This window comes from Vitis vinifera, chromosome 13 (genome assembly GCF_030704535.1).
Source record: "Vitis vinifera cultivar Pinot Noir 40024 chromosome 13, ASM3070453v1".
Classification (NCBI taxonomy): Eukaryota; Viridiplantae; Streptophyta; class Magnoliopsida; order Vitales; family Vitaceae; genus Vitis; species Vitis vinifera.
In genome coordinates this window covers 23,686,164-23,950,967 of record NC_081817.1, presented here as the reverse complement: position 1 = coordinate 23,950,967, position 264,804 = coordinate 23,686,164, and the positions used below count along the sequence as shown (strand labels likewise).

General features: G+C 35.3%; 11 protein-coding genes and 2 long non-coding RNA genes across 29 annotated transcripts; 2 read left to right on the top strand and 11 right to left on the bottom strand.

The window, feature by feature from the left end:
* Positions 1–22,557: 22,557 nt before the first annotated feature.
* On the bottom strand, positions 22,558–59,320 carry LOC100254846 (putative disease resistance RPP13-like protein 1). 6 transcript variants are annotated; one of them, XM_059741768.1, is made up of 6 exons: positions 54,593–59,320; positions 53,609–53,865; positions 24,694–24,910; positions 24,522–24,590; positions 22,976–23,281; positions 22,558–22,655 (listed from the first exon to the last, which is right to left on the bottom strand). In XM_059741768.1, exon 1 carries the CDS (start codon positions 59,221–59,223, stop codon positions 54,679–54,681), a length of 4,545 nt encoding a protein of 1,514 aa, XP_059597751.1. In that variant the 5' UTR covers positions 59,224–59,320; the 3' UTR covers positions 22,558–22,655; positions 22,976–23,281; positions 24,522–24,590; positions 24,694–24,910; positions 53,609–53,865; positions 54,593–54,678. The 6 variants fall into 6 exon arrangements, with proteins under 6 accessions (XP_059597751.1, XP_059597752.1, XP_059597753.1 ...); XM_059741769.1 differs by lacking the exon at positions 22,976–23,281 and having other exon boundaries at positions 22,562–22,655; XM_010647356.3 differs by lacking the exons at positions 22,558–22,655; positions 22,976–23,281; positions 24,522–24,590; positions 24,694–24,910 and adding an exon at positions 47,242–53,132 and having other exon boundaries at positions 53,609–53,682; positions 53,774–53,865.
* A 7,191-nt stretch (positions 59,321–66,511) lies between these two features.
* LOC100854556 (putative disease resistance RPP13-like protein 1) lies at positions 66,512–73,212 on the bottom strand. Of its 10 annotated transcripts, XR_009467340.1 has the most exons (4): positions 70,275–73,212; positions 69,760–70,193; positions 68,409–68,495; positions 66,512–67,126 (listed from the first exon to the last, which is right to left on the bottom strand). XR_009467340.1 is itself a non-coding variant. In XM_059741664.1 (3 exons), the coding sequence occupies exons 1-3, from the start codon at positions 72,949–72,951 to the stop codon at positions 68,472–68,474; spliced, it is 3,135 nt and encodes a 1,044-aa protein (XP_059597647.1). In that variant the 5' UTR covers positions 72,952–73,212; the 3' UTR covers positions 66,512–68,471. The 10 variants fall into 10 exon arrangements, 3 of the variants coding, with proteins under 3 accessions (XP_059597647.1, XP_019073340.2, XP_059597646.1); XR_002029225.2 differs by having other exon boundaries at positions 67,474–68,495; positions 68,825–73,212; XR_002029224.2 differs by having other exon boundaries at positions 66,512–67,971; positions 68,029–68,495; positions 68,825–73,212.
* A 2,500-nt stretch (positions 73,213–75,712) lies between these two features.
* On the bottom strand, positions 75,713–77,510 carry LOC104877446 (putative disease resistance protein At3g14460). The gene is made up of 4 exons (XM_019217727.2): positions 76,392–77,510; positions 76,154–76,216; positions 75,974–76,053; positions 75,713–75,854 (listed from the first exon to the last, which is right to left on the bottom strand). Exon 1 carries the CDS (start codon positions 77,430–77,432, stop codon positions 76,449–76,451), a length of 984 nt encoding a protein of 327 aa, XP_019073272.2. The 5' UTR covers positions 77,433–77,510; the 3' UTR covers positions 75,713–75,854; positions 75,974–76,053; positions 76,154–76,216; positions 76,392–76,448.
* Positions 77,511–78,546: 1,036 nt separating this feature from the next.
* LOC132254921 (putative disease resistance RPP13-like protein 1) lies at positions 78,547–80,036 on the bottom strand. The gene is made up of 2 exons (XM_059741987.1): positions 78,952–80,036; positions 78,547–78,613 (listed from the first exon to the last, which is right to left on the bottom strand). Exons 1-2 carry the CDS (start codon positions 79,983–79,985, stop codon positions 78,547–78,549), a joined length of 1,101 nt encoding a protein of 366 aa, XP_059597970.1. The 5' UTR covers positions 79,986–80,036.
* Positions 80,037–97,083: 17,047 nt separating this feature from the next.
* On the bottom strand, positions 97,084–100,881 carry LOC109121946 (uncharacterized). Its single transcript, XR_009467457.1, has 3 exons — positions 100,566–100,881; positions 99,437–99,652; positions 97,084–97,182 (listed from the first exon to the last, which is right to left on the bottom strand). It is a non-coding gene; the product is annotated as an uncharacterized LOC109121946 (long non-coding RNA).
* A 1,293-nt stretch (positions 100,882–102,174) lies between these two features.
* On the bottom strand, positions 102,175–104,854 carry LOC104877903 (putative disease resistance protein At3g14460). The gene is made up of 2 exons (XM_010647346.3): positions 104,056–104,854; positions 102,175–103,974 (listed from the first exon to the last, which is right to left on the bottom strand). Exons 1-2 carry the CDS (start codon positions 104,852–104,854, stop codon positions 102,692–102,694), a joined length of 2,082 nt encoding a protein of 693 aa, XP_010645648.1. The 3' UTR covers positions 102,175–102,691.
* Positions 104,855–104,861: 7 nt separating this feature from the next.
* On the bottom strand, positions 104,862–106,906 carry LOC100852948 (putative disease resistance RPP13-like protein 1). The gene has a single exon (XM_010649295.3). The coding sequence runs from the start codon at positions 106,734–106,736 to the stop codon at positions 104,862–104,864; it is 1,875 nt and encodes a 624-aa protein (XP_010647597.3). The 5' UTR covers positions 106,737–106,906.
* Positions 106,907–108,740: 1,834 nt separating this feature from the next.
* LOC100265152 (putative disease resistance RPP13-like protein 1) lies at positions 108,741–113,915 on the bottom strand. 2 transcript variants are annotated; one of them, XM_019217720.2, is made up of 4 exons: positions 109,432–113,915; positions 109,194–109,359; positions 109,011–109,090; positions 108,741–108,891 (listed from the first exon to the last, which is right to left on the bottom strand). In XM_019217720.2, exon 1 carries the CDS (start codon positions 113,662–113,664, stop codon positions 109,492–109,494), a length of 4,173 nt encoding a protein of 1,390 aa, XP_019073265.1. In that variant the 5' UTR covers positions 113,665–113,915; the 3' UTR covers positions 108,741–108,891; positions 109,011–109,090; positions 109,194–109,359; positions 109,432–109,491. The 2 variants fall into 2 exon arrangements, with proteins under 2 accessions (XP_019073265.1, XP_019073264.1); XM_019217719.2 differs by having other exon boundaries at positions 109,194–109,256.
* A 6,714-nt stretch (positions 113,916–120,629) lies between these two features.
* LOC100249811 (probable ADP-ribosylation factor GTPase-activating protein AGD11) lies at positions 120,630–130,937 on the top strand. Of its 2 annotated transcripts, none has more exons than XM_059741408.1 (10): positions 120,630–120,913; positions 121,021–121,132; positions 124,274–124,351; positions 125,636–125,720; positions 126,938–127,013; positions 128,347–128,510; positions 128,595–128,844; positions 129,323–129,439; positions 129,543–129,638; positions 130,417–130,937. In XM_059741408.1, the coding sequence occupies exons 2-10, from the start codon at positions 121,090–121,092 to the stop codon at positions 130,696–130,698; spliced, it is 1,191 nt and encodes a 396-aa protein (XP_059597391.1). In that variant the 5' UTR covers positions 120,630–120,913; positions 121,021–121,089; the 3' UTR covers positions 130,699–130,937. The 2 variants fall into 2 exon arrangements, with proteins under 2 accessions (XP_059597391.1, XP_010645647.1); XM_010647345.2 differs by having other exon boundaries at positions 120,664–120,913; positions 124,280–124,351.
* Positions 130,938–132,867: 1,930 nt separating this feature from the next.
* On the bottom strand, positions 132,868–134,300 carry GRX (glutaredoxin). Its single transcript, XM_002270106.5, has one exon. The coding sequence runs from the start codon at positions 133,922–133,924 to the stop codon at positions 133,118–133,120; it is 807 nt and encodes a 268-aa protein (XP_002270142.1). The 5' UTR covers positions 133,925–134,300; the 3' UTR covers positions 132,868–133,117.
* Positions 134,301–161,546: 27,246 nt separating this feature from the next.
* Positions 161,547–162,149, top strand: LOC104877909 (cysteine desulfurase, mitochondrial). Its single transcript, XM_019217724.1, has 2 exons — positions 161,547–161,710; positions 161,774–162,149. The coding sequence occupies exons 1-2, from the start codon at positions 161,547–161,549 to the stop codon at positions 162,147–162,149; spliced, it is 540 nt and encodes a 179-aa protein (XP_019073269.1).
* Positions 162,150–167,628: 5,479 nt separating this feature from the next.
* Positions 167,629–176,363, bottom strand: LOC100854452 (protein SENSITIVITY TO RED LIGHT REDUCED 1). The gene is made up of 3 exons (XR_784878.3): positions 176,224–176,363; positions 175,944–175,999; positions 167,629–169,093 (listed from the first exon to the last, which is right to left on the bottom strand). It is a non-coding gene; the product is annotated as a protein SENSITIVITY TO RED LIGHT REDUCED 1 (long non-coding RNA).
* A 277-nt stretch (positions 176,364–176,640) lies between these two features.
* LOC100263567 (flowering time control protein FY) lies at positions 176,641–203,541 on the bottom strand. The gene is made up of 18 exons (XM_010647342.3): positions 203,053–203,541; positions 202,025–202,116; positions 197,340–197,408; positions 196,065–196,169; positions 194,901–194,996; positions 194,558–194,640; positions 194,375–194,446; positions 194,201–194,298; positions 190,699–190,758; positions 190,541–190,601; positions 190,352–190,439; positions 190,169–190,232; positions 186,329–186,407; positions 185,424–185,513; positions 183,218–183,306; positions 182,407–182,942; positions 178,626–178,841; positions 176,641–177,032 (listed from the first exon to the last, which is right to left on the bottom strand). Exons 1-18 carry the CDS (start codon positions 203,348–203,350, stop codon positions 176,907–176,909), a joined length of 2,322 nt encoding a protein of 773 aa, XP_010645644.3. The 5' UTR covers positions 203,351–203,541; the 3' UTR covers positions 176,641–176,906.
* Between the last annotated feature and the right edge of the window lie 61,263 nt (positions 203,542–264,804).

The window sequence follows — 264,804 nt, the reverse complement described above, 5'->3', positions numbered from 1 at the left end:
GGTGTGGATACCCGATCTTGATAATGGTGGAAGACATTGAGCTGGAAGCTTTGACAACACTGGTTGTGAATAAGTTTAGAAGGCCATTGAAGATTGTTGCACTTAAAGCCCCTGGATTTGGAGAGTGTAAGAGCCAGTACCTGGATGACATTACAATTATGATTGGAGAAACTGTGATTAGAGATGAGGTGGGGCTCACTCTAGACAAAGCTGAAGAGGAAAATGAGACTTTCGAAAAAGCAATGAATTTTGTTAGTAGATAACAACTGCAAGCATCACTGGCACCAACAGAGTAATCCCAATAGCACCCAAAGCCCACGTGTACTATCTCATCTTGCATGGGCACCCTCCTAGGTCCATTCTCATAATCCATAGCTTCCTCCATGTTTCCAAAACCGATTTTTGAAAAATCCAGATTTCATATAATTTAATTCACAACTCCTCATTCTTCATCCTTAGAGTTTTCAAGTCCCAAGAATCCTCTTTTCAATAAAATTTTGCCACCATTTTTCGTTATGGCAAGCAATTTTCACATCTTCTCTGTTTTTAAAATATTTTGAAATAAGCAAGGATTAAATCTTGTAATTCTGAATAATGAAGTTATTGGAATTAATTCATGCAAAATAAAATGGGCTTTGGTGGGGGCCTAACATCAGAGAAGCTTTATTTAGAAACGAATCTGAGTGGAATGTGATATTTGACGATTTCTTACTATGCTTAGTGGCATGTGTGAGATAGCTTGTGATCGTTATTATGCACTAACCTCCTCTCTTGATAGCGCATGGTGGCTTGTTACCCAGGTACACACCCACTCTCACTTTGGTCATTCTCTATGCATGTTCTGATTTTCATATGTGCATGATCGTTCTGGGTATTCATTGATTTACTCATCAATTGTCATGATTACTTCATTTTATTAGTAGAAACCCATTTTTCTAGGGATTTAGAGGAGTGCTACGATCTTTACCATACCTTCCCGATAAGTAACCTGACCCTTGAGCCTTGATCCGGTTTTTCACGGACCATCTTTTCCAAAATAAGGAGTTACACTTAAGGTTTTCTTTTTTATTTTGTTTACATTTTAAAAATAAAACAAAATAAGTGACGATTTCAAATCATTTTCTTAATAAATAAAATCATTTTCAAATAAGAATCGAGCTCGCCATCGAATGGAAAACGCATGAGCCGAAATACGGGGTCCACATCAAGATTCAATCTCATCATCATTTTGAGGACACTGAGCCTTTGAAAACTTATCACCCTTCACAATTAGTGCTTTAGAAGATTTACAGTTGTGCATATTGAACCTCTTCAATATCTTCTCAATATAGGTTCTTTGAGACAATTTGAGCACTCCATTAACCCTATTACGAAGAATCTTTATGCCCAAAACATAAGAAGCCTCACCAAGATCCTTCATGTCAAAATGGGTTGACAACATGTGCTTTGTTTGAATCAACAAGTCAGAATCATTTGATGCGAGTAGTATATCATCAACATATAAAATAAGAAATATGTAACTACTCCCACTGACCCTCAAATATATGCATCTATCAACTGTATTCTCTATAAAACCATTTTGGGTGATAATCTTATCAAACTTTGAATACCACTGCCTCGAAGCCTGTTTAAGACCATAAATTGACTTATTAAGCTTGCAAACTAAATCTTCCTTTCCAACTTCTGCAAAACCAGTAGGTTGCTTCATATACACCTCCTCATCCAAATCACCATTCAAGAAAGCTGTCTTGACATCCATCTGATGTAGCTCCAAATCAAAATGAGCTACTATGGCCATAATCACTCTAAAAGAGTCCTTGGTCGACACAGGTGAGAAGGTTTCTTTGAAATCAATTCCTTCTTTTTGACTATAACCTTTAACCACAAGTTTAGCTTTATATCTCTCTATTTTCCCGCTAGAATCACGTTTGGTCTTAAATACCCACTTGCATCCAACTGGTTTACAACCATGTGACAATTCAACCAAGTCCCAAACACCATTCATATACATAGAATTCATTTCATCATCCATGGCTTTTTTCCAAGAAGTGAATTGAGGACAATGAATTGCTTCTTGATAAGTGACTGGATCAAAAGCATCATAACCATCATAATCATGCTCCTGCAAATAAACCATATAATAATCTGAAATAGCCGGCCTACGAACCCTCTGTGATCTTCTCAAAGGAACCTCTTCAACAACAGTATCATGAATAGGATGGTCGGATTCCACTTGATCACCATGCTCTCCTTGATTAGTGGCTGGTTGTTGGACAATAGGAACATCCACATATGGAACATGAGATGTAGGAAAAAGAATCACAACATGCTCTTCTCCAAAAGGTATCTCATGAGGCACAAAACTTGGATCATCATTAACTTCATCCTCAAAATATACAACCCTATCTGACTCAATGATCCTGGTGGTATGAGATGGACAATAAAATTTGGAACCCCTTGATCCAATACAATAGCCAACAAAGAAACCACTAATGGTTGTAGGATCAAGTTTCTTTGACCGTGGGTTATAGGGCCTAAACTCAGCCTTATATCCCCAAACATGGAAATGGTGAAGGCTCGGTTTCTTCCCTGACCATAGCTCATAAGGTGTCTTAGGCACAGACTTACTGGGCACTTGATTCAAAATATATGCCGCAGTCCTTAAGGCTTCACCCCACAAAAATTCTGGTAAAGAGGAATTAGACAACATGCACCTCACCATATCTAATAATGTGCGATTCCTTCTTTATGCAACCCCATTCTGTTGAGGAGTGCCTGACATTGTATATCTTGCATCAATGCCGCATTCCAATAGAAACTTAGCGAATGGTCTATAAAATTCTATCCAGTCTCATCATATCTCCCATAATACTCACCACCTCTATCATACTTCACAGTTTTAATGGGCTTTCCCAACTGCAACTCCACCTTAGCCTTAAAGGCTTTAAACACATTTAGGGAGTCAAATTTCTCATGGATTAGTTCAACATAACCAAATCTATAGAAATCATCAATAAAAGTGATGAAATATTTATAACCCCCTAAAGCAATTGGTGTCAAAGGACTACATATATCTGTGTGGATCAAGTCTAAAGTACTTCCACACCTATCAATCTTCTCCTTTCTGGTCTTTGCTGTCATCTTCCCCTTTAAGCAAACAACACAAGTTTCGAAGTCTGAGAAATCAAGATTAGAAAGCACACCATCTTTAACCAATATCTCTAATCTTTGCCTAGAAATATGACCTAGGCGTTTGTGCCACAACATGGAAGAACTCAAATTCATTCTAGCACGCTTGCAACCAACAACAGAATTAACAAAAGATGAATCACAAAATGAACCATGATGCAAACTGAGACTATAAAGATTTCCAAACAAAACACCATTGCCAATTAAGACTGAGTTGCTAAAAATATCCACTTTTCCACCTCCAAAGTGAAAAGAATAACCATGTCTATCCAAAGAAGATATAGAAATCAGATTCCTCCGAAGTGAGGGTATGAAAGCCACATTGTGTAACAACAAAAAACTTTATGTGATCAACTTTAGCTTTATAATGCCAAAAAATTCCACTTTCACTTTGCTTCCATCACCCATATACACACATTCTTCATGCTTTGACGACCTCCTTTTGTTTGTCATCTCCTGCAAAGAATTAGTGACATGAATAGTGGCATTGGTATCTAACCACCAAGAATTGGCATGAACATCAACAATATTTGTCTCAATCATGTTTGCATTCAAATTAACCACAACCACAATTTCACATTTCTTTTTCTTCTCTAGCCAAATTTTAAATTTGAAGCAATTAGCCTGCTTGTGGCCAATCTTGTGGCAAAAGTTTCCTTTCCCCTTGAATTTGTCATTCTTTGCATCATTAAAAGAAACAGATGCATTGGAGGTTCCTTGATTCCAACTCCCTTTTCTTTTGAATTTCTTATAACCCCCAAAATTCTTGTGTGGAGGCTTTTTTTTCATGCTGCTCACTTGGTCAGTAACAATAGCAAGGGAGTGAGTCTCATTTTTCTTCAGTGAGACTTCATGTTTCACTATAATGGATATCAACTCCTCCAGAGTCCATTCTTCCTTCAAGGCATTGTAAGTCAACTTCACTGCATCAAAGGAAATAGGAAGAGACTCAAGTATCAACCATCTCAGAAATTTTTCACCCAACTCCACTTTCATCTCATTTACCTTGTTGAAGTAGTGTTTCAACTTGATGATATGATCTCTAACCCCATCGACTCCATCATACGTAGTGGTTGTGAGAAGCTTCAAGTAAGTTGCCATTTCCGCCTTATCAATCTTGGTATAATTGACCTTCACATATTCTAGGAGATTTTTGGCCCTTTCCGTCTTCGGCACACATTTTTTAATGGACTTATCCATAGTGTATTTCATCACCATCAGACAACTCCTATTGGAGTGCTCCCATCTTTCATAAAATGATCTTTCATCTACAGAGCTCACATCAGTGGGTTTACTTGGCTCATCAACCCTTAAAGCCAAGTCCAGATTGTGCAGAGTCATATGCACATTGAAAGACTCAAACCATTCTTCAAAATTATTTCTAGTAAGAGGTTTGATGGTAGACAATTGCAGAGTAATACTAGGATTGCTAGTAGCTGGAAAATAGCAAAATTCAACATATGCATGTTATTACAATATCATGCATTTGCTAGTTTCCAGAACTTCTCAATTTAGCAATATTTTGGAATTTTGAAATTTCCACGGTGGTAAGGACAACTAATTAAATATCACAACCAAGATGTACTAATTTTATCACCAAAAGGGCAAAGAAAATTAATACGGTTCATAATATTCAATTAATTTCCTTTACCAATCTAAGCATCCTACCAAGTATTATTATTATCGATAGGACAATTACAATACCCGTATGGATATTAGTAATCACAATAATAAAGCAACTAAAAGTGGGAGTTAAATTATCTTAGCAAAGACAATTTGACACATATAGGGTCACGATAGACAACCACATATATGTTCACTATTGTCATGATAAACTGAAATATTTAATTTGCGTAACTTGACACACTTGGAATTGCGATAGGCAATCACACAAGTGTTATTTATTGCCACAATAAATTTAAATAGTTAACAAAATTGACCTTGGACAATATTATTGGTATAATATAAAAATTATACCATAAAAACAATAATAATAATAATTGTCCCAATAAAGTGAAATTTAAAAAATGTATAATAATTCTAACATATTCATAATTAATCCAAGAATAACAAGGCAAACAAAAAAAAAATTGTTTTTTTATGACGTCATGATGACGTCAGTAGGGGCTGTTCATCTTCTTCTCCAGCTGAACACGCCTTGGTTTTGGAGAAGAAAGTAAAAAAAAATTTCCGCCCAAAATTTTGCACATTTTTCGACAAAAATACTTAGATTTCCAACCTCAAACATCAATCCTTCAATTTAAACCCAAAAAATACACAAAAAACGCATAATAGGAAGAACCAAACAAGCCCTAATTTTTGAAATATCACCAAATGAGCTCCAAAAACCACAAAAAAGATGGGTTTTGCTCCAAACAATATTCTCAACAAGTCTCCCACCTCAATCGGGCTTGAAAACCAAGAATAAACACCAAACGAAAAAAAAACCCTCCAAAAAATGGCTTCCATAACTAGAAAACGAGAAACCAAAAATTAACCCAAAATAGCAGCTCAAATGTCATCCATGCTTGCTCTGATACCAATTGAAGAGAATTGAAATAGCATAGGATCACATGTTAACATTTAAGCATGCATTTAATGGCAAAAAATGAACCGGTTACCTAGGTTTATGCCATGGAAAGCCATTTCTTCCTCCTCTGATATCCAAGAAGCTGCTCCAGATGCGTGATGGTACGAGAATTAGGGATCAATGAACTCTTCCCTTTCCTCCCAAACATTCAGTCCAAGTGCAAGTGTGTGTGCGTGCAGTGCTCTCCAAGAGAAGAAAAGGAGAATTATCTCCAAATGCACACATATCTCAATATATATATATATTACACATTACACACTTTATTTGGACTACTTGACTTAATGGGCAGTGAATTAGGGTGAGTCCATAAAAATCAACCAACAATATGTGTCCAGTCCCATTATGGACCACATTGCAATAATTAAATTAATACTGATTTATGATATTATCAAATTGATTATGTAAGTCTACACATAAAAATTCCAACATTATTTTCTGGTAAATCCCATATCTTACTTGTTAATATATTTTCCCATGCGTCGCGGTTTAGTTGGTTGCGCAACATGCCGACCAGTGCCTTGGCTGCCAAAGGCAAGCCTTTGCACCTTCTCACTATTTCCTCACCAACTTCTTTCAAGTGTGGATGGGCATCAAGGTTTATTGTCCTCAACCCTTGCTGAGTGAATAAAGACAAACAATTATTGTATGTTAACTCTCGTAGGGGATACGCTGGACAAGTTCCGGTAACTGCTACGACACCTTCATTACAGGTTGTAACGATGAGTTTACTACCGGGTGCCCCAGCTCTCATTGGCATGCACAAAGTATCCCATTCATGACAATTCTCATTCCAAACATCGTCTAACACAAGAAGAAACTTCTTCCCAGAAAAATTCTCCTTCAAATTGACCTGAATCAAATTGAGATCATTGACATCACGAGTACCCGGATCAACAGATTGTAGAATGGTCTTGGTTATTCTCGAAACGTCAAAGTCATCAGAAACATATACCCATTCTCTCAAATCAAAATGGCCCTTCACTTTATCTTCATTGAAGGCAAGCTGAGCCAGAGTAGTTTTGCCGATACCTCCCATACCGACAATTGGGATTACAGAGACTTCCTCATCACTACTTGGATCATCCTTGAGCAACATGTCGACAATGGCCGCTTTATCTGTTTCCCTACCATAAACATCGGATTCAACCACCAGAGAAGTGGTGGGCAGAATCTGTGCTCCCTTTCTCTTTCTATCAGATCACCCTCCAGCAATCTCTCGTAAATCCAGGTCATTCTTTTGGGCTGAAATATCTTGTAATCTTGCAGTGATCTCCTCAATCTTGGAACGCATACTAGAATTAGACGTAGAAGCACTCGGAATGAGAGAAGAGAGCATGCCTCGTGCCTTAGTAGTGCCTTGTTGGGGTTGAGCCATCATGCTGCTTCGCAAAGCTTCGGTGGCGAAGTCGTCCAAGATGTCCTCCACATCGTAAGCCAAGTCTCTAAGCTCGTCCAGCCATATTTTGACCAGAGGGTTTGTCATCTGCTTCTCCTCTGCGTCATTGAGCACTACATAGATCTTTATCAATATATTCTTCAACCTTTTCAGCTCAGAATCAACTTGCTCTTTACGTGCATACTTCCAGAACTCGGGGGAGGTGACCATATCAACCAGCTTCTGGATGAAACCAGACAGAACTGCTTCTCCAACAAACCCAGCCATATTTTTGGTTTGCAGGGTAACAAGGGATTGAGGGAACTCTATGCCAATCTGAAGAATAGATTGTGGGTAACAAGGATTCAGGGAACTCTCTGCAACTTCAGAAGAAAAATATATTTAGCATTTGTTAGGTTGAATATGGCGTTGGATTCCCGTCTTGGTCCACACGGACTGCACTCTATGGGCCGGCAGGTGAGGAAAAAATATGATATTTTTAGATACCCAAAAAAACTCCAAACAATAGAAAATGTCAGGAAGTACTCTTACTAATGGAGGAAAAAAATAATAATGGGAGGTTGAATATATAGTTTTTAGATTTTTTTTAATGCTTAGTACAAGATAAATTTAAGTGGTACGACAGTGCTTTTAGTTATTCCGTTTGGTATTTTTTTGAAAACGTTTTTAGAAGAATCAACTATTAAGAGTTTGCTTGATAACAAGTTTAAGAAGTACTTTATAATATTTAAAAAAATTTAATTTTTAAGTATTAAAAAATGAAAAATATTTTTTTAAATCATTGTCAAATGTAGTGTTATAGTATATTTGACAATAATTTTTGGAAGTGTTTCTAATTTTTTTAATACTTGAAAGATAAAAATTTTAAAATATAAAAAATTATTAAAAGCACTTTTTAAATTCACTATCAAATAAACTCTTTAATGTTTTTACAAAAAACACTATATATACACTTTTTAAATATTATTTTGATTTTGATTTTTCAGATTTTTAAAAGTATTTCTTAAATTTTGTTAAATATTTTTTTTTTTCAAAAATACAAAAACACTTCTGCTAGATAGACTTTTTGATATAGAGTTTTGTGGAATAGATAAGCTACAAAAGCTTTGATGAGACCAAAGTAGAAGTGTTTGGTCTCATAAGATTTTATAAGCTTAACTTCTCATTACGGGGAATACTTCTAAATCACCAAAGTTTGAAGAGGCCAAACTAGAAGACACATCTGCTACGGTTGAATTTTGAATGTGATGCTTAAGGACGGAGTACATAAGTTTTAAAATCCATAATCAAAGAATAATGATCCTATCAAACCAGAGCTGGCACTGGGCAGTATGACCAGAAGCTGTTGGAATATCTATGGGACACAGGATTCCTCTTTCTTGCATTCCAACCTTCAAGAAAAGGCAACAGCAGCATGTCTACAAAAATCAACATGTAGGCTTGTTGAAGTTTGAGCACCATGCCCATCAATTTATGAACAACACCCAAGAAAGAAAGTAATAATAAAAATAAATAAAATTGATATTAAGATATGTAGAAAAGAAATCAAATTTAAAGAATATAGAGATATTAAGGGAAAAAAAAAAGACTATAGCAACTCTTTGGCTTCCAAGAAAAATCCCTACGTGATCTAACCCTATTAGAACATGATAATGAATGATAATTGGTTTCAGAGTTATCAGAGTGAAGAAAATTGAATGAATCCGAATCAGGGATGGAACCCCATTCCTCACCTTGATTATTAAATACATTGTTTAATATATAATTTAGATTTATAGCATTAAAAATATAATAAATATTATCAGATATATTAGTTTATATACAATTTTAGATTTAACAAATTAGAAAAATAAAATGTGAATTCTAACTTTTTCATATTAAAAACTTCAATGATTCATTAATTTCTTATTTAATAGATTATGTCATATTTTGATTTAATTGAAATAAAAATTTATCTAATTATAAAATTAATTTAACAAGAATCAAAATTATTGAAAACTCCTTCAACAAAGACTTTATTAAATTCGAACACATTAAAAATGTATAAATTAGACTGAAAGAATGGCTCACGAATTATCATTATTATTTTCTCAAAGTATTTAAAACGGATAGTGCCATATTTGAATCTAATTGAATCATACTTTATCCTATTGTTAAGAGAAGTATATCAATCAATATTATTGAAATAAAAACTTCTATTAAATTTAAAGATAGTGTAATCATTTGAACATAGATTAACTTTCTTAAATATGTTATTTTCTTTTTTCTTTTTTCTTTTTTAAGAATTAAACAATTGAAAAAAATTAATTTCATCTTAAATATTCTATGACTCTTAAATAAGTTAAAATTTCTAATATTAAAAATCTTACAAATATTAATATTAGTCCAATTAAAATATTAAATAAATAAAATAAATCTTTTCAAATGTTATCTTTTCATAAATAAGTTATTTTTATCCATTGAAATTGGTATGGTAGCAAAAATAAAAACTTCACTAATAATATATTAAATTAATTATTCTCTTAATCTTAATCTTAATGTATTAATGGGATTGTTGGGGTTCTTGCTTCCATGTTGTGATTGAAAAATATGTTAGATTTTCCTAAAGGGTACAAAAATCTGGTTCATAATCTTCCATTGGAATAATACTAGGCTTTCCTAAATGGGTCCAAAAATTTGGCTCATAATGTTATGGGATTTCATTCATATAGTTTTCTTTTTTGATTGTCATTAGCAACTATAATTATGGCATTACTCAAGCAAAGTGAATATAAATAGTCTTTGTGGTTAGGTTCCTAAGTCTCCAATCTCTATTAAGACATAACCCATTTGAATATCAAATTTGATTTTTGGATTCTTAAACCATCAATGGTTGGAGGTATGTTTCAATTTTCCTTTATTTCTCATCAGATATATGCTATTAAACTTTTAAGAATGTTTAGATTAGTTTTAGTACTAACAATATAAATTTCAATCTAAACTTGGTTCATCTACTAAGAGTTGTGTCACCATCTTGATTACTACCAAAAAGTGCTATTTTGTAGACCTAATTATAATGGTTTTAAGCACCTTTGAGTAGTAATCATATTCATTTAACCCAATTAATTCATTAAGGTCCTTAGTAATTGGTTTTAACCATTTTGTGGCAAGTTTACATGTTTTTATCAGCTTATGAATCAATTCAAGCATGCCAAATGATGGAGGAGCTACTTGAACAAGTTATGGCAAAGCTTTTGGAAGCTCAAATTCATGAAGAAACCAAGCTTTGGAGCCTCATAGTCCTTTGCCTTAGTCGTTCAAAGTATGCAAGGAAAGAGCACTGGAGAGAGGAAAACAGAGTGAAGAAAACAGAGGACAGTAGTTGCAGTCTTCTTTCACACTTTTGGAGCACTTCCCAAAGTCCATTTTCTACATGCTATATACCATTTCAAAGCTCAGGAAGTCAAGAATCCAATGCTTCAAACAGTGCGCAATTTGGAGTTGAAACGAAGGAGTTACAGCCATTGCAAGAAGATCACTCCAAGCTGAAGAAAGCATTTTGCAAAAGTGTTGCGGAATCACCCTTTTGTTGCGAAATGATTTCGCAACCTTTTTGTACAATGTTGTGGATTTCCTCCTGAAGTTGCCCGATATATGGCGCAAGTTGGAAGCTGAGCACCTCAAGATGAAAGCCAACTTCGCAGCCTTATGAGAATAACCTTTTGCTGCGAAGTGATTTCGCAGCCCTTTGTGTGCGTCTACGAAATCTCGCAGACCTCGTTTTCACCTGCGAAATGGTCCTTAGTGTTTCCCGATATTTGTGCACCGACTCTTTTAGATCTTTTCTTCAGATATTTTTGTATAAATTTCCATTCTTCTCCTTATAATCAACCAACCATAAGATTTCTTAGTTAGGAAGGTTGGAAAAACATCTCTATATATATTCCCTTGCATCCATTGTAAAGGAGATCGATCAATATATAGATATATCATATATAGAATCAACGAAGAGAGCACTTGCTCTGTTTTTCATATATATTCTTGTTTTTTCATTAGTTTTCTTTCTAGCCAACCAAACTCTGAGGATTTTTCCTAAGAGGATGAGAGGCTAAGCTTTTTGTCTCTTGGAGTAAGGAAAGCCGGGTAAGTTTCCACATGTATAATTTGGAAGTTTTGTTGTTTTAGTTTTTAATGAAGAGAAAGTGTAACCCGTTAATGGTTTTTTATCTTTTTAGTTAACTTAAAACGCCTTTAAATCACCTGGGCCAACACTTGGTAAGGCAAGTGATCTCCGTCCATGGAGATACACTAGTTTACCCCTTGCGAGCCTTTGGGAGGTGACTTGAAGGTAGGATTTTCTAGAATAGCCAACACTTGGTAAGCTTTTGGACTCCAAGGAGACATCCATTAGTTATCTCTTGCGAGCTTTTGACGGGTAATCCAAGGTTAAAGATCACCTTGAATGGCAAGTGCTAGGTGAGAGGTATGAGCCATTGCAAGGTGCATCAGTGAGAGGGATTTAGTGTTTGAACCCATTAATGGGAAGCATCTGTACAACACCGGTTGGAGAAGGAACTATATGTTAATTCTCTAATGCGAGGAAAAGAAACAAGTGACTGGAACCCCCTTTTTGTATGAGGAATCTGAGCCTAGTGATCTAAACTCCAAGAAACATTTTTCTTTGTAAGTAAAATCAGTTACTATTTTTGGTTAGTTTAAATCTAAACCTTTTTCATTCAAACATCTTTATGTTTTCTTTTAAAGCTAACCTTGAAATGAAAAGACACCAATTTAGCTTTGAATTAATATCATTTGCAAAGTGAAAACCCATCCCAGTGAACGATCCTAGAGCCACTATGCTATAGTAGCTTTGTCTTTGCTACCCTAGTATATGGTGTAATAGGTTATAAATTTTGTTGATTACTCCCTCAATCAAGGAGCACCAACTGGACACGAATCAGCTGAGACACCAATTGGGCACGAATCACATCTAGTACCCTTTCCTCCTTTTTCCATAATCACTTCTTCATAGAGACATCAATGAAAATCTTATGATAAATTAAAAGGAAAATACATTTGTGATAGAATTATACTAGTATAAAATATAGATGAACTCAAGAATAGAGAAACCTACCCAACTTACCCCAAAGGGGAAAGGAAAAAAGAAAAAAAAACATTATCCTTTATTTATATGCACAAACGAATGGACTGCATGTAAAATTAGGAAATTTAGGGTTTTAATTGTTTTGTATGAGAAGAAACTTAAAAAATAAACATATTGTGCAAGCCACTAATATATATATATATATATATTCATTAAACAAGACAAGATAGTTTGTGTTGTCTACTTAAACATGAAATTATATTCAAATATGGTAGAATATAGGAAGGATGTACTGAATTTGATGCTCACATGAAACTTGGGTAGACAACAACAATACAAACACAAACTTGGCAGAAAACAACAAATTAGTTTAAAAAGTGATGATCAATTGTGAATATGCTTATCAGATATTCAATAATCTGAGTTGTTCAAGGGATTAGTGCTTCCATTTCTTTTCAACAACCCATAAAGTGAACTTCAGTTTCAATTTCTCATCACTTGAGTTAATCCATTCTCCATCTACCCTCAAGCAGGGGATTTGGACAATGTTGGGCTAGTACTTTTTTAGATTTCTATGGTTGGGAATGGAGATTCCCCATTCAACTTTGAAATTTATTGTTCCACCATGAAAATGCAACTGTCAGATTTAAATGAAGATCAAGATTGGTCATTTCGTTCCTTTTATTTTATGAATACCCATTATTACATAAGCTCCATTCCATCATCCTTCAAATTAGCATCTTTGTGTTGTACAGCCTTGAAATACAAATATTTATTTTTGATAGGTAAACAAGAGATGCATTAAAAGCAGAAAAAAAAAGCATACCAAAATACATAAGAAGTATACAATGACTGCCCCCAAGGTTTCAACAAATGTTTCAATTAATAAGATTGAGATGTCTAGATTAACTAGGCATTACAATCCCTTGAGAGGGCAATAACTCGCTTCACAATTGCTCTTCTACTCTGAAGAAATGTTTTTCAAATGTTCTTATTGCACCATTTCTTCCTAATTATTTGAAGCTGCCATTAAAAACATAGTAAAAGCCCTCCAATCTACATAATGGTATCGAAGGCATTGACAGAGAAATATTCTTATTGTGAATTATGATCAATCATTTCATTACATGCACTCTTTTAAGTTTCTACTTTCCATCAAGGAATCAAAAAAAGTATAAGAAAATTAATTAAAGACATGGGGGAACACGAGTGCATTATAATATGGACCCGTCACTATGAATGAGGTACAGTAGTAGATTTGCAGAAGTATCTGTAAGCAGAGTGGAGTGTACAATAAGGCTTGGACAAAATGAAAGAGAAGGACATAGCCAAGTGGGCTCTCCCATGGTGTTGTCTGAGGTACTATGAAATCTTTTTGAGCTATTTTATAAGACCCACAAGTCCCTTTCAAGGTATTGCAATGACTAGGGAGTTGATGGGGCTCTTCTCCTGGCATGAGGCTTTGGAGCTGAGGAGCCTAACAATAATAGATCCACCAAAATCAACCTGCAGATGCAGGTTTTGTGGCATGGAGTGGGAGAGAAGAAATATTATGAAGTAGTTTGAAGCCAATGGATGCAAGTGTGTCTAACAAGCTTATAGCATCGACAAGGTCCACATGCTGAAGATTCAAAACCAACCAAGAAAATGTTAGTATAAAATAGTGAACTTCTTTGATTCAAACGAATATATATAATATGGAATATTTTCTAAGTTCATATGTAATTGTAATTAGATTCCTTATAGAATAATAAAGTTAATAGGAATATCTGTATAAATATTCTAAGTCATGAGGTAAAAGATTATGAGAAAGAAAGATGGACTTGTAAGGACTACGAGTGGAAGACAAAGATATGAACAAGAGCAAGAAACACTCGATGGAGGACGAGGGTTCACCAGGGTGTAGATGTGAGAAAAGGTGAGTGACACTTGGTGGAGCGAAAAGGCTCATGATTTAGGGTGGAGATAAGGAGAGGGAAAAAATGGGATGTTTCAGGACCTGATAATTGTATCTGTATTTGTCCTCTATAATATTCTCTATAGTATAGTGGACTTTTATCTCTCATCCGTGGAGGTAGGCATGGTTGGCCAAATCACGTTAAAACCTTGTACACATACCTTCATGTGTTGTTTGCTTTATTTTTATGTTTTTCCCTTAATATATTTACATTAGAGTTTCTGCATGTACAACATATATATAAATAACCTTTATAGTTTTTCCCTACCTTACTATTCAAACTCTAAAATGTAACAAGACTTATTAAGCTTCTAAGAGAGGCAAGACCATGTTGTAGCCCCCCTGCAGAATGCTTCTAAACATGAATAAACTAACATTTGGAACAAAAAAAAATTCCTGTAAATTGACAGAACTATCTTATGAGAACAAGTGCTTATAAGTATCTAATGAAGAAAGATAGTATCTTCTTAAATGCTCAAATGTATGACCACAAGAGGGGGTGAAGTAGATAAAGGAGTGTATATGTGGATCCCAAAAGGAAGCAAAAGGAAAAAGATAAAAAGATAAACCCCTTTGATCTTACATGTCAAAGAAGCCTCTTTCCCTTGGGAATTTCTTCTATTTCTTTTTCCTCCATGGATTCTAAACTAAAAGATTAAAAGAATTGACATCCATATAGTACTTTGGCTTTAAGCCACAAAATTTCCATGCCAAGACAACTCCATTATAGTCTGACAGAGGAATTTCATTTGTTCCAATCATCTGTGATAAAAGAGTCTATCTACTGCATGGTACTTTCTTCTAAGGAAACTTCCCCTAGCTTGAGCCTGCACCTCAAGAAACATTTCCCTGCATCTAGTAGTCACTCATTTGGGGTCCTATTGCTATGCAGAACACCCAACCAAATTCTAAACTTGCTCTCATCACCCCAACTACATGTTTCTTGTGTTTGTCAAGGTTTTGACAAAAATCTCCAATGCCTTTTGACACATTCAACAAATAACTTCCACCTCATCTTCCTCCCATAGTTCCATTAGGGCTTAATGTCATGGACTTAGTCGTTCACTAAGCTCGTGCGGCACTTAGGCAAGTCAAGACGCTTGATCTTGCTAAGTCAGCCTTGATCCCCAATGCTTAGCTTGCTCGGCTAAGACACTTGCGACTCGAAAGCTTAAGAGCTTAGTAGGCAACTCCTTAAAGAATGGAAGCTCTTATTAACTCAAGAAAGCCTTTACAAGTGCTTGGATGCTCACTTGCTTGGTGCCTTGGCCAAATGAGGCCCTCACCTATTTATAGGCACCAATGGAACTCTCTAGAACCTTGGAGGGTTCCTTACAACTCAGGACTATTCTAGAATGTCCTACATCATTCTAGGTACAATCCTATATACAAGTATATACAAGAGTCTTCTAGATTTCTCTAGAAAGCCCCGGACTCCTCTCGTGCCTTCCACCATGGTGTAGAATTGTGTGGATTCCTCCAGACTTCTCTAGAACCTTCCACACTCTTCCCACTCTAGGAGTCTCTAGAAGCTTCCTGGCCCTTTTTAAGGCCATGAGGAGGCTCATTTGGATCAGCTTGTGACACTTTCCCCCACCTAAGCTGCAGACGTCCTCGTTGCGCCTTCTGCCCGGAACCGCTCGATCTGCTCCTGGAACTGCCATAGTGCCTCTGCTGGCTCCCAACTAGCCTCGCTTTCTGGTAGTCCCTTCCATTTTACTAAGTATTCCGTAGCAGGAGGTACCCCTTGTCTCCTGATGACCCGATCTGCGAGGATGTGTTCTACCTCCTTATCATAGGAGGTCACGACTACTGTAGGTGCCCTCTTAGACAACCCTCGGCTTGGATCATCCTTGTCTCCGTGATAGGGCTTCAAGTAGCTTGCGTGGAAGACAGGATGAATCTTCAACCTCGGGGGCAGCTCGACTCTATAGGACACATTGCCGACCTTCCCAAGTATGAGGAAGGGTCCTTCATACCTCCTCACAAGGCCCTTATGCAGCGGCCTTAGGGACTTGAATTGTTGAGGAAGGAGCTTGACAAGCACCATGTCTCCGACCTTGTACTCCGTGTGTCGTCGCTTCTTGTCATCCCACTTCTTCATTTTCTTAGCGGCCTTATCCAAGTAGGAGCGTGCTATATCAGCTTGCTCATGCCACCCTTTCGCGAACTTGAAAGCCGCTGGACTTCTCCCCGTATAGCCAATCGTTAGAGTGTGAGGAGTTAACGGTTGCTGTCCTGTAGCTAGCTCGAACGGGCTCTTATTGGTCGCCTCACTCCTTTGCAGGTTGTATGAGAACTGGGCTATGTCTAGCAACTTAGCCCAATCCTTCTGGTTGGCACTTACGAAGTGCCTCAAGTACAACTTCAATAAAGCGTTCACCCTCTCGGTCTGCCCATCTGTTTGTGGGTGAAAACTTGTGGAGAAGTGAAGCTCCGAACCCATAAGCTTGAAGAGCTCCGTCCAAAACTTCCTAGTGAAGCTCGGGTCGCGATCACTGATGATGAACTTAGGCAACCCCCAATACTTGACTACGTGCTTTAGGAATAGCCTCGCCGTCTCTTCTGCAGTGCAGTCAGTCGGGGCTGCTATGAAGGTTGCATACTTAGAGAACCTGTCTACCACCACTATGATAGAGCCGCTGTCCTCTGACTTAGGTAGCCCGATGATGAAGTCCATGGTGACGTTGTCCCATGGGCGTTCAGCTACAGGTAGTGGCTCTAACAGGCCTCTAGGTTGTCGCTGCTCCACCTTGTCTTGTTGGCACACAAGACAAGTCCTCACATAGGCCTCAACCTCATCCCGTATCTGAGGCCAATAGTAAGCCGACTCGAGTAGTGCCCTAGTGCGTCGTTGCCCAGGGTGCCCTGCCCACTTGGTGTCATGGCACTCCTTAATCAGGTTCCGCCTTATGTTCCCCCACTTAAGCACGTAGAGTCGTCTCCCTTTGGTGTAGAGTAAACCGTCCTCCACCCAAAACCGCTTGGTCTTCCCCTCATGAGCTAGGGCGATGAGGCTCTTAGCCACTGGATCATGTTGCAGTCCTTCCCTTAGAAGATCTATTATGTCTCCTTGGGGCTGACTCGTCATAGACGCTAGCTCCACTTTGCGGCTTAGGGCGTCGGCCACATGATTAGCACTTCCCGGCTTATACTCCAGCGTATAGTCAAACTCGGCCAGGAAGTCTTGCCACCTAGCTTGTTTAGGACTCAGCTTCTTCTGTGTTTGGAAGTAGCTAGTGGCCACATTGTCGGTCTTCACTATGAAGTGAGACCCTAACAGATAGTGCCTCCAGGTGCGCAAGCAGTGGATGATAACGGTCATCTCCTTTTCTTGCACCGTGTAACGCCTCTCCGCGTCGTTTAGCTTGAGACTCTCAAACGCGATTGGGTGCCTTTCTTGCATAAGGACTCCCCCAATAGCGAAGTCTGAGGCATCTGTGTGTACCTCAAAGACCTTGGTGTGGTCGGGTAGTGCCAACACTGGCTCCTCAGTCACAGCCTTCTTTAGGTCCTCAAAGGCTTGTTGGCACCTTTCATCCCATTCCCATGCCTTATTCTTCTTAAGAAGATCAGTGAGTGGAGTAGCCCTTCCCGAATAACCCTTTATGAACCGCCGGTAATAATTAACTAGACCAAGGAAAGATCTGAGTTGAGGTACCTTGGTTGGTGGATCCCACTCCTGGATGGCTTTCACCTTGCTATCATCCATCATTAGCTTGCCATCTCTGATGCGATGCCCTAGGAAGCTCACTTCCTCCTTAGCAAACGAGCACTTCTTCTTCTTCACGTATAGCTTGTTCTGCCTCAAGATCTTAAAGACCTTCCTCAAGTGCTCTTCGTGCTCCTTTAGAGTGTTACTATAGATGACTATGTCATCCAAGTATACCACCACAAACTTGTCTAAGTATGGGTGGAAGATCTTGTTCATGAGGGTGCAGAACGTTGCTGGGGCATTGGTGAGTCCGAAAGGCATCACTAAGAATTTATACGAGCCATACCTGGTCACACATGTAGTCTTCGGCTCATCTCCCTCCGCAATCCTGACTTGGTAGTAGCCTGACTTTAAGTCCAGCTTCGTGAAGTACCTTGCCCTTCCAAGTTGATCGAACAAGTCAGCAATGAGCGGGATGGGATACTTGTTCTTCACCGTCACCTTGTTGAGTGCCCGGTAATCTATACACATTCATAAGGACCCATCATGCTTTTTCTGAAATAGAACCGACGCGCCATAAGGAGCCTTGGATGGTTGGATGAACCCCGCATCTAGCAACTCCTTGAGTTGTCTCCTTAGCTCCTCCAACTCGGGTGGTGCCATCCTATATGGCCCCATAGCAGGGGGCTTGGCTCCCAACTCCAGCTCAATCTTGTGATCTTCCTATCTCCTAGGAGGAAGTTTCTTGGGCAACTCGGGCGGCATAACGTCCTTGAACTCATCAAGGACCCCCTCGATTTCTTTAGGCATGGGTTCTCCCGACCCATCATCCCTTTCTTCCTTAAGGGTGGTGAGGTAGGTCACCTCTTCCCTCTTTAACCCCTTCTTTACTTGCATAGCTGATAGCATAGGGATCTTGAGCGTACCTTCATTGACCGTAGGGACCATGCACGACTTCTCCTCCTCTAGGATAGCCATTGAGCGTAGGAAAGGTAGTGGCACGACCTTAACCTTTTGTAGGAAGTCCATTCCTAGCACCATCTTGAAGTCGTCCATGGGTGCCACTGTGAAGTCGACCATTCCTTCCCACGAGCCGATGTGCATAGTCACCCCGCGGACTACTCCATGTGATGGCTTTGCGGCTGAATTGACTGCCTTGAGCCATCCTCCTTCCTTGGATGCTTGGAGCTCCAACCTTCTTGCCTCATCCTCCGAGACAAAGTTGTGAGTGACACCTGTGTCCACCAGGGCCTTGGTGGCTTTCCCATTCACAAGGGCCTCCACATACATTAGCACTTTGCTTTGAGGCGTCTTAGGCATCGGCTTGGCCTTAAGGGCATTTAGGAGCTGCAACGATCCCATCTTAGCATCGCCTTCCTACTCCTTTTCCTCGATCATAGCATTTAAAGCCTTCCTCTTAGGGCAGTCCCGTGCCCAGTGCGGACCATCACACAAGAAGCAATTGGTCCTGGGCGTGAACTCCTTTCGCTTGTCCTTGCCTTTGCCATCCTTGCCACTAGGGCCTTTGCTTGATCCTTCCTTAGGAGTGTGGCCCTACGACCTCTTGTCTCCCCCACCTTTGGCCTGGTTACCCTTGGATGGTGGATTGGGCTTGGAGGAGTCTCCCCTTCTATAATCCACTAAGGACTCGGCTACTGCCATGGTCGTGGCTAGGTCTTGGACACCACGTCTCCTCAACTCTTGCTCGGCCCAGCTTTTCAAGTTGTCCATGAAGTTGAACAACAGCTCCTCCTCAGCCATGTTAGCTATCTCAAGCATAAGAGTAGAGAATTCTTTGACATACTCACGGATCGAGCCCGTGTGCTTGAGACGCTTCAAGTTCTTCCTTGCTAGATAAGCCACATCTTCGGGATAGAATTGCCTCTTGATTTCTCTCTTAAAGGCATCCCATGTGTCTATGGTGCACGTCCCTTTCTCTATGTCGGCAAATCGTCGATGCCACCATAGAGTAGCATTATCGGTGAGGTAAAGGGTCGCGGTGCATACCTTAGTGGCTTCATCCGTCAGTGCAATTGCCTCAAAGTAACGCTCCATGTGCCACAAGAAGTTATCCAGTTCCTTGGCATCCCTCTTGCCACTGAACGTGTGTGGCTTGGGCATCTCCACCCTTGGTGCCTCATGAGTGGCCATGACTCGTGATGACACCGCAGTCTTGTAGATGGCCAGCTCTTGTCGGATCTCTTGGTCTCGGGCATCCATGCGTGCAGCCAAGGTCTCCATCCTTGACTCCACACTAGCGAACATGGTCATGACCTTGTCTTGGAAGGACATGAACTCCCCGTGTGACACCGGCTGAACTTGTGAGCCTAGAACACCCTCGCGAAGGTCTTGGATTTGTTCCCTTAGATCCTCTAATCCCTTCTCCATGCCTTGCTCGATCAAGTCCACCCTTTCCCGGGTGTCCGCCATGGCTAGCTCCACCTTGGCTAGCCTTGCCTCCATGTTGGCTAAGGCGTCACGAGACTTATCCTTCCTGCCTCGGCCCCGTGTAGTATGCTCCATTTCCCGTCCACGGGTTTGCTCGCTAGTCTCCTCCACGTTAGAGCCCGACATGCTTCCTTTGGTATGCCCATCTCGTAACCGCGCTCTGATACCACTTGTCACGGACTTAGTCGTTCACTAAGCTCGTGCGGCACTTAGGCAAGTCAAGACGCTTGATCTTGCTAAGTCAGCCTTGATCCCCAAATGCTTAGCTTGCTCGGCTAAGACACTCGCGACTCGAAAGCTTAAGAGCTTAGTAGACAACTCCTTAAAGAATGGAAGCTCTTATTAACTCAAGAAAGCCTTTACAAGTGCTTGGATGCTCACTTGCTTGGTGCCTTGGCCAAATGAGGCCCTCACCTATTTATAGGCACCAATGGAACTCTCTAGAACCTTGGAGGGTTCCTTACAACTCAGGACTATTCTAGAATGTCCTACATCATTCTAGGTACAAGCCTATATACAAGTATATACAAGAGTCTTCTAGATTTCTCTAGAAAGCCCCGGACTCCTCTTGTGCCTTCCACCATGGTGTAGAATTGTGTGGATTCCTCTAGACTTCTCTAGAACCTTCCACACTCTTCCCACTCTAGGAGTCTCCAGAAGCTTCTTGGCCCTATATAAGGCCATGGGGAGGCTCATTTGGATCAGCTTGTGACATTAAGCCTACATAAGCTTGATATATGTTATTAGCCTACAATCTAAGCTTACAGTGGATCTTCAAAGCCATTTGCCTAACAAGGCCTGGTTGAATTACCCTAACCATCTCATACCCAAACCCACTATATTTTCTTATGGGCAAATCATTCTTGATCCTACTAAATTATACTTGTTCCCAACCTTCCCTACAGGAAATCACTCCCCATTCACTCTGCAATTAAGTGTAAATTTGTTGTATCTTCCCACATGAGCATTCCAGAGAAAAAGATAAGGTTGCATTAAATTTAATGGGAAGTCCTCAGGCAAGCCTATATTATGAAATTCTCAGCCAACCAAAGCAAAACTCTTTAGCATAGAGGAAATCCCATGTGTAAGGTTAAGTACACAAATGCCAAAATGGCTCCTTAACCAAAAATCAATGCTTACAACGTCAAACATACTAATGTAATTTTTGTTTTTTAATGCAATTGTCATACTGTGTTGGAATACTTTTTAAGCATAACAAGCAGGAGCCGATGACAGACTATCAATGATATTGTCAAAAGGGGCCCAATTTGTGTTAACCACCACATACCTCTAGTGTTCAAAACTTCCAAGCAATTTTGTGAATGGTAGAAATTAAAAACAGTAAAAGCGGATTTTATGCAATTAAAATACATAACTAGACACTGCTTATTATTGTGTAAATAAAAAGAATAACTGCTCTAGAGAAACTCAATAAAAAAGATATCTCACTAGACTTTACAATGCACACCAACATTTGTTTTGGGGCAAATGAGTTCATAAATTGTGCTTGAACTATATAAAGGTGATGTCACCCAAATATCTCTCATCCCAGAAAATTGTACATAAAATATATGCACATTGTAGATATGATTTGGAAATAGGACAGGATCATGGAACAGAGGAAAAAAGAGCAATATAAGGAACAAAGCTCAAGAGAACACCAATACATAATTGCCATCAAAATTCACCTCCAATGAAATCATCAATGAAAAATCTAGGGAGAAACAAAAAAATAATTAATTAAGTTGGCCATACAAATATTGTGTTAGAAGGGATGACACATATTAACTTTCACATATGCTTAAGGAGAGCTGTGTATTTGTGATTAGGTAGGCATACCTGGCTGAAAAAAGAAGGGAAGATTGGTATCTGCTTCTATGATCGAGCAGAGAAAGTACAATCCAATTCCAACTCATATAGTCCAACAAGTGATGTAGCTGAATATAAGGTATGTGCACAGTCTTGGATCTATATTCTTGTTTCTCCTTTAGGCACCTTGTTTAAGAATTTCAAGCATTGAGGATCTTACAGGCAGTCCTGCTTTTGGTAGAAGGACCAGAGCTTAGGGCAATTTGACATGAATAACACTGTAAGTGAAGTGATGTTTTGGAGACCTAGGGAAGAGAGACTGTAGAAATAGAAATTAATCATTTGAAAAGGAAACCAATATGGAAATTGACCACCAGTATTGAGGCCTACTCAAATGAATTTATACATACATCTAACGGTGAGTAAACAACTTTTTTTAGTATTTCCCTACCTTAGCACTAGAATTCCAAAATACAACAAGAGTACTTATGGGGCTTCTCAGAGGTGTAAGACCATGTTGTAGCTCCCCTGCAGAAAGTGTCTAAACGTGAATACCCTCAAAATTTGAAAGAAAAAAAAAATCTTGTATATCCGCAAAACTATTTTATGAAAAAAAAAGAAAAAAAAAAGTGTTCATGAGCATCCAATAAATAAAGTAGTATCTTCTTAATAGCTCAAAAGCATGACTACAGAAGGGTCTGAAGCAGATAAAGGATTCAAAGTATATATGTGGATCCCAAAAGAAAACAAAAAAGGAAAAAAACAAAAAGATAATTATCAAGGGAAGAGAATGCATTGGAAAACACATATCATCAAGGAAACTCATGATAAAAGCCATTTGTTCTTACATGTTAAAGAAACCTCATTCCCTTGAGAATTTCTTCTATCTCTTTTTTCTCCATCTATTCCAGACTAAATGCTTATAAAACCTGTCATCCACATTGTTCTTTGGTGCTAAGCCACAACTCTTCTATGACAACCTGATAACAACTTCTGTATGGTTTGAGGTCACCCACAACACCCAAAAAGAGCCATTAACCCTGCAGCCGCCAAAAAATGCACTACCAACTCATGTTGTTTCATGAAAAGTGATAACTTCCTTGCACCCCACTGTCTGATACCTTCTTCAAAGAAAATTTGCTTCTGGCTTCAGTCTGCATCTCATGACAAATTTGAATGAGTCTGAATAGGCTTCAATTTAGGATGCTATCACTGTGCAAAAAATCCAGCCAAAATCTAAGCTTGCTCTTATCACCCCAATCATATGTGTTATAGGTTTATTAAAGTTTTTGACAACCATTTTCAATGGCTTTCCACAAAATCACCAAATAACCTTCACCTCATTTTCCTCTCATACTTCCTCAACAATCTGGTCTCCATTGCAGATCTCTGAAGACAGATGCCTAATAAGCATTGTCGAATGGCCCCAACCTTGTCATACCCAAACCCATTATCTTATATGGTGAGAAAATCATCCCGATTCTTAACTTATTCCCCATTCTTTGCCATGGGAAATCCCTCCTTAACCACTCTACAATTATTCCTTATCATATCCAAGCCCAGTGAAAAAGTTAAGGTTGAATTGATTTAAGATGAAGCCTCTCACTATCTGACCAAAGGGGAACTTTGTAGCATAGAGGAAATTGTCATACACAAGACTAAATACAGATACCAAAATGGCTACTAAACAAAAAATCAAAATTAAAAACTTTAAACATTGTAACACAATTACATTTGCAACTTTAAAGATTGTCATGCAATTCTTACTATGCTAGGATATTTGTTAAGCACATCATGCATGCACCAACAATAATATGGTAAAAATGGGGCAGTTTACAGCTCAATGAATAAATTGCTTCATGTTTAATAAGTGTGATATACGTTCTGTTCTAAAAACTTCCAAGCACATCCTTTTTTCCCCTTCAGAGAAATTTTTGTGATAGTTCTAAAATTAAAAACAATGAGACTCTATTTAGATCATAGAATGTTTGAGAGAAAGTACAAGGGAAAAAAATAGAGGGAAAATTGAAGGGAACTAAAAATGACGAAAAAAACTTGATATTAAACTTAATAAAATTTCCAATCATCTTAAAACATATTGCTCTTTTCATCCTCTATATAAAGAATGAAGAATTTAGAAAATATATAAAATTTTAAATACATTTGATTATACTTGATTTGGCTTTATAATTTCCACAATAACTGCATTCCAAATCCACCTCTACTCAAATCATGAATGAAATTCTAGCGATCATTTAAAATGCAATTTATTGGGCCATACAAACACAATAAAATGAAACATGAAGCATCTCAACCTCCAGAGCAGAGAACTATTAGATTTACTTGAAAAGACAAAGAAAAAACCATCATCTACAGTTCACATCATTAACTTACCACCCTTTGAATAGGCTGAGCTTTGGTTGGAAAATTTTTAAACTCATTTCCTTTATTGTTCTTTTCCTCCTACATGCACAGAGAGAGGAAATTTCCATCAATATATAATAATTGAAATTGTATTTGAACCAATGATATTAGTCGTTGTGTATTTGTGAGTAGACAGGCAGACCTGCATGAAAAAATGGAAGGAAGAAATGTATCTTCTTCTCTTTTTGTGCACAGAAAACAGAATTTAGTTCCAACTCATATATCCAATGAAGTAGCTGAATAGGGGATCCGTACAGTTTTGAATCAATCTTCTTCTTTCTCATTTGGACACCTTGTTAACAATAGGAAATTTCCTTTGAAAAAATGACTTGAGCTTGGGACATTTGAGATGAACAGCACTGCAAGAGAAGTGAGGTTTTGGTAAGTGGTAACCAGGGATGCTAGGGATTATAAATTGTAGAAACAGAAATTCATCATCTGAAAAGGCAATGAATATGGAAATGGACCACCAACACCACGACCCAATGGAAGCCTCACTGAGCTAGAAGGCAATGAAAGAGAATTTCAATGGTATCAAAGGTAAAAATTTATGTTTCACCTTTTCAAGTATCAAAGTAGAAACTTGTATCAAGTCCATAAGAGTTGTCTTTTGTGAATTAGATGGCATCTGCTTCCATTTTTGTGATATAAAAATAAAATTCAAAAGAAATGTGTTCATACATGAAAAGCTATCCCCAAACTGGGATGTGCACTATTTTGAGTATAAAAATAAAATTAAAAAAAAAAAGTGTTCATAGAAGAAAAGTTATCCCTAAGTTGGGATGTGCACTATTTTGGGTTAAACCTCTCAATTTCGACCATCAAAGGGCAAAGCCCAGAATTTCTAGATTCAGAAGTGTGGCTACTAACAGGCCTTCCTTCGGCAAAAGGCACCTAAGCTTAAGCATTCAATGATTGCCATTTTCTCAAAATAGCATATGTATTCAGTGAATAACTAAGAAACATATTTAAGGCTTTGTGTGTTACCATGTACTTGAAAAGGGTAAATTCTATAAAGAAACTATAAGAACAAAAAGTGTCTGACCAGAGTGAGATATGAAACTACATTTCTTGGTTGAAGAAAGTGTCCAAAGTACTGCAAAAAATGATAGATCTGCCAAGGCTCTTTACTCTTGAAAATTTATGTGCATGAGTGGAAAGGAAGATAAGAGCAACATGAATATATATGCATGTATGAAAAGAAATATCTAGCCATAACTTTTGTATACCAGAGTGAGATATGAAACTGCATTTCTTAGCCAAAGGGTCCAAAGCACTACAAAAAATGATAGATCTGCCAAGGCTCTTTACTCTTGAAAAATTATGTGCATGTGTGGAAAGGAATATATATATATATATTTCTTGTTGGATATCTTTTGTATTTTCTAATTCCTCTTCTTTGTTTTGAATTTTGAGATAATTCATGTCTCCATTGCATATGACCTTGTCCTGGGTGTTGTTGGTATCAGAGCCATGGGAAGGGAAGTTGGGTTTGTTTTGGTAAGTTTTGACCTACCCAAGGAGAAGTAGCATTGTGCCTAGGAGAGCGAGCCCTGCCGGGTTGAGTCGTTGTTAGCCGTGGATAGGCGTTTGTTAGGCTGTAAGGTGGTTGGGGTGACGTCTCATCAGGTCTGTTAATCTGCTATTAGGCTCTAGTTCAAAACCCTAAAATGAATTCTATTTTCAGAACCATGTCTAGGAGATCCAGTGATTCTCAAGATACTGTTGTAAACAATGAAGAGATCAATTATCCTAAGATCCAAAATGATCTAGATGATTGGAAGCTACCTAAGGTGTCTACCCAAGAAATTTACAAGAAAGGAACCTTTAAGTTTTTCACAGACTACACCATTAGAACCTCTGAAGTGTCAGTAAGCTTAGAACAAGATAATCAAATTATAAGACTCTTAGATGGTAATTCCATTGATAAGCATAAGAAAGATGGGTATAGTTTCATACACTTTGGTATGATCCAAGTAGCAGCTAAGCCTTTGACAAGATTAGGTTTAAACACCTCTATTGTCATGTGTTTAAGAGATAATAGGCATCTCGATTATCGAGATTCTATTATTGGAGTAGTCCAAGCTGGACTAAATGATGGCCCAGTTTATTTCCAGTGTTTCCCTAACTTCACAGTTAGATTAAGAGACGCGGACATCTTAGATACTGTTGTCCTGCACGTTAAGACTCATGGCTTTAAGTTCAAGGAAGGAAACAGTCCTGTTTCCATCATTACCAGGTTTGCTTACAAGAGTATGACTACAAGCGTTGGATCTAGGGCTTTATGCACCAGTCCTAAGGGAGAAACTACTCTCTTTCATTCAGACGGCATAAATAAGTCCAACATCATCGTCCCCATGAAGATAAGTTGGGATGAGGTTGAATTCCCAGAAAGCTGGCATTTCTCTAATGTCGTTCCAGCCATAGAGCAGAGATCTGAAAGGATTGAACAAAAATTGTTCAATATCCTGATGGGGGTGGAGATCTTATTTTCTCCAATTCCTTTCGTCATTCTAGTAACCCTAGAGTTTCAGGTTATGAACCAGCTAGATCTTCAAGCTCATCTATCCCAGTAAGGATCACTAGGGAAGATGAAGGTACCAGTTCAAATCCTAAGAACATCAAGCTAACAGGTGTTAGAAGTCACACCAATTTGGCCAGACCCTTTTACACTGAGGAAAAGGACTCTACTCATGAATCTCAACAGGATGAGTCTCCTACATATTCTCAGATGATCAACACCATAAGCTATGGTGATGAAGACTTTGAGATCAACAAGGAACTCTTAAGGAAGGACTTCTATTCTGAAGTCAATAAGGAAAAGAAAGATTGGTTTTTTAGAACTATTCCTAAAGTTTTTAGAACCATTCTCCAAGAGGAATTTTATTCCTACTTAAGACAAGAAAAGAAAAATATTAAGTTCTGGATCTGGTTTGAACTCTTCAAACAAGAGGAATATCCAGATTATCCTTGTAAATACATTTACAACACATCCTCAAAAACTAAGATATGGAAAACTAGTGATAATATTGTCATAGAGTCCATTCATCCTCCTAAAGCCAAGATTGAAATGGACATAAATGGAACCATTGTTAGTGCTTCACCTTTTAAGACCAAGCTTGATGATAAGGGAACTGTCAGTATTATAGATATTAAGAGAATAATGGAACAAAATAATTATACTAATATGTTCCTCTTAACCATTGGTAATCAACTCAATAGAATTGAGGATATTATGGAAACTCAACGTTACACTAAGAATTCTTTTGTTAAAAATGATAATAAGCCTTTATTGAAACCTTTTCAATTCTCTAAAAAATTTCAGGAAAACCCCTATATTGATCAAACTTTCATTGAAAGAATAAGCCAGAAGGTTAAGGATAACCTTATCATCCCAGAAACACCTCAGCATTCCCATAGGAGAATTTGTATGGTTAAGCAGAACTTTAAGGGTAATAAGCTTATTAAGTCAACTAGTGATTATTCTAGGCAAAACCAAGATCCTACCCTAAGTATAATAACTATCAAGGATTTACAAGAAGAAGTTAAGCAGTATAAGAAAGAGATTAAGGAATCAAGTATCAAAAGGATTGATACTTGTCCCAACTACCTTAATCAAGATAGCCTTAAGACTCCTAAATCACCCCATGACAATAACAGAAAGGCAGAGGTATACTTAAATACTGTCAGCAGGGTTATTTCCCAAAAGTGGGAAGTCCACCTTACTAAAGTAATTAAGAATAAAATTGCCATTGATATTATTGCCCTTATTGATTCAGGAGCAGCTTTGAATTGTCTTCAAGAAGGTCTTATACCTACCCAGTTTTATGAAAAAACTAAACAAGATCTTTTTGGAGCTAATGGTCAAAACCTTAATATTAATTACAAACTGTCTGATGCTCATATTTGTAATCAAGGCTTTTGTATTAAGCAAACTTTCATTCTTGTCAAAGATCTTAAAGAAAAAGCTCTCATTGGAATTCCCCTTTTAAGCTCTATCTTTCCTATCTGGATTGATAAACAAGGAATAAGGACAAAGTTTTTTGGTAGAAATATTCTCTTTGGATTTGCCAACCTTCCTAGTAAAAGAAATATAAACACCCTAAATGATCAAGTGATAGTTGCCAAGAAAAATCATGTTAAGTTCTTAAAGTAAGAAATTAATATGATTAGGATTGAAGATCAATTACAAATTAAGAAAACCCAAGATGCAATAGAAATTCTTAAGAATAAAATTATTAAGGAAATCTGCTCTAACATCCCCAATGCTTTTTGGCACAGAAAACAACATAAGATAGAATTACCCTACGAACCAGACTTCAGTGAAAAGAATATCCCCACTAAAGCCAAACCAATCCAGATGAGCAAAGAATTATTAAGCTATTGTGAAAAGGAAATCCATGATCTTCTTGACAAAAATTTGATAAGAAAATCCAAATCCCCTTGGAGTTGTTCAGCCTTTTATGTTAAAAAACAAGCTGAGTTGGAAAGAGGAACTCCTAGGTTAGTCATCAATTATAAGCCCCTTAATGATGCTCTAAGATGGATTAGATATCTTATTCCAAACAAAAAATACCTCCTTCAAAGGCTAGTTAATTCCAGGATTTTTTCTAAGTTTGACATGAAGTCAGGTTTTTGGCAAATCCAAGTGGCTGAAAAGGATAGGTATAAAACTGCCTTTGTTGTCCCATTTGGTCACTATGAATGGAATGTTATGCCTTTTGGCCTTAAGAATGCTCCTTCAGAATTCCAAAATATGATGAATTTCATCATAGTCTATATTGATGATGTTTTAGTATATTCTAGTTCTGTTGAACAGCATTGGAAGCATCTCAATAAGTTTATTGAAACTGTTAAAAGCAATGGATTAAGCCTATCAACTACTAAGATTAACCTTTTTCAAACTAGGATAAGATTCCTTGGTCATTATATTCACCAAGGATCCATCACTCCTATTCAAAGATCTTTAGAATTTGCTGATAAGTTTCCTGATGAAATCAAAGATAAGAAACAGTTGCAACGTTTCCTAGGAAGCCTTAATTATGTGTCAGATTTCATACAAGATTTAAGCCAGTTGTGTGCCCCTTTAAGACAAAGACTTAAGAAAAATCCAGTTCCTTGGAATGAGGATCATACCAAGATTGTGAAGATAGTCAAATCTAAAGTTAAGACCTTACCGTGTCTTGCCCTAGCTGACCCTACAGCCTTTAAAATATTTGAGACTGATGCCTCAGATATAGGATATGGTGGTATTCTTAAACAGAAAATCGACACTCAAGAAAAGTTGGTTAGATATACTTCAGGAACTTGGAATAATGCCCAACTCAACTATAGCACCATTAAAAAAGAAATTTTAAGCATTGTTTTATGCATTTCAAATTTCAAGATGATCTTTTAAATCAAGAATTTTTATTAAGGGTTGATTGTTTATCGGCAAAATCAATTTTGCAAAAAAATGTTAAAAATATAGCTTCTAAGCGTATTTTTGCTAGATGGCAAGCCATTTTAAGCAATTTTGATTTTCAAATTGAATATATTAAAGGAGAAAATAACTCAATCCCTGATTTCCTAACTCATGAATTTTTGCAAGATTCACAAGATCATGGCTCCCAAAAAAGAAAAGCAATCCTTTAAGAAATCATCATCTTACATGAAACCTTTTTCAGTCTTATCAGAAAAATTCAAACCCTTGTATTATGATTATGCTTCAGGATCTCAAGGATCTTCTTCTGATCCTTTTCCTCCAGTTCTTAAGCATCCTTTCTCCCCTGTTTTGGAATAAGGAAATATTTCGAGTTCTCTACCTTTTGTGTAAGAACCCATCCCCTTAAACTTTTCTACTTTTGATACTAACTCCTTATCTGTTCATAAGAGTATTTGTGATTTGCAGGCTAGGTGTAGGACCCTTTAAAAAAGGCTAGAAATAGCTAATTTTCCTAAAGAAGATATAAGCCAAGCCTCTTTTTCCCCATTGGAAAATGGTGAGAAAAAACCATTCACCCCACTGGTGAATGAGAAATTAAGTAAGGATGAGCAGGAGTGCATTCTCTTTAGAATGTTTCACTGTAGGAATCAGATCCTGTACACTCTTAAGCTAGATGATATTTATAAGCTAATTTTTGAAAAAGCCAAGACCAGTGTAGAAGAAAAGCAAGTTTTTATTTCGGCCTATCTTCAGGATCTGCACATTTATCTCTCAGCTATTCCTAGTCTCAGTGTTCCAGGATTGAATTTAACTAAGGAATTGGAATTTGATGGTTCAAAAGTTTGCATAAATTGTAGTGAACCGCTTCTTCATCAACATGACAACAGGCAATTTTGCAACTACAATAGAAATTTCACTATCAGCAGAGCCTGCATTGATCTGCAGTATTACCAGCCAATTAACCTTGCTTTCAAAGGAGATGTTTTAATCCTAACCCCTGAAATGCTTCTTGATTATGGGTTAGTCTACCAACTTATTTGTTCCGATCCAAGTCAAGCTAGCAATTTTGGCAGAAAGGTTAACCTAAGCTTAACCCAAGGTTTTAAGTTAAACAAGAAGTTTGCTGACACTATTTTTATTAGCAAAGCTCTTGAATGGATTTCTAGAGGCAACATTCTTCCAACCCAACACTATGTTAATCTTCATTATCATAATAGAAGACCTACACTTCTGTCCAGTCCCTTAGTACAAGCCGATATTTGCGCAGAGCCAATTATTAAGTAAATCAAGCATTGGAGAGCTACAGTCATCAGCAGAGATTTTGAAGCCTACCCTAAAAACATGGGGCATCTCATTGCTGCGGATTCCCTACATCAGATATTTTGCAGTAAAAAGATTGACCCTTTACCGTTCAAATCCGCTATTCAAGATACTCAGCTCCTAATGGATCATCGCTCAGAATATATTCCTCCCTGGTCAGCCATCATTTCAGCCGAAAGCAAGATTCAGGGTCAAAAGTCAAAAATGCTACAGTTCCCTTTCACTGTTCACTTTTACTATTCAAGCACGGGACTACTGTTCATTATTACTATTTAAGATTCCTTTTTGCCTATTTAAGGGGGCTCGGTCCTCATTTGTAAGCAGAATGTAATTTTTCCATTCCATATGCTCCTCCTTCTCTCTTATTTCTCTCTCATCATGTAAGCTCTCAAGCCTTCAAGCTTTCTTCAAGCTTTCCTACCCTCGTCCATTGTAAGATATTTCTCCTTATGTATAAAATAAATATGTTTTGATTACCTCCTATATGGATGGTTTTTAATTAAGTTTTGTTTTCATTTCAATTTATATTCTTGTACCTCCTACATGTATGGTTTTTAATTAAGCTTTGATTTTAATTTTATTTTTTCATTCTTGTACCGCCTATCATGGACGGTTTTAAGCTTATCATGAACTAACAAGTTTGTTGGTTCCTTTTCTTTAAATTTCTTGTTGGATTTCATGATAAGCTTAAAACCGTCCATGATAGGCGGTACAAGAATGAAAAACATAAAATTAAAATCAAAGCTTTTAATTAAAACCATACATGTAGGAGGTACAAGAATATAAATTGAAATGAAAACAAAACTTAATTAAAAACCATCCATATAGGAGGTAATCAAAACATATTTATTTTATACATAAGGAGAAATATCTTACAATGGACGAGGGTAGGAAAGTTTGAAGAAAGCTTGAAGGCTTGAGAGCTTACATGATGAGAGAGAAATAAGAGAGAAGGAGGAGCATATGGAATGGAAAAATTACATTCTGCTTACAAATGAGGACCGAGCCCCCTTAAATAGGCAAAAAGGAATCTTAAATAGTAATAATGAATAGTAGTCCTGTGCTTGAATAGTAAAAGTGAACAGTGAAAGGGAACTGTAGCATTTTTTACTTTTGACCCTGAATCTTGCTTTCAACTGAAATGACGGCTGATCAGGGAGGAATATATTCTGAGCGATGATCCATTAGGAGCTGAGTATCTTGAATAGTGGATTTGAACGGTAAATGGTCAATTCTTTTACTGCAAAATATCTGATGTAGGGAATCCGCAGCAATGAGATGCCCCATGTTTTTAGGGTAGGTTTCAAAATCTCTACTGATGACTCTGGCTCTCCAATGCTTGATTTACTTAATAATTGGCTCTGCGCAAATATCGGCTTGTACTAAGGGACTGGACAAAAGTGTAGGTCTTTGATTACTACTCAAAATGTGCTATTTGATAGCTTGTAATTAACTCTTTTAAACACTTTTGAGTAGTAGTTATTGCCTTTTAACCCAATTAACATATTAAGGACCCTTGCAATCAATTCTAATCAAATTGTGTTAAGTTTTGGTGTTTTGATAACTTTTTTATCACCAAAGCAATATGAGATTGAGGAGAGTTATTTGGAATCCATGGCAAAGTAATGGAAAGCTCAAAAACATGAAGAACCGAAGCTTTGAAATCCTTTGCCATAAGCAAATCCGGAATGCAAGGAGGGGAAGCAAAGAGAAATCTGCCATGAAGCAATTTTTGATGACAGTCATGTCAGCCACTTTTGGAGCACTTTTGGGAGTCCAAATTATACATGCAATATGTCGTTTCAAAGCTCAGGAAGTCGAAAATCTAATTCTTTAAATGGTGCGCGATTCGGAGTTGAAACGAAGGAGTTACAGCCATTGCAAGCAGATCACTCCAAGATGAAGGAAGATTTTTGCACGGCTGTGAAATCAGCCTTTTGCTGCGAGAATTTCGCAGCCATTTTGCACAGTGCACGGGTGTTCTCCTGAAGCTTCCCGATAGTTGCGACCGACACTTTTGGATATTTTGCTTCAGATTTTTGATGTCTAAATCCCCATTTTCTCCTTGTAACCCACCAATTATAGGATTCCTTAGTTATTAAGTTTGGAAAAGTGGTGAATAACCTGAGATATTTTGTTTTGTAATTTTCTTTATATATAGCTCTCGGGAGCTTGTTCTTAGGGCATCATGTAATCCAACGGGATATAGATATATAAATATATAGAATATACAGAGCCTTGCTCTGTTTTTCCTTCTTTTTCATTTTCATTTTCTTGCTAGCCAAACATTCTCTGAGGATTTTTCCTTAGAGGATGAAAGGCTAGGCTTTTTGTCTCTTGGAGTGAGGAAAGCCGGGTAAGTTTCCACATGCATAATTTGGAAGTTTTGTTGTTTTAGTTTTTAATGAAGAGAAAGTGTGACCCGTTAATGGTTTTTATCTTTTTAGTTAACTTAAAACGCCTTTAAATCACCTGAGCCAACACTTGGTAAGGCAAGTGATCTCCGTCCATGGAGATGCACTAGTTTATCTCTTGCGAGCTTTTGGGAGGTGACTTGAAGGTAGGATTTTCTAGAATTGCCAACACTTGGTAAGCTTTTGGACTCCAAGGAGACATCCATTAGTTATCTCTTGCGAGCTTTTAACGGGTAATCCAAGGTTAAAGATCACCTTGAATGGCAAGTGCTAGGTGAGAGGTATGAGCCATTGCAAGGTGCATCAATGAGAGGGATTTAGTGTTTGAACCCATTAATGGGAAGCATCTGTATAGCACCGGTTAGAGAATTAACTATATGTTAATTCTCTAATGCGAGGAAAAGAAACAAGTGACCGGAACTCCCTTTTTGTATGAGGAATCTGAGCCTAGTGATCTGAAACTCCAAGAAACACTTTTCTTTGTAAGTAAAATCAGTTACTATTTTTGGTTAGTTTAAAACCAAACCTTTTTCATTCAAACATCTTTATGTTTTCTTTTAAAGCTAACCTTGAAATGAAAAGGCACTAATTCAACTTTGAATTAATATCATTTGTGAAGTGAAAACCCATCCTAGTGAATGATCCTAGAGCCACTATGCTATAGTAGCTTTGTCTTTGCTACCCTAGTATATGGTGTAATAGGTTATAAATTTTGTTGATTACTCCCTCAATCAAGGAGCACCAGCTGGACACGAATCAGCTGAGACACCAATTGGGCACGAATCAGTCTTCTATTATGATAATGAAGATTAACATAGTGTTGGGCTAGAAGAATGTTGCCTCTAGAAATCCATTCAGGAGCTTTGCTAATAAAAATAGCGTCAACAAACTTCTTGTTTAACTTAAAACCTTGGGTTAAGCTTAGGTTAACCTTTCTGCCAAAATTGCTAGCTTAACTTGGATCAGAACAGATAAGTTGGTAGACTAACCCATAATCAAGAAGCATTTTAGGGGTTAGGATTAAAACATCTCTTTTGAAAGCAAGGTTAATTGGTTGGTAATACTGCAGATCAATGCAGGCTCTGCTGATAGTGAAATTTCTATTGCAGTTGCAAAATTGCCTGTTGTCATGTTGATGAAGAAGCGGTTCACTACAATTTCTGCAAACTTTTGAACCGTCAAATTCCAATTCCTTAGTTAAATTCAATCCTGGAACACTGAGACCAGGAATAGCTGAGAGATAAATGTGCAGATCCTGAAGATAGGCCGAAATAAAAACTTGCTTTTCTTCTGCACTGGTCTTGGCTTTTTAAAAAATTAGTTGATAAATATCATCTAGTTTAAGAGTGTACAAGATCTGATTCCTACGATGAAACATTCTAAAGAGAATGCACTCCTGCTCATCCTTACTTAATTTCTCATTCACTAGTGGGGTGAATGGTTTTTTCTCACCATTTTCCAGTGGGGAAAAAAGGGGCTTGGCTTATATCTTCTTTAGGAAAATTAGCTATTTCTAGCCTTTTTTCAAGGGTCCTACACCTAGCCTGCTGATTCGTTGCCCAGCCGGGTCTTTTAATCAAAAACATTTATAAATCCTATGACCTTATACTGGCGTAGCAAAGCTACTATAGTATAGCAGTTCTAGGGTCGAACTCAGGGATGGGTTTTCACTCTATCAGTGATAGACTCTAAATTAGAAATTGATTCTGATGATTTCCTTTAGCACAAACTTGAAATTTAAAAGAAAATAAAATTGTTTTGAAAGTGGTGATTGAAACTAAACTCACATAAAACTAAGTAAAAATAGAAGAAAGAAAGTCTCCCGGAGCTAAAGGTTGCTAGGTTCAAGTTCAGGATGCAAAGTGGAAAATTCCGGATTTTTCTCCTCGCATTGGGGATTTAACCTATAGTTATTTCCCGAACCGGTATAGGTTTGACAATGAAGATTTAATCCATAAAAAATCAATAGAGATGGTAGTCGAGATCCATTAATGGCTTAAGACACTATGGGTTATCACCTTGAATCACTTTCCACTAGCTCGTACATGATAACTAATGGACTGATATGGATCTAGCAATAAGCATCCACAGAGACCTGAAGCTTACCATGTATTGGCTAGTCAAAGTGATTCTAAGGGATTTAAAGCAAAACTTTGAATTTAGAAACCATTTATGGACTCCAACCACCTGAATTTAATGCACGGAAACGCTCCACCTTTTAATCTGGACTTTTCACCTAGCTTTCTTTACTCCAAGAAACTATAAGTTTAGTCTCTCATCCTCTGGGAAAACATCCTCAGAGGCTTTTTGGCTTCCAAGAAAATAGAAAATAGTAGAGAGAAAAAGAAAGCAAAAGAGATCTCTGTATTTCACTAAGTGTAGAATTTACATCAGTTGGTCTCCTGGAGAAAGCTCCCCGAGAGTGCCTCTTCAGTGTTTACAAGAGAATTTATATAGGAAGGTAATTTTACCCTTCCTTGGATACTTCCTAGCTAAGGAATTACATGAGTGGCTGAATACAAGGAGAAAATGGAAATTTAGACACAAAAATATCAGAAGAAAAAGAGTCGGCAAAAATATCCAATTTTCGCACGTTGCAGTTCCAATTTCGCACTTTGGTTTCAGGTGTGCGAAATTCCCACACTTTGGACTGAGGAATTCGCACCTTGATTTCCATCATGCGAAATTGTCCCTCAGCTTGATGCAGTTGTCTTCTGGAGGCCATATATTCCTCATTTCAGCTCCAAATCGTACATGGTTTGAATCGTTGGATTTTTGACTTTATGAGCTTTGAAATGATATATAGAATGTAGAAAATGGACTTCGGGAAGTGCTCCAAAAGTGCGATGAAAGACTGCAGCTGTGTCCCCTGTTTTCATCACCCTGTTTTCCTCTTCTCCATTGTTCTTTCCTTGCATACTTTGAACAACTAAGGCAAAGGATTATGAGGCTCCAAAGCTGGGTTTCTTCTTAAATTTGAGCTTCCAAAAGCTTTGCCATGAATTATATATAGCTCTCCCTCATTCTTAAATTGCTTTGGTGAGCATAAAGCTATTAAAAAGCACCAAAACTTAACACAAATTGATTAGAAACGATTGCAAGGGTCCCTAACATGTTAATTGAGTTAAAAGGTAATAATTACTACTCAAGGGTGCTTAAAAGAGCTAATAACAAGCTACAAAATAGCATGTTTTGAGTAGTAATCACTCCCCCCAACCAACATATTGCTAGTCCCTTAGCAATTAAGGAGAGAAAAACTAAGCAAACGTAATAATATACATAAAAGAGGTCATGCAAATCATTCCAAAAAATAATTGAGTGGCATGACTGATATCAAAACACATCTCACATGGTAAACTAAAGATATGAAGATTCAAAATACAATAGGAGTTGTCAAAACTAAAACTTAAACAAAAAGTACAAAGAGTGGAGATTATGCAATTAAGTATCAAAAGAATCTCTACTCTCAAGGTTCCAAATCAAACTCTTCCATAATGAGCTAAGTGTTAATGAGATTAGCTTCCGGATATAATATGTACAACTATCCTCTCCCTCCAACCTAAGCTTTTCTCGAACATTGGAAAAATTAACTAACTCTTAATAGGTTAGGAACACACCTTCTTATTCACAATTCTTTTTACTCACTAAACTTAACCAATTCACCTATGTAGCAAGCAGAGGATCGATGACTCCCAACCAATCAAGGTTTAGGGCATCGGGCTTTAAAGGCTTTTGCCACCCCTTCGGATCATGCTTAGGTTTCAAGAAAAGAAAAGAAGCTTATTCTCTCTTTTTTTTTTTTTTTTCAAAGACTCATTGGTCTTTATGAGGCGTCCCAACACTATTAAAGAGAGGTTATGTAATGAACCAAGTCAAAATTTTCCTAAGCTTAGAAGGTGGGAAAGTTTTACATCATATATCCGGGATCTAATGTGCACAGTGTGTGTAAAGCTTGAAATGGAAGAAATAAGTTTGAAATCAAAGAGGGCTTCAATAGATTATTAACTTTGAAAGCATAAAACAAACTCTAAGACTTAAATAATTAAGTTAAAACTCGACTTATCCTATTTTATTTTTGAGAAATTATCTTTAACAACCATAGAGAATGATTCAAAAAAAACTTTTTTAAAAATTTTAAACTTTAAGCAGAAATCAACTAAATTACCAAAATAACTTAGTATTAACAACAAAACTTCCTTTCTCAACTCTCCCCCCAACCAAGCTAAACATTGTCCTCAATGTTTAAAGAGCGATTTAAAAGAAAAGGGAGGAAGTGGTACCTCCTGTGGTTCAAAGTCTGAGTGTATAGGAGGTATGGAATACCTTAAACCACATGTTCCAAATACAAAAGAATAATGAGAAAAGGGAATATAATAAAAAAGGATATATATATATATATATATTTCTTGGAAAAGAAATATACAATGCATGATGTTCCAGTAATATATCCAATCCCAGTTTATAAACATGAAAAAGATGGGATTTACAAGTCTAATATATAAAAACAAGTAAAACATAAAAAGATCAGATAGTAGTGGGATCATGTGATGGCTCTGCTCTGATCTCCTCAGCTGATATGGGCTGCTCAGCTGGTATGGTCTCCTCATCTGGCACTAGAGGCTCGGATGGTGCAGACCTATCATGCCCAAGAGGTGTCTGCATACTCAGATGCTGCTGGATCTGATAAAGGATCGTGGTATGCTGGGCCTGAGTAGCCATGATCTGATCCTGGTGCGCACGAATAGTGGCCATCTGCTGGATAATAAAATCCTGAGCAGTGCTCAGTGTCTGCAATGAATGCACTAAGCCTCTGAATTCCGTAAGAGAAACGGTGACAGTGGGCTCAGATGAAGGAGAAGGTGCTGGGGTAGCTGGCACTACTGGTGGAGCACCCTGAGTGAGAGGAGAAGTAGGATGTATAGCCTCAGGCATATTCACTGAGGTGTGTGCTGCAGGGGCAGGAGGTGTGGTGTCTGTGAGAATCTCATCCTGCTGGGCCTGAGATAGTTGCTCATCTCGGGGTAGCTCTGGAGGTGCAGGTACAACTGGGGCTCCCTGAGCTGCAAAGTAGGCTGTCAAGTGATGCCATTTGTCGAGAGAGAAGTCCTCTCGGCAATGGCGGCGCCTCTCAAGGCGGGGCTCTTCAGGATAGCCCAGGTGCTCTAAAATCTGACAGAGGAGCCTCAGAAATAATAATGGGATGCCATCTGCCCTCTGAAGCTTCTTCTGATGGACTTTCTCTTCAAAATGAAGAAGAGAAGTCATAATCAAATGATGAGGGCCGAAGTAATAGCCCTCAGAAATCCTAAATAATGCCTCAAGTATAGCTCATCTCCTCTGAACTTTATGCTGAAGTGGGAAGATGTTGGCATGCAGGAGCACATCAATAAGGAGCATCCCAGATGGAAGCTTTTTCCTAGTCAACACTGAGGCTGTAGAAGTCCCCCTGGACAAGATACGGACCATGTCGCTTTGAGAGAATGAGGACCACTCCCTGAAGTCTGCCTGAATCACAGGCTCATAAGGTATACGGAGGGCCTCAGCAATGTGGCGAGCTCCAATGGCACCCTGGCGTCCGTCTATGGTAAATTGGATAAGAATAGGATTGCGGAGGCCTCGAGTAGTCATAGATTGATAAAAATCTAGAACTACTCTGGGATAATAGAATTGCCTAGGAGTGAGAAGATGCTCCATGTGATATCTCTGCAGTAGTCGGAATGAATCTCTGAGCTCTGGCTGCTGTCTGAGGGCCTCTATATCAAAGTAGGTCTCGGAGTGGAAGGATCGATCTTGGCAATCCAGGTTGCCCTCTATCGGTGGTCCGGCTATCATGGGACGCCTGATAACGGTCTCGGGAGGAATCCCCACAAGAATCCGAGGTTCCTCTGTAGGCGGCTCTGCCTGAGGCGCATGGGATGGCTCTCCAGGACCCGAGAACTTAGTTCTCTTCGCAGGGGGTCGAGAAGCAGGTCTCTGAGGTTGGTCGGTAGGAGGCACAGGTTCAGTGGGTGGCCTCCTAGTGGGGTATCGGCGCTGAGAAGGGGTTCCCCTCTCAGATGGGGAAATGGCCGGGGCCTGAACAGGTGGCGAAGCGGCGCCTCCCATGGTGGCTTACTGTGGTCGAGGCGTCGGTGATGATGGGGAGGCGGAAAGGCCTCTTTTGGTCTTTGCCATGGCCGAAATGAAGGGAGGTGGCTGTTCAGGATTCCAGAGGCTTCTCAGCTGGTGCGCGGGGGAGTCTTTTTTGGCTTCAAGGGTTTATATAGGGATGGGGTCTGGGGGGTTTTAAAAATTTCCAAGGCAACCGAAAAGTCGTTTTTGGACGTTAGGCACAATTTCGGGGGTAAAATTTTAATTTAAAAGTCAATTTAAAATTTTTGGAACTTAAAATTTTACCGTGCGAAATTTTCGCACCTTGGACTAGAAATTTCGCACCTTGGATTTGAGTGTGCGAAAATGGTACCCTTTGGACAGTGGTTTTCGCACCTTGAAATCAATTTCGCACTATGCGAAAATTTTGCACCTTGTTTCTCACGGTGCGAAATTTGGCTTGAGGTGTGCGAAAATGGCACTCGTGTGCCAGGAAGGGATTTCGCATGGTGCGAAAATTTTCGCACCTTGAACAGTGGTGTGCGAAAATGGCATTTGGGGAATTCGCACCTTGAACAGGGGATTTCGCACCTTGCTTTCAATTTCGCACCTTGTTTTGAGGTGTGCGAAATTGCTACCCTTTCGACTAAGGAATTCGCACCTTGAAATGCATCGTGCGAAATTTTCGCACCTTGAAATGCAGCGTTCTGTTCCCTTGGTTTTGCTCCCTTGTCTTGCTTTTGAAGAGTTCTCCACCTTTTCTTGATTTTTTTCTGAAATTTATCATCAAAATTGACTTGAATTAAGACAAAATAAACTAAGTTTGAGGAAAAATTATAATCAAAAGAAACAAAAATAATGATATAATTATAAAACTATAACAAAAAATTCATGGACTTATTTAGTCCATGATACCCTGCTTTTCCTCAGAGTTACTGTGGTTCAAGGAGGTTGATCTCCTCCTTGTCTGTACTGTAAGGCTCTATGAATGGCTTGAGACGATGGCCATTGACTTTGAAGGTTTGATTGCCTGTGGGATTGAATACTTCCACCACTCCGTTGGGATGCACTTCATGAATTATGAAAGGACGCGTCCACCTGGATTTCAATTTTCCTGGAAAGAGATGAAGTTTAGAATCATAAAGCAAAACTCTTTGTCCCTTGGTCAAATTCTTCTGATTTACCAATTGATCATGCCATTTTTTTAACCTTGCTTTTGCAATTTTTGAATTGAGGTATGCATCATTCCTCATTTCCTCCAATTCATTCAAATCCAAACATCTCTTTAACCCGACTCTTGTCAAATCCATGTTGAGCTTTTTGATTGCCCACCATGCTTTATACTCAATCTCCACTGGAAGATGACACGCTTTGCCATAAACAAGGCGATAGGGAGACATTCATAGAATGGTCTTGTAAGCGGTCCTATAAGCCCATAAGGAATCCAGGAGCTTGATAGACCAATCCTTCCTATTCACATTGACCACCTTCATCAATATATTCTTGATCTCACGGTTGGCTAACTCAACTTGGCCACTTGTTTGAGGGTGATAAGGTGTAGCTACCTTGTGCTTAACCCCATACTTGGCTAGAAGAGTCTCAAAAGGTTTATTGCAAAAGTGGGTTTCCCCATCACTTATAATGGCCTTTGGCACTCCAAATCTTGCAAAGATGTTGTCCTTGAGGAATTTAAGAACCACCTTATGATCATTGCTCCTACATGGGATTGCTTCTACCCACTTAGAGACATAATCCACTCCCACCAAAATGTAGGAATGTCCAAATGACATTGGAAATGGTCCCATGAAGTCTATCCCCCAAACATCAAAGATATCCACTATTAGGATGAGGTTCAAGGGCATCATATTTCGGCGTGTTAGCTTACCAAGCCTTTGACACCGATCACATCCCTTGCATATAGAGTGGGCATATTTGAAAAGAGAGGGCCACCAGAAGCCTGATTGGATCACTTTCATAGCTGTTTTCTGGGAGGCAAAATGACCTCCACATGCACTATCATGGCAATGGGAAAGAATTCCCGATTGCTCTTGCTCAGGAACACATTTCCTTATGATTTGATCCGCACAATATTTAAAAAGAAAAGGCTCCTCCCAATAATAGGCATGGATCTTGGCAAAGAAATGCCTCTTATCTTGGGCACTCCACTCACTTGGTACTTCTCCAGTAACTAAAAAGTTTGCAATGTGAGAATACCATGGAGTTACATCTATTGACATGAGAGACTCCTCAGGGAAGTCATCATTGATAGGCAGACCATGTGAGTCATGTGCTATCACAAGTCTGGACAAGTGGTCAGCTACCACATTTTCTACCCCCTTTTTATCCCGGATTTGGAGATTGAATTCTTGGAGCAAAAGAATCCATCTTATCAATCTTGCCTTGGCATCTTGCTTGGTTAGCAAGTATTTCAAAGCAGAATGGTCAGTGAACACCACTATAGAGGACCCTACCAAATAAGCACGAAACTTATCCAAGGCAAAAACTACTGCCAACAACTCCTTCTCAGTAGTTGTGTAGTTCCTTTGAGCCTCATTCAAAGTTTTGCTTGCATAATAAATCACATAGGGCTTTCCATCTTGTCTTTGCCCCAAAACAGCCCCCATAGCAAGATCACTTGAATCACACATTACCTCAAAAGGTAATTTCCAATTTGGGGCTCTCACTATTGGTGCAGTTGTGAGGAATTGTTTCAATTCCTCAAAACTCCTCTGACACTTCTCATCCCACACAAACTTGGCATCCTTTACCAAGAGTTCACAAAGAGGTTTTGAGATTTTTGAGAAATCCTTAATGAACCTCCTATAGAACCCGGCATGTCCTAGGAATTGCCTAATTCCTTTAACATTTGTGGGAGGTGGCAACTTAACAATTAGCTCCACCTTTGCCTTATCTACCTCAATGCCATTCTTGGAGATGATATGTCTTAAGACAATTCTTTTTTGTACCATAAAATGGCACTTCTCCCAATTTAGCACTAGGTCTTTCTCAATACATCTATGGAGAACAGCTTCTAAATGCAATAAACACTCCTCATAAGAACTTCCATATACAGTGATATCATCCATGAAAACTTCCATGATGCGTTCCACCATATCACTGAAGATGCTTAGCATACATCTTTGGAAAGTTGCAGGAGCATTACATAGACCAAAGGGCATTCTCCTATATGCAAAAGTACCAAAGGGGCAAGTGAAGATTGTCTTTTCTTGATCTTCCAAATCAATTTCTATTTGGAAGTACCCTGAATAACCATCTAGAAAACAATAGAAAGGATGTCCTGAGACTCTCTCAAGGACTTGGTCCATGAAAGGCAATGGAAAATGATCCTTCCTAGTTACTGAATTCAACCTCCTATAGTTTATACACACCCTCCATCCTGAGGTAGGATGTGTAGAGACTTCCTCCCCTTTCTCATTCTGGATTACAGTAATTCCAGATTTCTTTGGGACTACTTGGGTGGGACTCACCCACAAGCTGTCTGAGATGGGATATATGATCCCAGCTTGAAGTAGCTTAAGAACTTCACCCCTCACCACCTCTTGCATGTGAGGATTCAGTCTCCTCTGGGGTTGCCTCACTGGTTTTGCATCCTCTTCCATATAGATATGGTGGGTGCAGACCAAAGGGCTAATCCCTTTCAGATCAGAAATTTGCCATCCAATGGCTTTCTTGCATTTTCTGAGGACTCCTAAAAGACTATCCTCTTGATCACTAGTGAGAGTTGAGGAAACCACCACTGGACATTTCTCATCATCCTCCAAGTATGCATACTTCAAATCCACAGGAAGTGGCTTTAAAATAAGCTTTGGAGGGTCATCCACAGCAACTCCTTGTGAGTCTTCCTGGTTGAACAGTGGTAAGATCTCTTCCCGTCTCCTCCAAGGAGACATAATGTCTAGCACATCAGAGGGTTCAGGGAACCCATCTTCAAGCACTTCCAGGCTTTCATTCAAGCTCTCTTCTAAATTCTTGTCACAGTGCTCTTCGACCAAAGTGTTGATCAAGCATACCTCCTCAAATCCTTCCTCCTCTTCAGGGTGAAGATGCCTCTTGCATAGGTGGAATATGATTAATTCCAATGTCATGTTTCCAAATGTGAGCTGCATCACCCCATTCCTACAATTAATGATAGCATTGGAGGTAGCTAGGAAAGGCCTCCCTAGGATGATTGGCACATAATTTTCTTCCTTGATAGTGGAATCAGTATCAAGTACCACAAAATCAACAGGGTAGTAGAATTTGTCTACTTGAACTAGAACATCCTCTATCACCCCTCTTGGGATTTTGACTGACCTATTAGCTAAGGAGAGGGTCATGGTTGTGGGCTTCAATCCTCCAAGTCCCAGTTGCTTATACACAGAGTATGGGAGCAAATTCACACTTGCCCCCAAGTCTAGTAAAGCTTTCTCCACATGTGTCCCTCCAATGTTAACTGATATGGTGGGACATCCCGGATCTTTATACTTAACTGAGGACTTACTCTGAATGATAGCACTCACTTGTTCAGTGAGGAATGCATTCTTTGTCACCTGTAACCCTCTCTTGACTGTGCACAAGTCCTTTAGAAACTTTGCATATGTGGGGACTTGCTTGATCATATCAAGTAAGGGTATATTCACCTTCACTTGTCTCAGAACCTCAAGAATTTCTGATGAATTCTTGATTTCTTTCTTTCCATGTAAAGCTTGAGGAAAAGGGGGAGGCATATGTTTTTTCATCATATCCTCCTTAATCACTATCCTTGGTTCTTCTTCAGTGCTTGATTTGGATGTACTTTTCTTCCCACTCTGCTCTTCTTGGCTATTGCTCTCTTTAATCAAAGGTCTCTTTGACATGAGTTCTTCATCTTGCCTTACCTTAGGCAAGGGTTGATCAACCTCCTTTCCACTCCTCAAGGTGATCACAGCTTTGACCTCTCTCAAATTTGAAGACTCACCATCTTGGGTTTCAACTTCATGAACACCCTTGGGATTTTGGCTTGGTTGAGAGGGGAACTTTCCCTTCTCATTCACTGTGTTGAGGTTGGTAAGTCTAGAGATGGAGTACTGAATATTATCTATCTTATGATATAGATCATTTTGCATCCCATCCATTCTCTTATTTAGAGAACTCTCAACATTCTCAATCTTTTGGTGCAATTGGGAGTTGATTGCCCTTTGTTCATCCACAAAGTCATTCATGACTTTACTTAGGTTTGCAATGGCTTGCTCCACTAAAGAGGTTTGTTGAGGTGCTTGAGTTTGGGCTTGCAGTTGGTATGAAGGTGGTCTTGGTTTCCAAGAAAAATTTGGATGGTTTCTCCAGCTTGAATTATAGGTGTTACCATAGGATGCACTGTTGTTGGGCCTAAATTGCCCCACAACATTTACTTGATCACCTAACATTTCTCTCACTGCTGGCATGGTTGGGCACTCATCTACCACATGATCACATGATTGGCAAATGGTGCATGGCATGACATGAACTTGGGTATCGGAAATGGCTTGGACTTCATGCATCTTTTTCAACTCAAGTTCTTCTAACCTCCTAGCTAATGTTGCCACTTTAGCTTTCATGTCCACGTCTTCACTCAACATGTACATTCCAGCCTTTGGATTTTGGGTTTGTTGAGAGGGAAACTTTCCTTTCTCTCTTGAGTTGGGCTCATCCCAACCTCTTGACACCTCAGCCACATAACTTAAAAAGTCCATGGCTTCTTCAGGATTCTTACTCATAAAATCTCTCCCACACATGGTTTCAAGAATTTGCTTCATGGAAGAAGACATTCCATCATAAAAATAGCTCACTAGGAGCCATGTATCAAAACCATGATGAGGACAAGCATTGATGGCTTCCATATACCTTTCCCAACATTCATGGAACTTCTCATTTTCTTTTGCAGAAAAGTTTGAGATTTGCCTCTTCAACCCATTGGTCCTATGGGTGGGGAAATTTTTTTTCAAAAACTCAGCCTGAAGATCAACCCAATTGCTTATGCTCCTTGGCCTTAAAGAATTAAGCCATATTTTTGCCTTGTCCTTCAAAGTGAAAGGGAATAGCTTGAGTCTCATCAAGTCTATTGAAGCTCCTCCCTCTCTAAAGGTATTACACACCTCCTCAAACTCCTTGATGTGAGCATATGGATTCTCACTCTCCATTCCATGGAAATTTGGTAGGAGGGGCATAATATGGGGCCTTATAACCAACTGCTCAAGAGGGGGTAGGATGCATGAGGGTGCACTCATCCTTGGTGGATGCTTTCTATCCCTCATGGATAGATATGCATTGGGATTACCCCCTTGACCTTGTTGAGAATTCTGATCCTCTGGTGGAGGGTCCATGATGTTTACACAGATATCCAACTCTGTGTCTTGAGGATTCTCAATCCTTACTAATCTTCCCTCTTGGTCCCTGATCCAATAGGGCATGCACAAGTTACTACTTACCTGAAATAAAACAAAAACAAAAGAAACCTAGAAAAAAGTTAAGGTTAGGAAGAAAATGAAAATAAACTTAACAAAAGGAAAATGAAAGGAAATGAAGTTAATGAAAAAGGAATTCACCAAACTTGTGATGGATTCACAAGTAGCCTCTAAAAGGTTGCATCACTGTATTGTGGCACCATCCCCGGCAACGGCTCCATTTGATTCATTGCCCAGCCGGGTCTTTTAATAAAAAACATTTATAAATCCTATGACCTTATACTGGCGTAGCAAAGCTACTATAGTATAGCAGTTCTAGGGTCGAACTCAGGGATGGGTTTTCACTCTATCAGTGACAAACTCTAAATTAGAAATTGATTCTGATGATTTCCTTTAGCACAAACTTGAAATTTAAAAGAAAATAAAATTGTTTTGAAAGTGGTGATTGAAACTAAACTCACATAAAACTAAGTAAAAATAGAAGAAAGAAAGTCTCCCGGAGCTAAAGGTTGCTAGGTTCAAGTTCAGGATGCAAAGTGGAAAATTCCGGATTTTTCTCCTCGCATTGGGGATTTAACCTATAGTTATTTCCCGAACCGGTATAGGTTTGACAATGAAGATTTAATCCATAAAAAGTCAATAGAGATGGTAGTCGAGATCCATTAATGGCTTAAGACACTATGGGTTATCACCTTGAATCACTTTCCACTAGCTCGTACATGATAACTAATGGACTGATATGGATCTAGCAATAAGCATCCACAGAGACCTGAAGCTTACCATGTATTGGCTAGTCAAAGTGATTCTAAGGGATTTAAAGCAAAACTTTGAATTTAGAAACCATTTATGGACTCCAACCACCTGAATTTAATGCACGGAAACGCTCCACCTTTTAATCTGGACTTTTCACCTAGCTTCCTTTACTCCAAGAAACTATAAGTTTAGCCTCTCATCCTCTGGGAAAACATCCTCAGAGGCTGTTTGGCTTCCAAGAAAATAGAAAATAGTAGAGAGAAAAAGAAAGCAAAAGAGATCTCTGTATTTCACTAAGTGTAGAATTTACATCAGTTGGTCTCCTGGAGAAAGCTCCCCGAGAGTGCCTCTTCAGTGTTTACAAGAGAATTTATATAGGAAGGTAATTTTACCCTTCCTTGGATACTTCCTAGCTAAGGAATTACATGAGTGGCTGAATACAAGGAGAAAATGGAAATTTAGACACAAAAATATCAGAAGAAAAAGAGTCGGCAAAAATATCCAATTTTCGCACGTTGCAGTTCCAATTTCGCACTTTGGTTTCAGGTGTGCGAAATTCCCACACTTTGGACTGAGGAATTCGCACCTTGATTTCCATCGTGCGAAATTGTCCCTCAGCTTGATGCAGTTGTCTTCCGGAGGCCATATCTTCCTCATTTCAGCTCCAAATCATACATGGTTTGAATCGTTGGATTCTTGACTTTCTGAGCTTTGAAATGGTATATAGAATGTAGAAAATGGACTTCGGGAAGTGCTCCAAAAGTGCGATGAAAGACTGCAGCTGTGTCCCCTATTTTCATCACCCTGTTTTCCTCTTCTCCATTGTTCTTTCCTTGCATACTTTGAACGACTAAGGCAAAGGATTATGAGGCTCCAAAGCTTGGTTTCTTCTTAAATTTGAGCTTCCAAAAGCTTTGCCATGAATTATATATAGCTCTCCCTCATTCTTAAATTGCTTTGGTGAGCATAAAGCTATCAAAAAACACCAAAACTTAACACAAATTGATTAGAAACAATTGCAAGGGTCCCTAACATGTTAATTGAGTTAAAAGGTAATAATTACTACTCAAGGGTGCTTAAAAGAGCTAATAACAAGCTACAAAATAGCATGTTTTGAGTAGTAATCACCTGCAAATCACAAATACTCTTATGAACAGATAAGGGGTTAGTATCAAAAGTAGAGGAGTTTAAGGGGATGGTTTCTTCCACAAAAGGTAGAGAACCCGAAATATTTCCTTATTCCAAAACAGGGGAGAAAGGATGCTTAAGACTGGAGGAAAAGGATCAGAAGAAGATCCTTGAGATCCTGAAGCATAATCATAATACAAGGGTTTGAATTTTTCTGATAAGACTGAAAGAGGTTTCATGTAAGATGATGATTTCTTAAAGGATTGCTTTTCTTTTTTGGGAGCCATGATCTTGTGAATCTTGCAAAAATTCACGAGTACCGAAATCAGGGATTGAGTTATTTTCTCCTTTAATATATTCAATTTGAAAATCAAAATTGCTTAAAATGGCTTGCCATCTAGCAAAAATATGCTTAGAAGCTATATTTTTAACATCTTTTTGCAAAACTGATTTTGCCGATAAACAATCAACCCTTAATAAAAATTCTTGATTTAAAAGATCATCTTGAAATTTTGAAATGCATAAAACAATGCTTAAAATTTCTTTTTTAATGGTGTTATAGTTGAGTTGGGCATTATTCCAAGTTCCTGAAGTATATCTAACCAACTTTTCTTGAGTGTCGATTTTCTGTTTAAGAATACCACCATATCCTATATCTGAGGCATCAGTCTCAACAAATTTAAAGGCTGTAGGGTCAGCTAGGGCAAGACACGGTAAGGTCTTAACTTTAGATTTGACTATCTTCACAATCTTGGTATGATCCTCATTCCAAGGAACTGGATTTTTCTTAAGTCTTTGTCTTAAAGGGGCACACAACTAGCTTAAATCTTGTATGAAATCTGACACATAATTAAGGCTTCCTAGGAAACGTTGCAACTGTTTCTTATCTTTGATTTCATCAGGAAACTTATCAGCAAATTCTAAAGATCTTTGAATAGGAGTGATGGATCCTTGGTGAATATAATGACCAAGGAATCTTATCCTAGTTTGAAAAAGTTTAATCTTAGTAGTTGATAGGCTTAATCCGTTGCTTTTAACAGTTTCAATAAACTTATTGAGATGCTTCCAATGCTATTCAATAGAACTAGAATATACTAAAACATCATCAATATAGACTATGATGAAATCTGAAAATTGGTTAAAGATTTCATTCATCATATTTTGGAATTCTGAAGGAGCATTCTTAAGGCCAAAAGGCATAACATTCCATTCATAGTGACCAAATGGGACAACAAAGGCAGTTTTATACCTATCCTTTTCAGCCACTTGGATTTGCCAAAAACCCGACTTCATGTCAAACTTAGAAAAAATCCTGGAATTAACTAGCCTTTGAAGGAGGTCTTTTTTGTTTGGAATAGGATATCTAATCCATCTTAGAGCATCATTAAGGGGCTTATAATTGATGACTAACCTAGGAGTTCCTCTTTCCAACTCAGCTTGTTTTTTAACATAAAAGGCTGAACAACTCCAAGGGGATTTGGATTTTCTTATCAAATTTTTGTCAAGAAGATCATGGATTTCCTTTTCACAATAGCTTAATAATTCTTTGCTCATCTGGATTGGTTTGGCTTTAGTGGGGATATTCTTTTCACTAAAGTCTGGTTCGTAGGGTAATTCTATCTTATGTTGTTTTCTGTGCCAAAAAGCATTGGGGATGTTAGAGCAGATTTCCTTAATAATTTTATTCTTAAGACTTTCTATTGCATCTTGGGTTTTCTTAATTTGTAATTAATCTTCAATCCTAATCATATTAATTTCTTGCTTTAAGGACTTAACATGATTTTTCTTGGCAACTATCACTTGATCATTTAGGGTGTTTATATTTCTTTTACTAAGAGGGTTGGCAAATCCAAAGAGAATATTTCTACCAAAAAGCTTTGTCCTTATTCCTTGTTTATCAATCCAGATAGGAAAGATAGAGCTTAAAAAGGGAATTCCAATGAGAGCTTTTTCTTTAAGATCTTTGACAAGAATGATAGTTTGCTTAATACAAATGCCTTGATTACAAATATGAGCATCAAACAGTTTGTAATTAATATTAAGGTTTTGACCATTAGCTCCAAAAAGATCTTGTTTAGTTTTTTCATAAAACTAGGTAGGTATAAGACCTTCTTGAAGACAATTCAAAGCTGCTCCTGAATCAATAAGGGCAATAATATCAATGGCAATTTTATTCTTAATTACTATAGTAAGGTGGACTTCCCATTTTTGGGAAATAACCCTGCTGATAGTATTTAAGTATACCTCTGCCTTTCTGTTATTGTCATGGGGTGATTTAGGAGTCTTAAGGCTATCTTGATTAAGGTAGTTGGGACAAGTATCAATCCTTTTGATACTTGATTCCTTAATCTCTTTCTTATACTGCTTAACTTCTTCTTATAAATCCTTGATAGTTATTATACTTAGGGTAGGATCTTGGTTTTGCCTGGAATAATCACCGGTTGACTTAATAAGCTTATTACCCTTAAAGTTCTGCTTAACCATACAAATTCTCCTATGGGAATGCTGAGGTGTTTCTGGGATGATAAGGTTATCCTTAACCTTCTGGCTTATTCTTTCAATGAAAGTTTGATCAATATGGGGGTTTTCCTGAAATTTTTTAGAGAATTGAAAAGGTTTGAACAAAGGCTTATTATCATTTTTAACAAAAGAATTCTTAGTGTAACGTTGAGTTTCCATAATATCCTCAATTCTATTGAGTTGATTACCAATGGTTAAGAGGAACATATTAGTATAATTATTTTGTTCCATTATTCTCTTAATATCTATAATACTGACAGTTCCCTTATCCTCAAGCTTGGTCTTAAAAGGTGAAGCACTAACAATGGTTCCATTTATGTCCATTTCAATCTTGGCTTTAGGAGGATGAATGGACTCTATGACAATATTATCACTAGTTTTCCATATCTTAGTTTTTGAGGATGTGTTGTAAATGTATTTACAAGGATAATCTGGATATTCCTCTTGTTTGAAGAGTTCAAACCAGATCCAGAACTTAATATTTTTCTTTTCTTGTCTTAAGTAGGAATAAAATTCCTCTTGGAGAATGGTTCTAAAAACTTTAGGAATAGTTATAAAAAACCAATCTTTCTTTTCCTTATTGACTTCAGAATAGAAGTCCTTCCTTAAGAGTTCCTTGTTGATCTCAAAGTCTTCATCACCATAGCTTATGGTGTTGATCATCTGAGAATATGTAGGAGACTCATCCTGTTGAGATTCATGAGTAGAGTCCTTTTCCTCAGTGTAAAAGGGTCTGGCCAAATTGGTGTGACTTCTAACACCTGTTAGCTTGATGTTCTTAGGATTTGAACTGGTACCTTCATCTTCCCTAGTGATCCTTACTGGGATAGATGAGCTTGAAGATCTAGCTGGTTCATAACCTGAAACTCTAGGGTTACTAGAATGACGAAAGGAATTGGAGAAAATAAGATCTCCACCCCCATCAGGATATTGAACAATTTGTTCAATCCTTTCAGATCTCTACTCTATGGCTGGAACGACATTAGAGAAATGCCAGCTTTCTGGGAATTCAACCTCATCCCAACTTATCTTCATGGGGACGATGATGTTGGACTTATTTATGCCATCTGAATGAAAGAGAGTAGTTTCTCCCTTAGGACTGGTGCATAAAGCCCCAGATCCAACGCTTGTAGTCATACTCTTATAAGCAAACCTGGTAATGATGGAAACAGGACTGTTTCCTTCCTTGAACTTAAAGCCATGAGTCTTAACGTGCAGGACAACAGTATCTAAGATGTCCGCGTCTCTTAATCTAACTGTGAAGTTAGGGAAACACTGGAAATAAACTGGGCCATCATTTAGTCCAGCTTGGACTGCTCCAATAATAAAATCTCGATAATCGAGATGCCTATTATCTCTTAAACACATGACAATAGAGGTGTTTAAACCTGATCTTGTCAAAGGTTTAGCTGCTACTTAGATCATACCAAAGTGTATGAAACTATACCCATCTTTCTTATGCTTATCAATGGAATTACCATCTAAGAGTCTTATAATTTGATTATCTTGTTATAAGCTTACTGACATTTCAGAGGTTCTAATGGTGTAGTCTGTGAGAAACTTAAAGGTTCCTTTCTTGTAAATTTCTTGGGTAGACACCTTAGGTAGCTTCCAATCATCTAGATCATTTTGGATCTTAGGATAATTGATCTCTTCACTGTTTACAACAGTATCTTGAGAATCACTGGATCTCCTAGACATGGTTCTGAAAATAGAATTCATTTTAGGGTTTTGAACTAGAGCCTAATAGTAGATTAACAGACCTGATGAGACGTCACCCCAACCACCTTACAGCCTAACAAACACCTATCCACGGCTAACAACAGCTCAACCCGGTAGGGCTTGCGCTCCTAAGTCTAGCCTTTTTTCAAGGGTCCTGCACCTAGCCTGCAAATCACAAATACTCTTACTCTTATGCAGAATCTGATGATTCAATAAGTTACCTTCCTGACAATGGTGATGACTATGAAGGTAAGTTTAACCAAGAAATTTCTAAAATTATCTAACAGTAAATGGTATTGGGAGTTATGCATTGTGTATGGAAAGGCAAATCTAATGATTGATATAAGGAGGGGATTGCTGTCTTTGATTTCTTTCTTTCTGTTTGCTTTTTCTTCTCTTTTTCTGAGTGGGAAAAATAGAATTCAAATAAAACTGCATTGATAATATGAATGGTCATACCTGATTAAAAGTAAGGATAGGATAGGGTTGAATGAATTTTCCTTCTAAGTTTAAGCCTAGAGAAATGACCTTCAATCTCAAGTTATCACAGTTAATATCCATGCAGGGGACATGGACAATGTTGGGCCAGCACTCCCCTTTCTCCTTTATGCACCTTTGTTTTAGAATAGGACAACCTATGATAAGCCTTCTAAATACTGCTGGAAGCCCTAATAACTGGAGGTTAAGGGACCAACCAATATATGGACACCTTTCTTGAGATACCGTAATTCATATACAAAGTCAACCAGAAGGTTTTGTTGCCAACTCCTATCTTCTTAAGATCAAACTGAAACCAAAACAAAACTGTTATAGCCTTAATGTAAAATGCCTTAAAGTTAGCATACATAAACCAACAATGAACTTCTATTAATTTTGATATACTGTGCTAGTTTCAAAGATCTAAAGAAGTAACATATAATTCCTGAGAAAAGCAAAATATTTGAGGCTTTGTTTGTAATTGTGTAATTAGAAAGAGTAAATGCATTGTCTTGCATTAAAACAATTCATAAGTATATATGTGAAGTCAGGTCAATCATGCTAAGCTACAAGAATAGTTGTGTCTGTCAAAACAGAGGATAAAAACAGCCTGACTAACAAAATTTAAGAGAAGATGCCAAGACATAACTACAGTCAAAATCCACCTCTTGGTGAAACAACTTAAAAAAGCAACTGAATTGATGAATTGAAGCTGATCAACTTGCACAAAAAGATAAAAGGAAAAAAAAAAAGAAAAAATCATTATTGGAGCAATCAAGCACATACCAGCATGAGAATAGGCTGCAGCTATGATTAGGAAAATTTTCATTTGATCTTCATCTTTTACCCCCTTACTACATCTTCAGAGGAATTTTCTTTTAGTATCTGAAACTGAAAATGGTATTGGGCCACTGAAATTGGAAGTCAGGTATCGTGAATGGGCAGATGTACCTATTTGTTTGCTTTCATTGCTTGACTAGTAACTGCAGACAAAATCACCAATTCATCGAGGGAATGGAACATTCCTGTCAAGCAGGACCCATCTGAATGTACAATGGAAATTGGAGGTCAAATTAGCAGGAAAGAAAAATGAGAACTTGTGAGAACTTTGGAAACACTATTAATGAAAATGTAATATTTCAAGATAGTTTTTACACAGAGTTTCACTTTATGATTACAATGGAAGAGGTTGAATGAGTGATATTTAGATGCAAATACAGGGAGAGCAATAATGAAGGGATCTGTCAAAATAATTCTTCCAACCATTAAATGGAATGACTAGTGAACATTAGAATTTAGAAATATTTACACCCTGTATCGATTTGGAAAGCAATGCATGACGCTTCATTCTTTAATTCAGCACTAATTTGAATCCTCTACGACCATGGCTAGCTTAAGCTTCATCATGTATAGGTTTCCTTCATTCATCTTTTCCATAGCACGTCTAATATTTGAATAGAAAATTGCATCTAGGTATCCATATCTAAGTCCATTAAATATAAACGCTTGCAGGAAAAAAAAAGAAACTAAATTTACTATGTTTCAAGTAAATCCAAAACAATAGTCCTAAAAAATCAAAACAAAAAAATTTGAAGGAGAAAGAAAAGAAAAAGAAAAGAATGTGAAGGGGAATTTGGTAAGTCAATGTGAAGATGGAGTTGGAAGCTGAATAGCGGTTTTTATGGTTCCGAGGATCTTATACACAATTAAACCTATCCCTAAACAGAAGTAAAGTAAAGAAAGGATACGAAAATGGAAGTGATTTTGTACCTGTAAGGACTGGGGGTTGAATGTGTTTCCGCTTCTGTTTCTTTTCCACAACCCACAAACTGCATTTCACTTTCAACATCTATGCTTCAATGGATATATTGACCACGCATTGCAATGCATGGAATGTGAGCGATCTTGGGCCAATATTCTCCTTTCTCCTTTGAGTACCTTTCTTCTAGTATAGGACATTGCCAGATTTCAAGTTTTTCAAGTGTTGCTGGCATCGACCCTAAGGATCCGAGGTTAGGGCAAGTTGTCACATCTAGGTATTGAAGAGAGATGAGATTTTGGAGAGACAGGTAGGCTAGGGATTCCATTTCAGTGATTCTGAGGGAGGTGAGAGATATGGGAAGAAGACACTCTACATCCGGAAAGGAAACCATATCGGGAAACACATTCTCAATAGTCAATGAAAAAAGAGAGGTGAGGGTGTGGAACGCCGATATGGGCTTTTTCAGATTCTCACAGTAAGAAATCTCAAGTGATATCAGATTGGGGGGCATACCATCTTCTGGAAAGGATTCCACTCCCGGACAAAACGATATGGTAAGATCTCTAAGAGATTTGAGGTCTCTCATTTGATGTGGCAGGGATTTCAGATTCTCACATCCCTCAATTCGAAGACTTGTGAGGGTGGGGGTGGACAAGCCTCTTGCTGGAAAGCACTCCAGACCTTCACAGTTAATTATTTGGAGACTCTTGAGGCTGTGAAGGCATTCTGGTAGGATTTTCAGATTTGGATAACCCTCAAGGACTAAATTGTCAAGAGCTGAATTGTTGGGGCACATGTTCTCTGACATGGACTCCAATTCGGGGCACCCGCAAATCTCAGGTTTCTTAAGGGTGGAGGGTAACTCCCTTGTTGAAAAGGACTTGAGAGATGAACAATTCCTTATCGTCAATAATTCAAGACAACAAGTGGAATTGTGATGCATCATTCTCTCTGGTAAAGACTCTAGATTTTCACAATCTTCAATCCATACACTTTTAAGTGTGGTTGGTAGCTCACCATTTGGAAAGCATCGGAGAGATGGACAATATCTAATCTCCAAGGATTCAAGGGCACATGAGCTGTAGTTATGAGGCAGCGATTTCAGACCCTTGCAAACACTCACTATAAGTCGTCTTAGCAATGGTGGCAACCCCGTATCGGGAAATGACTCCAGTCTGGGGCATCCCTTTATTTGCAGCTCTTCAAGACAACAAGTGGAATCGTGGGGCATCATTCCCTCTGGTAAAGACTCTAGATTTTCACAATCTTCAATCCATAAACTCTTGAGTGTGGTTGGTAGCTCACAATTTGGAAAGCATCTGAGAGATGGACAGCTAGTAATGTCCAAGAATTCAAGGGCACATGAGTTGTAGTTATGAGGCAACCATTTTAGATTCTCACAACCAATCACCTTAAGGCTTCTTAGCATTGGTGGCAGCCCCGTCTCTGGAAATGACTCTAGTTTAGGGCATCTACTTATTTCCAACTGTTCAAGACACGTGAGAGTTTGCAATCCATTAGGCAGCTTTTCCAGATTAGCATCGTCTTGTATGCTCAACATTTTAAGATTGCAAGGCAGCCTTTGCTCCTCCAACAAAACAAGCCAATCACTCCATCTCATAACTGCATGAAGACCTCCGACAACCCCACTTATCACCTCACTTATTTGCACCCTCTCATTACATGCTTCTAAACTTACTTCACCAAGAGATGCAAATCTTGAAGAAGCAAATCCCAAATTTGTACAACAAGAGATGTCAAATTTCACTTGGGAAGGTAGGCAATTAGGCAATTGTTGTAACTTCCTACAATCTCTTATTGTAAGCAATCGAAGACATGGAAATAATTCACCTTCGTTAACTGCATCAGGACAAAACCAGTATTCCCATTCTGCCATTACCTCAAACGTTAGAGACTCCAAGGATGGAAAAGGCTTCACAATCCCTCCATAAAACTCCTCATTTATGGTTCTCACTTCACTCATACCTTTAATATGCAAGACTTTGAGTGAGGATAATTGGCCAAGCGCGGGTAATGATGTGCATCTCTTGCAGTCCTTGAGAATTAAGTGTGTCATTATTGGGAATGATGGGTCCTTCATCCAACTTGGGAATTCTGATCCACCATAAGATGCAATTGTGAGCTTTTTCAGATTTCTATGAGGTCGTAGCTGCTCCAAAACATGCCTCTCATGCATTTCATTTCGTGAAGCACCAAAGTCATTGCTCCATTCCACTCTTAACTCCTCAATGTGGTGCTTACTTTCTAAATTGGCATCCCTTACATCTTGAATATCCATTACATTGTGCAACCCAAAAATTGAAAGCTCTCCTCGAAGATCAAACAAATTCTTCAATTCTCTTATCCCCAAGCCGTTGCCTTCACCCACAATAAACTTAGATAAGGTTTGTAGATTTGTTAGGTTTCCGATTTGAGAAGGCATTTCTTGTAATTGAGATGTATCAGAGATATGAAGGTGTCGAAGGTTGATTAGGTTTCCAATTCCCACAGGCAACCTCTTAAGGTTTTTGCAATAATATAATATCAGTGCTTGTAAGTTGTAGAGATGGCATACTGAATCAGGTAACCTTCTTACGGGAGAATTTGACAAATTGAGATACCGCAAATATTTAAGATTGCCAATTGAATCCGGTAACTCATATATTTCGTAGCCACTTAAAGATAATACCCGTAAATATTTCACTTCCTTTAAAAGGTCATCTAACACCTTACTTGATATGTATTCACGGATAAAAGCTGGATCGTGGTCCATGGGTAGTGCAGCCAATGTTCTCAAACACTTCACCTTGTGAAAGGGTTCAAATTTTCTCTGTGTCTCAAACTTTTGACGATTGAATGATGAATGACGAGTCTTCTCAAAAACGGTGGATTGTTTGTTATTCTCCCGTGCACTATCCAAATGAAAGTATATTTCTCCTGCAACTGACTGAGCTAGATCATTGATGAGATCATGCATCACATATCGGGATGAATTTCGACTTGAATGTTGAAAAAATGACCTGGAGAACAAATCATTGAAGTATTTAGAACCTAAGTCTTCTGGCCTAGCTGCCTCCGTTTTCTGCAAAAAGCCTTCTGCCATCCATAAGAGGACTAAGTCATCCTTGTTGAATTCATAGTCCTTTGGAAACATGGAGCAATATGCAAAACACCGCTTCAAATGAGAAGGGAGATGATGGTAGCTTAACATGAGAGCGGGAAGAATGTGGCTTTTATCTTCCGGTAAATCCCATATCCTGCTTGTTAATATATTTGCCCATGCATCGCGACTTAGTTGGTTGCGCAACATGCCACCGAGTGCCTTCGCAGCCAAAGGCAAGCCTTTGCACCTTCTCACTATTTCCTCACCGAGCTCTTTCAAGTGTGGATGGGCATCAAAGTTTCTTGTCCTCAATGCTTGCTGAGTGAATAAAGACAAACAATCGTTGTTTGATAACTCCCGTAGGGGATAAGCTGGACAAGTTCTGGTAACTGCTGCGACACCTTCATTACGGGTTGTCACGATGAGTTTACTACCGGCTGCCCCAGCTCTCATTGGCATGCACAAAGTATCCCATTCATGACAATTCTCATTCCAAACATCGTCTAGCACAAGAAGAAACTTCTTCTCAGAAAATTTCTCCTTCAATTTGACCTGAAGCAAATTGAGATCATTGACATCACGACTATCCGGATCAACGGATTGTAGAATGGTCTTGGTTATTCTCAAAACATCAAAGTCATCAGAAACACAGACCCATGCTCTCAAATCAAAACGGCCCTTCACTTCATCATCATTGAAGGCAAGCTGAGCCAGAGTAGTTTTGCCGATACCTCCCATACCGACAATTGGAATTACGGAGACTTCATCATCACTACTTGGATCGTGCTTGAGTAACATGTCAACTATATCCGCTTTATTTTTTTCCCTACCATAAACATCGGATTCAACCACCAGAGAAGTGGTTTGCTCTCGCTTTCTCTTTCTATCAGACCACCACCCTCCAGCAATCTCTCGTAAATCCAGGTCATTCTTTTGGGCTGAAATCTCTTGTAATCTTTCAGTGATCTCCTTAATCTTGGAACGCATACTAGAATTAGACGTAGAAGCACTCGGAATGAGAGAAGAGAGCATGTCTCGTAACTTACTAATGCCTTGTTGGGGTTGAGCCATGATCAAGCTGCTTCGCAAAGCTTCGATGGCGAAGTCGTCCAAGATGTCCTCCACATCGTAAGCCAAGTCTCTAAGCTCGTCCAGCCATATTTTGACCAGAGGGTTTGTCATCTGCTTCTCCTCTGCGTCATTGAGCACTAAACAGATCTTTGTCAATATATTCTTGCACCTTTTCAGCTCAGAATCAACTTGCTCTTTACGTGCATACTTCCACAGCTCCGGGGAGGTGACCATGTCAACCAACTTCTGGATGAAACAAGACAAAACAGCTTCTCCGACAATACCAGCCATGTTTGTGTTTGTAGGTAACAAGGGATGAAGGGGAAACTCTGCAACTCTGAAGAAAAGTTTGTAGGTAACAAGGGATGAAGGGGACTCTCTGCAACTCTGAAGAACAGATACCGTTGAACTTGAGGAAGAAAATACTTGTGAATTGTTACTTTGGTTAGGTTCATTGGATTCCATGGAAGTGAATGGTGGTAGTGGTGAGGGTCCACAAGGGTGTATCGTGGAATGTGCAGCACATTCAAATCCATTCAAATCCTTTCTCCATTCATACCCACATTCCACAATTATTACTCTGTATATAATTAATTTAATTTAGTTTCTCCTACAATTTCTCCATTTTTCTCTTTTTTTTTTTTATCTTAATATTATAAGATTCAGTTTTACACTGCTTTAAGAAAGCACTTTTAAAATTTAAAATATTTTTGAAGAAAAATTAATTATTTAATAACTTTAAAAATATTTTTAAAAAATTAAAAAATCACTTATAATTCTTCTTAAACAAACACAAATATATGATTTTTCTAAAAATATTTTTATATAAAATACTTTCACTAAATTCAAATTATATTTGTTCAAAAAATAACCATATGGTTTAAAGGCTATATATTAATACTAATCTAGTTTAACATTTTAAAATTCTTTTTGTTTAGTGGAGTAGCTAGCCTTTTTTCTTCAAGGATAATACATCAATGAGAAATTTCCATGCAGCTTCCTACCTGCCCAATTGAAGCTCCGGAAGTAGACTAACAATGGGTAATGACTACAACATAGGTTTTGTCACCATGGTGACTTTTGTGCTTGATAATGGTGAGGTGCCACACCATTGTCGGAAGGGAGCTTCTCTAAAAACAAGGAAATTTCCCTTGGAAATTTTTGAATAAATTGAAGGTGAGCATGTTGCAAATATTGAAATTAAAAGTTAAAATTAATGAAAATTGATTCTATTTCCTATTTTTTATTATATTTAAATTATTTAATAAAATAAATATAAATATAAAAATTTTATAATCATGAATAAAATGTATTATCATAATAACAAATAATTCCACTTAACATTAATAATAACCATTGAATAATAACAGTCGAGTGGTGTATATATTCTTATGAAAAAAAAAAAAGGTTGAAAGGTGGTGGATACAATTATGGCATTGAATTCCATTGCTTTATCGGATTCATTGGGACTTGGGAGGTCCACATTGTCTATCACTAAAAGATGAACTGTCATGCATCCATGAAATGATAGAAGGAAGGAGACCAAGACACAAATATTGACAGCTTCTTATTTATTATTTTATTTCAAGTGATGAAAAAAAACCTAAGACTGTGTTGGTGAATTGTTTTTTAAAATTAGTTTTTTTGTTATTAAAAATAAAAAACTATTTTAAAGATGGGAAAACATGGTTTGAATATCTTTTATACAAATTATTATTTTTAGAATTAATTTTGAAAATAGTATTTTTTTTTCATATAATATATTTAAATAATTTAAAAATATTATTAAATGTTTGGTGAGATTATTTAAAAAAATAATAATATAAATGTGACTAATGATTAAAATAGTATGAAAAATATTAAAAATAACTTATTATAAATAAAAATTATTCTTAAGAAATATTTGAAAATACTCAAAAAAACAAGTTGAACCACCGACCAATCATGTATTTGATTTGATTCCCATTTTAGACCATTCTTGGCTTTGAACGGGTATTGAACGGACCGACAACTCTTCCCATTTGTAATTTTTTTTTTTTTTGTTTTTTGTAAAAAAAATATCAACAGTTAGTAATTTTTTTCATTTTCTTAAACCACAAACTCCTCAGATGGAGCCTCCTTCTCTCAATTCGAATCCGATTTTGAGCACTTGAATGTTTCCCAAAAACATTTGAAGATGAGTAATCAGTTATCATCATGTTGGGAAACTATTTTGATATTTGAATCATGTCAATATCAATGGTTCAATGGTTCAATCAATGGGAGGTCCACACGGTTTCTATACCTACCATGTTAATATCAAGCACTGCTCATTGAGGTGAAAGATAGAATTAATAGGCATCACTGAAAAGTCATGGAAGATAAGGGGAAGGGCACACAAATGTTGACAACTTTTTTTTTTTTTTTTTTTTGTAAAAAAAGAAAATTTGGAGAAGTGGTACATTCTAGGCAATTTCTTATACCATAAAGTAAATGATGTACCCCCATTATTTTTATAGTTCCTTCTTTGTAAGAAGCTATGGGCACAAAAATCAACTCAACCTAATTAAGCTAATCATGTTATTTGTAAGAAGTAATCTTACGATTTTATTCACTCTGCATTTTGGTGTTGGACTGAAGATTGTATTAGCTTATGACTAATTTGATGTTCCTCTAATCACATAATTGGTTTTACATTGATCTCTTGAATAATTAATTGGTTGCTATAACAAATGGTCTAAGAGTATGCAATCAATTTGAATAGATCTTTTACAATAAGGCAATGCTTTATAATCAAAGTGGGACAATTGAGATCATGACGGACAACAACCTAAATGTTAATCCTAACCATTCCTATGACTTTATTGGCAATTACTAATGTGTTCAATTTAATCACCTCATTGTCATAATAAGACAACACTTTACAATCAAATCAGAGTGGGAAAAAGTTTCCCTTTTTTTTTTTCAAATGGAATTTTAATACTATGTAAAAAAAAATTAAAATTTTAATTAGTTATATTTGATTTTCACAAGGATAAAATTTTGCTTTGAACTTTTATTTTTAACAAATAATTGAAATGCAATAATTCAACATTTCAAACATTTTCATATTATAATGTGTGGAAAAAGGACCTATCAAATATTTTATATTGGCTTTGAGAACAAATGACAATCATGGTTTGGGAAAAAAGAGATAAGTTTAGTCCACTTTTGCTTTAGCCTATGTTTGAATTTGTAGACTTTTTTTTTTAATGCAATAATAAAAGGAAAAATTGGGTTTTAATTCATTAATTTTTTTAAAAAAATATAGATAAAAAACCCGAACTTCTATAAATTAGTTTTACGTTCACTTATTTAAATTAGTAAATAAAAACCCATTTTTCTCATCATATAAAATAGTTTAAGGTTTTTAATTATTTACATATAATTTCCACTTCATATAATTAATTTTAATTTTTATAATATATAAAATTGTATATCTATGATGTTACATCATCTATATCACAGATAAACTTTGGAGTTCAATTATCAGCCTCGCTGTGAAACTTGGAAATATTTTCATCAAAGAAAAAAAAAAGAAACAAGTTGGATTCCAAGGTTCAATCAATGGGAGGTCCACACGGTTTCTATACCTAACATGTTAATATCAAGCATTAATTGCTCATTGAGTGCACCACTGAAAAGTCATAGGAAGAAAAGGGGAAGGGACGCAAATGTCAACAACTTTTCTATACAATTTTGAAGAGATTTTAATAAATATATAAAATTATAATAATTATATATTTTTATTTATACAAATAATATTTGAAGAAGTGCTACATTCTAGGCAATTTCCTATAACATAAAGTAAATGATGTACACCCATTTATTTTTAGGGTTCCTTCTTTGTAAGATATGTGCACAAAAATCAACTTCACCTAATTATGCTAATCATGTTATTTATATACATATTTTTCTTCCTAAGTGTTTAGAAAATTATTTTATGCTCTAATAATTTGAAGTTTTATAGAATTATGCAATAATTCTAGTTCTTTAATATAAATAAATAATAACCCATTAGTACTATTTGTTAGATTTTCTTAAACGGATCTATAAATCTGGCTCATAATCTTTTAGCAATTTTGGATTTCCGTTGATTTAGTTTTTTACTATTGATTGTTATTAATAGCTATGAATTATGACATTGACTTTGTGATGGGTAGAGTGAATATAAATAGAATTTTTATAGTTGGATCGTAAGTCTCCAATTTCTATTCACACATATATACACAATCGTTTTGAAATTGATTAAGGATTTAAAAACACCTCAACCCATCTTATTGATTAAGGGTTTATCTGTCATGTCAATATCAAGTATTAATTGTTGATTGAGGTGAAAGATGAATTAATATACACCACCAATAGGAAGATAAAGGGAATATAACACAAATGTTCAACAACTTTTTTATACAATTTTGAAGGGATTTTAATAAATATATAAAATAATAATAATTATGTAATTATATTTATATAAATAATATTTGAAGCATAGCTACATTCTAGGCAATTTCCTTTAACATAAAGTAAATGTTGTAACCCACACCCCACCCCCCTTCCCAATATTTTCATGGTTCATTTGAAATTTTATAGAATTATGCAATAGCTCTAGTACTTTAATATAAATCAATAACAACCCATTTGTAGTACTATCATCTTAACTACAAATTTTTTAATGATGTGACATATTTGAAATACATCTTTTATTAAAGGAAGATTTTTACCTTATTTTTGAAATAGTAATATTGAAGAATAAGAATCATAATAGAAACACAAATAAAGATGAATTAAAATACTGTGTAAAAAATAATTAAATTTTTTAATAAAATTAGTTTTATGATAATAAAATTTTGATTTTGATTTTGGACAAATAATTGAAATGCAATAATTCAACATTTCAAACATACTCATAATATAATGTGTGTGAAAAAAAGGTCAATCAAATATTTTGTATTGGCCTAGTGATCAAATGACAATTGTGGATGGTTTGGGGAAAAGGAGATAAGATTGGTCCACTTTTACTTTAACTTTGTTTTGTCTACATATGAATTTGTAGACTTTTTTTGTGGTGCTATGGTATGAAATAAAAATAGCAAAAGTTGAGGGCCCATAGACTTGTATATTTAAAAACATGAGAGAACTCTAACCCGATGTATATAAAGAATTTTTAGTTTTTTATTACCATTACTAATTTTAGTTTATAATATAGAAAATTTAGTATCTAATAGAAGACAACATGTAATAATTTATACATAGAAAACCTAAATAACTCGTTATTTAGGAAAAAAAATCACACCACTCATTTGATTGATTATTTTGTAATTTACTAGCATAAAAATAAGGGTCAAAGAAATTCCAACCCAAAACTTTGGTACTTCTCCTTTAGGGTGCACAAATTTTTTAGCTTCATGATTTTTATCTCCTAGGTTATACTTTCATTCACGGTTATGCAAACAAGGGATCCCTAATCAACACAACTCATGTAACAAGTTATTAATTCATGTTCATTGCTAGATAATGATGCTAGATAATGAAAAAAAAAAAGAAAAGAAAGATATGTCATCCATGATTATTTACTTGTAAGGTTTGAAATCATATTGTTCCTTGGAAATGATGAATCAAGGATAGTCCTTGGAATTTTTTATGATCGAAGAAGTATCTTGGTTATAGGGATTTGATATGCTTCAGGTTTAATATTGAATTTGAAAGTAATTAGCCTAAAATTGTGTTGACTTAAGATTTGGTTTTGTTTTAAGAAGTAATGATCTCAAGATTTTATATACTCAACATTTTGTAGTTAACCCTAAGATTGTATTAGCTTATGACTGATCTAATATTCCTTGAATCACATAAATAGGTTTACCTTGATCTCTTAAGCAATTAATTGATTGTTAGATAAAATGGCTATGAGTTTGAGCATAACAAATGGTATAGGAGTATGTAGTCAATTTGAAAACCTCTTTCACAATAAGACAAAACTTCATAATCAAAGTGGGACAATTGAGATCATGACAAACAACAATGTAAATGTTAATCGTAACCATTCCCATGGCTTTATTGATCATTACCAATGTGGTCATTTGATCACCCCACTTTCATAATATGACAATATGATCAAATCACAATGGCTAAGAATCTTTCATTTCTTTTCCAAACAAGTTGAAGAACAAGTCAAAAAAAGAGAAAATGAATTAGATGAGCCTCAAGAAATGATGGTTCAAGATGTTGGCTAGGGATTTTTTGGCTTGAGATTTGGGGGGTGAGCCCTATTATTATGTAGATTTGTAACTATAGCACATTTTGGAAATAATGGCTCAAGGAGTAAACCCAAGATTGTGTTGACTTGGAATTGCCCTAGGAAATTTCATATGCTCAAAGCTTGGTATTAGCTTTGTGATTGTGTCAAATTTGCAACATTGTCACTCCTTAAGATATAATGACCCAAGCTAGAACTATTGACCCTGAGAAGTATGCACAATTATTTTTCTACTATTCGGTAGTGTTTGGTACATGGGAATAGAAAGTGAGAATAGACATCTCATTCATTTTCTTCTTTATTCTTATGTTTGGATAAATGTTAAGAAGATAGAAATGAAATAAAAAATTATTTATGCAGAAATCAAATCCAACTTATAAGTCGGATTTGAATTTATCAAAAGTAAGTGGTATTCTGATTCATTGAACTCATTTGATAATATAAAATAACCTAAATTTACTATTTTGCCCTCTTATCTCATTTTTTTAAGTTCAATGCTTATCTTCTTTACAAAGCTAGAGACTCATTCATCATCCACTTCTCTGCAATAAGTGATTTTCCCAAACTGAATCAATCAAATCTTTCACAACATTTAGAAAAGAAATTTCAATTTCTAATTTTTAGGGTTTTGGATGTTCATTTAAATATTATAATAAATATATATTTTTCTTTTTTTTTTGGTAAAATATAATTTTATAACTACTTAAGCATATCAAATTATTCAAATTTTTAATAAAAATAATAATTGAATATTTGTACATTAGGGTTATATAATTTTTTATGGTTAGTTTTTTATTTATTTAGTATATATATATTTTTTTAGTCTTATTATTTAACAACAAAAAAACTCTCAAAATTTATTTTTTAAAAATAAAATAAAAAATATTTTAAATTATATGTAATGATATTATTGTAAATTTATTTCTTTTTCATTTCCATTCCTATTATTATCAAACATTGGAATTGAAACAAATAATCATTCCAATCTTGCATTCCTAAATTCGTCCAAATGCTAGAAATAGAATCATCAAATTCATTTTTATCCACTAAGAAATAGGAATAGAAACAAAATATTTATTTCCATTCCTTATTTTGACGTACCAAACACCCCCTTCAAAAAATAATGGCTCAAGGATTAATTCGATTGTGTTTGGCCTACGGATTCTGTTACACCTAAGATGACTCAAGATTTAACGTTATCACAACACTCTTTGGCAAATTATGGTTCAAAGAGCAAGTCAAATATCAATCTTAAAAAGTAAGCTCAAGATTGTATTGCCTTAGGATTTGGTGCAGAAAGAAAATTTACTTGAGATAAGAAAAAATAAAATAAAAATCAATATATAACTGAAAAGTAACATATTCATGCTTGATACTTCAATGTTGGCATTGAATTACTTCATCATTCTTCTCTTCTTACCTGAAAGAAGAAATTAAAAGAAAAAATGAAGCACTAACTTATCATGCTTACTCAAAATGGTCTTGAAGAAAGCAGATAATCATGTAGTATTGAGGTCATGCCTCGAAAGTTTTTCAGTCAACCCTTTGGACCAGAGCTTAGGACACCTATAGATGGATATAGTTTCAAGAGAACGCAGGTTTTTGAAAGCCACAGATGCGATGGAATCCAGTTTACGAATAAAAAAATTGCTCAGTTGTGGGAAAAAGATAGTCATCATCTGATAGAGAAGCCAGAGCTGGACATACACCAGAAATGTACAAATGATGAAAGAGAAGTGAGCCTGTGGAGGCCCTACTCAGATAATGGCAGCTTCAGATTCACATGATCTCCCATATAAAGTGATGTAAGGTTGGAGGCTAAACTGCAGTCTTCTGCTTCTTCTGGTTAGCCCAGTCTTCCAATTGCAAATATTTAAGATTGCCAAGCAGCCCTGCTGCTTTAAAGTCCAAAGGGTACAAGTCCATTCCACTACCAGATCTCCAGACTTTCAAGACCACTGAGGCATTCTAATCCAAACCTGCTCTCCTACAAAAGATGCAATCTCCCCACGTCCTCTTACCATCAGTTTTTAGAATATGAAATTTCTTGATTCAAGCATTGGGAGTGTTGCAGGCAGCCCTTTCCTTTGTCAAAACCTACATCATGGCAAAACATACCCAATTTAAATGAATGGGCAGACATACCCAGTTTAAAATAAGTAAGAGTGGTCTCTGCTTTTGTTATTTTGAGTAGGGAAAGTAGAGTTTGAAGAAAATTGCTAATATTTATGATATGAAAGCCCGTGCCTGATTGGAAGCAAGAGAGGATATGGCTGGGACAGTAAATGGATATATCTAATATCTATATCAATAAAGGGGATGTGGGCAATGTAGTTCTCTTATAAGCACATTTCTTTTAGAATAGGACAACCTGTGCTAAGCCTTCTAAGTATTGCAGGCAGCCCAAGGACCAGAGATTAGGTGGTCAATAAATATGTAGGCACCTTTCTTAAGATACTATAGTATACATCCAGAGTCAGCCAGAAGGTTTGTTTAATGCCCTCTCCAATCTTCTTAAGACTGGCTTGAACTCAAAACAAAAGCAGTATAACCTTGCACAAATAAACCTGTAGTACAATTCATGGATCTGTGGATGGGACTGTATATGTGTAAAATTAGGGTTAATCACACTGCAAAAACAACAGAATGCCAACGTTACTTCATCTAGAAAAATGACTCTGTTTGTGTGAAACAGAGGATTAACAGCAGCATGAAAAGCAAAGAGAGAATGCCAAGCCATAACTACAGTCGATATCCACCTCTAAATGAAACATCAATGAAAAATCTTGTGAGAAATTAAAAATCAATTGCACCAGTCATAGAAATTCACCATATTTTTTTCATCCTACATGTTGAGAAGAAATTTCATTTATTTTCTGAAGGCCAAACCAATATGGGGCCAATGAAATGGGAAGCCACATATTCTGAACAGGGAGACATACCTATTAGTTTGCTTTCATCTCTACACTAGGGAAACCAGAACTCTAAGGGAGACATACCTGTTTACCTCTGCAACATCCTTGTCAAGCCAGAACCCCATGAATTTAGAATGAAAATTGGCAGTCACATTAGCAGGAAAAGAATTAGCAAGAACTACACTAACATTATCAATCAAAATGAGCTCGTTCAAGATAGTTTATACATAGCTTCAGTTCATAATGACACTCTGTGGTTGAATGAGTGATGTTTGGATAGAAATTTGAAGTGAGCAACAATGAACAATTTCTTGAAATACCATCAAAGACTTAGTGACATGACAATGTAAATATTTATAAATGATCATTGCAAAGCATTTTTCAAATCACTATACAAGTCTACCAACAATTATAAAAATAAAAAGGACACAGTTGAAGAGACAATAAGTGAGAGAAGAACCCACCCCAGTGAGTAACTTCTGTCAAAGATCTTCTGTCATCTTCACCCTGTGCTTCCTGCCACATCTCTACCAAGCATTATCCCTCTGAATCTACAAGGCAAGAACAGAAATTGGTTACAACTTCACCAGTATTATGAAGAGAAATAATTACATAAAATTTCAGAATGATTGGATCTCTTGAAATAGTTTCAAGGACAAAATAAAATGACAAAGTAAATATTTACAGAGTAAGAACCATTTCGAAAAGTAATACTAAACTTAAATGCTATCATAGGTTTCATCATCTGAATTATAGGTTTACTTACTTTCATCTTCTCTACAGAACTTTTATTTGTGTAAAAAATTTGGACTAAATCCAAGACAATTGGTTTAAATATTGGAAAGTAAAAAAAGCCTAGAAAAGCAGAAGTGGGTTGTACCTGATTGACTAAAGTAAGCATAAAGATGAATGGATCTATCCTTCTTGACAAGAGAAAAATGTATTTCAATCTGAGTCTACTATCTTTCAATGGATGTATGAGCCATCTATTTGAATGCAGGGGATGTGGGAGAAGTTGGGCCAGTATCCTCCCTTCTCCTTTAAGCAGCTTTCTTTTATAATAGGACAACCAGTGATTTCAAGTCTTCCAAGTGTTGCAGGCAACTCCAAGGAACTGAGCTTGCAGCAACAATCAATACCTAGTTCAGTAAGAGACACCAGATTTTGGAGAGCCAGGGTGGTTAAAGATTCCAGTTCACTGATGAAAAGATAGGTCAGAGATGGAGGAAGCAGACTCTCTTCATCCGAAAAAGAAGCCATATTGGGAAACACTCCACAAATGGACAATTCAGAAAGAGAGGTGAGGGTAAGGAGTCCCCATTCAGATATGGGTGTTTTCAGATTCTGACACAATCCAACGTAAAGTGATGTTAGATTGGGGGGCAAACCCCCTTCTAGAAAGGATTCCACTCCTGGAAAACCCCGTATGCTGAGAGTGTGAACAGATGTGAGGTTTTTCATTTGCTGTGGAAGGGACCTGAGATTCACACATCTCCAAATACGAAGGTGCATGAGGTTGGGGGTTGACAACCCTCTTTTTGGAAAACACTCCAGACCTCCACAATCTTCTATGTGGAGCTCCTTGAGGCTTGTAAGGCATTCTGGTAGGATTTTCAGATTTGGATAGCCCCTTATGTCTAAATATTCAAGAGCTGTGCCATTGGGTGACATTTTCTCTGATATTGACTCCAAGTTTGCGCATCCCCAAATACAAAGGAGCTCAAGGGTGGAGGGTAACTCTCCTGTTGGAAAGAACTTGAGAGAGGAACAATTCTTTATCCACAATTTTTCAAGGCAACAAGTGTTTTTGCTTACAGTGGAAGAGGACTTGTGGTGCATCATTCCCTCTGGTAGAGACTCCAAATTTTCACAATCTTCAACCCTCATATGCTTGAGCGTGGTGGGCAGCTCACCATTTGGAAAGCATATGAGAGATGGGCAGTTCTGCAGCACCAGAGATCTGAGCAAGGGTGACAAAGCGGCCTCTGGAAATGAAATCAGTTTGGGGCACCTCTCTAATTTCAACTCTTGGAGAGATATGAGACTTTGCAATCCGTTTGGCAGCTCCTCCAGGTTAGCACAGTCTTGTATTTTCAAAATTTTAAGTTTGCAAGGTAGCATTTGCTCCTCCAACGTTACAAGCCAGTGACACCGTCCAATAGCTAATGTCTCAAGACAACTATCAACCCCACTTCTGAACACCACCCCTTCACATTCTTCTAAACTTAATTCACCAAGAGATGCAAATCCTGAAAAGGGAACTTTCAAATTTGGACACCCAAAGATATCAAGTTTAACCAGAGAAGGTAGGCAATCAGGCAACTGTATACCTAGCTTTGAGCATCTCCTTATTGTAAGTTCTCGAAGGAATGGAAATGGTCCCACTTGTTCATCTGCATCTGGAAAAAACCAATCTTTCCATGTTGGCATATTTTCAAACTTCAGAAACTCCAAGGATGGAAAAGACTTGACAATCCCTCCATAAAAGTCCTCATCTATGGTTCTAACTTCACTCATCCCTTCGATATGCAAGTTTTTGAGTAAGGATAATTGGCCGAGAGCCGGTAACGATGTGCATATCTTGCAATTCTTGAGAACCAAGTGTGTCATTAAAGGGAATGAGGGATTCTTTATCCAACTTGGAAAGTTTGGTCCACCATAGAATGCAATGGTGAGCTTTTCCAGATTTCTATGAGGTTGTAGCCACTCTAAAACAAGCCTCTCATTCATTTTATTTCTTGATTCACCAAAATCACTGCTCCATTTCAGTGTTAACTCTTTGATGTTCTGCTTCTTCTGTAAATTAACACTCCTTGCATCTTGAATATCTACCACATTATGCAACCCTGAAATGGAAAGCTTTCCTTGGAGACCCAACAAATTCTTTAATTCTTCGACACCCGACCTGCTACCTTTGCCCACAATAAAGTCGGATAATGTTTGCAAATTGGTTAAGTTTCCCATTTGAGGGGGCATCTCCTGTAGTTGAACTGCACCAGAAATATCAACATGTCGAAGGTTGATGAGGCCTCCAATTCCCATAGGCAACTCAACAAGTCTATAGCAATTGCGTAATATCAGTGTTTGCAAATTATAAAGATGACCCACTGAATCGGGTAACCTATTCATCAAAGAATCAGATAAATTCAAATAGCGCAGATGTTTCAAACCGCCTATGGAATTTGGTAACATCTCACTTATGAAATAACCGCTTAATGACAATACCCGCAAACATTTCATTTCTTTTAAAAGGTCATCTAGCACCTTACTTGAAATGAAATATGTAGAAAATGTAGTGAGTGGCAAAGCAACTAACGTCCGCAAACACTTAGCCTTATGAAACGCTTCGAATTTTCTCATCATCTCGTAACGTTGACGATTGAATGACAAATGACGAGCCTTCTCTGAAACAGCCGTGGATTGCTTATTATTCTCTAACTCATCATCAAAATTAAAGCATATGTCTCCGGAAATAGATTGAGCTAGATCGTTAATAAGATCATGCATTAAAAATTGAGATGAATTTTGAGTTGACTGTTGAAAAAATGACCTTGAGAATAAATCATCAAAGTACTCACAACCTAACTTCTCAGGCTGGTTGTCTCCCTTTAGTTGTTGCAGAAAACCTTCTGCCATCCATAATAGGATTAATTCATCTTTGTCGAATTCATAGTCTTTTGGAAATATCGAGCAATAAGCAAAACACCGCTTCAAATGAGAAGGAAGATGATGGTAGCTTAGCTTGAGGGCCGGAAGAATATGACTTTTCTCCTCCGGGAGATCCCATATCTTGCTTTTTAATATATCTTCCCATGCTCTGCGATTTAGTTGATTGCGCAACATGCCACCAAGCGCCTTTGCTGCCAAAGGCAAGCCTTTGCACCTTCTGACTATCTCCTCTCCAACTTCTTTCAGGTGTGGATAAGCATCAAAGTTTCTTGCCCCTAATGCTTGTCGGGTGAATAAAGATAGACAATCATCATATGATAACTCCTGAAGGGGATAAGCTGAACAAGTTCCGGTAACAGATACAACCCCTTTATTACGGGTTGTGACAATAAGCTTACTACCTGACGCTCCGGCTCTCATCGGCATGCACAAAATATCCCATTCATCAAAATTCTCATTCCAAACGTCGTCCAAGATAAGAAGAAATTTCTTCCGGTAAAGTTTCTCCCTGAGCTCAATCTGAAGCAAATTAAGATTGTTGGCATAACGTGTATGTGGAGAAAGTGATTGCAGAATAGTTTTGGTCACCCTCAAAACATCAAAATCATCGGAAACACAGACCCAAGCTCGCAAATTAAAATGATCCTTCACTTTATCGTCATTAAACGCAAGTTGAGCAAGAGTAGTTTTGCCTATACCTCCCATGCCGACGATAGGGATCACGCAGACTTCATCATCACTTGGATCATCCTTGAGCAGCATGGCAAGTATGGCTGCTTTTTCTGTTTCCCTGCCGTAAATACGAGATTCTATCACCAAAGAAGTGGATGGCAGTCTCCGTAGTCTCTTTCTACCAGACCAACCAGCAGAAACATCTCTTAAATCCAGGTGCTTTTTTTGGGCTGAAATATCTTGCAATCTGGCAGTGATCTCCTCTATCTTGGAACCCATACTTAAATTGGACCAAGCAGCACTCAAAGTGAGACTAGTAGACAAAGAAGAGAAAATGCTCTGAACAGTACCAGTGGGCGGTTGGGGTTGAGCCACGATCAAGTTGCGTCGCAAAGCTTGGGTGGCGAATTCATCCAAGATGTCCTCTACATCATAAGCCAAGTCTCTGAGGTCGTGTAGCCACATCTTCACCAGGGGGTTTGTCATCTGCTTGTCCTCCGCGTCATGGAGCACTGCGTAGATCTTCATCAATATTTTCTTCCACTCGTTCAGTTCAGAATCCACTTGCTCTTCACGTGCGTACTTCCACAGCTCCGGCGAGGCGACCATGTCGACCAACTTCTGAATGAACCCAGACAAAACGGCTTCTCCAACAAAACCAGCCATGTTTTTTTTTCTTTTCTTGTAGGTAACAAGGGATTGATTAAGGGAACTCTCTGCAACAGATCTTTAAGAATATTAGATATTCTTCAGAAGTAAAGTTTGTAGCTAAAAAAGGATCAGGGGAAGTCTCTGCAACTCTTGAGAAGAAAAGTATTTGGGAATACGGCATTGAATTCCATGGAAGTCTCTGCAACTTTTATGTTTATCCTCATCTCATAATATTTGAGACACTTTCTACCTTGGATTAAATTTCCTTGAGTTAATTTTTTATCTCTTCATAACATGTATTTCATCACACAAATGAATTTTTTGCACATATTTTTATTAGTGCCCTGGATTGTTTTAATATACCGTAATCAAGGCAACAAGCTATCTTCACTTGGAAACTTTTCTGATCCATATTTTCACTTCATGCCAAAACTTCTTCACATGTCATGGTCTCCTCACGAGCCATGGTGCTCTTTTGTACTATGGTCCCCTCATTTATTATAGATAATGAAATATATGCTTTATATGTTCCATTCTTCTTAGCTTTAGTAAGTTCACACAAAGAAGTACATGAAGTTTAATGTGATTCGACTAGTTAATATATATAGAATATTTGTAATGTTGATATGATATTGTAATATTAGATTTCTTTATACAATAAGGAATGCTATTGGAAATGTCTTTACAAATTTTCTAGATATTAAGGCAAAAAATTTATATGATGAAGATGAGTTTATAAAAACTATATATGATAGATAGAAATACGAAAAAGAGCGAGAGACACTAAGTAGAATAATAACTCATAATTCAAGGTATACGCATAAGGAGTAGGGATTAATTAAGGGAACTCTCTGCAACAGATCTTTAAGATATTAGATATTCTTCATGAGAAAAGTTGTAGCTAAAAAATGATTAGGGGAAGTCTGCAACTCTTCAGAAGAAAAGTATTTGGAAATACGGCAATGAATTCCGTGGAAGTGACGGTCCAGACGGTCTGAACGATGGAAAGTGACTGTTCCAGTCACAAAAATACAAAATGTGAGACCTTTAGTGGATGTCCTTGGACTTATTCTCGGTTGGTCGACAGGGTTGGTATGTTGAAAATGCCGCACATGGGCTGCTCTTCTGAATTCATATTCGTGAGGTGAAATGTGAACTAATGCCATTAGAGAAGACCATAAGAAGAAGAAGATAGGGAAAATGACAGCTTTTTACTTATTTGATTGGTTTTAATAAATTAATTAATTTTAAAAAATATATCCTAAGTTTTTTTAGAAAATGCCAAATAATAAAACCATATTTCTTTTACCAAATGAATATGCAAAATGATAATTTGAGACACTTTCTAGCTTGAATTAAATTTCATCGAGTTAATCTTTTATCTCTGCGTAACACATATTTTATCACACAGATTGTTTGCACATATTTCTATTGATGCACTCGATTGCTTTACTATACCATAATCAAGGCAACCCGTAATTATACTCCGCTTGGTTACTTTTCTTAACCATATTTTCACTTCATACCACAACTTCTCCGCATGTCATGGTCCTCTTGTGTACCATGGTCCCCTCATAAGCCATGGTCCCCTCATGCACTAGACTATTCGACCACTTCATAATTTCCACCTTTCAAGATCCAATAAATACGTAGGAAAGACCATATTTATTACAGATAATGAAGTATATGTTTTATATATTACATTCTTATTAGAGAATAATTTATTCCACCTTTAACCAAAATTTCTTTTACAATTTTCTTACATGTTCCATTTTTCTTGGCTTTAATAAAATCACACAAAGAATTACATGAAATTTAATGGGATTCGACTAGTTAGTATATATTCCTTATTAGTTGTCATCTATCTCAAATTCTTAATTAATATATATATATATATATATATATATATATATATATATATATATATATTGTATTGAATTTTACATACAATATTTGCTATGTTGATATGATATTATAATATTAAATTTTTTTATACAAGAAAAGTTATTAAAATATCTTTACAAATTTTCTATATTTTAAAGCAAAAAATTTACACGATGAAAATGAGTTTATGAAAACAATGTATGATAGATAGAAATATGAGAAAGATCTAGTGAAAAACCCCAAGTAGAATAATAGCTCATGATTCAATGTGTAGATATATATAAGGAGTAGAGAAATATGAGATTTTTTTTGTCATTTATAATATTTTTATGGTACAATGAAATTATTTTCTCTCATCCATGGATATAAAAATAGTTAATTAAATCAATGTTAGAGCTTTTTCCAACACAACAAGTGATATCAAAGGTTTTTCCAAACATACAAAAAGTGGTATTGGAACTAGGTCATGGGGTTAAGGTATAGAAATGGAATGTTAAGGGAAGAGTTGTTAGGTATGTGATATTACGAGTCTATGACTCATTGAGAAAATGATAGCTAAAACAATGATCCCGGGATAGGTGTGTAAGGCAAGCCCAAAGTCCTCAAGACAGGTGTGTTATGGGATGGTCAGTCTCCGTTGTGATTGTTAAGACATACTATAGGTAAAAAGAGCCTTAGGATAGGTGTGTTGTGGGATAGTCAAGTCCCATCATGAGCCTTCAAATCGTTAAGCCTTGGAGTAAGTGTTAATTAAGGGGTGGTTATGGCATTTGGGCCTAATCAAATTGCTGTGTGAAAGCAGAAGAGAAGGCAACTGGCCCCTCTGCAACAACAGCTTGAGGAGTATAATAGAACAAGTCATAAACACTACGCTACACCAACCTTTACTTGAAGTTGGAAAATAAATAAATCAATAGAAGTATATGATATGTAACTGAGAATAGCATACATATTCATGCTTGTGTACAATAGCAGAAACCAGAAAAACAAGTCCTGATAAGCACTGACCACCTTCATCATTCTTTTCTTCCTACCTGAAATAAGAAATTCCAAAAAGGAACCATCCACTTACAAAATTGGGGAACCCATATCAGGAATTGTCAGAAGGAAAAACAAAATAGATAATCATCTAAGATTGAGGTAAAAAACATACCATCACCATGTGAATTTGCTGCTTAATGTTCGGAAATTTTGGATTTCATATGTTTCTTTTCTTCTTTATTTCTTTCCTTCCTGTATGTAGAGAGAAATTTCCACTCTTTATTTCGAAATGAACTCAGAATTTTGCCAATGAAAATGGGAGATGCACACTGTGAATAGGCAGTAGGCATACCTTGTTGAAGGAGGGAAAAACACAATGCAAACGACAAATGAGTCATTGAACGGCTTCCTTGATCTGAAACAAATAAGAACAAAACAGCTTAAGCAGGGCAAGAGATTTTACACTCAGTTTTAGCCATAAGCCGGTGATGCTGTCAAAAGCCACCGCCCATCCAAGCCTTCAATAAACACATGGAAAATCAGATTAACAGGACAATATGAAACTGGGATTGAGTTGCAAATAGGCATACCTGAGTGAGTTTTTTTCCTTTTTTTATACAGGGCGCAGAATTCATCTTGGGATGTTGTTAGCAATCCCTTATTTCAAGTCTTGATAGCGTTTCAGGCAGCCCAATTGACCGGAGCTTAGGGCATCTGTAGATGGATATCCTTTCAAGGGAAGAGAGGTTTTTGAGAGCCAGACAGGCCAGGGAATCCAGCTTACTGATAAAAAGTTTGCTCAGAGTTGAAGGAAGAAGACAGTCATCATCTGAAAGAGATGCCAGACTTGGACATACACCGGAAATGTACAGTGATGAAAGAGAAGTGAGCCTGTGGAGGCCCCATTCAGATAATGGCACCTTCAGATTCACACAATCTCTGATTGAGAGCGAGGTAAGGTTGGGGGCCAAACCGCATTCTGGAAATGACTCCAAGCCCTGACAATTCCTAATATTCAGTTCTTGAAGAGATAAAAGGTTCTGCATTTGATGAGGAAGGGACTTCAGGTTCTCACAGTTGTTAATATAAAGGTCTCTGAGATTGGGAGTGGGCAAGCCTCTTTCTGGAAAGGACACAAGACCTTGACAACCATACATATAGAGATACGTGAGACTGTGGAGGAATCCTGGAAGGATTTTCATGTTTGGATAATTGGAAATGGACAAATGTTCAAGTGCAGTATTGCTGTGCAGCATCTTCTCTGAAATTGGTTGAAATTGCCTGCAGTCCCATATCTCAAGCCGCTTAAGGGTGGAGGGTAGCTCGCCTGTTGGAAGGGATGGAAGGGATGAACATTTTCTGATCTCCAAGACTTCAAGACAACAAGAGTTGTTGCTAACCATAGAATTGTGGTGCATCATTCCCTCTGGCAAAGTCTGTAGATTTGCACAATCCTTGATCTTCAGTTGCTTAAGTGAGGCAGGCAGCTCACCTTCTGGAAAGCTAATGAGGCATGGGCAGTGTTCAATTTCCAAATATTCAAGGAAACCTGAGTTGTAATTATGAGGTAGTAACTTCAGAGTGTTGCATTTCTGCAGCACGAGACTTCTCAGCATCGGTGGCAAGCCCATCTCTGGAAATGACTCCAGTTTGGGGCAACTCTGTAATGACAACTCTTCAAGACATGTGAGACTTTGCAGACCATTAGGCAGCCTCTGCAGGTTAGCACAGTTTTCTATTTTCAAATGTTTGAGATTGCACGGCAGCCTTTGCTCCTCCAAGGATTCAAGTCCATGGCACTGCCAGATATCTATACTTTCAAGACCCCGAAGGCATTCTAATCCGAATCTGTTCTCCCACAAAGATGTCATCTCCCCACATCCTCTTATCACCAGTTTTTGAAGGGCTGCTAACAACTGGGTAAATCCTTCCCTTAGACAAGTTAATCGTGAAATTCTCTGAATGTTTAGTGTAGTGAGGGAGCTCAGATCAACCCCGTTTCTCAACACAACCTCATTACATTCTACAACGTTTAAGCTACAAACATATGCAAGTCTTGGAAGTGCAGCCTTCAACTTTGGGCATTCAAAAATTTCGAGCTCTGCCAGAGAAGGTAGGCAATTGGGCAAGCTTCCAGTCAGTTTGGGACATTCCCTTATTCTAAGCTCTCGAAGGCAAGAAAATAATCCTTCACATTCCTCAACCATATCAGAAAAACACCAGTCTTCCCATTCTGGCATATCCTCAAACCTTAGAGACTCCAAGCATGGAAAAGGCTTGAAAAGAGAGACCTCCCCAAAAAATTCATCACCTATGGTTTTAACTTTACACATTCCTTGAATGCGCAAGGCTTTGAGTAGAGATAGTCGTCCAAGACATGGTAGCGATGTGCATTTTCCACAATTTTTAAGGGTCAGGGACTCCATTTTTGAGAATGAAGGATTCCCTATCCAGCTTGGGAATTTCGGTCCTCCATAGAACTCAACTGTGAGCTTTTTCAGATTTCTTTGAGGTTGTAGCAACTCGAGCACAAGCATTTCATTCAATTCATTTCGTGAATCATCAAAATCACCACTCCATCCCATTGTTAGTTCTTCAATGTGGCACTTATTCTTTAAACAAGCATCCACTGCATCTCGAGTATTTCTCACATTATGCAATCCTTGAATGGAAAGTTCTCCTTGAAGATCCAACAAGTGCTTCAATTCTTGTATGCTCGACCCGTTACCTTTTCCCACAATAAACTTAGACAATGTTTGCAAATTTGTCAGGCAGCCCATTCGTGGGGGCATCTCTTCTAATTGACTTGTCCCTGCAATATCAAGATGTCGAAGGTTGATTAAATTTCCCATCCCCACAGGCATCTCAGTGAGACTCCAACAATCTCGTAATATTAAGGTTTGTAAATTATACAGATGACCTACTGAATTAGGTAACCTTTTAATTGAAGAGCGACATAGATTGAGATATCGTAGATGACTCAAATTATCAATTGAACTCGGCAGCTCACTCATCTTATAGCCACTTAAAGATAGTACCCGTAAGCATTTCATTTCCATTAAGAGGTCATGTGTCACCTTCGTAGTTATGAATGACAAACTTTTCATAAATGATACACTAATGGGTAAAGCTAGAAAAGTTCGAAGATACTTCCCTTTATCGACAACTTCAAATTTTTTGAAGATCTCATTGGCCTGACGAATGAATGACAAATGGCGAGCCTTTTGAAAAATATTCTCATTATTCTCCAACTTATCCTCCAAATTGAAAGATACATTTCCGGCAATGGATTGAGCCAGATCATGGATGAGATCATGCATCATGAATCGCGGCATTACGTCACTTGATTGTTGAAAGAATGACCTTGATAACAACTCTGAGAAGTATTTGGAACCTAAGTCCTCCATTCGCTTCTTCCCTTTTGTTTGCAGAAATCCTTCTCCCATCCATAAAAGGATTAATTCATCCTTTTTGAATTCATATCCCTTGGGAAAAATAGCGCAGTAAGCAAAGCACTGCTTCAGATGAGATGGGAGGTGATGATAGCTCAATTTGAGAGCTGGAAGAACACCACTTTTCTCTTCTGGTAGATCCCATATCTTACTCTTCAATATATCGTCCCATGCCTCATGGTTTAGTTCATTTCGCAAGATGCCTCCCAGGGCCTTTGCGACCAAAGGCAAGCCCCTGCATCTGTTCACCATTTCCTCTCCAATTATTTTCACGTGCGGATGAGCTTCAAAGTTCCTTGCTCCCAATGCATGCTGCGCGAACACAGCTCGACAATCATCATTTGACAGCTCCTGCAGGGGGTAAGGCGAAACCGTTCTGGTAAGTGAGGCGACACCCATGTTGCGAGTAGTGATGATAACCTTACTGCCGGGTCCCCCTGCTCGTAAAGGGGTGCACAACCTATCCCATTTGTCATAGTTCTCGTTCCAGACATCATCTAGAACAAGCAGAAACTTCTTTCCAGACAATTTCTCTTTCAGCTTGACTTGAAGCAAGTTTAGATCATTGATCTCACGGGCGTAAGAAGCAATTGACTGTAGAAGCGTTTTTGTTATCCTCAAAACATCAAAATCATCAGAAACACAAACCCAAGCCCTCAGATCAAAATGATTCTTCACTCTGTCGTCGTGGTAGGCAAGCTGGGCAAGGGTAGTTTTGCCGACACCTCCCATGCCGACTATAGGAATCACGCAGACTTCATTATCATGAATCGATTCATCCCTCAGCAGCACTTCAAGTATCGCCTCTTTATCAGTTTCCCTGCCATAAACACGAGACTCAACCACCAGAGAAGTTGTTTCAGGGACTCTTTTTCTCTTCCTGTTGGATCTCTCTTCAACATTCTCTCTCAAATCCAGGTCACCCTTTTGGGTGGAAATCTCATGTAATCTTGCAGTAATCTCCTCTAACTTAGACCCCATATTGAGATTATACACTAAAGCATTTGGATTGAAACGAGAAGACAAGGAGGAGATGATGCTGCGCACCGTACTAGTACTTGGCTGAGGATCATCTGTGATCAGCTTGCGCCGTAAAGCTTCGGTGGCGAAGTCGTCCAAGATGTCCTCAACATCATAGGCCAAGTCTCTGAGCTCGGCTAACCATATCTGCACGAACCGATTGGTCATCTGCTTCTCCTCAGCATCATGAAGCACTGCATGGATTTTCAGCAGTATTCCCTCCCACTTCTTGAGCTCGGCGTGGACTTGTTCTTCGCGGGCGAACTTCCGGAGGTCGGGGCAGGCCAACATGTCGACCAGCTTCTGAATGGAAGCAGATAGAAAGGCCTCTCCAACAAAAGCCATGGTCAGTTACTTCGCAGAAATCAGTCCCAAATCGTACAACAGAACCAGAAGAAATGGTTTATGTTGTGCTAACTAATGGTCGTAGAAATTTTGAATATGGTTCCCAGGGATTCTGGAGCGTTCAATGGTGAGGGCCCCCTGAGTTGGAAATTTTCATGGGCTACTCATTGAAGTAAAACCTCACAAAATGACAACTGTGTTGACTGCTTTGATTACCAGTTTCCATCAGCCTCCTTCAGACGAGACCTCTTCCTCCCTCATGTGTTAGGTATGAACTTTTTCCGCTGATGCATAAGATTCGTCGATTATTATCAAATGGTAATTAAGAACAATTCTTAAAATTTTTATCTAAAATCCAACTTTCAAATAAAAAACTTTGAAATATTAAAAGGAAAAAAAAAAGCTTCTAATCTTTAAAAAAAAAAAAAAATGACTTTCAAACACGATGAAGATTAAGTTGAATCTTCTAACATAAGTACAATAAACACAAATATAATCTATGGGACAAATATGGGTGAACCATTTAGCTTACAAGCGTGATGACATAATGACAGGATTAAACTTACATTTTATTCATAAAATTGGTGTATAAGATTTGTTGCGGTCAACTTTCTAGGTCAAGGAGTCAAGTCAATGGAAGAACAGGTCAAGGAGCCAAGTCAATGGAAGAAAATTGTGTTGGAGGATTTCTAATTAAGTGAATGGTTGGGGTTGTTGAATGTATGAAAGAGAATTTGACATGAGGGTCACGGGGGTGAAGAAAACATTGTTCTTCCATCCTAAAAAAAAGTGGCCACATTTGAATTGGGGTTTTGGTGTACTGATTTGTACTATTTTTATACTTGTTGAAAAGACATCATCGATAAAGTAATATAAAATATTTTTTTTGTTTTATTATTTATATTTTAGTCTAATTTATTTATATCTTTGTACCTAAATTTTATTCATTTATACTATTGTTCAACGATTTAGATCTCCTCATTCATATTGAATGATGTAAATCTTTTATTTGATAGGTACCACTATAATACTTTAGAGTTTTCCTTTGATTTAATGAGTTTGAATATAAGAAAATCACAATCAATCAATGATAGTTATCGAAGAAAAATTAAACCATCAGTACAAAATAAACAGTAAAGATGGACTTTTCACCATATAAACAACTTGACTTCTAAACTATTGGTCGATAGTTTGAAAAATAGAGTTGAGTAAGTAGAAGTACACTTTTATATGATATTTTGTGAACTTTTTAGGTTCTAATTTTAGTGAAAATAAAAAGAATGCATGCTATTAAATTTAAGAAAAAAAACCTTTTTATATTTTGATAGTTGAGACTCATCAATAAACCTATGATTTGTGGTTTTTTTATATTGAAGCTACCCTAGTTTTTGTCATGAATAATAATTTGAAATTTTGATAAGTTTGTGGTAAAATTCAATTCAAATATTCCTTTAATGTATGTGTTTAGTTAGAATAGGAATTTGTTTTTATTAGGATTTGTGGTTTAAACTTTTATTTTGAACATTATTTAAATGTTACGTTAGATAAAATTAATTATTGTTTGACCTTTTTAAGAATTTTTTAAGTTGTTTGGATGACAGCATAGTGGTTGGTATGTTAGTTAATTTTTTTAATTTTTTTTTAAAAAGTTGAGTTATAAGGATTATAGGATGTTTTACTATTCTGAACAAAAATTTGGTAATCGATAACATTAAATTACAATTGTTTGAGTCATTTACACTTTGAGTCTTTAGGCTTTAGGTGTGAAATAACCGTGACACTTTTGAAATGGGTCTTGGGGCATGACATCAACCCCACAAAACCATGTGCTAACTTTTCTTCCCTTATTTTCAATTTAACATTTTTTAGTTTTGGTTTAACTTTTGTAAGTTATCTTTTTCCTCTATGAACGACCTTTATAACCTTAGAAACTTTTTGCTATAAAAATCATAGAACAAAACAATAATTATTTCACACAATTTTAGTTCTCAATTTTTATAATATTAAAGAACTTTTCAATATCACAAAATCCTATACTACAAAAACACAAATCCCAAATCCCTTAATTGTAACACCATAACTCAACTCCTTCCTTCTTGCTCCCCTCTAACTTGATATTAAAAAATTGAAAGAATTCCATGGTTATACTCAAACATGAACAATTATATTAACACCCATCAACAAATACAACATCATATACCTTAATTTCTTGATAAGTTTCATTTTGAAACCTATAACATTAACAACCGAAAAAGTATTTTGCAACTCTCATCTAAGGACATGTGTCCATACCCTTCATTTATCCACCAAAGCCTTAAACCTGGATATTAATATCGGTCTACATATTACGACATTACAATATTCTTGATAGTCTGCAATTGTTTTTAGCCCAAACTAAGTTGAATGAGAATCTTGTTGACTATAATTTACAAGGGGAGAAATTAAAAAATCAATTTGGTGGGTCTATTCGTAGTACAAGTGTCGAGACAACCAAGATTTATGATAGAAGTGCTGGTCTTAAAAGATTTTATAAGCTTGAATTCTCATTACGGGGAATAGTTCCAAAGCACCCAAGTTTGAAAAGGCCAAACTAGAAGAGACATCTGCTATAGTTGAATTTTGAATGTGATGCCTAAGGACAATAATCAAGAATAATGATCCTATCAAACCAGAGCCGGCAGTATGGCCAGAAGCTGTTGGAACATCTCTAGGACCCAGAAGCTGTTAGATTTTAGGTAAAGTAAGTCTCAAGGGAAAAGACTGTGTCAATCACATAAATTTGTGTATTTGTTTTTCATATTGAATATATATACTCTGCAAATCAACAAAGACCTGTGATTTTATGTTGATGGGATTTTTGTACATGGTTTCTATGCATATTTGATGCTTTGAGTCTTATAAGTAGATTTCTCATAGTTCTTATCAATATTCTTGACATTCTTGATATCGTTCTCATCGTTTTCACGCAAATATTTGAGAAATGATGTCAAGTGCTAAATTAATTCGAGGGTCTGTTTGGTAAGGGGGACATGAAAATTCTTTTATGATTTTTTGAGAATATAAGAAATGAAAATGATGAAAGCATGCTGATAACATGTATTCCAATACAGCTGCTGAATATAGGTCCATTTTAGAAAATGTATGGAATTTAGGATGACATGTATTTCACTCCTTGGTAACAGTCAAGGGGTGGTTATGGCATTTGGGCCTAATCAAATTGCTGTGTCAAAGCAGAAGAGAAGGCAGCTGGCCCCTCTACAACAACAGCTTGAGGAGTATAATAGAACAAGTCATAAACACTATAGTGACTGAGGATAGCAAGAAGTTCGGTCAGATGGTCTCGTAGATTGAGACCGAGATATTAGGGATGATAAAAAATAAATAAATAAATAAATAAATAAATGAAGAAGAAGAAGTTGGGTCAGATGGTTTCGTAGAGATCCAACCAAAATTGAATGAGATGAAGAATGATAATGGAGACCGAGGTCAAGAGAATTGAATAAACCTAAACCGGTATTTATAGTAGAAAGAACAAAAGGATAAAATTATGAGTATAAAATTAAATTAATTTATATTTAATTTAATAATAATTAATTTAATTAATTGAATGATAAAATTCAAGATAATGGTCAAAATATTATTTTAATGAATATAAGATGATAAATATAATTTATATTTTTATAAATATTATAATTATGAGTAATATATCAAAAATAATTATAATTATTTTTATGTATTGAATTTAATAAATAAAATTAATTAATTTTACAACACATAATAATACAAAAACATGTAGCATAAAAATATTTTTTTCTTTAAAATTAATTTTTTGAAATCATCTCTTCAAGAGATAAATTTTGCATATAATTTCTTTAAAAAAAAAAAAAATCTTTTCTTGAAGAAATGATTTCTGCTTTGATTTTTTTAAAGAACATTTAAGGATGAGCTCTTCAAAAGATGATTTTTGCCTAAATATATGAATTTTTAGAAATCGTCTTTATAAGAGCCGAATCAAATTATATGATAAACTCTTTTTCCTATTCAGCAAAAACTATTAAAGATTCAAAAATATTTTCTTCACTACTATAGTTTACAAATAATTTTTTAAAATTGTGTACACTTATCAAAAACCGTTTCCACAACAAACTAGTATGAAAAGTGAATATGAGTTGTGAATATGCTTACAAGATGTCACATAATGTGAGGACATGATTGAAGGGGTTAGTGCTTCCACTTCTTTTCAGCAACTCCTTCAATCTCAACTTGTTATTGTTAGACCTCAATATTCTCCATTAAAACCAAACACATAGATACATGATATATTCAACAACAATCACCGGATAGGGAACCAACCTGAATCCATTTTGTGTTTTTGATGAAGAGGTATGGATCTTCTAAGGCTGTGGAGGGCACCACCTCTAACTGAATTCTCTCTAACAATGGGAGTGGGAGAGAACAGGTTCATTTTGTTTCAAAAGATGTTTGTTCCAAAAGATGCGATAAAATAATAGAACAGACAAAAGCCTCACCCTATTTTTATACCCTCCTACCTTAGGGACCATACCCATTGGGCTATTACACCTCACGAGTCTTAGGGCCATCATCTAAGGCCCGTGATGGCATTGGGGTCTACACATTAGGTGGCCCATACTCTAGATCAATTAGAAATCATATATAAACAGATAGCTAAATCCTGAACAATGGTTAATATGATGTCGGTCCACATTTATTCTATCAATCTCCCACTTAGACCACATATATTACAAAACAATATTCATGATAGTACCTTATTGAGCTCATCTTTGCTATCCTATTCAAATATCCTTAAACATTCCGGTCTACTAATTATGTTAGCATAGGATTAAAGCGGCCTTCGTTAATCATAATCATAACTAAACCAATCAATGATCACAACATTAACAAAATTAGCAACATGGATCAAGTATGGATGTGTAGCATGGAAATTACATAGAATGTGATCTTTACTATGTCTATTTCCAATTGATCCTACTTTACAACTAAAAATAGTCAAATACCACTTTCAACACTTGATGCTAAACTGCTTCTGAAAGTCATCATTTCAATTCAGAGAATATAAATACAATAATCTTTAAAATCAAGGTCTGTACAGATAACACAACATAATATCACATCAAGAAAATAAACACAAAATCTAAATACAAACTCCAACTATACTAGCACATCATCAATGTGTACAACACCTATATGTGTGATGTGCTCATGATATACTTTGGGTGGCAAACCCTTAGTGAGTCGATCCGCAATCATGGAGTTTGTGCTTATGTGTTCAATCGATACTTGAAGACTCTGAACTCTTTCTTTCACAACCAAGAACTTGATGTCAATGTGTTTAGACTTTGATGAACTTCGGTTGTTCTTAGTATACAATTCTGCGACCTTATTATCACAATTGATTCGCAATGGCTTCTCAATCCCATCAACGATTCGCAATTGAGTGACAAAATTTCGTAGCCATATCCCATGGTTTGATGCTTCGTAGCAAGCTATGAATTCTACCTCCATGGTGGAAGAAGCAATAAGTGTTTGTTTAACACTTTTCCATGAAATTGCTCCTCCAGCCAACATGAAGATGTAGCCTGAAGTGGATCTCTTGCGTTCAAGACATCCCGCGAAATTGGAGTCAGAATATCCCACGATCTCTAAATGACTGGATCTACAATATGTGAGCATGTAATCTTTAGTTCTTTGTAAATACTACATAACCCGTTTTGCCTTTTTCCTGTGATCCATACCTAGGTTACTCAAATATCTACCTAACATTCCAACAATGTACACAATATCCGGATGCGTACAAACTTGTGCATACATGAGACTTCCTACTACCGAGGCATAGGGAAACCTCTCCATATCCTTCTTCTTAAGTTCATTTTTCGGACATTGGTGCAAACTAAATTTATCGCCTTTTGCCACAGGCGTGTTTCCTAATGCACAATTACTCATGCCAAATCTACTCAACACTTTATCGATGTAAGCCTTTTGTGATAGCCCAAGAATACCTCTTGAACGATCCCTATGGATCTGTATACCCAATACAAAAGATGCATCACCAAGATCCTTCATGTCAAATTTACTAGATAGAAATCGCTTGGTTTCATGCAAAAGTCCCACATCACTACTTGCAAGAAGAATATCATCAACATATAACACCAAGATAATGAATTTGCTCCCACTGAACTTGAGGTATATGCATTGATCAACGGTGTTCTCCTTAAAACCAAATGAAGTAATCACCTGATCAAACTTTCGGTACCATTGTCGGGATGCTTGCTTTAAACCATATATAGACCTTTTTAATCTGCATACAGGTTGCTTTGAATCATTAGACTCAAAGTTCTCCGGTTGCACCATGTATATTGTCTCATCCGTATTGCCATTAAGAAACATAGTTTTAACGTCCATTTGATGTAGCTCTAAATCATAATGAGTTACAAGTGCCATGATGATTCTAAAGGAGTCATTTGATGAAACCGGTGAAAAAGTATCCTTATAATCAATGCCTTCCTTTTGAGTGAAACCTTTTGCGACTAGGCGTGCCTTATATCTAACAATGTTGCCTTTTGAATCCCGCTTGGTCTTAAAAATCCATTTACAACCAATCAGCTTTACACCTCCAGGCAACTCTACTAGGTCCCAAACACCATTGTCCTTCATTGATTTCATCTTATCCTTCATGGCTTTTATCCACTTTTCAAAGTCAGAACTTTGTTTGACTTGACTAATTTAAATTGGATCGTCTTCCAGACCCATGTCAAACTCATGTTCTTGGATATATACAACATAATCATATGAAATTGTACTTCTCCTTTCTCTAGTGGATCTCCTCAGTGGCACTTGTACTTGAGGTTCTTGAGGTTGTTGAGTTACCTCTTCATGAACTTGAATCAGTTCCATAACTTGAGCAGGAGGAATCTCTATTATCGAATGTACATTTTGAATAGTGTCATCAAACATAATATGACCATGTCCAGTCATAATAATAGGAATATTAACAAATTCCTCTTCAAAGATCACCTTTCTTAATGGCTCTCTCCCACTTAACTCAACATCCTCAATGAACTTAGCATTACCCATTTCAAAGAAAGATCTAGTTGAGGGGTCATAAAATTTGAAACCTCTTGACATTTCAGAATACCCTACAAAGTAGCAGCTCACTATCTGGAGTCTAATTTCTTTTCATTTGGCTTGTAAGGCCTAGCTTCAGTTGGACAACCCCAGACATGCAAGTGCCTAATTGTGGACCCGTATTTTTCACGTGTGCCCCCACTCGATTAGCAAGACTCACTTTTATTTGTGAAAAAATAATTTTTGGAAAAGTCGGAGTCACCACTTATTTTATTTTATTTTTGAAAAGGAAAATAAAGCAAGAAATAAAACCTTAAAAAATGACTCCATAATTTTTTGGAAAAAACATGTCTTTGGAAAAAACATGTCTTTGAAAAACTCGAGTCTAAGTCCGGAGATCAGGTTACTTATTGGCAACAAATATACCTCTAAAAGGTAGTACCCCTCTAAGCCCTACAAAGGTCTCTACTGACTAAGTTGAGGGAAATGTGGCAATTAATCGGTTAACTATAGAAGGCTAGGTGATTTAAAAAATAACATGCCTAACAAGAAAACCAATCATAATCATATAAAAGATTTAGGGTGCGTACCTAGACCACTTCTTGAGCACTATCATAAAACATCAATGGTTAGTTTAAATAATATATCACCCAACATGCGTTTTATCATAAATGATTGAACAATGAAACAAATATATCAAAGCACCTAAGCATTGTCAAACATATGCATAGTTCACAATGACAATCATATTTACAGAATTTAGAAAGTAGGTGATAGGGGACGTACCTAGATAGCATAGATAACTCGTAATTCGCTTCCTCAGGGCATGAGGGGTTAATTAATAAATAATAAAACAAGAAATCCTAACATGCATATCTAATTAGCATAGAAAAAATGATTCAAAATGTACAAAATAATCAAGTATCACACGCATCTTGTATATAATTCCTAAAAAAATAGATAGATATGATTAAGACAAATGGAAAGAGTGGTAGCAAAAATAAGTATTGAAAAGATTTTCTTATGTAGGGGTTTCACCAATTCCCCAAATTAATATACATGAATTTAGCCTAGAATTATCCCATTTATTTGAGGCCAGAAGCTTTGGTTTGTGTTTTGTTCGAAACCAAAATTTTCATTAAATTAAAACCAAGAAAGATGCAAACCGATCAAGATATGGTTGCACATTATTTTAAAAAAAAAGAAGAGATTTTGATCCTGAAGACTCTAAATGAGTTTTTGAAATAGATTTTTAAAGGAATCTTTTGAGAAAAGTATTTTTGTTTTAAAATAAAAGAAATTAATTTTTTTTAAAATAACAAAACATAGAAAACAAAATATCAATAAAAAAAAAGGGAACGAAGATCACAAAATAAAGATTTTGAAAATCATGTCAATTAAACTGATGAGAATAGGGCCAACCTTCATGGGTTTCCAATGGTCCTAAAAAAAATATTTAACCAACAATCACTAATGCGTCAAACTAATGATTTCCTAATCAAACAAACTAACACAAATATTATCCAAAACTAACATCTAGATTTCAAGAAACACATGATAGAAAAGAACAATCGAGGATTAAAGTCAACAAATTTAGCATATGGAGACAATAATGTGGAATCAATTAAAGTAAATTAGCACTCTAACAAAATATGATAAATTAAAAAAAAAAAAACCAAAGTTTAGCAAACTTGAAAATATGAAAACAATAACATGCAATGAACTAGATTGATTATCCAAAAAAACTCATACTAAATATTGACAAATCAAATATGAAATTTTCATACTTAAAATGTGAATATGATATCATGTGATTGACTAAATTAATTAACTAAAATTGTGATCAACTACTAAATTGGATATAAATGGATTAAAATCAAAATTAACGAATTTAGAAACGCACAAACACATCCAATACTAAAAATAATTGACATTAGATTAAATCAGAAACATTAACATCATCTAATAAGATTGGCTAAACTATCAAATTGAAATTGCAAATATATTTAAACAAATAAATTAATTAAAAAAATAAAATTAAACTAAAATCGAAATTAAAAATATGGGATTTGTCTAAGAGGGTTAATTAAACAATTGAATTAAAATCATGAACGCATTCAAATTATAAAATAAATTAAAATCAAACTAAATTGAAATTAAATTCTATTTAATAATATTATTGGAATTAAAAACACAAACTTTATTTGATACGACCATTTAAACTAAAGAATTAAGATCAACAAATGTATTTAAACAAATTAAAATCAAACTAATTGAAATTAAAAATATAAACTTTATTCAATATGATTATTTAAACTAAAGAACTAAGATCAACAAATATATTTAAACTAAAAACAAATTAAGATCAAACTAATTGGAATTAAGAACACAAATTTTATTCAATATGATTATTTAAACTAAAGAATTAAGATCAACAAATGTATTTAAACTAAAAACAAATTAAAATTAAACCAATTGGAATTAAAAACACAAACTTTATTCAATATGATTATTTAAACTAAAGAATTAAGATCAACAAATGTATTTAAACTAAAAACAAATTAAAATCAAACTAATTGGAATTAAAAACACAAACTTTATTCAATATGATTATTTAAACTAAAGAATTAAAATCAACAAATGTATTTAAACTAAAAACAAATTAAAATCAAACTAATTGAAATTAAAAAAAAAACACTAACTTTATTTAAACTGTCATATAAATTAAGATAAACTAGCATGGAACTAATGAACTATAACCACAAAAAAAAAAAATCTAATCTAAGAAAAATAAAAGATTTGTACGAATTGATATTTAAAAGAATTTATCACAAAGAATTAATTAAACCAGTGGACTAAAATCTAAACTAAAAAAATATGCTCTATCGGAAACGAAAACTAACCCGTGTTGTATCGGAAATAAGACTCTCTAGATGTATCAAAGTGGCAACCTGTTTCTCATCTGAAATCTTCTGTTCTCCTCCCAAAATTCTTGTGCATGTCCTCCTTTCAAAAAATTCTCCTTTGCGTGTGAACTTCCTTGCCCAAAAGTATTTTTCTCTGTGTGGATTTCTTTGCCGAAGACTATTTTTCTCTATGCGTGTCTCTTCCCTAAAAAATTTGTTCCTCCCCATTCATTTTGTCATTTTTTTTTAATATTTATATGGCAACCCATCCTTTCTATGGAATTCTTTGTTTCCTTTCTAGAAATGCGCGTGAATATAGGAAGTCTATACATGTGTGGCTTACTTGGAGATTTCTCTAAGGATGCAGTCGTGTCTTATTTGGTAAGTGATAAAGCATGTTGACTTTTCTTTCTAAAAACAAAAAGAATCTCTGTTACAGCCCACTATATGCGTGTTGTGCACAAAATGGCCACTTCCTTCCTATAGGCAACATGGTAGACTGCTTATTTAGAATGAGTGAATGGTGCATGAATTCATTCAAATCGTTGTCCTTATGTGGTGCGGTTAGATTAAGAATGCAAGCCGCATGTCTGGGATTCCTCAAGGGTGCGTGCTGAATGCTCCCAAAGTGTTGTGCCTTCTCCACTCAAAGAACAACATGATCAGCCCTCATTCCTCTCTAGGACCAATTGGTAGTTTTCCCATTCTCATGCAAAATAAAAAATAAAAAATAAAATAAAGTTCAAAGAAAAAAATCACTTATTTAGGAGTAGAATAAAATCAAGTAGAAAATCAAATCACATAGCTATAGAATCCAAGATGTCAATTCATGGAATTAAAGAATGAATAAATAATTGAGTAAATAAAAAAATAGATTGATAAGGGCATAAAAATAAATATTGGACATATGCAATTAGGAAGAAAAAATAGAAAAAATTTAAAATTGATGCAACGGATTATAATAATTTAAATGTCAAACTCAAACCCTCAAAAATAAAAAAATAAAATTTCATTTCATGCAATATATAGTCAAGCTAATATTCATCTTATCTCGGAAAAATAAAATAAAAAACATGCCTAAGTGAACTATGCCAAAAGAAGTGTCTAAGTGACCTATTCTGAAAAAGTGTTTAGGTGACCTCGGGTGAATGTGTACAAGTCGGGAGGTGTCTAGGATGTTTAGGATGGTATCTAAGTCTACATTAATGGACTAAGTGGGCCTAAGTGAACTAAGTGTCCTAAATAGGCTTATGGTGATGTCTAATGGGCTAAGTATACTTATACGGGCCTAGGGTGAGAATAGGTGGGCCTAACTAAGTCCAACCTAAAGTGTACCTAACTGGAGCCTAATCTAAACTTGAAGGGCATCCAAGGTCATAATGTGGAACTGGATAAATCCCTCAACCAAAGTCTTCGAGGTGGCTCAAAAAAGGTAAGTAGTATGAGTAGCAATGGACCATTAAGGAACTACTGTGGAACACTGAAAATGAATTTAAAGACATGTGCTAAAGGGACAAAATTGAGGGTCTACACTAATACTAAGTTTCTTGCTAGTCCATAACTCATATGGGGTTTTGGCTACTTCTTTGCTTGGGACTCTATTCAAAATGTAAACTGCAGTTTTGACAACTTTGCCCCAAAGTGGTTCTGGGAATGTGGAATGATTGATCATACTTCTTACCATATCCTTAAGAGTACGGTTTCGCCTTTCTACTATACCATTTTCGTTTGGAGTCCCTAGCATGGTGTATTAAGGAACGATACCACACTCCATCAAATATTTATGAATTAATTTTGTATAAGGATGTCAATTACAAGTTGATGTTTTTGTCCAAACACCGAATATTAATGTTTGTGCTAGGTATCTTGTATGATGTTTATTTATTCATGTATGTATGATGTTTATGTGACTAATTGTGAGCTTTATTATTATGAATTCAACATCTTCTATATTTGCAAATGTCAATAGCATTCTTGTGCTTAATGGCACAAACTTCAAGAAATGGAAGGAGCACGTTATAATTGTGCTCGGGTGCATGGATTTAGACTATGCATAAAGAAAGGATCGCCCTCCAAACCTTACTAGTGCCATCACTGTTGAGCAAAGGTCTACTATGGAAAAATAGGAGCGATCCAATCGCATGAGTCTTATGATAATGAAGCACTCAATTCTAGAAGCTATAAGAGGTGCAATACCTGAGGAAACCCGAACCAAGGCATTCTTGGACCAGATAGCAAATCGATTTGCTGCAAACAAAGAGGTTGAGACAAGCACTATTCTTAGTACGCTTGTCTCCATGCGATACAAAGGGAAAGAGAATATAAGGTAGTACATTATGGAAATGTCTAATCTTGTGACGAGACTCAAGGCACTAAAGTTAGAGTTTTCGGAGGACATACTCATGCACTTGGTCTTGATCTCTCTACCTACACAATTTAGTCCATTCAAAATCAGTTACAACACACAAAAGGAAAAATGGACTTTGAATGAGCTTATTGCTTAGTGTGTACAAGAGAATGAGAGATTGAAACAAGAAAAGATAGAAAGTGCTCACTTGGCTTCCACATATCAGGGATTTGGTACCAACAAGAAAAGAAAGAAGGACAATAAAGGAAAACAAATTGCAGTTTCTGGGACATCAAAGAAAAATGTGCAGAATAAACAAGATAAGGAGATAACTTGTTTCTTTTGCAAGAAGGTTGGTCATATGAAGAACACATGTACCAAATACGTTGCTTCGCGTGAAAAGAAAGGTACACTTCTCAACTTCAGCTTTGAAATTCTTGAACACATCCAATGATTGAGACTTCTCATGAATCAAATAAAGATAGCCATAGCGCAAGTAATCGTCAATGAAAATGATAAAATATTGTTGTCCATTCCAAGAAGGGGTAGGAAATGGACCACAAATGTTTGTATGTATCAATTCCAAGACGTCGTTGCACCTATTAGCATCCTTTTTCCTCATATTTGTTTGTTTACCCTTAATGCACTCTATACGGACTTGAAAGTCTGAGAAATCAAATGGATCAAGAATTTCTTCTGACACAAGCCTTTGAATCTGTTGATTTGAAATATGACCCAAACGCTTGTGCCATAACATTGATGAATTCTCATTCGTTAATTTTCGCTTAATGCCATAATTACTTGAATGCAAGGTTTCATAGTGGCCTTTATGTTCAATTTGTATAATTTGTCTGTTAGACTACTTGTATCAATAACATTTAAATTTAGATAAAGATTAACCATTTCATTTCTAAATGAACAATAATATCCAAATTTGTCTAGACATGAAACAGAAATTAAATTTCGTCTAAACGACGGTACCACAAAAGTCTCTTCCAAATCCAATGTACATCCAGAGTCTAACTGTAATTTAAAAAGACTAATAGCCTTTATTGTAGCCTTGTTGCCATTTCCCACATAGATGTATCTTTCACCATCAGTTGGCATTTGACTCTTTAGGCAAACCTGCATAGTGACACTTATGTGAGTAGTTGTACTTGTATCTATCCACCAAGTGTCAATAGGCATTATAACTAAATTAATTTCTAAACAAACAAAATTGAGAAGTAATAAAACCGAAAACAATATGCATGTCTTTGGACTAACATATCGAATGCAAGATAAACATTATATGTCACATATTTATGACTACTTTATTTATTATTATATTAAAATAATAATAATAACATGTTTAGATATTATAAAATAAATAAATTATATAATATAAGTTACTTTGGCAATTAACGTACCTAATTCATTTATTTTAAAATATTAAACACAAATTTAGCAAGTTATTAATTTATTTATTTACAAGAAAGAGCTCAAAACAAGTTAATCCATCCTATTTCTGGAGAAAGAGGATTCCAAGAAATTTATAAACTAAATGATTAATAAATGGAACTTGTTTATTTCTCCTATTCTCTTGCATGCAAGTGATATATATATATATATATATTATCTTTAATGTGATCTTTAAAAGGTTCGGTTATGTCCATGAAAATTCCTTTAAAAATTGCTTGCATGGGGGGTTTGGCCCACTGGTCATTAAGGTAGCCATTCTGGCTTAGGCCATGAATGGGCATGTGGCCTATTGATAATTAAAGCCTATTTCTTTGTAATATTCCATGCCAATATTTTATCAAATATTTTGTATCATTTTTTTACTGACTTTATGGTTTAGGATCTGTAGTTGAAAGGATTGTAGGTTGATCACACAATTAAAATACCCATAGACTCCACATGACCATCAAGTTGGTTTCTATCAAAATTCTAATATTTTCTTTACATTACTCAACCAAAGGGCACTGCCAAATGACAGCAAAGGACGTTGGCAGCAATATCATCAACGGCGCCAAAATGGCGCCGGAGCTATCCTCAAAACGGCGTCTTCAACTGAAAACGACGCCAAACGACATCTAAACCTCTCTGATTTCCAACCGAAAAACCCCATGAACAGCGTCAGCACCCTGCAATAGTGCAGGGAGATTGAGCTTCTCATGGGAAAATGACGCCAAACGACGATGTCTGCAGCGTTCCTACAAGTGGCATCATAAGGAAGATGCCACCATTTTGCTAGAAATGGCACCAGAACAGTGACGTTGTGGATTGGAATCGCCAGCGTAGCTTGAAACTAAGATGACTCTTGAATGGTGCCTAGAACGGATGCCTGTAGCGCCTCCAATTGCGCCTAAACGGCATCAGAACATCGCCTGAAAGACGTCGCTGCAACGCCTCTAAATCGGGCCTAAACAATGTCAGAATGGTGGCTGAGGTGCGCCTTGAATGGCACCTGAACGGCGCCTGAAACGACGCCTCTAAACGGCGTCTGAACGGCGTCGGATGGCCCTTGAACGACATCTGAACGCCTATAAGGAGGCTTGTAACAACGCCTTAAATACTCTTTTTTTATTTTTTTTTTTTAAGATTGTTTTTGGTGAAAATGGAATCGGAACCTTGGGCTCTGATACCAAATTGTTAAACTTCAATATTCTCCATTAACACCAAACACACAGATACTGGATATATTCAACAACAATCACTAGATAGAGAACCAACTTGAATCCATTTTGTGCTTTTGATGAAAAAGTATGGATCTTCAAAGGTTGTAGAGGGTGCCACCTCTAACTGGATTCTCTATGACAATGGGAGTGGGAGAGAACAGGTTCCTTTTGTTCAAAAGATGTTTGTTTCAAAAGATGCGATAAAATAATAGAACAGACAAAAGCCTCACCCTATTTTTATACCCTCCTGCCTTAGGAACTATACCCATTGGGTTATTGGGCCTCACGAGTCTTAGGCCCATCATCTAAGGCTCGTGATAGCATTGAGCTCTACATATTAGGTGGCCCATACTCTAGATCAACTAGAAATCGTATATAAACAGATAGCTAAATCCTGAACAATGGTTAATATGATGTCGGTCCATATTTATTCTATCAGTTATCACTCAAATAATCCTTTCTCCATCCATCCTCAAGTAGATTTCTACGATTGAGAATGAAAATTCCTCATTTGACTTTGAAATTTATTATTCCACCATAAAATAGTAAAAAAACAACTGTAAGATTCAAATAAGGATCAAGATAGCCTATTCCATTTCTTTGGTTTTTGGGATCTCCATTATCTCATGAACTCCATTCCATCATCCTTTAAATCAACGACTTTTCCATATCCAAATATTTTCCTAAGGATTCAACAACAAATGTTTCAATTTTATAACTCGAGAGCATTAATAAGATTGAGATGTCAAGGTTGACCAGGCTTCCAATCTCTTCCGAGAGCAATAACTCACATAAAAGTTGCTCTTCTACTTAGAATAAATGTTTTTCAAATATTCTTGAAATTCTTATTCTTGTTGCACCATTTCTTCCTAATTATTTGAAGTTGTCATTAAAAAAAAAAAAGACTCTAACACATTTCTTATGTAGCATAGGTGCTATATTGGATTTGAGTTGAATTTTTAATAAATATATAATTAAATGGTCTTTTCTATTATAATGAAAATTTTGTAATATTAGTATTGGTAAATTATAACAGACCCATCAATATAAATGCAATAGTAGCTTTGTGGAAGTATCTGCAAGCAAAGTGGCTTGGACAAAATGAAAAAGAAGCACATAGCCAAGTATTTTTTGAACTATTTGATAAGACCCACAACTCCCCTTTAAGGTATTCCAATGACTAGGGAGTTAATGAGGCTCTTCTATCCAGTATGAGGCTTTGGAACTGAGGAGACCAACACTAATAGATGCACCAAAGTCAACCTGCAGATTCTAGTTTTGTGGCATTGAGTGGGAGAGAAGAAATAACAGGGAGTAGTTAGAAGCCAATAGATGTAATTGTGTTCAACAAGCTTATAGCATTGACCAAGTCCACATGCTAAAGCTTCAAAAGCAATACATACATACATATATATATATATATACCTATAGTTTTGTCTTACCTTAGTACTGGAACTCCAAAAATGCAACAAGATCTATTGAGCTTCTAGAAGGAGCAAGACCATGTTGTAGCCTCCCTCCTAAAGAATGTGTCCAAACATGAATGCCTGAAATTTTGGAAAAAAATCTTATTGTAAGCCAATGAACTATAAATGGACTCATCTTACTAAATGAAAACAACTGTTTATAAGGATCTAATCAATAAACACAATATGTTCTTAATTGCTCTATACAGAAGAGTTTAAAGCATATAGATGATTCAAAGTGTATATGTGGATCCCAAAAGGAAATAGAAAAGGAAAAAGATGAAAAGATAACTGTCAAAGGAAGAGAATGCATTGGACAGTTGTACATCATCAAGAAAACTCATGACAGAACCCCCTTTGTTCTTATATGTTAAAGGAGCCTCTTTCCCTCAAGAATTTCTTAAATTTCTTTTTTCTCCATCCATTCTAGACTAAAAACTTAAAATCACTACCATCTACATAGTACTCATGCTCTAAGCCACAACTTTTCTATGACAACCTGATAACAACTCCTTACCTACAACACCCAAGATTGCCATTAACCTGTAGTCACCAAAAAATGCATCACCAATTGATCTACTGTTTTTTTTTTTGCCTATTTAACAATCCAATAGAAGCAATTTGGGAGGGGCATTTCCTTTGTTCACCTAATTATCAGTAATAATAACTCTATTTGAATGGGTCTTCCCCATGAAAATTTATACCTTCCTTGACACTCTACTGTCTTATGCTTCCTACAAAGAAGAGCTCCCTTTAGCTCCACTCTACATCTCATGAACAATTTCATTGGGTATGGATAGGATTCAATTTAGGATCATATCACTATACAAAACATCCAGCCAAAATCTAAGCTTGTTCTTTTCACCCCAATCATGTGTGTGTTGTAGGTTTATCAAATTTTTTGACAATTATTTCCAATGCCTTTTTGCAAACTCACCAAATAAACTTCACCTCATTTTTCTCCAATACTTCCTTCTTACCATCTTCCTCCACAATGGGTCCCCACTGCAGATCTATAAAGCCATTTTCCTAATAAGACCTCATTTAATGACCCCAACCTTCTCTAACCTGAACCCACTATGGTGAGAAAATCATCCATGATTCTAATTCTTAACTTATTTCCCATTCTTTGCCACGTAAAATCCCTCCACAACCACTCTGCAATTATTCCCAATCATTCCCAAACTTAGAGAAAGTTAAGGTCAAATTGATTAACAGGAAGCCTTCAGGAAAACCTTTATCATGACATTCATTGATCATTTTTGTCCGACCAAAGGCAAACTTTGTAGCACAGAGGAAATGCCATGCATAAGATTAAGTCTAGATGCCAAAATAAGTACGAATAAAAAAACATCACAATTAAAAAATTTTCTACATTGTAATACAATTACATTTACAACCTTAAACATCACCATGCAATTCTTGTTGTGCTAGGATATTTGTTAAGCACATCATCCATGCACCAACAATGATATGGTAAAAAAGAGGAAGATTATAGGTCAAAGAGGAAATTGCTTCGTGTTTATTAAGTGTAATATACATTTTGTTTTAAAAACTTTCAAACACATCCTTCTTTCTCCTTCAAAGCAATTTTTGTGAAAGATCTAAAATAAAAAACAGTGGGACTTTGTTCGGATCATGGAAAATTTGAGGGGAAAAAAGGAGAAAGTAGAATGAAAGTAAAGACGAAGAAAGATAATAAAATACATATTAAACGTAATAATATTTTCATACATGTTTCTTCAAACACGTGTTTTTTTCTTCCTCTATGTAAAGAATGAAGAATTAAAAAATATGTAAAATTTTAGTTAAATTTGATTATACTTGATTTTGCTTTGTACTTTCCATGGTAAACCAAATAAGAGAATTTTGATATTTCTACCATGATTGTCCTTAGCTCTTTTAATGATCCAAAGGGAGCCTAAAGGTTTTGTGCAACTAAAATATATCTTACTAGACCTCAAGATGCACACATGCCTTTGTTTTGTGGCAAAGGAGTTCATAAGCCATGCTGGAACTATACAGAGGTGATGCCAGGGTCAAAATGTTGCAAAAGGTAATAGGATGCTGATCAAGTTTCTTTCATCTTGAAAAATCATACATACAAATATAAATATCATAATTGTACAAAGAAAGGGGAATAGAGGAAAAGAGCACTGTGAGGAACAGAACTCAAGAGAATGCCATACATAATTGCATTCCAAATCAATCTCTAGTGAAACCATCAATGAAAAGCTATAGTGATCAATCGAAGAGTAATTTACTTTGCCATACCATCACAATGAAACAAAAGATGAGCATATCAACCTCCAGAGCAGAAAACTATCAGACTTACTTGAAAAGAAAGAGAAAAAGCCATCATCTACAGTTGACGTCCTTAACAAACCACCATTTGAATAGGCTGAGCTTTGGTTGGAAATTTTTTTAATTCATCACCCTTGTTGTTCTTTTCCTCCTACATGCAGAAAGGAAATTTCTGTCTATATAACAACTACCACTGTTGTTGAACCATTGATATAACCGTTGTTGATTTGTGAGTAGGCAGGCATACCTGCATGAAACAAGGGAAGGAAGTAAGGTATCTGCTTCTATTTTTGTTCAGGGAAAACAGAATTTAGTTCCAACTCATACAACCAATGAAATAGCAGAACAGGGGATCTACGTAGTTTGAATCAATATCCTTCTTTCTCCTTTAGACATTTTGTTTAGAATAGGAAATTTCCTTTGGAAAATAATGACATAAGCTTAGGACATTTGAGATGAACAGAACTGCAGGAGAATTTCAATGGTATCAAAGGGAAAAATTTATGTTTCAACTTTTCGAGTGTCAAATTAGAAACTCATATCAACTCCATAAGAGTTGTCTTTTGTGAATGACATGGTCTCTGTTTCCATTTTTGTGATATAAAAATAAAATTCAGAAGAGTTGCAACCAACAGCCCTTCTTACAAAACTGAAACCGAAATGAAACTGTTATAGCCTCAACATAAATTGTCCTTAAAGTTAACATGCATAAGCAAACAATGAACTTCTATTAATTTTGAGATACTGTTCTAGTCTCAAAGCTCTAAAGAAGTAACATATAATTCCTGAAAAGAGTAAATGCAATCCGGAATTTTAAAATCAAAAGATATCACATCAGAGTTTCATACATGAAACTGCATTGCTTTGCAGCAAAACAATTCATAAGTATATATGTAAAGTCAGGTCAATCACACTAAGCTAGAAGAAAGTTGTGTCTGCCAAAACAGAGGATCAAAGCAGCATGAGAACAAAATTAAGAGAAGATGCCAAGACATAACTTGCACAAAATCCACCTCTTGGTGAAGACATGAATGAAACATCTTACAAAAAACAACTAAATTGGTGATAGAAGTATGCTAGTATAAAGAATGAAGTCAATCAACTTGCACAAATAGATAAAAGGAAAAAAATAACATCTTTTGGAGAAATCAATAACATACCAACATGGGAATAGATTGCAGCTATGAGTAGGAAAATTTTCATATAATCTTCACCATTCTTTTCCCCTTCCTACATCTTCAGAGGAATTTTCTATTAGTATCTGAAAGTGGAAATGGTAAGCCACTGAAATTGGAAGTCAGGTATCGTGAATGGGCAGATGGGCAGACGTACGTATTTGTTTGCTTTCATTGCTTGACTAGCAACTGCAGCCAAAATCATCTATTCATCAAGGAATGGAACATTCCTGTCGAGCTGGACCCATCTGAATGTACAATGGAAATTGGAGGTCAAATAAGCAGGAAAGGAAAATGAGAACTTGTGAGAACTTTGGAAACATTATTAATGAAAATGTAATAGTTCAAGATAGTTTACAGGGAGTTTCAGTTTAGGATTACAATGGAAGAGGCTGAATGAGTGACAAGTAAACATTACAAGTTAGGAATATTTGGAAAGCAATGCATGATTCTTCATTCTTTGATTCGGCACCAACTTGAATCCTCTGCGTCCTTGGCTAGCTTAAGTTTCATCATTTATAGGTTTCCTTCATTCATCTTTTCCATAGCAACTCTAATATTGGAATAGAAAACTGCATCTAGGTATCCACATCTAAGTCCATTAATTATAAACGCTTGCAGAAAAAAATACTAAATTTACTATGTTTCAAGGAAATCCAAAACAATTTACTATGTTGCATCTAAGCCCTTTTCCCCTTGATTTGAATTCGAATTCGAGCACTTGAATGTTTTCCTAAAACATTTAAAGATCAGTTATCATCATGTTGAGAAACTATGTTGATATTTTAATCATGTTAATATCATGGTTGAATGGCTTTGATATTTTGAAACTGGGAGGCTGGCATTGGATTCAATGGTTCAATCAATGGGAGGTCCACACGGTTTCCATACCCACCATGTCAATATCAAGCACCGCTCATTGAGGTGAAAGATGAATTAATATGCATCACTGAAGGGAGACAAGGGGAAGGGGACACAAATGTTAACAGCTTTTTATACATTTTTGAAGGGATTTTAATATATATAGATATATATATATATATATATATATATATATATATATATATATATATAATAATTATAATTATATATTCTGTTTATGCAAATAATATTGGAAGCAGTGCTACATTCTAAGGCAATTTCCTATAACATAAAGGAAATGATGTACCCCCATTGGTTTTATGGTTCCTTCTTTGTAACAAAAATCAACTCCACTTAATTATGCTAATCATGTTATTTATATATGCATCTTTCTTCCCAAGCATTTAGAAAATTATTTTGTTCTCTAATAATTTGAAAATTTATAGAATTATGTACAACTCTAATACTTTAATATAAATTAATAACAACCCATTAGTAGTATTATCATCTTAGTGTTGACCTTAAGATTGTATTAGCTTATGACTAATTTGATGTTCCTTGAATCACATAAACACATTGATCTTTTGAGCAATTAATTGGTTGTTAGATTAGATGACTACTTTGAGCATAACAAATGGTGTAAGAGTATGTAGTCAATTTGAAAACCCCTTTCACAATAAGGCAACACTTCATAACCAAAGTGGGACAATTGAGATCAGGATGAATAATGATGTAAATGTTAATCCTAACCATTCCCGTGGCTTTATTGATCATCACCAATGTGGTCAATTTGATCACCCCACTTTCATAGTAAGACAATACAATCAAATCACAATACTCCCACAATATTGGGAAGTAACTTCTTTGTAAGAAGCTATGTGCTCAAATCCCTAGCCCCCAGCTCAGTGAGTAACCTCTGTCAAAGATCTTCTGTCATCTTCACCCTCTGCTTCCTGCCACATCTCTACCAAGCCGTATCCCTCTGAATGTATGAGGCAAGAACATAAATTGGTTATAACTTCACCAGCATTATGAAGAGAAATAATTACATACAATTTCAGAATCATTGGATCTCTTGAAATACTTTCGAGCACGAAATATTGGAAATATTGGAAAGTAAACAAAGGCTAGAAAAGCAGAAGGGGGTTGTAATTCAATCTCAGTCTGACTGAATAATGTAAGCATGAATTTGAAAGGATTCCTCCTTCTTGACAAGAGAAAAGTGTATTTCAATCTGACTCTGCTATCTTTCAATGGATGTATGAGCCATCTATTTGAATGCAGGGGATGTGGGCGATGTTGGGCCAATATCCTCCCTTCTCCTTTGAGCAGCTTTCTTTTATTATAGGACAATCACTGATTTCAAGTCTTCCAAGTGTTGCAGGCAGCTCCAAGGACCTGAGCTTGCGGCACCAATAAAAAGCTAGTTCTTTTAGAGACACCAGATTTTGGAGAGCCATGGAGGTTAAAGATTCCAGTTCACTGATGGAAAGATAGGTCAGAGATGGAGGAAGCAGACACTCTTCATCCGAAAAAGAAGCCATATTGGGAAACACTCTACAAATGGTCAATGCAGAAAGAGAGGTGAAGGTATAGAGGCTCCATTCAGATATGGGTTTTTTCAGATTCTCACACCATCCAACATAAAGTGATGTTAGATTGGCGGGCAAGCCCGCTTCTGGAAAGGACTCCACTCCTGGACAACCCCGTATGCTGAGAACGTGAAGAGATGTGAGGTTTTTCATTTGATGCGGAAGGGACCTGAGATTCACACATCTCCAAATACGAAGGTGCCTGAGGTTGGGGGTGGACAACCCTCTTTTTGGAAAACACTCCAGACCTCCACAATCTTCTATGTGGAGCTCCTTGAGGCTTGTAAGGCATTCTGGTAGGATTTTCAGATTTGGATAGCCCCTTATGTCTAAATATTCAAGAGCTGTGCCATTGGGTGACATTTTCTCTGACATTGACTCCAAGTTTGCACATCCCCAAATACAAAGGAGCTCAAGGGTGGAGGGTAACTCCCCTGTTGGAAAGAACTTGAGAGAGGAACAATTCTTTATCCACAATTTTTCAAGGCAACAAGTGTTTTTGCTTACAGTGGAAGAGGACTTGTGGTGCATCATTCCCTCTGGTAGAGACTCCAAATTTTCACAATCTTCAACCCTCAGATGCTTGAGCGTGGTGGGCAGCTCACCATTTGGAAAGCATATGAGAGATGGGCAGTTCTGCAGCACCAGAGATCTGAGCAAGGGTGACAAAGCGGCCTCTGGAAATGAAACCAGTTTGGGGCACCTCTCTAATTTCAACTCTTGGAGAGAAATGAGACTTTGCAATCCGTTTGGCAGCTCCTCCAGGTTAGCACAGTCTTGTATTTTCAAAATTTTAAGTTTGCAAGGTAGCATTTGCTCCTCCAACGTTACAAGCCAGTGACACCGTCCAATAGCTAATGTTTCAAGACAACTACCAACCCCACTTCTGAACACCACCCCTTCACATTCTTCTAAACTTAATTCACCAAGAGATGCAAATCCTGAAAAGGGAACTTTCAAATTTGGACACCCAAAGATATCAAGTTTAACCAGAGAAGGTAGGCAATAAGGCAACTGTATACCTAGCTTTGAGCATCTCCTTATTGTAAGTTCTCGAAGGAATGGAAATGGTCCCACTTGTTCATCTGCATCTGGAAAAAACCAATCTTTCCATGTTGGCATATTTTCAAACTTCAGAAACTCCAAGGATGGAAAAGACTTGACAATCCCTCCATAAAACTCCTCATCTATGGTTCTAACTTCACTCATCCCTTCGATATGCAAGTTTTTGAGTAAGGATAATTGGCCGAGAGCCGGTAACAATGTGCATATCTTGCAATTCTTGAGAACCAAGTGTGTCATTAAAGGGAATGAGGGATTCTTTATCCAACTTGGAAAGTTTGGTCCACCATAGAATGCAATGGTGAGCTTTTCCAGATTTCTATGAGGTTGTAGCCACTCTAAAACAAGCGTCTCATTCATTTTATTTCTTGATTCACCAAAATCACTGCTCCATTTCAGTGTTAACTCTTTGATGTTCTGCTTCTTCTGTAAATTAACACTCCTTGCATCTTGAATATCTACCACATTATGCAACCCTGAAATGGAAAGCTTTCCTTGGAGACCCAACAAATTCTTTAATTCTTTGATACCCGACCTGCTACCTTTGCCCACAATAAAGTCGGATAATGTTTGCAAATTGGTTAAGTTTCCCATTTGAGGGGGCATCTCCTGTAGTTGAACTGCACCAGAAATATCAACATGTCGAAGGTTGATGAGGCCTCCAATTCCCATAGGCAACTCAACAAGTCTATAGCAATTGCGTAATATCAGTGTTTGCAAATTATGAAGATGACCCACTGAATCGGGTAACCTATTCATCAAAGAATCAGATAAATTCAAATAGCGCGCGCAGATGTTTCAAACCACCTATGGAATTTGGTAACATCTCACTTATGAAATAACCGCTTAATGACAATACCCGCAAACATTTCATTTCTTTTAAAAGGTCATCTAGCACCTTACTTGAAATGAAATATGTAGAAAAAGTAGTGAGTGGCAAAGCAACTAACGTCCGCAAACACTTAGCCTTATGAAACGCTTCGAATTTTCTCATCATCTCATAACGTTGACGATTGAATGACAAATGACGAGCCTTCTCTGAAACAGCCGTGGATTGCTTATTATTCTCTAACTCATCGTCCAAATTAAAGCATATGTCTCCAGCAATAGATTGTGCTAAATCGTTAACAAGATCATGCATTAAAAATTGGGATGAATTTTGAGTTGATTGTTGAAAAAATGACCTTGAGAATAAATCATCAAAGTACTCACAACCTAACTTCTCAGGCTGGTTCTCTCCCTTTGTTTGTTGCAGAAAACCTTCTGCCATCCATAATAGGATTAATTCATCTTTGTCGAATTCATAGTCTTTTGGAAATATCGAGCAATAAGCAAAACACCGCTTCAAATGAGAAGGAAGATGATGGTAGCTTAGCTTGAGAGCCGGAAGAATATGACTTTTCTCCTCCGGGAGATCCCATATCTTGCTTGTTAATATATCTTCCCATGCTCTGCGATTTAGTTGATTGCGCAACATGCCACCAAGCGCCTTTGCTGCCAAAGGCAGGCCTTTGCACCTTCTGACTATCTCCTCTCCAACTTCTTTCAGGTGTGGATAAGCATCAAAGTTTCTTGCCCCTAATGCATGTCGGGTGAATAAAGATAGACAATCATCATATGATAACTCCTGAAGGGGATAAGCTGAACAAGTTCCGGTAACAGATACAACCCCTTTATTACGGGTTGTGACAATAAGCTTACTACCTGACGCTCCGGCTCTCATCGGCATGCACAAAATATCCCATTCATCAAAATTCTCATTCCAAACGTCGTCCAAGATAAGAAGAAATTTCTTCCGGTAAAGTTTCTCCCTGAGCTCAATCTGAAGCAAATTAAGATTGTTGGCATAACGTGTATGTGGAGAAAGTGATTGCAGAATAGTTTTGGTCACCCTCAAAACATCAAAATCATCGGAAACACAGACCCAAGCTCGCAAATCAAAATGATCCTTCACTTTATTGTCATTAAACGCAAGTTGAGCAAGAGTAGTTTTGCCTATACCTCCCATGCCGACGATAGGGATCACGCAGACTTCATCATCACTTGGATCATCCTTGAGCAGCATGGCAAGTATGGCAGCTTTATCTGTTTCCCTGCCATAAATACGAGATTCAATCACCAAAGAAGTGGATGGCAGTCTCCGTAGTCTCTTTCTACCAGACCAACCTGCAGAAATATCTCTTAAATCCAGTTGCCTTTTTTGGGCTGAAATATCTTGTAATCTGGCAGTGATCTCCTCTATCTTGGAACCCATACTTAAATTGGACCAAGCAGCACTCAAAGTGAGACTAGTAGACACATAAGATAAAACGCTCCGAACGGTACCAGTGGGCGGTTGGGGTTGAGCCACGATCAAGTTGCGTCGCAAAGCTTGGGTGGCGAAGTCGTCCAAGATGTCCTCCACATCATAAGCCAAGTCTCTGACGTCGTGTAGCCACATCTTCACCAGGGGGTTTGTCATCTGCTTCTCCTCTGCGTCATGGAGCACTGCGTAGATCTTCATCAATATTTTCTTCCACTTGTTCAGCTCAGAATCCACTTGCTCTTCACATGCGTACTTCCAGAGCTCCGGCGAGGCGACCATGTTGACCAACTTCTGAATGAACCCAGAAAAAACGGCTTCTCCAACAAAACCAGCCATGTTTTCTCCTTTTTCTTTTTTTTTTCTTTTCTTGTGGGTAACAAGGGATTGATTAAGGGAACTCTCTGCAACAGATCTGTAAGATATTAGATATTCTTCAGAAGAAAAGTTTGTAGCTAAAAAATGATTAGGGGAAGTCTGCAACTCTTCAGAAGAAAAGTATTTGGAAATACGAAATACGGCAATGAATTCCGTGGAAGTGACGGTCCAGACGGTCTGAACGATGGAAAGTGACTGTTCCAGTCACAAAAATACAAAATGTGAGACCTTTAGTGGATGTCCTTGGACTTATTCTCGGTTGGTCGACAGGGTTGGTATGTTGAAAATGCCGCACATGGGCTGCTCTTCTGAGTTCATATTCGTGAGGTGAAATGTGAACTAATGCCCATTAGAGAAGACCATAAGAAGATAGGGAAAATGGCAGCTTTTTACTTATTTAATTGGTTTTAATAAATTAATTAATTTTAAAAAATATATCCTAAGCTTTTTTAGAAAATGCCAAATAATAAAACCATATTTCTTTTATCAAATGAATATGCAAAATGGTAATTTGAGACACTTTCTAACTTGGATTAAATTTCATGGAGTTAATCTTTTCTCTTCGTAACACATATTTCATCACACACACGCATAGATTTTTTGCACATATTTCTATTGATGCACTCGATTGCTTTACTATACCATAATCAAGGCAACCAGTTATTATACTCCACTTGGTTACTTTTCTTAACCATATTTTCACTTCATACCACAACTTCTCCGCATGTCATGGTCTCCGCCTAAGCCATGGTCCTCTTGTGTACCATGGTCCCCTCATAAGCCATGGTCCCCTCATGCACTAGACTATTCGACCACTTCATAATTTCCACCTTTCAAGATCCAATAAATACGTAGGAAAGACCATATTTATTACAGATAATGAAGTATATGTTTTATATATTACATTCTTATTAGAGAATAATTTATTCCACCTTTAACCAAAATTTCTTCTACAATTTTCTTACATGTTCCATTTTTCTTGGCTTTAATAAAATCACACAAAGAAGTACATGAAATTTAATGGGATTCGACTAGTTAGTATATATTCCTTATTAGTTGTCATCTATCTCAAATTCTTAATTAATATATATATATATATATATATATATATATATATATATATATATTGTATTGAATTTTACATACAATATTTGCTATGTTGATATGATATTATAATATTAGATTTTTTTATACCAGAAAAGTTATTAAAATATCTTTACAAATTTTCTATATTTTAAAGCAAAAAATTTACACGATGAAAATGAGTTTATAAAAACTATGTATGATAGATAGAAATATGAGAAAGATCTAGTGAAAAACCCCAAGTAGAATAATAGCTCATGATTCAATGTGTAGATATATATAAGGAGTAGAGAAATATGAGATTTTTTTTGTCATTTATAATATTTTTATGGTACAATGAAATTATTTTCTTTCATCCATGGATATAAAAATAGTTAATTAAATCAATGTTAGAGCTTTTTCCAACACAACAAGTGATATCAAAGTTTTTTCCAAACATACAAAAAGTGGTATTGGAACTAGGTCATGGGGTTAAGGTATAGAAATGGAATGTTAAGGGAAGAGTTGTTAGGTATGTGATATTACGAGTCTATGACTCATTGAGAAAATGATAGCTAAAACAATAATCCCAGGATAGGTGTGTAAGGCAAGCCCAAAGTCCTCAAGACAGGTGTGTTGTGGGATGGTCAGTCTCCGTTGTGATTGTTAAGACATACTATAGGTAAAAAGAGCCTTAGGATAGGTGTGTTGTGGGATAGTCAAGTCCCATCAGGAGCCTTCAAATCGTTAAGCCTTGGAGTAAGTGTTAATTAAGGGGTGGTTATGGCATTTGGGCCTAATCAAATTGCTGTGTGAAAGCAGAAGAGAAGGCAACTGGCCCCTCTGCAACAACAGCTTGAGGAGTATAATAGAACAAGTCATAAACACTACGCTACACCAACCTTTACTTGAAGTTGGAAAATAAATAAATCAATAGAAGTATATGATATGTAACTGAGAATAGCATACATATTCATGCTTGTGTACAATAGCAGAAACCAGAAAAACAAGTCCTGATAAGCACTGACCACCTTCATCATTCTTTTCTTCCTACCTGAAATAAGAAATTCCAAAAAGGAACCATCCACTTACAAAATTGGGGAACCCATATCGGGAATTGTCAAAAGGAAAAACAAAATAGATAATCACCTAAGATTGAGGTAAAAAACATACCATCACCATGTGAATTTGCTGCTTAATGTTCGGAAATTTTGGATTTCATATGTTTCTATTCTTCTTTATTTCTTTCCTTCCTGTATGTAGTAGAGAGAAATTTCCATTCTTTATTTCGAAATGAACTCAGAATTTTGCCAATGAAAATGGGAGATGCACACTGTGAATAGGCAGTAGGCATACCTTGTTGAAGGAGGGAAAAACACAATGCAAACGACAAGTGAGTCATTGAACGGCTTCCTTGATCTGAAACAAATAAGAACAAAACAGCTTAAGCAGGGCAAGAGATTTTACACTCGGTTTTAGCCATAAGCCGGTGATGCTGTCAAAAGCCACCGCCCACCCAAGCCTTCAATAAACACATGGAAAATCAGATTAACAGGACAATATGAAACTGGGATTGAGTTGCAAATAGGCATACCTGAGTGAGTTTTTTTTTCCCTTTTTTTATACAGGGCGCAGAATTCATCTTGGGATGTTGTTAGCAATCCCTTATTTCAAGTCTTGATAGCGTTTCAGGCAGCCCAATGGACCGGAGCTTAGGGCATCTGTAGATGGATATCCTTTCAAGGGAAGAGAGGTTTTTGAGAGCCAGACAGACCAGGGAATCCAGCTTACTGATAAAAAGTTTGCTCAGAGTTGTAGGAAGAAGACACTCATCATCTGAAAGAGATGCCAGACTTGGACATACACCGGAAATGTACAGTGATGAAAGAGAAGTGAGCCTGTGGAGGCCCCATTCAGATAATGGCACCTTCAGATTCACACAATCTCTGATTGAGAGCGAAGTAAGGTTGGGGGCCAAACCGCATTCTGGAAATGACTCCAAGCCCTGACAATTCCTAATATTCAGTTCTTGAAGAGATAAAAGGTTCTGCATTTGATGAGGAAGGGACTTCAGGTTCTCACAGTTGTTAATATAAAGGTCTCTGAGATTGGGAGTGGGCAAGCCCCTTTCTGGAAAGGACACAAGACCTTGACAACCATATATATAGAGATACGTGAGACTGTGGAGGAATCCTGGAAGGATTTTCATGTTTGGATAATTGGAAATGGACAAATGTTCAAGTGCAGTATTGCTGTGCAGCATCTTCTCTGAAATTGGTTGAAATTGCCTGCAGTCCCATATCTCAAGCCGCTTAAGGGTGGAGGGTAGCTCGCCTGTTGGAAGGGATGGAAGGGATGAACATTTTCTGATCTCCAAGACTTCAAGACAACAAGAGTTGTTGCTAACCATAGAATTGTGGTGCGTCATTCCCTCTGGCAGAGTCTGTAGATTTGCACAATCCTTGATCTTCAGTTGCTTAAGTGAGGCAGGCAGCTCACCTTCTGGAAAGCTAATGAGGCATGGGCAGTGTTCAATCTCCAAATATTCAAGGAAACCTGAGTTGTAATTATGAGGTAGTAACTTCAGAGTGTTGCATTTCTGCAGCACGAGACTTCTCAGCATCGGTGGCAAGCCCATCTCTGGAAATGACTCCAGTTTGGGGCAACTCTGTAATGACAACTCTTCAAGACATGTGAGACGTTGCAGACCATTAGGCAGCCTCTGCAGGTTAGCACAGTTTTCTATTTTCAAATGTTTGAGATTGCACGGCAGCCTTTGCTCCTCCAAGGATACAAGTCCATGGCACTGCCAGATATCTATACTTTCAAGACCCCGAAGGCATTCTAATCCAAATCTGTTCTCCCACAAAGATGTCATCTCCCCACATCCTCTTATCACCAGTTTTTGAAGGGCTGCTAACAACTGGGTAAATCCTTCCCTTAGACAAGTTAATCTGGAAATTCTCTGAATGTTTAGTGTAGTGAGGGAGCTCAGATCAACCCCGTTTCTCAACACAACCTCATTACATTCTACAACGTTTAAGCTACAAACATATGCAAGTCTTGGAAGTGCAGCCTTCAACTTTGGGCATTCAAAAATTTCGAGCTCTGCCAGAGAAGGTAGGCAATTGGGCAAGCTTCCAGTCAGTTTGGGACATTCCCTTATTCTAAGCTCTCGAAGGCAAGAAAATAATCCTTCACATTCCTCAACCATATCAGAAAAACACCAGTCTTCCCATTCTGGCATATCCTCAAACCTTAGAGACTCCAAGCATGGAAAAGGCTGGAAAAGAGAGACCTCCCCAAAAAATTCATCACCTATGGTTTTAACTTTACACATTCCTTGAATGCGCAAGGCTTTGAGTAGAGATAGTCGTCCAAGACATGGTAGCGATGTGCATTTTCCACAATTTTTAAGGGTCAGGGACTCCATTTTTGAGAATGAAGGATTCCCTATCCAGCTTGGGAATTTCGGTCCTCCATAGAACTCAACTGTGAGCTTTTTCAGATTTCTTTGAGGTTGTAGCAACTCGAGCACAAGCATTTCATTCAATTCATTTCGTGAATCATCAAAATCACCACTCCATCCCATTGTTAGTTCTTCAATGTGGCACTTATTCTTTAAACAAGCATCCATTGCATCTCGAGTATTTCTCACATTATGCAATCCTTGAATGGAAAGTTCTCCTTGAAGATCCAACAAGTGCTTCAATTCTTGTATGCTCGACCCGTTACCTTTCCCCACAATAAACTTAGACAATGTTTGCAAATTTGTCAGGCTGCCCATTCGTGGGGGCATCTCTTCTAATTGACTTGTCCCAGCAATATCAAGATGTCGAAGGTTGATTAAATTTCCCATCCCCACAGGCATCTCAGTGAGACTCCAACAATCTCGTAATATTAAGGTTTGTAAATTATACAGATGACCTACTGAATTAGGTAACCTTTTAATTGAAGAGCGACATAGATTGAGATATCGTAGGTGACTCAAATTATCAATTGAACTCGGCAGATCACTCATCTTATAGCCACTTAAAGATAGTACCCGTAAGCATTTCATTTCCATTAAGAGGTCATGTGTCACCTTCGTAGTTATGAATGACAAACTTTTCATAAATGATACACTGATGGGTAAAGCTAGAAAAGTTCTAAGATACTTCCCTTTATCGACAACTTCAAATTTTTTGAAGATCTCATTGGCCTGACGAATGAATGACAAATGGCGAGCCTTTTGAAAAATATTCTCATTATTCTCCAACTTATCCTCCAAATTCAAACATACATTTCCGGCAATAGATTGAGCCAAATCATGGATGAGATCATGCATCATGAATCGTGGCATTATGTTACTTGATTGTTGAAAGAACGACCTTGATAACAACTCAGAGAAGTATTTGGAACCTAAGTCCTCCATTCGCTTCTTCCCTTTTGTTTGCTGCAGAAATCCTTCTCCCATCCATAAAAGGATTAATTCATCCTTTTTGAATTCATATCCCTTGGGAAAAATAGCGCAATAAGCAAAGCACTGCTTCAGATGAGATGGCAGGTGATGATAGCTCAATTTGAGAGCTGGAAGAACACCACTTTTCTCTTCTGGTAGATCCCAGATCTTACTCTTCAATATATCGTCCCATGCCTCATGGTTTAGTTCATTTCGCAAGATGCCTCCTAGGGCCTTTGCCACCAAAGGCAAGCCCCTGCACCTGTTCACCATTTCCTCTCCAATTATTTTCAAGTGCGGATGAGCTTCAAAGTTCCTTGCTCCCAATGCATGCTGCGCGAACACAGCTCGACAATCATCATTTGACAGCTCCTGCAGAAGGTAAGGCGAAACCGTTCTGGTAAGTGTCGCGACACCCATGTTGCGAGTAGTGATGATAACCTTACTTCCAGGTCCCCCAGCTCGCAAGGGAGTGCACAAGCTATCCCATTTGTCATAGTTCTCGTTCCAGACATCATCTAGAACAAGCAGAAACTTCTTTCCAGACAATTTCTCTTTCATCTTGACTTGAAGCAAGTTTAGATCATTGATCTCACGGGTATAAGAAGCAATTGACTGTAAAAGCGTTTTTGTTATCCTCAAAACATCAAAATCATCAGAAACACAAACCCAAGCCCTCAGATCAAAGTGATTCTTCACTCTGTCGTCGTTGTAGGCAAGCTGGGCAAGTGTAGTTTTGCCGACACCTCCCATGCCGACTATAGGAATCACGCAGACTTCATTATCATGAATCAATTCATCCCTCAGCAACACTTCAAGTATCGCCTCTTTATCAGTTTCCCTGCCATAAACACGAGACTCGACCACCAGAGAAGCTGTTTCAGGGACTCTTTTTCTCTTCCTGTGGGACCTCCCTTCAACATTCTCTCTCAAATCCAGGTCACCCTTTTGGGTAGAAATCTCATGTAATCTTGCAGTGATCTCCTCTATCTTAGACCCCATATTGAGATTATACACCAAAGCATTTGGATTGAAACGAGAAGATAAGGAGGAGATGAGGCTGCGTACCGTACTAGTACTTGGCTGAGGATCATCTTTGATCAGGTTGCGCCGTAAAGCTTCAGTGGCGAAGTCGTCCAAGATGTCCTCAACATCATAGGCCAAGTCTCTGAGCTCGGCTAACCATATCTGCACGAACCGATTAGTCATCTGCTTCTCCTCAGCATCATGAAGCACTGCATGGATTTTCAGCAGTATTCCCTCCCACTTCTTGAGCTCGGCGTGGACTTGTTCTTCGCGGGCGAACTTCCGGAGGTCGGGGCAGGCCAACATATCGACAAGCTTCTGAATGGAAGCAGATAGAAAAGCCTCTCCAACAAAAGCCATGGTTAGTTACTTTGCAGAAATCAGTCCCAAATTGTACAACAGATCCAGAAGAAATGGTTTATGTTGTGCTAGCTAATGGTCGTAGAAATTTTGAACGTGGTTTCCATGGATTGTGTAGTTTTCAATGGTGAGAACCCCAGGAGCAGGAAAATTTCATGGGCTTCTCATTTTGGTAAAACCTCACTAAATGACAACCGTGTTGACTGCTTCGATGACCAGTTTCCATCAGCCTCGCTCAGATGAGACCTCTTCCTCCCTAATGTGTTAGATAACTACTTTTTCCTGTTTAAGCTGGAGCATAGGATTCTTGGATTTTTAGCATTCAGTCACCCTTAATATTTAGATATAACCCAAGTGGGTTTTTATTTATTTATTTATTTTATTGATAATATTTTGCTAAAGAAAAAATGATTTCTGAAAAAAAATTTATATCAAATGGTAATTAAAAAAAATGCTTATTTTTTTTTCAATTTCTAACTTTCAAATAAAAAACTTAGAAATATTAAAAAAAATAAAAAATGACTTTCAAGCTCCATGAAGACTAAGTTAAATCTTCTAACATACATACATCAAACACAAATATGATCTATGGAATGATTATGGGTAAACCAATGAGCTCGCAAGCATGATGACATAATGACAAGATTAAGCTTACATTTTATTCATAAAATTGGTGTCCATAAGATTGGTCGCGGTCAACTTTCTGTATCAATAAGTCAAGTCCATGGAAGAAAACTGTGCTGGAGAATTTCTAATGAAATGAATGGCTGTTATGGTTTTTGAACGTATGAAAGAGAATTTGCCGTAAGGGCCAGGCTAATATTATGTGATGAACAAAACATTGTCCTTCCATCCCGAGAAAAAATGGTAACATTTGAATGGGGTTTCAGTATATCGAATCGTACTTTTTTTTATACCTATCGAAAAGACATCATCGATCAAGTAGTGTTAAATATATATTTTCTAATCTTATTATTTACATTCTAGTCTCATTTATTTGTATCATTATACCTTAATTTTATTCGTTCATACAATTATTTAATAGTCTAGATCTCACCATTAATCATATTTAATAATGTAAATTTTTTGTTCGATAGGTACCACTATGGTACTTTAGTATTTTCCTTTGATTTAATGGATTTGAATATAAGAAAATCAGCATGAGTCAAGGATAGTTATTGAAGAAAATTTGTTAATTAAATCAAAATATTTCAATAAAAAAATTATAATTTTCTTTCAACACATGAATAAACAGTAGTGTAATGACTACAAAGATAAATCATAATATAGAAAAACCTAATTCAACCTCCTAATGATTTCATTGATGCAATCTTCATGATTTTCGGTGTAATGATTTTTTTTTTTTTTTTTTTGACAAACTAGTTGCCTTTGCAACCTGTAAATAGAGATAGGAAGAACATAAAACTTTTAAATTATACATACAACAACTAATAAGCAGCATACCATTTTTATTTTATAATATTAATCGTAGTCATGGATGTTCAATCCAACACATTATCATATGAGCAAGAATAACTGCTCAATCCCCCCTCCCTCCTCCTTTTTATGGTGGTTCGTAGAGCGTAAAACATAACAATTCAAGAATAAGATTTTTTTTTTCACTTACAATGGGAAAAACTAGAAAAAGAATGGAATAAAGTTTATCTAATAATATGTTTGAAAAAAAAAATGCAAGGAAAAAATGTTAAGATTCTAATGACCTCTAGTCTACAACTAAATGCTTTGTACAATACCACATGTTAGAATAATAAATACAACCCCCCAAAATTCAATGTCACAAACACTTTACTTTTTTATAAAAGCTTGGGAAATGATGAAATAAAATCACACTATCCTAGAGCTTATGATATCATTATCTATAAACTCTAGAAGGAACCCATTAAAAAGATCTAGCAAAAACACCATGGAAAAGGATAAGATTAAAAAATGAAGAATCATTAGAATATTCTATATTCGTACCCTATGACCTTCAAAGTTGGAAGTATTTTCCTTTTTCATTAATAAAAATAACATTTCTTCTCTCCTCTATTTTGCAATGACATTTCGAGTGCATTCAACTAAGATATAATCACATACTCGCTAAGGAAATGATCAAACTTACTAGATATAAGCTCACTACTTTGATCTAATTAAAGTGTCTTAATATGTTTATCCAATAGATTATCCAATTCTGTCTTAAGTTAAATGAATTTATCTGAGGCATTGAATTATCTACATATTAGGTACATATAACTAAACCTAGAGTAATCATCAATAAAAGTGATGAAGTACTCATACCCTCTCCATGCATGAACACTAAAAGTCACACACATTTCATTATATACTAATTCCAAATATTCCTTAGCTCTATGTTCTTTAGTAGTAAAGGACTATCTTGATCATTTTACCTTCTATACAAGATTCATAGACTAAAAGTTCTTCTAGAATAAAAATGTCAAATGTCCTAGACATCTAGTTTTTGGATCCTTAATTTTAGTGAGATTAGACAATTCCTATTATTAGGAAAGAGTGGTAGTAGAGTAATACAAGAAAGAAGTAGTATCTCCCACTAGCCTACATAGTTAATCTTGCAACCAAGGCTAAGGTAACTACATTCTTATCATGTAACCTTCTCACTTTTTGAAAACCTGTAAAGAATTGCAAATATTGGGCCTAGAATGTATCTACCACTATACATTTAACAATGACAATATGATGTGCACTTTCCATTTTCATTAGGTGATCCGAACATTCTTTTTCCAATGTCCAAAAAAGGTCACAAAAGAATAACTATCTAGAGCTTGTTTTTCCATTCCTTATATTAAACTTTTCTTATCTAGTATTGTTCTTCTTATTCATGGTAGAAGAATTTGAAAAACCTTTGACTTCCATATGAACATTCTTCTAATCCTTGAGAATCCCCTTAGTCATCCTAAAGGAATTCAATGAGGTCTTTAAGATCACACAAACCTCGTGTTCATAATAATCCTAAGGGCAATTTATCTAAATGATCCACCCTTATCACCAAATATTCCTTGCAAACTAAAAAGAATGTTATAGACCATGACAATAAACATATGTTGTTGTTACAACACATTATCCAAACACCTAAGTATGAGACACTTGGTATTCGAATCCATCTTAGGTCATCTTTGATATATATACCACTTTTTCTTCTTACTAGGTTTGTTCATAAGGATTGGTTAGCTCTATATGTTACCTATTTTAGCTTTTATGTTGTTAGTTACTATATCTAAATTATTTTTCTAGTTCACTTGATGAGGTCCACTTGAGAAAATAGAGGTGATAGGAATAGAAAGAGATGATACCTATAAAAATAATTAAATTCATGCATTGATCAATGAGCATTCGAGGTAGTTGGTAAGTTTAACAATAATGTAATGCTCTTAGGACTAAATGAAAAGTTTCATCTTTAGGATTGACTACTCTCACTACAAACATATGTAATCTTATTCTTAAGAAAATTCACAGTTCATATCCTTTGATTTCTTGGACCAAACCGTCTTTAGGATAGTACATAATAAGCCAAATCAAGATGAGTTGATCTTGGAAGCTATGAGCTTGCCGAGGGTCCATTCCCACTTAATATTTTGAAGTAATTAAGAGCTTTCAAAACCTTAATAATTACCTTAATGAATAAATCATCTTCTATGAACATTTCTAAAGAAATATTTATTTCCTAATTGGAAGCCTAGAATAACAAAATTTTGAAAATCTTAAAATTTATATGAGAGTATTTTATCCAAAAGCTAATTAGATAAAATCTTTACTTTTAGATTTTAAAATCTATTTTCATAAAATTCTCCTTCTTTCACATATGTTAATTTTAATAAATATTTTATCTTGGAAATATCTTCAAAGAAATCTATTTTCATTAAATTGCTAAGTTTCATTAAACCTTCTTGGCATTGTCCTTTAATGATAAATTATCTCTAATAAAAATTGCTAAATACTTATTCTCCATGTTGGAATCTCTTGTGTAATAAGAAAACTTCTGATTTATGATATTTTGAAAGATTGAGAGCACTTTATCTAATTAAGAAATATTTAATTCTTCTGAGATTCAGTTTAAATCATAAATAATAAATTTAAAAGGGAACTTTAGTATTTTCAAAGAAATCTATTTCCATCAACTTACTAATTAAGTTTTACTAAACCTTCATGGTAGTGTCCTTTAATAATAAATTATCTCTAACGAAAATTTTCAAAATACTTATTGCCCAAATTGGAATCTCTTGTGTAATAAGAAAACTTCCAATTTATGAAACTTTTGAAAAATAAAGAGCATCTTATCCAACTAAAAAAAAAATTAATTCTTAAGGATTCTCAAAAATAAACTTAAAGAAAATATTTTAAATATTAAAGAATAAATTTAAGATGGAACTTTAGCTCTCATATTTAAAATTCCTCCTAATACTTATTTTCATTATTCCTACACCTTTTCAATTTAATAAATATCCTTAAATATGGAATATTATTTTCATAATAATTTATGTCATTAAAAATTACTAAAAATACAACTTTTAGTAATTCCCTTAATAATAAATTATCCATCTTGAAATTTTTTTAAAAAAATATTTAATTGTTCCATTAATTGAGGATTGGTGTAATAAGGAAATTGAAAAAAAAATTGAAAAAACATGGAAAACACTTTATCCAATAAGAAAAACTTTATCAACAAATATTCTTATAAAATAATTTTAAAATAAATGTTTTAAAATCCTTGAGAATAATTTTTCCAAAAGTAAACTTTTCTCCTTTGTTTTAAGTACTTCTAACATTTCTAATAATTGAAAATTTTTATCTTTCAAGTATTCAAAAAGCTATAAATTCTTCTTAAAATTATTGTTAATTCATAAGATTTATTTCCTTAAATTTTTTAAAATTAAATTATTTTCATAAGTTCAAGACTTAATAAATTTAATTTTCAAGAAAAATTACCTCCATTAAGAATTATTAAAAATCCAATTTTATTTATATGTAACCACATAAATAAAGATATTTCCCAATGAAACATATTTTGATATTAAATGTTCTCATATCATCTACAATAAATTTATAATTCATTGATGATATTTTTTATAGGCAATTATTTTTTATTAAAAATTTGGCAACAAAATGAATTTGTCACTTTTAATCATTAATAATGTTTTGGGACATTTTTTTTTTCTTTTTCAATGATGAAAATTTGTCCCTTTCTTGATGCAATATTTCTTTGGAGAAACCCTTTACAAATTAAATTTATATTTTATCAGGAAAAACTTTAGTAGATGAAATTGGACTTTTCATTGGATACTTTCAATGACGAGTGTAAGGCGACAAATAAGACATGAAATACTTTTCATAAAAAAAAAATGCTTTTGTAGGCAAAATTCAAATTTTTAGTGACAAAATATTTTATTGCTAAAAACCTAATTTCTTGTAGTATTAATACATTTTTGTAACATTTAATACAATTCCTAAGCAACATCACATTGGATTGTGCCGAATGATTTCCATCGCTTTGGGTGAAATTAATTTCAATGATAAAATATACAAATTATCCTATTGAAAAAAAAAATGCATAAACTATATATAGAGATAAATTCCCATGCATCCACCTTGTATCTTGTTTCTAAAAATAAAAAAATTGTAAAAAAAATTATTTTACTTTCTTTACTTCTTGATCATTCTACAATATTCAACCAAAATTTTTAAAAATAAAAATAAATAAATAAATAGAACTGCAACCAAGCATGATTCATGGAAAGAGTTTCAAAATTCTAAATTAATTATCTTTTTTAAATCTTCTTTCTTTATGAATTGAAATTAAAAGGTACATTAATTGACACCTAAATACAAGTTTACCCCTTTAAGTTAATTCCTATTTATTGAAGGACTTACTACCTTAATTACAACCCCTTAAATAAGAGTGTTGAAACCCAACTCAACCAATTCACAAAATCATGATTTTCCAGATAAAACGTGGACAGCTTTATCTCAACTTCTTGGAGCTTTATCTCTTCCATGTAATGTATTGCACGTTGAGGTTGGTCGGTTTGGTGGGTGTCTCACCCGCAACGTCCCCCTCGAGCCCATGAGACAAAGTTTTAAAAGGCTTGTTTATTCACTTTGGGCAAGTATTTAATAAATCAGCTTAATAATAAGTTAACGGCTTAATTTATATAAATTTTGAATTATTTTTTAATATAATATTATATTTAAGTAAGAATAAGTTAATTATTTTAACTTAATATTTAAAATTATTTAAAAAAAATTTAGTTATGATATTAGGTTATTTTAATTAATATATTTAATTTATTTAATAATTTAAATTAAGTCATTAAGTTATTTTACCGGACACCCTCCTAATCTAAAAATCAATTTTATAAGATATAGACTTTCAAATATACTCTAACATTTCAAAGAACTAGAGAATAATTACTTCTATTTTGCCCTCGTGAATTAACGAGTGGAAGAGAACTCATAATTTGAAAATTTACTTTTCTATTTTTTTTTCTTTTTATTTTATCAAAAACTCTTTCAAAACATCAGCTAATAAGTGTGAAATCAAAGGAAAAAGCCGGAATGATCTTTTTTTAAAAAATAAATATTTTTTAACAAAATTACCTAAATAAAATTCTCATTGAAATTGAAAAGAACTTTCAACTCTTTAGAAGTAAATTTAATATGATTTAAATTTTTTTTAACAAAATGCTTTAAATTAGCTAAAATTATATTTAAAGATAAAATATTCGAAATTTTTAATTAATTGAAAAATAATAATCGAATCAATTTTCCTGATGAAAAAAAAAATCTCAAATTTTGCTTGATTTATTTCTATCTTTTATTTATTTATTTTTAATTTTTACGTTTTAAACGAGAGTGTATTACACGCGCTATGGCAGCGGTTGGGATACAGAAGTGCTCCAGCATTGATAAACCAACCAACCAACCAAAAAGCTGGGTCATTCCCAAAATCCAATGTCCACCTTGACTTTTTTGGTGGCATTTATATTTTATTAAAAAAAAACTGAAAAAAAAATGGTTGGAAAGAAAAAAAGCCAAGTTCTGATTCTTCTCATCATACCCGTATCATTATCCTGAATCTTGGCTTTGTTTCTTTCCCAAATAATTCCATTATCCAAATACAAATTGTATTTAAATTTCCTTTTGGGTGGCACAATCCATTATTGATAATCAATTCATCTCCAACTTCAATCAAAGGTTTTGTTTTTTCATTGTATCTGTGAGTACCCTTTTCAAATTTAATGCTCTGTTCATCCTCTGTTCCTCATGTTTTGAATTATGAATGTGTTTTGATATCTGGGTTGATTTGGATTTTGCTGCATACAGAGGAACGATGGGTATATTCAGATTTTAGCTGTATTTGATGACCTGGGTCTGAACGCTTGGGGACTCAAAATGCCCACACGGCAAGACAATACAGATTCCAACAATGGTTCTGGTAAATTTCTCTGGTTTTTATTGTAAATTTTATGCCTAAGTTCTTGATTATTTGTAAAAATTCAATTGTTCCCTCTCTTGTTTTGATGTATGTATAATTTTGGCAAATGAATTCATGTACCGATTGGTAGAAGGGTACAAGGAAGGTTAAGAGCTGATGGGCTTGTTCTTTTCCTTTAATTAGTTTTCCCATATTTCTGTGAGAAAAAGAATTTTTGTGGTGTGGGATAGAAGGCTATGATTTCTGTTGCTAACCCTGAAAAGTTACAGAAAGGAACTATGATTATAGAGTTTGTCTGCAAAACAAAATTGATAAATGGGTATTGGCCAAACCAGGATTGTTGTTTTGGAATTGGGTGAATTTGGGAAAATTAGTTTGAACATAAGTTTCAAAATTATGATAATTTTTCAAAAGGAAAATCAATATATATATTAGAATTGAATAAAAATAGGATAATTATAGTGAAATAGATGAACAAGGTTTTATAATGTAATTTGTTGGTTGCAAATTATCTGGTCTTGTATTTGCAGTTAAAAATAATGTCATCCAACAGCCAATTGATGTTGTTTTGACTGTTAGACCAACAGTTAAAGAATTGGCAAAAGCATTTTTTAGTTTTGGAAATGGTTTAATTTTATTAGTTCTTTGAGGTAAACTGTGACAAGCCTACAATTAGTTTCTCATAATTTAAACTGCAATTTTTTGCTTTGTACTTTTGTCAGCGGAGCACCAAACAGAGAACCTAATCATGACTCTCTGGTGGTCCCTGAGTTTTTAGTCTTTTTCTTGGCCATGTTTCTATGATAACAAGAATCATATATCCCTCATTCTTTAGATATGTAAGTGAAAGGCCCGGGTCATAAATTCATTAGTGGAAAGTGGAGTTTGGGGTGGTTCATGCAGTTCACTGAATCATGGTGGAGATTTGTGGACTAGAAACTAAGATCATACCCTGAAAGCGTAGAATTTTAAACTGCTTGAGAGAAAGAATATATGATTCTTTTTTTCTTTGAATGATGAAACGAGTAAATGATAGAGATAGGGATGGAAAACAGTATATATCTGTTTTCCTGACTATGGGTTGAGACGCTCCAAATTAGATGAATATGATGGGTCTAAGTGTTTTTTAACAATCTTTTACCTCATATGCTTCAAGACCAGAAAAGATAGTTTGCCATGTTGGGAAAAGAAGCTGGAAGACTGGAGTGATATGGGAAGATAAAGAGATCAGTGGATTAGCCTTTGGTATGGGAGACAGCTGACTTTCAATGAAGATATTAAGATTTTTTCCAACTGAAAATCAATTGTTAAACCAATTTTAGGTATATAGAATTTTGAGATCAAATCTTTTATATCAGTTCCTTCCGGGATTGGCATCAGAGATTGCCCAAATTATGTCCATTGGGTGGAGGAGGTATGGAGGGGTGGGGAGGGTGGAGAAGGGGAGGAGGGGCAGTGGTGCTCTACAAACCTTTTTTGCCCATCTCTTGTTGATGAGGGTAGGTATGACATTGTAGCTTCTATTTTGACTCCCTTTGTTTATTATGAATACTACATGTTAAAAGTTAATCATGCGGAGCAAGTCTGATGCATTGTGAGATTCAAACTTAACTTATGTGGAGAGTGATGCGTGTTTTGGTTGAGCATTTAGGTTGGATAACATTCAGAATAGGTTAATTTTATAACCTTGTTTATTTTCCGCTTTTACTGTGTTTTGTACCTCTGATTTATTAATCTGTTTCAAGGACCTCGATTTGATAAGCTGGTTCTTCTTTTCATATCAATAGTTGAACCAACTCTACTGCCTAATCTCTGAATATGAAATAAACAATCCATTTGCTTTGTTTTTACCTTCACTACTGTGTTTAAACATGCCACCACAGCTTATATTTTTCTGACTGTTACGTTGTATACATACTGTCCATTTCTGCTCCCTATGCCTCCATGTACATATCCTCAATTCATTTTCTTACTCATTATGATTGTTCCCTAAGAGACGGGGCTGGCTGGGATCAGATTTTGCTAGTTCAGCCTCTGTTTCGAGTCTTCATTACCTGTTGAAGGATTGCAATAGGCATCCTCTATTGTTTACTCCTCCAACATAAAAGGTTTGCTTTTCTGCCTGTTTCAGCCTCTCAGTTATTTATTCTTTGGTGTGGATTGCCAATGAGCTCATTGCAATTAATTTGGTTGTGACATAGCCATGTCCCTGATCTTTGGAAGATGAACTTCATACATGATCTTTTATTGCTCTATTAGATCTTTTATCAATGTATTTATCCATTTAGTTTAGTTTAATGTTACCATTGCTGTCATGTTGTCTCTTCTCCATGTAGCATAGACATGGATACAAGAAAGTCACAACAATACCTAGACATTGACAGGGCAAACTATAGAAATATAGGATATTGATACAGCTGGAATACATCACTAAAAGACCCATATATACTCAACTATAATATTAATTTACACATGTGGTAACTAGAAGAATTTTTGTTAACTTATCGTACATTCTGTAATTAACTTATGATTATTGGTAGTCTTGAAAGCTGAATGCTACTCTTTGAAATGAAATTTGATGAGGGCCACTTTGGTTCAAGTAATTAAAGCCATTAATTTTACACTATTCTACATAAAGTTTCTCTCATTTAATAAGTTTTATTCCAAATTATCCATACTTTATTAATCATGAGAAGCCTAGTGTTGTTTTGAACCCCACCGTACCTTAAAGTTATTAGGCTGTTTCATTAGTGTATCCCAGTCATACCTGGAAAGTACCCAATTTCTCAAATTACGCTTCATCATGATTGGCCCTCAAATCTCTATAATAATGTCAGTATGGTATCATGGCTGGAACATTTTTTCTCTAAGTCGGGTTGTATCTTTCTGAATCTTGTTAGTTATCAAAGTATTGGTGTTTCTCTCAGCAACATGGTTAAATTAGTTTTCATTTGACAGCATGCTGATGTTTCTCATCCTGATCTTGTATGATTTAGACCGCTTATTGCTTATCTATCCTCAATGAGTATTTTACTTTTGAATTATGACTTACTTTTAGTAAGCAAGAGATAAAAAGTGCTTATGATGTTAAACTTCTTATGAAAAATGAGATTTTCTTAAAGGATGTTGTTGGGTTTGTAGGAACAGGGTCTTCCCTACTGGACCTCTTACGTTCAGACATCTATTGGAATTGTCGAAAGGAAGGACAAACATCTTCTGGTATCTTGAGCTTAATATTTGAGTCTATTGTTTTAGTTGTTACTCTTTTTGGGCAATAAGTGATGCTGTTTCAGTATTTCAACTTGATTTCACTTTTGCATGTACTAATCTATCTGATCTGGTTTGCATTTCATGTTACAACTAAACAGTGATATTCTAAAAGTAACAGTGAAACATATGACACATAAAGACCAAGGTTACTAATTACCATGAAATCACTTAATCTAATTTCCTAAAAGATTTCTTTGCTTGAAGGTTATCACATTTAATTTCAACTGTAGAGAAGCATATTTATCCTTTATATTTTGGTATTTTCCTGCAGAAGCACACTTGATCGATTTTCCTCGAAAAGGGAATAATTCAACGCCATTTATGGTGATATTTACTTATGATTTTTGTTGAGCCTTAGCATGCAGCATATATAATTCTGCCTTATGTAGTAAACTATGGGGTTTATAAGTTTGAAACATAATGCCTACCAGTTTATAGTTGTAATGAACCTCCACATTGAATGCATAGTTCTAGGAGCAATCTCCAACCATATCTCAAGAAAAAGCTATATATTGAATGCATTAGTTTAATGACCTCCAAGTTTCTTTTCCACTTGTATTTTAGTTTTATAAGCAGGAGAGACGAGTAATCCTAAATTAGATTTCAAAATACTATAAACAAGTTTATTAAAAAGTGTATTTGTCGAGGATATCCGGTCTACATGTATGAATATAACACTTACAGAAATATGTATGCCTATCATGAGCATTTAATTATTTTGATGAACCAATAAAATTAATGGTTGCTTTTCTTATGTAGTGGATCTTCATTCATCTACATTATGAATGTGAACCAATGCCTATTAGATGTTCCTTTTCTTTTCTTTTCTTTTCTTTTTTGTAATTCTTGAACATGGTCATCCAACCATTTTGACATATAATCAAATGAATAATGAAGGGTTAGTTCCCCCATCTTGTGTAGGTTAATCAGTAGCTTCCATCAATTTCTAACCATTGAACTTCTGATCATTACTTGCTTGCTTGTTACTTTCATGAATCATTCCTATGCTCAAAATTGTCTTTATAGTCATCTAGTGTTGGTAAATGCTTGTCTTACCATATGTGTTTTCTATAGAGCAATATTCAATCTCCATTACTTATAACTACTATCATATGGCCATAATATTTGAAATGCTGGTTGAAGAAATATATCTCCTTTGATGTCTCTTGGAAGCTTTGACTTAATAAAGTTAAGATAACCTTGTCCATATTCTCTACGTTTTTCATTGATCAGGTCCACGAGGAAGGTTGGAGAATCTTTTGTGTCAATCAGGAAATAACATTTGTGCAGATTGTGGATCTCCAGATCCAAAATGGGTGTAAGTATTCTGTTTACTGGTGAGTGAACCAGGAATTTTTGCTTTTGATATTTTTGTCTACTGATGATAATGGTCAAAGTGAACTATTGTGAGAAATTTGTACCAAATCCATATAAGATAAAAGGTAAAGGCTCTGATCATATGCTTTTGACCATGAAATAAATAATACAAATGTGACATATTGAATATTTGAGAACTGGCCCCATGGATCATATCATCCATGGATGTGGACTGGTGGAAATCATACTGTAAATGTGTACGTATCTTAAAGAAACTTTAACCAATACTTCTAGCAGCAGAATTTTAACATTCAATGCAACTAAATTATTAGCACCTCATTTCAGGAGGGTAGCTAAGTTGCCTAGAATTTTGTTGTGTGTGATGTATACTGAAACTGCCTAGGAATCTAAGGATCTCTGAAGGTACATGGGATTAACTTGAAACAGAAATCTGAATTTGATCTCCTGTGGATTAAAAAATACATAATTTATCAAAAGCCCTACTGATCACCATGTCAGTAATGTAAAAGTACATCTGCAAATAATCCAGCCGAACTAGTAGGAATTAGGCCTAACACGATTCCCAGCACCTGTACTTGGTCTGCTGTCCTGCCCAAGCCTGGTTGACGAAGGGGTCTGGGGCATAGAATGAAAAAAGAATTGCTGATTCGGCCACTCATGCTGTAAGTACTGATTCTATTGTTTGTAATAAAAAATAAGTGAGGCTGTTCCATTTCCATGTCAAAACCCTTGTATGGTTTCTTTGTTTTCTTGATAAAAGAGAAATATGAGCAATATTAGTTCAAATGTGCATCTTGCATTACCTAATCACTGTTCAAAGTTTTCCAAATCTTTTGCTACATCATTGTGGCCCTCAACATATTCTCTTATTTGTTTCCATTTAATATGCTGCATATTACAAATGTAACAGAGCTAGTAAAATGGATTTGTTTTTCTCCTATTTTGTATTTGATATGTCATCTAATTGTGGATATATTTCTCTAATTTGAAAGCAAACTCAAAATTTTCATTTCGGTTTGTTAAGATTAGGGAACATGTGTAATATAAATGTCAAGCAGCTCTCCTTTTTCTTATGTTTATTGAAATAACATTCCAAATCAATCTTCCTTGGTGTATACATGCATTTACATAAGTTTCTTCATTGCTCTGTGCCTATTCAACTTATACTGCATTGTCATCATTTCATTTGAATATCAGATCTGTAAGTCTTGGAGTATTTATTTGTATCAAGTGTTCTGGTGTACATAGAAGCCTCGGAGCACATGTCTCAAAGGTACTGTGTCCAAAGTATTCTTCTTAAGCTCCTATCTTATAATTTTTTAATTTCTAATTATATTCAACTAACATAATGTCACAGCTGCACATAATGGCACTAATTAGGCATTTTAAGACCTTCAGAATTCTGTGTGAGGAATTCTTCCTTTCTAAAGAACAAAGAAAGAGGCAGATGACATAAAGAAGTGATCAATCATGGAGAGGCTGATGATATAAAGAAGTGAACAATCATGGATTCAGCTTTTTCCTTCCAACAGTCTTGGCTTCTCATAAACAAGGGAAAGACCTTTGTACATGTTGAATTAAAAGTAGAACCTTCATGATAGCTATGGAATACACTTAAGCCTTAGTGGAATTATGGGATCATGGGGTGTACTGTTCTCACATGCATACGAGACTAAGTTGGTCAAATCTCTTCTTTCATTACAGAAAATATTTTTGGAACCTGTTCTCTCTGCTTTTTGAATTTTTCTTCATACCTTCAAGAAAGTGAAACCCTAGCTTTTGCTACCGGAAGAATCATTTTCTTTCAACAGCCTGTACCCCATTGCTGACATGAGGGTCAGTCTCTTCAACAGCCTCAAGTCTTCTTCCTCCTGTTTCTTTGCCTCTCTGCCACCATAGTTTCACTTGTCTCTATCCTCTCTGTCTTCTTGCTTCCTCTAGCTTGCTATCTCTGCTTCCATTCACTTGTCTCTATTTCTGCTTCTAGAGGAAAAGAATCGCTTATTGATAATTGTTGCATATTGGTTATCGTATCCTAGATAGTAAAGGGTGACATCCACCTGCTACTTGGAGACAGTCTTCCAGGGCTGGATCTACTCTTAATGGAAGTGTTTCACATGCCCAAACCAACAAGTCTTTCCATCTCTTTATAGTTTCTATTATGAGTAGTATCTTACCATTATTTTCCTACATCAAGCACATCTTGATGACAGTTTATCAGTTAAGCATCCTGTGATTGGAATATGAGCATTTATAGACTCTGTATCTGTTACAAGAACACTATAAGAGCTACCTAAAAACCTATTACAGTGTAGCTTTGTTTCCCTATCTCTTTTGTGACAGGATTTAAGAATATCAAGTAAATGCCATGTTGTCTTAATTTGTCTGTTTGCTTTGTCAGCACAGTTTCTGTAAGGCAACATAAAAAACCATAAGGCTGAATCTGCTGCTCAGTCCAGCATGAGGGCCAGATGGTTGATACTAATATGAAAACCCTATTTGATTTATAAATCAGGAGTTGAGTAATATTCATGCACCAAAATGTATCATAAAGTTTTCACGCTTGTATAACAAATTTCTACATTCATATGATGCTTATGATGCAGGTTTTATCAATTAAGCTAGATGAATGGACAGATGAACAGGTTGATACGTTGACGGGTATGGGTGGAAACAGTGAGGCAAACATGAAGTATGAAGCTTCCATTCCGGACTACATCAGAAAACCAAGACCAGATTCCTCTACAGAGGAACGCTCTGATTTCATTAGGTATTACTATTAATACACTTGGCATAAATTTCTAATGGGAACTTATACCATGCTGAATCAGAAACCCACTTCTTGAATACTCAGGAGAAAATATGAGATGCAACAATTTTTCAACTCTGATGAACAGATGTTCTGCCCCTTTCCACCTCAAGGTTTGTGCTCACCATCCTCCCAAGGTGGTTCTTCAAGCAATCAGTCTGGTTTACCCCCAGAGAAGAAGCACTATGAGAAACAGACAACTACCCATCGTCTCCATGGACTTGGGCTGGCATTTCGCAATAGTTGGAGAAGAAAAGAGCCTGAGCACAAGCCTGTCAAGAAGAGCAGCTCATCGGTAATAATTTTGTATGATCAAGGCTTTATTTTTATCAGCTCGCTCAAGGGGTGTTTGGATTTGCTTTCATTTCTACTTCAATATGCTACTATAGAAGTGTGCTCTGCTAAATTTGCTGCAAAAATCCATTTTCATTCCAAAGGTTGTTTGAGAACAAGAACAGCATATTTCTCAGATTTCTTCAGTTCTACTTGGGCTGTTACCAGGGAAGAAACTGATGTGTCTGGCCACTTTTTGATTGTTAACTTGAATTAGGCTTCTTGGGGCTTCTCTTCCTTGAGATGATACTCTCAAAAGGTATTCTTTGTGGAAACCATGTTTTATGAAACATGATACAAACTAATTAATGGTATTCCATGTTGCATTGATGATATACAAACTAAACACATGCGAGCATCAAAATGTATCACCAAGTCATCACCTTGGATGGAAATTTTACATCAATACTAAATCTTATACCCTTGTTGTACTCCTACAGGCAGGCATGATCGAATTTGTTGGATTGATAAAGGTCAATGTAGTCAAAGGCACCAACCTAGCTGTCCGTGATGTAATGACAAGTGATCCATACGTTCTCCTTGCATTGGGACAACAAGTGAGCCTCTTCTCCCACTGCACAGAACTGATCAACTTTCTTATTATTATTACTAAATTGAAAATGAAAGGAATTGTGTCAATAATCACATATCTTGTTGCAGTCGGTGAAGACGCGTGTCATAAAGAACAACCTTAATCCAGTATGGAATGAAAGGTTAATGTTGTCAATTCCAGAACAAATTCCACCATTAAGAGTGGTACGTTTGCCTCTAATCTCTACATGTATAAAATGCATACGTGTGAAATTAAAACACAACTAAAATATTAAAAATCCACATTTACCTGTCCTTGCTCTTCATCTAATATATGTGAACCGTATCATAGCATGTGCTACTTATTCAGGTATATCACTGCTTTAGTCCTACCATATGATCTGAACTAGAGTCTGCAAAATGACTGTATGGGGAAGAACTATTAGAGGCTATGCACGGGAGTGGAATGGTTTTTTGCTAGGGGTCTGCACTTGAGCTTAGGAGATAAGATTCAATTTATTCTTGGTCATTAGTTATTAGAGACTAAAACTGAACTTTGTCTTTGTATAGCACAAAGTAATTGATAAAAACTAGCCCTCCATCCTCTTCTGCACATGGTAAACTCCATTTCTGTTTATAACATTAAACATTGGTTAGATGCTGTCAGAACATGGGCTGGACATAAAAACAAGCTCTCTATGACAGTTTACCTCTACATTCTGCTACCATGGGGACGTCTCTCTAACCAGTAGCATTAGATCAATAAAAGATTAGAATGCTTAGAAGCCGGTTGGTTTGATGAACTTCCAAGAATTTTGATTATAGCCTTATTGGAGTTACCAGTGAAGTATATTACTGATGAATCAAGGGGCCTTTTGCCTACAAACTTCTCAAGATTGCATATTTTGATTTTCATTTTGGTTGAACCCCATTTTGTCATATATTTATACAGCAGGGCAACCATCAATTACATTAAAAACTTGTTGGGAATTATGGCTTGCAGTTTGTGTATGACAAGGATACATTCTCAACCGATGATTTCATGGGGGAGGCCGAGATTGACATCCAACCTCTGGTTTCTGCTGCCATAGCCCACGAGAATTCCACGTTAAATGAACCAATGGAATTCGGCAAGTTGGTAGCAAGCAAAGAAAACACCCTGGTAAAAGACAGTGTCATAAGCCTGACAGATGGGAAGGTGATGCAGGACGTCAGTCTCAAACTACAGAATGTCGAAAGGGGAGTGCTGGAGATCGAGCTTGAATGTGTTCCTCTTAGTCAATAGCAGGCACAGCGAATTCCCAGAAATGTAACCGATCCATATGATGCCAAAATTCCTGGAAATGTAACTTGGGGCCTTGCCATGCATTTCCATCCTGATAGTGGCTCTATTTTGCTGCAATCCTTGTTCTCATCTTTAAGACTATTGAGGAATTTTACAATATGTCGGTCACAAGAGAATGTGTGGATCCACTTGTATTATATTATGTATCAACAAGCAAGGTACAAAAATCTTGGCGATGCTGGAACTGCCTGATGAGATTATATCATACAGACAGGGAAAAGCAGGCACAAGACCTGAGAAAGAAAAGAAAAGAAAAAGCAAATACCTTTCATTCCTCTAAAAAATTTCAGTAACATAGTAACAGTGCTTTTGTTTGATAGCTAAGAGGACGACAAACATTGAATTTTGGCAGAATGAACAAAAGTTACGGCACCGCTGTGAGAGATTCTAACGAGTGTCCTTTTCTACTTCTTGGTAAATGAACAGAGCCTGTAGTGTCCCTCAACATGGAAAATTTGGGAATTGGATAGACCTGGGTAACAATCAACATTTTGTTGATGGAGACATAACTCAACTGGAAATAATCCAGTCACAACCAGTATGGAAATGGGTTAATATGTCATATCCTGAATGCCCGGATATCTGAACAACCCATGTTCTAGATTCTGGTTCCAGAAAAAACCCAAGCAGAAAACCAAACCCCTACAACTACTAGGCCAAAGAAACAAATAGAAAAGGAGATATTCAAGGGGAACATCAATTTCTCCACCTTGACTGAGTCACTGATCTGATATAAGGGGTTTACAGCCACAACAAGAAATTATAGAGCAATTGTTATGAAGGGATATGAAAAGAAAACCAACTTGAAAATGCGGTAAAAGGTGTTAGGTAGGATTATGTTCCTCCTATTCATCAAACCTAAAAACAAAATACAAAGGCAAACGGACAATCTTTTATTTCATAATGAGGGAAGAAGAATCCAGTAAAATGTGGTTAAATCATCTATTAAAGATAATTCATGATTTGACAAAAGCACTTTGCATAGATGGATAACTAGAGATAATAATCAACTGAACTTTGACAGGGACAAGATGCAAGAATCAAGTTAAAGGATAAACTCAGTCCCTGTTCAGAGGAAAAGGGGGAATTTTAAGAAATCAGACATCCTCATTGAGTTCATCAGGCTACAATTTACAACAAAATTTAAATATAAAAACAGGAAAAAATGTCTGGCAAAATCAAGGAAACATGAGCCAGCTCGTGGACTGCCAACAATAAGCAATAAACAAATGTTAATAAATCGGCTAGCAATTTGCAAAGCAGTTCTACAACAAAATTAGGATAGAGTCCCTCCATAGCAAAATCATTAAATTTATGGACAAAATAAACCTAAAAACATACCCATCAAAAAATAAAAATAAAAATATACCTAAAAACATTATTCCAAACAGTGAGAAGAATCCAAATGAAGGAAGGTGTAACAGAAACTTCAACTTGCACTTCTTATACTTTTTTGCAAAAGAGTGTCATCTTAAAATTTGACAGAAAAGGGGAAAAAATAACTTATGAGAATAAAATTTGAGATGAAACCCGAATTCCAGTGAACACAATACAATTATGAAAACTTTTGCCCTAAAAAATTTAGGCATCTAAGAAGAATTAGGACTCAAGACATGACACAACTCAGCAAGAATTTGCAAACTGAAGCAAACCCATAATTATGCCAACTGATGAAGAGAAGTCAAGGTAAGGGGTGAGAGCAAAAACCCTAGATAAACATGTTCACAACATTCACTGAATTAGGAGTAAGCTGCCTTCATTAAATTCTCACCACAAGCAGCAAAAGACATGCAGCCCATGGCAGTTCCTCATTCAAGGCATTTCTTACATCTTGATTTAGAAAAATCATACCAAATACATATAGAACAGACTTACACTACTATGAAGATGAAAAAACTCTTGCAATTTACAATCAATATATTTGCAACAGTTCTATATCTGATAATTTGTGCTTGTATTTCTTAATGCCATTCATAGAGATCATGACGACAAAGCCTCAAACAGATGAATCTGCCACAGCAAATTGATACTAGATGTATAGAAAGAATCAAATTTACATCCCCACGAAGATGGAGAAACAATCAGACATGAAGTACAGCAATTGCAACGTTGTGTGCAACAAACATTCCCTTTTATTTAATAGTATTGATCACAGAGGTGGTGAAAATAAAACCCCACAATTCATGAAAAATGTACATTGACAAAGTGAAAATCCAATGACTCCAATGAGTTTTTGAATCCAAACCATGGGCAAACATATTTCTATATACATTCAGTGATACTACACTCATTAGTATTGATCAATCAGAGAACACCAAAATATAAGAACCAAAGCACTTTCACCCATATAGAAAAGAATTCAAGAACAACAATCGGGACATCGAATCAATCCATTCTCATTGCACTCCAAGCATCTCTTCAATAAGCCTTCATCCTCATCAAAAACCTTCCTGCTTCCACTGCAATCCATACATGGAATAAACCTCACATCCCCACAACTCTCACATACATACCCAGGTGCCCTAACGGGAAAGCCCTCAAGAATCTTAGCCAATTCACCAGTTTCATAAAGCTGCTTCACCACATCAGCCCCTCCCATATACTTCCCCCTAATAAACACCTGTGGCAAGCTCACATTCTTCTCTCCCAACACACATTGCAACTCTTTCCTATAGGCAGAGTCCATAGATATGTCTCTCTCGTCCACCCAAACCCTAAATGCACGAAAAATCATCCGAACTGCATAACAATCCTCGTAAGTCCTCCGAATTCCCCGCAAACTAGTGAAATACACCACAATTCGATCTTCAGCGCCTGGTAGCCCAATCCAATGATTGCCAGAAAGGGAAGAAACCCTCAAATCAGTAGTACCGAGTTTCGAGGCCTTCAATTTAGTGGGTGATTGTGATCGTGATTGGGGTTGCGACTGGGATTGTGAATCGTCCGCCTTTTCAAATAAACTGCAGAGCTTCTTTACCTTCCCCTTGATGGAATTTCCAGTAGAAATCACCGATTCGAAGGAATTGTAGAATTTCCTCATGGATCCGCTCCGGTCAAGCTGAGGCGCCTCGATGGGGGCTTCGCGCACAGTCATAGAGCGACCAAAGAAGAAGGGCCTGGACTTGGATTTTCCGAATGATCCGAAGCTGTTTCCAAAATCCGCCATCTGGGCCCTCTAGGGTTAGGTTAAGGTTTCAAAGAAATAACAGAAAAATGATCCTGACCTTTTAATTCAGAGCTAGGCTTCTGCAGTGAAGACCTGAACGATCTATGGCGTCGAATTCCGAAGGTTTGAGATTGGTCAAAGGAGGGGGTGATCGGCGATGGATGGAAGACGATTAATTAGGAGGGCGAAATTTGATGGAACGGTGGTGTCAGAGAGAAGGGAGGTTGCTTTTGCTGAAATGAAAAGCAAAAGCCAAAGTTTTATTAAGAGAGGAAGAGGGAAAGAGATGTGATGACGTCAGCATCATCGCCGACTTTGAAAATACGCGGTGCCTTTGGCCCTTTCCTCCTCCCCTTCCCTCTTCCCCCCTTCCCCTTTGCTTGTTTGAATTTATAATTTTAAAATTATTTATTTCCTTTTTTTAATATTTTTTATTTTTTATTATGATTAAAATAAATAAAAATTATTTATTTTTTTATTTCGTAAATCTCAGTATAAGAATAGTCCGAAAACACACGTGATTCATGTCGTCAGGGCCTTGTTTGGATATTAGTTTTTCAAAACGTTGGCAGCATGTTAAAGATTGGGGAGAAATTTTAATTTATATATATATATATATATATAACTAATAATGGGTAAATTCAAGTATCATCAGTAATTTTTTTAGGAAGAAAATTTAATATATATCATAAAATAAATTTTTTATGGTTTTTTTTCTTTTTCTATTCATTTTTAAATAGCTTCTTTTTATTTATCTTACTATAAAAATAGTGAAGAAAAGCCGACTTTGCTAAAAAAAATGCCAATGAGGAAAAAAAAAAGAGAAAAAATCTACATTTAAAGTACCCATTCTTTGTTTAAAGATGTGAATAAGGTTATAAAAAGTAAAAAAAAAAATGGAATTTAAATTTTATTAATATTTATGGAAATTAAATATTTATTTTTCTTCCCTTTTGTTTTACTTCCATAAATTTCTCTCCCTACCTTTCACTAATTTCTTTATATTTTTGTTTCCTTCCATTTTTACAATTATCATATAATAAAAATTCAATTTTTATTCAAATAATATCAATCATAAACTATGATCCAATATCAAATAATTTTTTTAAAGAATTTTTGTTAAGAAATAGATGGAAATTTTGGTATGATTTAGACACATAAATATCATAATATTTGATAAAAGCCAAGTTATTGTTGTGTGTACATGAATTTCTTTATTCAATTTTGACAAAATCTTATTCAAAGGGGTTGTTTGATATTTACACATAATTTATGGTTTTAATTATTATTTTTTTTTTAAAAAAAGGATTAAATTGCCACAAAGATGAAATTGTAAAATTGTCTTTAAAGTTTACTAAAAAAAATCCAAATGATTTAGAAAAATAAAATTTGATTTCTAAATTAGGGAGGAAAAAAAAAAGGAAATAATAGGAAGGAAAATAAAATTTAAAAAAAAAAAAGAAAAAGAAAAAAAAAGGAGGTTATGAGAGAATGGATTCCTAGCCCTATTAACAAGTCAAGGAAGGTTGAGAATTGAGATGGTTGATGTAGTTGAAGGCCCACCACTGACACTGAAGGGAGGTTTAAGAATGGCCCTGAGAAGACATGAATGTGGGCATCAATGGGCCATCACTCCAATTCACCAAACCCTAGAGACATGGCAACCCATCCATATTAATCTTTCAACCAATTCATTATTTACTTTACCTCCCCTGTACTAATGACAGCCTAATGTATGCTAAAATTGAAAATTTGACAGCTACTCTCATTAAGTTTCTTCATATAAGGTTCTTATATGTAGTAGGTTAATCACATGCAATGGTGAATTTCTCAATAATGTAAGGGAAAGTGGAGTAAAGTGAGAGACGTGAGAAGGTTGGGGAGAGTTGTATTGAATTAAAGAGATCACCAAGGAGAGCTAGAAAAATCTTCTTACTTTGTTATGGTGCTCTAAAATAGTAACATCCATGTTAATAGATCGATGATGATATGAAAGTTTTTGGAGATTGACACATCCCAAAGAAACAAGTCTCCCTCTATTTCTTTTTAGTTGAGATGGGTTGTTGCATATTGATTCCACTTTGAAGAATTTTCGATTCCAACTACCAAATCAAGACCGTCAAACCAATCTCAAAATGTTTAATGGTAAAAGATCAATTTCACCATTAAGATACAACAAGCCCATTTTAGATCCCCCAACTCTATTCTTGACTCAAGTAGGTAAGTGAGCATTCATGTCTCGTGATAACCCAAGACTATGTTTAGAAATTGGTGCCCAAAGTCAAATAATATAACACTATGATGTAAGGGTTATATGAGAGGATTTGTCTATATATTGAAGATCAAGAATGGGATGTGCTACGTATCAACGTTAGTGGAGAGTGATCTTGAAGATGTAATATTACATACAATGACATGTGACATTTCGTAATTAGTCGTCTTATGATGGAACCCACTTGACGTATATTAAACATATGATTTGATATGTCTGGTTCATATAGATTTTATAAAATAAACATGAACAAAGTTGTATCGTTCTTTCTATATTAATCACGCCTATCTAGAAGACATAAAAATGATTTTTAAAATTATTTTATGGTATTCAAAAATCATTTTTTGTGATAATTAATTAAAAATGAATATGCAGCCATATAAGTTCTATTTATTTATAACTAAAATGATTCTTTCACTTTCATGATTGAGTTTTCATTTCCTTGTATACTAATCTCATTTATTTATATTTAATTCTCATTTCTATTATAATTTTGTTCACCAATTCAAATTTAATCACATGTTTTAAGGCCGAGATTTAAAATTAGGTATGATAATAAAGATGTATCATAGACTTTTCTTGAACCATATAAAAATTACCAACAAAAATCCAAAAGAAACTTCACTGAAGTCTTTGTTCTGGTAACTCTCTTGACTTGGTCTTTATTGTTACCCTTGGATGGATATGAGCTTTGCCTCATTGAGGCCTTGCCTGGTTTTTTTGAACTTTATTGTATGTTTTGGCTACTTTGTTTGAAAAAATTGGTTCACTAACCATAAAAATTAGACCTAAAAGCAATTAAAGATAAGGACTGGAGTGGTGGTTGTAGTTAGGGTAGGAAAAGGAAAGGGAAAAGTATGTTTTGGGCTGAAAGGTTTGGTAGTAAACCATTTGTCTATCAATAAAAGGAAAAGAAAGAGAAATCTTTTAGTTGGCTTGTCTTTTCATGGTTCAAAACTCTTTTGTATTTTGTACCAGGATGCTTATGAGACTATCTGAACTGACAATATATATACATAGTTCTCCCTGAATTCTTCATGTAAAGAACCAGGTCTATGGATTTGAACTGCAAACTCACTTCAGCCAGCTACCCAGCTTGAGCTATAAGCTAATTAACCAACCTCAATCCATATGGCCACCAAAGATAGAGCAGTCCAACCCTCTATTGCTGGGGGATATTTCATCCATCAGGTGAGAGATTCTGAGAGATAAGCTGCAATTCATCCTCCATCTGAAAAGCTAGACAAAAGAACATGTTTAAAAGCAAAGCTTTTACTCACTGAAAACTTCCCTTTATTATGTTCTTTTCAAATGGTTTAAATTACACTATCAATGATACCCATATTTGTACAAATAATCCTATCTTTCTAAAATATAGCTTTCTCAATCATAGCACACACAAGAAATATTTATTGTTTTCAAATTTGTACTCATTATTTTTTTAATGATTTTTTTTTTTTTCACATTTTTGAAAGGTTAATGTAACCAAATAATAGTAAAATCTTCTAGTTTAACTCCGACCAATGTATTAAATTAATAATTTCGTTAAATGCATAAGATAATAATTTTTTTAGAAATCTTAAAGGTTCGAGAAAATATAAATTAATAATTAATAAGGTTTATAAAAAAATTGCAAACAAAAAATTCATATAGTAATGAGTAACCGATTACAACTTTTTTAATTCAACTTTTTCTCAAAATCATAGCATACTTGAAATCTCCTTATTTTTTAGGATATTGAGTTTTGACATTATCTCTTCGTTTTAAGGGTCTTTCTATTATACAATGAATAACTACCCCTTCTTCGATAATGTGTGGTAGGGTTCTATGTATTAACATTCAACTACATTTATTATTTTTGGATTTACGAATCATACATATACAAGTGTGATACAATAAAAAATATTACTTTTACCAAATTAATAAACATTTTTATAAATAAATTAATAAATTATTCATTTATTAATAATCAATAACATAATAATTTCTCTTAATCTCAAGAATATTATTTTATAGAATTTTTACTGTATTATTTTAAAAATCATTAAAAAAAAATTTTTGTTTTGTTTTCTCTTAATCTCAAGAGATTGTTTGTCCACAATGTTATAGGGTTTCTTTTTCTTTTTCCCCTTTTTGGCTTTCTGTGATGCATTTTCAATTAGGTTTATTGAAATTAAAAAGTATAGAATATGCTATTTTAGTTTCTAGTAAACAATGAGTTAGCAAGCCTTGTAATAGAATTTTAGGGGTTATTTTGAATGTTATACACTTCTCCCTACTTTCTCATTTGGATTTGGCCATAGACATACTACTCAAATGTTATTTCATATCAAAATTTACATTTTTGTGATTGTTCACAATGTTGTTAACCAAATTCTCATTACTACAACAATTAGTATTTATTCTTTTCTTAGTTGTAATTTGATATTGAATATGTGAATTATCATTTCCAATGTAGTTTTTTTTTTTCCCCTAGAAACTTGGTTAAAATATGAAGTAGTTCATGATTTTACCCCACAATAATTACAATGTAAAAGTATGAAATTTCACTCGATGAGCTAAGTCTTCGTATATTTATCTTAATTGTGTAGATTATGTATATAGTTTAATGTATAGAATTTTTAATATGCACTTTTTTACGGTATTTTTATTTGGTTGTTTTTTTTGTCTTCATGTATGAGTCGTGTTAACAATTTTAGAATTTTTCAAAACAATATCAATGATTTTAGAATTAAGTCTTCTAGGTCTAAACTAGAAAAGATTGATACGATTAACCCTCTTTTTTATTTATTTGTATTTAAAAAAAATAAAAAGAAAAAAAAATCAACATTCAATTTGAAAGTCCCCATTCTTTGTTTAAAGATGTGAATAAGATTATAAAAAACAATAAAAAAATTATGAAATTTAAAATTTTTAATATTTTTGGGAATTAAATATTTGTTTAATTTCTTCCCTTTTGTTTTACTTCCATAAATTTCTTAATTTCTTTTATATTTTTTTTGTTTCCTTCCATTTGTATAATTTTCATATAATAAAAATTCACACTATTTTTCCATTATTTCCATAATTTAAACAATTGAATACTCTATAGTTTTGGCTGCTTGATTTTAATTTTGAGGTGAGCCAAATATATATAATAATAGTATTTTATTTTAGTTCTTAAATATTTTTTAAAATAATATCAATCATAAATTATGATCTAATTCAAATTATTATTTTAATAATTTTTTTTAGAAAAGAAGATGGAAAAACTGGTTTGATTTAGACACATAAATATATTATAATATTAGAAAAAAGTCAAGTTATTGTTATTCCATGGATTTCTCCATTCATTTTTGACAAAATCTTATTAAAAGGGCTTATTTAATATTTATACATAATTTAAGGCTATTAAAAAAAAGGATTAAATTGAGACATAGATCAAATTGAAAAAGAGAGAGAGAGAGAGTAAAAGAAAAATAGCCAAATGATTTAGAAAATAAAAATCAATTTCTTTTATTCAGTTGTAAAGAAAAAGATGATTTAAATTCCTATCTGTTATTCTTTTTCCTAAAGGCTTTCGGATCTAAATTATGGAGAAAGATAACAAAAAAAGAAAAAAAATACAAAAGAAAAAGGGGTTATGGGAGAATGGATCCCTAAGCCTATTAATAAGGCAAGGAAAGTTGAGAATTGAGATGCTCGATGCAGTTGAAGGCCCACCACTGACACTGAAAGGAAGTTATTGGAGAAAGTGTGTATAGAAATGGGCCTGAATAAGAAGCCATGAATGTGGGCATCAATGGGCCATCACTCCAATTCACCAAACCCTATAGACATGGCAACCCATCCACATTAATCTTTCAACCAATACAGTCTTTAGTCCACCTTACCTGTACTAATGACAGCCAAATTTATGCTAAAATTGAAAATTTGACATCTACTCTCATTAAGTTTGTTCATATAAGGTTCACGTGAAATGGGGAATTTGTCGGTGGTTTAGGGGAAAAGTGGAGCAAAGTGAGAGACGTGAGAAGGTTGGAGAAAGTAACATTGAATCAAAAAGATTAAGGAGTACCAAAAAAAATCTTCTTTCTTTATTTGGATTTTCCAAACCTAAGTTCTGATATTGTGATTTTTTTCTAAGGATGTTTATAAAAACACACTTTTCCTTTTAATAATATATATCCTAAAATTGTAATTTTCACATTAATTGATAATGTGGAAGTTTTTGGAGATAACATTTATCTCAAAAATACAGTAGTCTTCCTGCTCTTTCTTTCTAACCTTGACGGGCTCTTGCATGTTAATCTCACCTTGATTAATGATTGATTCTAGTCGGTAAATCGATAATTATCATAGTGTCACCTTTCTCCAACAGGTATGATAGGAGTGATCCCCTTGACATTCATTATAGGTAGTTAATTATCTAAATAACCCAAAGAGTATGTTTGATTATTGGTACCCAAATTTGCATGATATAGCACTATGGTGTGAGGGCTATATGGAAAGAATATGGATTTGTCCATATATTGGAGATGAAGGTCAAGATGCACTATGTCATGTTAGTGGAGACCAACATTTTGTAATTAGTTATCATATGATAGACCGGGCATGGCATCTATTAGACAAGTAATTCAATATGCTTGATCCATGTGGATTTTACAAAAAATGACATGAACAAAGTTGCATCGCTGTTTTTCCTTTGTTCTATGTAGAAGAATAATTTATTTTCTAATGTAAAAAAAATCACTTTTTTTTTGTGACAATTAATTAAACATGGTCATACAACCACATAAGTCTTATTTGTTTATAATTAAATAATTCTTTCATTTTCAGGATTGATGTTCCATTTCTTTATTTATTAATCTCATTTATTTATATTTTTCACTTTTTTTTTTTTACCTTTTTTTCACAATTCAAATTTATTCACATTAAGTCCAAGATTTAAAATTAGGTATGATAATAAAGATGTACCATAAAATTTTCATAACCCGTATAAAAATTACCAACAAAAATCTAAAAGAAGCTTTCATAAAAATTCTTTGTTCTGCTAACTCTTTTTTATTTAGCAGCTATTGTTATATTATTATTTTTTTAAGGAAAAACTTAATAGGTGATTTTCTAAATAAAAAAAAATGTTTCTAAACATCCCTCCCTCCCTAAACAAACAATCTAGCAATAAAAGGTAAGGGTAAGACTGGTGGTTTGTAGACTTGTAGTTTGGGTAGGAGAAATGAAGACCGGTGGTCATACATGTATCATCGTGTTCTACAAGAAAGACTTGGACTTTCTTGCTCACCCCACCCCAACCAAAAAACACAACATAGCAATTTAAAAGGACAGGAGTAGTGGTTGTAGTTTGACCAGGTGAAATAAAGACCGGTGGTAGTCCATTTATCAGGACTTTCTTGCTCACCTCACCCCAATCACTTTCTTGCTCTCTAGTGGTTTTTTTTTTACTTGGGAAGGTGCAAGGATGTTTGTTGGGGGAATCCTAGTTGGTTCTCCATCGACTGGTGTTCTTCTAAGGTATTAGTTTCCAGTCAAAGCACACTCGTTTTTCTCCTCTCCCTCAATCCGCTTGGAGGTCGACGAAGAAACAACAGTTTCTCCACAACATCAAAAGATGGTGTTTCACAAGGTTTCTCCTACCATTTGCATTCTTCTTTCAGTTTTACTTCTTTCAACATCAAAAGATTTAACTTCAAATTCACGGGCATAAAAACAGATCCACCTTATTCATCACCATCAAGGAACCAGCATAAACCAAAACACTACAGGTCTTAACTAATCGAGATTTATCCAACTATGGACTCAAGCAACTCCATCCAATACAAAGTCAACAACATCAAACCCTGTAAAGAAAGTAACAGAGACGAGAAAAGAAGGTAACAGAACTGAGAATGGTAAAGTAATTTTCTGTTTTTTATTTTTCTCTCACTATTCTGTTGTTTACAGAGTAATATATATAGTAGACATAACCAACAAATTCTCTAACAATTCACCTAACAATAATAGAAGAAAACCAATGAGTATATGACACATGTACATCTTGTAACCATATAAAACTATCTCTTAACATTCTCCCTCAAACTTAAGGTATAAAGATTTTCTACTTTGAGTTTGTTTCTTAGATTTACAAACTAAGTGCTTGAGACAGCTTTAGTCAAGACATCTGCTACTTGATCAATGGAAGGCACATGTTGGACTGAAACGTTTCTTTGTAGAACCTTTTCCCTGACAAAATACAAATCTAATTCAATGTGTTTTGTCTTGGCATGCAATATTAGATTAGCATCTAACATAATAGTGCTGAGATTATCACACCAAATAATTGGTGGTGTAGGCAAAGTGACTTTAATTTCTGAGAGAAGAGATTGTAGCCAAGTGATTTCTGCAACCAAACTAGCTAGGCTTCTGTACTCTGCTTCTGTACTTGATCTAGATACAGTATGTTGTTTCTTTGATTGCCAAGTGACTAAATTTGAACCAAAATATACACAACATCATGAAGTTGATCTTTGATCATCAGGATTAGAGGCCTAATCAGCATCACAAAATGCTACAAGATCAAGAGTAGGAGACTTTCTTAAATGTAATCCATGATGAAGAGTGCCTTTCAAGTATCTGAGAATTCTTTTGACTACTTTCCAATGAGATTCTAATGGAGCTTGCATATATTGACATACTATATTAACACTATAGGCAGTTTCAGGCCTAGTAACTATTACATATTGCAAAGCCCCTACAATTGATCTGTACAACTTGACATCTTGAACTGATTCACTTCCATAGCCTAAAAGTTTCTGTCCACTGGTCATAGGAGTAGAAATAGGATTGACACCTTGCATTTTGGCTTTGCATAATAGATCAGTTATGTATTTTCCTTGAGAAAGGTGAATACCTTCAGAAGTATGATTCACTTCAATCCCTAAAAAATAGTTGACTTCTCCAAGATCTTTTAAGGCAAACTCTCTATTCAAACTGGTAATAAGATGCATCACAACTTGTTCACTACTACCAGTGATAAGAATGTCATCTACATATACAAGAATATAGGTAGAATGACTTTTTGTCACACGAATGAACAAAGACTGATCTGACTTGGCAGAGATAAATCCAAAGGCATATAGGGTTGTACTTAACTTTTCAAACCAGGCCCTTGGTGCTTGTTTTAAGCCATATAAAGATTTATGCAATTTACAAACAAGATGAGACTGGTTGTGCTGAATAAATCCAAGGGGTTGTTCTATAAAAACTTCCTCATGCAACACTCCATTCAAAAAGGCATTATTAACGTCTAATTGATGAATTAACCAACCTCTAGACAAAGCTATAGTAAGCATAACCCGAGTTGTTCCAGGTTTAACAATTGGACTGAAAGTTTCTATGAAATCAAAACCAGCAACTTGATGAAACCCTTTTGCCACTAACCTGGCTTTGCACTTCTGAATTGAGCCATTGGGGTTTTCCTTCACTTTAAATACCCATTTGTAGCCAATAGGTGTTCTTCCAAGTGGTAATGGGACTAAGGACCATGTATTATTCTTCAAAAGAGCCATCAATTCATCAGTCATTGCTTGTTTCCAAGATGTACATGTGTCATATGCTCTCTTTAAATTATCTTCTTCATGTTCCTTCTATTACCAAAAATTTGCTTGTTTCCATCTTCATTTTAGAATGGGTTTCCTTCTACTCAAGATTCATCACGAATGACTGCCATGGTTGCTACTACTCTTGAATTTACCTATGACTCTAGCTGGTACCCAGATTCTGGAGCTACAAATCATACCAGACATTCATAATCTGATGAATAAAACTGAATTTGTTGGGCAAGATAAGATCATGATGGGCAATGGAACAGGTTTGAACATTAAACATATTGGACAATCATCTTTTCAGTCTCAATTTTCTTTGAAATTGCTCTGATACCATGTAAAGAAACTAATAGAGACGAGGAAGGAAGGTAACAGAACTGAGAATGGTAAAGTGATTTTCTGTTTTTTATTTTTCTCTCTCACTATTCTGCTGTTTACAGAGTAATATATATAGTAGACATAACAAGCAAATTCTCTAACAATTCACCTAACAATAATAGAAAAAAACCAATGAGCATATGACACATGTACATCTTGTAACCATATAAGACTGTCTCTTAACAAACCCAAGTCTAAGAAAAATATCCTAATAACAAAGCATTACAAGATAGTTTTATTACTATAGTTAGCGGGTCCGAGTTCATTTATATATAGAAAATGCTCAAAGATCAGTTGCAGCCAACACCAATTTAAATCATCTAATTGTTTCCCTATGGGAAAGCCCTAGTTGTAGATTTCAACCAAAAGCGAAGAGGGGAAGAAACCGCAGCTCAAAAGAATCGTTTGTACAATTTTTTTTTTTTTTTTTGAGAAATCTAAGAAACCAAAGTCTTTAATTAATGCTTTGGAAGAGAAATCCAATCATCCTTCACTATGTGAGATTAAAAAATAAACAAATAATAATAATAAATAAATAGATAAATAAATAAATAAAATATTAATGGCATTCCCGTTCATCTCTACATCCACCATAATGTAGATAAAAACAAAAGAAAATTCTGTAGATGGGAAACAAGTCATACAATCATGTTCCAATACATCACTCCAATATTTGGTGCATTTTGTGAAACCAAGGTTTGGTTAATCTCGGTTTTGATGATAACAAAACATTGTTTAGAACTAATGATTATATTTTAAGTGTGATTAGGCAAGATGATTTCCAAAGTGGCAATTACAAAGACATATCAAGCCAAAGAGAAATCATGAAGAAGAAGACCACCTCAAAGAGAAGTGCTTTTCAAGACCCAAGCTTCATAAGATCTCTTTGTAAGGTTGTTGGTGCACTAGGTTTTTTCATGCATTACATTCTTTACTTATGCACCAAAATCATCCAAGATTTAATTCATTTTAAATCCTTTTAAAATTGGATGATTTCATGTTTTCAATTAAAACCTTGTGTCAAATATCTTCCAAACTTGTTTTAAAGGTTTTAAGTTGAAAAAGTTGGGTGTTGACCCAAAAATGGCTCAATCGGTTGAATCGGATGAACAGTAACCGATTGACCCCCAGCACAACCGGTTGAGGTGTATGAACAGTAACCGGTCGACCGTTCGAAAAAATGCAAAATTTTTCTCTTTCTTCCAGAACGGTTGTTCAACCGGTCAAGGTTGAACCTCGTCCGGTCGAGGTCCGGTCAAGGTCCGGTCGAGGCCCAACGGTCACCTGCCAAGCATTAAATGCTAACGGCTAGTCAACCGGTCGACCCCCAGCTCGACCGGTCGAACCCCAAACGGCTAGTTTGACTTTTTTCTTCTATAAAAAGGCTCCAATCTTCATTGTTTAAGGAGCTTAACCTTCCTAAACGTTTCTTGAATATATTTGAGCCTTTGAAGAAGTGTTTTGAGTGCACCATTGTTCCAAAACTTGCATATCATTAGTGCACCATTCAATCCTAGTTTCTTGTATCATTTGAGCTTAAAGCTTTTGTACTAGGATTTTGTGAGATCTTGTAATTGTAAATCTTTGAGAGGAAGTTTTCCAAGAGTGTGGTATCTCTTGAGAAGTGTAAAGGGTGCTTGGAGCCAAAAGTCCAAGAGGGTGGATTGGAACCATAATCCAATTGTATTGCTTGAAGGCTTGGTTTGGAAGCCTTGAATTAGTGGAACCTCAAGCTTGGGATTGAAGCTAGAGGAGAGTGGATGTAGGCCGGGTTGCGCCGAACCACTATAAATCTTGTGTTTTCATTCTCTCTTCCCTACTCTTTTAAATTATATGCAATTGTGTTTAGTTTGTTTATTATATATTTGCATATAATTGTCTCTTATTTTTGCATAGTTTAAATTTGTGAAAAAGAGACAATCACCCTATTCACCCCCCCCTCTAAGGTGATTACCATAGGTTGGATTAGCCTCAAATTCCTAACACATTTATTACTACAAAACATGGTCTCTCTAAGCCAAATGAGCAATTGATAATCCGACAGATAATGATAATGTTCCAAGTACAAACATGGAGAAGTTGCAATTGGACCTAGGATAGTGGGATACAAAGTGGGTTATCTTTGTTCTGTGCGCCTAGGGTTGCCATCAGGCTCCCCTCAGGGAACTAAGCATTATCCCCTAGGGCCTGGTTCAGGATGGAAAGGGTTGGGGAGATTTCAGGTTTGATTCCATGAACCAAAAAATGGTTACCAGTAAAAATGAAAAAGAAACAAAAAGGGGGCTGTCAAGGCACTCACTGCCTTCCCTTTTGTTCAGAGATCAGGCTTATGCCTAAATTACATTTCCACAAAAATATCAGCCAGTGTTTTTTCTTATAGGCAAATATGAAAGCCAAAACATCCAAACAATGGCAAAATCACATCTGTTGAAAAGAATGAAAGAATAGCCAATTTGGAAGTGATTCGGATGAGTGCTTTTAGCCCATAGCAGAAGAGGTTTTATGAATGCTTAGATATACTTCGGAAAACACTGTTCTGATAGTATTTTTGGTTATGTGTTATCTCACACTAAATACACTTTTAGTATTGATGAATTGCCAAAATGGACATTTAGATTTTATTGCATATATATTAGGCATCGATTTTAGAATTAAAAAGAGAACCCCAAATGAGGTGGTGATTTGGTGGTGGTATGAACAAGAGACACAGTGTTGAGTGGTCCTTCTGATCACATCTTATTTAATTTTCATTGAGAAATCTGTTGTCGCCTCGCGTACCCGATGGTCCACGTTGCTGCTATATGGATGGATACGTGATTCTCAACACACAAGGGGTTCTTGATTCAGTGGTTGCACCTGCAAAAGACATCCGGACAGGGTGTCCGGACGCACCCTCCGATGGTTTTGTTAGCCATGGTGAGAAAGAGATATATAAATCAGTTGGCCTTTTTCTAGGTATCAAGAGATTACCAGGAGGTCCCCTTTTCTTCTTCGTGCGAAGGTATATATATCCAGCTTCAGGGGTACTGTTCCTCTCATTAATGGTGAGGAGATCTTTTCTGTTGTGATGATGACAATAGGTGTTAGTAGGAGCACTATCATCCTACGAATGGCTGTCAGAGACTATGGTAGGTGATGCGGCCGTCAGAGATCGTGGGAAGCGATTATGCAGAATGATCGTGGGAAGTGACTTGCTGTCACTTCCTCTTGTCTTCTCATTCTGCAGGTGATGGGATGTGGGCCATGGCTGCTTGTTGTGATTGCGTGTAAGACTCGCTTTACTTTAATTGACCATCCAGAAGATTTATATCCGGATGGCTCATGCTGATTATCCGGATGTGTTGTGGAGGCTATCCGGATGTGTACGCTCTGCCAGCGTCGTTTGCTCTTCCTTGGATAGGAGAAGATGAAACTCGTTTGCCTTTCCTTGAAGCGGTCCGGATAGGATAACTGCACCATGCATATCCTTAAGGGAATCCGGATGATGATGGTCCGGCTGATAACACGTGCCACGCGTCACTATGAGCTGCGTGCCACGTGTTTCCCAAGGGGAGGGGTCCCTACATTGCCCCCCTTTTTAACTTGCCTATTTTGCCTAAAAAATGGGCTGGTTAAAAATAACTGGCTTTTGAAAACTGAAGAAGTCCCTTCGTCTGACTGGGCCACGTGGCGAGTGGGGGTGCGGAAGCCAAAAAGGCATTTATGACGAGCCGCCGACCCTGCGTATCCCCAGACAATATGTCGTTTCAATGATAACATGGCTGTTGGTTTGGCTTTCCGAGGGGCTGTCCTGCTATAAATAGGGTACTGTACCTCTTTTTGTATTTTTTCCTACTGCATTCTCTTGAGAGTCTTTCTTCTTACTGCTTTTTCTACGCCCTTTGCTTTTCTGAGAAAAAAAACTCCGAAAGCTCTTTTGTACCAGTGCTTTTGTATCGCGACTTTGTTGGTTTGCTGCTGGTGATTTTGTATCAAGGCGGTACCCGTTCTTCTTCTTCGGTGCTGTATTTGGTACGTATCTCTTTGCTACTGCCGTTCCTTTGGTTGCGTTTGCTGGTTCTTTACACTTGTTTTCTGGCTTGCTTGGGCATTGTTTTGGACGAGTCGTTTGCAATTGTTGTTGAATGTTGGTACTTTGTTGTTGTTTGGAGGGGTTTTTGAGGGGTTTTTCTGACGGCTTTGAGTTAGGGTTTGTGTATTTTCTGATTGCTTGGTCTGAACCGTTTGCATTGTTTTTGCGTATAGATTTTGCTTTGGCTTTGTGGTAAGAAATGGCTCCAAAAAAGACTGTTTCGTCTGTCCGGGTCAGCGAGGCTGGCGAAAAGGCGATAGATAAACTAAATGCGAAGGAGTTTCGGGAGCGATTCCGCATCCCCCATGACGTATTGATAGACCTGGTGAACGAGGAGGCGGCTATGCCTACTGAGAAAGGTGGAAAAAACGCTATCCTCTTCACAAAGGAACAATTCAACGCGGGGCTCCGGTTCCCTCTGCCAGCCTTGTTCAAGGAATTCCTCCACTTCTCTCAGATTCCACCCATCTTCATTCATCCCAACCTTGTCCGGGTGCTGATGGGATGCAGCATTATCAACATGCTGTACAGCCTCGACCTTACGCTACTGGAATTGTTCTTTGTCTATTCCCTGAAGAAAGCAAAGAATGATATCTTCAGTGTGTCCGCTCACCTGCCCTCCCTTCAAATGGTGACAGAACTGCCAGATTCGACAAAGGGAGGGGCGAAGGGGCTGGTGGCAGTCTGGGGTGGATGGGCGGGGCTATCGCAGCATCCGTCGAGGCCTTTTTCTCCGAATTATAGCTTAAAAATTCCGGGTAATCTTGTTTTGCGATTTTTTATCCGGATTTTGCTTTGCTGATTTTTTCTGATTTTTCCGGACAGAATTTTCACCTTTTGCTGCTGACAATGCAGGTTTGGAATTGAGGGGCCACCTTGTGGATTGGGTGGAAAAGGCGTCCTTTGCCTGCGTCTGCAAATTATTTGAAATAGACCCCAAGGAGAGGGCCTACAAAACATTGCTCTCCGCGCGGAATTTGACAGAGGTCGTCCGGGAGCCTCAGGAATATGTTATCAATATTCTTCCTAGGAAACTGGCAAAGGATGAGATAGTGCCTGGGGAGCATTATACAGTGAAGGAGCTCCCCCTCTATCAGGAAGCTAAAGAGGCTGACGCTGAAAGGCGGCGAAAGCTCCTGGAGGATAGAGATCAGAAAAAGACTGAAGGCACTATCCGGAAGGCTCCCGGACAGAAGGGGGGGCCGGACCCTCCTTCGAAGAAAATTCCAGGCAAGAGGGGGAAGCTAGTGAAGAAGCATGGGAAGGATGTGAAGGAACCCACTCCTCCCAAGGAGTTCCCTCCTCCCCAAACTACCTATGAGGGGGAAGTATTGATAGAGGAGCCAGTAAATGCTGCTCCGCACTCTATCTCAAGCGGCCCCGGACGCATGTCGGGGTTGAATCACTCAGGTCCTTCCTTGGTGGCGGCTGCGCGTCTGGCTAACGTGGCTGAGGAAGCTGCATCCATCAACCGTCCGGGCAACCTTAATCCGGATGCTGATGCAGCTGAAACGGCCCCGTTGGAGGAAGCGGGAGCAGAAAGCCAAAGTCAGCCTTCCGACGACCCGGATCGCCTGGCTATAGTCCTGGTGAAAGGGCCTCCCCTCAAGAAGCCGCGTTTGACGCGCGATCTACAGTCCGGACTCTTTGAGCGGCTTCAAGAGCGGCAGCAAGAGATTGAAATTAGCTGCGCTTCTGCCCATGACGCTCATCCGGATGGAGGCGAGGTGGAGATGGCTACTGAGACCTCAGCCGCTCCGGCAATAATTCCGGCTGAGGATGCATCCGGACCTATGTGCCCGGATGAAAATATGGGGGCTCCGATTCCGGGACACGAGCTACCCTCTCCTTCCTCATCTGAGGAGGAATCTGCTGATGACGCCGCTCCCGCTAGCCCTTTCAGCTACGCGGAGTTGGAAGCTAAGTTAAAGCAGATTACTCCTGACTGGAAAGCCATCAAGCCCTCTGCTAAGATGTTTGATATGATAGAAACGGTACACCGTTGTCTTGTGTTTTTGCTTTTTGACTTTTTGTTGCACTGATGTGTTTGTTGTAGTATGATTTATGTTTTTGCTTTTCTTGTTTGTGTGTTAGCTGGTGAGGGGCCTCCGCAGCATGTCTCAACAACACGCTCTTTTTACTCAGCTGCTGCAGACTGCAGACTATATGAGGACCTTCTCCTCTCGGCACCAAGAGATTGAAAATCAACTGCGTCTGAGGATGGAGGAGGCTGAGGCCAGTCTATCCACCATGCGAGAGGAAAATGAAGCCCTCCGGGTGGAGTTGGGTGAGGCAAAGGGTCGAGAAGAATCAATTGCGGGCCGCCTTCATGAGGCGGAGGGTGAGGCAGCCCGGCTAAGGGATGAATTGAGTCGACTCCGGACAGAAGTTTTGAATGAAAAGAAACAGAAGGAAGACTTGCAGCTGCGTTTGGATGTGCAAAAAGAGGAACTTGAACGGGAGTTTGCTGTGGAAAGGGAGGAACTTGCAGCGGATTACCAGAAACAAGTGGATGATACATTTATATTTGGGTATCGCTGCTGCATGAAGAAGAACGGTATAAAGCGAGATACCCCTTCAATTCCTCCAAGTGAAGAAAAGAAGCTCCATGAGAAACCTGCTCCCTGATAGTTTATCTCTTCTTGCAATTTTTCTGCTGTAATTTTTCCTTCTGTATATTTTTGTAGTCCGGATGTCTCTTTGTAATTACATTTACTCATATCAATAAAACTTACTTCTTTCTCATTTGCACTTGTGTACACTTTCTACTGATAATACTGCTTTAAATTAAACACATTCCATGGTCTGAGTAACGGAGTGCCATCTAGCTTTTGTAAATGATAGGCTCCATTTTCATTTGCCTTAGACACTATGTAGGGTCCTTCCCAATTGGCTTGGAATTTTCCTGCGCCTACTTCAGCAGTATTTTCAAAAACTTTTCTAAGTACTAGCGTACCATTTTTGAAGTTTCTGGGCCTGACTTTTCGATTGTAATGCGCTGATGCTCTTTGTTGATAATCTGCCATCCGGATGGATGCGCTTTCTCTGACTTCGTCTGCCCAGTCCAAATTTCTTCCTAGTTCTGTGTCGGCGTCTTTTTGCTTTTCTGCATCAGTCCGGATAGTAGGAAGGCCTATTTCAGTGGGAATGACTGCATCCATTCCATATGTGAGGGCAAAAGGAGTATTTCCTGTTGGTCGTCCGGGTGTGGTTCGATAGGCCCACAGGACGCCAGGTAGTTCCTCCACCCACTTCCCTTTGGCTTGCTCCAGCCTTTTCTTCAAGGCATTGACTAGAGTTTTGTTTGTGGCTTCCGCCTGGCCATTGCTTTGAGGATAACGTGGCGTGGAGTATGAATTCCGGATATTCAATTCCGAACAGAAATTCCTGAATGCAATGCTGTCAAATTGTGGACCATTGTCAGCTATGATGATTTGGGGAATCCCAAAGCGGCAAACAATGTTCTTCCATACGAACTTGGTAACATCTTTATCTTTTATGCTTGCATATGCTTCAGCTTCTACCCATTTACTGAAGTAATCAGTGGCGACAAGAAGGAATTTCTTTTGGGCGGGTGCTGCTGGGAGGGGTCCCACTATGTCCATGCCCCACTGCGCGAAAGGCCATGGGCCTGAGACCGATTTTAATGCGACTGATGGTATATGTGGAATGGGAGCGTATCTTTGACATTTATCACATTTTTGGACATATGCTGCCGCGTCTTTCTTCATTGTTGGCCAATAGTATCCTTGTGAATGAGCTCTATGTGCTAGGGATCGCCCTCCCGTATGATTTCCGCATATTCCTTCATGTAACTCAGCTAACACATACTGGGCCTCTGAATGCCCAAGACAGCGAAGATAAGGCCCTGTGAAGGATCGCTTGTACAGGTGCCCCCCAATCAGGGTGAAACGGGCAGCTTGCACCCGGATTTTGTGCGCTCGTTTAGGATCTTCGGGTAAAGTTCCTGTCCGGAGATATTCTGCAATATCATGCGTCCATTCTTGATCATCCGCTTGGTCTGCCTCAATGGAGTTGCAAGTGGAATTTTCTGCGACAGAGGGATTGGCTTGTACATGGATAGGCAATAGAATGGCTTCTCTGATGGGGAGGGAAGCAGCTATACCGGCCAAGGCGTCAGCGCGCCCGTTGTCAGCTCGCTTAATTTTTTCAATTGTCCACTCGGTGAATTGCTGTAAGGTGCTTCTTACTTTGGCCAAGTATCGCGCCATGCGTGAGTCCTTAGCCTCATATTCTTTCTGGACATGCCTTACCACTAGTTGCGAGTCGCTGTAGATTCGGAGTTTGGAGACGGATAGCGCAAGAGCGAGGTCCAATCCGGACAGGATGGCCTCGTATTCTGCTTCATTGTTAGACGCGGAGAATCCCAGCCGGATGGCCTGCTCCAGATGTTCCCCAGTTGGGGACTGCAATAAGAGCCCAACTCCAGAGCCTGATGAGCGTGAGGCTCCGTCAACTCGTAGAGTCCACCACTCCTGTTCACCTGATTCGTGGTGCTGGTCGGGTCTTCGTGAATATTCGAGCACGAAGTCGGCCATTACTTGGCCTTTTTTGGATAATCTGGGTTGGAATTCGATTCCAAATTCGCTCAATTCGATGGCCCATTGTAGCATTCGCCCAGTTAAATCTGGCTTGTGGAGAATGCTACGAAGGGGCTGGTCGGTCAGTACAATCACTGGGTGGGCTTGAAAATAGGGGCGGAGCTTTTGAGCAGCACTTCGAAGAGCTAAGGCTGTTAGCTCCATTTTTGAATACCTGGTTTCTACATTTGCCAAAGCTCTGCTGACATAGTAGACAGGTTTCTGCTCCTTTGGCGAAGGGCAGCGGAATAGAACGGCGCTGATTGCCCATTCTGAGACAGCTAAATACATATATAGCTTCTCCTTTGGGATGGGGCTGCTCAAGATGGGCGGATGCATAAGACAGTGTTTAATTCTTTCCAACGCATTTTGGCAATTGTCCGTCCATCCCTGCTTTCCAGCTTTTCGTATCGCTAAGAAGAAGGGTCGCAACTCATCAGTGAAGCGGGCTATAAAACGTCCTAACGCAACGAGCTTACCTGTGAGGCGTTGTAACTCCTTTTTGTTCCTGGGAGGAGGTGTCTCCATGACTGCTTTGACTTGATCCGGGCTGACTTCTATGCCTCTTTGGCTGACCATAAATCCCAGAAATTTGCCAGCACTCACGCCAAAGGCACATTTGGAAGGATTTAGCTTCATGTCATACTTTCGCAAGAGGTAAAATACTTCTTGTAAATGGAGGATATGCTGCTCTCGAGTTTTGCTTTTAACCACGATATCGTCAATGTATACCTCGACCGAGCGGCCTATCAGAGGTTTGAAGATTTTAGTCATCAATCTTTGATACGTGGCGCCAGCGTTTTTGAGTCCGAATGGCATGACTTTGTAGCAATAGAGGTCGTGTGGCGTTATGAATGCTGTTTTTTCTTCGTCATCCGGAGACATGGGAATTTGGTGATAGCCGGAGAAAGCATCCAAGAAAGAGAGCATCCCTTGCCCGGAAGTGGAATCCACAATTTGATCTATCCGCGGTAAGGGAAAACTGTCTTTTGGACATGCATTATTGAGATTGGTGTAATCAACACAGACTCGCCATTTGCCCTCTTTCTTTGGTACCACTACTACATTTGCCAACCAATCCGGATAAGATACCTCTCTGATGAATCCGGCTTCCAACAATTTGTTAATTTCATCTTGGATAACTCTTTGTCTATCCGGGTGAAATCGTCTAATCTTCTGTCGAATGGGTCTGGCTGCTGGAAAGACGTTAAGCTTGTGAGAGGCGATAGAGGGATGAATTCCCTTCATATCCGAATGTGTCCATGCGAAGATGTCATGGTTACTTCGAAGGATATTCTGTATGCTCTGGGTTTCTTCTTGTGTCATGAGGGAACTGATGTTTGTGAGGTGATCATTCTCTTCTGAGATTTGGATTGTTTGTAAAGGATCTGCTACCGGGGGATCCTTGTCCACCGGACCCAATAATTGCTATTGGTCGCGCGCAATGCTAGGTTCAGGGGGAGATGCATCCTCCTGGTTAGCGACTGCTTCACGTGCTATTTGGTAGCACTGGCGAGCGGCTAACTGGCTGCCATACAAGTCAGTTTGCCCTTCATTGGTGAGGAAACTCACCATTTGATGATATGTGGAAGGGATGGCTTTCATGTAGTGAAGCCATATGCGTCCCAAGATGATATTGAAGGGTGACAATTCTTGCACCACCGAGAATTGCACGTTGAGAATGACTGGTCCAACTCGAACCGGCAGTATAATGTCTCCTAAGGATGTTGTTGATGATCCGTTGAATCCGGATAGGATTCGTCCGGGGTTTTCGAGACCCGCGAGACCATGTCCCATATGGCCAATGACTGATGCTTGTACTAGATCGGCTGAACTGCCTGGATCAACCAAGATACGTCTTACATCAAAATCTCCTATTTCTAGAGAGAGGATGAGGGCGTCGCGATGTGGCTGTAGCGTCCGGGTGGGATCTACTGGTGGGAAAATGATTGTCCCATCTATGGGGCGAGGGCCCTCTCCAGTAAGACCCGGCCGGATGGAATTAATGCGCTCGCGTATTGACGCGGCCCGCAGCAATTTCTGCCTTTTACGCCTGGAACCGTATTCCTCGTCAGACGGGCCCCCATTGATATAGTTTATCACAGCCTTGGGGGCGACTGGGGCCCTCGGGGCCTCAGAGTTATGATGCTGAGATACGTCCCTTCCTCCAGTATCTGAGCGGAGGTACTGTTTTAGATGTCCTGCTTTGATGAGCCTTTCAACTAGATACTGGAGGGATCGACACGTCTCTGTTGTATGACCATGGTCTTTGTGGAAGGCGCATTTCTTGCTGCGGTCTCTTATGGATGGGTCCGTTTCGAGGGGTCTAGGCCACCTGAAGTCGGACAACCCCTGGATCATTGGGAGAAGTTTTTCGTATGATACGGATAGGGGTGTGACGGGCGACCTATTCGGACGACTCGGCCCGTCCTGTCTCCGGTCAACTGGTTTTGGACGGTCCGGAGGCTTGGCATGCCTGTCCGCGTTATCTCTAGAAGCCCGTCCGGCAACCAATACTTGTTGAGTGGCTGCACGCACGTCATCTTCGAGCATTGAATATTTGTTAGCACGTCTGAACAAATCGTCCATCGTTGTAGGAGGCTTTTTTGCCAGTGATTCAAAAAATGGAGTGCCTGGACAAATGCTTCTCTTGAAGATTTGTAGGACAGCATCCATGCTGCAAACCTCTATTTGGAGTACGGCTTGGCCAAATCGTTTCACAAATTCCCTCAATGATTCGTTGTCTCTCATTTTTATGTTCTGGAGGGTGCTGATATTCTGCTTGTGTCGAGCAGAGCACAAGTACTGTCCCACGAATGCTTCAGAGAGGTCCCTGAAATTGTCAATAGAGTTAGGAGGTAGGCGATGAAACCATGAGAGGGCCTGCCCTTGAAGGCTGGCGGGGAATACTTTGCATAACAATGCATCGTTGCCAATATCGAGCGTCATAAGCTGTCGATAGTGCATGATGTGATCGAAGGGGTCGTTGGTCCCATCATATGTGGAAAACTTCGGTACGAGGAATCCCCTTGGGGGTTCGTAATGAGTGATATGAGAGCAAAAGGGCGTGGAGAGCATGTCATCCAGCCTTTTGCTGATGGAGCCAATGGGTGGCTCGTTTGGAAGGTTTCTCCCAGCTGGTCGTTCCGCTAGGTGTGAGTGAACGTTCCGCATCGCTGGGGTGACCATGGGGTCACGATGCGGAGGTACGTTCTGCACCATGGGAGCGATCATAGGATCGGGGCGTGGCGCCCGGGTTGTGGCTGCTGGTGGCCTTGATCTCCCAGGCTCTTGTGGGCCTAGTCTTGCGCGCATAGAACTTGACAACTGTGATTTTCTATCACGCTGTCTTTTTGCTGAGAAATGAGTGGAATCTGAGCTTTCCTCACGGGGAGCTCGAGGCATGGGTGTGCGTGGCTCATAGGGCCTTGCGTTGTACGTTCCTGGGATAGCTCCTGTTGACCCAGGATATATTGATTCTGGCTCTGGCTTTGAGTTTGCCACCTGGCCTTTTGAGCGCTGACGACGAGGAGGTCCTGATGTTGAGGCTTGAATGCGTAACACAGCGTTTTCTTCCCTTAACCTCTCCGTCTCCTGGAGGAGAGCTTTTAGCTGTTTTTCGCTCGCCAACTGTCTTTTTTCGATGGCTTGACGCCATTCGTAATTATCTTCTTCCTCTCTACCAGATGATCGACTTTGGGAAGGTGTGGCCATCTTTGCTAGTGACTGAATCAAAATAAAAAGTAGAAGTTTCCCACAGACGGCGCCAATGTTGTCGCCTCGCGTACCCGATGGTCCACGTTGCTGCTATATGGATGGATACGTGATTCTCAACACACAAGGGGTTCTTGATTCAGTGGTTGCACCTGCAAAAGGCATCCGGACAGGGTGTCCGGACGCACCCTCCGATGGTTTTGTTAGCCATGGTGAGAAAGAGATATATAAATCAGTTGGCCTTTTTCTAGGTATCAAGAGATTACCAGGAGGTCCCCTTTTCTTCTTCGTGCGAAGGTATATATATCCAGCTTCAGGGGTACTGTTCCTCTCATTAATGGTGAGGAGATCTTTTCTGTTGTGATGATGACAATAGGTGTTAGTAGGAGCACTATCATCCTACGAATGGCTGTCAGAGACTATGGTAGGTGATGCGGCCGTCAGAGATCGTGGGAAGCGATTATGCAGAATGATCGTGGGAAGTGACTTGCTGTCACTTCCTCTTGTCTTCTCATTCTGCAGGTGATGGGATGTGGGCCATGGCTGCTTGTTGTGATTGCGTGTAAGACTCGCTTTACTTTAATTGACCATCCAGAAGATTTATATCCGGATGGCTCATGCTGATTATCCGGATGTGTTGTGGAGGCTATCCGGATGTGTACGCTCTGCCAGCGTCGTTTGCTCTTCCTTGGATAGGAGAAGATGAAACGTCGTTTGCCTTTCCTTGAAGCGGTCCGGATAGGATAACTGCACCATGCATATCCTTAAGGGAATCCGGATGATGATGGTCCGGCTGATAACACGTGCCACGCGTCACTATGAGCTGCGTGCCACGTGTTTCCCAAGGGGAGGGGTCCCTACAAAATCTACTTCCCTTTAAATTGAAAAAACAAAAAAACTCAAACACATACTATTTGAATCCATACTTTACAATAAAAATATTAAGGTGATCCCATGTTATGATACTATAAAAATGGATAAAAGAGTGTGGTCTCATCACAAGACTCATAAACCACTGGAACTCCAACATTTATACAAAGTTATCCACTTAAAACAGCAAAGTAAGACAACATAAAGGTGATATGAAAAACTCAATAAAATCAACTTCTAAATATATTGTAAGTGCTTGTATACGGCCATTGATATGCATTAAAATATCGGGTAATTGCACCACTTTTTGCAATATATGGTTGTTTTTTTTTCTCTTGTTGCTTCCTTCTCTTAGGCACAAAGAAAACCAAGGCAACCCATACTATCTCTTTACTTTCAAGGTATATTAAGAACAACCCCAAAGCAAAGGCATATAGATAATTTGATGGAATATAAATACAGAAAATTGTTGCTGTGTGTTTTCACAAACCAAATAGGCTTTTTAGTCTTTGAAGATATTAAAGCAATATTGTCAAAAGCATAAGGCAATGCCAAGGCAATAAAACTCTTTTTCACCCAAGGTGAAAGACAAAAAATAAGGCTACAGTCTAACTATAGTAAAACAATAAAAAAATATACATACATTTACCTATTTGATACTTAACCAATATAAACGTCATCTTCAACAATCTATTACACTATTAATTTTTCATCCCTCATGATATCTTATTAAATTAACAAAATAGTAATAATTATTCAAAATGTTAAATATTATATCCTACATCATAAGAAACATTATATTGTTTAGAGATATCCATCCTATTTAAATACATATTCTACTTTTTCAAACTACTAAAAATTGTATTATAAAACAAAATAAGGGAATGAACATCATAGAGAAACTTTGGGCATCATTATTATGGTCATAATTGAAATTAAAATTGTCATTACTTCCATCGAAACTAGATTAATAGCTTTCCATCTCATTATCACTATGACTGATAATATAATATTTCATTTTATATTAGATTGAATGAAATTTCAATCAAAGTATGTTAAATCTTAACTCATAATCAAAAGCGATCACCTCTATACCTTGTGTCTTATCCCAAGGCGACTGCCTAGGTGTCGCCTCTTTGAAACCGCCTTGTTTGGGTTTTCAAGAGGCGACTTTATTTTCTAGGCAACCCAAGCGATTGCCTTTGATAACATTGCATTAAAGACTTATACTTGAAAAGAAATTATTGTCAAAGAAGAAATGAGGTATTATTCAGTACACGAAGCACAAAATCAAGGTTATGTAAAACATATGCATGATCCTAGAAACCACTCAGGCAGAGTCTACATTGAAGGATTCATGACTCATTTAGGGTCACTACCCCGATAAAAAAGAAGCGGTATCAGAAGCTGTCAAAAGCGTCATATCATGTCCATATTGCCATTTCAAAGAGTGATTTGGAAAGCAATCAACGATGTAAATTTTGGGGGATGATCCTATGTAGGGGTTAACTCTCTGTGTTAATTAGGGGTCTACCCAATGATGCAACAGTATCACCAGAAAAAGGAAAACAAAAATGGAGGACAACACAATTGTTATACTATTCTTTCATCATCATGGCTAATTTCTAAATAAAAAAGGTTGGTAGTGATATCACACAAGGTCCTTCCATGTAACCCACTCCCAAACGTATAGGTTCAATTGAAAAGCACATCACAAATTCAAAAGCACAAAAACATCTCGATCACCCACCTCAAAATCAACAACAACTAACAGAGGATGAAGACTTCTGAAACATTCTCCATTTTAGCATGGAAGAATACCAAAGCAAACACATATGACAACCCAAATGCAAATCCATGAACAAGAAAACCCTACAGAGAACTCAGCAAGAGAATATTAAGGGAGGCTTCACCGGTTCTGTTTCCCAAACCTGTTTTTCATTTTTTGAAAATGAAATGGAAAAGCATATGTGTAGACCCCCCATTTGGGGCCATTCTAGCAACTGCTCATTTTGCCACGTGGAAGAGCTTTGCTCCACCACGTGTCTTCTCTTGAGAGGCTGGTGCGGAATCAGATGTTGCTTTTAGGATGCCAATGGAGGTTTAACAAGTGGCATAGGATTCTTCTAGAAGAAGAGAGCGTGTTTTCCGTTAGGGGGGGTGGCCAGCTGCATGAGGAGAAGGGTGCAGGGGAGGTGGCTGTTTCTGCAGAGATTGTTGGAGGAGCAAGCTTGATATTCAGAGGCTGCAGAGTAGTAGGGGGGCTTTTGGTGGCTGTTTCGGCAGAGATTGTTGGGTGGAGAAGAGAGCTTTAGAGAGAGGAGGAGATTTTTGGAGAGGTTCTTTCTGAGGGAGAGAGGCAGCTGTGTGAGGTTTTTTTTTTGGGGAGTACTGCAGTTAGGATATTTTGGGAGGAGCTGCAAGAGAGAGGTGTGCCTTGGCTACCGGAGGGAGATATTTTTTTTGGGGAGCTAGAAAGAAAGTTGGGAGGCTGCAAGCGAAAGGAAAAGAAGATTCCGGAGGAGCCTTGGGAGAAGACAGAGAGCTTGAGGAAGAAGAAAAGAGAGGTATGACTGCCCTGTATCCTTGGATTTTCTTTATCACACTATAGTCTCATTCCCTTTTTCTTGATATTTTCTGTGGATTTGTTCGATTATACGTTCAGTTTTACGATTCCTGTTTGGTCCATGGATTTTATTATGGCTAGTTCATCTATTTTCCTTGGGGTGATTTGAGAATGATACTGCTCTGTTTTAGTTTTCACTATGCATCATATAGGTGTCTTATTTTGTTCTTATCTCCATAGAACGTATTCTAGATCACTCACCTATAGCCAAGCCTGTTGTCTAAACATGAAACATGGCTCTGGTTGTTTTATTGGTTTCATTGGTTTGTGCTCTGTTTTGTTTTGCCATTCCCCTGTTCTCGGTATCCTACCTTGTGATACATCAGGCTGTATGTCCCTACCTGAGGGATTCATGGTAAAGCTATCATAGAGCTAAGCTTATGGGGGTTGAGGATGAATAAAGCTCCTCCAGATGGTTTGGGTTTGCGCAAAGATCTCGGATAGGGAGGAAGCAGGGTAATGCTCAAGTTGTACCTTGAGGAAATACTACAGCCGTGGTTGATCTGGATCAGTTTGTCACTAAGGATATTATACAGATCAACGAGAAAGAAGCCGTGTTGCCATTAACTCAAGAGTTTCCTAATTTCTACAATAAGGAGGACCTTGCCTTGCCTAGTGAACTACAGCCATTTTCAGAGAAAGTCTCCTTCATGACTGCCATTGACTATATCGTTTATGAGAAGAGTGATATTTTCATGTCGTCTCATGGCGGAAATCATGGGCTCTGAGTTGTGATTTTTATGTCATATATGATTGATGTTTGGCTGACGAACCTGATGCCATTGCACCTTGCCGTGAGTGCAATCTTGCTGCTGTCTTCACCGAACTGCTCCAGTCTAGCTGACCTTGACCATTCAGAATGAATATTTGAGAAGGATACAAGTGTTTGGATGCCTTGTTCACTGCTGCAGGAGGATCTCGGGTCTGACTGATACCATCCGTGGTGCTAAGGAAGCTCAGAGGAGCAATAGTCGCGAGTTTCGTCTCCGGCGACGCCCACTGAAGAAGTCCAATGGTTCTCTCTTCAGAATCACACCCGCCTACATGCCTTCACTTTTGGTTTTCAAAATGCCCATTAAACGCATCCTTCATCATTCTATCTTTCATACCCATTCTTTTCATACCCACTGACCATCTCTCTATACTCATATCAAATCTCTCATTCCATACCCCACCATACCCGTTCTTCGTACCCATTCTTTTCATGCCCACTGATCATCTCTCTATACTCATATCTAACCCATTTCCCATCACCATTTTATACCCATTAAATCTTTCACGTCCCTATTCATATTTCCACCATGCCGATACTCATTAGATGCCCACCAAACTTGAAATCTTTTCTTGGTCAATGCTGGGTTTGTAGCAGAACTTGTGGAAGGAAATTCAGACATGGCTGGGAGAGAAGAGATTTATTAAAGTGTTCCGCTATCCTTAAGCTCTCAAATCGGTTTGGAAAGCTAAAGGTTGTCAATGGTTTGTGTTCAGAGGGGTTGGATGAATGTCGATATGGGTGTGATTGTGTGTGAATCATATGGTTCACGCTTAAGTTATATCTCGTTATCGTCTGAGATGCTTGCTGAAGTTGATAGTGCTGGCGAAGCCTTTGGGAAGCAACAGGATACTGAGCATGCAGTTGACAGTTCATGGAAAGGGGAATATTTGCCTAGAAAGTATGTGAGGATTATGATTTTTACTACCTGAACCATTGGGAATGACTCCATTGAATCCAACAGCATCTCCATCAAAGGCATCGTGCGCTTCTACAATGAGAAGCAGCGCCATGTCATCACCACACAAATGGAACACAAGTGTGTTCGTGACTCTCGCCCTCATTTACAACAGGAAGGTTTTGAGATCACATATATGTTTGCATGGTCTGGTGGGTATGTTAATATTGATTTAATGCAGTCCGCAAATCAGTCCGATACTGGGCTCATGTCGGTGATGACGGTTGAAGAAATAAGGAATATATGTGGTGAATTAGGTGTTCTGTCTTATACTGATGTGGCTCAAGCTTTTGGCAAGGTTCCCGTTGATGTACAGAAGATGAGAAAAATGAATTTAAGGTCACGTATAGTGTTCCATTATTACCCTTGCACGGATATTTGACGTAAGTGTTATGAAGATAAAGCCAAAGGGAAGCTGCACCACATTCATATGAAGACAGCTCACGGGAAAGCACTCGTGGCATGGCCACCTTTGACCCAAGTGTCATTTTCCCCATCTTATCATCTTTAATTTTTTTTTAAAAAGCAGTTTCCATATTCTCTTTTCTCAAATAATTTTCCGAATTCTTTTTATTCAAATAATATTTTGAGTGTTTTAGTAATCTTAACTCCAAGTTTTTTTGTTCATTCGTAGAATTTTAGGTTTCAAAAATCCACTTTCTAATAAAATTCATCGTCATTTTCCTCGGCATGCAATTTTCATGATTTCAATAATTTTAAAACGTTTTGAAATAAAACATGAATTCAATTTTGTAATTCCAATTAATGGAACTTATGAAATTAATTCATGCAATATAAAATGGGCTTTGGTGGGGGCCCTACATATGAGATTTCAAGATTGATTAACTGATTGTTTGCTTCATTGGCCACATGTGATCGATTTACTCTATTCCTTGATATGCGCTTAATTATATATGTTCATTGTTCACTAACCATGTTTCATGATAGCGCGTTCGTGATTGCCGCCCAGGTACGCATCTATTCATATTTTGCTCATTCTTTATATGTGTTTTGCTTCTCATATTGTGCATGATCGATTTGAGTATTCATCGATTTTCTTGTTGACTGCCACGTCAGCTTCATTCTATTAGTAGAGACCCGACATTAGGGACTTAGAGGGGTGCTACGGTCCGTACCGTACCTTCCCGATAAGTAACCTGACCCCCGAACCCGATCCGGTTTTTAACAGACCACCTTTTCCAAAACAAGGAGTCACATTTAGGGTTTTTCTTTCTTATTTTGTTTACCCTTTAAAAATAAAACAAAAATAAGTGGCGACTCCAAATCATTTTCTTAATCGAATAAAAATCAATTTTTCAAATAAAAATCGAGCTCGCCATCGAGTGGGAAACGCATTGAGATGAGCCGAAATGCGGAGTCTACAATATGTTTGAAATCTCAGTACAGAAGTTATTGTCCTGTGGAAGCAGTGTCTTGGGAAGAGTCCTCTTCTAAGGTCCGGAATTTTGGTATAAAGTGGCTCCTTCTCAAGACCCAAACATGAGGATTCATGCTTAAGAGCTCAAGCTTTTGACTGGTCCACTAGAGGTCTGGCTGCATAATTTTAGAGATTTTAATTTAAAAAATTTCTCTAGAATGGGCTACTATCCAGAAACATTACAAAGAGGTTTGGAAGTGATTCGAGTGAGTGCTTTTAGCTTGTAGAGCTCTTGTTGGTAGTACTAATAGCAGAAGAGGTAGGTATGAAGGCATCCATGTTTCATGGACATGCAGATAACTCAAGAATATGTTTAAAGATTGGAGCTCAAATTCAAATAATACAACACTATGGCGTAAGAGCCATATGACAGGATTTGTCTATATATTGGAGATCAAGGATGAGATGCACTAAGTATCAATGTTAATGGAGAGTAATGTGGAAGATGTATTATTTTTACATACCAAGCTAGGTGACATTTTGTAATCTGTCTTCTTATGATGGAACCCACTTGATATATATTAGACATATAATTCAATATGACTGATCTACGTAGATTTTACAAAATAGAGAGTGAACAAAGTTGCATCATTGTTTAATAATGAATAATAATAATTTTTAACAATATTTTATTTACAATGAATAATGAATAAAATTTAATTTTTTTAACATATAAATTAATCAAGTTTTTCATTTCATGTACACATTTAATATTGACTTACAAACTTAATATTTTAGAATATTTTGATTTAATCTGTGATCAATTAAATCGATTATTTTTAAATTCAAAATTATTCTTAAAAATTAATTATTTTATTAAAAATTTAAAATATTAATTATGTCTCGCTTAATTTATAATTTATTTATCTAAATTTGAAAAAACATAGTTATGTGTATAGAAGAAATAGTAAAGTCGTAACTCATAATATATTAATTTTGATATATTATTTTTTTCAATGATTGGATCTATTTTTTAAGTTCCAAATTATTTTTAAAAATTGTTAAACTTATTAATAAATTCAATACAAAGTGACATTTAATTTGAAGTTTATTTTTATAGTGAGAAAATTTATATGAATATAATTATGTGCAATAAAAAATAGAGCCATTATGAATAAATTTTTATTCATCGGTTCACTATTTGATTTTCAAAAATTACTAGATTCATTAATAAATCCAATACATAAAGTCTTGTTTAATTTTGAGTTTATTTGGTTAGAAAAAATAAATAAAAATAAGGATTCCATGTAATAGAAAAATAATAAAATTATTTAAGACCAAATTTTGTCCATAAATTTCTAATATTAATTAGTTTACTATTTGAATTTTAAATTATTTTAGACTCCCCAAACTCTATTCTTAACTCATGCAAGTGTATTAGCATATGGGCGTTATTCCATGTGCACATAGTGTCACTTTCACAAAGAGGTATGATAGGAGAGCCCCCTCAACATCCATTATAGGTAGTCATCCATGTCTTATGGGCATCTGAAAAAGTCATCCATGCATGTTTTATAGGCATCCAGATAACCCAAGAATATGTTTGAAGATTGGTGCCCAAATTCAAATGATATGGTATTGTGATGTAAGAGATATATGGGAAGGATATGGATATGTCAATATATTAGAGATCAAGAGCGAGATGCACCATGTGTCATGTTAGTGGGGAGACTGACATTTTCTAATTAGTAGACGTATGATGGAATGCATTGGGGGGGGGGGGGGGGGTTGTTGGTGGAAGGAGGGAGGGGGTGGACTCACATTTTCTAATTAGTAGACGTATGATGGAATGCATTGTGGGTGGGTGGGGGGTGGGGGGAAGGAGGGAGGGGGTGGACTTCACTTCATAAATAAGATTAAATAGCTCATATAGCCGTAAATTTTATAGAATTAGGCCAAAACCTACTGCTTAAAAGGCCTTAGGCATAACGTGACATATATTAGACATGTGATTTAATATGATTGATTCACATGGATTTTACAAAATAAGATATGAACAAAGTCGCATTGTTGTTTCTTGGTTGTATTTAATCATGTTTATGCTAAAGACATAAAAATAATTTATTTTATAGTATTAAAAAATCACTTTTTTGTGACAATTAATTAAACATGACCATATAGCTAGCCACATAACTCTTATTTGCTTATAAATAAATAATTCTTTCATTTTCAAGATTGATGTTCCATTTCTTTTGTATATTAATCTCATTTATTTATATTTTTCATTTCTTTTATACTTTTGTTCACAATTCAAATTTAATCACATATTTTAAGGTAAAGATTTAAAATAAGATATGATAATATACAATAGAATTTTTGTAACCCATATAAAAATTACCAACAAAAAGTTAAAAGAAGCTTTCACAAAAGTCCTTATTTTGAAAACTCTTTTTGAATTAGCCGTCATTGTTATATGTGGAGGACTTTTCTCAATAGTACGGTAATTTAAAAAAGTAATGCTTAAATTATTGTAGTAGAAGAAGTTATTACAAATATATGGTAGTTTTTGCCACCTAGGAGAGAGGAGAGAGGGTGAACGGATAATTTTTTTTTTAAATCAAAATCATTTTTTCAAATTTCAAAAGATTTCGTCTCTTCAAGAGACGAGTTACATGAAAAAAATATATATATATTTTTTTAAAAATTCCCCATTTATTAAAAAACAAAATCCTTAATGGAACTCGTCTCTTGAAGAGACGAGTTCCATGAAAAATATATATATATATATTTAAAAAAATTCCTAAATTATAAAATAAATAAAAAATAAAAAAACAATTCCTCAAGGGAACTCGTCTCTTAAAGAGATGAGTTCCATTAATATATATATATATATATATTTAAAAAAAATTCCCAAATTATAAAAATAAAAAAAAAACAATTCCTCAAGGGAACTCGTCTCTTCAAGAGATGAGTTCCATGAATATATATATATATATTTAAAAAAATTCTCAAATTTAAAAAAAAAAAAAAAAATTCCTCAAGGGAACTTTGTTATTAGGAGTGGTTAGATGGCAAAGAAAAGAAAATCACCCCACCACCATATATTTAAGAGATTTGAGAGCAAAACATGTGGTCCCCACATTAAATAGGTTTGGGAGCAAAACATATGGCTGCATGCATAAGAGAGAGGATGGAAGGATATTTGAGTGGAGGAAAAGTTAAGGAAAAATATGGGTATTACGCATGAGAGAGAATAAGAAGACGTTTGAGTGGTAAAAGAAAATTCCTCAAGGAACTCGTGTCTTCAAGAGACGAGTTCCATTAAAAAAATATATATATATATAAAAAATTTCTAAATTATTAAAAAAAAAAAAAACAATTCCTCAAGGGAACTCGTCTCTTCAAGAGATGAGTTCCCATGAAAAAAAATATTTTTTTTAAAAAAAATTCTCAAATTAAAAAAAAAAAAAAAAAAAACAATTCCTCAAGACGAGTTCCCATGAAAAAAAATATATTTTTTTTTAAAAAATCCCAAATTAAAAAAAAAAAAAAAAAAAAAAAAAAAAAAAAAAACAATTCCTCAAGGGAACTCGTCTCTTCAAGAGACGAGTTCCCATGAAAGAAAAATATTTTTTTTTCAAATTCCCAAATTATAAAAAAAAAAAAAAAAAAAAAAAAAAAAAATTCCTCAAGGGAACTCGTCTCTTCAAGAGACAAGTTCCCATTAAAAAAAAAATTCCCAAATTATTATAAAAAAAAATTTTAAAAAACGATTCCTCAAGAGACGAGTTCCCTTGAGGAATTTTTTTTTAAAAAATATATTTTTTTCATGGGAACTCGTCTCTTGAAGAGACGAGTTCCTCGAGGAATTTTTTTTTTTTTTTAATTTGGGAATTTTTTTTTAAATATATATATTTTTTTTCATGTAACTCGTCTCTTGAAGAAACGATTTCCCTTTTAAAATTTTTTGAAATTTGAAAAGATGATTTTGGTTTAAAAAAAAATTTATCCGTTCACCCTCTCTCCTCTCTCCATCTCCTCTCTCATAGGTGGCAAAAACTACCATATATTTGTAATAACTTTTTTTACTACAATAATTTAAACATAACTTTTTTAAATTACCAAAAAAGTCCTATATGTGGATAGATTTGAGGCTGCTTTGGTATTGTTTGTGGTTTTATTGAAATTTGTTCTAAACTTCAAAAGTTTTTTCCCTTTTGGATTTTGCCATGGTTTTGTTGGACTTTATTGTATGCTTTGGGCTCCTTCATTTGAAAAAGTTGGTTCACCAACAACTAATTGTTGTCCTATCTAAGAATTGATGAAAAAACCAAAAAGGAAAAAAAAAAAAAAAAAAAGGCAACTAAAGATAAGAACGGGAGTGTGTAGCTGTCAGAGTACTGTGTTCATTTATTAGAAGGGAGACCTGAGAATAATTTTCTTGCTTTTTTTTTTTCTTTGACATGGGAAGGTGCAAGGAAACTTGTTTTTTTTTTTGACTTGGGAAGGTGCAAGGATGCTTGAAAGTGGAATCCTAGATGGTCCTCCGTCAACTGGTGTTCTTCTGAACCATTTTCCCACTCAAAGCACACTCATTTTTTTCTCCTCTCCCTCAGTCTATTTAAAGGTCGAGGAAGGCACAACAATTTCTCTACAACCTCACAAGATGGTGTTTCACAAGGTTTCTCCCACCATTTGCATTCTTCTTTCAGTTTTACTTCTCTTCCTTTCTCAGGAAACCCTATCGCGGGAATTGATCCAAGTTGCTCCATATGGTAAGTACTTTTCCTCAATCATGGTCATGGGGTTTCCGGTTATTGTACCTACTTTATGCAGACCTGCAAAAGTTATTTCTTGTTTGGGTTCTTGCAGAAGATAAAACTGTACACTTGGATGGCGGGATATCTCCAAGCTGCTCCCCACATGCCCATCATGGTCACGTGACGTGTCGACATCCTGCCCATATCGTCGGTTCCCCTCCCACCTAGTAATCTGGCTGATGCCCTAATGTTTCGGCCATCAGTTACTGGTCGATCTAAATGGGAACAACAAGAAATGATTTCCTCTGCTGTTGTTATGGCTTCCAAGAGAAGACTAAAATATATTTTCATGTAATGAATAAAATGTGTGTTGCTTTCAGCATAGGTAGATTGGTTGGACTAGAAGCCAACCTCCCCAAATGTTTCTGAAATAAATGTGATAGATATGAATGAGAAACAATGTGCGAAATCAAGATAGATTGGAGGCATCTCCAAGAGCATATTAGTGATAATACAGACTTTGAAATAGTGTCGATTACTAATCTACTTGATCCGGGTTGTTGCAGGTATTAAGATAACAGTAAACTTGTTTTGAATGCAATGAAAAATTAGAAATAAGATTGTTTTCAATCATCATTCAGTCTTGCTTGTGAACTGCAAAGCTGCTCAAGCAACAAGGCTCAAGAAATGCCAGCTTGAATCATGGAAGGCTCCAAAATAATCATCTGAAACTGTCTTGATTGCAAATTCACGCGTGAACTTTCTAACAGCCAAGATATGCCTTGAGGAATCAACAAGAGTTGAGCTCCTAAACTCTGATACATGCTGTTCATATGTCCTAAAGCTGTCTCCAAACAACACAATATTATTCAAACGCTCTGTTCTCCAATTCGCCTGTACAAGATTATCGTATGACTCTGCCTCACATTGTGGCATGAAGAACAGTGAGGCTTTGAAGCTTGTCGCCAACCTTGCTCATTGACTGATAGAATAGAACAACCCAGGGCTTCCAACACTCTAGATTTTATGGCGGAAAGAATTGGATCAAATACCTCTATGTCCCCAATCCAACTGAAGTTTCATTTCAGCAAGATTGATAGGCTAAGATGCAATCGAGGGGGTTCATATAATTCAATGCTGCCTATACCATGTACAACCATCTGCATCTTTAATTTAGATCCCAGAACCCTCAAAAAAGCGTCCAACATGTGAGGAGTTTGGACTTGATCCAAAAGAACATGATGATGATGATGATGCTAAATAAATAAAATAATAATGGTGTTCCCGTGTATCACTACATCCAATATACTATTACTATAATGGCAATGTCATTCCTATTTGTCGCTACCGTTATTCTGGAATTATCACAAATGTATGGTCAAAAAATTATTTATAATAAATAAACGAGAAGGTAAGTAAATATTGAATCTTAGAAACGGTTGATCGAGGCCAGAGTTTGACTCTATGTCCTTAAGACGAATTTGTCCCACACTAGTGCTTATGGTTTGTTGACAATCATCTTCCAAATCACAAGAAACAACGAATCACTTGATGACTTGAACTCTCTTGAATACCAAGCACTTGGAAGAAAGGAGAAGAAGTGCAGAGAATTGATGATGGAATGAATGAGAAATGTCATGGGGGAGGGGGGGCCCTATTTATAGGTTTTCTGGTGACTCTTAGAAGAGATGTGTCTTAAATACTTGACATATCCTTTGACACAAGTTGTGTCCATTAGGAAGAGTTGTGTCTAATTGAAACGATATGTCTTAATTTCCATTCACCTATAAATATCCTAACAATCCCCCACATGAATGAAAATTGACTTAAAAAAGGCAAATGGAAAACTAAACAATCAAGAGAGTACAAAATTGGAAAGTGATTGCATCAGGATAGGTAGTTTGTAGCTTTGAACCTTCCTTAGTGAAATACTATCGGATTTACTAGCTAATCAGTGAATGTGATGTCTTGAACTGTTCAACTATTGATGTAAATCAAGACAATAGTATTCACACAATTCCTTTCCGAATAACCAATGATTCTCACGATTGTGTTTATTTTAGCCCTGAACGATTCCCGGTTTAATGAGTGCTTTAGAGAATTTCAGCCTTAAAAATTCTCATAGAAACGGCCCCATTTCACACTCACATTGGTGATTCCTATGGCGAGTATTCTACCATACTCCACTTGAACTCTTTCAAATTATTAGAATCATTAAAAGCATAGCTTATCCTAAACACATTTTGTATAGCACTAGTTCACCATAGGAATGGGTGGGAATTTATTTTTCCCTAGTGCTCTTCACAGAGTATTTCATAATTTAGTTGTCCTCATTGAACCTAGATCTTGGGATCTCCAATCAGCTAGGTTGGGTTTCCATTATGAAACTCTTTAGTGATAGGCCTTAATCCCATTCCTCTCGATGAGCAGTTTACTTGATCTCTAGACAATCCTTTAGTTAGTGGATCCACCAGGTTGTCCTTTAACTTAACGTAATCAATGGAAATAATTCCATTTGCAAGTAACTGTCTTATAGTATTATGTCTGCGACGGATGTGTCGAGACTTACCATTGTACATGCTATTTTGTGTCCTTCCAATCGCTGATTGGCTATCACAATGTATACATATTGCAGGCATTGGGTTTGGCCAACATGGAATGTCTTCTAGAAAATTATGAATTCATTCTGCTTCTTCCCCTGCTTTTATCTAAAGCAATAAATTCAGATTCCATCGTTGATCTTGCAATACATGTTTGTTTAGATGACTTCCATGATATCACAGCGCCACCAATTGTGAATACATATCCACTTGTGGACTTTGAGTCATTCGTACCAAATATCCAATTTGTATCACTATATCCTTCTAGTACGATCGGATACCTTAAATAATGAAGTCCATAGTTTAGGGTGTATCTTAGATATCTAAGAACCCTAATCAACGCCTTCCAATGGTCTTTTCCCGGATTATTAGTGAACTTACTTAGTTTATTAACTGCGTAGGCTATGTATGGATGCGTGCAGTTCATGACATACATTAAACTACCAATGATACGAGAATATTCCAACTGGTCAATTGCTGGACCATTATTTTTAGCTAAATGTAGATTTAAATGTACTGGGGTCTTAATTGGACTATCATCATATTGGTTAAACCATTTAAGAATTTTCTCAATGCAATGACATTGAGAAAATATTAGTCCACTAGATGTCTTAGCTATTTTTATACCTAAGATCACGTCTGTGACACTCATATCTTTCATATCAAAATAACTGGTCAGCCTTTTCTTTGTAACTTTAATGACATCATTATTGCTACCAATAATTAACATATCATCCACATATAGGCACACAATGACATACTCATTTTGTGTATTCTTTGTATATACACATTTATTACATTCATTAATTTTAAAATCATTTGACAACGTTACTTTGTTAAATTTCTCATGCCATTGTTTTGGTGTTTATTTTAGCCCATATAGGGACTTTATCAGCTTACACACCTTCTTTTCTTGTCCAGGAGCAACAGACCCTTCAGGTTGTTCCATATATATTTCTTCTTCTAACTCACCATTTAAAAAGGTTGTCTTAACATCCATTTGATGAATTTCCAAATTATGCAATGTTGTGATTGCAATTAACACTCTAATAAATGTTATTCTCGTAACTGGTGAATATGTATCAAAGAAATCAAGGCCTTCCTTTTGTTTAAATCCTTTGGCTACAAATCTAGCCTTGTACTTATCTATTGTTCCATCAGGCTTCATCTTTTTCTTGAAGATCCATTTGCAACCCAAAGGTTTATTTCCTGGTGGTAAATCCACCAATTTCCATGTGTGGTTATGCATGATGGATTCAATTTCACTATTGATAGCCTCTTTCCAAAATGGGGCTTTTGGTGTTGACATTGCTTCCTTGAATGTCTTGGGTTCGTTATCTAACATATAAGTTAGATAATCTAGGCCAAAAGACTTTGTCTTCTTGGCTCTCTTACTACGTCTTGGTTCTTCCTCATTTTGATGATTACCATTTGCAGTATCATAAGTTCCCTTATTTGAACTTACTTCTTGCTTTTCTTTACACGGAAAAATATTTTCAAAAAATGATGCATTCCTAGACTCACTCCTCTTCAGGCAAAGTTGTTTGCCAACTCCTCAAAAAAACAGTACCAATGCATAAAGCATGTTTGCCAACTCCTCTTCCTCAGTCACATGTGCTTTATTTTCCTTACTTTATCCTTTCAAGCAACAATCCTTGGCCCTATGGCCTTGCTTACTGCAAATGTAACACTTCCCAGCAAACTTCTTGTATTTGTTCTTCCCTTGACTTAGACCTTCACCAAAGTGCTTTCTCTTTTTATTAGCCTTTGGTTCCACCAAGTTTGCCTTGGACTCCATGGGATCTTTTCCCACTTTCTTCTTAGAGACACGATTATCTTCCTCAATTTTCAGTCTCACAATCAAGTCCTCAAGCCCCATTTCCTTGCGCTTATGTTTCAGATAATTCTTGAAGTCCTTCCAAGATGGTGGTAACTTTTCAACAATTGCTGCAACTTGAAAGGACTCACTTAATTCCATCTTCTCAGCATGTAATTCATGCAAAATTTTGAAGCTCTTGGACTTGGCTTGTCACTGTTTAGGAGTCAACCATTTTGTAATCTAGAAATCTGCCAACTATGAATTTTTCCATGCCAGCATCTTCAGTCTTGTATTTCTTCTCCAAAGACTCCCACAACTCCTTGGTTGTCTTCACTTGACTCTACACATTACACATCGTGTTGTCAAGTCCATTAAGGATGTAATTTTTGCATAGAAAATCTGAATGTTTCCATGCTTCAACTGCTGCCACAATTTGCTTGTTAGTCTCTCCCTCCTTTAAGGTAGGTGCATCTTCATGCAACACTTTGGCCAAGTTAATTGTTGTGAGATAAAACAACATCTTTTGTTGCCACCGCTTGAAGTCCAACCTAGTGAATTTCTCTGGTTTCTCACCATGGGTAGTAGTAGGTGTAACAACAGGGGTATCAATAATATTTGTAAAGGCCATGTTATTAACTGTATTAAAAATACAGATATAAGCAAAAGATTAAAAAAAAAAATTCGTCTTAAGATTGTTATTTTGGAATTATCACAAATGTATGGTCAAATAATTATGTATAATAAATAAACGAGAAGGTAAGTAAATATTGAATCTTACAAACGGTTGATCGAGGCTAGATTTTGACTCTATATCCTTAAGACAAATTTGTCTCGCACTAGTGCTTACAGTTTGTTGACAATCGTCTCCCAGGATACAACGATCACTTTCTTATGATAGTAGCACTCCAAATCACAAGAAACAGCAAATCACTTGATGACTTGAACTCTCTTGAATACCAAACACTTGGAAGAAATGAGAAAAAGTGGAGAGAATTGATGATGGAATGAATGAGAAATGCCATGGGTGGGGGGCTATTTATAGGTATTCTGGTGACTCTTAGAAGAGATGTGTCTTAAATACTTGACATATCCTTTGACACAAATTGTGTCCATTAAGAAGAGTTGTGTCTAATTAAAAAACAGTATGTCTTAATTTTCATTCACCTATAAATATCCCAACAGCTACATCCACAACATGTAATGGAATTCCCGTTTATGACTACATCCACCATAGTGTAGAAAAAAATAAAAGAAAATTTTGTAGATGGGACACAAGTCACACAATCATGTTCCAATACATCACTCAATTTTTGGTGAAAACATCCAAAGCATAGCAAAATCACAACTGTAGAAAAATGAAAGAAAAGCCAATTCAGAAGTGATTCGGGTGAGTGCTTTTAGTCAGTAGCGCTTTTGCTGGTAATACTAATAGTAGAAGAGGTTTTATGAAGAAGCAGTTCATGTTTAGATATCATACGAAAGCACTATTTTCATAGTATTTGTAATTATGTGTTATCCAACAACAAATAAACTTTTGGTATTGATGAATTGCCAAAAAGGACATTTAGAGTTTATTTTATATATATTAGGCATCAATTTTAAAATTAAAAAGAGAACCCCAAATGAGGTGGTGGTGGTAGTACGAACAAGAGACATAATGCTGAGTGGTCCTTCCATCATCTTATTGAATTTTCATAGAGAATTCTACATCCCTCATAAGTGAAATAAAAAAAAACTCGAACACACTATTTGAATCCGTACTTTCCTAAGCTCATTATATTATAGGACGGTACCCATTAAATATTAAGGTGATCCCATGTTATGATACTATAAAAATGGATAAAAGTGTGTCGTCTCATCACAAAACTCATAAACCGCTGGAATTCCAAAATTTTATCCAAACCCAAATGCCCAAACAGTAGACACAAAGTGATTATCCACTTAAAAGAGTAAACCAAGACAATATAAAGGTGATATGAAAAACTCTATAAAATCAGCTGCTAAAAATATTGTAATTTTTGTCTAAGGCAATTGATATGCATTTAAATATTGGGTAATTACACACATTTTGCAAATTCGGTTTTTCTTTTTTTTTCTTTTTCTTTTTTTTCCTTCCTTCTCCTAGACACAAGACACCCAAGGTAACCCACACTTCATCTTTTCTTTCAAGGTATATTAAGAACAATCCCAAAGCAGTAAAGACATATGGGCTATTTGATGGAATAGAAATACAGAAGATTGTTACAGAGAGTTTTCATAAAGCAAGTAGGTTTTTTAGCCCTTAAAGACATTTAAGGACTTGTCCTTGAAAAGAGTTGATCATGAAAGAAGAAATGAGGTATTTTTCAGTAGAAGATTAAAAGAACAGAATCAAGGTTATGTAAGACATGCATGATCCCAGAAACCACTCATGCAAGAGTCTACATTGAAGGATTCATGACTCATTTAGGGTCACTACCCTAATAAAAAAGAAGTGGTATCAAAAGCTGTCAAAAGCACCATAGAATGTCTATATTACCATTGCAAAGAGTGATCTGGAAAGCAATCAACTATGAAAATTTTGGGGGATGATCCTATTTAAGGGGTAACCCTTCCTGTTAATCAGAGGTCTCCCCAGTGATGCAACAGTATCACCAGAAAAAGAAAAACAAAAAAGAAGGAAAACACAATTGTTACATTATTCTTCCATCATTATGGTTAAGGTTGATAGTGATATATCACAAGGTCTTTCCATGTAACCCACTTCCAAATGTGTACTTTCAATTGAAAAGCATAACACAAAATTCAAAAGCACAAAAATATCTCAATCACACCCATATCAAAATCAACAAGTAACAGAGGATGAAGACTTCTAAAACAATCTTCATATTAGCATGGAAGAACACCAAAGTGAAAACATATGGCAACCCAACTGCAAATCCATGAACAAGAAAACCCTATAAGAAACTCAGCAAAAGAATATGAAGGGGGACTTCACCAGTTCTGTTTCCCAAAACTGTTTTTCATTTTTCAAAAATGACATGGAAAAACGCATGTTTGAAATCTCAGTTCAGAAGTTATTGTCCAGTGGAAGAAGTGTCTTGGGAAGAGTCCTTCTCAAGACCCAAACATGAGGATTCAAGCTTAAGAGCTCAAGCTTTTTACTGTTCCACTGGTGGTCTGGCCGCATAATTTTAGAGAGTTTAATTTAAAAAATTTCTCTAGAATGGGCCATTATCCAGAAACATTACAAAGAGGTTTGTGTTCTTCTCAAAGAAACATTTCTGAAAATGAAACTGAACAATTGCTAACAATAATGCATACAATGCATCAAATCTTAAGACAGGTAGGGCATTGATTCTAAAACCAAACGAATCTAGGGGAAATAAACCATTAATGTAACAAAATAAAACCCATAAAAATGAGAGATGAACCTAATAAAACCCTAAAAAATTCACCAGCAGTCCCATAAAAATTAAACATAATTTCATTCATTTATCAATTAATTTAGTTTTCCTCCATTTTCACGGAAACCAAAGGGAGCAACAGCAGCAAATCCAGTCCAATCCAATCCAAACAAAAATCTTAGACATAAACAATAAATGATCCATAATTTAATATAATGGAACAAAAACGGTACCGATTCATTCAACTAGGCGCCTGACAAAGCTATGTTAGCTACAACTGGAGCTGAATCTGACCAGACCAGAATGGAAAAAGAAAATAAGGACGCGTGTGGATTAATTAAGCAAAATGCTATAAAAAAATTAAATTGAGATTTAAAAGGAGAGTATTGGTCATTGGCGGAGTATGTGCAATAATCAAAATTCTTACTTTCCGTGTCTTTCTCAGCAACCGAACAGATCAACAATTAAAATTTTATTCTAAAGCTTGAGATAAATAGAGAATCAAAATCTTACCATTTGCAGTCGACTGATAATTGAAAAACCAGCGGAGGAGGAGCGATGAGCCGGCGGAAGGAGATGAACCGGAGATGGCAGGAGCCAAGCCGACAGCCGCTTTTGTGAACTGTGAGCTCTCAAAAACTAAAACTACTATCTTACCCTTCATTTTAGTGTTTTCCACCCGCCATCACAATTTGCCACCTAATATTATTTTTGTCACGTGACCTTTCCCTTTCATTAAAATCAAGTAATTTACTTTAATTTATTTTTATTTTTCTTCAAGTATTAGTATTGTTTATCCATTTTGAGACCAAAAAAAAAAAGAAAAAAATTAAATTAAAATAAAATAAAATAATTTTAAACCAAACATCCTCATAGCATCTTCTAACCAATCATCCATAACCGATGTTTATCAGCATATGTTAGAAAGCGTTTGATCAAGGCTTCTAAATCCATGGATTGCAGAAAAGAACAGTGTTCTTTTTCACCAGGGGGAGCGGTTGTAAATAAAATTCACATCAACTGTTTTAACTAGTTGTGTACAAGGGAAATCAATTGGGCAAATACAGAACAAACAAAAATAAACAGAATCCTGTTACAAGCCATGGAAAATGGATGAGAGTGAAAAAAGAGAAAGAAAGCAACTCTTGGTTTCCCTTCTGTCCCAGCTGACTGCCGCATTGCCCACATGAATGGTCCTATTGTGTTGGTTGGCCATGCGGCGGCGGACCTGGTGGTGGTGGTGGCGGAGCCATACCAGATGGATGACCCATATTTGATGGCAGTGTTCCCATGCCGCTTCCGCTTGGATTCGGATTCCCGGTCTGCAATAAGAAAAATGTAGCAATTAGATTCAGCAGCATTATAAATGATATCTGTTCAGAAAACCCAGCCACATAAGAATGTAAATCTCATGTATGCAAATCAGAATCCAAGAATTTTGCAGTGGAAAATCCAGACCCAAAACTTTCCACACGGCTTTGTTTGCCACAAGGAATTCATACATAAAATAATTTTTTTATTTGCCTATCAGAAAGAAAATTAACTGTAGAGATCTCCGTTCCCCATGTTTGACGTGCAGGTTCATGAGTTAAAACTACCCACACATATAAACAGGGATTAAATTATAAACTATTTCAGTTAATTTCCACTAATACATTAAGGCTTCGTTTCTGATAGGTTCCTGTTTTTGGCTTTAGCTTTAAAAGTCGCAATTTTTAAAGGGCAATATCGGTATCCTAAAAATTTTACAAAACATGCAAGAACTTGTAAGCCAAAACTGAGCTCCTACAAGAAGCGACATTTTCCTGGTTTCCATATTAAGCTCTTTTTTAAGTCATAATCTCTTTGGATAAAATTAACCAAATAGGCTTAGACGCTTTTATTGAGCTTAAAAAAGAGCTTTTACCTTTCAAAGTGTCTAGTCTTAGTTGAGAGTAAGGCCTAAGTAAAGTGTCTAAGCTTTTTCATGTACGAAGCTTTTGAGTTGGAAATTTAATAAGAGCTTCTACCCTTCAATCTACTCTCAAGAAAAGTACCAGGAAGGGAAAAAGAATTAGGAAATGGCATAAATAAAAAAAAATTAAAAAAAAGGAACAGGAGCACAAACATTCAGCAGATAACCAGTACAAGTGTCTTCTGTTGTGAGAAACGAACACTTTTAGACATCATCTTGTCCCCAATCCTTTATCTAACTGAAGAAACAAACTAATTAAACAAGCAAAAAAGATATCAAAGTAAAAAAGGGGGAAAGGATTCATGGCATTTAGGAGATGGAATTCCCTTGAATAGCCAAATTTCTTAAGCAACTAAGGAGAAACTCAACTTGAATTTCCTTTTCTTTTTTAATATGCAAATGAAAATTCGAAACTCTAACTTGAACTTATACTCCATTTGGTTGCAAAGAAGACATGAAATAGAAAAGTTCAGATCTTACAACCAGGAGTCGAAAACACAGTTTGTGAATTCCAAATACCATTTCCTTTTCCTACATCTTCTCAGATAAATTATAGGGGCATAAACCAAAAGGGAGATAAATGCATGACAAGAAGAGGATTGCATGAAAAGAATCAGTCAGTAGCACATGGATTGTCTTAACAGATCTCATTTCACATGGTTTTGTGTGTGAACTGCATGGTTTTCCAAGTTTTCCACATTTAAAAATTACCACTACCAGTAGATGTCATTCAAACAGTTTAAAGGATGAAGAATGACTTGTCCTAGCTACCAAAAATTTTTCCTTTTTGGTAAAAATACTACATTCAAAGAGTCTAAGGATAAGAAACAAATATGATAAAACTCACACTAGCTACCAAAAAAAAAAAAAAAAATTCAGCCAGCTGATAGTAGCTATCTCTACTTGCCAAGAATGAAAGGTAAAACAGTTTCTAACACCAATAAATGAAAGTCCATCTCACCTGGTAGGGATTCAGCCCGGGCATCATTGGCATTTGTCCAGCTGGAGCTCGGTTGAATGAACCACCTGGTGCATACATTTGAGCCCCACCCTGGAAACTTCCAATGGGAGGAGGTACACCACCAGTGGGTAAGGATCCTGCATGCATTGGATTCATGCCCATAAAATGGCCTTGCGGCATTGGGGGACCCATCTGATTCATTGCACCTTGCATCCCCTGAACTCAGAAATATACTTAGGTTAGCAAACACTAAAAATCTTTTATAGAATGGAAAGAGCAAGGATCGTTTCTGATCCACCATTTTACAAGATGGACGGTTTTCAATCACTGAACCACCCAAGGCAAAGCTTGAATTTGGTTCACTTGCTAATTTTGCTATTTTGTAGCAGGAAATAAGTTGTTTTGAGTTTTTGTTTCCAGTTCATAAAATAGGAAACACATTTGGCAATCATGTTGGTTATATGTTGTAAAAAATATAAAAAATAAAAAACATGCATACTGATAAAAAAAAATTGAAACACAAACAAACAAACAAACAAAAGAGCTACTAAATTGCTACTAAATCATAAAATAATTTTAGATTGACACACAGATGAGATTACAAAGGAGCAAGCATGCACAGGTTATGCAAATATGATACCAATATTTCTGCAAGCTATTTGGATATGGAAGTAACTTGACCAGAAAACTCAAGGTATTAGACTTTATAAAATTTCAAAAATTATAACGGACATCAAGTGGCCATATGAACCATTATTGATTTTAAAATCTGCATTGATTTTGTTGTTAAGAGCATGGGACCATTCAGATCATTCAAGAATAAAACAAATGGAAAATAAAGAAATTATGGCAATCCCTGCACAACACACACCACACATGTGCGTGCGCACACACACAGATCATTCAAGAATAAAAATAAACATCAAACAAGGAACTATGGCAGGCCATATACAAATGAAACCCCAGAGAGAAAGAGAGAGAGTGGGGGGAGCAAAAAAGGAGAGGGCCAACAACACTAATTTCCAGAGTTGGGGTAATAAAATTCGGCCTCTTCGACTAACAAAACAGAGTAGTTGTCGAGGAAAAAAGGATTGGAATGCATCCTAGAGATGTTGGAGACTTGAGCCCAAGTAAATTTTTTTTACACTATAAGAAACACAATATCATATGCATTGCCACATTTTATTTTTTTTTGATAAACAAAAAGGAGTATATTAAAAAGAAGCACTCTAGAAAAGTTCCCCAAAGTACATAGAAAGTATACAACGGGCACCAAAAAGCGCCACCAACAAAAGGGAATAACAAAAAACAGCACTCAAGCAAAGCCCAACAAATCCACAAAATCAATGGTGGAAGGACATGAAACTGAATACACCTTAGCTCATGTGCAAAGATTACAAAGGGAAGAAAGTTTAAGCCCTTAGACCAATCGCCCCTCATTCTTGAATGCCCTATTGTTTATTTCCTTCCAAATTGTCCACAAAAGACATAAGAGAGCTATCCGCCACACCTTTTTCCGCTTTTTGCCCACAAAAGACCCATGCCAACTAAACAAAGTCTCTCTAACTAAGGCAGGGAGGACCCATCACACCTCAAATAGAGATAAATGCCATAAATCCCTTGCCCCATCATAGTGCAAGAGGATGTGATTAACAGATAGGAAGCATCTATTAGCCAATGGTCACCCTCTCCTCCGAATATGATCCAAGGTTAAGACCTTATCCCACATAGCCTCCTAAGCAAAGAAACCCACCCTCGATGGCACCCATGAGTTCCAAATTATACCTGTTGGGAAGCGCCTTGTCTCTTCAGCTCTAAAGCCTTGTAGAGGGATTTGACAGTAAATTTCTCATCCTTTGACTTTGTCTCAGTCACCTGATCATCAACATACCCTCCTCCCTTGCAATCTCTGAAAGAAACACTCCACAAAAACCACCTCCCAATCATTGAGCCGCCTAGAAAAGAGGGGGGCCCATACTCCCCCTTCAGCTGAATGGTTCCAAACATCCTCCATCCAAGCCTCCTTGGACGAAGCAATAGCAAATAAGGAGGGAAAAGAAGTGCACAATAGTTTATCACCACACCACTTATCCTTCCAAAATCTCACCCTCCTCTCTTTACGCACAGAAAAGGTCATACTACACCTCAAAATATCCCAATCTTTCATGATGACTTTCCACAACCCTACCTCATACCACCTCTCTTTCACTTTGCAAGAGTGCCACCCTCTCCTTTGCAAAACACTAACTCCATTTGCACAGGAAGATCTTGTTTAGGAACAACAAATTCCTAACCCCTAGGCCACCCCAAACCACCCTTTCTTTTTTTTAGCAGACAATAGATCATCTTACTAAATGAGGTTTCCACTCAAGGGTCCCTCCTCCCCAAAGAAGATCCTTTTGAATTTATTCCACCCTCAGTCTGACTTTCCTAGGAATACAAAATAAGAACATAAAACAAATTGGCATGCTAGAGAGACTACTACAGATTAGGGTAAGCCTAGTCCCTTTGGAAATATATCGTCTTTTCCATAATGATAATCCTTTTTAAAACCTCTCCTCCACACATTCCCAAACTGCCACAAAGTTAAACTGAGCACCCAAGGGAAGGCCTAAGTAAGAAGACTGGAGCTCACCAATCTTGCAACCAAACTCTGGAGCCAACTCTTCTAAATTCTCCACTCTCCCTATACAAATCAGCTCACTTTTTTACCCTAAACATTGACATTGCCTCAAACCACATAAGTAACCAACTCTAATAAGTCAATTGATCTAGAGAAGGCTCACAGAAGACTAAAGTATCATCAATGAACAACAACTCAAGTAAGTCACATGCATTGCCACTTGGATTACATGTTTTTTTTATTTCTCTTTTTGCCCCTAGAAACATTAAGTTTTTGTTCCATAAACTTTCAATTTCAATACTCATCTCTTAAAAGAAGAAAACTATAGAGCCTCACCAAACATATTTTCTGCCATTGACCTTTTTGTTATTTAAAAAATAAATAATTAAACAAATTTAAATTTAAAAAGGCAATCAGTAACTATGCCCAAATTGGGGCCCTAAACTAGCACATTTCACTAGAAAATTACACACTCTTTCATGAAAGGCCGAGCATGTCCCTCTGCATAAAGGGCGCTTAACTGAAAAATGTTTGATTTACCTCCACTTCTTCACTATACAGTTTTCAACAGCAGCTGGCATGAGCACAATATGGAGGAGCATGTCCTCCATTTCACTGAAAAGCTATGTCACATGCACACTTCAAATGTAAATGAAATACGTGTCAAATATGGCATGATAATGTTTGGGTACAAGATATGTGCTCAACATGCCAATTGATCAAGACATAGCCAACAGGTGGCCACAACAAAGAAAAAGAACAAATCCCCGATACATCATAGGAACCGTGGAGTCACATTGACCATAAAAGCATAAAAACTGAGCAATCAAAGTTAACCCTGCCCAAGAGAAAAATAGCATACAAAATTAGATAAAAATAAATAAAAATTAGAGTTTTGGTACAGGATATGGCATACAAATATGGCATGACAATGTTTGTGTACGAGATATGTGCTCAACATGCCAATTGATCAAGATATGTAGCCAACGGGTGGCCACAACAAGGAAAAAGAACAAATTCCTGATACATCATAGGAACTGAACCTTAGAGTCACATTGACCATAAAAGCAGAAAAACTAAGCAGTCAAAGGTAGCCCAGTCCAAGAGAAAATATCATACAAAATTAAATAAAAATTAGAGTTGCACACAGCTTAGTACCATTGGAGCAGGCATCTGCAGTGGAAGTGATGTGGGCATTGAAGGCATGGGCAAGGATCCTGGCATAGAAGACGGAATATTTGAAGGCATGCCCATTGGGGGCAACTGGGGAGGGCGAGGTAAGTGAGGATGTGGTAGCAGGGGTAAATGGGAAGGAGGCTGTAGCTGTGACATATTTGGTGGCTGCAGAGGCAAAGGCGGCATTTGCTGTGGGAGTGCCTGGTGGTGTTGTGGCATTTGAGGAGGATTTTGTTGATATGCCTGCTGCTGGTTGGCCGCAAGAAGGGATGGGTGAGGACCAGGCGGAAGAGGAGGTGCCCCTAAAGGAATTGAAACAGGAAGAGGCTGCTTCTGCTCTCCTTGAGCTGATGTATCAAGAGATGGGATAGTTAATGGCATTGCAACTCCAACACCTGGAATGGTTCCCTCGTTTCGGGTCAATCCAGCTGCAAATGGACCCGGAGTTGTTGGGGTTTCAGGTACCGGGAAATTACCAGGCATGCGACCACCAAGTGCAGGGTTTTGATCACCATAACCTAGCACAGATTAATGAACTTAAAAATAATAAAATTCCAGTTCTGAATAACGATTTTAACAATTTCAAATACTTTACAGTTCAACGCATAGAAGTTTGTAGGAACTACACAAACCAAAGCAGAAGATATATGGGATATTCAAGTGGATCTCCAGAGTAAAAAATACTCCTGAGCATAATCCATTTGGTTATAGAATCCAACAAGTTGAACTGTAGAGAATTTGAACTTGGCTTAAAAGAAATACCATGAAGTGATCAGGAGAATATAATAACCACCTTGGTTGTGCCCCATGTTGAATTTATCACGAACGGTATCTCCTGGCCTATTTCTACACCAAAATTTCGTTGTATGATCATTGCTTCCACTGCATGAGAAACTAGAAGTTTAGTAACTTGAGGAGTGGCCTAAGCACAATAGAGATTAACACAGAAGAACTTAAAACTTCCATGCATTGTCTACCACAATAATGCTACATAGACTGAATAAAAGCAACCATTAGATGCTATACAGGAAAGTAAAGCCGGAACAGCACAGCAATTGATAGAACTTGAAAATTAAACATTTCAAATTAACAGGCCTTAAAATGGAAGAAACCACAAATCACAAGAACTGTGAATAGGAAGGAATGTTGTATCACACTTAGTCCAAAAAAGAAGATTGTGACAAAGATATTTGAACTGCAAACTATGTATAGGGCTGATCATCAATCATAGAGACAAGATCAAGAACTTATCTCTCCGCAGGCCACGTGAACCATGGTTCACAACACAGGAAACTACATTCTCCTGTTCCAATGGAAAGCCACCATCTCCAGTTAGTAGAAACAGAAAAATGAGTAAGAAGCATATTCTTTAGGGACCTCTTTGCTCACCACCAACCTAGTAAGCACTTCTGACTTTCCCAACCTAAAATCATGAGTAACTATTGACTTCATTGTCTAGTAGCATGACATTTCCCATACAAGTAAATCGAAAAGCATTTCAACCTAACTAAGATCTCAACCTCACAAGTAATGTATTTAAAGCAAATGACTTATCCAAAAAGCTGTCTACTCTGAGTTGAATCTGCAATGCCACTTCCCAAACAAGAACTTTCCTAAAAGGAATGATTAGCCAGATCCCCAAAATCCAATTGTTTACACAGGAAGAGAATTATCACAGTTCATCAATATTTAACCAATCATCTGAACCTGTCAGAAATCCCTGAGACAACTCCTCAGTCTCTTAACCACAAAAGCAGAAACATGGAACTGAGACTCAAGTAAGTAGGAAGATTGGCCACAGTGCAGTATTTCTAAGGAACTCAGTTGTTCCTCCACCCTTGCACCAAGGGAATACCAAATCTTTGAAATTAAAACCAGTTCCCTATCTGAGACCCTAGTAAGTGACCAAAAAGCTTTTCATCTTATAGTCCAAGTCCCCAGCAAAGCCCATAACATCCAATAAAAGATCCTCCAACCAATCACTATAACTGTCTTGACAATTACCAATCATTGATCCTCCTTTTACCAATAACAAATTTGAAATTGCATTTGAAAAAATAAAATTCAAAACTAAACAAAACAAGGAGGTACAGGCCACTATGAACATAATTCATAATTCAAACTCTAGTCATACTTTGAGCTAGATATAGTCTTCATGTTTTTTATCAGATGATTTTGTGATTCTATCTTACAGTGGGAACCAAAAAAATTTGATCCCTTAACCACAGGATGATGGTAGCAGAATAAACATCTTGGAAAATAGAAAAAAATCAAATATACAACATTCGGAAAAATAGACCAAGATTCTAAACCAGATTTTTTGGACACTGCAGGAAGTCAAGGTCTCCTTGTCTTAAACTCTACCAAAAGGTTACCTAGCATGCAGTACTAATAATGTCAAACAAACTTACTAAATTTACATGCTCTTTTCTTTGTATACATGGAGTTCTTATCAACAACCTCTCTCAGAATGATGTTCTCATGACTAATTAAAGCAGTCTAAATTGGACCCAACTAGTGAGATAGCCCCAGCAAGTTTCTGATCCTTGATTAATTTTTTTGATAGTCAGTTACCATCTTCATGAATGGAAATTTATTGAAAGCCAATGGAAACGGTCAACCGAATTTTGAGTCAGAATCCTCCAAATAAAATTACATTAACAGAAACAAAGCGCCCTATGCTAGATGTGAATGTTTACCCACCAGCAGTTAAGCAACAGCAGGTTATAAACAAATTGATTTTCTAAATAAATACATTTCTTTGGAAAAGAAAGAAAAAACAACAATTCATAAAATTGGAATATCAATTGAATGATTTATGGCCAAATCTCAAACGTGTTGGCAAAAAAGGGCCACTGTAAAAGAGATGTTAAAAGTTCAACACTTATGAGTAGAAAACAAATCTTCCAAAAGCAGCATCTCTAAATATCACACTGAAAATGCAGTAAAAATGACACAAGGTAACCACAAATGACAAGAATAATCAGTTCAGAGCTTACCTGCAAAGAATATACCCTATAGGATGCCAGGCAAGGTCCCAAACACTATTATCGTGGGCACCAGGAATTTCAACCTGGGGGGTTTCATGCCTGTAAATCACAAGAATGTATTTGGAAATGAGATACAAGACCTGAAAGCAGTTATAAACATGCAGTAAGGAATGATATCAATAACATCCACCATGAAAATAGAATCCATAAGCCCATTTTAACTTGAGGATAAGACATAATACAGTCAAGGACTAGGTGCAACTTTTAGATGCAAAAAATAGCAAATCAGAGGTCTTAGAGGAGGGGTTGGGGCTAGTCCCTTTAGGTTTTATCTTAGAACTTCATAATTCTTTTCATTTCAAGGGTTTGTCTTATGCCTTTTAATCCACTATGACTATGGTCATCTTATTAGAATGTCAATTGGTTTTGTTCCATTCATTATGATATGTTCCTAGAAATCAGATAATATAATCGACTGAGCAATGCATATTCAATAAAGAACTCAAAGCCAAAACCACCATATTCTAATACCATATATTCTGATAAAGAAACCAAAGCCAATAAAATAAATGTAAAATATGTGCTCCATAAAGCATCACTTACTTCTAAATCCAATCCCAATTCTGATCAATCAATCCATATCAGTGTCAATTAGATTAAATAAATACATGGCAACAGTCGGCGGCCTTTATTTACATTTATTTCTGCTGTAGATTGTTCCATGTTTTGCCCAGGAAACAACCGAAGAATATGAGTGGTTCCACATGAAAAAGGGTTTGATGCATAAAAGAAACGGAGGTATGGAAGAGGCAAACAAACAAGAGAAAATGAACTGATACATTAATGAGTACAAATCATCTTTTTAATTTTATCCATGACTAAAAAGAATATCCTTGATCAGGAAGAGAAATTACCCGACTAGCCAATGGAAAATGGATCCATCAAAACTTCCACTTACAAAATAGTCTTCATGAAATGGATGCCAAGCCAATGCTGCAAACATTGGAAACAAGAGTTACATTGAATTACCATCAGGAAATTGTCCAGCTACAATTTAGCACTAAATTCATTAGGTAAAACAACTGTCCACGGTTAAAGCATAATGAAGGAGTCTCACATAACATTTATCCACAATCTAACCACACTCTCAAACTTGAAGACACGGTTACTATGATATTGCTATTTATTTAGAGACACCTATTTCTGCAACCCAATATCCCAGAAATAATTTCTTTTGATCATTCAGATGTGGTAGCAAAAAATGTAACCATGAATGCTATATTCACAGTCTAGGGAAAATACAGAAAAATATCAAACATTTTAGATCCTATTTTAAGTGTGAAGTAACTCAAACTATGAAACAATTCACGCATACCCATCAGATATCCCTTGTATCACTAGCATCAGCATGCAAAATTTATTTTACTTTGATTTTTTTTGCTTTTGATGATAAGACACTAAGACCTATGCCAATCTCCTAGTCACATAATTTGAAGATCACTCTTAAAGTGTCTTATTACAAATACTTGGCCATGTCTACTCAAATCCTCTTCCATATTTTGATTCAATCCATAGTCAACTCTGATTCAAGTAGCGCCCTGAAGGTGACTAGTCTATAGGCTTGTCTAGTTGCGCTGTAACTTCCAATAAGGTGTTTCCCTAAAAAAGACATTCATATTTAATCAGGGAAAAAAACTTAGCCTCCAAATGGGAGACATTTTAAAAAAACGGTCCTTAAAAACAGTTGTTGAAAATTGTTCTCTCATGTTTTGTAGAACAAACATCAGTTTGAGAATTTGAAATATTTTTAACATGTTTTCTATATTTTCAAATATATTTTAAAAGTAACTTTTATATGTAGTACTTTATTTTTAAAATAGCCCTCAGAAAACAAGTGAAAACTACTAAAAAATGTTCTCTAAAAACGCCTTGTTTTCCATTTTCTGGTTGTTAAATGTGTTTTCCTTTTTTTTTTTTTCTTTTTATATATCTAAAGAACAAAAAAAACTGTTTCAAAAAACTGTTCCCAATCAGGGCCTTAAATTCTGAAACGTCCTCCTATAGCACTTTTGCAAAAGCATATAGCCCCCAACTTCATTGCGAGGAGCTTTGCAGCTCCAAGAGTCAGACTTTTTTGCTTTAAAGTGCTTTTGTGTAACATATATGCTAACTGCTTCAGCAGTCAAAAAGAGCTTTCAGGCAATCCAAAAAAGCTGCAGCAAATGGTGCCTGCATAGAGATAGTTTTGACAAGTAAAGATACATGGCAGGTGACTAAAAGTTGTTATTGTCTTCTTATAAAGCATTGCATCGCCCTTGAGGCCTGGCTCAAGTGGTAAAGAGATGGGGAGGGTTTGTGGGACGTTCACGTTCCAAGTTCAAGCCCCAATGGGGACAAAAATTTACCTATCAAAAAAATAAATAAATAAAGCACTCCATCTTTCTCACGCCAAATATGGTTTGGAGTAGTAAAACAACTTCAAGGGAAAACATGGAGCCTATTTTGGAATGTTTGTGAGAACAATTTATGGAAAAAAATTTTAAATTAGTTTGAAGGACTTAACCATGAAAGGTTTCTCGGTTATTAAAAAAACAATTAAAAATAGTTATCTAATGTTTTTAATGACAAAAGTTTGTTTGGGAACTTGGAATATTCTCAACCTATTTTCTGTGTTTCCATATATTTCTTAAAAATGACATTTATTTGTAATGCTTTATTTTCAATCATTCTCCATATCTATGCAATTATTTTTTAAATAACCCTCAAAACATAAGTAAAAACAATTAGAATGTACTCTCAAAAACAATCCTATTTTAATAACAAGTTCTCAAGAAACTGTTATCTGTTCAAAAATTACCAAATATGTTTCAAGTTTGGAAAACAATTTTCTATTTTTAAGAACAAAAAACTGTTTACAATTCCCAAACAATTTCATAGTAACCTTAAAGGACATGAGATATTTTTTTTCTTAAATAAAAAATAAACAATTCATTGATATGAATTTTCAAGTACAAGTGAAGGATGAGAAATCCTTTCAAAAATATAAATGACAGTAAATATAAACAAAATTTTTTTTTCTTGATGGGTAAAGACACAGAAAATTAATATATTAATAAAAAAGGGCGCCCAAAGGCCAACCCAAAGCATAAACAAATATTGAGTCTTGCCTTAAAATATATGTTTACTACTTCGACAAGGATTTTTTCCTGGAATCAGGTTTTCAAAGTTACTTTTGGACCAGGTTTTAATTTCAAGTCACAGGCATATCATAAGTAATTCTTTTTCCTATGAATATTGGTAGGAGATGCCCTTCCTTGCTGTCTTTACTCCTGGAACTGGTCACCAACATAAAAATATTTGAGTCCTAAGCACCATAGCTCATGGACTTATAACATAAAAAACATTTTGTATTTACACAGATACATCTCATTTGTGACTAATCAGAACTTCTATTAACAGTGGCTGAATATCATTTCCTTTCCTAGTCTCTACTTTCACTAGGATTTTCCCAATTGTGAGTTTTCTGGGACAGATTAGTATAGAATTCCAGTCTCAAATTACTTTTACATAAGGTCTGAATGTCATCATAACATGCTGCTTTTTCCCTTTTTTTCTTTTTAGCGAATTTCATAGGAGACCTCTCTTTATCATCTTTATTCCTGGATATTTTCAGCGACATGTACAACCTAGATTAACTTGTTCAATCTTATTTTTCTTTTCCAGCTTTCTTTACTGATCCAAGGATTACATTTTTTAAATTTCCCTGGATCTAATATTTTTTTTATGAGCTACAAAGTCAGTCTCATTATAGATTGGTTAGAAAATGCAAAATATGTAAGTCAGCAATCAGCTCTAGAAAATCAGCAATCAGCTAGTTAGGAATTATCATAAATGCTCTTTTTCGGGAAGGTAATGACATTAGGCCCTGTCAACAACTTGTAGGCATCTCTAATCCGAAAGCGGCCGTGTCCCCCTCCTTTCCAAGTCATTGAGTCCTCTTCAAGAGAAATCCTCAAATCGCTCAACATATGCAACAGCTCTCCTAAGGCGTCCAGCTCCCAATCATTAGAGTTTCTAGAGAGTCTTATGTTCCAACCTCCTTGACCAAGACTAGAATCTCACATCTCATTTACCGAGGCATTCCTTTGGGCCGCCAAAGCAAACAACTGGGGAAAAGCTTGGGACAGCACCTCATTTCCGCACCAATGGTCAGTCCAGAAACTAACCTTAGTCCCCTTTCCCACTTTGAACTCTATATTATCCCAACACCAAGACGACTCCTTCAAGATATCCCTCCAAACCCCCACCCCAAACGTTCCGCGGGCCTCCTTTGTTCTCCAACCAAATCCCACTTGGCCATACTTCACCCCAATCACCTTCCTCCAAAGGAATGCTTCCTCAAAGGCGAACCGCCAAATCCATTTACCCAATAGGGCCTTATTCAAGAGATCAATTTTCCGAATACCTAGACCCCCACTCTCCTTTTGGGTACACACCACACCTCCCAATTGATTAGATGGATTTTTCTTTCCGTGCTTCCCCCTCCCCAAAGAAAATCCCTTTGAAGTTTTTCGAGCCTTTTTGCAACTAGCTTAGGCAAGCGAAAAAGAGACAATATATTCATCTGAGTTTTTCTTCAGATGTCATTTTATTTTCACATGCATCAGTAGAGACAAATAAAAAGTGCATAACAACCGTCAACATTATACATCACATATAAGGCATAAAAGTTTTTGAGAAGTGTTGTCACTAACCAGTCACATCCTTCCGATGCCCACGGAAGGATTCAAGCTCCTTCATAGCCCTTATGTCATAAAGCTGTAAAAGCAGAGTGAAATAATGCATAAGCATCCTAAAAAAGAGAGAGAGAGAGAAGCGTCCAAATTCAAATCCTTTCAATTTGGAAAGATAGCCTCAGAAAAAGCTAAGTTACTTACCTTGATGATTTGATCTTTTGAAGCAGTTAGCACCCAGTTACCATTTTGATTCCATTTGACACAGAGCACAGTGTTTTTATGGCCATGACTGCAAAAGAGATTTACAATTTCTCAAAATAATTTGACTCACAAACTAAAATAGTTTTGCTCCAAAAAGAAAAGAAAAGAAAAGAAAGGAAAAGCACTCACAATGAACAAAGCTCTCTTCCTGTTTTAGCATCCCAAAGTTTCACAAGGTTGTCTTTCCCACCTACGTAGAGGACAATTCAATTGAATATGAGTATGGATCTGCATCTTGCAGTAAGATTTCAACAAAGAAGTTTAAAGAAAGGTGTACAAGTACACACCTGAAACTAGCAAGGACTTTGTAGGGTGCCAATCAACACTCTTCACATCCCAACCATGGCCTGCCTGAGTTTAAAACATGTACACAGAACTCTTAGGTTACTTCATGCACTGTTTAATCACTTATGCCACCAATAATATAGACATCAAATCCCATGTACTGTGAAGGACTTAGCAAAGAAGCAATTCTCCAAGCAGTAATGAGTAATTTTCTCATATCATCCAAATGAAAAAAAAAAAAAAAGGGGACAAAAAGATATAATGGAAGACATTAAATGAACTCTCGAACCCTGTGGCATACATTTCAGGACAAGAGGCTCCATATAACTCACAAGAAATACCAACTACCCAAAATCAATGGAATGCAACCCCCCTAAATTCCCCTCCACAGAACATACAGTATATATTATGAGACAAGAAGAATCCATCCAATTCACAAGAAAGAATCTGTTCAAAAAAAACAATGTAACATGTTCCTCTCAATTCCTTTCTGATCTCCGGTGGTGAAGAAGATAGTTAGCTTACCCTTTTCTATATTATTGGACTTACTCAACCCAATGCTAGGATGATAAGCCTCAAATTCAGTAAAGGATCCTTCAATACAATTAACAATTAATCTCATTGACAGTAAGCTTTTCAGGAAGGATAGGATCCCAAAATTCAAGCTTGGACTCAACCAAAAACTCAAGGTGGATAAGTTTCCTTCCACCTACATGGGCATGCCATTGGTCCGTGATCAGCAGTTTCGGTTGGAGGTAGGGATCCTTAAAGAAAAATTATCCTCCAAAAGAAGGGACAAAAATCTATCTGCAAGTTTGCTCACCTCTTTGTGTCTTTATTTCTCAACCCAAGACACGTAACCATCCCCCTTTTTGGCAGGGGCTTGCAGCTATGTGGGAGTGTTGTGAGGAGGCAGCAGCAAGGGAGATAAAAAAAAGAGAGTAATTACAAGAAGGATGAGGTATCCTTCAAGATAAAAGGAAAGAATACAATGAAGAAAAAAGAGTATTACACTTAGGTAGGAACTCGGATAGGTCCAACCAAAGATTAGAATGAAATGCAGCTCAGGGAGGCATAAAGTCCCCAACAAATATCTGTTTAATTTTGTGGACTGGTTGGGTTCTTGTTGAGGTCTGGTAAGGGTTTGTCCTTTTTGTTTCCGGTTTTTGTAGGTGATGCTTGTATACTCCCTGTATACTCTAGGTCGCCTTTCATGCCCCCTTTTTAATATATTTCTGTGCGTTTATCTATCAAAAAAAAAAAAAAGTCCCCAACAAATATCTCTAAACACAAGGATCCAGGATTCAATAACTAGTCTGCTACTTTCAAGTGCTTTTAATTTAATTCTTATTTTACCTATCAAAAAAAAAAAAATCTGGTCTGCTACTTGGCTTGCCAATACATAGAAACCTATGAAAAAAACATCCCAAAACCTTGACATGTCTATAATTTTGTAAATAAACATATTCAGCCTCCAGCGCTCTCTTTTTCCCTGAGAAATGAATGGGAATGCAATAGCTGAGTGCCCTTCCACTAGCAAATCATTAACACCCAAAGTAGTCTTTCAACCCTTCTAACAGGGCTGAGACCTTAGCTGCATATATAACTGTTTTTTTTCTGATAAGTAAAGAATAAAATTGAATTAAAAAAACCACCAAAGCAGCGGCTTAAAGATTACAAAGAAGAAAACACCCCCCACTCCCTAGCTGGATGCCAAGGCCGGAGGTGCAGCCCGAACCCCACCCTCAACGGGTTCCCACCCAATCAATAAAATCAACTAAAGTCAAAGGACCATCTTTTATAAACAGTTTCATCTCTGACCAAAGGAAATATACAAAAGAATTCTTAAGTCTTTGGATTGACAGCTCTTCTTCCTCAGCTGCATATATAATTGTTATTGTCAAATGAAGTTGTTTAGGTACCATTTTGTGTATTATGATCAACTTTGAAAGAATATCAAGGAGGACTAGAATCACTAGGGCCCAAATCCTAACGACTTAAGCTTTTAGAAAAATTGATAACTCAACATGATATTAGGACTCCAGTGAGCAAAAGATCTTGAGTTCAGGTCCTTCCCCCACCTATTTCTTTCTATATTTGTGATCACAAATTTTTTATTTCTCCATCTATCTATCTCTCCACGTGTGGGTATGGAGTTACAAGTGCGTATGGAGTCACATGTGAAGGAGGTTGTTAGAGCATGATATACATTATGGGCCCAAATCCTAATAGCTTTACCTTTTAGGAAAGTTGATAACTCAATAAGAACTTTGCCTCTTATTGTCAACACTACTTTGCTATGAAAATTACCATGGAGGTTCGCAAGAAACTCTATTAAGGCTCATAATAGTGAAAAGTAACATATTAGGCATATAAGGTGTCATAGCAAGGACATTGTTGCTTCAATTGTTTAGTATGCAGTAGTGTCTCAAGGTCTAGCATAAATTAATTAGGGTAAAGAATTGGTGTAAGGAGCCTAAGGACTAGGGACAAGTTAGATTTAGGGAGGACATCCAGTGTGGAAGTAAGCCACTTTTCTTTCTGTTTCACTGGTTTACAACAGTTTCAACTGAAATGAGATTATCTGCTGTTTTGGACTACATTGGACGAAATAAATATAGAAGATCCTATCCCAAAGGGTAAAAAGTACTCAAGTTTTGTTAGTGGCTTGCCTATTATAATCTGTCTTCTTTTTAATCTGTTTTTAAGAATTTCTCCCTAATTGCTATAAGGGAAGGATTTTTACCAGCCCCTTTTGTAGATAATATCATGTTTTCATATACTCCTAGATCAATGCTGTCTAATGAAAATAAAATGATTTACATCAGAGGAGAAAATTTCTCAACCAGATCCCTCTTTATTGAACTCTAACGAGTCTCTATGATATTCTACACAACATAACAAGAAGAACACAGCCACATCACCAAAGTCTAAATGCCAAAAGTTGAGCATAGACACATCCCCAAATAGATCTGATTGGTTTAGCCATCCAATGGTAAATTGATCATAAGCTTATCTAATATCCTAACCACAAATTCTGGAGTTTGGAATACTAAGACCGAATGGCTAAATTGACCAATATGCACAGGATTAAGGCAACCCCTTTTGAAAGGTAATTTCTCATGCACAACAAGCCAGCTAACAAACATTCAAGCCTAATAACCCAAACCAATTCTCCACTAGCAAATCCCAAATAAGTCAACCAAGTTTGAAAACCACATGTCTAAATGTCAACATGAAGAACTAAAAACTTGACCAAAATATCAGGTCCATTTCCACTAATTTCTTGCTGACAACATCAAACAAGAAGCATAACTGACCATGCTTTGGAATTTAGTTCAAACAAACAAAGAGGCACACTATCATATCATTTCCATAGTACATGATATCAGACAATATGTCAATAACACAACCAACTGATTGAAAAAAAAATGTTATTGATGTCAAACAAAGATTGGGAACAGCAAGCTCATCCTCAGATATCAAGCTTTCAAGGCACATTACCAGATAGTGAACGGTCCTCCTGGCACCGAGCAAAGTCCCAAACTTTAACAGTAGTATCATCAGAGCAGGAACAGAACTTTAAATCTGTCCGACAGAAGCTGGTCAAAAAGGTAAAACTTAATTATGAAAAGCTTCATGAAGAATATTTAGCTAGAAACATGCATAAATATATACCTTAAGTCACGAACTGATTCTTTATGAGCAGATTTATTCGCCTTTACATTATTCATGTTGTTTTGCCAATACCTAATAAGCATCCCCCGTAAGCATGAGCACATCAAACAAAAAAAATTTTCACTCAATGGAATTTTGAAAAAGAATATTGAACCAAAGTGGCTGCATAAGATAGATGCTTACTTTATTGAGCCCCCATCATCACCAGTAACCATCCAGTTCTCATTATGACTCCATACCATAGACCTGATTGCTTGATCATGAGCCTACATTTAAGAAACATTGCAAACTATATTAATTTCGCTTCTTTTTTTTTTCTTTTTTTTCTTTTGATAGGTAAAAAGCAAGAATATATTAAAAGCCCTAGGAAAGGATGCAACAGTGTACACACATAGCATACAAAATGTGCCAAGGCAGAAACACAGAGAACAAGGAAAACCAACCCTACCCAACACCAAACACCCCAGAAGGAAAATCAATTTCTTTGCTAACTAGAAATGGAAAGTTTACTTATACAACGGCATACCTGAAGAATCATTTCAAAATTAAATGACTGTCCGTTCCAAAGAGTAAATTCCCCACTTTGCGAGCCTGTGATAAGACGTCTCCCAGTAGGAGTCCACTGTGACAGAAAGCAAGGGTCAGAATGCATTGAAAGGATAACACTTCAGTACATACTAATTCAGTGACATAACAATAAAAAATTTTAAAACAAAATATCAGTTTGCTTAAATTATTCCACACTAACTAAAAACCATTTGACAAAAGAGAATGAAAACCAAACATTTACTTAATAGAAACCCAAAAAAGAAAAAGAAAAGAAAAAAAAAAGAATTCCATTATAAATCTAATCCATCTGAGTATCTAACTAAAACAGAGAATCTGGGCCCAATTGAATATATTATACAACCAATTTCTAAAGGTCGTCTGCATGATGATATTATCAAATCAACACACTAACAAGCATTAAGCCAAAAAAACCATTGTCTTTGGTTCCACCCCATCAAATCCCTATCTAACTGGTCAATTTCAAAGATAATCCCTTTCCTTTGTCTCCTCTCCTCACACTGCTACCTAACCACTCAATTTCAAATTAAAACTGTGACTCATCAAAACCTCACAAGGGAAAAGACGATTCCAATAACTGCCAAAGGCACACAGTGCAAGCATACATTCATGAAGACCCAGTATTAGATGAATCTTTTTTGGTCAGTGCCAAAAATAAGTTTGATTGCATGAATTTTAACAGTCTGATTGCTTATAGACCCTTTATTTTATTAGATGTCTTATAGACCTTTGTCATTGGCCCACCATGTAATTGATCTGAGTCCAGAAAGCATGTGTCAAAAGTTAACTTGTTTGGATGAATTCTAACATCTAACTCACACTCTTCCAGATTTTTTGTTTCAACCATATAAACATGGGCTATGGATTGAATCCTAGCATTGACGGGCAATTAGAATTAAAAAATCCTGCAAATTAAGTGGCATCAGAATTAAAAATATATATTTCTTGCTTAGAAGGATCAAAATATTTTAACTTGAACCTGCAAACAGGAACATAAATAATTACAAAATGCCACAACAAAATACCTCAAATGAAGTAAACAGGATATGGATAACATCTCAAATAAGAGAAGAAAAATTAAGCAACATACATATTCAAGAACATCAAATTCCAATGAACTCACCAGAACTCGATTAATTGAACAACGATTTTTGTTTAAAGATGTATGAACAAACTTTGCAGCAAAACTTGTGGATGGATTATCTGAATAAGCAACTGCTGGCAACAACTGCACCAACAAAAACACAAAAGAAACATTTAAGGCAACACCAGAAAGAAAATCATACTGATGACAAACATTTCACTGCGAAACAAGTAATTAGCATATTGAGGTAAGATAATACGGTGGTGTTTGGTAAAACTTAACACTTAATGTTTAGTAACTTAAAATGATTTTAAGTTAAATTATACTCAAATTATCAACCTATAATTCATCATTTACCTCTTTTTTTTTTTTTTGGAAGCGTTAAAGTTGGTTGGAAAAAAACACTTCAAGGTTTTTCTAAACTATTAAATTGACATGACTATCCTCACTGATATTAAGTTATGAGTTTATGAGAGAAACATGGAAGAAAAAAACATGAACTAGTAAGACAAATGACAATTAGGATTTAGAAAAAATTATCTATTTTAACTTATTACTTTTAAGTCATTTTTAACCTTAAGTTGCAATATTAAGTTATTTTATCAAATATATTGATTTGGTTAATGACATAAATTAATTCATTAAGCAATTAATTCGGTTTACCAAACACCCTTTTTCTGATAAACTGAAAGTTTGGTACTAAATTCTTTAGCTATAACTTTGTGAGAGTGACGACTTCAAGCTGTTGAAAGGGTCAGTTTGTCATTTGGCTCATAAACTTAGGCAAAGACAACTTAGATTTTATAATTCAGAATCATAGAAAGGAAGAGAGTTCAATTTTCAGAAACAAGTTAGCAGTCTCAAATTGAATTTTTCAACCCTTTCAGTGAAAATGTAATTACCCTGATTATTATGGAAAATTTCTGTGTTCAGAATTGGATTGTGATATCAAGCAGCCCCAAATCTTGAATTTCAATACATGAAAGTTCTGTTTTTTTTAGGCAGAAGATGCAAAAGATCCAGGAAATGAATCAATGCAGCTCAGATCATAAACGGAACACACGAGAAAACAATACATCATAAAAATTAAACTACTTCCATCTTCGAATCAATGCAGCTCAGATCATAAATGGAACACACGAGATCACAATACATCATAAAAATTAAACTACTTCCATCTTCGAATCAATGCAGCTCAGATCATAAACGGAACACATGAGAAAACAATACATCATAAAAATTAAACTACTTCCATCTTCCACCATGTCAACATCAGAAGCAAAGATGGAATATGCGTAAAATGTATGAACTAACATCAATTGCTGCAGCTGGGGTAGGTTGCAATACTGTCCTGTCCCTTGAATCTCGTTGCCACATGCGAATCTGCAGAAAATATTAAACAAACACTACAAGTTATTCAAACTCCAATAGAAACTTTAAAAGAAAACAGGACAGGTGAAGACAAGCTTCAAACGAAACATGGATGCACCTGAAAATGAAAAGAGACCAAAGTAAGGACCAGTGCATGATTTTCTTTCGATGGCAAAGAAATTAAATTGTAGGGGTCAAAAATATAGTAAGAAACTATACTAGTCAAATACTAGAGCTATGAGTTGTTTTTTGTATATTCCCTTGTGGTGCTTTACTTTTTTTCTTATAAGTTCCCTTGTGGTACATTATCGTTGTATAGGTTTACTTAGTACTTTGGATGCTTCAGCATACTTTTTTATTAGTTTGTTGTATTTTGGGAGAATTCCTCAACCTTCTTTTGTATTTCTCTATCCTTAATTTAATACATTTGTTTGTTTCTAAATATATATATATATATATATATATATATATATATATATATATATATGTATATATGTATGTATATTGTAAGAAACTCAATAAGACAGGGAAAGAGTATCCATAAAACCTTGACTGATGAAAATACTACCACCAAAATCCATAAAAATTAATGACTGATGAAACATGATCACCAAATATGATAGACTTAATCAGACTGAATGAAAATCAATTTATTAATATATAGAATGTCAATGGTGATCATGGATTGTAGGATTGAGTTATTTAAAGATGTACCAATAGTTACCACTGCAACCCTGTTTATGAATCTCTTTGAGATAAATTTGCTCCAAAATCTGCATCTAAGCCATTGTGGAAGTGTCAATGCTCAATGGTCTCCTTCCAAGTGGCTCTTTAGTTATAATTAAAAAAAAGCAAAAACAATAATAATTATATATATATATATATATATATGCTTGTCTTAAAGCTGAATCAGAATTATTACCCGTAGCTTTTAATTTTTTTTCTTCTTTTTTTCTTTTTATCAGAAACAAGAGATGAATTAATTACATATAAAAGAGTTCATGAGAAGGATGAGGAATCCTTCCCACAAAAATACAAACCTGATCTAAATACTAAAAACCTCCGCTATACAACAAGATTTTTTTTTTTTTTCTTTTAGGATAGTAACTTTTTGAGATTCATAGGGTTTGCAAGAGAGGGGAAGAGCTTTTGGAAAGAGGTTGTAATAGGCAAGTTCAAGGTGGAGGTGGGCAATTAGTGCTCCAAGGAGGTGAGAGACCAGTCCAACTGGGAATTTGGTTAGGGGTTCTCCTTAAAGGGTCATTTCCAAGCTTTTTTAGCAAATCATCTGACTTCGATGCCTTTGTGGAGATCACATGGGATTTGGCTAGGTCTATGACTGATATTTATAGGTTCCATGCTTTTATTTCAATCTCACAAGAGTAATAATTAGAGGCATTGGTGAAGCTTATGGGTATACTCTATGACAAGCAATACTCGGAAACAAAGAAGATACAATCAGATGAAGACTTGGTAGGGATGAAAGATTCACTTTTAAGTCACTGTTTCTGGAATCAAGCAGAAGGGGCAGCAGAAAGTCCCCAGCTTACGAGGTATGGGTGCCAGTGGTTCCCTCCATAGTGGAATTTTATGCATGGAGGTAGCTCAGGGAAGTCCTCACCATTAACCACTTGATGCAGCAAGGTTTCACATGATTCATTGGTGGTGCTTGCACAAAAAAAGTCAGCAGTCAACAAACCACGATCTTATCAACTGTTGGGAAGCTGGAGAACTTTGGACCTTACTGTCTTCACTTTTTCTGTTCAGTGGGTGCCTCCATTTTTTAAGGAAGACAATGCTAATGTTTGTTTCCATAGTGTTGGAAGAAACTGGCAGAGGAATCTGTCAGGAGGAAGAAAATCCAATCTTGTAGCTGAAGGATAACTTTCATTTGGACCTTTTTTTTTCTGTAGACCAGAGGCTTTCCCATGTAGATTTTATTTATTTATTTATTTTTGTTTTTTGGGCAAAAGAATTTTGATTTTCTTTTCTCACTTAATCCATTATGTAGGGCTCTTCATCTTTGCTGTTTTCTTTGGCATGTGACCGTCCAGATATTTCTCCTATCTATCTATGAAAAAAGTTGATTTAAGGATTCCAATATTTGATGCTTGCCTTCACTAGGAAACCAGAACAATGTCTTTACTTATTAATGGTGATCTGACTACAAATATTCAGGAATTCACAGGTCATATATTTCAAATTTTCAGAATCAGTCACTTTTCCTTCTCTTTGCAACACATAAGAAATGATAAAGTAATAAAGAAAAAGAAGGGCCAAACCCCAAGCACAAACAACGTAAATTAAATTTATACAGAGGTAAAACAGTGCCACGCTTATAAGACAAAAACAAAAGAGCCACCACATGCAAAAAGAAAGAATTCAACAGAGCTGAGACTCATAAATATAAGGATGATACTACCACCCCTATACTCCCTGTGTACGTGGGCTAGGCTGCAAAAACTTAGCCCTAGAGAAATAGAAAAAATGAAAATCATCCCAATCATGATTTTCTTCCTCACCATCTTCCAATTGCTTTACAAATTCTCAATGCATTTTATTGTCTCATCCTTCAATGTAGCTACATTGTCACTCCTGCCAAGTATTTCCTTGTTATTGGACCCTTCGTATTCTTGGAAGGATTTCTCATCCTTTGCTTGTTTTCAAAATCCATATCAATGAATAGCTTCTTTCTAATTTTTTTTTTTTTTTAAAAAAAAAAATGTTCTCAATGCATGCAAGTGCCTCCAATCACCTTCCCACATGCTTGCCAACACTGTAATAAATGAAACAACAGAAAGCATAAAGCTAAAATATGATGAAGTACCATCGATGGTAGCCTACAATATAATACAATACTAGCTATACTAGCCTATTAGATGAGCCTAGGACCACTCATGTGCCAGTTAAGTTGCCCATGGTGTTTTAAAAGGATTTTATGCCTTGAGGAAGCATTAAGAAATAATGGTGAGACTTAAGTCTGTAGTTGAGGATTAAGCCTCACCCTACCAAGGCACACAACCTTGAGGCTTAAGCCTCAGATATGATGGCACTTTTATGAGTATTTGTTCTTCTTGGGCCTCCATATCCAATGGATTTTTAATGTTTTTAGGCTTTTTTATTCTATTTTGTAAGTTTTGAGTCATGGGCTTAGATCTTGGGTAAATTTCTGGGTCTTAGATCAATTTCTTAGGTTGATTTTAAATAATAAAAAAATAAGAGGGGGAAAGGAAAGATATTTAGAAGGAGAAGAGAAGACTTCTTGGCTGTTGGGTCCTGGGTCCTGGGTGCTGGGTTCTTACTTCCAGAGGAGAACTACTTTGCTGCAAGAGTCTTCAGAATCACAGCTAGAATCGCAATGATGCCTCCTTATAGCCACTGCTTTGCTTAAAGCTTAAACCTATGATGCTGCAATTGGTGGATGAAAAGAAACATGGGTGGAAATTGATATTGATAGAGAGGATGATAAATCAATTAGATATAATAAAGATTCCTTACATGATCCCACTAGTGTTAATGATGGTGATGCTCAGGAGTGATGAGTAATTTCGTCAAACCATGACTCATGAGACAGAGTTGCATTTTGGAAGAGGGAAAGATGAACTAAATTGGAAACTTTTATGAAAAACAATGAGTTTTCTTGAATTTAATGGTTTTCTTATTCTCTATTTTTATGTGAATTTAATTTTTTAAAGGTTTTTTCCTTTAATTGAGGCTTACACCCCATTCCGCCTCAAGACTTACACCTTGCCCCTATCAACCATAATAGCACTAACACTCCATTGCCTCAATAAGAAAAATATTATACAGAGTAATCTTGGACACAAGCTAATAACATCATCCCTAGCAACCATGGTCAATTGAGATATTATGGCAGTTTCATGTTTGATGATCGCTGTTTCAAAACCTTTTCTAATCAGAAACAAACAATCCAACAACATGGGAGAATGACCCATCCTTCCGAAACATGGACCGTATCAAAACATAATGATGACAAAGGAATTCTTTTGTTTTTTTAATGGGCAAAATAAGGATTAATAAAGGCACCTAAAAAGGAAGGCCAAACCATCTGCAGTCTGACTAGCTACACAGGGTATCCAAGAGAAGGAACAACTCAAAGCTCTAGTCATGCCAATGGATTTGCACATCAAAGAGTCTAGCATGGTAGGTAATAAGAAAGCAGAATTAGCAAGATGGCAGGAGCATGTTTCACTTATGGACCAACAACAACACCCATGGGAAGTGCTTGGTGCAAACTAAAGATTCTGAAAAGGCAGAATGATGTAAAAGGAATTATCCACAGAAAGCCACATCAGTGAAGTTCAAAATGCATCTAGATAAAGTAGAATTGCAAGGTACAATTTATGTGCTACAAACAAACAAAGAATGAAAAAGAAAGAAAAATTCTGGTCCATTTTCTGTTTCATTTTCTTCCAACAACAATGAAGCCAATATCAGGTAAAGGGGCACTCCATGAACCTTACAGATGAAAGACATATCCAATATGAAATTGTAGCAATTTCAAGAAATATCTTGTTTCTTACCACAATATCAGAAAAAAAAAAATGATTGAATATATATTTGAAGAAAGACTAGTGACATAAGTCCAAAAGGGTAGAAACAGTTACCTGCATGTATCGTACAACAGTGCTAGTATAATCAACTGCTCTTCTTTGGGCCAGCTTTCTCATTCTTTTTGCAGCAAAACTATCGGCATGAGCTGTACTAACCATTTATAAATGAAAGAAACATTAGCAAAACTTGACCAATCCAAAACAAGAAGGAAAAGTAATGGCAACTTAACCATTCTAAAACTTGCATGCTTGAGTGCCGTAAAATTTTAGTAGTTTCTAAGAAGCAAGAACAAAGACCACACTTGCTCAACTCCACAAGGATATGCACTTTGAAGCACAGTAAGTAATTTAGGATTCACAATAATTCAGCAGAGGACTGATTTCTGGAAATTATTATGAAAAATAAGACAAACACTTAGATGAAAATTATGGAAAATCTATGGAGAAAAACAGACAAATTCTGAAGTGAGTTTGGAAGTAGAAAAAGTGATGTAGTTTAAGTTCATAAAACCTGTCTTTTCATTCAATCGTTCAGAGTAATTTGGCCTATTACAAATTAATGAAGCCTACAATATATATTCCATCTTTTCTGGTTCGCTTAAAAAAAATCAAGAGGGAATAATTTGAAAATTTTTGTTTCCCCACGAAGAATATCAAAATGCCTAAGAAAACAAAAGCTACTTTGACTCATTGTCTAATACAACCACTAGGAGTAGCTCAGTCACAAATTTAGATTCAGAACTCACCTGCTGCAGAACAAATCTTGATTCAGGAGTCATTCAAGAAAATAACACCAGGAAATTAAAAGTAATAAAAGAAATAGATATCCAGAGAAAGAGGGGGAAAAGTAAGAAAGCAGTGTTCTCAGTCCATAATTATCCAAAATAATTCGGAATATCAGACACATATGTCATTCATATTTTGTCAAAAATTCGAGTACAATTCAAAATTTTCTTTACACCGCGGAAAGTAGAGATAAAAATGGAACACCCAAAGTGCAATTTTTCTACTAATTTCCTCGACATTCTCAGCAAACCGAACCAAGAAAACAGCAGAAACATGAACAATGTGAAAAACCATACCGTCATAAGGAGGAGCGGATGGATGGTGATACTCGGGGGCGAGATTGGTGGAAGAAGCCGAGGGCTGGCGCATCATCGGCGGAGGAGGTGGCAGTTGCGATTGCGGTGGTTGTGGTTGAGACGGTGGTGGGGGCAGTGGGCCCCTGTGAAAGTCTCCGCCTTGCTGCTGCTGCTGCATCTGCTGTTGCTGGTGTATCTGCTGTTGCTGCTGATGCATCTGCTGTTGCTGATGCATCTGCTGCTGCTGCTGCATCTGCTGCTGCTGCTGCATCTGCTGTTGAGGATCACCGTACATCATTGTTTCCAAAAGAGGTCAAAGCAGCGAAGATGTAGATACGCAGAAGATCGAGGATGAGAAATCCAAAACCCTAACCCTAAACCTAGCCCCTAAGGACAAAAAGTGGGAAAGAAAGCATCAGAGCATAAACCCTAATAGTGTGCAGTGTTTTTGCTGTCATAACTCACAATGAAAGTGATGATAATTAAGAAATTGGACGACATAACGATAAACGGTGCTTATTTTTTTATTTTCACAGAATTAAAAATAAAAACAAAATATTTTTAGAAAATATTTCTAATTTTTGGAACACTTAAAACTTTTAATCTTTTTATATATTAAAAAAATTTTAAATATTTACTAAAATCACTATCAAACAAAATTTTAAAATTATTATTTTAATATATTTTTATTCATTCATAATTATATAAAATTTTAATTTATTAGAAATCAAATTCGTAAAATATTAATAATTTAATATTTAAAAATAATTTTTTTCTCATTTGAATAATAAATTTTTTTAGTATTAGAAATTTACTTTTTACAATCATCCAAAATTTTAATTTTCTACTTATAATCATTTCAAAAAAAAATTTTACTCAAAATCTACTATGGAAAGTCTCACAAATCCCTAAAACATCAATAATTTAATATTTGAAAAAAAAAATTACTTCTAAATAATAAATTTGTTATTATTAGTGACATTTCAGTTCGTGGTGGTGCTGAAACTCAAGTGTTAAAAAATTTTAATTTTAAAATTACAAATTTGAAAATAATTTTCTTGATATTTTTGGGAAATTGTTTTTATTAATAATTTAATTTTATTCATCTCAAAATTTTCAACAATTTCAATTAAGAAAGTTTTATTCACCAATTTCTTTTCTTTTCTTTTCTTTTTTCTAATTTATTTTCCTCAAATTTTTCAATAATAAATATAGTATTTTCTTTTTAGTATTATCTAATAACAAAATCAAGGAAAATAAATTAGAGTAAAAGATTGCAATAGAAAAAGAAATAAAATATTATAGAACATATATAGTTAAATAATGTATTACATAACTTTAATAATAAAAAATTAATTTTTATAAATGAATTAATTAGAATTTATTTAAAATTAGTTTTTATAAATGAATTAAGTAGAGTTTATTTGAAATTTTAATTTTGTTATAATAGATAACTAAAAATGCATAACTTTGTTTTGAAAGAAATTCAATTTCAATATAAATTAATTAAAATTTAAATTTTATTTAATATAATTTTAATAAATAAACTAAAATAGATTTTTTTTTTTTAGTTTTGTTACATGAAACTATAAAAAAATATTATTATTTTATTCTACATCAATGAAACAATAATTTATTTCCAAATATAAATATTAAAACTTTTCTAAATAGTTAATTACCTTCCATTAAAGATAAACTAACATGAAACATTTATATAACACTCGGTTTAACTTCAAAATTTTAATTATAAAAATAAAATTAATTAACTAAAAAATTTTATACATAATGTGAGGTAATAAAGTATAATTTTTTTAAAAAAAAATATTTTACAAAATACAATAGAAAAAATTCTAAAGAAAAGAGTCTACATTAAAATGAGTTTCACAAAAATGGATGTTAAAGTAGAAAGAAAAAATTTCTTCACCAATTGAAAAAATCGATAGATTAATTTTACTTGTATATTCATTTGTATGGTAAAGAAGAGAAAAAGTCCTCTATACAATTAGAGAACCTACCAAAGTAAAGAAAGTAGAAAGAAATGGGAAACTATCTGACAAATTCTATTCAAATAATTTATTGTAGTTTTAATTACAAATGAACTACCGGCTAATTCTTCAAAAGACGGATTTTATCTCCATAAGGATTCAAATTCTTTAACACTTCCCTTCAAGTTGGTGCACGGATATTAATCATGCCTAGTTTGGTGATCAAGCATTCAATGTTCACTTAAGGAAGTCCCTTTATGAGAGAAAGATTAATCTTTCTTCTAACTTCTCCTTGATAAAATGTCAATAAACTTCAATGTGTTTTGTTTGATCATGATGAGTTGGGTTGTGAGGAATGTTAATTGTTAATCTCTTGACAAAATATAACAACATTGGATTCTCACTTTGTAGTTTCAATTCGTTCTTCAACCTTCGCAACAACATGAGCTCACATGTCCCTTGTGTTAAAGATCTAAAATATACCTCAACACTACTTCTTGCAACAACAAATTTCTTCTTACTTGTCCAAGTTACTAGGCTGCCTCATAAAAATGTGCAATAGCATTTATATTGTTCCTATATAACATTGATGCTTCTATAATTATTGGAAAACATGCAACAATTTTACTATATTGTTTGTATATTTTGACCAAGCAACTTGTCTCCTTTTCCTCATGAGTATCAACCCACTTGGCTAAACTAATCCCTTTTATAATTTTATGGAAAGTTTGTAATTGGGGATAAAATATTGATTTTTAACTATTTGGGGGGGGGGGGGGGGGGGGGGAGTGTTGGGTTTTGAATATAAGAGGGTAAAGTGTAAAAGACCCTAAAAATTGAGGGGTAAAGTGTATTTAGACCCTTTAAGTTTAATAAAAGGTTATTGATTTAATGACTTAATTTAAGTTACTAGGTAAATTAAAGCCTTGTTTGTGTTGATTTTTAAGAAGTTAAGACCTTTGAAAGAATTTTTATGTTAATTTAAAAAGTTAAGACCTTTTTAAGAAGCTAAGCCTTGTTAATTTAAGTCAATAATTTTTTTTTATGTTTGTATGACTAATTTTGTTTAAAGAATTTAAGGCTTGAAAAGAATTTAAAACAAAAATTAGAACAATGTTACTTCTTGTAAAAGTTTTATTTTGACTTTTTTTGGGAAAATTTTTTATATTTAATAAAACTTTTATAATATAATAGTATCATTTGAAAAATTTTATATCGGTTTAGTTTTGCCTTCTAGCAAAACCTAAAAATACAAAATTGTTTCAAATGTGTTAAGTATTGTTAATAGAATAACTTAATATTATACCCTAAGATTAAAAGTAAATTTGATGAATTAGTTTACTGAGTCAAGTACAATTTAACTTAAAATTATCTTAAATTATTAAATATTAAATATTATTAATCACAATCCTTTCCTTAGTGTGTTAAAAGAGTTGACTTAAAAATAGGTCACTATAGAAGTACAAAAAAAATGTTATTTTAAATATTATCCGTTTTAGGTTACGACTTCAAAATATATTTACAAAGTTAAAGAAGAGTTCATACTTATATAGTCTTTAAAATTTTCTCCCTTATTCGATGTGAGATAAAATTCTTGAAATTATATAAATATAAGTTCTTCTTAACTTTGTATATGTGTTTCAAAGTCGATAAAGCTTATTTAGGTGTAAAATGGATAATATTTATACGATTGAGAGAAAATATTTTTTTAATTATTTTCATTTATTTTTAAAAATAATTATACAATTATGAAAAATAATAATAAAAAACACTATAAATAAAAGTTATTTTTAAAACATATTCAAAAATATAGAAAACAAATTAAAAATATTTCAAATTCTCAATTCTACAAAACATTTAAGAATAATTTCTTAAAACAGTTTTACAATAGTGTTTTTAAAAACACTTTCTAAATATAACCTTAAAATTCCAAGAAAGTAATAAAGAATGTAAAGATCTTTTAAGTGAAAACTTACAAGTAAGAGGATTAAGGAAGCGTTGCAATCCATTGGATTAGCTCTTGTTATTAGATTGATGAGAATTTAAATTTCATAGGATCACATGTTGACAAATTAAGCATGCATTTAACAGCAAAATTCAATCCGTTACCTTGGTTCGTGCTTTGGGAAGCCATTTCTGCTACCTTTGATGTCCAATAATCTGCTTTCCGGGTGCGTGATGCTCCGAGGATGAACGATCAATGAGCTCTTCCCTTTAATCCCCAAAATTCAGTCCAAAGTGGGGTGTGTGCGTGTGTGGCCGGGAGTGTTCTTCAAAGAGAACAAAAGAGAGAGTGGTCCCCCTCCAAAAGCACACACACCTCTATATATATATATACAAATAAATACATACATATATATATATATATATATATATATATATATATATATATATTGCACATTACACACTTTAGTTGGACGACTTGACTTAATGGGCCAGTCAAGTGAATTAGGGTGAGCCCATAAAAAATCAAGCAATAATTTGTGTCCAGTCCCATTATGGACCACAATGCAAAAACATAAATTAACACTGATTTATGATATTATCAAATTAATTATGTAAGTCCACACATAAAAATTCCAACAATCTCCCACTTGGACTACATAATCAAACATTACAACATACACATAATCATAAATCAATGTCCCATAGAATCTCATCAGAAATAAATAATCAAAAGCAATCATATATGCTTCATTGCTTGATTCATAGGGAAATGTACAATAATAGCAATCCTTTCAACAATAACATAGTATTACAATACCAAAAAATGGCTCCCACTAACTTAATACAACCTAGGCTTCCAACAACCCCATTTGAGATACATGTTCCTGAAACACAATTATGGGTAAGCCTTTTGTTAATGGATCCGCCAACATACTTTTTGTGGACATGTGTTCAATATCAATAAGAGACTCTGCCACTTTCTCCTTAACAAAATAGAACTTTACATCAATATGTTTGGAGAGAGAAATACTCCTGGTGTTCTTGGAGAAAGCAACAGCTGCGGAATTATCACAAAATAATTTCAGCGGTCTAGAAATGGAGTCAACAACTCCTAAAGCTGAAATAAAATTTCGCATCCACATAGCATGACAACAAGCCTCATAACATGCCACATACTCTGCCTCCATAGTTGAGGATGCTGTAAGTGTCTGCTTGACACTTTTCCAAGATACAGCTCCTCCTGCCATCATAAAAATATAGCCCGTAGTGGATTTCTTATCATCTATGCAGCCAGCAAAATCAGCATCACAAAACCCAACTACATCAAGTAAGCTGGTGCGCTGATATGTCAACATTAAGTCCTTAGTTCCTTGCAAATACCTAAGGACCTTCTTAGCTGCTTTTCAATGTTGACTCCCAGGATTGCTCAAGTACCTTCCCAACATGCCCACAACAAAAGCAATATCAGGGCGTGTACATACTTGAGCATACATAAGGCTGCCCACCACAGATGAATAAGGAATGGTCTTCATTTCCTCTTTCTCATCATCATTTTGAGGACACTGAGCCTTTGAAAATTTATCACCCTTCACAATTGGCGCTTTAGTAGATTTACAGTTGTGCATATTGAACCTCTTCAATATCTTTTCAATATAGGCTCTTTGAGACAATTTAAGCACTCCATTAGCCCTATCACGAAGAATCTTTATGTCCAAGACATAAGAAGCCTCACCAAGATCCTTCATGTCAAAATGGGTTGACAACATGTGCTTTGTCTCAATCAACAAGTCAGGATCATTTGATGCGAGTAGTATATCATCAACATATAAAACAAGAAATATGTAACTACTCCCACTGACCCTCAAATATATGCATCTGTCAACTGTATTTTCTTTAAAACCATTTTGGGTGATAATACTATCAAACTTCAGATACCACTAGATCTCTCATCAACAGAGCTCACATCTTCAAAATATACAACCCTGTCTAACTCAATGATCCTGGTGGTATGAGATGGACAATAAAATCTGGAACCCCTTGATCCAATGCAATAACCAACAAAGAAACCACTGATGGTTTTAGGATCAAGTTTCTTTGACTGTGGGTTATAGGGCCTGACCAACGCTTCCGCTGCGCATGGCACATAAGGTGTCTTAGGCACAGACTTACTGGGCACTTTATTCAAAATATATGCCGCAGTCCTTAAGGCTTCACCCCACAGAAATTCTGGTAAGGAGGAACTAGACAACATGCACCTCACCATATCCATCTCTAACCAATCTCTCTAATCTTTGCCTAGAAATATGACCTAGGCGATTGTGCCACAATATGGAAGAACTCAAATTTACTTGGCTTATCAACTCTCAAAGCCCAGTCCAAAATGTGCATAGTCATATGCACATTGAAAGACTCAAAACATTCCTCAAAATTATTCCAGTAAGAGGTTTGATGGCAGACAGTTGCAGAGTAATACCAGGATTGCTAGTAACTGGAAAATAGCAAAATTAAGCAATATGCATGTTACTACAAAATCATGCATTTGCTAGTTTCCAGAATTTCTCAATTTAGCAACAGCTTGGAATTTTGAAAATTCCACGGCGGTAAGGACAACCAATTAAATATCACAACCAAGATGCACTAATTTTATTACCGAAAGGGCAAAGAAAATTAGTACGATTCATAATATAAAATTAATTTCCTTCACCAATCCAAGCATCCTACCAAATATTATAATCATCGATAGGACAATCACAATACCCGTATGGACCTTAGTTATCACAATAATAAAACAATCAAAAGAGGGAGATAAAATATCTCAACAAAGACAATTTGACACATATAGGATCACGATAGGCAACCACACATATGTTCACTATTGTCATGAATAAAATTCAAAATATCTTAATTTTCACAATTTGACACACTTGGAATTGCTATAGGCAATCACACAAGTGTGCTTCATTGCCTCAATAAATTGAAATATTTAACAAAATTGACATAGGACAACATTATTAATATAAGGAAAACTTATACCATAAAGAACAATAATAATAATAATTGTCCCAATGAAGGCAAATTTAACAAATGCATAATAATTCTAGCATATGCACAATCAATCCAAGAATACCAAGGCAACAAAAAAAAAAAAAAAAAAATTTGGTTTTTTTTTTTTTTTTATGACGTCATGATGACGTCATCACGTCACTATTCATCTTCTTCTCCAGCTGAGCACGACCTGGTTCTGGAGAAGAAAAAAAAAATTTTTCCGCCCAAAATTTCACGCATTTTTCGTCAAAAATACATAGATTTCCATCCTAAAACATCAAACCTTCAATCCAAACCCAAAAATTGCACAAAAAACCGCATAATAGCAAGAACCAAACAAGCCCTAATTTTCGAAATATCATCAAATGAGCTCCAAAAATCACAAAATTTGATGGGTTTTGCTCCAAACAACATTCTCTACAAGTTTCCAACAACAATCGGGCTTGAAAACAGAGAATCAACATCAAACGAGAAATAAAAATCCAAAAAAAATGGCTTCCACCACAGGAAACGGGAAACCTAAAAATTAACCCAAAATTGCAGCTCAAATGTCATCCATGTTGGCTCTGATACCAATTGATGAGAATTTAAATTTCATAGGATCACATGTTGACAAATTAAGCATGCATTTAACAGCAAAATTCAATCCGTTACCTTGGTTCGTGCTTTGGGAAGCCATTTCTGCTACCTTTGATGTCCAATAATCTGCTTTCCGGGTGCGTGATGCTCCGAGGATGAACGATCAATGAGCTCTTCCCTTTAATCCCCAAAATTTAGTCCAAAGTGGGGTGTGTGCGTGTGTGGCCGGGAGTGTTCTTCAAAGAGAACAAAAGAGAGAGTGGTCCCCCTCCAAAAGCACACACACCTCTATATATATATATACAAATAAATACATATATATATATATATATATATATATATTGCACATTACACACTTTAGTTGGACGACTTGACTTAATGGGCCAGTCAAGTGAATTAGGGTGAGCCCATAAAAAATCAAGCAATAATTTGTGTCCAGTCCCATTATGGACCACAATGCAAAAACATAAATTAACACTGATTTATGATATTATCAAATTAATTATGTAAGTCCACACATAAAAATTCCAACATAGATGTCATAGATGTAAATGAAGAGATTGATTGCCAGGTCTCTGGCTTTGTCCATGAATAATGAGGCGTCTTGTCTTTGGAGTCGAGAAGAACGTGGCTCGATTCTTGGTACCAAGCCCACAGTGCTTGGTGATGGGCATATATGGCTTTCATGACAGGACGGAGATGTTTTGGATCATTTGATTAGATGCCTTGCAAGAATGCATTATTGATACCTTGGGACGAACTATTTTGTAGACTATAAGAGGAATAATTAATTGGGTATTCTTGGGTTTCATCATTAGATTGATTGATTGTGGCTTGAAAATCCAGCCTAATTGATGATGGAAGCCTTTGGCAATAAGGCACTCTTTATACCTTTCAATGCTACTATCAATGACATGTTAAGTGGCTACAGGCGAAATAAGAGCCCGCTTGGCAGCACTTCTGCTAGAAGTATTTTTTATTGGAAGTGTTACATTTTATAACACTTCTGTCAAAGATGCTTTTATGAGAATATGAAAAAGTAATTTTAATAGTGGTTTTAACAATATGTTGCATAAGTTCAAAAACGTTTTTAAAATTAATAAATTATTAAAAAGGATGCTCATTACAAATATATATATATATATAATAAATAAATAAAATTTATTACAAAAAATATATAAACATTCATATTGTTAGAAAAAAAAAACTTAAAAAAATTATTTTTATGATTATGAAAATAGAAACAATGTTGAGTACACAAGAAATTAAAAATTGATGTCATTAAGCTTATCGCATGATAAGCTTGCAGTGATTTCTAATGAGATTCTACAAAATCTCAAAATTATTTTCTGGATATTCGTTCTCCAGTTATTGGTGAAAAATTTTCAAAAAATTTTGAAGAGAGTGAAAAGGAAAGAAGGGTAGCTGAAAAGGAAAGAAGGGTAGCGGAAACACTCTTAGAATTTTAGAAATATTTGAAATTTTTTTAAGTGTTTTTTTTTAAACACCTCCCAAGTGTTTTCCTAAAAAACACTTCAAGTATTTTTCTAAATCTTTAAAAATATTTTTTAAAACATTATTACCTATTTTTTAGGTTAAAAACATTTTAAAGTGTTTTTAAGGATAAAAACACTTTTAAAAAGCATTAACAAATGAGCTCTAAGTTCCCAAGTCCCATTTGTTAGTAAGACATCAATTTTTGTATTCATTTTCAAGGCTTGAAAGAGGTTCAAATATTCTTAAGGGTAGTTGTCATGATTACACCACTTTTAAATTAAGGTCGATTTCAATTATCTCTTATATTTGACTAAATACATCTAGTCTTTACAGGTTTAAAATTTTATCAATTTTTTTATTTAATTTTGAACAAGAGAGAAAATGAGTGAAAATAACATCTGAAAAGAATTACGAAAGATATTTGATAAAATTTCTAATCAATAGTGACTAGGTTTATTTTAGCCAAAATATCAGGAGAAGTAATGAAATTAGCCTTTTTAAACCATCGCTCTCGTGCTTTTGGAGAAAACACTTTTAATATAAAAAGTATTTTTGAAGAAAAATAAAAAGTTTGACAAAATTTCGAAAGTACTTTTAAAAAATTTTAAAAATATTTATGGTGTTTTGTGGAAAAGCACTTGATAAGTGATCTTTTTAAAAATATTTTTAAAGAAAATAGTACCATTAAAAGCATTTAAAATAAAAATATTGTCAAACTAATTCTTAGAGTTTATTTGATGGTGGTCTTAAAAACACTTCTAGTATAAAATATGGTCTTAATAACACTTCTAGTATAAAATATCGCTTGGAAGAAAAATCAAGTGTTTGGAAAAATTTAGAAAACATTTAAAAAAAATACCAGTAATGGTTTTTGATAAAAAACACTTGATGAGGAGACTTCCCTTAAAAACATTTAAAATAAAAAAATTACTATCAAATACGTTGTTAGTCTCTAAAAGCTTATTTGAAAATTGTTTTTTAGAACAATTTTTTGTTTTTTAGAACAAAAATACAGAAAATACGGTTTGACAATAAAAAAAATTATTTTTTTATTTCTCTTCTTAAAAAGAAAAATCAGGGTGTTTTCAGATAACATTTTTAATTATTTTTTATTATTTTAAAAAATAATTATTCAAATATATAGAATAATTAAAAATAAAATATTAGATATAAAAAATATTTTGAAAACATATTTTAAAATATTAAAAATAGGTAAAAAAAAACATTTTAAGTTTCCAAACAAACTTTTATTATACAAAAATTAGAGAATAGTCTTAAAAAATTGTTATCATTTTGAAATTGTTTTTGAAAACAATTAGCAAACATCCCCTGCCATTTTTATTTGTTCTGCTTCTTTTTGGACATTTTTAAAGAAAATCATTTCACGTTTGAATATGAGCTTAAAAAAGTGCTTCAACTGTGTTTCTGCGAATATCAAGGAAAAGGGTGTGAAAAGAGGCTAACTGCCACACATTTGGTTCCTCTCATGATACGGGAGAGATGATCTTTGAGCTGCAAGACTCTGATTCTGAATCTATCATCATTGGGTTTGGCAAGTTTGTTCCAAACTTCTTAAGAGGGGGTAGTTGTAGAGATTAAAGTCTTGATTAATTGAAATAACAGTTCTGCTTGGAGTGCTGTCAGACACCTCTTCCCACATGATCAATAAAGATAGAAGAAAGAGATATGAGAAAGAAGGCTAGTGCTCTGATACCATATGAAGCTGATAATTGGAGCTAGCAAAGACACCTCAATTAATTACTCTATATATGCTACAAATTTATACTTCACTTACAGAGGATTTGTACAAGGCAAAATCTGAGATTGGGAGTCAAGAGTGTTTACTCGTTGTCCTTTGACAGTTATTCAAACAAATCCACTCCTATAAAAAACCCAATCTCCCAAAACATTCATACAAGTAGTAGAAACAAACCTCAAATTTGAATGGGCAGTGCCATGATCAATAGTAAGGCATGTAGAAGGGTTGGGTTCTGAGAGAACTGGCCACCTCAGTGGCTACAATCATGCATGAAGAAACCCAGAATGTGAGAGCCATCCAGACCACACTGGACACCCAGAAACTCATTCTAAATGGCATCACCATCATTCAGAAGCCCGCTTGATGAGAAGAAGCCTCTGTGGGTGGAGAAGAGGACTAGGACAAGAGACAAAGCCAAATCCGAGGAGCCTGTTGAGTATGTCAGCTAATCAACCTTCTGGTGAACAAATCCAGATATTGAAAGGAGTAGAACCCAGTGGCAGAGACCGATTTCTAGGAAAACCCATTTGAAGATCTGCATATAGGTGAAGAAAATGATGGGTTCGAAGACTATAACTAGTATTTGTTACCAGCTTTTGAAAAAATCCCAAGTCTTCCCAACTGCTCATCAACTACTTTTAGTGAAAAGATGGGCAAATAGAGAAAGGATTTAAATAATAGAAACATGCCCTCCAATACACAAAATGATAACAAGAGAAGAGTGTAAGGTTGGCAATCCACCTGATCGGAAGAGACACGAAGGCCTCTATTATTGGACGAAACGTCGCTAACAACACTTCACATTCAATATTCTTTTGTGTTTGTATTTTTGTAAACTTGGCCCCAGGAATCAAGTGGGAGAGTTGGGACCGGCCATGTGGTCCTTATCACTAATTCTCATAACCTTTAAAATAAGTTCAAGAGCAGCCTGATCAGCAGCACTGAAAAGTAGAAAAAATTCCTTGTAGGGGCTCCACTTGATTAATCTACTAAATCGAATGCCCAACTTTAAATCCTTATCTAGTGTACCATAAATTTGGTTTGTTAAAGATATTGACAAATATATATATATATATATATATATATATATATATAAAGCCTTAGTTATAAAAAAAGTAAGATAAAAGTAAAAATAAATAGAAACAAGATATAAACTCAAATATAAAATAATGAAATTCGAAGTGTATATATGACATAGTATGATTGATGGGACCTTTTGGTATATCATTAAAATACACTTGAGATGGGAAAAAGAAAAGAAAATATTTTTTGAGTTAGTATTTTTAATATATAATAGGAATATAGACTTAAATATGAAGTAAATGAAATTTGAATATAAAATAATGAAACCCGAATTATATATATAACATAATTTGATTGATGGGATCTTTTGGTGTATCATGAAGATACATTTGAGATGGGAAAAGAAAAGAAAATATTTTTTAAGTTGATTTTTTTAATATATATTAGGAATATTTATATTATGTGTCTTTTTTTTAAAGAAAAATAAATTGATAAGAAGGCTCCTTCTTGTCATCATTCACATGGGACTCACATGGAATGACATGAAAATTTTTGTATAAGGGTGTGTGTTGTCCTTGTTAGTAATTTTTTTTTTTAAAGAATTCAATAAGATGGACACAATGGGATAAAAGATGTGCAAGGAAAAAGAATAAAATTTTTCCAAAATTAAAAAAAAAAGGAAATATAAAAAAACATTAGACTCAAGGAAAATGACAAAATTTATGAATATTATTTGGACAACCCCAGTTGAAAATATCCCTTAAAAACAATAATTTTTGGAACATTCTCAAAGGATGTTTGATATTAAATTTCTGTACCCAAACCCAAAATCTAAAATACCATCTAATTACTCTAATACATTCAATAAGTAAATTAATTTTTCAATTTACCACAAAATATCATAATGTAAAAAAAAAATGGTAATAGAAGATATTATTATAAGAAAATGACCAATGGAAAAGAGAGAAAAATAAAGAAATAATGAAGTGGACATTTATAATGGTAGATATTAGTTATAATGTAATAGAGTGGATATTGTAATTAAGAATTTGAAATTGACTTTTTACTTAACCTTTTGGATTCATTCAAAGTCATCTATCTTGTGGATAACCTTAGTTGAATTGGTCAATATCCAATGAATGTTGTCTGGTGTGGTTTTTTTTTTTTAAATGTTTATTATTTATTTATTTAATGATTAATTAAATATTTGAGTTTTTAGGAGAAGTTGTTGCTCCATATCTATGATCATTATTATAAATAGTACAATGAAAGCTTAAGAGAGAAATATTATTTATCATAATATAAGGGAATTTTTCATGAATATATATTATGATTTTTTTTCCTTTTAATCATGAGATAATTAATAGTGCATGTCTTGGTATTTCTACTCAAGGTATTTTTAATGGAAACATTTTTATAGAAAGTGTTTTTAAGATAATCAATCATACAGTGTTTATCAAGAAAACACTACAAGTAATTTTTCAAAATTTTAAAAATATTTTCTAAATTTTGTAAAACATATATGTTTTTAGAAAATATTTTTTAAGTTAAAAGTGCTTTATATACCAAATGGACTCTAGGAGTGAAACTATAACTATGAATCTAAAAATTGAAATTTTGGTAAAAGAAAAAAAAAGGTTTAATAAATAGAGAAAATGCTCATGAAATTGTGGTAAAATTTAGTAAAAGTAGAAATTTTGAAAGAAAAAAAAAAGTCTAATTTAAAAAATAGTACAACTTTTCTTAGGAATTGTAGTTACTCAAATTTGTTAATAGTTATTATTATTATTATTATTATTTTTAAGGAATAGAAAATGACACACCTCATTTTTTCACTTTTTGTGGTCCTTGTAGAAAACAAAAGCTAGAAGCTAATATACAAAACCAAGTTGTATTTAACTCTTCATAATAAATGCCCAATTTCTCACTTCTTATAATACTCTTGTCAAATATTTTTTCATGTACTTCTTTTCTCCTTCTTGGGATTGTGTGGGCCATTCTACATCCCCACCCATCTTGATCCTCACTTTACATAGCCATATATTTATCTTCATAATAAATTTATATTTTTAGATATTTTATCTAAACCTTTTTCCTCTTTCCATTAAGATAGAGACCTTATTGAGCTACACAAGTCAACAACTAACAAGTAAATATCTTCCCCTATAAGAAAGCTAAATATCTTCCTCTATAAGAAAGCTGTGGGACCATGGTAGAGTGGGGCAAGTATTTGAAAAAACCCTCTCATTACTATCTCTGGCTTAAATGGTTAAATGATTGACAATTCCCTACCTTCAATAGTTTAATAATTGACAAAAAAAAAAACTAAACTAATAGATAACTTACGTTTATTTGCATCTAATGTTATTATATTAGTAGAATCAAGACTTTGATCAGCTGATATCTATTTATCTATTTGAATATAAAACTATTATATTTATTAAATTAGATTTTTGCCATTTCATTTGAAAACTAATTGGTGTCTAAAAAGGAAATTTGAAGTCTCTTAACTACCATAATTTAGGTGACTTATCCCAAACTTAAGAGCAACATTACTGTATCCCAACAACCCCTCTTCTAACATAATTCTTTTGTAGTTCAAACTCATGACTCTTGTAACGGATGCCGGCTCAATCCGAAGGAAATTATGTGGAAGCTTTATAGAATTATTATGAAGCTATGCGACTAGAAATTGATCCCTATAATCGAAGTTATATACTCTATAACATAGGACTTATCCACACAAGTAATGGAGAGCATACGAAAGCTTTGAAATATTATTTTCGGGCATTAGAACGAAACCCGTTCTTACCACAAGCTTTTAATAATATGGTCATTAGATTTATACCAATTATGAAATATTGGACAAATAATATTATTTTTTAGAGTTAATACAAAATTAAATTAATTAAGTTTTGTTTTTAACCATAAAGTAATTCTTTCTTTAAGGGTTAATTTGACTCGTCTCTTTCGAAATTTTAATTAAATACAACTAGTGTCCATTGGTTTAAAAATTCGATAAATACCTTTTTTATTTTGAGTTAGAGAGAAGGTGAATTAAAATATCAAATAAGAAAGATAAGAGAGATATTTGATGAAATTTTAAACCAACAAGAGTTATATGTATTTAGCTAAAACACGAGGGAGGTCAATGAAATTAACCGTTTCTTTAATTATTAATCATTGTTGATGATTTTGCTTCATTTAATTACTTGAAAGTCAGTCTTAATATTCCCTAACAATAAAATGTCAGCATCCAACCAACCATTGGTACACCTATACAAGGAGTTGGGAATCAAATATTAATGCACCCCACTACCTAGATGGCTGGTTATGATAAAAAGCCAATGAACCAAACCCTGAGCTGTAGTACATTGCTTGGCCTGTATGAATAATATAAGAGATGGACAGCCAACCAACCAACACCACAGGGCCCATATAATACCAATCATGGATCTGAACATTATCAATTGGGTTGTGACATGACAACGTTAGAAGCTTTCCATAAAATTATATAATTTTTTTAAAAAAAGTAAATTATAAAAATTATCTTTGTAGTTTTACCCGTATTTTAATGTGATCTTTGGACTTTTTAAGTAATGTCAACTTTCAATAATTATACTAAGATTTTTCAAAAAAAAAAAAAAAAAGGGATATATAACTCATGTGACAAGTATCTAAATAAATTGGTTATACCAAAAAAAAAATCATATATATATATATATATATATGGTTATTATATGAGTTTTTTCATTAAATTCTAGCAATGGCAATCAATAGTTTAGGAGTGTCATTACTTCAAAAAAAAAAAAAAAAAAAAAGAGAGAGAGAGAGCTAAATTGAGATAAATGTGAAAGTAAAAGGGGTGATTTTTGTAATTTAAAAGAAAAAAATTAAGGGTATGATATATGGGCATAGTTTAGGAGTGATCACTAAAAAAAAGGAGCTAAATTGAGATAAATATGAAAGTACGAGGGGTAATTTTCATAATTTAAAAGAAAATTTTAAGATCTTATTTGACAACTGTTTTAAAAATTAATTCTAAAAAATAGTTTTTGAAAATATTTTCTAAAATCTGTTTTATAATATTTTGTAAAACAATATTTTTAAATATATTTTAAAAATAATTTTAATGTCTAGTGTTTTATTTTTAATCATTTTACATGTTTATATATATATATATATTAAAATAAGTGAAAACAATTAAAAGATGTTATTTGAAAAAACTTTATATTTTTATTATCAAACATGTTTTTCTATATTTTTTTTATTAATAGAAAACTATTCTAGAAAACTATTGCTAAATATGTCTTAAGGGTTTGTTTCACTTTTTAAAAATAGTTATTAAAAAACTATTTTTAAAAATAGATATCAATTGGTTTTAAAAACAAAAATTTATTTAAAAATTTAAATATGAAAAATAGTTTTATTGGCTTACTCTTCCAATAATTAGAATACAAGAGTTTTTACAACATCACCATATGTTCAATTCTTTCTCAAAATATTGTACAAAAAAAAAATATATCTCAAAATTATTTTTAAAATAAGTTTTTCTCAAAAGAAATTCTTTTTTTTTTTTTTTTAAAAAAAAAAACTATTTGCCCTAATGTCAAACATATTTCTTAGGTTAGAAAAATACATTGTTTTAAAAAAATAGAAAACTATTTTTTAACAATGCTTTTCAACATATCCTAATGATTTGTGCTTTGTTTTCTAAAATTTCTGATTCCCCCCCTCATATTATAGCTCCAATAATAGAGTCAAGCCCATAAATTCAAAGCATTGAATATTTAAAGTCATTGTCCATTGGAGCAACAAAAAAAAAAGCCCACTGGACAATAACTTGTGAAATTGATTTTGGATGAAGAAAGCAAGAGATATGGTTGGACAAAAACCAAATAAAATAAAAATAAAAATAGAAACATGAAAAAAAAAAAAAACAATAATATTCATTTTGAGGGTTTTAGTCTTAGGTCCCATTTTGAAAAGCTTCTTGCTTTTACTTGTAGAAAATTGAAGTAGAAGTACAAATAAAAATTATAATTTAAAAAATAATATTAATATTATAAAATTTTCATTATCAGGGTCATGTTCAAATCCTGCCATTGGTTAAATATCTTGATTTACTCAATACTAGTTGTTCTATATGTGAACAACACCTTGAGGTTTAAGTCCCCATTAAAAGTCCTAAGAGCTTGGTACTCAATTATATATATAAAAAAAATCATTAAATAAAATAAAACTTTTATATAAGAAATAATTTTTAAAATTTTATATTAAATTTAAGATATAAATATTTTAAATAAAATTAGTCAAGTAGGTACATAAACTTTTATTTAACTTAACAACTTTCACTTCTCAAAACTTAATCAAACAAAGACTAAATCATCGAATCATTAAAAATTTATCTTTGAATATTCAATGTTTCATACATGTAAGCAATGATTTAATATAAATTTGTTGGACCCCCTTACAACATGGTAATATATAATGCTTCTAGATGCTAAGGATAAGTCAAAATAATCATACAAAATTGAATTGAAAAGTGAATAAAAAAAAAAAAACTTGGAATTGTATATACCCCATAACCGTAGTTCATGGCCCAAGTGGACATTTTTCAATTTTATTTTTAAAAAAATACAATCTTAAAAAAAAAATTGATCTTAGAAGGGAAATGATAAAGCATATAATTCTGCCAAAGATGAATTATTTGATTATAATTGAATTGGTTTTTGACTTACATGAAAAATATTACTGAATTGATGTGAAATTTTTTTGTTTTTTATTCTCAATAAAAAACCAAATATATATATATATATATATATATATAAATATATGCAAAAATTTATATATGGATATCAAATATGAAAATATAGGTAATTACATATATATCGGTACTTCGATTTTACGGATATATTGATGGATATTTTGAAAAAAAATATCGATAGATATAAAATTGATTAAAATTCATGGAAATATAAAAAAAAACCTCATAAAAATATAATAAATATTTTAAAATTATTTATTGAAAAATTTAATATATGCATGATATGATTTATTATATTTAATAATAATATTGTATGTATGGATTAAAAATATGCATTTTATAAGTGTACCGTTTATTATTTAATTATATTAAATATTATTTCACAATAATATTGTGATATTTAATTATAATATTTCTAATTTTAAAATATATTTAATATTAAAATTATGATTCATTTAATTTAATTATATTAAATAATATAAAATAAATGATAATATATGTATAATTTTTTAATATTTAATTAATCTATTAATGATATTTAAAACATTAAGAAAAAATTTTGATGGTAATTTTTATATTTTTGATAATAATATAATTATTCTTTTAATATTTTGTTTATATCCTGACTTTTAATATACATATGTTTGGTACACTGATGTTTACAAAGGGCATAGTTTCCCTAGTGGTAGACATATGTTGTAGTATGAGGTTCGAGTCTCTTTACTTGCAAACAATTGGAAGGCATTTTTTGAGCTGTAAAAAATTAAAGGCAGCTCGCTTTGACTGGGGGCTCGCTCGCTTTGATTGGGGGAGGGAGCTTGGAGCAGGGGGTGCAAAAAATTAAAGGCAGGGGTAGGCTTTGATCGAATGAGGGAGATTGGAGCACGTTGGGAAAATCAACAATTTATCGCTTCCAATTGATATATTGACGATTTTGTAACAATATTTACCGAATTTTCTCTTCTCCAATATATCACTATGATATATCGTGTCAAAGCTTTCCGATACAAGATATATCGATGATATATCGTTGATATTTTTGTCCCTGATGAATATCACAATTTCATATATTAAATTCTTTGGATATCAATTTATCCTTTACAATTGTAAGAATTTTATTGATGAGAATTTCTTTCTCTCAATTCTTCTCTTTACTTTCTTTGTTTTTATGACACATTATCAACACAATGCTTCGGCTGAAAAAGAAAGAAATTCATGAAACACTTAATCATATTTAGGAAAGTATACAATCTTACTTTTTTTCAAATATTTTTATTTTAAAAGATATATGAAAATTGATATCTTATTTTTATTATTATAATTTCTATTTATATCTCATAACTAGAAGTATGAAGACAATTTTTATTGACAATTATCTCATAATAAAAACCTATGTAGATAATCTCTAATGTTGTATGATAAGAAGTTATGCAGAACAAAATTATTAATAAACAATTTGTAACAAGATACTATATAAATAATTTCTAATTTGTTTATATAGCAATTAGTTATACATAACAAAGTTATCAACCAATAATTCTATAACTAGAAATTATGTAGATAATTTTTAATTTTATTATATAACAAGAAGTTATACAGAGCAAAGTTGTCAATTAATAATTTTATAGCCAAAAGTTATACAAAGAATATTTTATAACTTAAATTATGCAAAATTTTCATTTTATTATTGATAAGGAACGTGCAATTGAGAAATCAATTAACAAGAACATAATGGGCTTGGTCTCACATGATAATTCAAATTTAAGTTGATTAGTTTGTTTCCTTATTTTTACTCATTATGTTTTCTCATTCTATTTCCTTGTATCTTGTGATCAACATATATTAACAGATGTTAGAAGACTTCTATTAGCCTTCCCTGATCCAAAGGGAGAGCTCGTTTTCATTCATATCTCAAACTATTTTATGATATTAGAGCTATTTTACTCAATCCTCATAAATGGTCGCTACTATAGATTTGCCCTCATCAGAAACAACCATTCTTTCTGATCAAAACTGTCAACCACATTCAACCAGCAGTGAGCAATTCCCTCATTCAACCTCATAAATCTCTTCTAATGTTGCCTTCCCAATAAATTTTCAATCCACTCATCCTATGCAAACATGGTCCCAGTCTGGCATTCTCAAACAGAGAGTTTTTCTTGCTTTAGCTTCCCCACTCTTAGAGCCTACATCTTATTGTTTAGTCATGTCCGTTCCAGTGTAGAAAACAACTATGATACATGAGTATAATGCACTCATTCAGAATGATACTTAGTCCCTAGTTCCATTCCCTTCTAACCATAACATTATAGTCTTTAAGTGGATTTTTAGGATAAAAAAAATGTCGATGGAAGTGTTTAAAGACATAAAGCTCACCTAGTTGCTCAAAGGTATACTCAATGACTTGGTTTTGATTTTGATGACACATTCAGTCCAGTTGTTAAGGCAACCACTATTTGCTTGATTCTAGCATTGGTTGTTAATTTCAAATGGACTCTACGTCAAGTTGACATCAATAATGCTTTTCTTCATGGTGAATTGTCTGAAGAGGTTTACATGCAACAACCCCTTGGTTTTGAGGACTTCGTTTATCCTAGTGATTACTACTAAAAAACCACACATTTTAGATACTAATTCTCATGAGTTTTATACCTTTTGAGTAGTAATTATGCCTAATATGCCCAAGTAATACATTGCTACCCTTGCAAGAGATACTAATGGATTTTTGTGAAGTTTTGGAGATATTTTAAGGTGATTTTTGAAGCATTGAGTGACAAAAGAGAAATGGAATGGATGAGGGTACACAATGTGGATGATGAGGAAGAGGCAATGCACTTGGACCAAGCTTTGGAGCTGAATTGAAGGTGGTGGAAGTGGAGTCAAAAGAAAGAAATGGGAGAAATGACAAAAAGAAGTTGAAAAACCATGTTTTTCAATTTCGCATGACCATGCGAAAAATTCGCACAGACGTGCGAAATAGACCAGAGGGGATTTTGGCTGTAGCTCAAAGGGGAGAAGTGAAAACTGATTTCGCATGACGATGCAAAAATTTCGCACAATCATGCGAAATGCTCCAAGAAGACGAAAATGGTGCTGATGAACTTTCCACTTCACACAATCGTGCAAAATTGTATTTTTTCCAGATTTCTTGGTGAAGAAGCCTTCGTAAAACCTCTTAGATGATGCCAAGTGTCCACTTAACCTTGGCCTATAAATAGAAACTTGATATACTCATTTAAGAACTTTTGATACATTTTCTAATTGTAGAACTTTCCAGATTTTATCTCTATAGAATTTTCTACTTTCCTTCATTTTCTCTCATTTTCTCACTAGCCAAACATGCCTTGTGAGATCAAATATCCAAGCATGAGTGGCTAAATCTCGTTTTTCTCGGAGGAGGGAGGATCTAGAGGCAAGATCTATGGTGAATTAGAGAAATGAGCTTGAATTGCAAATGTAATTTGATCCAATTGATTTATTAATTGAAATTTGATGATTTTTCTCTTCAAAATCAAATTGTCTTGGATGATTACTACAATGCAAGCTATGTAGATTCATCAAAGTCTTAATGCTAGATTTGATGAGATTGAATAGTTGCATTGTGTGAATCATTGGAAGATAATTTAAGATGAATTGAATATATGATTTGAATTGATCTCTTGGATTAGATGACCTAATTTGAAGAGAAATTAAATCTAGACCTAAAGCTAAATAAAAAATCGGTTTAGATGAAAATTAGATCTCAACATCTATTCACCATGGAAATTGCTTTTTAGAAAATCCTAACTCCGAGAACTTCATTTTCTATTAATTTTATTCTATTTTACATTTCATTTTTCTCTCAATTTGGAATCATTATCATTTCGAATTTTTATCATGAATTGTCAAATCATTTTCACTTGATCTCAATCATTTCTTCTCCTCTTATTCAAGCCTTGATTACCAAGAATAATCCATCCTTGTGGACGATACCTAAAAACCACTACACTACAGTAGTTTGTACTAAAACCACTTTTTGATCGGGTACAAATTGCTATAGAATAGTGAATTAGGTTATAAATTTTATTTTGATCCAATAAATAACAAAAATCCAAGCGATAAAAAATAGCGTCGTTGTCGGGGATGGTGCCAAGGTGATTGAGGCATTTTTTTTTGGTGAGGATTAAACCTTATGATCCACATCACAAGATTGGTGAAGTTCTCTTTACCGATTCTACACTTTCATCTTAGTTTTTTTTTTTTTTTCAAATTTCATTTTTTTACTTTTTCTTTTTTTCTCTTTTGTTCTTTTTGTTGTGTTTTGGTTTGTCTTTTTTTGTTGTGTAGGTGAACCCTTGCATGCTCCATTGGGAACGAAATTCTAAGGGAAGGTTGGAAAGAACTAATTCATCTACTCAAGTGCTGAATATTGGAATTGCTACAAATATAATGGAACCTCAAGGTGAAGATCAACTAAGTTAACATGGTCCTAATGAAGAAAATTTCCATTTGTATCGATCTATGAGGGACCATATGCATCCACCAAGAATGAGTGCACCATCATGCATTGTTCCTCCTAGTGAGCAAATGATCATCCGTTCTTATTTGGTGCCACTTCTTCCTCAATTTCATGGAATGGAGAATGAGAATCCTTACATTCACATAAAGGATTTTGAAGAAGTATGTCATACTTTTCAAGAAGGGACTGCATCAATTGATCTTATGAGACTTAAATTGTTCCCTTTTACTCTCAAGAACAAGGCGAAAGTATGGCTGAATTCTTTGAGACCTTGAAGTATCCGCTCATGGCCAGAATTACAAACTGAATTTTTGAAGAAATTTTTTCCAGCTCATCGTACTAATGGATTAAAGAGACAAATATCCAATTTTGTGGCCATGGAGAATGAAAAATTTTATGCTTGTTGGGAGAGATATATGGAGGCTGTCAATGCTTGTCCTCATCATGGTTTTGACACTTGGATGTTGGTAAAACTACTTTTATGAAAGTATGTCATCGACTATGAAACAATTGCTAGAAACCATGTGTGGAGGAGACTTTATGAGCAAAAGTCCTGTTGAAGCTTTGGATTTTCTAAACTATGTGTTGAAATATCTAGATCATGGGATGAACCTCATGGAAAAGACTCCAGCAAAGTCAAGCTCCAAAACAATTCTAAAGGAGGAATGTACACTTTGAATGAGGATGTAGATGTGCAAGCAAAAATAGCAACTCTATTAAGAGATTGGAAGAACTTGAAGCAAGAGGAACTCATGAAATCAAAGTGGTTAATGATGTTCTAATGCAAATTGCTCAATGCTCTATATGTCAATCCGGTGAACATCTAGTGAGCGAATGCCCCACCATACCAGCTGTTAGAGAAATGTTTATGGAGCAAGCTAATATTGTTGGATTTGTTAAACACTCTAACAGTTTTCCATTTTCAAATACCTTTAATCCGGGGTGGAGGAATCATCCAAATCTATCTTGGAAGAGTGGACAAGAACAATTTTCTTCTAACATGCAAACTTCTCAACCTCAAGCTTCACCGGTAGAATAAGCTATAGTGAATTTGAGTAAAGTGATGGGTGACTTCATTGGAGATCAAAAGAGTATCAATACTCAATTAAATCAAAGGATAGATCATGTGGAGACATTTTTCAATCAGAAATTTGATAGCTTGCAAACTAGTCTCACACAAAAATTTGATAATATGCAGCTTGCTATTTCTAAACTCACAAGTATGCCTATGGTGCAAGAAAAAGGAAAATTCCTTTCACAACCCCAACAAAATCCAAGGGGAGTTCATGAAATCGGAGAAAAAAAATGAAAATTCTGCTAAGGTAGATGAAGTGAAGGCAATCATTACCTTAAGAGGTGGTAAGCAAGTTGATCAACCTATGCCAAAATCAAAAGAGAATAAAGGAGGGGAACAAGAAGAAAATGTGAAAGAACAAGAAAAATGGAAAGAGGTGAATGAAGATGATAGACCAAAGAAAGATGAGATTGTTAATGAAGAGGTTAAGAAGGAAGACAAACTCTTATCTCCACCTTTTCCAAAAGCTCTTCATTCAAGGAAGGTGGTAAATAATGCAACTGAGATTTTTGAAGTTCTCAAGCAAGTAAAAGTTAACATACCACTTCTAGACATGATCAAGCAAGTTCCTCCCTATGCCAAGTTCCTTAAAGATTTATGTACAATGAAGACGGAGCTGAACATCAACAAGAAAGCTTTCTTAACTGAACAAGTTAGTGCAATCATCCAATGTAAGACTCCAATCAAGTATAAAGATCCAAGGTGTCCTACCATTTCGGTGAATATTAGAGATACATATGTAGAGAAAGCTATTCTTGACTTGGGTGCAAGTGTAAATCTTCTTCCCTATTCAGTGTACAAGCAATTGGGGCTAGGGGAACTCAAGCCTACTTCTATCACATTATCTTTGGATGATAGGTCAATTAAAATTTCAAGAGGAATGATTGAAGATGTATTGGTTCAAGTGGATAAGTTTTACTATCCGGTTGATTTTATTGTCCTTGATACAGAGCCAATAGCAAGAGAACCAAATCATGTTCCAATCATTCTTGGTAGACCTTTCTTAGCCACAACAAATGCTTTAATAAATTGTCGGAATGGGGTGATGCAACTCACTTTTGGGAATATGACTCTCAAGCTTAATATTTTTCATCTATGCAACAAACATCCAAATTAGGATGAGGATGAGCAAGAAGAGGTTTGCTTGATTGATACTCTTATAGAAGAACATGTGGAAGGAATAATGAAGGAAGAGATGGAGAAGGCTTATGAGGAATTTAAAGAAAACGAACTAGAATAAAAAGTTGAGAAAGCTAATGAAATTGTCTCCATTAATCATTCTATGCAATGGAAGAAAAAAGAGAAGCCTTTACCTTTAACCAATGATGAAGAAGCAAAGAAGAAAGAATCACCCAAGCTCAATCTTAAGCCATTTCCAAATGATTTGAAATATGCATACCTTGAGGAAGATAAGTATCCAGTGGTAATCTCTTCAAAATTATCATACCAACAAGAAACTAGTTGGAAGTTCTAAGGAAATGCAAAGAAGCTATTGAATGGTCCATTTATGATCTTAAGGGGATAAACCCTTTGGTATGCACTCACCACATTTGTTTGGAGGAAAATGCTAAGCCAATTTGTCAACCTCAAAGGCGATTGGATCCTCACATGTAAGAAGTTGTCCGAAATGAGGTACTTAAGCTGTTACAAGCTAGAATTATCTACTCTATTTCGGATAGCACTTGGGTGAGTCCTACTCAAGTTGTGCCTAAAAAGTTGGGAGTGACCGTGATACAAAATGAAAAGGGAGAATCTATTGCCACAAGATTGACCATGAGATGGAGGGTGTGTATTGACTATTGAAAGCTGAACGCTGTCACAAGGAAGGATCATTTTCCTCTTCCATTCATGGACCAAGTATTGGAGAGGGTTTTAGGACATCCTTATTATTGTTTTCTTGATGGCTACTCTGGTTATTTTCAGATTGAGATTGCATTGGAAGATCAAGAGAAGACAACATTTACTTGCCCTTTTGGTACCTATGCATATAGGAGGATGCCATTTGGTTTATGCAATGCTCTCGCCACTTTTCAAAGATGCATGCTAAGTATCTTTAGTGATATGGTAGAGAGAATCATGGAAGTTTTATGGATGACCTAACCATCTATGGTGAGGATTTTGGAGATTGTTTCTCAAATTTGGAAACAATACTTCAAAGGTACATTGAGAAAAATTTAGTGCTAAATTGGGAGAAATGCCATTTTATTGTAGAAAAAGGCATTGTCTTAGGTCATGTTATCTCAAAGAAAGACATCGAAGTGGATAAAGTAAAGATTAAGCTAATTGTGAATCTACCACCACCAACAAATGTTAAAGAAGTTAGACAATTTCTTGGTCATGCAGGTTTTTATAGGCGTTTCATCAAAGATTTCTCCAAACTAGCAAGACCAATGTGTGCCTTACTTGATAAGGATGCGAAATTCAAATGGGATGAAAATTGTCAACATTGTTTTGAAGAGTTGAAGATACTATTGACTACTACACCTATTGTGAGGAGACCAAAATGGACCTACCTTTTGAAGTTACGTGTAATGCAAGTGATCAAGCAATGGGAGCAGTTCTAAGGCAAAGAGATGAGGGGAAACCTTATGTTATCTACTATGCAAGCAAAACTCTTAATGAGGCATAAAAGAACTACACCACAACTGAAAAAGAGTTACTTGCGGTTGTCTTTGCATTAGACAAGTTTAGAGCATATCTTGTTGGAGCTCCTATAGTGATCTTCACCGATCATTCAACTTTGAAATATTTAGTCAGAAGGACTCTAAAGCAAGGCTAATTCGCTGGATTTTACTTCTTCAAGAATTCAATCTTGAAATAAGGGATAAGAAAGGTGTAGATAATGTGGTAGCTGACCATCTATCCTGAATTTCAGTGGAACACATTCTAGAATGCCCCCCCATCAATGAAGAATTTACTGATGATGCTCTTTTGAAAGTAGACACCAATCCATGGTATGCTCATATTGCAAATTATCTAGTCACTGGAGAACTACCCAAGGAATGGACTACTCAAGAGAAGATTTTTCTTATCCAAGGTGCATGCATATTATTAGGATGAACCATTTTTGTACAAGTCTTGTGTTGATCAAATCATTAGGAAGTGTGTACCGAAAGAAGAACAACAAGGAATTCTTATGCAATGCCATGTTTATGCTTGTGGATGCCATTTCTCCACTCAAAAGACAACTTTGAAGGTTCTCCAATCAGGTTTTTATTGGCCAACTGTATTTAAAGATGCACATGAAGTTTGCAAGTCTTGTGATAAGTGTCAAAGGTTTGGGAAATTGACAAAGCGACACATGATGCCACTAAACCCCATACTGGTAGTGGAATTATTTGATATATGGGGAATTGATTTCATGGGACCATTTCCACTCTCTTTGGGATACTCCTATATCTTGGTAGGAGTTGACTATGTGTCAAAATGGGTGGAAGCAATAGCTTGTAAGCATAATGATCACAAAGTGGTTGTAAAATTTCTCAAGGAAAATATATTCACAAGGTTTGGGGTGCCAAAGGCCATTATTAGTGATGGAGGTACTCACTTTTGCAACAAGATATTCAACAACCTTCTTGCTAGATATGGAGTGAAACACAAGGTAGCCACACCTTACCATCCACAAACAAGTGGACAAGTGGAGTTAGCTAACCGTGAAATCAAGAACATCCTAATGAAAGAGGTGAATGCAAACCGCAAGGATTGGGCAATAAGACTTCATGAAACACTTTGGGCTTACCGAACTGTCTTCAAAACAATTATTGGAATGTCACCGTATAGGTTGGTTTTTGGTAAGGCATGTCATCTACCGGTGGAAATGGAGTATAAAGCATGGTGGGCCATAAAGAGATTGAATTTTGATATGCAAAGAGCTGGGTTGAAGAGGTTCCTAGACTTAAATGAGTTAAGAGGAAATGAGGAACGAAGCCTACATGAATTCAAAAATTTCTAAGGATAAACTTAAGAGATGGCATGATCAAATTGTCCTTAGGAAAGAGTTTCAAGAGGGACAAAAAGTGCTTTTATATGATTCAAAATTGCACATTTTTTCGAGAAAGCTCAAATCTCGATGGAATGGTCCATACTTGGTGCATAAGGTGTATTCGAATGGAGTTGTTGAAATTGCTAATCCAAAGAGTGAAAGTATCTTCAAAGTTAATGGACATCAACTTAAACCATATATGGAACCTATGATGCAAGAGAAGGAGGAGCTATACCTCCTTGAACCTTCCATAAGTTGAGCATTCAAGGTTTAGTGGGCTTAGTTTTCTAAAAGACTAACTAGCCCAATGATTTTGCAATTCTTTTCTTTGAATTTTTTTTTTGTTTTGCTTTTATGTTGTTTGATTTTGTTTAGTCTTTATGAATGATCCATATTAGTTGAGTTTTGAAGGACTTTCCGAATGGATGGAATGCATGAAGCAAAGGAAAAAAGGAGTTTAATGGCCCAACACCAGTTTGCACGTTCATGCCAAAACAGGGTGTCATGCCAAAACAGGGGTGTCATGCCAAAAACAGGGGATTTTCATAGCTTTGGAAATGTGCAAAACTAGTCTCTATCCCAATTTGCATGATCATGTGAAATTCTCGCATGATTGTGCAAAACTGATAAGGATAGTTGCAAAAATTTTAACATTTTGGACCATTTCGCATCATCATGCGAACATTTCGCATGACTATGCGAAATCTAGCTTAAAGATTGCAGTAAAATGAACCATCTGGACCATTTCGCACACTCACATGAAAATTTCGCATGTCTATGCCACAATTTTCTTAAAAGAAAAGAAAAAAAAGACAAATATGTCCCCAATATAAGCCCTGTTTCATTTCGCACCGTTAAGTGAAAACGAGCCCTCATGCGAAAACTCTTCGTCTTCGTCGGACATGAGAAACTGATGAGGTAGAAGACCATTGGTCATTCTCCCATTTCATTCACACTCTCTCATATTTCTTCCTTGCCCTAAACCGCGATCAAACATCGGGAATTTGATCATTTTCGATTTTGATTTTCGAAGATTTACTAGAGCACTCCTGACATTTAAGGCATTTTAGGTAATTGAATTTCACTCATCTCTTTCTAAAATTGTAAGATGAATTTGAGTTGAAAAGTTTAATTTGCTTTGGGAGATTTGCCGCAATTTTTTGCGAATTTCGGACAAATTGATACCCGTTATTCCAATTCCCAGTTAATTCATCAAATTGTTCGTTATAATTTTTGTTCTTTGTTATAGATGGGGAATCAAAAATGAAAATCATCAGATATTAAGAAAGAGTTCATGGCAATTAATGACGAAAATGGTGAAGACATTGATCCCGTATCACCTCCGGGATTTTCCCTTTCTGAACTTCTCGTTTCTAGACATCCAAACCAGAGGAATGCAACAAGATCTTCAATGGATAAAGGCAAATCAAAGATGGTTGCTCCTAGAAAATTACCGATAAGAAGAACATAAAGCATTAGAGCTCAAAATCCTTCATCTTTTCCGGCATCCCCTACTACTCCTTCAGAGCAGAATGCTGTAGTTTAGTCAATCATTGTTGAAGCCCCTGCTCCGACTCCGGTTACAAAATCTGCACCTCCACCGAGCTGACCACTTCAATTCCAATTCACGAAAGCACCGAATAAGAAACTAGCCACTGGTGTAAGAGAAGATTGCTCAGGTAGAAAATTCCATGAAGAATGTTACTACGATTTCAAGGCATTTGTTGCATCCCCTCTTACTAAATTCTCCACGGAGTTGTGTTGTCGATATTTTTTGGAGCTATTCATGGTATCTAGACCATTCTTCTATCCTCGCATAATTCGGGAATTTTACCGAACCATGACCAGCAGAGGAGTCTACCCTCTTTTAGTGATTTATTTCGAAATTGATGGGAGACAAGGTATACTGAATTCTGAAATGGTAGCAAGAGCCTTGGAGATTCCTCTCACACCTCCAAATCTAGCTGAGTTTCAACATATTACTCAAATTAAAGCTTCTAAGATGGTCTAAATTCAAAATCAATCCATCAATATACATGCAGTGCTAAAGAGAGAAATAGATACCAAATTTTGGTTCTTGGATCATGTCCTACGCTCCAATGTCCATCCTTGCCAACACGCGATGCAAATGCAAGAACATATACTAGAGGCATTATTCAGAATTGTTAGTGGGCAATGGTGGACACTTGTTGAGTTATTCATGGTTGCCCTATTCTATTTTGAAGACAAGGTACATTTGGAGCAATTGCAAAGAGCCAAGAAATATCCATTATTCTTCCCGCACATGTTGGGCACCTTATTGGAGTACTATGGTTTGCCTACTAAACCTGGAAAAGAAAAAAAACATCATTGTAAGGAAGTCTACACTGTTTCTAGATGGCAAGGAAGTGTGACCAAAACTGAGTCTACACTCACAAGTGCTTCATTGACTACTAATAATGAACATCATTATGTGCCTCCTCCAAATTTGATTCTTCAAGATTTTGGTGATGGAGAAGATACACCCCCAAGACCACTAGTTTCACTCATACCAGAAGTTGCTTCTACTGTTCCAAATCCGGATACAATTGCACATATTTTGGCCAATCTTTCCTCTACACCAGACATAGGCCCATAATTTTCTGATGGCTATGTCCATATATCAGTTGAGACATTCAATCAATTCTTAGCTCACTTGGACATGATTCAAGAAAATCAAGCAACCATCCAGCTCACTCAACAACACCTTGTCCAAAGAGTTGATGAACTTACCATGGCTGTCCAACAATGGAAATCTTCTTCTGAGAAGCCAATTGGTGTTCATGATGCTACTCCTCTATCCATCCCAACTACACAAGAGACTAATTCTTCAGAGAGGGAGTTCACAGTGCCTATCACTATTTTAACACCTTCAGAGATCATCCCCTCCCTTCCATCTCATGCTTGAGGATAGGGAGTGCCCTCACTTTTCTCCTTGACTTCCTTTGTTTTATTTATTTATTTTTATTTTTTATTTTTTTTTATGATGATGGTTTTCACATTTTGCTTCCTTATTTCCTACCACACTTATACTTCTATATTGTTTTGTTTCAGTTATAGGAGTTGGAAAACAATGTTTTGTAGGTACCCTTTCCTTCCTTGCTTTACATTTTTTCGGTTAACATTGAGGACAATGTTTAGTTTGGTTGGGGTTGGGGAGGGGGATAGGAAAGGAAGAATTGTTGGTTTCTTGTTGATTTAGAATTGGTTGTTAGATTTTTTTTTTCTTTTGTTTGTGTATTAGCTAGATTTTTTTAAAACTTAATTGGTAATTTGTTTTTGAGAAGAACATAACATTTATATTTGATAAATGAGCATACCTAGCTTGAAAGAAGTTGATTTGGAATATCAACTCATTTGCTTGATCTTAGAAAACTAGTTATGTTGATTGAATTTGATTTGACTTTGAAGTTTTCATTTTCCAAATGGTCATTTCTATTTAAATCTTGACACACACTGTGCACTCTAGACCCTTGATATAAGATGAAAGACTAGTCTAACCCTAAGACTTAGACCCAATTGTCTTAGTAACTTGAATCACTTTTAAATTGAGTTGAGGCACCTTAAGAAGAGGCCAATGTGCCCAATTGAATTTTTTTTTTTTTGATGAATAAAAAGGTTGGGTTATGCTTGCCTTGAAACCTGAGCAAGGTCCGAGGGGTATATGACCCAAAAGTCTTTAAAGTCTGGTGCCCTAAGCCATTATGGTTGGGAGCCACTGACTTCAATGCTCGCTACATGGGTGAATAGATGGAGTATGAGCTTAATTGTAGGTGCTAAGGTATTGGATCCTAAATTTTGGAGTCCGGGTTGAAGTCTGAGGAGTTAGTGGCTGAATTAGTCCTATAAACTTGGTGCCCTATGCCGTATGGTTGGGAGTCATCGATGAATCCCTGCTACATGGGCCATATATTTGGAGATACCTTTAGCATTGCATTCCTACAATTAGACATTTGAAAAAAAAAGTATATATATAAATAAATATAGGTAGGTGCATTCTTGACCTATGAGAGAGTGGTTTTTGCTGCTTAAGATAAATTGGCATGGTTGTGGAGAAAAATAGTTTTGAATAGTATATCAGGGGGCTAGTTTGATTTCACTCAAGAGTTGCTTGGAAATATCATTTTGGAGATTTAAAATGGATATGTCTTTGATACTTTGATTTGCATGATGTTTTTTTCTATTCGAGATAGGAAATGAGTTTGAGATTTTGATGACACCTATTGATGGTGAGGTGTGTTTCATTTTTGACCATTTGTGCTATGGGATTTTAAAAAACATTTTCCAAATGAGTTTAAGAATTTCTTTTTGAGTAATTTTCTCTTTCTCTTTGTTATACCATTGCTAAGGGACTAGCAATGCGTTGGTTGGGGGATGATTACTACTCAAAAACCACACATTTTAGATACTAATTCTCATGAGTTTCATACATTTTGAGTAGTAATTATGCCTAATATGCCCAAGTAATACATTGCTACCCTTGTAAGAGATACTAATGGATTTTTGTGAAGTTTTGGAGATATTTTAAGGTGATTTTTGAAGCATTGAGTGACAAAAGAGAAATGGAATGGAGGAGGGTACACAATATGGATGATGAGAAAGAGGCAATGCACTTGGACCAAGCTTTGGAGCTAAATTGAAGGTGGTGGAAGTGGAGTCAAAAGAAAAAAATAGGAGAAGTGAAAGCTGATTTCGTATGACCATGCGAAAATTTCGCACAGTCATGCGAAATGCTCTAGGAAGACAAAAAAAATGGTGCTGATGAACTTTTCACTTCACACAATCGTGGAAAATTGTTGGAACTCGTGTGGAATTGTATTTTTTTCCAGATTTCTTGTTGAAGAAGCCTACGAAAGACCTCTTAGATGATGCTAAGTGTCCATTTGACCTTGGCCTATAAATAGAAACTTGATTTACTCATGTAAGAACTTTTGATACATTTTCTAATTGTAGAACTTTCCAGATTTTCTCTCTATAGAATTTTCTACTTTCCTTCATTTTCTCTCATTTTCTCACTAGACAAAAATGCCTTGTGAGATCAAATATCCAAGCATGAGTGGCTAAATCTCGTTTTTCTCGGAGGAGGGAGGATCTAGAGGCAAGATCTATGGTGAATTAGAGAAATGAGCTTGAATTGCCAATGTAATTTGATCCAATTGATTTATTAATTGAAATTTGATGATTTTTCTCTTCAAATTGTCTTGGATGATTACTACAATGCAAGCTATGTAGATTCATCAAATTCTTAATGCTAGATTTGAGGAGATTGAATAGTTACATTGTGTGAATCATTGGAAGATAATTTAAGATGAATTGAATATATGATTTGAATTGATCTCTTGGATTAGATGACCTAATTTGAAGAGAAATTAAATCTAGACCTAAAGCTAAATAAAAAAATCGGTTTAGATGAAAATTTAGGTTTTCAATCTAACTTGATGAAAATTAGATCTCAACATCTATTCACCATGGAAATTGCTTTTTAGAAAATCCTAACTCCGAGAACTTCATTTTCTATTAATTTTATTCTATTTTACATTTCATTTTTCTCTCAATTTGGAATCATTAACATTTCGAATTTTTATCATGAATTGTCAAATCATTTTCACTTGATCTCAATCATTTCTTCTCCTCTCATTCAAGTCTTGATTACCAAGAATAATCCATCCTTGTAGACGATACCTAAAAACCACTATACTATAGTAGTTTGTACTAAAACCACTTTTTGATCGGGTACAAATTGCTATAGAATAGTGAATTAGGTTATAAATTTTGTTTTGATCCAATAAATGACAAAAATCCGGGCGATCACCTAGCCATGTTTGCAAACTCAAGAAGGCTATCTATGGCCTTAAACAAGCTCACAGGGCTTTGTTTCAAAAGCTCACTCGTGCTATACTTGAATGGGGATTCAAGCATTCTAAATCAGATTTGTCTCTCTTGATATACACATCTCTAGATGTTATTGTTATTCTACTTATCTATGTTGACAATATTGTTCTTATTGGGAGTGATCTATTTCTTATTGCCAAGTTTATAAAGGATCTTGACACTTGGTTTGCCTTAAAAGATATGGGACAACTACATTACTTTTTTGGCTTGGAAGTTCAATCCACCCTTGATGGACTTCATCTTACACAAGTCAAATACATTCATGACCTTTTTAACAAGACAAGAATGATTGGTGCTACTCCTATGCCTACACTTTGTGAAGGAGGCCTACATTTATCCAAACATGATGGTCAACCATTGGACAATCATACTCTATACCAACGCACCGTTGGAGCCTTACAATATCTTACTCTCACACGTTTAGAACTCACACCTTGATAAAGGATTATAAGATACATATATTACCATCAAAGATTCCTTCATTCTTTAGAATAATATGAAGGATTCATATGACCACGAAAAGAATATCCCAAAAGCTCATTATAATTTGATGCAATTAAGACTACAAAATTTCAAATTTGTCAATGAATATAACTCTATACTATTTAAAATTCACTATAAGTAATTATGTGAAGAAAAGGTTATTGAAGAAGACATATTAGAAAAAAACATTCACTACCTTTCAAGCCTTGAATGTGCTTCTACAATAGTAATATCAAGAATGTTGATTTATTAAATATTTAGAGTTGATATTATATCTTCTGATGACTAAATAAAATAATAAGCTTTTATTAAAAAATCATTAATCTCATCCGAGTAGTTTTATACCATTCCTTGAAGTGAATGTCACCACATTCAGTGAATGCAAATGCAGATGAAGATGATGGCACAATCATGGCTAGAAAAAAAAAAAATTTCTTGGTATCATAGATGCCATAATCATTCTCAAAATCAGAAAAATCACCTTTATGACTAGAAGTGAAAGAAGACAATAGGTGTATGAGAAAGATAAAGATATGTAGACCATAAGGAATTTTTAAAATACATGTTATAGATGTGGGATAAAAGGACATTACCTTTGTACTTGGCATAGGCTAAAACATTTAGTTGGCCTTTACCATGCCTTAATCAAGGCAACAAGAAAAAGAGGTTGAAGGAGGTAAGTATTATTGATAAGTAAAGGGTTAAAGCCTTCATCATGTTATACCTCCTTCAACTTCTTTTGTCTTGGTTGAGGTTTGGTAAAAGTCAACCAAATGTTTTAATATATGACAAGCACGTGCCCAATGTTCTTTAATCTTACTTGTTGTATGTAGGGGTGTAAATAAGGTCAATTCAGTCGGTTTTTGGATAAAAAATGAACTGAATTGATATAGTCGATTTTATATGTGATAAAAAACAAACCAACTAGATTTGGAGTGAAAAAACCGAACCAAATCAAGTCTTTTGAGGTTGGTTTGGTTTGGTTTTTATGAATCAATTTTAACCCAACTTAATAACATTTTTTAGTCATAAACCTAGTTGTAGATTTGTATTTGTTTTGAGCCTAAATCCTATTAATTTGAGTTTATATTAGACCATAAGTTTAATTTATTTTTAAAATTAATTGAAACAAACTTGGATTTGATGTTAAAAATATATTAAATATATTTAAAATTAATTTCACCATAATATAAAATCAATGAATTACTTTAATAGAATATAATATAAACAAATTTATCAAATATCAAACAGTTATATATAAGTTTTAGAATATCAATTTGGTTTAGTTGTTATCAATTAGGAGATAAGAAAATTGAAAATCAAACCGTCAAGATTGGTTTTTAAAATTCTTAAACTGAATCAACTTTTTTTATTTTTATTTTTGAAAACCTAACCAATATGATCAGTTTAGATTGATTTGTTAGTTTTTTCGGTTTTGCTTACACCCTTAGTTTTATGTGACTAATGCCTTTTCATCCAACATTTGTAACATTCATTCTCAAAAGTCTTTTTGGCTTGTAGATCTCTAATATTTTCTAATACACTTGTTCTATTATTTCACTTATGGTGATAAAAATGATTTTTCCAATACAAAAATGATTATGACCTCAATGGTGTCAAAATTATTTCTTTCTTAGCCATGACCATTCCTTAATCTACATTCATGTCTACGTATACAAAAGATGGTATACATTAGTTTCAGGGAATGACATAGAACCAGTTAAGCAAAATTAGTAATTATTTCATAAAATTTCAACGTTCTATTTATCTACTAGAAGGGATGATATCAATTCTAGATATTTAGTAAATCAATACTTTCAATATTGATGTTATAGGAGTTGCATATTCAAAGAGTAAGTAGCAAACATTTTTTCCAACATGTGTTTTTCAACAAAGCTTTAATTGAGAGCTAATTTTAAATAAGTGGACTTGTGTCATTTGGTAGATTTGAAAATTTATAGCCTTAAATGTATCCAATCATTATGAGCTTTCAAGAGGTTGATGGTCTTTTGGTTGTTATATCGTTCCTTCACATTATTGTAAAGGATGAAATGATCTTTGATCATAAAATATTCACTTTTTAATCTTTTATCAAGGTGGTGAAGGAGGAATATTACAACTTTAATGTGATCCTATGAGGATGCGTCATTCCCTTCTCTAATAGTTTTTCCAAGGTTCATTACATTTATGTGAATTTCATCGTATAGAAGTTAAGACAAGTAGTTATTACCTAAAATATCAAGGACAATAAACTCAAGCGATAAAATTTGATATTATTTGAAAATTACATATTAAACAATTTATGAGAATCATATTTCTAATTATTGAAATAAAATTTAAATAAAACTGTGTAATTTAAAATTTTATGTAGTTAAAATGGACAAAACTATTTAACAATATTTTATCAAGTAAATACAATACTAATTATAGATTAAAATACAATAGATTAAATGGCTTAATTTATCATATTTTATTGCCTCATTATTATTACAAACATTCTCAAAAGAACATAAACAAAATACGGTAAAATCTTGAGAAAATAAATGTTGAATAAATTAATAACTCGCTTAAATAATAAAAATTTCTAGTTTCAACTCAGATAAGCGTATTAAATTAAGTTTTGATATCATACCTTTTTCTTTTAAAACTTTTTTCTATCTTCTATAATTGATAATCATTTCTTGTTTTACTGTCTCTTAGAATTTTATTCATAATATTAACTTTTGATGATATCTATTGTTTTTGGATTTAGGCGCTATACATCTACATGTACTATAGTAGAAACATGAAACTCTTTCTCTAAATTAATAAATTATTTATTTATCAATAAATCAATAACCCCATTAAGCTTGATTTTCCTTTGATCCAAGAGCATTATTTTATAGGATTTTACTATAATTATACAACATTAACTAAATAATAAAAATAAAAGAATAATTTTATCATAACTTCTAATAACAAATAACTTTATTATAACAAGATGAAAAGTTTGAACCGTAACATAACTTTTGAATATAAAAATATATAAAATTGTTAATTGACAATTTTTTTTTTGTCAAAAATAAAATAAAATATATTAATTAAATTTATTTATTTTTAATATGTAAAAATAAAATTCAACATTCAACGCTTAGATAGAAATAAAAATTCCCACAATTAATTATAAAAAATAAGCAAGTTAGGCACTTAATTGCATTCACCTCTATTCAAAGTTCATGTCCACTAAAATTTCAAACCTAAAATCAAACACCACTTCCAGGATTTAAGAAACTCTTAATCAACCATCAAAACATGACATATCCATACAAGTAATTAATTTCATATCCATGAAATCATCTATATGTTTTGTCTCTTCCTTGTAGCTCAAAGGAAAAAACAAATTTCTGTCCAAACAAACAATACAGAAACTAATAAATCATCATCAATTTCACCTCACTAATCTTCAATGATCGACATGACTCCAGTTCAAATGAGAAAACAAACACCCAAGCTCACCAAAAACAAAGAAGAAACAAACGAGAAAACTTGTTTGTTTCCTATCGTACTGGTTCTTAAAGCATCAATAATCATCTTTACCACAAAGAGGTATAATAACACCATGAACAAGAGACAGAAACAAACCTGCGGATTAATCTTGAATGAAGTAAAACAAAGATCAAGCAATCAGATGTCAAGTGTCAAGAGAAGTAGCAATCTCATGAGCAATAAGAAGGCAGAAAGCAACCCAACAAGTCAGTGCTGCCCAAATCTCCATAGCTATCTTCAACACCGTTCTATATGGCATTGCCATGATAATTCTTTCAGCTATATATATAAATATATAGTCTTCTCTCTTCTTCCTCAGATTCAACAGCTGCTCAAAGAAACACCAAAACCCAATAATCATCCCCCGCTTCTGTGAAACCCCACCCGTAGATAACCATCTGCGTCGCCGACGAAGATTGCCGGCGAAGTGAAGAAGAAGGTTATTGATTGAATTCAGCAGGCGGTTAGTTCTGATGGCCTTTTCTGCCAGGCAAAGTCAACATCAAAGGCCAGAGAGTAAAGGTACAATATTTGGTAGGGCTCACTCCAATTTTATATATGCTAATATATTTTTAATATGAAAAATGGTTGGCGAAACTTATCGAATACGTAATTTCTGTACTAATTATTATTATTATTATTTTGGGTGGGTAACAATGACAACTGTATTGTTCTGTGAATATGGGGTTGGCCATTTAAGCATTCCTGGCAACACTTGTAGATTCAAAAAAACAGGTGGGCCTGCAATTCTGCCATGCTTTGTCAATTTCAAACTAATTACATCTTACAAGAATAATATTTTAAAAATAAATAAATTTAGATGGGGGTTGTTTTTTTAGTATTTTTTTTGAAGTAATTTATTTTTTTTAATTTTTTAATTTTTTTATGACTTATTTATAAATTTTTGATTGAATAAAAAATATTATAAAATATTTGATTTTTTTTAGATATTTTTTATTACTTTTTAATACTTAATAAAAATAAAATATTATGGTTAAAATTAAGAAAAAAAAAACACCACATTATTGTTGGTTTAAAAATAAATAAGCAAAAAATAGTTTTTTTACTTAAAAAATTGGCAAATTTTTAAGTAAAAACTATTTTTTAATTTTTTTTTTCAAAAAATCAGTTTTTTTTTTTAAAACAAACACTATGGTTTTCATTTTTTTTCAATAAATTATATTGAAAAATATATAATTAAAAATATGAAGAATATTTTGAAAAGTATATATTACTTTTGTTAATGTATTAGTTTATATTGGTATTTTATTTCATTATTGCACTTAATTTCATATATCATAAGTTTCGAGTGTCTTATTAAGTAGAGTCAATTTTAAGCTACTTTGAAGTTGATTTAAATTCAAGTAAGTATATGGATGCATTATAACATAAGAAATGATTAATGTTAGATTTAAAGAAGTTGGAATTCTTTTATTCATAAAATAATTTAACATTCTAAATAAAACTTTTATTCAATTAATTTTGTTTTCATAATTAAAATTTTAAAAGTTAAGAAAGAATATGTCAAATACCAATTTTTGCTTGAAGGAAGGTAACTATGAAGAATTTTTTTTAAATATTTATATCTATTTCAAAATAATTTGAAAAATAACCATTGCATTTTGTGTAAAAAAGATAATATTTTTTTTATTCATAACATACAAAATTGTATTATTATTATTATTATTATTATTTTTAATTATTTCAGTTAAATAATATATTTTTATTTTCATGAGGTATATTATACTTAAATTTTCAATAGATATTTTTCAATAGATATCACATGGTATAAAATTAAATTTGTAAAAGAAATTAGGTATGCACTATTATGCTTTTACTATTTGATTACTTAGCAGGGTGTAACTTGAATGGGTTGACTTCATACAATGTGAATCCAACCTAACATTTGGATATATTTGAACAATTATTTTCAATATTGAGGTGACTTGGGTTAAGTTTTTTTTACTTGAACCCAATTTGAATTGGGTTTAGGTCAAGGTTTGTACAACTCAAGTCCAACCAATACCCGATTTAATTTTTATAATGTATATTATCCTATATACTAATATTTATTTATTTTTATATATTTTAAAGAAAAAGTATCAAATTATATATATCATATACTTTTTCATTATTTTTAGAAAAATATATAAATTTATATATATTTTTTTGTTGGTGTGAAATTTTTTCTTATTTAGCATTTAAATTTTCACATAAATACATAGAAAAGTTTTTTAAAATGATTATAGATGGATTTTGAATTATCCAATTGAATCAATCCAAGTTTAAAGAAATGAGATTGAATTGGACTTGAGTTGAGTATTTTGGGTTAGAGGTTGGATTAGGTTGAGTTCAGATTAATCGTTTTTTAATTCGGGTTGGACTTGACTTAGCCATCAACCTAACTAACTCGCCTAAGTTGCAATCATATAATTTAGTATTAAAGGTTTTCAATATTTAATTTTTTATTTTATCAAATATCCACTAAGACTTTTTAAGTTAATTGAGTCTCATTCACTCTCCACTTACATGTTTTGAAAAAAGGAAAAAATAATCTCTAAATTAAAAATATATCCTTTATTTATTTTTTGAACATTAAATATGACTTCTTCTTAAAACAAAAATAAAAGTTTGATTACATTAATGAATTTTGTTATGTCAAGGCAAGAAAAAGGAGGAAAACACATAGGAGAATAGATAAAATTAAGTATATATATATATATATTATACTCATCGATTGATAAAATATATTAAATTTTAGAAAGTGTGAAATAAAATATATTTAATTAACTAAATATATTAAATTTTGATACATGTGCAATTCAAATTCACACCAACTGTTATTTTGTTTGCATTCCTCTCTTTTATATTTTTATTTCCTTCTAATACACGCATGACAATCAATTTTTATATCACTTTTTTAATCTTTTAATAAACATTAGGCTTGTTGCATGTATAAAGCTCACGAAGTGTTAGGGTATTTTTTTATATTTAAATATAATATAATTTAAATTATTTCATTAATTTTTTTTAAAAAATATTCATCTATTTCATAGTTGTATTTGAATATATTTTATTTTAAAACATTTATATTGATTAAATAATTATATTAATACGTCAAATCTTGTTTGTTTTTTCAAATAAGATAAGATTAAATTTTATCTATTAATTAAAAAAAAATGATATTTCAAATTGTAATTCAAGATCTACCATCTATATTAAAATTTGGAAATAAGTTTTATTATAAATTAATAAAATCTTTATTTATTTTCTATATTTTCTATTGTGTTTTAATAGAAAATTTCAATATTAAATAAAAAGTAATTAATTATTGTTTTTAATTAAATTAATTAATTATAATGAATAAATTATAGTTAATTTAATTTATTTTCATTATTTGATAAACAAACATATTTTATTATTTATTGAATTTTAAAAACTAAAATTAGCTTATTCAAATAACATTTATAACTCTTATAAAACAAAAAACATATGCTATTTTCTTATGTCTTTCTTTGTTCATAGTTTGATATTGGTATGAAAGTGGGGACATTTATAAATATTGAAAAAAAAAACAAGTCTTAATATTGTGACACCTATTATAATTATAAAATAAATATGTTTTAAATTAAAAAAACTTAAAATTTAAATTTGGCAAATATTAATTTTACCATTACTATTATTTGTTGTTATGAATATTTTTTGTATTTTAATTAAAAATAAAAATGAAAAAAAAGATGTGATTGAGATTTTTTTTCTTTCAAAAATATATTATTTTATTCAATATTTATTTTATATTTCCACTTTTCCAATGTGTTCTCACAAAATTCTAATTTTGAGAAAATTAATTAAAAAATGATTTCCAAGAATGATTATGTATTAAAGAAATTATTAATGAAAAAAAAGAAGATAAAACCGTTGGCTAAAATTTTTGTAGTCTTGTGGTACTCACATAGAAGATCGGATAAGAAAACTATATATATTCTTTCTTCTAAAAAATATCTTAGAAAAGTGCATACACATTTTTTCTCTTTTTGAATATAAATTTATTGATATTTTCTAATTGTTTAATTTCATAAATACGTGTACAAATTCTATTATCTCACATGCATTTTTTTAAATAAAAATAATAGTTTAGATAAGAAAATATTTATATCTCAATCTTATATGGAAATAGGACTAATAGTCAGAATAAAACTATCTTTAGAGAAAAAAAATTTTGAATTTTTAAGCTATACTATAATTTTCTTGGGTCCCAAACAACAAAATCCCAAAATTCAAACCCTTAATGTCACCATCTTCTCAACAATCAAAATATTAAACAAAGAACAACCAAAACCAAACATAAGAGCAAACAAATTTCTGACCAGGGTTTCCCCTGAATGAAAGAAATATTGATCCTAATAAAACATAATGTGTATATCTTTGAAATCAAACATATAAAAACTTTGTTGCCTTTGATCTTCCTTTCTAGTGCCTTTCGCAGATCCGACTCTCTTCTCCATCTTTTCTGGCATTAAAATAGACTTCAAAGTTGTTTTTCAAAATCCCAACTAGGAGCAATGGCAGATCTAGGTGGAACATTTTTTTGGGGTTTTGGGTTCAATGGTGGTCGGTTCAACAGTGAAGGTTTGTTAGAATAGTGGATTGAGTTTTGGGTGAAATTATGGAAGAAGAAAAACTCTAATAGGAAGAAGAAATCAACAATTCTTGTGGTGTGAATGAATGACAAACAAGTAAGTTTATTTTGAAAGAAAAAAAAGTCTACAAGTGATGTGGGGCAAAAGAGGAGGCGCATTGGGAAATGAATGACAACCAGGTAAATATTTAATGGAAATATGGGTAAAAGATAGTCACAACAAAACTGCCCGCATTTTGACTTTTATATATATCCTTATAGATTGAGTCACTATTGATGGATGCTGATGGCAACAAGTATTCTCAATAAAGGCACAATGATATCTCATGAGATTGAGATAGTGCGTCATGATATCTCATGGGACTGAGATAGTGTGTCCCTTTGGATGATCTAAAGGAAATGTGATCATAAAATTTGTGGCACTACAGTAATTCCTTAAGTGGAATTTGACATATGCTCTTTATAGGTTAGAGTATGTCATTTGATCACATTATAAGTGAGATTGGTAACTCAAGGTTGGAGAGGTAATCTTAATAGGTGATGATACTATCTTGTTAGATTACGAACATCAGTTCAAGGAAAATCTACATGTAGTGGATAGTAGATCAAGAACCCTAAGCTTCATCTCGTTATTATTTACATAGGATATTGGAATGTAATTGATTATCTTTAGTGGAATGTTGAATCAACTTTAGAATTGGATTCTAAGGGAGCTAGTACTCCTATGGGTCCCATTGGTTCATGGTTTTAGTTCATATATCGTGATGATATAGTTTATGAAGGTTGAATTGATTCTAGGTTCACTCTTGTGCATAAGGGTATTTTGGTAATTACGTAAGGTTGCACATGGGATATAGTGAACAAGGTTTCTAGAGTGGGCTAATTGATTACTTAGATGACCCTGTGTGGTTAATTAATCAATTAGGACCTGTTTTGGGCTAGATTAATTGATTTGAGCCTTGTTGGGCTTAAGTCAGTTAAGCCTAGTAAGAGAATCCTATAAATACTCCTTAGGGGTTAAGGCTTCTATCACTTTTTGATGAGAGCATTCTTCCACCTCCAAAAAGAAAGAGAGCCATAGCTTTTTCCTTTCCCAAGCCCACACTTTGGAGTGCCAAGATCGTGGTTCAAGTTATCAGACGAAAAATCTTGGGTGTATGAGACCTTCAAGTATGTTATTTACTACAAGGAATTGATTAGGAGTATCCAAATCTAGGTATGAGCACTCTATCTCTAGATTTTTATTCCAATAAGGTTTTTATAGCCATAAGTTTCTAGTGCGATAGATTTAGAGAAGCTTGGGATAGTTTGCATGCACCTTACAAGATATAGAGACAAGGAATAGGGAAATCTGGATATTCCTAACAATAATAATGTAACTAAAGGTTACAAACTGTATAATAAAAAAACATGGAAGTTGATTATGAGTAGAGATGTTCAATTCCTAAGGAATAAGACCTGCATATGGACTCTAACACAAAATAAGGAAAAAGAAGTTGCCATTGAAGAAGACTTTGTGGAAGACAATGAGAATCAAAAGGATTCTACAACAAATATTTACATTTCAAACACATTGTGGACCCGCATTTTTCACGTGCGTCCCCACTCAATGGCGAGACTCGTCTTTATTGGTGAAAAATTAGTTTTGGAAAAAACAGAGTCACCACTTATTTTATTTTATTTTAAAAGGAAAAATAAAACAAGAAAGAAAACCCTAAAAAGTGACTCCATAGTTTTTGGAAAAGCGTGTCTTTGAAAAACCCGAGTCTAGGTCCAGGGTTAGGTTACCTATTGGGAAGGTAACTCTGAAAGGTAGCACCCTTCTAAGTCCTATAGAGGTCTTTATTGATTAAGTTGAGGGAAATGTGGCAATTAATTTGGTTGATTATAGATACATAAGTATGCTAGGTGATTTTAGAAAAATAGCATGCCAAACAAGAAAACCAATCACAATCATAAAGAAGATTTAAGGTGTGTACCTAGACTTCTTCTTAAGCACTATCACAAGACATCAATGGTTAGTTTGGAAAATAAAAAACACAACATGTATTTTACCCTAGTCTCTTAATCAAACATGGCAAGCTAAAAAAACAATAAAAAAGATATGCTAAACATGTTAAGAATTACATACGAAGCAATACATAACGATCATATATAAAGCAATGCATAATTTATGGAATTAAGATACGAAGGTAAGAAGCGTACCTGAATAGCATAAGTAACTTGTAACGTGCTTCCTAAAGACATGAGGGGTTAGATAATAAATAATAAAATAAAGAAATCTTAGCATACTTGTTATCTAATTAGCATAGCAAAAATGATCAAAGTATACGAAATCATCAATTATCACATAGATCTTGTATACAATTCCTAAAAAATATATAGATATGATTACAATAAGTAGCAAAGGTGGCAACAAAGATGAGTTTTGAAAAAATGATTTTATGTAGGGGTTTCACCAATTCCCCAATTGATATACACAAATCTAGCCTAAAATTATCCTATTTGTTTAGGATCACAAGCTTGGATTCATGTCTTACTCAAAACCGTAGTTTTTATTGAAAACTGAGAAAAATGTGAACCAATCAAAACATGGTTGCACATTATTTAAGAAAACGAGATTTTGATTCTAAGGACTCTAAATGAATTTTTGAAATAGATTTTCAAAGGGATCTTTTGAGAAAAAATATTTTGTTTTAAAATAAAAGGAATTAATTTGAAAACAACAAAACATAAAAAACAGAATACCAAGCAAAACAAAAGAAAACGAAATCACAAAGTGAAATTTTTAACAACCGAGCAAACTAAAGTGGTGAGAATAGAGGTCAATCTTCACTATTTTTTGATGGCATCTGAAAAGTAAATTTGACAAGAGACTACCAAAACAATAAACTATTAAAACTTAGGTCAAATAAGCTAACGAGATATCCACCAAGAATTAATGACTAAGATTCAAGGAACACATTAATTGAGAATAACAAATCAAGAACTAGCACATGATCAACTAAACACACAAACACATCTAGACTAAAAAAATAAGTTAAAATTGAACTTAATTGGAATTAAAAACATGAACTTTATCTAACATGATTATTTAAACTAATGAATTAAAATTGCTAACACTCTTGAATTAAAAAATGGGTTAAAACTAAACTAATTTGGAATTAAAAAAATATAAACTTTATCTTATGGGATCAATTAAACTAATTACCTAAAACTCCGAAAAACATAAAAATTGAAATTGGACCAAATTAAATCAGGGCAAACTAAAAACATGAATTTTCAAACATAGAATGAATTTTTATTAATGAACTAAAATTATAAAAGTACCTAAGTTAATTAAAATGAACCAAATTAAATGAAAGCAAACTAAAAGAATGAACTTTCAAACATAGAATCAATTTTATCAATGATCTAAAACTACAAAAGTATTTAAACTAAATAGATGAATTAAATTTAATCAAAATAGACTAAAAAACATGATTTCTTCACATAAAATTGATTAAAATAAAAAAAAAATAGAAACTCACAAACACATCTAAACTAAAAGAAAAATCAACACTAAACTAAATCAGAATGAAAAATAAGAACTTTATCATGTAGAATTAATTAAACTAATTATAAAAGAAATCTAAACTAACGAAATAAATTAAAATTAAACTAAAATAACATTTTTTAAAAAAGAACTTACCTTCAAGAATGCATGTTGTTGTGCCTTGTTGGGGAATGGTGACACATTGTTGAGTTGTCTCGTGAGCCTCAGAACTCCAACACACAATTTCCCATTTTCTCTTCTAAGGAATATAAGTGCATCGCCAATTGCTAATCTTTTAGTACTAACAAAAACACTCCATCTAGTTGTGAGTAGATGACGTCTAGGTTGACCTCGAAAAATATGAAGAAAATGCCATTCATTTCCATGCAAATCTTTAGCAACCAATTCTTGCCATGGTGGATTCTGGGACATATCCAATGGTGGCAAACATTCATTATCTTGTTCAGGCAACAATGTAACTTGTGCATAAACTTCATTAGTTTTAGGTTTAACCCGAAGGTGAACGTTAACTACTTTGCATAGGATCTTAGATGGTAAATTGAATGAAGGCATCTTCTGGTCCAATCCTTGATGCATTGATGCTTCAAGCTGTTCCATATGGCCTTGAGGAAAGTAATAAACACGTTCCTATTCATGAGGTACATTAACTAGAGGCTGGCACAGGCATGCCAAAGTTGATAGAATAAATGTGGACCTACATTATATTAACCATTGTTCAGGATTTAGCTATCCATATATATATGATTTCTATTTGATCAAGAGTATGGGTCACCTATGTGTAGAGCCCAACGTCGTCACAGGCCTTAGATGATGGACCAAAGACTCGTGAGACCCAATAGCCAAAGGGTATGGTCGCTAAGGCAAGAGGGTATAAATCCAAGTGTCAGTGTCTGTTCCTTGTATGATGACAATGTTTTGAAACAAAAGAAACCTGTTCTCTCCCGCTCCCATCATTAGAGAGAATTCAGACGAAAGGTGGTGCCTCCACAGCCTTAGAAGATCCATACATCTTCAATAAAATAAAAAATGGATTCATGTTGGTTCCCTGTCGAGAAATCAAAGATAAAAGGAATGTTTTGAATGCTTGATATGCATATATCCTGTTTCTGTGTCTTAGGTGATAATGGAAAATAAAGAAATCTAACAATTGGTATCAGAGCCTCCCATTTTCACCAAAACACTTATTAAAACAGTAAACAATCGGTATCGCCATGGGTCCTTGGTTGGTTGGCGTCCTATACCTTTTGGATGCTAATGTCGCAAAAGTGTGATTATAGTTGGCTGTTTGTGGAGAAGATTCAAATTCCTGTAGAATGTCCAAATAAAAAGAAAACACAAACTGCAACGCCGTTCAAGTGCCGATCCAGATGGCGTTTCAGGCTGCGACATCGGTGACCGGTGATGCAGTGCCACTGCAACGACGGGTGACGCGTCGTGCTGGTGCGATGCCGCTCCTGTCATGGTGGCACTCCTTGCAACGATGTTTTCTGCCATTCGTTTGGCGTTGGGTTCCCTTCTTTTTGGCATTGTTTTGGCATTGGTTTGTTGATCGGAGAGGCGCCGTTGCGCGTGATGGCGGTGAAGTTGCAGGTGTTGCCTGCGACGCCACCTAGAGAAGAGTTGGGAGCGTCGCTGTAGCGCCATTCTGGCGCCATTTCAAGCGATCGGAACGTCGTTGAGGTGCCACTGCTACGCCACCTGGAGTAGGGGTCGTCTGGGAATTAGAAAAGCGCCGTTCTGGCGCTATTCATTATGGTGGACGGAAAAGGCGCTGTCGGCGTAGTTTCCACCAGTGGCCGACGCCGTCCATACACCATTTTGGTGCCGCTATTGCGCCGTTGGAGGCGTTGTCCGCCTTGTGTTCTCTAAGACGCTGTTTAGGCATCGATTGGGGATCGAACAGACGCCATCCTGACGGTCATCTTGGCACTGCAGGTGGCGCTACTTCCTAGCGATGTTGTTATAACATTGTTTGAAGATAGCTCCAGCGCCATTGATGACACGGCTGCAAGGGACAGTCGTTTGGGCTGGATAAATAAAATAATAATAATTAAAAAAAAATGGAACCAAGTAGATTCGGACCCCTACTCTTAGGCTCACACTCGCCCACCAACACCAACCGGGCAACCATACTGGTACCATTTAATGCCTTACGAATTATGTAAGGGTCTCCAACGGGCGGGCCGGGCCAGACCGTAAATAAGAGGCCCGTGGCCCAGCTCGGGCCGGGCCGGGCCGGGCCTGGCCATGGAAAAATGTTAGGCCCGCGGCCCGGCCTATGAGCCCGCGGGCTAGTGGGCTGGGGGGCGGGCTAGGCAGGCCGAGCCTTAGGCTTTTTTAAATAAGCCAAAATGGCTTTAGAAAGGAAGGGAGAGGGGGGGATTCGAACCCCTCCCCTCATGCTTTAATATAAAGGCTCTAACCAACTGAGCCACATTTCTTTTGTGTTAATTAAATGAGTTAGTTATATATATATATATAAAATAAAGTATATTATTTTTTTAAAAAAAATTAAAGGCTCCAACGGTCATGTGACCGTTGGAGCTCCAGCCCAGCTCCCAGTTGCCATGTGACCGTTGGGCAACGGTCACATGGCCAATTTTTTTTTTTTTTTTTCCTAAAACCTTCCTATAAATACATCTTCTCCCTTTTCATTTTTTCATCAAATTCTCTCTATTTCTCTCTCTATTTCTCTCACATTCTACAATATTTCAAATTCTTTTATTTTTCCCTCAAGTTATACAATATTGTTGGTGGTGCAAAACAAGCATTGGTGGCTCCAAGAGTTCAAATTTGCTAGGAATTTCTGCATCGGTTCTCTAATTGAGTAACATACTTCACCCCTACTACTTTATTTTTTTGTTACATTTTTTTTTATATTTATTACTTTATTATTTTTGGCATAATATTTTATCAATAATTATAATATGACAAGTGCTTCTTCTTCATCTAGTCCATGTGATGAAATATCATCAAACAAAAAATTTACTTCAAATATATGGAATTTTTTTTGATAGAGTAGAAATAATTTTAGAAAATAATAAAAAAGAAATAAAAGCAAAATGTAAAATTTGTAATAAATTTCTTACTGGTGGCTCAAATGCAGGCACAAGTCATTTAAAAAGACATCACGAAAATTGTAAAACTAAAAATAATGTAGATATTAGAAATTATATGCAATTAGGTAAAAATGAAAGTGTAAATTTAAAAACATTTTCTTATGATGAATCTAACTGTCGTGAAGAAATGATTGATTATATAATAAGAGCAGAACAACCTTTCAACATGATGGAAACTCATGATTTTGTAGGAACAATTCAACGAGGTATTAATCCTCAATTTAAAGGTTGGTCTGGAAATACAGTTAAAAGAGATATTATGAAAAAATTTTATACACAAAAAGAAATTTTAAAATTTTTTTTTGCAAATTTTGAAGGAAATATTTGTTTAACATCTGATATTTGGACATCTTTAACTCACACTGGTTTTTTATGTATAACTGCTCACTACATTGATAATGAATGGAAATTAAATAAAAGAATAATTTCATTTAAATTAATAAATGCTCCACATAGTGGTAAAAATATAGCATCTTTAATAAATGATGAAATTATAGATTTAGGCATTCGTGATAGAATATTGACAATAACATTAGATAATGCTGCTAATAATGATACAACAATACATAGACTAAAACGATATTGGCAAGTAAAAGAAGATCATGCTAAAATATTTCATGTGCGTTGTTGTGCACATATTTTAAATTTAATTGTAAAGGATGGATTAAAAAATGTTGATGATACATTGGAAAAAATTAGAGGCATTGCATATAGTATTAATAGTTCTCAAGCAAAACATGAATTATTTTTTGATTGTTGCAAAATGTTAAATATGAAAAGAAAAAATATAAATTTGGATATGACCATTAGATGGAATTCCACATATAAACTTTTACAAAATATTACAAAATATAGAAAAGTAGTCGAATTATATGAAATACAATTACTTAACAATGATTGTGAAGCAGATATTTATGCATTAAGTGATTATGATTGGCATGTTGCAGATCTTTTAAGAGATCTTTTTGAAATTTTTGATACTTCAACAAACATTTTTTGTGGTGTATATTATCCAACTTCAAATCGAGTTATTATGCAAATAACTAATATTTTTATTGTACTTCAAAAATATTTAAGTTTTGAAATATTTAATGATACAATATTTGCAATGATAGAAAAATTTAGAAAATATTGGGGGGAAATACCTTTAATTTTTTATATTGCTTTAATTGTGGACCCTAGATTGAAATTTGAAGCTTTGGATGAATGGTTAACAATTATTTATTTTAATGACCAAATAAAAATTGAAGAAATTAAAAATGAAATAAATTCATTATTACATAATTTATATAACTATTATAAAGAAAAATATGGTAATGATATTAATACTAATAAATTACCACCTACATCTACAAACTCCTCATCTTTTTATAAAGAGCTCTAGAAATGTTGAAAAGTCGAAAAAAGACAACAAATAGTTCTCCAAATAATACATCTGATTTAGATAAATATCTTAATACTGATATAATTCCATTTGAAGATCAAGAAGATTTTGATATTTTAATATGGTGGAAATCACATCAACACAAATATCCTGTGCTTTCTATAATTGCTCGTGATGTACTAACAGTTCCTGTGAGTACAGTTGCATCAGAAGCTGCTTTTAGTGCAGGTGGAAGAGTTATTAGTAAAAAACGATGCAACTTAGCGCCAGACGTTATTGAAGCAGGGATATGTGTAAAAGATTGGGAAATAGCAGATAAAAGGATGTACGATTCCATTCGAGAAACAGAGATGCTTGCCGATATGGAATCTTTAAAACTATCAAGATCTTCATGGATGCATGATAGTTCGCCATCACCGCCAGAAAATAATGACTAAATGTATATTATATTTTTATTTTTATTTTTTGTGGTTGAAAAATACAGATGATTGACAAATAAATAGGTGCCAACCTAGTTGGGATGTATTTATTTTGTAGTGATGTAAACTTTTCCCACATTTTTAAATGTAATTATACATTCAATGAATAAAATTTTGAAATGAATATTTTTTTTAATACTTTTTATTTTTGTATTTTTTTTTAAAGGGGCGGGCCTAAGGGCGGGCCTACGGGCTGGGCCGGGCCTAAATTTAGGCCCGCGGCCCGGGCCTAAAGCGGGCCGCGGGCCGCGGGCTTTTTGGAGACCCTTAGAATTATGTCTAAAAAATGGGCCACTAAATCATGCATTCATGAATGAAGCCTTATGAATTGATGGTTGGTAAAATGGGCCAAATTTCCCTCTGATAGCTCAATATCCCACTCATATTATTGTTAAACAGGCCATAAAGGCCTAAATTTGCCCACACACCCATAGTGAGCCTTATGGCCCAATGCCACTTAAGTGATGAAGTATGAGCTTGAATTTGTAAGCGGTGTGGGCCATCTTTGGCCCACTTTACCATTTCAAGGGCTGAATGATAAGCCCATAAATCACTTTAGCTGCACTATTAAATAAAGGCCAAATTTATTGAGTTTACTTGATGGGTAATTCATTTGAATAAATAAATAATTATTTAATTAAATAGTTTCTTTTTGAATTTGTGTTTAATATTTTAAAATAAATGAATTATGTATATTTGTTGCCAAAGTGACCTATATTATATAATTTATTTATTTTATAATATGTAAACATGTTGTTATTATTATTATTATATAAAATAATCGCCCCAAAGGAAGATTATTTTAATATAATAATAAATAAAGTAGTCATAAATATGTGACATATAAAGTTTATCTTGCATTCAATATGTTAGTCCAAAGACAGTCATATTATTTTCGGTTTTATTGTCAATATTTATGAATTTATTTTGTACAAGGATACCAATTATGTCCAAAGATAAAATATTAATGTTTCAGCTAGGTATCTTGTATGATGTTTATTTTTCCATGTATGTATGATGTTTATGTGATTGATTGTGAGCTTTATTATTATGAATTCAATATCTTCTATATCTGCAAATGTCAACAACATTCTTGTGCTTATTGACACAAACTTCAAGAAATGGAAGGAACACATTATAATTGTGCTCAAGTGCATGGATTTAGACTATGCATTAAGAGAGGATCGCCCTTCAGACCTTACTAGTGCCAGCATTGCTGAGCAAAGGTCTACTATGGAAAAATGGGAGCGATCCAATCGCATGAGTCTAATGATAATGAAACACTCAATTCCTGAAGCTATAAGGGGTGTAATACCTGAGGAAACTTGAGCCAAGACATTCTTGGACCACACAGCAAACCGATTCGCTGCAAATGAAAAGGTTAAGACAAACACTATTCTTAGTAAGCTTGTCTCTATTCTATACAAAGGAAAAGAGAATATAAGGGAGTATATTATGGAAACGTCTAATCTTGTGACTAGATTCAAGGCACTAAAGTTAGAGTTGTCGGAAGACATACTCGTGCACTTGGTCTTGATCTCTCTATCTACACAATTCAGTCCATTCAAAATCAGTTACAACACACAAAAGGAAAAATGGACTTTGAATGAGCTTATTGCTCAGTGTGTACAAGAGAAAGAGAGATTAAAACAAGAGAAGATAGAAAGTGCTCACTTGGCTTCCACATCTCAGGGATTTGGTACTAGTAAGAAAAGAAAGAGGGACAATAAAAGAAACCAAACTGTAGTTTCTGGGACATCAAAGCAAAAGGTGCAAAAGAAACAAGATAAGGAGATCACTTATTTTTTTTGCAAGAAGGCTGGTCATAAGAAGAAGACATGTACCAAATACGCTGCTTGGCATGAAAAGAAAGGTACACTTCTCAACTTTGTTTGTTCATAAATTAATTTAGCTGTAGTGCCTACTGACACTTGGTGGATAGATACAGATGCAACTACTCACATAAGTGTCACTATGCAGGGTTGCCTATGGAGCCGAATGCCAACTGATGGTGAAAGATACATCTATGTGGGAAATGGCAACAAGGCTACAGTAAAGGCTATTGGTATTTTTAGACTACAATTAGACTCTAGATGTACTTTGGATTTGGAAGAGACTTTTGTAGTACTGTCGTTTAGACGGAATTTAATTTCTGTTTCATGTCTGGACAAATTTGGATATTGTTGTTCATTTAGAAATGGAGTGGTTAGTCTTTATCTAAATTCAAATGTTATTGGTATAGGTAGTCTAACAGACAAATTATACAATTTGAACATAAAGGCCACTAATGGAAATGAAACCTTGCATTCAAGTAATTATGACATTAAGCAAAAATTAATAAATGAGAATTCATCAATGTTATGGCACAGGCGTTTGGGTCATATTTCAAATCAACGTATTCAAAGGCTTGTGTTAGAAGGAATTCTTGATACACTTGATTTCTTAGACTTTCAAGTCTGTATAGAGTGCATTTAGGGTAAACAAACAAATATGAGGAAAAATGATGCCAATAGGTGCAGTGATGTATTGGAATTGATACATACAGACATTTGTGGTCCATTCCCTACTCCTTCTTGGAATGGACAACAATATTTTATCACTTTCATTGATGATTACTCACGCCATGACTATCTTTATTTGATTCATGAAAAGTCTCAGTCATTGGAAGTGTTCAAGAATTTTAAAGCTGAAGTTGAGAACCAACTAAGCAAGAAAATAAAGACCGTTAGTTCTGACTGTGGAGGTGAATATTATGGTAGATATGACGGATCTGGTAAATAACGTCTAGAGCCATTTGCCAAATATTTGATGGAGTGTGGTATCGTTCCTTAGTACACCATGCCGGGGACTCCGAGCCAAAATGGTGTAGCAGAGAGGCGAAACCGTACTCTTAAGGACATGGTAAGAAGTATGATCAGTCATTCCACCTTACCAGAATCACTTTGGGGCAAAGCCATCAAAACTACAGTTTACATTTTGAATAGAGTCCCAAGCAAAGCAGTAGCCAAAACCCCATATGAGTTATGGACTAGCAAGAAACCTAGTATTAGGCACTTGCATGTCTGGGGTTGTCCAGCTGAGGCTAAGCCTTACAGGCCAAATGAAAAGAAATTGGACTCCAGAACAATGAGTTGCTACTTTGTTGGGTATTTTGAAAGGTCGTGAGGTTTCAAGTTTTATGACCCCTCAATTAGATCATTCTTTGAAATGGGCAATGCTAAATTTATTGAGGATGTTGAGTTAAGTGGGAGAGAACCATTAAGAAAGGTGGTCTTTGAAGAGGAATCAATTAGTATTCCTATTATTACGATTGGACATGGCCATATTATGTTTGATGACACTATCCAGAATGTATAGTCGATAATAGAGATTCAAGACACACCTTAGATTCCTCTTACTTAAGTTATGGAATCGATTTAAGTTCATGAAGAGGTAACTCAACAACCTCAAGAACCTCAAGTACAAGTGCCATTGGGGAGATCCACTAGAGAAAGGAAAAGTACAATTTCAGATGATTATGTTGTATATCTCCAAGAATATGAGTTTGACATGGGTCTAGAAGACGATCCAATTTCAGTTAGTCAAGTTAAACAAAGTTCTGACTCTGAAAGTGGATAGAAGCCATGAAGGATGAGATGAAATCAATGAAAGACAATAGTGTTTGGGACCTAGTAGAGTTGCCTGAAGGTGTAAAACTGATTGGTTGTAAATGGATTTTAAAGACCAAGCGGGATTCAAAAGGCAACATTGTTAGGTATAAGGCACGCCTAGTTGCAAAAGGTTTCACTCAAAAGGAAGGCATTGATTATAAGGAGACCTTTTCACCGGTTTCGTCAAAGGACTCCTTTAGAATCATCATGGCACTTGTAGCTCATTATGATTTAGAGCTGCATCAAATGGATGTTAAAATTGCATTTCTTAATGGTAACATTGATGAGACAATATACATGGTGCAACCAGAGAACTTTGAGTCTAATGATTCAAAGCAACTTGTATGCAGATTAAAAAGGTCGATATATGGTTTGAAGCAAGCATCCCGACAATGGTACCGAAAGTTTGATCAGGTGATTACTTCATTTGGTTTTAAGGAGAACACCGTTGATCAATGCATATATCTCAATTCAGTGGGAGCAAATTCATTATTTTGGTGCTATATGTTGATATTCTACTTGCAAGTAGTGATGTGGGACTTTTGCATGAAACCAAGTGATTTCTATCTAGTAAATTTGACATGAAGGATCTTGGTAATGCATCTTTTGTGTTAGGTATACAGATTTATAGGGATCGTTCAAAATGTATACTTGAGTTATCACAAAAGGCCTACATCGATAAGGTGTTGAGTAGATTTGGCGTGAGCAATTGTGCACCAAGAGACATGCCTATGGCAAAAGGTGATAAATTTAGCTTGCACCAATGTCCGAAAAATGAACTTGAGAAGAAGGATATGGAGAGGTTTCCTATGCCTCGGCAATAGGAAGTTTCATGTATGCACAAGGTTATATGCGTTCGGATATTGTGTACATTGTTGGAATGTTAAGCAGATATTTAAGTAACCTAGGTAGGGATCATTGGAAAAAGGCAAAACGAGTTATGCGGTATTTATAAAGAACTAAAGATTATATGCTCACATACCGTAGATCTAACCATTTAGAGATCGTGGGATATTTGGACTCTGATTTCGTGGGATGTCTTAACAGCAGGAGATCCACTTCAGGCTACATCTTCATGTTGGTTGGAGGAGTAGTTTCATGGAAAAGTGTTAAACAAACACTTATTGCTTCTTCCACCATGGAAACAGAATTCATAGCTTGCTACGAGGCATCAAACCATGGGATATGATTGTGAAATTTTATCATTCAGTTGCGAATTGTTGATGGGATTGAGAAACCATCAAGAATCAATTGTGATAATAAGGCTGCAAAATTGTATTCTAAGAACAACCGAATTTCGTCAAAGTCTAAAAACATTGACATCAAGTTCTTGGTTGTGAAAGAAAGAGTTCAGAGTCTTCAAGTATCGATTGAACACATAAGCACAAACTCCATGACTGTGGATCCGCTCACTAAGGGTTTGCCACCCAAAGTATATCATGAGCATGTCACACAAATGGGTGTTGTACACATTGATGATGTGCTAGTATAGTGGGAGTTTGTGTTTAGATTTTGTGTTTGTTTTCTTGATGCGATATTATGTTGTGTTATCTGTACATACCTTGATTTTAAAAGACTATTGTGTTTGAATACTCTGAATTGAAATGATGACTTTCAGAAGCAGTTTAGCATCAAGTGTTGAAAGTGGAATTTAACTATTTTTTAGTCATAAAGTGGGACCAATTGGAAATAGACATATTAGAGATCACATTCTATGTAATTTCCATGCTACACATCCATACTTGATCTATGTTGCTAATTTTGTTAATATTGTGATCATTGATGGGTCTAGTTATAATTATAATTAACAAAGGCCTCTTTGATCCTATGTTAGCATAACTAGTAGACCAGATTGTTTGAGGATATTAAGATAGGATAGCGAAGATGAGCTCAATAAAGTACTATTATGAACATTGTTTTGTAATATATGTGGTCCAAGTGGAAGATTGATAGAATAAATGTGGACCTACATTATATTAACCATTGTTCAGGATTTAGCTATCCATATATATATGATTTGTATTTGATCAAGAGTATGGGCCACCTATGTGTAGAGCCCAAAGCTGTCATGGGCCTTAGATGATGGGCCTAAGACTCGTGAGGCCCAATAGCCAAAGGGTATGGTTCCTAAGGTAAGAGGGTATAAATCCAAGTTTCAGTGTTTGTTCCTTGTATGATGACAACGTTTTGAAACAAAAGGAACCTGTTCTCTCCCACTCCCATCATCAGAGAGAATTTAGACGAAAGGTGGTGCCCTCCACAACCTTAGAAGATTCATACATCTTCAACAAAATCAAAAATGGATTCAGGTTGGTTCCCTATCCAGAGATCAAAGATCAAAGGAATGTTTTGAATGCTTGATATACATATATCATGTTTCTGTGTCTTGGGTGATAATGGAAAATAAAGAAATCTAACAAAAGTTTCTTATATAAAGCAATATTGACGGTCCCTAATTTAGATCCATTGAGCTAATAATTTAAAGCCGCCATAACCATGAAAATCCAAAAGAAATTGTACTAGATAAGCAGAACCCAAATAAAGTCTTCTATGTTGGTTTCCTAATTTGAGCCGATTTTATTCAAGCAATCAGCCCATTCAATTGCCAAGGCTTGCTATCAACAGACCTAATTGAAGAAATCTCTATAACCATGACTGTTGTCTCCCTTAGTACGTGGCTGTGTCTCATTTGATAAAGGATTTTATGAGGAGTTTAGACGGGCCACTGAATCAGAATTAGAAGCATCTGGGACCGTTGAATTGCTAGGGATAGAAAAGGATTTTACTATTGGATATGAAGATTGTTGTTGTGCTGTGCTTCCATTATCACCTTGACGCACATCTTGATGCATTGTGAGATGCTAATGCAACATCTAGCAACAAAAGGCAAATATGAAGGGCTGTTGTCTCATCTATGGGTTCAATATTTTGATATAGTGATTCCAAAATTGACAGTGCCTTTCCATATTCATGAAAATGGAACCAGACAATAGCCAGGTTAAGAGTTGCCACGGGAGTGACAAATCCATCAGTGTAAACCATACTGCCACTACTTGCAGCAGAGAATTGAAGTGCCATGGTATTAGTTCCTTTAGATCCTGAAACAACTTTATTTCCGAGATTGGTAGCAACCTCCGCATTTTCTCTAGATGCATGAGCAAGTTCTTCGCTTCTCTTCTTCACATTATTCAAGACTTCAAGCCTCTTGGGATCTGAACAACCATCCCGAAAGTATTCCACAATAGCAATATTATGAAGAACCTTGGGATCATCGTTTTCTTCTCTCTCTAGGTCACAAATATATTCCTGGAAAATCTCCAAGCGATCAATTTTTATTTTTTATTTTTAAGTCGGGGACATCTTTCATCATCCTCCAGGCTATCTTAATAAAGTCACAAGATTCAAGAAATTGCCTATACTCCATCCTATTCTGCTTCTGCTCCTTGCAAAGGCACAACTCCTCATTGAGCTCTTTGAGATCCTTCTGGTTCCGTTCCAAAACGGAAGTGAGACCGGCTACCTTTACCTCCAATCTCTTGACCTCTCTACGTAATGCCCTTGGATCTTCCTCAAGATTAAGCGATTTCTGAGATACGATCGGATCGCTCGCATCGCCGATTGACTGAAAGTAAAGCTGATTAACGCCATTCACAGAACAAATCTGCTTGCACACAGGACAATTGTTCTTCTTCTTACTCGCGCAGTATTCGAACCACTGTTGCAAACAGAGTTCGTGGAAAACATGGCCGCAGACGAAGATGGATTGGAGGTCTTCGACAATTGGATTTCTTGCTGCCGTTCCTCTCCAAAATCCCTTCAAAACCAGTGTACCGCCTGTTCTGCTCATTCAAAAAAAAAAAAAAAACATCCTGAATCTCCCATCATAACCAGTGTCTCTCGTCAGAAAATCTTCCCTAAAACATCAACTTTCTGAACTGATAAATGATCAAAACCAGAAAACACAAAACAATCCACTCTGGAAATCCAAAACCCAGAAAATCATGCAACATATCCCTCAAAACAACCATCATCGGAACCTAACGCAAACCCCAACTTCAGCGAACCCATTTCGGATACCATCAACACGACACAATTTTGGCGTCAAAATCTATTTTAAATACAATATAAATCAAAAACCAGCATTTATATGGCTGTATCAATGAAGATTGTGTAGAATCGTCTGTTCAAGTTCGAATTTTGATGATGGAAAATTAATGCTCCTCAGTTTGGGAAACCGCAGAAAGCGTTTTCTCTGTTTTCCTCTCCTCTCTTCAATAAAAACCAAAAACTGGAAAAAAAGATATTTCTGAATGGTGTAGCTGGTTCCTGTCTTCCTCTAAAGCGGCGTGATATCGCTCCACAAAACTGTGCATGTGCGTGTGTTCCCCGAAAATCAAAACTGTGCGTGGACTCCTTTATGCGGCTGTGGAGACTTCCCGAAGTGGCGTGTGGCTCTTAGTGCATGGTGACCTCTTTTTTTACTAATCGTGCCTTCTCTCTCTCTCAAGCATTTTTCCCCTTGCATGAGTGGCAGCCGTCCCAAGAAATCTGCAGCCTCGGTGATGCGTGATATTCTCCCCATTCATCCCGTCTGCATATCCACCAAGATGTCTCATTTACCTCCAATCTTCCTTTCATATGCTCACGGATGTGCAAATGATTTTCCAAGATCCAGCTGTGAGTCACCCCCGACCCCTTCAATATGGCACCGTGTTATTTATATATACAAAGTCCTTTTTCTTTTGTAACGGAAAGTGGTGTTTTATTGGAAAATGGTATTTTAATTTTCTTTGAAAGTGGTTTTCTATTTTATATACATCACAATTAAAAAAAAAAAAAAATAACTTACTAAAAATTTATTTACGTACATATTAGTAAAAACATTTAATAATAATAATTGATCATATGCAATTTTCTGAAAACAAAAAAATAGATAAAAGTAAACAAATAGCTAAACATGTAATAATAAATAAATAACTAAATAAATAAATAAGAAATCAAGCACATGCAAGTGTTAAAAATGCAAATCATGCGAACTATGTAAGCCATACAAATCAGACAAAGAATGCCTATAAGGCTATCCAAGTGTACTTAAGTGGGCTTAGGTGGGTCAAGTGTGCTTAGATGAACCTAAGTGGGCCAAGTGTGCCTAAATGAACCTAGATGAGCCTAAGGTGGTGCCTAATGGGCCAAGTGTGTCTAAGTGGACCTAAGTGACCTAGGTGGGTCTAAGGTGGTGCTTAATGGGCCAAGTGTGCCTAAGTGGGCCTAAGTGAACCTAGATGGGCCTAAAAGTGGTGCTTATTAGGCCAAGTGTGCCTGAATGGCCTAAGTGAACCTAGATGAGACTAAGACGTCTAAATGAACCTAAGCAAACCTAGACGGGCCTAAGGTGTCTAAATGAGCCTAAGGTGGCGCCTAATGGGCCAAGTATACCTATACGGGCTTAAGGTGAGACTAGGTGGGCCTAACTAAGTCTAACCTAAAGTGCACCTAAGTGAAGCCTAATCTAAACTTGAAGGGCAACCAGGGTCATAATGTGGAGCCGGATGAACCCCTCAACCAAAGTCTCCAAAGTGGCTTAGAAAAGATAAGCTGCATGAGTAGTAGTGAGCCATTAGGGAATACTGTGGAACACTAGAAGTGAACTTAAAGACATGTGCTAAAGGGACAAAATGGAGGGTCTACACACACCTTCTTCTATTAGAAGTTCTCCTATGCAAACAAAAACAAGGCAAAAATCTGAATCACAAGGTCGCCCAAAATGTTCTCACATTATGCTTGCACATCTAAAGTTTAAGAAGTTATGAAAGATACCGACATCACTTATGAAGGTTTAGTTTACTTTTATCTCTTTGCAAATTGTGCTATGATTTCATATGAAGAAGCAACAAGTGATGAGAAGTGGATTCAAGAAATGAGTGAAGAAGTTCAATCCATAGAGAAGAACAATACATGGGAGCTAACTACTTTTCCAATTTGAAAGAAGCCTATAGGTGTTAAATGGGTTTATAAAACAAAATATAAACTTGATGGTAAAGTTGATTGATTTAAAGCAAGATTGGTTGTACAAGGTTATGAATAGAAGTCAGATATTGATTATTTTGAAGTTTTTGCACTAGTTACTAGACTATATCCCTTACATGATACTTGCACTTACAACTTATAGAAGGTGGAAAATTCACCAAATGGATGTGAAGTCAACTTTTCTTTATGGTGTACTTAAAGAAGAGGTTTTTGTTGAGTAATCACTAGGATATATTAAGGAAGGGCAAAAAAAATAAGTTTACAAACTCAAAAAGGCATTGTATGAGTTAAAACAGGCACCACGTGCTTGGTACATGCAGATTAATACTTATTTATTACGACATGGATTTCAAAAGAGTTTTTTTGAGCACACACTTTATATCAAATCAAATTCTAATGGTGATGTAATTGTTGTATGCCTTTATGTGGATGATTTAATTTTTACAGAAAATTGTCAATATGTGTTTGAAGATTTCAAGGAGCCAATGAAACAACAATTTGAGATGAAAAATTTAGGATTAATGTCCTATTTTCTTAACTTCACAACATGTTAAGCATTTTGGCTTCGTTGGATGCTTAGTGAATTGAAGTATGAACAAAGGGGTCCTACAAAGATTTTGTGTGATTATAAGTTTGTCATTGCAATGACAAAGAATCCAATGTTTTATGATAGAAGAAAATGCATAAACATTGAATTTCGTTATATTAGGGAACTCGTGAAAAATGAAGAGATTGAACTTGAATTTTATAGATCAAAAGATCAAGCTGTAGATATTTTAGAAAGCCACTAAAGATAGATGTGTTCGAGAAGTTGAAAATGATGCTTGGTGTGATTGAGTTTATAACTCAATGTAAGAGAGGTTGTTGAAATTATAATATGACTTAAAGTCAAATTAGAAGAATTTTAGGAATGTGAGAAACATTAGAAATTGTTATTTATTTAGGTTTCTTATGTTAATTATGACTTTTGGTGTAATAGGAATTAGAGTCATAGTGCAACTATGATTAATTTATTATAAATAGGTATGTTATTATGTTGAATAATAGAATGCAATAAATTATTATTTTAGCAAAAATATTGTCAGTTCTCAATTGTTCCAACAAACAAAACCCTGTCAAAGCATAAGAAAAAAAAACATGCATGGATAATAACTTAAAGATATTGAAATAATTTAAGATTTTAAATCACAACAATACATTACTTCATCAACTACAAATAAGCCTTATAATCCTTTGTTAACAAAATGAAGACTACAACTTTACAAAATCTATATATCCTCTCCAAGTAAGAATTGGCCAAAACTACACATATTATGTAGCAAGTGGTGGAGTATTGAAATATAGAGAACTAGAAATGGGGATCTCATCCTCGGATGGAGAATTAGCAATCTCATTTGCAACATCAAAACACAAAAAAACCCACTTACTCAGACCCCTCCAAACTATCTTAGATATCACTATGCTCCATTCCATTGCCATACCACTGTTACTTTCTTCAGGCTATTTTGAATGACACTTCAAAAAGAAAAAAATAAAGAAAAAAAGAAAATGCCAACTTTCAAGAAAATTCCTCCATGAAAACACCCACATATTAGAGAGAATAAATGGAGAAAGGACTCGTTTAAAGGGGAAAAAAACCTTCATGGATATGAGCAAATCCTTATGGATATCCATGTGTATTATGGCTCTGAAATAAATGTGGGATTTTGTTATATGCTAATTATGACATAAATCTATTAATGTTAATATTAAGTAGAATTGCTTTTCAAGAAACACGTTTGTGGTACTTTCTTAAAGTTGTTTGGTATTATCTTTAAAAATGA

Bases quoted from the DNA above. Each gene is read 5' to 3' on its own strand.
- LOC100254846 (XM_059741768.1), bottom strand. From the start codon at position 59,223: ATGGAATCCAATGAACCTAACCAAAGTAACAATTCACAAGTATTTTCT.
- LOC100854556 (XM_059741663.1), bottom strand. From the start codon at position 72,951: ATGGCTGGTTTTGTTGGAGAAGCCGTTTTGTCTGGGTTCATTCAGAAG. The intron at 70,194-70,274 runs GTATACAGTTGC...TTCCCTTTTCAG, and splicing joins AAGGAGATGCTCAAAGCTAG to GATTTGCATCTCTTGGTGAA.
- LOC104877446 (XM_019217727.2), bottom strand. From the start codon at position 77,432: ATGGGCTTGCCACCGATGCTGAGAAGTCTCGTGCTGCAGAAATGCAAC.
- LOC132254921 (XM_059741987.1), bottom strand. From the start codon at position 79,985: ATGGGAGGTGTCGGCAAAACTACCCTTGCCCAGCTTGCCTACCACGAC. The intron at 78,614-78,951 runs GTATCTTCGAAC...TTGATATTGCAG, and splicing joins GAAGTTGTCGATAAAGGGAA to GGACAAGTCAATTAGAAGAG.
- LOC104877903 (XM_010647346.3), bottom strand. From the start codon at position 104,854: ATGAATAGGTTACCCGATTCAGTGGGTCATCTTCATAATTTGCAAACA. The intron at 103,975-104,055 runs GTATACAGTTGC...TTCCCTTTTCAG, and splicing joins AAGGAGATGCTCAAAGCTAG to GATTTGCATCTCTTGGTGAA.
- LOC100852948 (XM_010649295.3), bottom strand. From the start codon at position 106,736: ATGGCTGGTTTTGTTGGAGAAGCCGTTTTTTCTGGGTTCATTCAGAAG.
- LOC100265152 (XM_019217720.2), bottom strand. From the start codon at position 113,664: ATGGCTTTTGTTGGAGAGGCTTTTCTATCTGCTTCCATTCAGAAGCTT.
- LOC100249811 (XM_059741408.1), top strand. From the start codon at position 121,090: ATGCCCACACGGCAAGACAATACAGATTCCAACAATGGTTCTG. The intron at 124,352-125,635 runs GTATCTTGAGCT...TTCATTGATCAG, and splicing joins GGAAGGACAAACATCTTCTG to GTCCACGAGGAAGGTTGGAG. The intron at 128,511-128,594 runs GTATTACTATTA...TTGAATACTCAG, and splicing joins GAACGCTCTGATTTCATTAG to GAGAAAATATGAGATGCAAC.
- GRX (XM_002270106.5), bottom strand. From the start codon at position 133,924: ATGGCGGATTTTGGAAACAGCTTCGGATCATTCGGAAAATCCAAGTCC.
- LOC104877909 (XM_019217724.1), top strand. From the start codon at position 161,547: ATGGGTGTGATTGTGTGTGAATCATATGGTTCACGCTTAAGTTATATC. The intron at 161,711-161,773 runs GTATGTGAGGAT...TGAATCCAACAG, and splicing joins GGGGAATATTTGCCTAGAAA to CATCTCCATCAAAGGCATCG.
- LOC100263567 (XM_010647342.3), bottom strand. From the start codon at position 203,350: ATGATGTACGGTGATCCTCAACAGCAGATGCAGCAGCAGCAGCAGATG. The intron at 194,641-194,900 runs GTATGCCGTTGT...TCTTAAATGTAG, and splicing joins ATTTTGAAATGATTCTTCAG to GCTCATGATCAAGCAATCAG. The intron at 178,842-182,406 runs GTACTAAGCTGT...TTCTGAGTTCAG, and splicing joins TGCAGATGCCTGCTCCAATG to GGGATGCAAGGTGCAATGAA.